Source organism: Lepidochelys olivacea (genome assembly GCF_965140295.1).
Source record: "Lepidochelys olivacea isolate rLepOli2 genome assembly, chromosome: 9".
NCBI lineage: Eukaryota > Metazoa > Chordata > Testudines > Cheloniidae > Lepidochelys > Lepidochelys olivacea.
The window spans coordinates 63834748-64123105 of NC_140419.1; the positions used below are offsets into that span (position 1 = coordinate 63834748).

The 288358-nt window shown below is 47.0% G+C and overlaps 2 protein-coding genes across 6 annotated transcripts; both read left to right on the forward strand.

The window, feature by feature from the left end:
- Positions 1–30589: 30589 nt before the first annotated feature.
- GABRA3 (gamma-aminobutyric acid type A receptor subunit alpha3) lies at positions 30590–162004 on the forward strand. 2 transcript variants are annotated; one of them, XM_084639240.1, is made up of 10 exons: positions 30590–31008; positions 45602–45733; positions 53223–53344; positions 115526–115593; positions 121044–121264; positions 131854–131936; positions 140968–141111; positions 143471–143623; positions 148325–148540; positions 158879–162004. In XM_084639240.1, the coding sequence occupies exons 2-10, from the start codon at positions 45645–45647 to the stop codon at positions 159322–159324; spliced, it is 1542 nt and encodes a 513-aa protein (XP_084495366.1). In that variant the 5' UTR covers positions 30590–31008; positions 45602–45644; the 3' UTR covers positions 159325–162004. The 2 variants fall into 2 exon arrangements, with proteins under 2 accessions (XP_084495366.1, XP_084495365.1); XM_084639239.1 differs by having other exon boundaries at positions 30607–31008; positions 148325–148536; positions 158879–159258.
- Positions 162005–204511: 42507 nt separating this feature from the next.
- Positions 204512–278993, forward strand: LOC311526682 (gamma-aminobutyric acid receptor subunit gamma-4). 4 transcript variants are annotated; one of them, XM_084639943.1, is made up of 10 exons: positions 204512–204995; positions 205070–205321; positions 214812–214960; positions 215479–215546; positions 253216–253436; positions 254892–254974; positions 259651–259788; positions 265100–265252; positions 277074–277276; positions 278396–278993. In XM_084639943.1, exons 2-10 carry the CDS (start codon positions 205194–205196, stop codon positions 278684–278686), a joined length of 1434 nt encoding a protein of 477 aa, XP_084496069.1. In that variant the 5' UTR covers positions 204512–204995; positions 205070–205193; the 3' UTR covers positions 278687–278993. The 4 variants fall into 4 exon arrangements, with proteins under 4 accessions (XP_084496069.1, XP_084496070.1, XP_084496072.1 ...); XM_084639944.1 differs by having other exon boundaries at positions 204512–204806; XM_084639946.1 differs by lacking the exon at positions 265100–265252 and having other exon boundaries at positions 204512–205321.
- The last annotated feature ends 9365 nt before the right edge of the window (positions 278994–288358 follow it).

Sequence of the window (288358 nt, forward strand, 5' to 3'; positions counted from 1 at the left end):
GCCATTGGCCTTCTTGGCAACAATGGCACACTGTTGACTCATATCCAGCTTCTCGTCCACTGTAACCCCTAGGTCCTTTTCTGCAGAACTGCTGCCTAGCCATTCGGTCCCTAGTCTGTAGCGGTGCATGGGATTCTTCCATCCTAAGAGCAGGACTCTGCACTTGTCCTTGTTGAACCTCATCAGATTTCTTTTGGCCCAATCCTCTAATTTGTCTAGGGCCCTCTGTATCCTATCCCTACCCTCCAGTGTATCTACCTCTCCTCCCAGTTTAGTATCATCTGCAAACTTGCTGAGGGTGCAATCCACACCATCCTCCAGATGATTAATGAAGATATTGAACAAAACCAGCCCCAGGACCGACCCTTAGGGCACTCCAGTTGATACCAGCTGCCAACTAGACATGGAGCCATTGATCACTCCTGTTAAGCCCGACAATCTAGTCAGCTTTCTATCCACCTTATAGTCCATTCATCCAGCCCATACTTCTTTAACTTGCTGGCAAGAATACTGTGGGAGACCGTGTCAAAAGCTTTGCTGAAGTCAAGGAACAACATGTCCACTGCTTTCCCCTCATCCACAGAGCCAGTTATCTCGTCATAGAAGGCAATTAGATTAGTCAGGCATGTCTTGCCCTTGGTGCATCCATGCTGACTGTTCCTGATCACTTTCCTTTCCTCTAAGTGCTTCAGAATTGATTCCTTGAGGACCTGCTCCATGATTTTTCCAGGGACTGAAGTGAGGCTGACTGGCCTGTAGTTCCCAGATCCTCCTTCTTCCCTTTTTTAAAGATGGGCACTACATTAGCCTTTTTCCAGTCGTCCGGGACCTCCCCCGATCGCCATGAGTTTTCAAAGATAAAGGCCAATGGCTCTGCAATCACATCCGCCAACTCCTTTAGCGCTCTCGGCTGCAACACATCCGGCCCCATGGACTCGTGCTCATCCAGATTTTCTAAATAGTCCCGAACCACTTCTTTCTCCACAGTGGGCTGGTCACCTCCTCCCCATGCTGTGCTGCCCAGTGCAGTAGTGTGGGAGCTGACCTTGTTCGTGAAGACAGAGGCAAAAAAAGCATTGAGAATATTAGCTGTTTCCACATCCTCTGTCACTAGGTTGCCTCCCTCATTCAGCAAGGCGCCCACACTTTCCTTGACTTTCTTCTTGTTGCTAACATACCTGAAGAAACCCTTCTTGTTATTCTTAACATCTCTTGCTAGCTGCAACTCCAGGTGTGATTTGGCCTTCCTGATTTCACTCCCGCATACCCGAGCAATATTTTTATACTCTTCCCTGGTCATTTGTCCAATCTTCCACTTCTTGTAAGCTTCTTTTGTGTGTTTAAGATCAGCAAGGATTTCATTGTTAAGCCAAACTGGTCGCCTGCCATATTTACTATTCTTTCTACACATCGGGATCGTTTGTCCATGTAACCTCAATAAGGATTCTTTAAAATACAGCCAACTCTCCTGGACTCCTTTCCCCCTCATATTATTCTCCCAGAGGATCCTGCCCATTTGTTCTCTGAGGTTGTCAAAGTCTGCTTTTCTGACGTCCAGGGTCCGTATTCTGCTGCTCCCCTTTCTTCCTTGTATCAGGATCCTGAACTCGACCAGGTTCCCATCCATTTTTGCTTCCCCTACTAATTCTTCCTGGTTTGTGAGCAGCAGGTCAAGAAGAACTCTGCCTCTATTTGGTTCCTCCAGCACTTGCACCAGGAAATTGTCCCCTACACTTTCCAAAAACTTCCTGGATTGTCTGTGCACCACTGTATTGCTCTCCCAGCAGATATCAGGGTGATTGAAGTCTCCCATAAGAACCAGGGCCTGCAATCTAGTAACTTCCGTTAGTTGCCGGAAGAAAGCCTCGTCCACCTCATCCTACTGGTCCGGTGGTCTATAGCAGACTCCCACCATGACATTACCCTTGTTGCTCACACTTCTAAACTTAATCCAGAGACTCTCAGGTTTTTCTGCAGTTTCATACCGGAGCTCTGAGCAGTCATACTGCTCTCTTACATACAGTGCAACTCCCCCACCTTTTCTGCCCTGCCTGTCCTTCCTGAACAGTTTATATCCATCCATGACAGTACTCCAGTCATGTGAGTTATCCCACCAAGTCTCTGTTTTTCCCATCACGTCATAGTTCCTTGACTGTGCAAGGACTTCCAGTTCTCCCTGCTTGTTTCCAAGGCTTAGTGCATTTGTTTATAGGCACTTGAGATAACTTGCTGTTTGTCCTGCTTTCTTAGTATGAGGCAGGAAGCCTACCCTCTTGTGCTCTCCTGCTCGTGCTTCCTCCTGGTATCCCACGTCCCCACTTACCTCAGGGCTTTGGTCTCCTTCCCCCGGTGAACCTAGTTTAAAGCCCTCTTCACTAAGTTAGCCAGTCTGCTTGCGAAGATGTTCTTCCCTCTCTTCGTTAGGTGGAACCCGTCTCTGCCTAGCACTCCTCCTTCTTGGAACACCATCCCATGGTCAAAGAATCCAAAGCCTTCTCCCCAACACCACCTGCGTAGCCATTCGTTGACTTCCACGATTCAACGGTTTCTACCCAGGCCTTTTCCTTCCACGGGGAAGATGGACGAGAACACCACTTGCACCTCAATCTCCTTTATCCTTCTTCCCAGAGCCACGTAGTCTGCAGTGATCCGCTCAAGGTCATTCTTGGCAGTATCATTGGTGCCCACGTGGAGAAGCAGGAAGGGGTAGCGATCCGAGGGCTTGATGAGTCTCGGCAGTCTCTCCGTCACATCGTGAATCCTAGCTCCTGGCAAGCAGCAGACTTCTCGGTTTTCCCGGTCGGGGCAGCAGATAGATGACTCAGTCCCCTTGAGGAAAGCATCCCCGACCACCACCACCCTCCTCCTTCTCTTCGGAGCGGTGGTTGTGGACCCCCCATCCCTAGGACAGTGCATCTCATGCCTTCCAATCGGCGGAGTCTCCTTCTGCTCCCTTCCCTCAGATGTATCATCTAGTCCACACTCCGCATTAGTACCTGTGGAGAGAACATGAAAACGGTTGCTTACCTGTATCTGCGTTGCTGGTGCATGGACACTCCCCTTTCTTCTTCTGGAGGTCACATGCTACCAAATTTCTTCACCGTCCTCCTGTCCCCGCTGCGCAGCCTGCTCTGAATCTTCAGAACTTTGTGTCCATAGAAGCATATCCTGATGTCTGTCCAGGAAATCTTCAGTTTTTCTTATGCAACGCAGGGTCGATACTTGTTTCTCCAGACCTTGAACCTTCTCTTCCAATATGGAGACCAGCTTGCACTTTGTACAGACAAAGTCGCTTCTGTCCTGTGGAAGAAAGACAAACATGGCACATCCAGTGCAGGTCACAACAGCTGAACACTCCCCATCCGTATTACCTTCCTTTTACGAGCTTCCTCAGGAGTTGTAGTAACTACTCAGAGAAGTTGGCAAGATGTAAGCCTCAGTGGGCTCTCCCCAGGCAAACTCACTCTGTTAGCCTCTCTGCTGTTCACTGCTCAGCTGGTTCACAGCTGACTGGCTTTTTATAACAGTCAGGCCCACTCAAGACTCACCTGGAACAAAGCACTTCCAATTCACGCTTTTCAAACAACCAATCAAGCACACGGTCAAACTGTCAAACTGTCCCCACAACAGATACTCAGATACTCACCAACACAGCCTCTCTAATGCAGCCCTTAGCGTACCTCCTCTCAGACAGATCCCAGGCAAACTCCCTCTGTTAGCCTCTCTGCTGTTCGCCGCTCAGCTGGTTCACAGCTGACTGGCTTTTTATAACAGTCAGGCTCTAAGTGTAGATGCCTGAACCTGGGCCCTGTCTGCAACAGTTCAGAGCTGCAAATGCAGAGCAAGTCTTGCTCAATGCCAGGCTGAAATATGCCCCCGATGGATGGAATCTTTGGATAATTTAGCTCCTAAAAGCTGTGAAGTCTCTACCAAGTATGTGTGAACTGCAATTTTTTGAAGGCTTATAATGTGGCTGACTTTGGGCTGATTTTCCATAGGGATGGCAAATGGCTCCCCCCTGGCCAATTTCAAGTCCCTGCGCCAAAGCATAGAGGCACAAGAGCTTTTTTATTTTTATTTTTAAGTCACCAGAATCTTTTAGCATGGACAAAATGACATCATCTCCCTTAGTCTCCTTCTCGAAAGTAGCTGAACTGGTTTGATTGAAATGTACAGAAATTATTAGCCTAAGGAAGACAATTGGCATGGAAAATTTCAGCCCAAACCATTAAAGTTTGGCAAAGTTTTAAGCAACTGAAAGTGGTGTCTGACAACGGTCAATCAGTGCTACCAGACCCACCATGATAAAGCATCCAACTAGTAATCCCCCCACACCCCCTATACTTACTTTTCTGTCTGATTTTACCCTTATAACTTTCCTAATATTTGGAGATTACTCTTCTGTTTCTTGACAAAACTTCAGCTGGGTGTTGAGTCTGACTCCCATTGAATTTTAATTTCCCTGAGCACCCTGGGAAATCCCAGCCTTCATTCCTCCCTGGCATCATTTCTGCTAACTCCGTGCTGGTTATGATATTAATGATGCTAATGAATAAGACTAAGATCTGGACTGCAATGCATGTTAAGGAATAACCTTTCCTTGGTTCCCTTTGGAAATGACATCTTGGGTTGGTTTGGCAATGTACACACAAAGCACATGTCTCAACAAAGGAGGCAGGAAAGGTGTGTGTCGGAAGGAAAGGATGCTGCTGCAGGTGAGTAATGATTGTGCCTTAAGCTGGAACCAAGGGATCTGGAAAGTGCCCAGAGCAGAACATAGATTAAGTGGATGTGAAAGCATGCTAATAGCAACCATGGGACAGGTCAGCAGAACCTTTTGTCTCGGCATGTCGGTACAATTACATTCGGGATTCAATGCTGTAGCCAGCTTTTAAATGAAACTAACACTTCGCCTGTAGATAGCAGCTTCTGTACATCAGTCTCAAAGCACATTGTGAAGTTGGGGAAGTACTGTTATCCCCATGGAACAAATGGATAAATGGAAGCTGCACAGAGTGGCGAAGTGACTTGCTCGAAGTCACACAACTGATACCAGAACGGTGGGTCTGTACACACAGCTCCCTAAAACAAGCTGGACTGGATCATCTCCTACAATAATTGCCTCTTAAAAGCAGCTCGGTTTCCAGATAAGTTCTCTGGCCTCCATGGAGTGTTGACTCAAACTGCCCTGACCATGCCTACTTCCCAGAGAGCGCTTTTATAGATGTCTGGCTCCACCCTCCTCCTCTCAACCAATCAGCTCCTTCCATGTTTACAGGCATCTTTTCCCTTCAGAATGTTATTTGTTTCATGGGATTACATTATGTTAATGAGTTAAGCCTTTCAGAGACACGGCATGGCAACGGAACAAAAACCCTTCAATGTGCTATGGCCCATTTGTCTGCACGAGAGGCTGCAGTACTGCATTCCTGGTGCTGTGTGAGGCTATAAATCAGATGCTTCTTCAGTGGAGTCTCCCAGCAGGAAGCAGGTGCTGCTGGTTTTCCCCTTGCCCTTGATTCCGAAAGGAACACAGAATATTGCGGGCACGTCCCTCTAGGGGATCCTTCCCCGAAGGCAAGGCGTGCTCGACTCCCTACTTCTGTAGTGCAGTGGACAGGGACCATGGACAGGGACCAGCAGTGTAGTGTGCTTCCTGCAATCCTTTCTCCATTGGGCATCTATTAGGGCTAGTCTACACTGGCAATGCTAAAGTGCTGCCATGGCAGCACTTTAACATGGCTTGTGTGGTCGCGGTCTTTTTTCAGAGAGCTCTCCCAGCACTCTGAAAAAACCACCTCCACGAGGGGTGTGGCTCCCAGTGCTGGTGCACTGTCTACACTGGAGCTTTACAGCACTGAAACTTGCTGTGCTCAGGGGAGTGTTTTTTCACACCCCTGAGCCAGAAAGTTGCAATGTAAATTGCTTCAGGGAAGAAGGTTGTTATAACGAGGGACTCTGCTGGGTTAATCTCTCAAGGGCTCTATCTATGCCCCTTCCCCTGGGGCTTTTTTCTTCTGTAATGGATTGCTCTATTTCCTGCTCCTGTGTCTAATCTCACTTGCATCTTTTATAGGATTTCTCTGTCCTCTGTAGTATTGGCAACTCCTTATAGTTTAGGATCCTCTCCAAATTCAATTAACATGCCATTCACTCTCTCTTCCAGATTGGTAATTAAGACGTTAAATAAGACCAGATCTAGCCCTGATCCATGCATTATCCCCCTCCCCCCACTATACACCTCCTGCCAGCCAACACACTGCTGTTTGCAATTTACATCATCATACAATGTTTACATTAACGATTGCTTTGCAGCCTTTCAGTCCATATGACACAGTCCCTACCCAAGTCAACTTGAATGGATTTTTCAAATAAGATTTTTATCAGGCACAGTATCAAACACTTGACTGAACTCCAAAACATTCCATCTGCTGCATTCTCTTCATATGCTAATTTTGCAGCAAAGCGTATTTTGTACAAACCCATGCTGATTCTCACTCATGGTTCTGTCATGCTTTGCAAGCCAAATTCAGAGGTGAGTTTAAAAAAAAGTCTAGAGGGAATTTAAATGCACATAATTTACATCTACTTCCAGCCCTCTACTGTGCAAGTTACACCAGTGTGAACTCCTTCTGCATTTACCTTAAATATATTTATTTACATACATTTGCATCCATTTACAACATGAAATTTACCTTTCCACCTTATGCATCACCTCTGTATTTGCCACTCTACATGCTTTAATGATTTTTCTCTCAATGTCTGTTTCATTACTGGGGAAAGGGGCTAATGGGATATAAACTGCCAGGTTCACTCTTCTTTCCCTGTTTAAAAACTGGCACTGCATTTTTCCTATCCTAGCACTTGCCCCTGATTTTCTAAATCCCAGCCATAGTCCCTAATCCTAATGATTTCAATGAGAATTTCCCATTGACTTTAAAGGGAGCATGAGCAATCCCTATGTGTGATGTCAAATTCCTTTAATATCCCAGGGAAGACCTTACCATACAGACTGGATACTTTGTGTATATTCAGAGTAGTCCTTTGCCATTCTGTATCAAGAGTTTTGTGGCACCTCAGGGTTTTTTTTAGGATTCCCATTTTATTTCTAATGATTGTATTTATATAGTACAAAACTGTTGGTTGCTATACAAACATTCAGTAAAACAGGTGCCTGATTACAACCTAAATAGACAATGTGCCACATAGACACATTTTGCCATATAGACACCAACTATCTTAGAGAACTAAAGCTAGCTCACTGGATGACTTGGGTCCCCCAAATTTGCTGTCCTGAAGTCTAATACCTAGCTGTTTCTGAACCATGTGATCCCATTGCTTCCTCCACTGAATTCCAATAGCTTGTGTCTGCGTATTCCATTCCTTCTCATCATCTTGCTGACAGGGAGGAAGTAAATCCAGGATGGTTTCTCTTGTGATTGAAATCACAACCACAATCAATCATACATGGATTTGTAGAGCAGGCACTTGCTAGATGCTGTAAAGAAGTCACATGCAACTAAGGTCTACAGAGGCATGCAAACTCGTGTCACTGGTGAGTCTTGCCTGGTTTTGAATACAGATCTCCAGATATGAAGGGTTTTAGAACTGATCAAGAAACATTTTTTCCTGGAAAAAAAAAATGTTTGATGAAAACACGTTAATTTTAGTTGGAAGTTTTCATCAAAAACTTGAATTTTTTGGGCTGGAAATTTCCAGTTTGTTGAAAAAACCTACTTTTCAATTGAAAAAAACCTTTCGATGGAGATTTGTAGACCAGCTGTAGAGGGTGTATTTGACCCACTGTACCACCAACTATGCTCTTCCCCACCAATAAAGCCTCCCGGGCATGGTATGAGGGAAATTAGCTGGGGATTGCATGACTAATTCCTAGTGCATGCCACTGAACGCATCCTCCTTTGTGTGAGAAATGTAACGAAGCAGCCTGACTAGCTGGGATTGAGGGAATTAAGCCACTGTTTGTGGAGATAAAGATCAGTGAAGTCTCTCTTAACGCATTTGTTACGCTGGGTTTCCTTTGATTGGCGTATCAGCAGTTACACACCATAAATTACCTTGATGGAATCCCCCATGCATGTGAATTTAAAAGAGGCACAGATTATTTATGTGGTTTATATTTTGGTGTGGATTCATTTTAGTGCTCATGAACGTGGCAGGCTAATAGCACTGGCTGGAGCTCAGCATGACAGCCACTGTGATAGCTTCTGTCTTGATTCACAGCTATTCCAATCCTAGACCTTCACTGAACTATGCCAATGCACCAATACCTTGAACTGCAGCATCCCTTGCTATTCCATTCTATACCCCCACCCAGCAGTTCCAATGCACATATTTTGTGGTCTCCAGCACCCCCTGCTGGTTCAGACCTAGAACTGCCAATACACATATTCTGTGACTTGTACTGCTCGCTGCTATGGGCCTTTCTTGAGCAGAGGCTGCAAATGAGGCTGCCCTGGTTAAGGTTTGGGTTTTTTATGGTGGGAGCAGGGTTATGGTGAGGCAGATAAATGCACACTAGAGAGAGAGAAGAGTGAAACCAATTTAAATTTATGGTTGAAACGAGAAGGTTTCTTCAGGTGAATGGCCGGATGGCGAATGGCAATGGCATTGCTCTGAAGACAAGTGGTTAAAGCGGTGTTCCTACACATGTGGGCCTGCAATGGAGAGAGCTCTTGGCTTCACACTGCAATCCATAGGTGAGTGGCAGACACCACTGATTTGGTCAACTTAATGTGCCCTCTCTACACACATGCTCATCATACATCATTTGAAAGCTTATTATGTCTGCTTTAAGACGAGGTATGATGTGGCACTGTCAAGTGGTACTGTTTCCATAGAAATGGATAAACAGTGACACCATCAACATGTGAAAAGGACTCCTTAGAAATATTTCTATATCTCTAGACTGTTCTCAATGGTAGCAGATGACAGAACGAGGAGTAATGGTCTCAAGTTGCAGTGGGGGAGGTTTAGATTGGATATTAGGAAAAACTTTTTCGCTAAGAGGGTGGTGAAACACTGGAATGCGTTACCTAGGGAGGTGGTAGAATCTCCTTCCTTAGAGGTTTTTAAGGTCAGGCTTGACAAAGCCCTGGCTGGGATGATTTAACTGGGAATTGGTCCTGCTTCGAGCGAGGGGTTGGACTAGATGACCTTCAGGGGTCCCTTCCAACCCTGATATTCTATGATTCTATGATTCTATGATTTTCATTCATTTCTGTTAGTTTAATGACTGTATATTATTTCAAGACATAACATTGGGTTTCTTTGTGACCTCAAAGCATCCCAGCAATGATCTAAAGGGTAAAACAAATCTGACAAGGGATGGCTGCTTTCTTGTCAGTCCAATAATCCCTCTGCTGCCTTCTGAGTCTTTGACAGTTTTCTCTGTTACCCCATCAGTCCAAAATCCATTGAAAGAACCAGGATTCTGATGCGCACAGATCCAAAGGAACTGTGTACTTCTTCAGGGAGATTTCATGTAACAGGAATGTAGATTGGCATCCATCTGGCATATCTGGGCCTGTCTGCGGTAAAGAAGTATGGAAGCATAGCCTGCTGTGTATTTCCAATCATCCTCTTGCTCTGTACAGACCTTTAGAAGTAGGCTCTGCAAATCTGGAGAAAACAATCCTGGAACTTGAATGTAGGAGACTGCACATACCCCCATGTCTGAAATTCCTCCAGCAGTGGCAGGTGGCATATTCTGAGTTACAGTATCATCGAGCTCTTTATTGACATGTTGCAAAGACTCAGTGTCTTCAGACTTAAATACCTTTTGAGTGTCAGCCAACATTTACCAGACAAATGCCAGAACTACAGGCATACCTCTTTCCTGCTTGCCCCACTGAACAAATTAATAAAGTTTCAGAGCACTCAGGGTCTCATATGCTAGAGTCAAGCCAGACACAGCATGGTTGAAATGCTTACCAGCAAGTATCTCATGTTGATCTGCAGAACATGCTACGTACACATCAAACTCAACAAGAAGGTCTAGCAATACTGCATCTCTCACAAATTTCCCAACAGACTGGAGTGTGAAAACCACCCTGGCAAATCACGTTGTACTAAGTTAATTGGGGAGAGTCCATTTCACTTGCTGAACAACAGCATACAGCTGCTGATCTGTCATCTGAACGGCATGCTGGTGTTCTAGACCTGCCAACGTTTCCTTACATTTCAGTAGCACAGACTGCGGCAATGTCAGTTGGTTTGGCATCCACTATAGGAGCATAGGCAACTGCAGTGTAGATGTTCTTCTTTGGGCTTGTCTTCAGTACAGGGGTAAGTCAACCTAAGTTACGCTACTCCAGCTACGTGAATAACATAGCTGGAGTTGATGTAGCTTATGTTGACTTCCTGCAGTATGTTCACTGTGCTGCATTGATGGGAGATGCTCTCCATTTGACTTAACTTACTCTTCTCGGGAAGCTGGAGTACCATGGTCAACCGGAGAGCGCTCTGCCATCGATTTAGTGGGTTTTCACAGATCAATTGCAGCAGTGTCAATCTCCCTGATTGTGAAGACAAGCCCTTTATTTCAAGTTTGTGGTTGTAACCAGTGCAAAATGGGATGACCTGAACGTGAACAATATCAAGAGTCATTTGGTAGAATGTCCCAAGTTAGCAGTCTTAAGACACTGTTCATTTGTAGGTGATGAGTTTATTTTATCAAGAACCTTTTCAGGGTTGGTTCTAGATTTTTCAAATGCTGCACACTGCATAAGAGACTCTGATTGCCCGGAGAGAGTAAGTGACTTTTCTTTTCCACGCTTCAGTGATAGTCCAGCATCACAAGAAATATCTGCAGACTGTTCCTGAAATACCACTCTAGCCACTGAATGGGAGGTATTTGGTCTCTGCATTGATGTCTGTATTATCACCTTCATGGATGAGATTTCCACCAATATGAAGTGGTACAATTCCATTTGGAAAGAACACACCTCCCTGGAGTCTTTGTACTTCAATTTTGGCAGCACTAGTAATAAACTGCATCCGTTCATCCTAACTGATGCAGAATCCGTGAAGATGTGGTTCTGACCCAAGTAGTTGACCTCTGTAAACTACAATTACCTGGCTTTGGATAATTACTGAAGCTTTCATTGGGACTACTTCAGACTGAAGGATTGCAGCAGCATTCTACAAAACCATTTGTTCATTTGAAAGCAGTTCATCAGGCTCACTCTCCAGAAAAACATCCACAAAACATTTGGATGACTTAAGTTCCTGCTTCAGATTGCTAGCAGCTTGGATAGCATCAGTTAATGACATTGCACTGCATAGAACAATGGTAGACTTGCCTTGTCCATGCTGTGCATGGAATGAAATTGCAGAACCATAATGTTTTTTCTAATCTTGCCTGTAATTTGTTACTGGAATAGCTTGCAGTTTCTACATCTGAGGGAAGTAGGGCTTTATATCTTTGTAGCAGCTTGGACAGAAGAACCTTTTTGTATATAAAATCACTATCACCTCAGCTCATAAAATGCAATGTCATAAGGTGACTGTATTTTTGCAGTTGTAATTGAGTACTTTTGCTTTGATTTGTTTTATCAAGTAGAAAGAAAGGCCTCTTGAGTGATAAACTGCATCTTTAGCACCCAAGTGTTCTACAGATATTCTGTGCAACATGTCACCATCTCCTCTTTAAAGTGCAGCCTCCCTTAGATTGGTTGCTCTCTCAACTGTTTCTATTTTAGTTTCTTGTCTGTCTTGTGTGTTTTTTGCTAACAATGCAGCTCAGTCCTAGGGATGTGCTGGCCACCGCTTCCCGTAGCCCCCGTTGGCCTGGAGCAGCGAACTGCGGCCAGTGGGAGCTGCGATCGGCCGAACCTGTGGACGTGGCAGGTAAACAAACCGTCCCAGCTTACCCTGGCGTGCTGCATGCCAAAGGTTGCCGATCTCTGATATATTGTATGGGTGCATGTAGGGTGGGTACATTAAACTCCAAAAATATGGCCCTTTTTGGAGAATTGGTGTACGCCTATTAGCAGTTGAATGAAGCCACCTGGCTTGAATTAGAAAGTACTTGGGGATGTTATTTAGTCAGTTGGATCTCCTGATTGACTGAACATTCTTAATCCACTAATTACAAATACAGAAAGTGCTGTGTGCCACAATGCAGCAACTTCCATAAATTCCTTTGTAACTATGGAGATGGCTAGGAGGGGAAGCATGGAAGAGATCATGCTAATTGTTGCTTCTCTTTCCCTTCCCCCACCAGAAGTTATAGTGGAATGATCCTAGCCTTCTCGGGTATGTCTACACTGCCCAAAAAAATAAACAAACAAACAAACCAAAAACCCCAAAACCAAAAACCCCACTCTAGTAAGTCTCAGAACTAAGGTCTACAGACTCAGGGTTCATGCTACAGCACTCCAAATAGAATAGACGTTTGCGCTCGGACTCTGAGACCCACCCGCGTCACTGGCTTTTAGAAACTAAGCTCCAGCTCAAGTGGGAACATCTATACTGCTACTTTTAGCATGGGTAGTGTGCGCCCAAGTCTGTTGACCCAGGCTCTAAGAATTGTTGCCAAGGGTCTGTATTGCAATATTTATGTACCATTAGTGAGAGGGCTTCAGTTGATAAATTTGGGGGTGTTTGAATTTGGAACTCAGTTCAGACAGCAGTTTTAGATGCAGGACGCAGTTTAGGACCCCTCTCTACTTTTTAATCAAATGGAACAGCAAAATGTGGGTACAGTGCAAGGGCTGGGTGAATGGGTTTGGATGAAACAAATGTAGAGCTGGGCAAAAATCTTTGACCGAAGCTTTGTTTCAGCAAAAATGCAGAGTCAGTACAACTGAAACATTTTATGACTGCATGTTGATGTCGCTGAATTTTGGTCAAAAAAAAACTTTAAAAGTCCCCCTCCTTCCCCCCCAAATTGAAACCGTTAGTTTTGACATTTTGGGATGAATGTTTTAGAGTTTTTCGCCTATTATAAATGACTTTGTTTTGAAATTTCCTTTAATTTTATATTATTTTTTTAAAAAACACAAAAAATGGCTCAGAATCTAAATGAAATGCTGCTTCATTTTGAGTCAAACCAAACGTTTCATTCAATCCAAAATGGATTATTTAAAGAAAAACATTCATAATTTCCTGTGAACCCCAAACTCTGCTAGTCACCCAGCTACAGTTAGGATCCATGTTTATTTTTAATGAAATGGAAGAGCATGAGTGGGGTACTGTACCAGAGGTGGGAGTCTGGGTTCGGATGGGCCAAATGGTCTGAATGTTTGTGCTAGCTACCCCTCTGAAATCTGAGCTGCTTGTTTTCAGCCAGGGCAGGAAAGAGAGATCCTGAGAAATGCTGCTGTTGCCAAACTTCCAGCCCCAAAGACTGGAAGAAGCATCCAAGCTTCTAGGCACTTGCTTGAATAGAACCTACAAACCTTCTGAAGGCCTTACAGACCAAAGCACAGCCATCTGGTGTGCAGAGACCTTCCCCGCGGGCCCTGGTGCCTCATCAGGAGCAGAAGAGGTGTCAGCACTGGCACGCCAAGTACGTACTGATTTGTTTCTTCCTCTAAGCTGCTGTGCTCCGTATCATGTTACGTTTTCATGAGCGTGTGACTTGCCCCTGCCTGACACCATCCTGCGCCGAGTCCTCCAGGAGCCAGGGGCTCTGAATTGCATCTCCTGCTGCTGCAGTTCACCTGAATATCATCAGGAGCTCTTATTACCAAGGTCTCTGCTGGTTCCTTTCAGCTAATTAGAGCTAATGAGATTCACTCTGAGTGTTAGGCAGCGTCCCCCCCCCCCTCTGTTTCCTATTATTCCTGTAAAGTTTACCAAACATGGCAAGATATTAATCTTCCAGGGACCAAAACACGGGCACCATGGTGACATCACACCCTGCTTCACCCTGGCTAGTTAGAGCCCTTGTTAGAATAGCAGGTATCGGCCCTGCGTGAATTGTTGTCTTTAGGAAGCGCAATTCAGTTCCTGTGCCACTAACAGCTCTCATTATGGCCACACAATATGGCTGGGTTGCTTCCTGTGAACAGGTTTGGGGATGGAGCTGCCACCCCAGGCCCATGCCTACTATGCCACGTCCCAGGCAGCGTGCCGAGTGGCCCCACCCCATACCTATTCATGGGGTCCCCTCATAGAGATCACAGGAGATGCTTGGCTATAGCAGGGCCTTTTGTCAGTGTCTCAGATTAGCTGCTCTTAGGCCTGGTGAGGCTCCAGACTCTCAAATTGGTGGCGTCCTGAGGACTGGCTGCTGATTATCGCTTGTTGTCCAACCATGGAGGGAGGAGTCCAGGGCTGAGCTTGTGGTAGTGAAGTACTGAGTCCAGCCTTTTCCTGCAGGGGGAGCCAGTGGGCTGAAGAGAGCACAGCTGGACTGGGGAGGACTGGGAACAATGCCTTCAGTTTACAGGAACAGCAGATGCTCTCCTGTGTCAGTGCTGTCAACTCTTGTGGTTTTATCCTAAGTCTCATATATTTTATGCCTTTCTTTAAGGCCCTGACTATTGCATCAGATGAACACACCAGAATCTCTGCTTTCACTTAAAAACACAAATAAGTTTCTAGTCTTCATAGTTGCAGAGAATAACTTGCAGATGTAAACCCTGAAGGTTCAAAAGTCAGAAGACAAATAAATATGACTCCAAGGGCCAGGCATACAAAGGTATTGATCCCAATGGGAGTTAGGTATCTAACCTGCCCAGCAGCTTTTGAAAATCCCACTAGGCACCTGTCTTCATCTTTAGGTACCTAAATTACTTTGCAAATCTGACTCCAAATGCTTCAGTTCTAAAATGTCATGATTTTTGTGCAAGGAGGCCCTCATGAGCTTTGACCCAATGCTGGAGTCAAAGATACAGCTGTAGGAAGAGCAGAGGTAGTATGTTCTAGTGGGTAGAGCACTGAACTGAGACTTGAGAGACCTAGGTTCTATTCCTGGCTCTGCCACTGGCTTGCTGTGTGACCTTAGGCAAGTCACTTCCCCTCTTGGTGCCTCAGTTTCCCCATCTGTAAATTGAAGATAATGACCTCCTTTTGTAAAGTACTTTGAGATCCACTTGTGGAAGTGTGCTGTATAAGAGCTAGGTATTATTATTACTATCAGAGGAGCGCACATTGAAACATCCTCCCCCCGACCCCCACTTGTAACCAATATATGGCTTCAGGACTAATGCAATGTCCGTCTGTCCCCTGTGCTGTGTTGTATGTTGTTGCTTCACTCACGGCTTGAAGTTTGGAAATTCAAACCATTTCAATTTGTCCTGTTCATGATGATCTTTGATACTTCGTGTAGCATTTTGACTTGAATCCCTGACTACCATCGCTGCGGATTTCTCATGCTGCACCATATAATGTATGATTCCAGCTATCCATTTTGCCATGGGGACATAGTGGGCCACAGTTCCAAAGGTCCATGACATGCTGCATGAGGATGTATTAGCTTTTAATGTTTGTGGAGCTATATATCAACTAAGCCTCAAGAGTGTCTCTTGGGGTTGTACATTTAAGTCAGGATTGCTTCATCCTCCTCTCGAATGCAGGCATCTCTGGGAATGTGGCTGGAAAGGAAAGAGAGCAGTGTGGCTAAGGCACTGGTCCAGCACTTGCCAGATCCAATTTCTGTTCCTGCCCTGCCACAGGCTTGTTGTGTGACATTGGGCAAGACACTTGGGAGTATATCTTCACTTCAGGCTTCCTCCAAGCTCTTACCTGGGTTTTAACCCAACCCCCCGCCATCTGTACACAAACCCTTTATGTTTGAGCTGGTTTGGCCAGTTGGGGGCATAGGCTGGCGTCAGAACACTGCCGTAAGGCAGGCTCAAACCCACCTGCTTTGCAGTAGGGATGCAGCTGAAGCCAAGGTTTTGATAGCCCTCCATTGCCATCCCACAGCTCCCTGGGGCTGTATTTTCTGGCCATTCTGCCTACTCACTCCCCACTTGCATGCTATGCCCCAGAAGCTGTCTCTCTGCCTCAGTACTCCTTCTGTAAAATGGGGTTAACACGTCCTCTCTCACACCCTTTGTTAACTTGGTCTGTTTAGAGTGTGAATGCGTGGGGCGCAAGGGTTGTCTATCTCTGTGTGTCCGTACACTTCCTATGCTATGGAAGCTTGATCTCGGCTGGGGCCTTTCAGTTTGTCTCAAGGATTGCAAGTAACATGTTAGTCGTGACGGTGTACAGCCTCAATATAGGAAGTGAAGTAGAGTGTTGTATTCATTTTAGGATCAGGAAATTTCAGTGGCCAGAATAAATTGTACTGGGATTGCTCCTCCTGGAATTCTTCCCCGTCTGTGTGGTGGTGAATGTGCTGTGTGAAAGGCTGGCCATTGTGAGCTCTGGTTCATTCTCCCCAGCAAACGCAGGTAACGGGGTGTTAATTAAAGGGTTCCTCATAAAGTTTGCTGTTCAGAAGGACAGTCTCTCAGTGTCCCAGTGTCTCTCAGAACACATAGGAAGGGAACAGTCTCTTTGGCCGGTACCAAGGGAAAAGAGAAGGGGCTGTCTCTGTGTCACCCAGCTATGCCCTACACTGACAGGGGCTGGGCTTCTCTGCGCTGCACCTATACTCTATCCTGATCCCGAGGCCCACTGGGGATATCAGTTGGCGGCTCCTTCATGGGGCCGTGAGCACGGGCATGTACTTGGCGCAGTTTAGCCCCGGCCCAGACACCTGCCCCTTCTGCGGTGTGAGGGCGACCCTGGAGCACTTTTCCCTGGAGTGCGCCAGGTTGCAGCCCCTATTGCGGCTTCTCTCAGATATCCTGTTACGTTTCTGGTTGCACTTTTCCCCTCACCTCCTTATCTACGCACTCCCTATCTGTGGCCCCACAAAGTCACGGGACCTTCTGGTCAACTTCCTCCTGGCCCTGGCTAAAATGGCCATCTATAAAACCAGGGAGAAGAGGCTGGCCGTGACTGTGGGACCTATTTCCAATCCTCCTTCCGTTCACGCATCCGGGCAGAGTTCCTCTGAGCAGCGTCCACTGACTCCCTTGACACCTTCGAGGAGCAGTGGGCACTTTCCGGGGTTCTCTGCTAGGTGTCCCCGTCAGGTTCCCTTCGTTTGACCCTTTGACCGCACTCCTGTCCCTGTTATTTCATTAATTGTCTCCCGGAATCATTTGGTTTCCAAGTCCTGTGGATCCTCCCCTTAGGCTGAGGAGTGGTCCTTTAGCAGTGGGTGGGCTCCGCCCGCTCACTTCCTGGATCCCAATAGGACCAGGAGGGAGAGGACTTGCTGTCTGTGGGCTTCAGCAAGAGGACTCTGGCTCTAGATGGGAACACAGAATGGAGCTAATTTTATTCCTCTGTGTTCGGCGGAGAAAGAATGGGGGTGACCCTGTGCCCCCTCGGACGGAGGTGTTGCTGTCTCTCTGCCTGGTTAGGGGCTGTGTTGACTCTGTGCCCTGTGCAAGAGAGAGAAGGTCTCTCTGCCTTACACCTACATCCGGTCTTTGTATCCTGCACCAGGAACAGGCCAAACATTCCTGTGGTCCCCTCCAGCAGCTGATGCATCCTGCCTACACACCTGAGTTTGGGAAGGGCTGTTTTCCTCCCTTTCCTGGGGCTTGTGCCATGCACAATCCTGTCTCAGAGCTCCATTTTGGGCCCTCTATTCCCTGGCAGACAATAGGCCCCTGCAAAAACCACCAAATAATCTCCAGCTGGTGGCTCCAGGTTGCCTGGAAACTAGAACATCACAGCTTGCCTGGGCTCTTTTCTTGGCCAACCAGATGATGTCAAGGTGGGATTTAGACTCTGATGCTCAGGCAATCCCAGCCCAGAGGCCAGGGCTGGGTCATGGTGTGTCTGAAAGGATGAAGTAGAGCCCAGCACTGTGCCGGTGGGGCCCATCCCATGATGTTTCCTGTTATTACTGCCTGAACATAGTGCTGTATAAGGCAAACAAAGAGCTCTGACATGCATGCAGCCTATTGTCTGCCTGGCTCCCACTCCGGCTTTGTGGAGGACCGATCAGATCCAGAGTGGCTAGCGATGGTTCCAGCAGGACTCACTAATCTGGCTGCGCAGAGGCACAGAGAATACAAAGTGACCCTGGCCTGTGTCGTGATGAAGGAGGACACAAAGTCGGGTGGCTGATTTATAGCTGTGGAGAGAGAGGGGTCTCGGAGTTAAGCTGTAGACAAGTTGCCATGGAGACTGGCTAATAAAGCACTCAGCAGCAGCGGGCTTTGACAATGCAGCCCCTGATACGGAAGCAAGGAGTAAAGGTGTGGGGGAAGGGGGGAGCAGTAGCATCAGTGTGTGTGGTAGGGAGACAGAATAAGCAGAGTGAAAGATGGGTCCTGTGTGGCTTTGAGGTGGTGCTGGGCAACTCGGGGGAGTTCTTCTCTTCCAAGTGATCATGGGGGCAGACCCCACTGGAGACAATGGGACCCCTGCCTTAATGGCACTGCCAGGGCAAAGGGAGGTAGCAAAGATGGGAGGAGATCCGCATGAGAGGGGGAAGGAGCCAGGACGATGAGTCTGAAAGGAGCACACTCATGTGGAGGGAGAGCGCTTTACTCCTGGGATCGCGTCTTTTTCGGTTTACACCATCATTGATTCCCCCTTCTTTGAAATAACCACAGTGGTATAGGCCTGATTCTCACACCCAGGCCCCTGTGCACTGTTCTGGACGCGTCCAGGGCCCCTAAAGCAGGCACAAATGATACCCTCTTTGAGGTCCTGCTATGCTGGCAGAGTGGTGTGAGGGGGCCTTAGTGTAACTGAACTAGGCCCTGTCTCTAGATCCCCAAAGCACTCCCATCCCCAGGGGATGGCACCACATTCATTAGTGCCATGGCTCGGGGTAGGGATGTGGGGTAGGTTTCTGTACCTCTCTGCGCCCCTCTCTTTGCACAGTAAGCTGGCAGCTGTGGTAATGGCAGCAGCACCTCGCTCAGAGCTGCAGTGCTGTCCCTCCAGTGCAGCCTCTGTGCCAAAGGATCCAGGCCTTTGCTCTGAGAGCCTTTGGCCCTGCAGTCCTGCCTCCTTGTAACAGGACCGCAATGTGTGGAGCCCCTGGGGAGCCATGTTTCACCGGGCTGGGTGGCCCTTGGCAGGGAGAGATCATACACCTGCTCCCCACCTGCACCCGTCAACCCTCACTCTTCCCTCTCCTTCCCTGAGTACCAGACAGCAGGGCTGTTTCTCTAGCAGTCCGATGATTTAGACACAATTCCATAGAACGCCAGGATCTGCATATTTGGGCAACAGGAACGATCAGTGCTGGACAGAGTCCAGCTGCCCCAGTGTTAGTGGACATGGAGCACAGGGTGTCTTACAATTTCTCATCTAGAGCTAGTCTAGGCAGCACAGTTGCACAAAGACCTGGGCCCTACGACCATCAGATCCCCGGCTAGTAGTGCAAATGGGGCTAGTGCAGGCATGGCTGTACTGGAATAGTGCTACGTCATATACCCTGCACCTTTCCCCCTCTGGCTGCACCATCAGAGGGGACTCTTACTCTCCGACCCAGCAAAGCACTTACAGGTGTGAATAGTCCTGTAGTTCAATGGCACTACCTCACATACTTAATCTTAAGCATGTGTTGAGTGCTCTGCTAGATCGGGGCCTTGGCTACTTTTATTTGTAATGTATTTCTGTGCTGTGTTGCTTAAAGTCAGAGAGATCTTTCTTAGGGTATGTCTACACTACGAAATTAGGTCGAATTTATAGAAGTCGGTTTTTTTGAAATCGGTTTTATATATTCGAGTGTGTGTGTCCCCACAGAAAATGCTCTAAGTGCATTAAGTGCATTAACTCGGCGGAGCGCTTCCACAGTACCGAGGCAAGCGTCGACTTCCGGAGCGTTGCACTGTGGGTAGCTATCCCACAGTTCCCGCAGTCTCCGCTGCCCATTGGAATTCTGGGTTGATATCCCAATGCCTGATGGGGCTAAAACATTGTCGCAGGTGGTTCTGGGTACATATCGTCAGGCCCCCATTCCCTCCCTCCCTCCCCCCGTGAAAGCAAGGGCAGACAATCATTTCGCGCCTTTTTTGTCTGCTGCCAGCCAAAGATGTAAAGGATAGATGGAGTGGGTCAGAACAAGAAATAGACCAGATTTGTTTTGTACTCATTTTCCTCCTCCCCTGTCTAGATCACACTGCAGTCAGTCACAGAGAAGGCGCAGCGAGGTTAATCTAGCCATGTATCAATCAGAGGCCAGGCTAACCTCCTTGTTCCAATAACAACGATAACTTTGGTGCACCATTTCTTATTGGAACCCTCCGTGCAGTCCTGCCTGAAATACTCCTTGATGTACAGGCACACCCTCTGTTGATTTTAGCTCCCTGAAGCCAACCCTGTAAGCCGTGTCGTCAGTCGCCCCTCCCTCCGTCAGAGCAACGGCAGACAATCGTTCCGCGCCTTTTTTCTGTGCGGACGCCATACCAAGGCAAGCATGGAGGCCGCTGAGCTCATTTTGGCAATTAGGAGCACATCAACCACCACACGCATTATCCAGCAGTATATGCAGCACCAGAACATGGCAACGCGATACCGGGCGAGGAGGCGACATCAGCGCGGTCCCGTGAGTGATCAGGACATGGACACAGATTTCTCTGAAAGCATGGGCCATGACAATGCATGCATCATGGTGCTAATGGGGCAGGTTCATGCTGTGGAACGCCGATTCTGGGCTCGGGAAACAAGCACAGACTGGTGGGACCGCATAGTGTTGCAGGTCTGGGACGATTCCCAGTGGCTGCGAAACTTTCGCATGCGTAAGGGCACTTTCATGGAACTTTGTGACTTGCTTTCCCCTGCCCTGAAGCGCATGAATACCAGGATGAGAGCAGCCCTCACAGTTGAGAAGCGAGTGGCGATAGCCCTGTGGAAGCTTGCAACGCCAGACAGCTACCGGTCAGTTGGGAATCAATTTGGAGTGGGCAAATCTACTGTGGGGGCTGCTGTGATGCAAGTAGCTCACGCAATCAAAGATCTGCTGATATCAAGGGTAGTGACCCTGGGAAATGTGCAGGTCATAGTGGATGGCTTTGCTGCAATGGGATTCCCTAACTGTGGTGGGGCTATAGACGGAACCCATATCCCTATCTTGGCACCAGAGCACCAAGCCGGCGAGTACATAAACCGCAAGGGGTACTTTTCGATAGTGCTGCAAGCTCTGGTGGATCACAAGGGACGTTTCACCAACATCAACGTGGGATGGCCGGGAAAGGTGCATGATGCTCGCATCTTCAGGAACTCTGGTCTGTTTCAAAAGCTGCAGGAAGGGACTTTCTTCCCAGACCAGAAAATAACTGTTGGGGATGTTGAAATGCCTATATGTATCCTTGGGGACCCAGCCTACCCCTTAATGCCATGGCTCATGAAGCCGTACACAGGCAGCCTGGACAGTGGTCAGGAGCTGTTCAACTACAGGCTGAGCAAGTGCAGAATGGTGGTAGAATGTGCATTTGGACGTTTAAAGGCGCGCTGGCGCAGTTTACTGACTTGCTTAGACCTCAGCGAAACCAATATTCCCACTGTTATTACTGCTTGCTGTGTGCTCCACAATATCTGTGAGAGTAAGGGGGAGACGTTTATGGCGGGGTGGGAGGCTGAGGCAAATCGCCTAGCTGCTGGTTACGCACAGCCAGACACCAGGGCGGTTAGAAGAGCTCAGGAGGGCGCGGTACGCATCAGAGAAGCTTTGAAAACCAGTTTCATGACTGGCCAGGCTACAGTGTGAAAGTTCTGTTTGTTTCTCCTTGATGAAACCCCCCGCCCCTTGGTTCACTCTACTTCCCTGTAAGCTAACCACCCTCTCCTCCTCCCTTTAATCACCGCTTGCAGAGGCAATAAAGTCATTGCTGCTTCACAGTCATGCATTCGTTATTCATTCATCACACAAATAGGGGGATGACTACCAAGGTATCCCAGGAGGGGTGGTGGAGGAGGGAAGGAAAATGCCACACAGCACTTTAAGCACAGCACTTTAAAAGTTTACAACTTTAAAATTTATTGAATGACAGCCTTCTTTTTTTTGGGCAATCCTCTGTTGTGGAGTGGCTGGTTGGCCGGAGGCCCCCCCACCGCGTTCTTGGGCGTCTGGGTGTGGAGGCTATGGAACTTGGGGAGGAGGGCGGTTGGTTACAGAGGGGCAGCAGTGGCAGTCTGTGCTCCAGCTGCCTTTGCTGCAGCTCAACCATACACTGGAGCATTCTGGTTTGGTCCTGCAGCAGCCTCAGCATTGAATCCTGCCTCCTCTCATCACGCTGCCGCCACATTTGAGCTTCAGCCCTGTCTTCAGCCCGCCACTTACTCTCTTCAGCCCGCCACTTACTCTCTTCAGCCCTCCACCTCTCCTCCCGGTCATTTTGTGCTTTCCTGCACTCTGACATTATTTGCCTCCACGCATTCGTCTGTGCTCTGTCAGTGTGGGAGGACAGCATGAGCTCGGAGAACATTTTATCGCGAGTGCGTTTTTTTTTCTTTCTAAGCTTCACTAGCCTCTGGGAAGGAGAAGATCCTGTGATCATTGAAACACATGCAGGTGGTGGAGAAAAAAAAAGGGACAGCGGTATTTAAAAAGACACATTTTATAAAACAGTCGCTACACTCTTTCAGGGTAAACCTTGCTGTTAACATTACATACATAGCACATGTGCTTTCGTTACAAGGTCGCATTTTGCCTCCTCCCACCGCGTGACTACCCCCTCAACCTTCCCCCCTCCCTGTGGCTAACAGCGGGGAACATTTCTGTTCAGCCACAGGCAAACAGCCCAGCAGGAATGGGCTATACTGAGTGTCCCTGAAGAAAAGCACCCTATTTCAACCAGGTGACCATGAATTATATCTCACTCTCCTGAGGATAACACAGAGAGAGAAAGAACGGATTTTGGTTGAATGCCAGCAAACATACACTGCAATGCTTTGTTCTACAGTGATTCCCGAGTATGTGTTACTGGCCTGGAGTGATAAAGTGTCCTACCATGAAGGACGAAATAAGGCTGCCCTCCCCAGAAACCTTTTGCAAAGGCTTTAGGACTACATCTAGGAGAACCGCAAATGCCAGGGCAAAGTAATCCTTTCACATGCTTGCTTTTAAACCATGTATAGCATTTTAAAAGATACACTCACCAGAGGTCCCTTCTCTGCCTGGTGGGTCCAGGAGGCAGCCTTGGGTGGGTTCGGGGGGTACTGGCTCCAGGTCTAGGGTGAGAAACAGTTCCTGGCTGTCGGGAAAACCGGTTTCTCCGCTTGCTTGCTGTGAGCTATCTACAACCTCCTCCTCCTCATCATCTTCTTCGTCCCCAAAACCTGCTTCCGTATTGCCTCCATCTCCATTGAAGGAGTCAAACAACACGGCTGGGGTAGTGGTGGCTGAACCCCCTAAAATGGCATGCAGTTCATCATAGAAGCGGCATGTTTGGGGCTCTGACCCAGAGCGGCTGTTCGCCTCTCTGGTTTTCTGGTAGGCTTGCCTCAGCTCCTTCAGTTTCACGTGGCACTGCTTCGGGTCCCTGTTATGGCCTCTGTCCTTCATGCCCTGGGAGATTTTCACAAAGGTTTTGGCATTTCGAAAACTGGAACGGAGTTCTGATAGCACGGATTCCTCTCCCCAAACAGCGATCAGATCCCGTACCTCCCGTTCGGTCCATGCTGGAGCTCTTTTGCGATTCTGGGACTCCATCATGGTCACCTGTGCTGATGAGCTCTGCATGGTCACCTGCAGCTTGCCACGCTGGCCAAACAGAAAATGAGATTCAAAAGTTCGCGGTTCTTTTCCTGTCTACCTGGCCAGTGCATCTGAGTTGAGAGTGCTGTCCAGAGCGGTCAGAATGGAGCACTCTGGGATAGCTCCCGGAGGCCAATACCATCGAATTGTGTCCACAGTACCCCAAATTCGAGCTGGGAACGTCGATTTAAGCGCTAATCCACTTGTCAGGGGTGGAGTAAGGAAATCGATTTTAAGAGCCCTTTAAGTCGAAATAAAGGGCTTCACTGTGTGGACGGGTGCAGGTTTAAATCGATTTAACGTTGCTAAATTCGACCTAAAGTCCTAGTGTAGACCAGGGCTTAGTTATCTTGTAATCACTATTAGGAAATAACCCAGAACATAACGCTCTCCCAGCTTCCACTGTCCCAGATTTTAGTTTCTGTTCATACTGAGCTGCCTTAGATGTAAAGGAGAAAGATGGGGGGAAGGGAGGATTTACATGCAAAAAGAAAAGAAACCATCTGATGGAAGGATTAAAGGATAGTTGCTTGCATGTTTCACAAGGTGCTTTCATGCCTCTTAGCTTGATGGAAGTCCCAGGGGTTGCACTGAGCTCTGCGGAGGCTCCATGTTCTCTTGCAAAGGGGGCTGAGGACATGACACCCCCAGCCAGGCAACACAAAGACCAGTAGTGTCCCTCCTTCTAAAAAAGAAAAGGAGTACTTGTGGCACCTTAGAGACTAACCAATTTATTTGAGCATGAGCTTTCGTGAGCTCTTGTGGCACCTTAGAGACTAACCAATTTATTTGAGCATGAGCTTTCGTGAGCTTTATTTGAGCATGAGCTTTCGTGAGCTACAGCTCACGAAAGCTCATGCTCAAATAAATTGGTTAGTCTCTAAGGTGCCACAAGTACTCCTTTTCTTTTTGCGAATACAGACTAACACGGCTGTTACACTGAAACCTCCTTCTAAAGAAGCCCCAGATCCGGACATTCCCAACTAGTTAACGTCTGGGTCTTGATAACATTCCTCCTTCCACAGACAGAGCCTTTCACTGATACCGTTCTCCTCATTGATCTCCGAGCCAGGCTGTGCTACCTCTGGGCAACCCTTGTGTCTTTATTAAATGTGTCACCATAAAACACCCAGATGTCAAGAGCAGTTGGCTCCTTTGTCGGTTGGCTGGTTTTCTCTGCTTGCTTGGATGAAGAATGACCTCTCAAAGCCCCAGGTCCTCTGTCGTTTGTGTCACAACAGTGCTTTCCTCGGTGCTTTCAAAGTGCTGGCTGAAAGATCGTGGCTGAGTGGTAAGGTGGGCAGAGCTAAGTAGCAGGAGTTCTCTGGAGCCTGTCCTGGGAAAGCTCTGAGAGCAAAGGGTGAGAGAGTTGGCATTTAGCCAGAACACAGAGAGAGACGCCTAGAGATTGACCACTTGGGACCTGGCTTTGCTCTGGACCGAAGGTACCCACCCTGCCAAGGGCTCATATAACCCAGTATGCAGTGGAATCAGTGTACCCCCAAGGCCTGGGGGGAATGGCAGGGGGATTCGGCAGGGGTTGGGCATGGATGGGGCCAGCATGTCTATAAAATATGCAGGTCCACTGGCCCAATCCCCAGTGTTGGGGGGCTGCAGGGGTTGTTCCTATCACCCAGCAGCTGCAGTTGTGAGCATATAGTGGCTACACACATGTCCCTATACACTATTGTTCTGTCCCTCCCTACCCCAGTGTAACTCCCCAAATATGGTCCATTGACCTTAGCTGTACATGGGGAACCAGCACTTGGTCCCATTTGCAGTAGACAAAGAACGTTTTGTCTACGAGGAACTTTTAAAGTGCAGCAACCTCAGAACGGAAAGTGTCTGGAGATGGGTTAAGAAAAATGGAACTTTTCCGTGCTGTCGCTAAGCCGAATCTGGGAGTGGCTGTTAGTACCTGGCAACTGTTTAGTAGCCCCCATGGGACAAGCTGGTGGATCTCAGTCCACATCCCGAAGCCAGCATCGCCACTGGCCCTGTTTGCTGGCAATCTCAAGAAATCCTGAGGATCGAATGGGCCATGGAGATGAGCTCCTCTTTCACCTTTAGAGGTGGTGTCAGCAACCCAGGACAAAAGCAAGCTGTGGGGGAGGCCACTGGGGAAGCTTATGTTATTACGTGCGATGGACCTGCCCTGTGATTTGAGAAGACTTTGATCTCAAAGGCTGGAACATAGGCACTTCTCATCAGCACTAAAGCAAGTAAAAAATAGCAATGTTTTAGAATATGCTCCCTTAAAATCGCAAGTCACTTCTGTTTCTGAACAGACTTGTCTCTGACCTCACTTCACCACAGCGTTCATGCTCTCTATGGTTCAGGTGAGTCTGCTTGGAACTGAAAGAGCACACGCAGCTAGGGCCTCCTCCATGCTGAGCCTGCTGTGGTACTGTCTGGGGCCTGGTGTACCTGAGCACTGAGTCTCGCTGGCTGTTCTTATGGCCTGAGTGTTGCCATCTGAACAGGACAGGGCCTTGTCCCCAAACCCCTCAGTGCCATTCTCAAAAGGAGTGTGATGGATTGATGGATGGCAGTTTGTGAGTGAATGACAGGATCTACAGTCTCTCTCCTTTCTCCTGTCTCCTCCTTATCTCCACCCTAACCTTTCTAATAGCCTTGTGTTAAAGGGCAGGGAAGACTTGGAGAAGCAGAGGGGTATTTCTCTGAGGAGGCTTGGGAGCAAACAAAAGCTTACTGGGAACCAGGGTTTCCAGTTTCCATCATTCAGCTGGCCTTTCCCTACATTTCCAAACCTGATGCAGCCACTGGGTGCTGAAAGTTTGCTGCAACCTGTGAGAAGGGGAAGGGGCTTTTGGAGAGTGACTTCTGTTTTCCATTATGCCATGGAGGGGAACTACCTCAGACCAGCTGCAAGAGTAAAGTAAGGGTAATCACGCGATGCTTAGAGGGTAACCTTTTTGGGGAAGGGGCGGTATTTCTGCTGTGGTTTTGTACAGTGCCTGCTGTAGTGAGATTGTGGTTCATGACCGGGGTTTCTAGGTATTTCTGCAATACAAATAATTAATAACCAGTCCAGCACCATGCTATGTTGCCTCCCCACCACCTGTCTCCCCCCACCCCATCTCTTTTGGGGGATTCCCCCAACAAGAAATGGATGGTTCAGAGACAAAGATGTTTCTCAGAAGGATAAACATCCTTACAGCACACCTTGGGGACAGGACCTCCTATTCTCTGTTCTTTCTAATCCCCGAGAGAACAGGAGGACTTTGCTTCATTGTGGGCTTCAGAAAGCTGAACAAATTCAGTCAGTGGTTTCTGCTTCATATGGTGATGCTGTTAACCATCACCCTCTCCTCTGTGCCACGGCTCTGAGAGATGTTTACTTACTTCAGTATCCCAATGAGAGCTGCTCCCAGGAGGCACCTCATACATTCCCCCATTGGGTTGCCAAGGCCCCCTGAGTACTTACCTAAATGCCTGGCCGCCCATCCAAGAGGTTATTTGTATTATGGTAGAGCCATAATATGGTAGAGAACCACTGAGTTTGGGGCACCGTTGCAGTCAGTGCAGTACAAACACATGGCAAAAAGAGAGTCCCTGACCGAAAGAGCTTACAATCTAAATAGAAAGGACAGACAAAAGGCGGTGAGAGGGGAAATGGGCACAGAGAGTGGAAGTGACTAACAAGGTTACCCTGCCGGTCAGACACAGAACCAGGAATAGAATCCAGGTCTCCTGGTCACACTGCCTCTTTCCTGTCTCTCCTAAGGGGTTCAGTTCTACCCCTACCTGGATGATATTCAAGGAATTTCTTCCTGCCTGCACATATCTTCTTCTTTCCTCTGGAGATGGGCCCCAGCCTGAACTGAGGGCAGAGGCTAACTTTCATGGGAGCAGCTCTTTGTTCCATAGTGCGGACTGCCATTGCCCACAAGAGCTGCTTGCGGGCACTTGAAAGACCACCCCTTCCCTAAGGATGCAACCTCCTGGCACAATCACACCTTTCTGAGTCTCATGGCTTCTAGTCTATGAGTGTCCATGAACCAGTGATAAGGCCTCTTCAGTTCAGCCTGTTATTTACAGATGAGGAGTGGACAGTCTGGAGGCATGATTGCTCAGGAAGTGTCCTTTGGGGCATTCCACTTCCATTTGCAGGGACCGGGTATGGATGTCTCAAACAAGGATTGGGAAGCCCATCTCAGTAACTGAGAGCAGTCTAAGGAATCCAGAACAGAGCTTCTAGTGCTATGGCTAGCATTAAAAACTTTCCTTCCTCCTGTCCAAGGGCTTGTCAGTACAGATCTTGGCAAACAAACCATAGCCGTTGATTATCTCAGCCCCGAAGGGAGTGTTTGATTTCCCCCACCCCTCCATGTCATGAGGCCTCTGGGACTCATGTCCACTTCGCCAGGCCTCACCTTGGTTCTCTGTCTGGGAAAAGCAGATCTCTCCTAGATGGTCTGAACACAGCCAACAAGAGTGGCCCCTCGTCACTTCATTAGAAAAGACCGTTGTCGGTCTATGGGCAGTGGAGCTGTGTGCCTTGGAAGACAGCACCAAATTCTCTCTCCAGTACTCAAAAGCAGGCAGGGATCCAGACTCGCTCCTTGTGAACTGGAGTCAGGACCCTTGTGTTGTCTCGCCAATCCCTCTGCTCCCTGATGTCACCAGAACCACTGTGCTTCTTTTCAATATCCTCTGACCCCCTTAGAAGCAGGTCTTAGAAGCAGCAGGTTCTTTATCCAGGCCCAGACACACTCCTTCTAACAACATAGGTCTTCGTACCCTGGCAGCTGTAGCTCTTGAATGCTCAGTTGAGGCACAACCTCAAGTTCCTTTGGAATCTAAGAATTTGGTTTCTAGACATGTACTAAATGGCGATCCTTTACAATATAGACAAGTAGCAGAAACGTAGCCTTAAAGGCCTGATTCTGCTCTCCATGCTGTAACTCAGGAGTAACTTTGTGGAACTCAGTGCAGTTATACTTGTGCAAAGCTGGTGCGAGTGAGAGGAACATGCAGACCTCTCTCTGACCGTGGGTTGGTCCAGCACAGGTAAATCCAGCACCAGCACTCTCACGGGTCTTCCTCAATTCCTTGTTTAAAAACAGTGCTTGCTTTGGCTACTCAAGTTCTATATGGCAAGTTTAGCAGCTTATTACCCTCCACTCCAGAGATCATTCATTGTTTTCAACTGACCATGACAAGATTCCTCAAGGGTCTGGTTCATATCTAGGAGCCCTGTGCTACCTTGAACCTTGAATTCAGTACTGGTAAGATTCAAGCACCTCTCTTGGAGCTCATGGGCCAGTGGTTCCATTGTGACCTGTTCCCCAGGCTGCATTCCTAGCAACTATTATATCAGCCTGGAGGTGAGTGAGATACAAGTGCCTGTAGCCAATCCTTTTCACAATGTTCTGTAAGGATAGGGTGATGCTGAATCTGCACCCTAAATTTCTCCCTGAAGTCCTCTCTGGATGACATCTCAAATAGTCCACTGGTCTCTTTTCCAGAAGCATGTGTCTAACCAGGAGAAGATCAGAGCACATAAATCAGATGTCAAAAGAGCACAGGTCCATTAGTTGGATAGGACAAAACCTTTCTCTGGTCTTCAGATTTTTTGCGGGGTGGTGTTTAGGGAGATATTCAAGTGAACAGTTAACCTCCAAGAGATTGTCTAGGTGGAATAGACTCTCTACTCAATACTGTTTACGAGCAAGTGGGCGTGTCAGTGACAGATCCCAAGGAGGAACATTTTACTAGATGCTAAGGCAGTTTCTGTGGAATGATTGAGAATTGTCTTTGTCTCTGAAAACTGCAATGTAGCTCTCCATTCCCCATTAGCTTCTTGACCATCAGTGTTAAGTCTAAAGATTTTTATGCAAAGGCAGCCCTCTTTCTCCAATTAGGAGCTTTCCAGCCATCATACAGGGGCTTTTCCTCCTAGTCGCTCTCCTAGGAGTGGGGAATCTACAGAGGTGGTTGGGTTTATAATCTCATACCAAATGCTCAGTGAGTTTGTGTGTGTGTGTGTGTGTGTGTGCAACTTGAAGTCCCTGCTGCTGCTTGTGAGGAGGTGCATGTGTCTCAAGAGTGTATATCTTCAGAGGCAATATACTTGGATTCCAGTTACCGATAAGTAACCTTCCTCTTTCTAGTTAGCTAAGAGCTTGTACTATGAATTAAGGACAGAACCATCCCCCAGAGTTCAGCCAGTGCAAGATCGTATTTGGTCTATCCAACGTCTCTTCACGCCGGCTTGTGTCTCTGTATTTGTTTTCACTCTGCCCACTCCCTGCTCCATTTTTAACCCTGATTTTCTCTCTGCATTTGCTTTCTGCCTGGATTCTTTTCTTTCCAATCTCTGACAGGAATAGGAACCCAAGCAGCTTTCAAGTTCAAGGCAAAAACTTCACACCCATGGTGCCTGAGTGGATTCAGCATAGTGAAAGCACCCCTGCCCAGTGAACGTGCTTTAAAGATGGGATGGGGTGGGGAGCTTTGTCCTGGGTGCAAGTGAGTGCCTGGTTTAGCACCATCTGTTACAGGTTGGTTATAGTGTTTGGGAGTTACCAGCTCAACAGGTAGCTGTTTTGACCAGGAAATATCAGCACCAAGTCCTTGGCCATCCCCCTCTGCTGCTTCCCTTCCCTCCTGAGAAGGACTCTGCTCAGGCAGGCCCTTCTGCCCACCTGCAGGCCAGGCCAGTGCCCCACGCTTAGAGGGCACTGGGCCATGCCTTGTGACACTGGCTTTTCACCTGGAGGGTTTCGAGGCAGGGGAGAGAGTGGGTGTCCCTTCCACGCTGTGCTCTTTCCTGTGTGCGACTGATGTGCCTTTGCTGTGTATTTTCTGTTTCATTGCTCTCCGGGAAGAAGGGATCTGCACGGACAGGGCTGTTAAACCCTCCTCCAGAGACTGGGGAGGGGAGGGAATGAGGCAGGTGGGGAGGAGACTTTTTCCTTTCATCTCCAATCTCAGAACGGCTAAAGGAGAATCTCAGGCAGCCGTCCCTACAATAATACCCCTGTCTGCTGTCTCTCTGGGCTTCCTTCCCCCGTAACAGATACAAGAATACCATACTTTAGCCTCAATTGAAGCAACAGAGGTTTAAATGCTTTCAGCTCAACCACTGTATTCAGATACTGCTGGAACAGCAGAGCATTCAAGCTCAGACAGCCGCGAACTGAAAACCCAAGCCTACAGAAAAGGGAGAGCAAAAGACAGAAGGAAAGAAAGAAAGCAGGAAACCCAACGTCAACAATCCCATAACTCGCTCCAGCTCATTCATTTTTCTTCTCCCGGCAGCTCTGGGGAAGGGATCGAGTGGCGTGGTAAGGAATACAAATGCTTCTCTATTTTTTTTTCTTTGTCCCAGTGAATTTATTTGTAGCAGGGGGTTCTAATTCGATGGATTTGGGGTTATTTTTTCCCCTCTTTACGATCTGCAGGCGCAATGGCAAGCTCTGTGTGTCTCTGGCTTTTTTCTTTTTTTTTTTTTTAAATATGGATTAAATGTTGATTGCTGGAGATGGGAACAATTATTATTAATTGCTATTCATTATTTATAACCATTCTCCTTTTTATTAACTTGGAGGCAGGTCGACCTCTTTGTTGCCAATGACTATCTCTCTATCAGTGCACGCACATACATCTCTCTTGCTCTCCATAGCCATCAACACGCCTGAGGGGGACTGAAAGGAAATGACTAATGGCTAGTGTTTGTTTAACCCTTTCTCTTCCACTGCCCAGATCAGAAGGGAAATCAAAAGAAACATAGACTCTTTTACTGCATTCCCCCTTGCTACTGCTGCTTGGAAGCAGGGTGTGTACAACAAAGTTGTAAATAACAATTTTGTCCAGGGACACAAATGAGTATGTCTGTGGATGGGTGATGAGAGTAGAATGGAAAGATACATTGAGAATCTAGGGGGTATTTCTGATGGAAAGTACAAAGGTCAGCCCTTTCTCTTGACCTGTGCAAACCTCATTTGTTCCTTGTTGCTTAGAGGGTTTTTTTTTTAATCCAAGCTGCTGCTTGTTCTGTGGACAACAATAGAAGAGGGTAAACAAACAGATGTTTTATTCTTTTCTTCAATACGCTGCTGATCAGGGTAAAGATGGTTTGTTCGTTGGATGGGTGGCTGGGCACAAACACCTGCGAGGCTAAAGAGCTGTTTGATAGACCCTCATCCTTTTGTGGCGTTTATCTGAAATTCTGAGGAGCACTGTGGGTATGTGCTCAGTTATAGAGGGAGGGAGAGGGGAATGACAGATGATAGGCTAATGAGGTCAGCTTGGGCTGGAGATCAGCAAAGAGGGGTGTAGGTTGAGAGGAGAATTAGCTGTGGACTAGAACGGACCCTTTCTACACTGCCTTCTCCAGTGACTTCCCCTGCATTGATGGTACTTGCATCAGGTCTGCAGTATTAAAGAGCTGGTTATATCATGCTGGCGGTATTGAAGCAAGCTGGAGTCTGCTCAACATGAGTAAGGGCTGCAGTTTAGTTTTGGTTCCAACCTGCTTGCTCTGGAGGGATTCTCTGGCGAAGGAGTTTCTCCCCCCCCCTTTTTTTTTAAAAGAAAGGGCTATTGAGGGAGCTGCATGAAAAGTCAGTGTGCTTAAATGACAGCTCCTTCGACTGCTCTCTGGGAGCAGCCGCTTAGCTTGTTGCTTCAAAAGGAGGATGCCGACTGCTGCAGCCCCAATGGAGATGCTTGGAAAGGTGTATTGATTAAGTGGTGGGGGCACATCATCTGTGCAGGTGCCCAAGCAAAGAGACTGGGGAGAGAGCAAAACACAGCACTGAGTAGTAAGGGCTCAGTGTTTCCTACCTATTGTAAGCACTGTATTGCAAAGATGATTAACCCTCGAAGGCTGAGGCATATCCACTATAGTGCTTCTGGTTGATCTGGAATAATACAGGTGCTACAGGACGTTCTGGGAGACTTATGCTTGATGGAATCCACATAAAATACGTAGAGTTCCTGGGAATTAAATATTATGCAGCCCTATATACTAGATCCCTGAGTGGGACTATTTTTTACATCTCGCTCCTGTCCCACCATGCAATTCCCACTCCTGCATTGTTTCTTGTTTGTTTTTATCCTGATCCTATCTGCAAAAACCTTAGATCCCGCAGGAGAGACCGATTCTCCCATGCTACTAAAAAAACAAAACAAAATTGGTTGGTCAATATATTATATACATAAACAGAATTAGACACAATTTTTATGTGGCAAACTGATGAGAGAGTTAGTGTTTTCTGGCAAATTATCACAGTCCGTTTTTTGCCCACCCAATCCCACCTGCAGAAAAGTACATTTTACCGGCTCCCGCTATTATGGCAACAGGTTCTGCAGGATCTCAGACCCACTGCAGGGCTCTACTATATACATCATCTCATGGCTGGTAGAGGAAAGAGAAGGCTCCTCGGGGCTTGGGTACTGCATTGGTAGGACGTGAGGTCAAGAATGGAATATACAAACTTTCTGGACTGGAATAATCTTGTAGCCAGGTTTCTAGAGTGAGATGGTGCATGGAGGAAAGAGGAGAGAGTGAAACCAATGCAACCACCAGCCAGGCCTGATGGACTCTGAAGCTGGGGGTTTGGCAGAGGTGGGGATATGGGGTTCTGGACCTGGGCACCCTGAGGTGCTGGGCTCTGAGGCGTGGACCTGTTAAAAGGAATAGTGTTGTTAAGCATTGGATTGACAAGCCTACCCACTGAAATCTGTTACCCACAGAGCAGTCACAGTCTGAGCAGCAGCAGCAGTGCGAGCTTCCCCCACACTGCTTCTGTACACCTGGCTGAGAGGAACAACCCCTAGGGGTGAATGAGCAGTGAATCTCATGGCCAGTTAGATCCTTGGCCTCCCAAGGTCTGCCAGCTGTCCGCTCTGTTGTGGTGTCTTCAGACAGAAAAAATGGGCTGAGACCCTCCAGGGAGTAATGATTTCTGGGCACAATTCTCTGAGGCTGGTCTTGATCCGGTGACATAGAGGGCAATTGTTTTAATCCGTCACCCAGCCACCTCATCTTTTTCAAGGAAGAGTGTGAGAGAGACAGAACTAACAGGGTCCTAGAATGTGAGGAGAGCAGTTAGGCAGGAGACAAGCACATGCCCACTCCAGACAATGGGATTAGTCAGGGTGAGGTGCCTCTACAGATGGATGAAGATGCTGGTGCTATGGATGCAGTCCTGGCCTTTCAGTGTAGCTTTTTAACCACCTCTTTGCCCTAAACGAGGAGCCTTCAACCTAAAGGATCTCCAATGGTTTTGAAAATGATGCCACTGTTCCTGCAGACTTTCTAGCTACCTGTCCTTCAGAGCGTGCCCAGTGCCTGATTGCCTATCCAGACTATACCCAGTGTCTGCTTTCCCCCTCCCTCCTGATACACAAAGTCAGTAGAGGCAAGTGAGCACAATGGTGTCCAATTCTCTTAACAAATGGAGATCTGAGAAGTTGCTGGTGCTCGGGCTGTACATTGTACCCTCTGGCACATAAGTCTGATTGCAGATTCCACCACCTCTCCTGGAATTTCCTCTTGCTTTTTCCTGTATGGTAAGAATGCACAGGTACATTCTGAGCACCACTGTGCAGATAGGTCAGCTTCTAGGGAGCTCTGTTTTTCTTTGGTTCTGTGTCTTTTGTGACAAATATGTGTGACTTTTGTGACTTCCCTCCTTCCCACCTTAATTCTTTCTCAATCCCCTTCTTTCTATACATTTCTCTTTTACTCCCTCCTTCTTTCCCCGTCCCTCTCCATTTTGTAGACTTACTTTCATTCTGCTTCTCAGCATCCCCCCTTTCCTTTCCTCTCTTCCTATTTCAGTGTTTGCTCATTTTTTCTCTCTCTCATTCACTCCTTTCAAGTCCTCCTCCTCCTCCTCAGTTTTGCTCCAGCTCAGCTCTGAAGAAAAAAGCCCAGCCCCTTATCTGTGGGTGTATTCCTGCCAAATGTTTACAAAAAATAGCACAATGTACAGACCGAATCCTGGCATTATTACACACCCAGACAGTTAGCATAGTAAATAATCCTGCCTTTCAAATACTCCTCCAGTCCCTACTACTGCCATCACTTTCTCCTGCTCCCATGTCTCTGAGCTAAATGTATATTCATTTTGCACATACGTACATTTCAGAGGTACCCAGTCTGGGTATTCAGTATATATGCGTATAGCAGTGGTGGGCAACTTGCGGCCCGTCAGGGTAATCTGCTGGCGGGCTGCCAGACAATTTGTTTACATTTGCACGGCTGCCCGAAGCTCCCAGTGGCCGCGGTTCACCGTTCCCGGCCAAAGGGAGCTGCAGGAAGCAGCGGCCAGCACCATTGGCCAGGAACGGCGAACCGTGGCTACTGGGAGCTGCGGCCGGCCATGCAAATGTAAACAAACTGTCTGGTGGCCCGCCAGCAGATTATCCTGATGGGCCGCAGGGTGCCCACCACTGGCATATAGTATCTCAGTATGTATGTATCAATGGCTGGCATGGCTGTTTACATTGTATGTGAACATAGAATGTCTGTGTATGCATTACACTGTACCACTATCTGTATCTATCATTGATGGGATCAAACCTGGGACCTCTGGAGCTAAATGCATGAGCCTCTACTGCATGAGCTAAAAGCCACATGGCTCTTAGCGAAGGCTGTAGCAGACTCATTAATCTCTAAGTGGTCTCGGTGCCACTAGAGGGGACAGAGCACCACACCCAGAAGATCTGTGGGTTACATGTATAGATAGTTTTATTAATCTGTTTAGTGCCATGCGTGTATAACATTTTGCAAATAGAGGACATAGTTCTTTGCGTGAAGAATAAGCACCTATTTATTGACTCAATGACGTCAGTGAAGGCAACAGGAATGAGGAAGGTGAAGGGAGGTGCAAGGATCACAACAAAAGATTGTCAAGGTTTCAGTTAGTGATGCATGGCATGCCAAAGGTGCTAGCTACACATACGTTTATGTATAGATAATTGTGGTGAGATGTTTGGCTGCGCGTGTGTGTTCTCCCTGTGTGCTGTCCCAGCTTTGCGCAGACAGTTGGTACAGTATACCTCAAGCGAACCACCCACTGACCACAAGATCCGTTAAGGTATGAAAGCACCCAGCCAGGTTTATTGTTGATGAAGCACGATATTAATATCCCACAGACTCTACCGGACCACTAAGATATGGACCATCTCAGTGAATGGCGGGACTTTCCGTTCCTCACTAGGCTAGACAGAGACACTCCATTTGAGGCTCCATTTAATACATCAATACAAACAAGTTGTATTGTACTGTATCGTACTGCCCCTCCGACGTTGTTAGTTGACACCCTCTGACATAGCTGATTACCACCCACCACCATGTACATCTCTATTCATTACACTGTCATCGTGATCTTATCTTTAGGATGGGTCAGCATGTTCCTGTTATCTTTAGGGAATGCGTTGGTATCGAGGTGTTCTGGTACCACCCTTCTGCAACATGTTTACCTATATATTCTTGTGCCTAGCACTACTTAGGAATGTGTGTTTCTGCAATATCAGCCCTGTTCTTGCCAAATTCTGTGAGCAGGTCCTGCCTCTTACTCACAACTTAACTTTGCTTTAGCCCAGCAAAGTTTTGACTACTACTTTAGCTCAGGCCTCATACTAGGCCTCTGATACAAAGGCTTATGTCTCAGGCTCTCTTCCTACTATATTCCCCCACGTTTTGTCTTTTTATGGGGAGGATGTTTACCCATCATTTCAGAAAAGCATAATGCATGGGCTGAAGATGACCCAGTGGGCTAAACACTGTATTTGGTTACCTTACTTTACCATTTATACATTTATGCCCCATTTGTTCAGTAATTTGCTCGTTTTTTTGTACGATTGATGGACAGGTTTTATTTTTCAATTGTTTTTAAGTTCCTTATGGTGGACCTGGGAATGTTAGGCCCGGGACTTTGAGGAATGTAGTTTTATGATTGAGCCTTGGTGGCACATTTAAATAATTAATATATATGAGTAATATGGATATGGTGCATATATTTGTAGTGTATATGGGTATATATGTATAGTATGTATGTGTACATATGACACCATCTTATACTGAAGCATAACAATTTTTCTTTTAATTTGGGGTTGTAGTTTCGTCCTTGTGGTACGGCAGATGACAATACACTTTTATTAGGGCAATTACAGTTACCACCTGTATTATCATTAGTAGTAGGCTGAGTGTTTTCAAACACGGGGATAGACACTATTACAGTGTGTTCCACAGTGCTATATATATGAGAAGTAAAACAGACATTTGGAGCAGTGACATTACAAATAAGGCCTTTATATATAAATGTTTTGTAATTAGTTAGTACAAAGTACTGTCCATCCATGTTATAGGTTACCCTTACTGCTGGTTGTTACCCTCTGGTAAGCTTTACTGGGAAGGAAACAGGAACAGGTCGCTGTTTTGTTTTATTGGTTGCATTATTTAGTGATACCCCAGTAGCTGACATAGATTCAGTTGTTTTTTATGGATGCTGGTTTTCAGATAACCTACTGAATGGACAGTCACCAATTTATCAAAAATTGTTGTGTCAGGATTTAGTGTTGGTACCCAGACACTGAACAAGATTGTTTTGAATAACATGTGCCTTCCTTATTGATCCCAAACTGTGACTGGTACTACCAGGGAATTTGTTTACCCAATTTGTAGTTACTGTGTAACTTAATTTTTTTACCAGTTTGTTTTTTTTCTTGCCTTCGTGTTGTTTGCTGCCATTCGTTTGTTGATTTTTACCTGTGTGTTGATTAAACAGGTTAGCAAGGTTATGCACATTGTAAATGATGTACAGCAATAATACAACAATACAGCAATAATGCCGTTGCTTTTACATAGTAGCCAAGTTTAATTTAACTGATGGTGGTTTCTATGCGATTGCCAACATAATTGTTCAGATATGGTAGATTGAGGTGTATTTGGCCAGTTTTTTATTTATAAAGCACTCCATTTTCCCTTTTTTTGATGCTTGGGGGTTTCTTCAGTGAATACTGAGATCTTTTGGTGTTCTTGTGGTGTGATATTTTTTGGTGTTTTTGGTTTGTGGGATCCAATTATTACAGAGGACAGCATGCTTACTTCCCAGATCAGTAGTCGGGGGGTCACCAATGTGGTCAGATGTTTGGCTGTGTGTGCTGTCCCAGCTTTGTGCAGACAGCTGGCATAGCGGACCTCGAGAGAACCACCCAATGACCACAAGATCTGTTAAGGTACGAAGGCACCCAGCCAGGTTTATTGTTGACAAAGCACTGTACTAGTATCCCACAGACTCTACCGGACCACTGATACTTGTATGCTTGTAACAATGGCCCAGCTCAGTGAATGGTGGGACTTTCTGTTCCTCCCAAGGCTAGCCAGAGACACTTGCTTTGAGGCTCCATTTTATACATCAATACAAACAAGTTACGTACTGCCCCTCTGATATAGTTAGTTGACACCCTCTGATGAAGCCAGTTACCACCCATCACCTTGTACATCTCTATTCATTACACTGTCATCCTGACCTTATCTTTAGGATGGGTCAGCATGTTCCTGTTATTTTTAGGGAATGAGTTCATATCAAGGTGTTCTGATACCACCCTTCTGAAATATGTTTACGTATATACTCTTGTGCCTAGCACTACTTAGGAATGTGTGTTTCTGCAATATCAGCCCTGTTCTTGCCAAATTCTGTGAGCAGGTCCTGCCTCTTACTCACAACTTAACTTTGCTTTATATCAGCAAAGTTTTGAGTATTACTTTATCTCAGGCCTCTAATACAAGGGCTTATGTCTCAGACTCTTTTCCTACTACAATAATAGCATTGTCAGTCATGTGTATAGTTTGCAGCATCAGATTTCCAATACTGTGTGTGCTGTTGTGGTTGCTAGTCTGAGTTGGCAGTTGCTGTGATTGTGAGTCAGTCTTTCTGCAGTTGCAATGGTTGTGAATCTGTCTGCCTCTAATTGCTGTGCGGTTGGACTAGTGTTAGGTTGTTACACTTGTGGCTGAGTCTGTGTGCCTGCCTGTAGCTGTGGTGGTTATGAACTAGTCTCTACTTGGATCCAGAGTAACAGCCGTGTTAGTCTGTGTTCGCAAAAAGAAAAGGAGTACTTGTGGCACCTTAGAGATTAACCAATTTATTTGAGCATAAGGTTTCGTGAGCTACAGCTCACTTCATCGGATGCATTCCTGGAATCACTTTCAGGGAAATTATGGGGGGCAAACTGGGATTAGTTTTGGTTTATGGGAAACATTGTTGAGCAGCTTTTGGTTTTGCTAAATTAAACCCAGTGGTGGTTTGGACCCTGCTCATAATTGTCAGTCACCAGCACACTGGGGAATGTGGATAAACAAACCCAGTTTGGGGCTCGACTCTCAATCCAATGAGCATCCTTGTTTCCATTTTGCCTTTTCCCTTTATTTTTCCCCTCACGTGCCTCCTCCTTTGTGAATATTTTGTATTGGTATTGTAGTGCAGAAACCACACTTGGGAGCTTCCATGTGTCTCTAACACTTGGTCTGAGTGGCAGATTCTTTGCAAGGCCTGATGATAAATATATAGGCTTTGTGCCTCTTAGGTCTGTGTGGGAGTCCCATCGGTTTTCTCTCTGTGTGTGTTTTGAGTCATTGGGGTTGTTCTGGGTGCATCTCACAGGTGCTTGTGAGTTCAAAGATTCCTCTGCTGGTGAGAGGAAAAGGAAGCTCTTATGTTCTCTTACCACGGTGGGGAAAGTGATCCTTGCATGTAATAATAAAAACAAGCAGATCAGTTTGTCAGGTTCTCTGGAACCTTCCTCTATGAAAGGCTTGAGGTAAACGGACAATTTTTTTAGGCACTTCCTGTGGGGACAGTGTCATGCAGTGTAATTCAGACCGCAAGAATTACTAGCATTACAATGTTGTGGGGATGAACTCCAGCAGCGCTCAGGCTGCTCATTCTTACTAGAGGGCTCTCTGCTGTACAGGAATGGATTTCTTATTCCAGGCTGGATCAAAGTCTACTATAAACCACCTCCTCTTTGCAGACGCGGCATGAAAACAGCCTGAGAGACAGAGCCATTCAGAAAGAGGCTCCTCGGTGCTAGCACCTTGGTGACCCTGTCACTAGTCAGTTAAAAACAGAGGTGCTTTAACCAATCAACTCCCCACAGCCCTTTTAATTAAACAGTCTATTCAGACAATCACTGTTGGATTTATAGAGGGTGCCTCACACAGAGCTAGATTTTGCTTGGTCCTTTTGTTGGTGAAAAGGACAGGTGTAGTCAAAGTCCCTGTGCTCAGCGGGGTCCAGCCAGTGTCCCTTTGCACAGGGGAGCAGCGGGGGTACTCCTGTGCACTCAAACCATCCCAAATGGCCCATGGATCTGGCTTGGAAACAATGGGGAGATTTAAAAGAGCCCCTAAGCCTGCCTTGTGCCAGCAAGGAAGGGAGAAAGAATACTGAGTTGTACATTATTTTTACTCATAGGAGGTGATCAGATGCTTACGGGCGTTGATATAAGACCATGGGTGATCTGGCCCATCATTGCCCTGGGGCTAATGCAGCTCCAATGCCAGCCAGTGTCCACTAGGCACAATCCAGCCCATGACCCCTGCTTTTGTTTACAACAGTTGAAGCAATGCATCTGAGAAAATGTATGCAGAAGTGTCAACTCTCAGGATCTGGCCCTGTTTCTCTCTCCGTTCCCTTCAAGAAAAAGCCTGACTAGATTGAGGACCACAAAATGCTCTAATTGTAGCTCACACTCCACTTTCCCAATAAAAATCAAGCCCAAACGAAAGGAAGGAGAGGTTGAGTGGTGTGCCAGGCTATCTCCTGTAGTCTCAGTGGCACTGTCTGCACTATTGCTGGCAAAGCATCCACCTGAATTGGTAGTGAAGACAGTTCTGCCCTAGTGCAGATGGACCCAAATTATTTTCAGCACCATGGCCATGAGCTGGAAGGGTCCTTAAGTATGTGCCTATCTTTAAGGAAGCGAGCAGTCCCATTGGCTTCAATGGGACTGTTGTGACTGTAAAGTTAACCATATGCCTAGGTATCCTGCTGAATGAGGGCCCTTTACAGGATGCATGCGTAGGAATTGATGGAGCCATAGTCAGTTTCCTGGTGTAGACTGGTGTGTAACTGTGATCAATGTTAATACGATCCTAGTATCCAGTTCAGCTCTTGCTTTCACTGACCACGGTCTTCAACCAGCCTGCATTACCACAGATTTTGTTTGCTACATTCCTGGTTCCTCCACATATCTAGCATCATGCTCCTCTCTGCCCTTTCCCACAACTTTTCCAGTCCTAGGGTGTATAGAATCATAGGACTGGAAGAGACCTCAAGAGGTCATCTAGTCCAGTCCCCTGCACTCATGGCAGGACTAAGTATTATCTAGACCATCCCTGGCAGATGTTTCTCTAACCTGCTCTTAAAAATCTCCAATGATGGAGATTCCACAACCTTCCTAGGCAATTTGTACCAGTGCTTAACCAACCTGACAGTTAGGAAGTTTTTCCTAATGTCCAACCTAAATCTCCCTTGCTGCAATTTAAAGCCATTGCTTCTTGTCCTATCCTCAGATATAAACGAGAACAATTTTTCTCCCTTCTTATTGGAGCAACCTTTTAATGTACTTGAAAACTGTTATCATGTCTGTCCCCCCCCTCCCCCCTCAGTCTTTTCTTCTTCAGACTAAACAAACCCAATTTTTTCAATCTTCCCTCATAGGTTATGTTTTCTAGAACTTTTATCATTTTTGTTGCTCTTATCTGGACTTTCTCCAATTTGTTCACATCTTTCCTGAAATGTGATGCCCAGAACAGGACACAATATTCCAGTTGAGGCCTTATCAGTGTGGAGTAGAATGAAAGAATTACTTTTTCTGTCTTACTTACAACATTCCTGCTAATACATCTCAGAATAATGTTTGCCTTTTTTTGCAACAGTGTGACACTATTGACTCTTATTTAGTTTGTGAGCCACTATAACCCCCCGATCCCTTTCTGCAATTCTCCTTCCTAGGCAGTCATTTCCCATTTTGTATGTGTCCATTGATGCTGTGAGCTGGAGTTGTGATTCCTAGCTCCAGGAGACATACCTACGCTAGCTCTAATCCAGCTAGCTCACTAAAAATAGTGTGTCTGCAGTGGTGCAAGTGGCAGAAGAGGTTAATGGCCCCAGTACATACCCATCTAAGATGCTAGCCATGTGCTCTGGGTGGTTAGCCACTCCTGCTGCTTGCCCCACCAGTTACTCTATTTTTAACACACTAGCTCAGTCAGAATGACATCCCCAGTTCAAAGCATAGACATACCCTTAGTGTGAGGCTTCCTCCTCCTCTGCATCAGGTTCCCTGCATCCCTCTACTCTGCCATCTCACCAGCTCTTTGCAAAGCTGATCTGGAAAGGATGTATTTTGTTCTTTTCTCACTCTTAGGCAAAAATCTCCAGGGTAGGTCCAAACCACTACAGATTGCAAAGCTGTTACTGCAGCATTTGGGATCACTGCTGTAAAATCTTGGATTACTTTTGTGGGTATATCTCTTAGTTCCTGTACTGAGCCTTCAAGGAATTCTGCCCTGCTACATCACTTCTGATCTATAACACCCCTGGCTTTTTGAGTTCTGGGCCCCTAAACTGCTCTGCTGATGCACCTCAGTCATCATCTGCATTGCCTTTGCTATTACAGAGCGGTGTCTCCACACAGTTCAGCTAATGTATGTCATTCCTGATGAGATGTGGTCCTAGCTGCTCCAGTCATGGGTCTTCATAAAGATCTCAGTGCATCTCAGGGCTTGTCTATACCATAGGGCAACGTGCTCTATGGGGGTGGGATTTCTAAAGCACACAGGCCTAACAAAGAAAATAACAGAACGCCACTAGCCGTCACCTTCAGCCCCCAACTAAAACCCCTCCAACGCATTATCAAGGATCTACAACCTATCCTGAAGGATGACCCAACACTCTCACAAATCTTGGGAGACAGGCCAGTCCTTGCCTACAGACAGCCCCGCAACCTGAAGCAAATACTCACCAACAACCACATACCACACAACAGAACCACTAACCCAGGAACTTATCCTTGCAACAAAGCCCGTTGCCAATTGTGCCCACATATCTATTCAGGGGAAACATCACAGGGCCTAATAACATCAGCTACACTATCAGAGGCTCGTATACCTGCACATCCACCAATGTGATATATTCCATCATGTGCCAGCGATGCCCCTCTGCCATGTACATTGGTCAAACTGGACAGTCTCTACGTAAAAGAATAAATGGACACAAATCAGATGTCAAGAATTATAACATTCATAAACCAGTCAGAGAACACTTCAATCTCTCTGGTCACGCAATCACAGACATGAAAGTTGCGATATTACAACAGAAAAACTTCAAATCCAGACTTGAGTGAGAGACTGCTGAACTGGAATTCATTTGCAAATTGGATACAATTAACTTAGGCTTGAATAGAGACTGGGAGTGGCTAAGTCATTATGCAAGATAACCTATTTCCCCTTGTTTTTTCCTACCTCCCCCCCTCCCTCCTCAGACATTCTTGTTAAACCCTGGATTTGTGCTGGAAATGGCCCACCTTGATTATCATACACATTGTAAGGAGAGCGATCACTTTAGATAAGCTATTACCAACAGGAGAGTGGGTTTGTGGGGGGAGAGAAAACCTTTTGTAGTGATAATCACCCATTTTTTCATGGTTTGTGTGTATAAAAACATCTTCTGTATTTTTCACAGTATGCATCCGATGAAGTGAGCTGTAGCTCACGAAAGCTTATGCTCAAATAAATTGGTTAGTTTCTAAGGTGCCACAAGTACTCCTTTTCTTAAAGCACATTAACATGCTGCACGTTGATTGGTCCATGTAGACCCTGTTGGTGTGCATTAATGTATTACTGTTTTAACCAGTACTATGTTCAAGCACACTAGGTAACCTTCAGTTAGCACCAACAGGGTCTACTTGAAAAATTCGTTACCAGATCCAGTCCTACTCTCCACAGGACTGGTATTTGACTCTTGTACCTCATGCTCATGCTCAATTCCACATTAATATGGATAACTATCATCTCAGTTTGGAGCTAGCTAAGGCAATACTGCATAACCTGAAACCAGGAATGTCTCTGTGCATGGGGCCTGGCCTCATGTCCTGGTTGATTTGACAGAAACCAGCGTGTTGTCCCGGTTGCTGTAAACCCCAGCAGACTGGCATTAAACTGAGCCTTCACAACCTGAAAGCTGAACCATTTCTTGGTCTTCCAGATCCAGGTTTTCTCTCCGCCCCCCCCACCCACTCTTTGTGCTGGAAATGGCCCTCCTTGATTATCATACACATTGTAAAGAGAGTGATCACTTTAGATAAGCTATTACCAGCAGGAGAGTGGGGTGGAGAGAGAAAAAACCTTTTGTAGTGATAAACACCCATTTTTTCATGGTCTGTGTGTATAAAAACATCTGCTGTATTTTCCACAGTATGCATCCGAGGAAGTGAGCTGAAGCTCACGAAAGCTTATGCTCAAATAAATTGGTTAGTCTCTAAGGTGTCACAAGTACTCCTTTTCAATGTGCAGTGGCAGTCAAAAAAGCAAACATAATGTTAGGAATCATTAGGAAAGGGGTGAATAAAAAGATAGAAAATATATTGCCTCTATATAAATCCATGGTACTCCCACATCTTGAATACTGCATGCAGATGTGGTCACCCCATCTCAAAAAAGATATATTGGAATTGGAAAAGGTACAGAAAAGGGCAACAAAAATTATTAGGGGTATGGAACGGCTTCCATATGAGGAGAGATTAATTAAATTGGGACTTTTCAGCTTGGAAAAGAGATGACTAACAGAGAATACGACAGATGTCTATAAAATCATGACTGCTGTGGAGAAAGTAAATAAGGAAGTGTTGTTATTTTCTCGTTCGCATAACACAAGAACTATGGGTCACCAAATGAAATTAATGGACAGCAGGTTTAAAACAAACAAAAGGAAGTATTTCTTCTCACAACTCTCAGCCAACCTATGGAACTCCTTGCCAGAGGATGTTGTGAAGGCCAAAACTATAACAGGGTTCAAAAAAGAACTAGATAAGTTCATGGAGGGTAGGTCCATCAATGGCTATTTGCCAAGATGGGCAGGGGTGCAAAAACATGCTCTGAAGTGTATTCTGGTGAGTTTAACATTTATCCCTGAGTATTTGCAAACACTGGCTGTCCTGATAGTCACAGCTCCCTGTGAGCTAGGTCAGCATTGTTCTCTGTATTCCACAGATGAAGAAACTGATGCACTGAGAGGTTAAGGGCCAAATTTTCAAGCTTGGGTTTAAGTTAGTCACCTAAATCGATATTGAAGCATTAACATCAAAGTGGCTTGATTGTCAGAGGTGCTGACCTCAATGGGCACTGCAGGGACTTAGCACTTCTCGACTTGGGTGACAAATTTTAGGCACCCAAGTGTGGAAATGCCCATCTGTGACTTGCCCCAGGCCACAAAGGGAGCTGAGATTTTTGTCCCCTGCTCTGGTGCTTTTGTCGGCTATTAGAACCCACTGCCTTTCATGCTATTCAGCTGAACTTTCTTGTGGCCAAAGCTCTCACTGGTAGCTCTGCATAGGAGCTGGATTAGTTATAGGCAGCTGGGAGGCAGGAGCTGTCAGTAATGCTAATGCTGTCAGTGGTAGCTGTGGTGACACTGTCCATCATAGCTGTGAACTGATTTGGGGTCTTCTCAAAACTCAAGGGACTTGTAACTGCATTTATACTGTATCCCCAAGCCCAGCCCTGACTGGCTGTGAAGGGACTCTGGATAAACCTGTGTGCTTCTGGGGAAATCAGTGACAAGCTTTCATGCTAGTGAGTAAAATCTCTTTTCTTTCTTTTTGTCCCCTGCTCCACTCTCCCGCCCCCTACCCTGTCAGGTCTCAGAGACTCTCCTAATCTCCATTGCTGCGTCCTGAGGACATGGCGCTGAGCATCCCAGGAACTGTTCCTCTCTGTACCATTCGTCTTGGAATTCTACTCATGGCGTATGCTTTCCCTGCTGAAGCTGGGTAAGATGACAAGAACCTGGGGGTTTTAATAACACTGGTGACTGAGGACTCCGCGCGCTCTGCTTGGGATATTCGAGTGTAAGGTCCCCAACCCCCACTTTTCATCATGTGGAGTATTCCAGTAGAACCTAGAAAAAGGCCACCCCGGCTTTTCTTTAAACCATTCCAGTATAAACCCAGAAGAGTGTCCACTTTCCTCCCCGCACCCCTGCCAAAACCTTGCTATAGGGTTCACGTGTCCCCCTCTCTAGCACCTGCTCAGTTTGGTCTTCTGCAATATTTTCCAGGATGTTGATTGCACTATCCTCCATCTCATATGCAGTATTTTGCTGCTGCACAAGTATCTGTTTTCCTTGGCCGCATGCAATATTCTAGCATAACATAAAACAAGCCCCCTCACCCCCTTGGAATGTTCACTCCCTGGTAGCTGAGAGTGACTGGGATTACATTAGCATTGTTCAAGCCGCTATAGCTAAGGTAATGTCAGCACTTTTATGACAAAAAACAATTTTCTAACTTGGCCTATGAGCAATTCGCTCTGGGCTAAAACTTGGCAGATTGCTTCCAGGCCTTTTTTAAAATAAATAAATAAATATTTCGTTCACAAAATTTGAAAAATGAAATTGATTCAGCTGTTTGACTGTTACAAGTGTAAATGACAATGAAAAAAAATGCATTGATCTTGGATGGAGTTCTTGGCCTTGGTTAGTGGTTCCTGGACTTGCCCAGTAGCCCAAGATCTGGGATGCTACTGCCTGACCTTACTTGCTTTCTTGCATTTATAGAACTGTTCTGAACAGAGAAAATGAGAGTCCATTTGTCCATAATTGGCCACCTGTAATCACATCATTATATAGTCCAATGGCAGCATAACACTCCGCTGTGCCTCCCAAATGACCCCTTGTGGTTGACTGTCAGGAGGGATGATCTCCTTTTAAACAGAGAACAGTCTATGTGGGCAGTGGTGAGGAATGAGGAGATCCCCAAGTAAAAATCCCTTTGGAGATAGATAGATATATATATGTACAAATACACACACTGCATCCATCCTTGGCAGCAATATTTGGTTTAATTAGGGTGACCAGATGTTCCATTTTTAAAGCCCTCCTGCAGGTGTCCCAACTTTTCCTTAAAAACAGGCAACTTGTCCCGTATATTCTGTCTCTCCCCCTCCAACTCCCATGAATACTGGCGGATTCTGCTGCTGGCTGGATTCCTGCTCACAAGCTACCCACCCACCACCAGTGAGTGGGGGGTCCAGTGGCTGACGATGAGGGTGGGTGTGCAAGGCTAGTGGCGGGGCAAAGTTGCAGCGTGCAGGGCAGGCCGCTCCCCCTGCTGGTCTGTCAGTGCAGCTCCTGCTGCGTGCTGGCTCTCAGCCAGCAGGGCCCTGCCCCCCATCCTGTTTCTGGCTGGCAGTGGCTGCGAGCTGTGGTGGCTGGTGAGTGCAGGCAGGCGCCAGGCAGCGGCCAGTTTTGTATCCCCTCTGCTGCTCACCCATCAGCCCTTTATGTGCTCCCCCTCTCACTGTCCTGTCCTTGCTTTTCCCTTTCGCCCACTGTCCCCCCGCAGCCCTGCTGCTCCTCCATATCCACCCCGGTGGGGGGCATCCTGCTCCCAGTGCTGTGCGAAGAACCAGCCCCTGGTCAGAGCACTGACCTCAGCAAGAGCCTGGCTGGCAGGTTCCTTCCTTCCCCCACTGCCTTGGGTTGGGCTGGCGCCCCAGGAAAGCCCAAGACCCTCCGGCCCAGTTCGCTGCCCAGGAGGAGCCGAGCCCTGCATGGGCCGAAGCCCCGTGCAACACCGGCATGGGGAAGCCTCTCTGCCCTTTAGCTAAGCTCTGGAGTGGCAGTGGGGTGGGGAGCGATTTCTAATCTCTTCATGCCCCGAACCTGCAGGCTCCACAGCAGCCCCTGGGCAGGGGCTTAGCACCCTTTTCACCCACCATCCCCTTGCCCTGAATCCTGCCCCTAGGGAGTGTAGCACGGGGCTGCTCAGTCCCCAGGCATCCTCTCCTGTTAAGCCATCTCTCTGGCAAGGTTCGCTGATGCCCCTGCAGTCGGGTTCCCTGGGCCCTGGTGCACAATGCATCCTTAGAGCTTAACCCCCTCCTGCCTGCACTGTAGCTGGGGGACAGGAGGCTGCTGGGTTATGTTGGTGGTTAACAGCAGCCTGGAGGTGTTAACTGCCTTTCAACACTGTGTAAGGATGGACCTGCTTCTCCTGGTACCTGGCACAGTGTCTTCCTGAGGCAACAGGAAGCGGCAGCCAGCACATTCCTCGGCCTGCGCTGCTTCCCGCAGCCCCCATTGGCCTGGAGCGGCGAACCGCGGCCAGTGGGAGCCGCGATCGGCCGAACCTGCGGACGCGGCAGGTAAACAAACTGGTCTGGCCTGGCAGGGGCTTTCCCTGAACAAGCGGCGGACCGGCTTTGAGAACCACTGCCCTAAAGCCTTAAAGATAAGAAGGTAAATAAAAAGAATCCAACTACGCAGTATTTCTTTTTAACAGGGGCTCAGTCAACTTGATGTTAATTTGAATGTTTGTACTGCATAGTTCTGATTGATTGCCACTGAACTCGCTTTAATACGAGTAATTTTACCAGGTGTTTTACCGTATTCAGCATAGGGAAATATGGTCACCCTAGATTTAATTTTTTTATGTGTACAGAATCGTGCAAACACATTCATTTGCACTTATCCCACATACACACTCGTGCCCACCTGACACATGCCTTCTCTTCTGCACACTCAGTCTCCTCACACGTTCTCATTTGTACACATGCACTGATACATATTTGTTTTGCACATACTCAAGCACACATGCTTATACATCTATGCCCCGTTCTTACAAGTGCCTACCTACCTGTGCACACACTTGTGTAAACAGAGAGAGAGAGGTGCTCGCATGCCTACATGTGCATACATGCCCTTGTGCACACACATGCACACTCTCACTGCAGTTAAACCAGGGAGCTAAAATGGCTCCTTCTCCCTTACTGCACATGAAAACCTCCCTCTAAAAACTGCTCGACTCTTCCTGAGAGGCAATAAACCCCCTTGTCTCTAAGCTGCGGAGAAAGGCTTCGTTTTGTTCTTTGACACAGTAAATGGGCTTCGGAGCAGTAGCCAGAACACTTGCTGAGTTGCTGTTCCTCCAGCTGCACTACCTCCGTGCTTTCATCACAGCTGTCACTGGTGCAGAGGGAGCAGTAAACTGCCCATGTGAACTTTCATTCCATTTCCATTCCCTGCCCAAGATAAACCCTTCCCTTTGTGCTGGGTTTTCATTGTAAAGTAAACACGGACAGGCCCCTGGTGACAAGGGTGGCAGCAAGAGCCACTGCAATTTAGATTAAGGTGGTGGAAGTGAACCACTTATTCTTCTGTTGTCTCTAACCTGGGAATCTGGGCATTCATTTGTCATGAAGTCCTTCTACGTTGTGCTGAAAGTAGTTACTTAGATAGTAGATAGTTTTGGAGCCACACTGGAAGCCGGCCTGTGCTGTGCGTGCGAGGGGCCCTGCTTGCTAACCTTGCTATCTATAGGCAGCCTTTTTGCATTCTGGTCCTCTCTCTCCCCTTGTCTTGGGCCTTGTTACAGATCCCAATTCCCCTCCAACCCACAAAGACATGATATTATCCCATGCTCTTTTGTTCCACATCATAGATCCAAATTTTCCTCCATCTCACTCTGACCTGGCATTCTCCTGCGGTCTGTCACCTCTTCTTACGTACCTGCTTGTCCCTCTGATCTACCTGCCATTACGCCACACTCTTATACTTCTTGCCCTCCCCTCGTTTCAGACCTCTTCAGCCCAACAAGACCAATCCAAAGAAATCTACACTTGGCCTCCAGGGCTGTAAAGCCAAACGTCCAGTGAACTATCTTCATCTCCATCCCAAACACCTGAGCCATGCTAACTAGCAGAGGAAAATTCAGCCCCTTAAGGCCAGTGTGGGTGGAACAGGAAATGGGGTCCAGAACTGGGGTGTGTGTGTGTGTGTGTGTGTTTGAGCAGGTAGTTAGAGCCCAGGGAATAGCACCTGGAGGTTCCTTTTTCAAGATGATGGGAAGCCTGTGATTTGCCTCCGCTAGGACCACAATAAAGGGGGAAACGTGGAGTCCCACTAAGCTGTCAGTCAGCATGAAGCAGCTTGTATTCCACACCACTCACTGCTAGGCCATGAGCTATAAACACCCTGCCAGCATTCCTGCCTGACCTTGCAGCCCTTCTGGCTGTAGGCTTGGTAGCACTGTCTGAACTGGCCTGCATCCCTTCAGAGCTCTTCATTGCCCCTTCGTTGCATATTCTCAGCTCCTAACTCCACCTCTGTCCCTCACATGCACGTCATCATCTCACATTCTGTTGGCCATGTGTTGGTCTTGTTCATCTGCTGTCAGTTCTCCTTTCATTCATTATTTCTGCACCCTCCAGTCCGACTTGGTCAGGGCAGGAGAAGGATCAATTTGTCCCATTGTTTTTCCTTAGTCAAAGGGCAGCCTTTGCTTTATATTAAGGATAGATGAGCCCCTCTCCAAAGCTATGCTGGACCAAGCAGATGCCCCAAATATGGTTCCACATAGAGATGCTCCTGATGCTTTCCTTTGAAATTTTTATCTCCCCAGCCATGCTGCTTTTTCACAGTCTTCTAAGCGAGATGTGAACCCCACAGTCTTCCAGTCTGAGTTAAAATTTCAAACCTCAAAGAAAGCAAAACAGGTTCAAAATTCGACAAGATGAATTTGCCGATCACTCGTGAACCTCTGCCAGGCACTGCTCTTAAAACGCTATCCTGTCACGCTTTATATTAAGTCTGCATTTTAAATAGCTTATAAAGCAATAATAAATTCTTAATAGCTGTTGTTAGCATGATACAGATATACATTTCATGAGTTCTAGATGGTTATGAGCACATCAGCAGAAGGTGGGACAGATAGTTAAAACCATTGTTAAGCAACCTGTGGGATATTATTCCAATTGCACTATTACAGTCCCACTTATTAAAAGTGGCTCTTTATTAGACCTACTTGAAAATCAGATTTCTGTCCCATGGATATTTTAAAATTTGTTTTTGTACCAAATCTGTACAAAAAGTCCATATATATTTATTTTTTTACAGAATGGAAAGTGCCAAAAAAACTTATATGAAATGTTTCATTTTGACACTTCTGATTAAAAACAAAACCTTTTGACTTTCCAGAACAAAAACATTTCATTTTGGCTTGGATGGACATTACTCTATAACTCTTTCAGCTGCCACAATGCCTTATACGAGTTGTAGTTCAAGTGCCTCCGGTCCCATTCTCCTCTATGGGCTGGACTAAATCTCTGATATACCATGGTCATGTGACTGCCATGATGCATCATGTCAGCTCAACAAGACTGGAGACTGTGGTGCATCATGGGAGATGTAGTCTAGCCAGGGAGTCTGTCTCAAAGAGGAGAACTGGGGCACTCAAATACTCCATGAGGTAGGCAGCAGCACAAGCAAACACAGACTGATGTCAAACAGACCTGAAATGAAACATTTCAGTTAGGGTCAACAAACTGAAGTGTGTCAATTCAGGTCAACCTGACCCTCCACAAAATATTGCATTTTGATTTTTCCCGATACAAAGTCAAGAAATGTTGGCCAAATCAAAATTTTTCACGGGACAATTTAGATTTTGCAGAAACTGAATTTTCTGTCAACCCCACTTGCACAAAAATAAACAAAATAACTGCATTTAGATGGAAAATTCCTGACCAGCTCTATTATTTGTCATTTATTGGCCCTTTATAAACTATTTATAAGTGTATCTGTAATATAAAGTGTGACCCTCTAACCAAACCCCATGCTATACAATTGGTCTTGAAAATGCTAGCCACCATTCCTCCCCTCACTATTCTTCCATTTTGCCCAGGCTCTGCATTTCCTGTGTCAGACTAGAAGTACTAAAATACATTGAGAAGATACTGTTCTTGTATTTCCAGCAAATGACGGGTCTCTCATGAGAGCCTGTTTTCATGAGCTTTCAGACCCCTCCTTGTCGTGTCCTAAGCCAAAATCTCTGGCTAGTTTGGCTGAGGTTCATATAGGCCTATGGACCTCTGGGGGTGCTCCTCTGAACCTTGTGAGGCTGTTCTGTCACTAACTAGCTGTGGTGGTAGGAGATTGGCTAGGCTAGTAATCATTATACCACGCTGGTTGGTGGTGGCTTCATCCAGCAGGCTTAGCGACACTGTTAGAGAGATGAATGCACGACCCGTCTGACAAGCTAGAATGGAGTCCGGCACAGGCATGCCGGAAGCTCCTAGCCACTGCAGCACCGCTAGCACTTTCCTAAAAGAAACACGTTGGGGAAGGAGGAAGCTAAATCGAAGCCTGCAGTTTGGGAATGTGCGTTCCCTCTTGTTGTCTGCACCACAAAGGGAAGCTGCCCATCCTACAAATCAGCCCTAATGCAGCAGCACCCAAGAAACAACACTTAAGTGGATGAAGAAAAATAGAAACATTCAGAGTAAAAGAGAAAAAAAATCAGAAAGAGAGGGAAGGAAAGGGAGAAAACAAATTAAATGTGCAGAGTCATGGGTAGGAATACTACCAAAGCTGCTCCACCAGCCCCCTAATATGGATCCAGGAGTGCTGCTCTGCAAATGCACCTGTATAATTTACAACCCCCCACAACCAGCATTGGTGTCTTTCCCATTTGGCATATTCATTCATCTTAATCAAGCTGCTGCTCCCAAGTCATTTATTTCTCTGTTTAGCAGTAATGCATCGATTTGTCAGTGCTGGACTGCAACCTCCACCAGAGGAGACTCCTGCACCACTTCTAGCAATTCATCCGCTAAACCACCCATTCATCTCTGTACCTTCCTGTGTTTCTTTATCTATCATGCTGCATGCCCAGGCTTCTTAATCTTTCCTTCTGTCTCCTTGCAACTTCTTGTAGCTGAACTTTGCAATGTCCCCTCCTGAAGTGGAGAGCCTGTAAACTCCTCTATCCATGAGTTCTTCTGCATCTTTTGCTAAACGTCTCCTACTGGGAGAAACTGGGTTTGGAGTAACAGTGGTATCTCCTGAGCTCCTGCTAAACCTTTCTCCATTCGGATGTTGAGTGGGAGATGCTGGAACAGGGGAAGATGATTCTCCCAACCAGGACTCCTAAACCATTCCCCACCTGACTGGTTGATTCTAGCACTTTAGTTGCCAGCACCCCCATACAGCAACTTTAAATGGGTAAAATCACAGTGAGATCTCTGCAGTCAGCCTCTGCAGTGACTACAAGGAAAAGAGGCTGGGACTGGAGTAGGTGTGATGTCTCTTGCAATCAACCTCCTACACACGTTATACTATGGACAAACATAAAACATACTGCAGCGCAAGGCTGCAGAGGCAGGCCATGTCTGAATGAACATCTTTGTTTAAAACAAGAGCTCAGGGCATATCAAGACCGAATTTCTAGTCCGATTTCTCTTTTTATCTCTCTCTTCTTTCCCCAGGCTTTCTCAGAAGCACGGTCCAGATATTGTTGATGACAGCAAGGACAATATCACCATCTTCACACGCATTTTGGACCGGCTGTTGGATGGGTATGACAATCGGCTGAGACCTGGACTCGGAGGTCAGTCTGCATTGTGAGGATTTTATTTTCCTTCACTACATAGCTTCATAAATGAGCTATAAAGTTTACTCCCAGAGTAATATCAACCATAATTCATGGAGTAAGGGGGGAATTCAGTCCTATCGTTGTTCTTTCCCTGGTTCTATGTCCTGAGCTTCTATGATAGCTGCATCAATAGACCTGTAGATCGACCAATGTGGGCTTCTCTTCCTACACTAATGGACCCCAACCTCCTCCTAGAGAAGACCTCCTTCTCCTGTGGAGAGAATGGAATTTGGTTTTCAAGTTCATTCAGTCCTGGGCTCCTACCTCAAGGCTCTGCCAAATTAAACCCTAGAAACAAACCCAAGCCAAACCTGTCCCAGGCATTATTGTGATCTGCTTTCATAGAGCAGAACCCCAGTGAGCCCCAGGGACCTGCACGTCAGGCTGATGTCCTTCTTTCCAATTGAATTCAGAGGGTTTTGTCAGAGAAATGCTTTCAGTATCAAAATAATTTCTTCTGTATCTATGTCCCATTTAGAAATTACTTAATTGGAGATTCTTCTTGCACTGGGTCTTACTCAGCTAGGCCTCTCTCACTGGGACTCAAGGATGATCTGAACATCACCATCATCAGGAATGATTGTTATTGTTGTTTTTCAAGCACCCAAAACTCTGTTTAATGCCTTATAAGACAGGGTTCCTTCCCCCAAGAGCTGACAGTATGACTATGGCATGACCATGATGAGGAAGGACCACAGATGGGATGGTGGGTAGGTGAACAAGAGTTACACTAGTAAGATGATGGGGTTATTCAGTGAGGCATGGACACATGATAGGTGTTTTGGTGGGAGCAGGGGGATTTCATTACCTTTCCTCCCCTTTGCTTCATGTAGGCTTTGCATCCAAATTTTTTCAGAGGAACTGATGCAAGGGAGGTGGCTCCTCTCAAGTGTGGGTTGCCATTGCCAGAATATTGCTGGTCACTGTTTGTGAAACTAGAGCAATGGATTTAGGTTGAATTACACTGTGTCTGTAGGGAACAGCTGAGAGTTCCCCCACCCCACAGCCACTGCCCCCATCCCATTCAGTACAGTGTGGAGAAGCTGGCGCTAGAGAGCTGTGACTGAGCCGGTCTTGCACTACGTTTTCCAGCTGCTTCTGCTGGAGTTGGAATGGCAGCGATCTCCCCCACAGCTAGTGCTTCGGCAGCTTCTTACAGTGACTTCTGAGAGAGTCTAGGACTGAAGTAATTGTGGGCTCCCCTGCAAGCCGCAGTACTGTATTTTACTACTCCCAACAGCACCTCCTGCTGGGGAGGTGGAGACTGAAGTCCCTTAGTTCCCCATACTCTATTGCTCCTATGGAAACTTCTGCTGGGAAAGCCTGGGATTAGAGCAGCTATGATCTTCCCCGGTGGGAGGCTCTTGCTCCATTCCCTGCTGGGAGAGGCTTTCTAATCTGTAACACCCAGCATTCAATCTCCCCCCTTCTTTGCTTCTGTCTGCCCTGCTCTTCATTTAAGACTTTTCTAACAGAGTCCTAAATTGTCACTCCCTCGTCCCCTCTCCCCCCACCACTGCTATTGCATGCCTACACCTCTCCAAAGACAACTCAGGCAGAGATGAGCAAAAATCCAGGTGCATGCCAGCAAGCTCTTCTGCCTTAAAAAACTTGCCTTGCTGCATGGCTCTTTTGCCCAGGAGGGAAAGGGTTAAAATATCTGCATAGACCATCCATCAGTTTTATCGCTTTTACTGCTCATCTCTCTTCCGCAGAATTAACCGCAATCCCACTGATAGCTTTGCTTCCTCAAACCTCTCTGATGGGTGGATCGATTCCAATGAACTGCGTCTGAAAGGGGACTTAGGGGACATCTGTGGCTTGTTCTGAGCTCAATAGCAAACCAATCCCCAGGGCAAACTATTAACAAGAGGACTCCCATGAGCCCCTTCTGGAGAAGTTAAAACCTTCCTAGGAACGTCTCTGGAATATTGCTTAGGTCCTTCCGCAAAACAGTTAACATAATGAATTGCCTTTGCCTGTGCCAGGACTGGCACGCCCTACACAAAGCTACCCTCACCTCTGCTTTTCCCTCACGCAGGATTCGTTAATAGCTGCACCAGAGGGAAAGGGCTGGCAAGGTTCTTAGCTAGGGCTGAGTTTCCCAGTGTGTGTGTCTTGATAACCTGCCCTCTCACCTCTGAGCTAGGCTGTGGGTTCAGGCTCATTGCTTACACTGCAGTGTGGGTCTCTGGGGGCTGCTGCCAGTGGCTGTTTGGAGGAGGTGATACACAGGAGTCCTGTCTGCCAGCCTCTTGTGGCTGGAGAGGTGGACACTAATGATCCCACTGTGTGGAGGGTAGAGGGTAACCTGGGTGTCTTGGGGTAGCATTCGGTACAAATCGGGTCTAATGACCAAGATTGTGTGGGGGTTCTGCTTCTCTTTAAGTCAGTCACTGCACTGCTGGTAGCTAGCACGCTGCTTTGGAAAGCACATTGGCTTACCTCAGGGATATCAGTCTGCCGTCTGTGTGGACCACGCCATTTACAAAGCACACACCAACCCTCCTGACATACTTAGGGATCCCCTCCCTCATCTGGTTGCCTTTCTCCCTCCCTCATACCTCATTCTGGAGGAGGTTTTCATTATCTCTGCACAGTTTGGACTGAGATGTGTGGTTTATCGTCACACACAACACAGTGCTGAGCCTATTGTGTCCCTAGTTACCATATGCAGCAAGGCTGCACAGGTCAAGGATAACTAGGAGAGGGCATGGCCTAATGGTTAGCAAGTGACTGGGAGTCAGGATATGTGGGTTCAGTTTCTAGCCCTGCCACTGAATCCGTATGATCTTGGGCAAATCACAATCTCTCTGCCTCAGTTTCCCCATTTTACAAACAGAGGTAATGCTGCCTGTCCCACAGAGGCTTTGAGATCCCCCAAAGGAAGGTACTAAAAAGCACAAAGTATTAATTGTATGTTTCTAGTGATAATGAAATAATGACGGATGGGCCAGGGACAAAGTCTCCAGATTTCTGCCATTGAAAAGCCACGTTCTAAGTAATACAGACTCCTTAATAAAGGGTGAAATCTTGTTACCGTACTCCAGGCACAAAGATATAGCTGGGCGCAGACCTAGCAGGATTGTTCATTCACCTTCTGCTGCTGTAGACCTGAGTTCAACTTCTGGCTTGAGCCACATGTGAATGAGTTTATTGGTATCTCACTCTAAACTGGGGTTTGCCACAAAAGCTTAGTACAAGTGGCAATCACTCCAGGGGGCTGGAACTAGGGGTGCTCAAGGTGCTGCCGCACCCGCTGGCTTGAAGTGGTTTCCATCATATACAAGGTTTACAGTTTAGTTCAATGGCTCTCAGCACCCCACTATACAAATTGTTCCAATATCACTGCAATCACTATTTCAGGCCATGTCTGGAATAGCCAGGGGTCCTCTGGCTTGTGACTGAGGGGCATTTGCAAAGCTGTGGGCTAGCCCAGGACTGAAATAAACATGGTTGCATTGGCAAAGCTGCATAGGGAAGATCACAGAGGGCCTGCCTGAGCTTTCCCTGGTTCATGTCCGTGCTGTGAGTGCTGAGTGGACCCATGGATCTTTAGAAATAATAAATAAAGCTCTGACGTGAACCCATTACTCCCTGGAAAGCCAATACCCTAAGAGAGGCTATCTGCTGCAAAACCTCTGGGATGTTAGGGCAATTAACTCTCCAGCTGCTACTCCAGCTGCTGAAGAAGCAGGACTTGGGGAACTTTTAACCCTTCTGTGGCATTTCGACTTGATGTCTTTGCCATTGCATAAATTTCCATGAAAAGAACATGAATTACAATACAAGCAAATTCACTAGGATGGACGCAAGCTTGGGGTCACTCCATCAGTGCCATTTGTGCTCCCAGAAGAGACAGGAGAGGGTAAGCATAGTACAGCTTGAATGGCCAACTTGGGTGGGAAGCAGAGCTCCAAATGGACTTAGCTGCTGACCCTACTGGTGACTTGATACAGCTCAATTTCAGAACAGCAAGGACATTCCTAGGGACTCAATCCTGGGAAGCAGTGATTCTGAAAAAGATCTGGGGATCGCAGTTCATAATCAGCTGAACATGAGCTCTGTGTGTCGCTGTGGCCAAAAGAGCAAATGCAACCCTGCGATGCATCAACGGGAATCTTGAATAGGAGTAGAGAGATTTGACCTCTATATTTGGCATGGTGCAACCACAGTTGCAATAATGTGTACAGTTCTGGTGCCCACAATCAAGAAGGAAGTTGAGAAATTGGAGAGGGGTCAGAAAAGAGTCATGAAATGATTAAAGGATTAGAAAATCTGCCTTATAGTGATAGACTTAGAGAGCTCAATCTGTTAAATTTAACACAAAGAAGGTTAAGGGGTGAGTTAATCACAGTACAAATATCTACAAGGGGAACAAATTTTTAATAATGCTCAGAGAAAGGTCTAACACGATCCACTAGCTAGAAGTTGAAGCTAGACAAATTCAGACTGGAAATAAGGTGTACATTTTTGACAGTGAGTAATTAACCTTGTAACAACTCACCAAGGGTCATGGTGATTTTTCCATCACTGATAATTTTTAAATCAAGCTTGGATGTTTTTTTAAAAGATCTGCTCTGGGAATTATTTTGGGGCAGTTCTCTGGCTTGCATTATACAGGCAGTCCCACTAGATGACCACAGTGACCCCTTCTGACCTTGGAATCTATGGAGAGGGGGAGGAGGAAGGAATCTGTGGGTGGGAAGGAAGGGTTGAGTGATTCTAAATGGCTTTTCTGATCCGGAGGCACTCATATTGTAATCCTTTTGGGGCCTGTGTCTTTTTTTGGGTCTCATACAGCACTGAGCACAGTGTAGATGCTGAACAAGTAATAATGGAAAGATCAATTTAAAAGTAAGAACAATGTAGAGAAGAAAGTGAAAAGGGGAGGATAAAAGAAGGGCTGGAGAGTGTGAGACAAGAAAAATGAGAGAGAGTGGGAGGCGGGCAGAGATGGCACAATCTGCTTTTAACATCCTGTGAAATATTTACAACCTCGCGGCAAACGTTTAGAGATCCATCTGAAAACACTTAGCCAGGACAGCAAGCGCTGAGCACAGCATATGAGGGTGCAAGCCACATGCTCTCTGCTGAATGCTGCTCTGAGAGCCGCGGCTGCCCATCTTCCACGTTCTGTGGAGCCTTTCCCATGTCCTGCCAGGTGCTGAGCAATGTTTGTCAGGCTTTAGGAAGAGATTATGTAAGCAGCAGAATGTTGATGTGGCAACTTTTCCCTTCATGCTACCATTTTTATATTTATTTTCTTATCCCTTCTGTTTTTACCATCTGCACTGGCCCACTCCAACAGCTCCCATGCCAGAGCAGTTTCTCTTGCCAGGATCTCAGAGAAACATTGCTCTAGCAAAATGGAACTGAGGCTGATCAGAAGGGCCTAGCATTCCTAAGCCAGGCCGTGAGAATGGCAGCATGGCGGGAGACGATTAAGCAGTGTTGCCATGGGAGACAGACTCTGCCAGGATGCCAGACCTTGGCTGAGAGCAGCCTAGTGTTCTCTCACAGGGGAGACCAGAGTTTGAACTGTGGTTTTAGTGTGACATGCAAAGACATGGGGGAACGCTCGGGTGCTGGCTTAGAGAGGAGTAATGTTGTAATGTGGCAAAGTGCTTCCCAAGCTCCTGTTCCTGTGCAGAGAGAGAGAGAGTGAAAGGGCCTAGCAGTCCCTGCTGGCTGATTTGGAAGCAGCATTGGATAAGCTCTGAGCACCTTCATGTCTGCCTTCCTGCTGAAGGCAGGTCCAAACAGCCCTGGCGAGTCAGGATTAGCAAATCGGACACACTGGCCTTCACAAAAGCTTTGGAGGTCACCTCAGCTCTCCTGGCTGCCCAAGCTCTGGGAGCACTGAGTTTTCTCACCCAGCGGGCTCCGCACTGAGGAGAAAACAGAGGTTGGGGGACTTCACCCTGCTGTGATTATTATTTTTGGTGACCCTTAAAGAAATGGAGACATGAAAACCCTACAGTGTGTGCTGGGTGAGCGGTTCCTACAACGACTTCCCTCGGCACAGAGAGCAGAACTTGGACTTTATACCATGTAGCACCATGGCTGCGCCTTTCCCTGCTCCCCCAGGGAACAGCCCCCCATCCCCTTGGCAAATCTTCTTATTCCTCAAGGCAATCGCCATTGAGGAGAATATGGTGGGACTGCAATAGATCCTTTTGCTGCTTATATCAGCAATGAGAGGTGTGTAATGACTGATGTAAAGTTTAGCCTCTACCACCGCCCCCTCCCAGCATCCCCTGCCTTGCCCCCTCTGCACCAATCCCATCCCCTGTCAGTGCAGAGAGGGAGCTGGCTGATGCTGTGGGGCAAATCCGGCACAGGCCTGAGCTCTGCTCCAAGCTCAAACTGCTTTTCAAAGGTATAGGTGCATGAACAGATTACTTTATGGGACCAGAATTATTTAAAATAAAGACAAAACTTCAGCAGATAAAATGTCTCCCCTGGGGATACAGAGTGCAGCTTGGTTATTAAGTCAAAGGAGAAACGGAGTGTACCCCAAGGGAATGGAGACATCTGCCATAATGGCCAACCATGCAGGAAAAAACCTGATGCTGACAGCGTTTTTATGGTCCGTGTTACCCTCCGCTCATGGACTGCAGCTGTGGGAACTTTCTAAGTCACTGTCCCTCCCTACAACAACACGGAGGTGTGGGATATTCCTAGGCTTTTTCTTCCTCACAATCTTGAGGCCTCTTCCAACCTCCACAACAGAGAAATGCCTCTTCTCTTCCATCAAGTCATGGAGCTTCACGAACATCAACAACTGAGAGCTTTGGGATCTACAGAGACCTTTCCTTCCCCTTCCTGGAGCTCTGGGATTTTTGGGGGTCTCTTCTTGGCCCTCTCCCTGAGGTAGCTTTTGTGTCCCACAGAACACACAGCTTGAGGCCTGCTCCCAATTCATGTGGGGACTCCAGTTTGCAGGACAATCCTCCAGGAGAACAGTAGCTATGAGATCTGCTATTGTCCAGTAAGACCTAAAGATAGGCCCAAACCATAAACCTCAGATCCAGATTTCAAACTTCCAAAGATTCAGACAGTCTGGGTTTATGGGGCCAGAACCTCGGTGTAAATCAATGTAGCCACATCAAAGTCAATAGAAGGATGTTGATTTACACCAGCTGAGGATGATCCGACTAGCATGTCTTCTGGCCCAATTTCCAGGCCTTTTCCTTTGTGCCACGTTAGTGCAGGTGAGGCGGGAGAAAAAAGAGAATCCATTACCCCCACTGTCCCCAATCATGGGTTAGGGTGAGAGTAATGAGAGGGATAAGGGGCGGGGGGGGGAAGTTGAAGGGATTTGTGTGTCAGGGCCAAAAGCAGAGAGTGGGGACAACTGTGAGAGACTACAGAAATGAGACCCTACTGAAAATAACCTCATTGAGGTACCTCACTGAATAGTAAAATCAGCCCCACCTCCACCCCTTTGTAACCAAAAGCTGTGGCATCTTCCCAGGTCTCTCCTTCCCCAGCCCTCCCCACAAAACAAAAAGCTATGGGATCTCTTAAGGCCCTTTCCTCCACCACATCCAGAAGCTGTCCTGCCTTCCAAGGGCCCCCATCCATCCCAAATCCACCATGCTACAGTGCACGCACAACGCGCTAACAACTCAGTGGGTGTTCTGAGGTGGTATTACAGTGCAACAGGAGGGTATCCAGGGAGACTCGGAGCAGAAGCTGCAGCGTATGGCTGGTGCACAGTCCAAAGGGCTTCCGGGTGCGACCTGGTTATTATTTCATTTAAATTGCCTTTCGGGAATCATAGTAGGAAAAAGTTGTACCCCAAGAGAGAAAACTATGCAGTTTACAGTTGTTTAAAAAATGGGTTAAAACTCTAAATTAGCAGTTTTCCTGATTTATATTATAAAGCACTTTGTATCATGTTCAGCAGATAGGTTGGTGTTGATTATTTTTCTCCCTTGTGGTCATGTCATTGCTCACAAGACAATTTAAATTATTATCTTTTTGGAGCCTCCCACCATGTTCCTAAGGACAGTCAGTCAAGCCCTCCTCCCCAACACCTGGTTAATGGAACTCTCATTGACCAACCATCCCGTCTGTCTATCCGGCTTTGTACAGCATTTGTCACCATAGGATCTAAGCACTGTGCAAGGACTGAGCCACAGGGAGCCATGTGCCTCGAGCCTCGGATTGCTTTAATCCAATTGTGTGCATCAGGCTCACATTATGGGCCCTGATTATACCTATGTAGGATGGATAACCGACTGCCCCTGTGGCTCAGTCCTCATGAGTGACCCCCCCCCCGCCCCCAACCATGCTATTAACCCATCCAAGTTGGAGTTGCAGTGGAACGGGGACCTCTTCTTCCACAGAGGCTGAGGTAGTGGCATGGAATCCCTTCTCCACCTCAGGAGCGGCACCAGGGGTCTCCTAACCTTCCCTTAGAGAGGCATGAGGTAGCTATTACTTACCCCACCAGCTAGGGTATATCTGTTTGGGTTGGTGACTGGGCCCACTGACCTCTTCTTAGATTCATAGATTCATAGATATTTAGGTCAGAAGGGACCATTATGATCATCTAGTCTGACCTCCTGCACAACGCAGGCCACAGAATTTCACCCACCACTCCTACAAAAAAAAACCCCTCACACCTACCTCTGTGCTATTGAAGTCCTCAAATCGTAGTTTAAAGACTTCAAGGAGCAGAGAATCCTCCAGCAAGTGACCCGTGCCCCATGCTACAGAGGAAGGCGAAAAACCTCCAGGGTCTCTTCCAATCTGCCCTGGAGGAAAATTCCTTCCCGGCCCCAAATATGGCGATCAGCTAAACCCTGAGCATATGGGCAAGATTCATCAGCCAGATACTACAGAAAATTTTTTCCTGGGTAACTCGGATCTCACCCCATCTAATAGCCCATCACAGGCCATTGGGCCTATTTACCATGAATATTTAATTACCAAAACCATGTTATCCCATCATACCATCTCCTCCATTAACTTATCAAGTTTAATCTTAAAGCCAGATAGATCTTTTGCCCCCACTGCTTCCCTTGGAAGGCTATTCCAAAATTTCACTCCTCTGATGGTTAAAAACCTTTGTCTAATTTCTAGTCTAAATTTCCTAGTGGCCAGTTTATATCCATTGTTCTTGTGTCCACATTGGTACTGAGCTTAAATAATTCCTCTCCCTCTCCGGTATTTATCCCTCTGATATATTTATAGAGAGCAATCATATCTCCCCTCAACCTTCTTTTAGTTAGGCTAAACAAGCCAAGCTCCCTGAGTCTCCTTTCATAAGACAAGTTTTCCATTCCTTGGATCATCCTAGTAGCCCTTCTCTGTACCTGTTCCAGTTTGAATTCATCCTTCTTAAACATGGGAGACCAGAACTGCACACAGTATTACAGGTGAGGTTTCACCAGTGCCTTGTATAACGGTACTAAAACCTCCTTATCCCTACTAGAAATACCTCTCCTGATGCATCCCAAGACCGCATTAGCTTTTTTCACTGCCACACACACAAGTCTTCTGCTGGGCTGGTGTTGATAGGGCGCCCCAGAGCATGGGGCAGTTCTCCCCCTCAGAGCTATTGTCTCAAGCTCTCTGCAGACTTAGGCAGACATCAGTGCATTGGTTATGCTGGGGGCAGTTCACCCATGCACAGACCAGAGCTGTTGTTTCAAACTGTCTACAGACTCAGGCAGATTTCACTGCATTGGTTACAGTTGGCTCATCTTTTTTTTAAATGGAAGCTCAGATTCTGTAATCATGTGACTCCAGAATCTGGGCCCTGATGCAAGGGCATATAGTGTCTATGCTTTAATCTGGCCATGCCAAGGTCTGCTCTTGGTCCTGCTGTTAGTTTAACCTCGGTTTGTTACTTTTGAGTTTACCACCTTATTCCCCACCATTCTGGTTCCTTGGGAAATGCTGAGAGGAAGAGGTATCACAGGTCTTAACATAATCATCTTTGGGAGGGAGTTCCAAAATCATGGGCTTGGAGTTGAGCCTTGTGATACCTTGAGAAAATAGCTCTGGGTGATTTTAGAATTTCGTGGAAGGTCTCTGAAGGAGAGAGAGGGACTTTGAGATAACACAGGATCAGCTTCTGTTACTCTGTCTGCTTCAGACTTATATTCATGAGGGCTATCTCTGCACAGTCCTTCCACTTTCCACATTCAACATTTTTACAACATTTTTCCTGCCCTGCCTGATGAATAACACTAACTTCCTGTAAGAAGCGCATTCTCTTCCTGAAGAACAGGAGGGATTTTATATCCCCAGCTTTAAAGGTAACTTTAAATAATCTGGGTAGATATTTTGTCCCTAATTATTTTTTGTGCTACGTATTAAAGAGGAGACAAATAAAAAAGCCCAGGTATATTGCAGTGCATTTTACATGATAGCAGCTCCTATGTTTCTCCCACACCTAAGAGCTTTAGAATATGCAGTGGATGTGAGATAAGCTACTGAATGTGCTATTGCTAAAGTAAATGCTATCAGTGGATCTCAAAGCAGCAGAAGAGTGATTTATAGCTTGGTCATTAGGAATATGATTCAGTATCCACAGAAGTCAAGAAAAAGACTCCCATTGATTTCATTAGGATTTGGGCTGGGTATTTAGATTTCATCCATCTATCTGGTGTTGAACATGCTTTCATGGTCTATAAATCCTCATTCTATTATTTTTCCCAGAAGCAGCTACATGGTCTGTTTTTCTATTGATCTATAATCACTTAATATTTATCCTAGTTTAAGTCCAGTTAATATTCCCTTTGTTCTTTAATTAGAAAAGTTTATTAGAGTTAAAGTTTTGTTTCATTGATTGGATGTGTCCCCCCCAGTGCACTGTTTCTTTTTAAAAATATGCAGCTGTAGTTTGTCAGGATGTCTCAAAAACAATCAAGATACCCTTCTGCTGATAACACTTAGCACTGAAGTCATCCCATCTGTATTGCATTGACTCAAATGTTGATGCATGGAGAACTTGAGTCTTGGTGCACGCTCCACCCATGGTTGCTTTAATTCCTTCGAAACACAATGTTGCATTGTGACCTTCAACGTCAAAATGTTGGTGCATGTTAATGCATCAATTTATCCTGGTCTCCTTCAGACAAGGACATGTTAGTCATTATGGCCCAGATCCTCAAAGGTATTTAGGCACCTACGCTGGGCCTGTGTGAGCATAGACAAGAAGGGGTTGGGACAGGTGAAGGCTAGTGTGGTTGATTTTTGTTTTTATGGAAGTTTTCCATTTAAAAAATGCAATTTTGTTGAAATTGAAATGTTCAGTGGGAACATATAAATGTCTATGAAACTTTCAGATGGGAAAATCAATGTTTCATTTTTACTTTTATAGTAAAATATTTCATGTAATAATATAATTGATATATTTTAAATAAAATACAAAAGTCCAAAATGGTTTCATCTTGATGATCTCAACTAAAGAATCATTGCAATTTTCATTTCACAGGTGTTTTCAAAAATTCAGCTTTTCATTCCAATTCAGAACTTTTTTTTTAAATGTCAAAACTTTCGATGGAAAGGAAATTCTGGATCCTGAGCAACTCTACTATACATTCAAAGTCTCATTTCATGTCTCTGTTCGGATTTCAGATGCCTCATAAACCTCTGAGGGGCCACTTGGGAAAGGCAGGATCTCCATTCCCCTCTTGGAGGAATAATCCGAGACTTTCCACCTTAGACCACTACATAAGCATGGGTGTATATGACTGAGTCCCTGCAGCAGCATTTGCCACCCTCCTTTCTTCTCCCTTTGCTCCAGTCAGGCTTTTCAGAAGAAGTTTGAGCAAAAACAGTGGCATAAGTACCTTCTGCATTTTATCAATCCAGCTTCTGGACATTGCTTCTGCAGTTTCAGATCCTCCGGAACCTGTATAGGATTTCTGCCTAGATTTTAATAGTCCAGAGTATGAGGAATTTGGTACATCTGAAACCTCCAGCTAGGAAACCCTGTGTTTTTTTTGATGAACACTGCTCTGAGCTTTAAGGTTAAATTGAGTGCAAGTACTTTACTAAAAAGCTTGTTTTCCTAGCAGCAGACCTAGAGAGTTCCCTGATTTTTAGATATACATCTTCAACCTATACCATCTGGCATCTCTGGGCTGTAGCGACAGATCCAGCCTATCCTTCAGTTTATAAGAACAAGGGAATTTGAAGTCCTCCCTTGAAGTCCCTTCCTAAGGTGGTGCCAGAGTTCAGCCTTCTGCTGTGTAATTGTTTGCTCAGTATCTTGCCTTCAGGCTGTTCCTGCAGCAGAAGTTGGATCTAAAGAGGGCCTTTAAGTTCCATCTGGAGTGGAAAAGCACCTTCAAAAGCTCTCCCAGCCTTTCATTCCATTGCACATGGACATACTAAGGCATCCTGTGTCCATAATCATTGGCACTTGGTTGTCCTATCACATATCTCCTTGATCTAGGATTGAAACTTGAGGGGCAAGTCAAGGTTCATTCCGCTCTATAGCAGCACCGGAGTCTTGTGCCTAGGCTACCCAGATGAGACTAGAAAAGCAGTGGCACAGAGTCCTGAGGCTTAGAAACATTGCTTTCTCACTGTAGTGTCATGGAGGCATTCAGTGTGTGTCTGTGTTATAACATTATCCCCTTCTTCCCCTATCTGTGCTGGGCATGGGGATTTCTCTCCCCTTCCACCTTGTGTTTTGTGCTACAAGTTCCCATGTGTAAGGACAGCCTGTTAGCACAGACCATATTATTTCTATAGCTTTACCCCTCCATCTTTTACTCCTCCATTGATGCCTGGGATTGGTTACTCCACGGAGGAATTTGACCCTCTATTTTAAGAAAATGCATATCGTGTCTTTGACTCCAGTAGAAAATATTTCCATCTCCTTGAGACCCCTTTATGAAATTATAATTTAATGATGGAGAATTGTCTTACCAGCACTCTCTTATATTTACCTTTCAGACCAATAGGGACCCTGCTTTACATTTCAGGAATAATCTATATGAATCTATGAACACAGGCTGCATTTGTGGATGAAGGATGTACCAAATCTATTGAATCTATTCGCTTGTCTGGCCCCCGTCATCATAAACAGTATCTGAACATTGCCCTCAAGTATTTAAAAATAGATGCAGCAATAACAATTTCTACCTTCCCGGCCTGTAGGAGCACTAGCTGGATTAATAGTTTATAGAGTTTGTGGGTGAGCGTGCATGTTGTGTGTGTATGAAGAATTTACTGAGGGAAGAGGAAATCCAAGAGAAGAGGGTTTTTTAAGATTTATTTTAAATGTGGTGAGGCCTTTCATTTCATCTTTCTTGTGGCTGTGAGTTCTATACTCTAGATCTATTTCCTGGCAAAGTTTGGTGTCATGCAACCACAGTCTATAAGTGTCTACATGAGGAGAAGATTTCTGATAGTATATTGCTCATTTGTCTTTGCAGACAAAGACATAACAAGATCCAAGAGCTAGAAGACCAATCCAGGCTAGAAATAAAGCACACATCTGTAACAGTGACAGTACTTAACTAGTGGAACAACTTACAAGGACCATGACAGAGTTTCCATCCTATGGGGTCTTTAAATCAGGGGTGGGTGTCTTTCTAAAAAAATATGCTCTAATACAGTCACAAAGATATGGGCTTGATGCTGGAATCCCTGGGTGAGGTTCTTTGGCCTGTGCTATACAGGAGATCAGACTAGAGGATCATAGTGGTCCCTTCTGGCCTTTGAATCTATGACCAGTAGTAGAAAAAGCTGGCTTACCCATGAGTAGCTTTCTCTGAAGGTAGCATTACCAACGGAGATACACAGACCTTGCCACTACCTCTTTTGCAGCTGTTCACGATTGTGCTTTTGTTTAGAGCCCATGTCATATGGAAAGTGACAGTTTTGCATGATGAGGTCTGGTCTGTCTACAACTCCCAAGGCATGTGAGAAAGGCTATGCCTAAGGCCAAAAGTCCCATCTTAAATAAGTTCTAAATTTGCTTGAGCAACAAGAGTAGATCAAAGTTGCAGAGAGAACACACATATGCCAAAGGTATTAGAAATCCATTGTGAAATCAGGCTAATAACTTTCAGTGTGAAACAGGGCTTGGGCTATATCCCCTGCAATTTCCAAGGGAGCATACACACCTTGGATAAACCTTACAATTCTCACTCCTACAACAGAGCTGCTCATGGCACTGTACAATAGAAAATGGAACAAATGCCGAGTGTCCCTGCCCCAAACAGCTTTCACTCTGAAAGCAGTTTGTTCCCTAAATACATCACATTCAAATAGGAAACTAAGCCTGGGTTATGTACCCCTGGGATTTCCACAGGGACTACCTGCCACGGCAATTACCTAACCAGCCACCAGAGCTGCAGGAATGGGCAAACATGCACATGTAACCTAGAGAGAAGTCCATCCCAGATTCCTAATCCAATGCCCATTTAAATCATGCAAGCTTTCCTGGGACTTCATTGGGTGATGGGTTCAGGAAACATATTCTTAAAGTATAACAGAGACATGGGAAGTGAGGTAATGTCTTTTACTGGACCAACTGCTGTACAAGCTTTCAGGCTACAAAGAGCTCTTTTTCAGCTCTGGGGAAGGAAGCAGTGTGCCTGAGCTAAATACAAAGTGTGAAAAAGAAGGGGCAATACGTGGGAGGCGGTCACTTCAAATGAAGTGGCAACTGGCGGGTCAGATTGTAATGCACGAAGCAGGGCCGTCTTTAGGATTTATGGGGCCCTATGCAGTATTATTAAACTGGTGCCCCTATGCTCCACTGAAGGCGGTCGCCAGGCGGCACCGCTGACCCTAGTGTGTTGAGGAGGCAACCCCCCCCCTGCAGACCCCCAGAATCCCCCCGGTTACATATGAAGCTTGGTGTGTGTCAGCAGCAGATGCTGTGGCAGTAGCTTAAGACAGGCTCCGCGCTGTTACATGGGGGGCTGCATCTTGCCAGAGCCCCCGGCCCTCCTGCAGCCCCTCGCCACTCCTGGCTCACCACGAGCATTTTGACAGGAAGTACCAAGCAGTAATAAAAACAACAATACAAATAAGTGTGTGTGTGTGAGAGAGAGAGAGAGAGAGCGCCCCAGTGCGTGTGAGAGAGCCAGAGCGAGAGCCGGTGTGTGGGTGTGACTGTGTGTTGGGGGACTGTGTGACAGAGTGTGTGTGAGACAGTCTGTGCTGGGGCACTGTGCCTCGTGAGAGCCAGTCTGCGTGTGACAGAGACTCCGCTGTCTGGGTGTGTGCGCGCTAGGGAGACACAGGGAGACACTGTCACTTTAAGTTCCCCTTCCCCGCTCAGCCCGGCTCTCCCCCCCGCCCCTGACTCATGTGGAAGTTTCGCTCCCCCTGGCCCGGCCCGGCCCCCCCAGAGGCCAAGCAGCGCAGGCTTCAGGCAGCGACTCCGCTCCAGGAGGCCGGGCCACTCCGGCCCCCCTGGGGGTGGGGCGGCAGAGCCGGAGGAGCGAGGGGGCGGGGTTGGGGGCGGGGAGAAGCCCGCCGGCCCAGCCCGGGGGCGGGGCCAGAGGAGAGAGGGTTCCAGCCGCGGCCAGCGAGGGGAGCGGCGCCGCGGGCAGCCGCGGGTGCCCAAGGGCGGCCCTGGCACGACGGGGTTGAAGCGGGCAATTCGGGCAGCGTGGTGCGTCCCAAATAGTTCTATTCTCAGTCTCCGTCCGGGGTGGCTCGCTCCGCTCACTGCTGGGCGGCGCCGCCTCCTGGCGGTTTTGGGGATTAGCCTGGTCAGGCCGATGCCTCTTCCCGTGGTTACACCCCATCAGTTTCTCCTCTCCAGCCTCACTCTCAGGAGAGTGGGGTGGGAGGAGGTATTTTTTCATGCTTTGTGTGTATATAATAAGATCTTCTACACTTTCCACAGTATGCATCCGATGAAGTGAGCTGTAGCTCAGGAAAGCTCATGCTCAAATAAATTGGTTAGTCTCTAAGGTGCCACAAATACTCCTTTTCTTTTTACTCTCAGGAAGGGCGGCTGTCCTCTTTGTGACAGCCTTCTGGCTAGGTCACTGTTGTGATTTCACCTTCTGGGGGGGGGGGGAGCGCATCAAGGTTCCTGCTCTCCAGCAGTCCCAGGCACTCTTCTGCTTCACAGTGCCACTCCCACAATGGTTGGCTCAGGGACCCTTTACACACCAGGCAAGGTCCATCTCCTGCACCTTACTGCCTTTCCCTGAGCTGCTTCCCCACTCCCCCAGGTTTGTGCCAATCTCTTTACTCCCTCTTTCCAGGGAATACCTTAGGCAACTTCAACTCTGTAACCCCCTCCCCCCAGAGTGATTGTAGCCTTTCCCAGCAGCCCCTGTGGGTTCCATTTTTCTGTCTTTTATGGAAGCCCTGCCTGTCTCTCACAGGTGAGCTTATCTCTAATTAGCTGTCTCCAGCCTAAAGCGCCCCCATTTCCTGCCAAATTAGCTGATTTGGCCCACCTGGCTTAAATCAGCTCTTGCAGGGCCAGTGTGGGGTTTCTTTGGGTATGTCTATGGCTGACTTGAGCTTGTAGGGCTCGGGCTACGGGGCTGTAGAATTGTAATGTAAAAGTCTGGGCTCAGGGACCACTGTCCTCTTTATAAGAGCCCTTAACACAATTGAAGATTGTAATTGTCTTCTTTAGGCTTTATAACGTATCCTTAAGATATGAATGAAGCTTCTTCACCAATTGTTGTATTAGGGAATATTGAGTTTGAAATCAAATTTAGTTAGTTCATTGGTGTTCTGGAAAGCTTCTGGACGTAGATCAGATCGAATAATGAAACATTTGCAGTGGCCTTGGGTATTGGTGCACCTCAGTGTCTCTTGTTCTCTGCCAGTGCCACACAATGGGTTAGTCTCCTGGGGGTTGTAATACTGGGGTCCAGCTCTGATTGTTGGGCTTTGAGTAGAGGTGGTTGGATGGTGCTGGTGGCCTGTGATAAACAGGCAGTCAGATGAACTGATCTGGTGATCCCCTCTGGCCTTAAGCCCTGACATTGTGTCTTGCAAATATTTTATCAGTTGAGAGACAGAATTGTGACTAATTACTCTGGCAAATATAATCAGCCACTTATAGAGCTGGTCAGGTCCTACAGATAATTTATGTGGTGATTGACAAGGGGTAAATTCCTTGGATACATTAATTGTGACTATAATTGAGACCATTTTGTGATTCAGACCCATGTTAAGGCCTGGAACATTGTCTCGTTAGCGTAAGGGATATTTACATTTAATTACATAAAAAACTGGGCATCTTGGATTTCCTTAGGTTCTGAAAGGATCCCACGGCTTTAGGCCTACTAGGCTCTAAAGTTATATTACACTGGGACTCTTGACCTAGTAACCTAATTATGGGGAAAATCCTGGCCCCATTGATGTCAATGGGCGTTTTGGACCCCATTGTGCTAGGTGCTGTACAAACACAGAACAAAAAGACTGTTCCTTTCCCAGAGTGCTTGCAATCAAGGTATAAGACAAGAGAAAATGAATGGATATGACTGGGGAGTACAAGGAAACATTGAGGCAAAATCGGTGAGCATGACAGGCTTTGGTCTCAGCATGCCAGCAGCCTAACTGCTGCCAAGTTTTTTGTAGGCATCATGGCAAAGAGCTTTAAGGAGAACAATGAAGTGGCTTGACAGATGTTTATAGGGAGCACCTCCCAAGTGTGAGGGGCAGCCCAGAATAAAGCACAAAGGTGCTTGTTTGAAAATGTGGCAAGTGGGCAATGGAGGCTGGCCTCATGGGCTGATTGGAGACAGAATCCAACCTTTTGATAATGCATGAGAGATGATAGGCAGGGTGAGGATTGACCATAAAGGGTCTTGAAAGCGAAGACTGGTTGCTTGTTTTATACCTAGAGGAGGGATGGTCAGTGAAGGGATGCAAAGAGAGGGGTGACATGGTCAAAGCCACAGGCTAGGAAAATGACCTTTGCAGCAGCATTCTGAATTGGCTGCATTTGTCAAGGGCAGAGAAAAGAATGTTGCCATAATAAAGATGATGATGAGAGTTGTAGCTGTGTGGATGGGTAGGAAAGGCCATATGTTAGAATCTGCAAGATTTAAATATAGCCTAAGTGTGAGGGCCTAGAAAGAGGTCCAAGTCAAAGATGACACCCAGATTACAGCCTTGACTGACAAGCAGAACGGTGATATTATCCACGGTGACTGAGAAAGGAGCAAGTGGAGGGGTGGGGGGAATGGGACATGCCAGGGTGGACAAGAGAGGAGAGATGGTTTGTAATTTATGTGGCAAGGAAAGGACATCCTGTTCACTTTATTCTTTGGCAGAAAATAATTTAAACCAGAATAGTGAGCATGTAAACTTGGAAAATGAGTGTAGTTCTATAAACCTGCTGGAAATTCCTATTGATAACAAAAAGAACAGGAGTACTTGTGGCACCTTAGAGACTAACAAATTTATTAGAGCATAAGCTTTCGTGAGCTTCATCGGATGCATAGAATGGAACATATAGTAATATATATATATATATATATATATACACACACACACACACATACAGATAAGTTGGGAGTTACCATACAAACTGTGAGAGGCTAATTAGTTAAGATGACTATCACCAACCTATCCTGAAAAATGATTCCTCACTCTCACAGATCTTGGGAGATAGGCCAGTCCTCGCTTACAGACAGCCCCCCAACCTGAAGCAAATACTCACCAGCAACCACACACCGCACAACAAAAACACTAATCCTGGAACCTATCCTTGCAACAAAGCCCTATGCCAAATCTGTCCACATATTTATTCAAGTGACACCATCATAAGACCTAATCACATTAGCGACGCCATCAGGTGCTCGTTCACCTGCACATCTACCAATGTGATATATGCCATCATGTGCCAGCAATGCCCCTCTGCCATGTACGTTGGCCAAACCAGACAGTCTCTATGCAAAAGAATAAATGGACACAAATCTGACATCAGGAATCATAACATTCAAAGACTGGTAGGAGAACACTTCAACCTCTGTGGCCACTTCAACACTCAGTAAAAGATTTAAGGGTAGCAATTTTGCAACAGAAAAGCTTAAAAACCAGACTCCAAGGAGAAACTGCTGAGCTTGAATTAATATGCAAACTAGATACCATTAACCTGGGTTTGAATAGAGACTGGGAGTGGCTGGGTCATTACACCTATTGAATCTATTTCCTTAAGTAGCCTCACACCTTCTTGTCAACTGTCTAAATGGGCCATCTTGATTATCACTGCAAAAGTTTTTTTTCCTGCTGATAATAGTTCATCTTAACTAATTAGCCTGTCACAGTCTGTATGGTAACTTCCAACTTATCTGTATATATATATATATATATATATATATATATATATATATATGTGTGTATTACTGTATGTTCCATTCTATGCATCTGATGAAGTGGGCTGTAGCCCACGAAAGCGTATGCTCTAATAAATTTGTTAGTCACAAGCACTCCTGTTCTTTTTGCGAATACAGATTCACACGGCTGCTACTCCGAAACCTATTGAGAACAAAGTTCAGATTGAATCAGTGGGCAAGATGGTACATAACTTGAGTGAAACAAATTGGGTCTGAAAATTTCAGAGAAAGTATTCCAGCTATGCAAAAGTCATTCCAGATATTTTCAGACTGGATCGCCTGAAATTCTAATAAGAGAAACTTCAGCAGGAGAGGATTTGAGAAAGGAGGATTTTGAGAAAGGACACTGAGAAAGGAGCACCACTCTAGAAAGGAGAAAGATGCCAGTGTCCTCTACAGGAACTACTGAAAGGCAAGAAGGAAGCCACCTTATTTACTCATCTGAGCTTTAGGAAGTTGATAAGGTCCACTAAGAATTACTGAGCACGTGGGCAATAAAAACTGGACTGCTGAACAGAGTAGTCAGGATCTGGAGGCTGGAGAGAAGGATGTATTGATAGGATTGATGGGATTTCTCTCTTGAACATTTTGGAACAAATTTTTAGAAGTGGATCTAGTTACTGTGTACACAGTACTGTGTGTGCATTTTGTTCATTCACAGTTCTACCCACGCCCGCACATTTGTTCACTTACCAGCACTTAGTATGCAAATCAGGGATTCACACATACATTCCCATTTGCTCGTCCAAAGGCAGGTTTCTGCACGCTATCAGAGATCGCTTTTGCAAATTAAGGCCGCTGTGGTGGTCAGTAATCAGTTCACTATGTGCTCTGTCTGGAAAGCTCAGTCCTTAAGATAAAGGCACAGTCTCCAATATCACAGCCATGATCCTGCAAAAATGTGCACACATATGCTTCATTTCATGCATGTGGTAGTCCCATTGACTACAAAGAGATTGAGTAGATTACACATATGCATAAAGTTATGTGCATAAGTGTTTGCAGGATCAGGGCCTTAATTTTTTTTTGGCAGGTGAGGCTGAGAATACTGGAACACCTGCTGTTTCTGAGAGAAGATCATCTCTCCCTTCATGTGGAACAGTTAAAGAAAAAAGTGTAAAAATCTGATTCTCCGTTCCATCCCCCTCCCTCCCTCGCCCTGCACTTACTTTGAATCACTGTGAGAGAGGCTTCCTGATCAGTTCCCATTATGTCATGTAATGTTAATAACATTAAGTCTACTTTGGCAAGGGAAGCTACTTATAATTAACTTGCAGATCAGGAAAGCGGATGTGATTGTCATACAAGAAGGCTTTTAACTACACGAGACATTGCTTTGACATGAACAGACTGCAGATGAGGCCTTCTCATTTCAGGCTATAGAGGAGAGATGAAGGAATTGGCATTTTGTTTAATGGGCATTATTTTTATTATTTATATTCCAATAATGGCTCGAGGCCCCAATCAGGATCAGGCACAATACAGTCGGCTGGCCCTTATCTACTGGGCACAATAGGAAAGTATAACGTGACATGCCTCAAAGTATAAGGTCTGCATGCCTCAAAACACCTAGAATCTACTTTGACAAGGTTCAATCGGTACATTTAATGAACAATAGGAGGGAAAACGAGGATAACAGTTACACACTGATCTGCCTAATCTTGTGCAACCTACCTGAACGTTCAAACCATATTATAATATTTTAACCTCCTTCCATCTTTCTCCTTGAAAACTCTAGTTATTATGTTGGTATTTTGATATAGATGCAAAAACCCCACATCGTCTCCTGACTGATTTATTCCCAGGAAGAGGTTTAATTTTGTATGTATAATTTAAAGGGGCTAATTATAGATGTATTAATATTTATGGCCCTTCTGTTGAAGCCAATAGAAAAGACCCCGTTCAAGGCAATTAAGCTTTATGTTTTTACATCCAGGATTTTGGAGATGACATTAGTTGTGTGACCTGCATCCAAGAGAGAGTAAACTAAAAGAATGACACCATCTAGTATGGTATCATATGTCTAGCACTGCTTGCAGACAGGCAGGTTTACTGGCTATCTATGGGGAGAATGATCATTGAGATCCAGGATTCCTGTTTTAATAGAAGGAGGAAATGAAGAGTCAGGCTGGGTGTGCGCATGTGTGTGAGACAGACTAAAAACCCAGATGAAAGTTTGCAGATTACTAGTAATTAATATGATCGAACCAAACAGCTGTTTGTGTGTGATTTCAGTGGGCTCTAAACGCTGAGCAGTGCCCATGCGTTATACAGGAGCATTGTCCCTGTGGGAGTGGACCTAGAGGTATTGTTCTTGGCCTGCGAAAACTTGCCAGAGTGGCTCCTGGCACCACTGAGAGCATTATCTTCACACAGGCTTTGTGCACAAGGGATGTGATTGTGACTAGCTCGGTGCACCCAGGCAAAAGGGGTGGAAAAGACTATTTGCAGCCTCTCCCCACCCCCTCCCTTTGTGTGCCTCTGCAGGGCTAGTCACAACCTTCATGTCATTAAAACACTGAAAAGCAAACAGGGGGGAGCAAATCCTGCCCAGAGATCTGAGCGCTGTAGGGAGAAAGTGCATGGGAATGAGGCTGAGGCTTTAATGATGAAAACAAGTCAGTTTGTGTTAATGACAAAGACAAAATGATGAGGCACTTGATTTTGAAAGCAGCCTCTTTCAAGGGATGGGTATTGATGAGGATAAAATGACAGGAGTTTTAGCTGGGTTTAAATTGCCCTGCATTGCTGCTTTAGAAGCTGCAGCTCCTCACCGCTCCAGTTAACAATGAAGAAGTTAGGTTTCAGAGTAGCAGCCGTGTTAGTCTGTATTCACAAAAAGAAAGGAGTACTTGTGGCACCTTAGAGAGGAACAAATTTATTTGAGCATAAGCTTTCGTAAGCTACAGCTCACTTCACCCCCACGAACACGATACAGTTCTGTGGTGACATAGAATCCTATTTTCGACGTCTCCGACTCAAGGAATATTTCCAACACACCTCTGAACAACATACTAATCCACAGAGACCTTTCTACCGACACTACAAAAAGAAGGATTCTGGGAGGACTCTTCCTGAAGGTCGAAACAACAGACTGGACTTCTACATAGAGTGCTTCCGCTGACGTGTATGGGCTGAAATTGTGGAAAAGCAGCATCACTTGCCCCATAACCTTAGCCGTGCAGAACACAATGCCATCCCACAGCCTCAGAAACAACTCTGACATCATAATCAAAAAGGCTGACAAAGGAGGTGCTGTCATCATCATGAATAGGTCGGAATATGAACGAGAGGCTGCTCGGCAGCTCTCCAACTTTCTACAAGCCATTACCCTCTGATCCCAGTGAGGGTTACCAAAAGAAACTACAGCATTTGCTCAAGAAACTTCCTGAAAAAGCACAAGAACAAATCCGCACAGACACACCCCTGGAACCCCGACCTGGGGTATTCTATCTGCTACCCAAGATCCATAAACCTGGAAATTCTGGACGCCCCATCATCTCAGGCATTGGTACCCTGACAGCAGGATTGTCTGGCTATGTAGACTCCCTCCTCAGGACCTACGCTACCAGCACTCCCAGCTATCTTCGAGACACCACTGACTTCCTGAGGAAACTACAATCCATCGGTGATCTTCCTGACAACACCATCCTGGCCACTATGGATGTAGAAGCCCTCTACACCAACATTCCACACAAAGATGGACTACAAGCCATCAGGAACAATCTCCCTGATAATGTCACGGCAAACCTGGTGGCTGAACTTTGTGACTTTGTCCTCACCCATAACTATTTCACATTTGGGGACAATGTATACCTTCAAATCAGCGGCACTGCTATGGGTACCCGCATGGCCCCACAGTATGCCAACGTTTTTATGGCTGACTTAGAACAACGCTTCCTCAGCTCTCGTCCCCTAATGCCCCTACTCTACTTGTGCTACATTGATGATATCTTCATCATCTGAACCCATGGAAAAGAAGCCCTTGAGGAATTCCACCATGATTTCAACAATTTCCATCCCACCATCAACCTCAGCCTGGACCAGTCCACACAAGAGATCCACTTCCTGGACACTGTGGTGCTAATAAGCAATGGTCACATAAACACCACCCTATACCAGAAACCTACTGACTGCTATTCCTACCTACATGCCTCTAGCTTTCATCCAGACCACACCACACAATCCATTGTCTACAGCCAAGCTCTACGATGTAACCGCATTTGCTCCAACCCCTCAGACAGAGGCAAACACCTACAACATCTCTATCAAGCATTCTTACAACTACAATACTCACCTGCTGAAGTGAAGAAACAGATTGACAGAGCCAGAAGAATATCCAGAAGTCACCTACTACAGGACAAGCCGAACAAAGAAAATAACAGAACACCACTAGCCATCACCTTCAGCCCCCAACTGAAACCTTTCCAATGCATCATCAAGGATCTACAACCTATCCTGAAGGACGACCCATCACTCTCACAGATCTTGGGAGACAGCCCCCCAACCTGAAGCAAATACTCACCAGCAACCACACACCAGAACCACTAACCCAGGAACCTATCCTTGCAACAAAGCCCATTGCCAACTGTGTCCACATATCTATTCAGGGGACACCATCATAGGGCCTAATCACATCAGCCACACTATCAGAGGCTCGTTCACCTGCACATCTACCAATGTGATATATACCTTCATGTGCCAGCAATGCCGCTCTGCCATGTACATTGGTCAAACTGGACAGTCTCTACGTAAAAGAATAAATGGACATAAATCAGACATCAAGAATTATAACATTCAAAAACCAGTCGGAGAACACTTCAATCTCTCTGGTAACTCGATTAGAGACCTAAAAATGACAATTCTTCAACAAAAAAACTTCAAAAACAGACTCCAACGAGAGACTGCTGAATTGGAATTAATTTGCAAACTGGATACAATTAACTTAGGCTTGAATAAAGATTGGGAGTGGATGGGTCATTACATAAAGTAAAACTATTTCCCCATGTTTATTCCCCCCCCCCCCCACTGTTCCTCAGACGTCTTGTCAACTGCTGGAAATGGCCCACCTTGATTATCACTACAAAAGGTTTTCTCTTCCCCCCCCGCCCCCTGCTCTCCTGCTGGTATTAGCTCATCTTAAGTGATCACTCTCCTTACAGTGTGTATGGTAACACCCATTGTTTCATGTTCTCTGTGTATATAAATCTCCCCACTGTATTTTCCACTGAATGCATCCAATGAAGTGAGCTGTAGCTCACGAAAGCTTATGCTCAAATAAATTTGTTAGTCTTTAAGGTGCCACAAGTACTCCTTTTCGTTTTAATGAAGAAGTTAGAGGCTGTAGTAGCGCTCAGTGATAGGGGATATCTGGATGTGGGCTTTCTGCTGAATTTCATCCATGTGTCAGATTTAATGTCTGTCCATCTGGTTGCTAGTTGCTGCCTTCAGAAGGAGAATGCAAATAAGGATCCTTTATATTTGTTCTATGGGACAAGGTGTGGGCACATTAGCTGGTTGCTGGCAAGCGAGGGGTAATTCTCAATTGCCATTCTAGATGCTCAAGGCTGAGGTCTACAAGAAGGAGACAGAAGAGGAAGAACATCTATGGGAAGGTCGGGCTTCATGCCCAGTGATCATTGGACCAGTTTGTACCCAAATGTGCAAGCTTTATTTGATTTCTTTGTTGGTGTATTAAACTATGTTCTTTTCTTGTTGAAAACCTGAATCTAACCCTCTGGAATAAATGCTGAGGAAGGAAACTAGCAAAGATTGGAGGATTTTTATTTGTTTTTTGCCATTTGAACCATGCCACAGTCTTACACTGAGGTCACTATGATATTAAAAATGGTGGCCAGATCCTCAGCTGCTACAAATCAACATTGCCCTATTGAAGTAAATGGAGCTACATCAATTTACACGAGCTGAGGAGCTGGCCCTGGAAACCTAGAGCATTTCCCAAGACAGACACCATCCTTGCCAAGGTGCTGTTGGCTGGATGGCAAAAGATTGCTTCGGGGCACTTTTCAGGGCCAACACAGCACAAAGCTTGTGAGTCTCATCCAGTATGCATTCAAGAGGTTCTTTGTGCAAGGGCCAGCTGAGCTGTATGTTAAGGCATGAACAAATAGCACCAGTTTAACTGAAATAATTAAAAAAAAAACATTTTAGCTAAACCAGCAAACTCTTATCATAGAATCATAGAATATCAGGGTTGGAAGGGACCTCAGGAGGTCATCTAGTCCAACCTCCTGCTCAAAGCAGGACCAATCCCCAACTAAATCATCCCAGCCAGGGCTTTGTCAAGCCTGACCTTAAAAATATCTAAGGAAGGAGATTCCACCACCTCCCGAGGTAACGCATTCCAGTGTTTCATCACCCTCCTAGTGAAAAAGTTTTTCCTAATATCCAACCTAAACCTCCCCCACTGCAACTTGAGACCATTACTCCTTGTTCTGTCATCAGCTACCACTGAGAACAGTCTAGATCCATCCTCTCTGGAACCGCCTTTCAGGTAGTTGAAAGCAGCTATCAAATCCCCCCTCATTCTTCTCTTCCACAGACTAAACAATCCCAATTCCCTCAGCCTCTCCTCATAGGCCATGTGTTCCAGTCCCCTAATCATTTTTGTTGCCCTCCGCTGGACTCTTTCCAATTTTTCCACATCCTTCTTGTAGTGTGGGGCCCAAAACTGGATACAGTACTCCGGATGAGGCCTCACCAATGTCGAATAGAGGGGAACGATCACGTCCCTCGATCTGCTGGAAGTGCCCCTACATATACATCCCAAAATGCCATTGGCTTTCTTAGCAACAGGGGCACACTGTTGACTCATATCCAGCTTCTCGTTCACTATAAACCTAGATCCTTTTCTGCCAAACTGCTGCCGAGCCATTCGGTCCCTTGTCTGTAGCAGTGCATGGGATTCTTCCGTCCTAAGTACAGGACTATGCACTTGTCCTTGTTGAACCTCATCAGATTTCTTTTGGCCCAATCCTCTAATTTGTCTAGGACCCTCTGTATCCTATCCCTACCCTCCAGCGTATCTACCTCTCCTCCCAGTTTAGTGTCATCTGCAAACTTGCTGAGGTTGCAATCCAAACCATCCTCCAGATCATTTATGACGATATTGAACAAAACCGGCCCGAGGACCGACCCTTGGGTCACTCCACTTGATACCAGCTGCCAACTAGACATGGAGCCATTGATCACTACCCGTTGAGCCCGACAATCTAGCCAACTTTCTATCCACCTTATAGTCCATTCATCCCGCACATACTTCTTTAACTTGCTGGCAAGAATACTGTGGGAGACTGTGTTAAAACCTTTGTTAAAGTCAAGGAACAACACGTCCACCGCTTTCCCCTCATCCACAGAGCCGGTTAACTCGTCATAGAAGGCAATTAGATTAATCAGGCATGACTTGCCCTTGGTGAATCCATGCTGACTGTTCCTGATCACTTTCCTCTCCTCTAAGTGCTTCAGAATTGATTCCTTGAGGACCTGCTCCATGATTTTTCCAGGGACTGAGGTGAGGCTGACTGGCCTGTAGTTCCCAGGATCCTCCTTCTTCCCTTTTTAAAAGATGGGCACTACATAGGCCTTTTTCCAGTTGTCCGGGACTTCCCCCGATCGCCATGAGTTTTCAAAGATAATGGCCAATGGCTCTGCAATCACATCCGCCAACTCCTTTAGCACTCTCGGATGCAGCGCATCCAGCTCCATGGACTTGTGCTCGTCCAGCTTTTCTAAATAGTCCTGAACCACTTCTTTCTCCACAGAGGGCTGGTCACCTCCTCCCCATGCTGTGCTGCCCAGTGCGGTAGTCTGGGAGCTGACCTTGTTCGCGAAGACAGAGGGAAAAAAAGCATTGAGTACATTAGCTTTTTCCACATCCTCTGTCACTAGGTTGCCTCCCTGATTCAGTAAGGGGCCCACACTTTCCTTGATTTTCTTCTTGTTGCTAACATACCTGAAGAAACCCTTCTTGTTACTCTTAACATCTCTCGCTAGCTGCAACTCCAGGTGTGATTTGGCCTTCCTGATTTCACTCCTGCATGCCTGAGCAATATTTTTATATTCTTCCTTAGTCATTTGTCCAATCTTCCACTACTTGTAAGCTTGTTTTTTCTGTTTAAGGTCAGCAAGGATTTCACTGTTAAGCCAAGCTGGTCGCCTGCCATATTTACTATTCTTTCTACACATCGGGATGGTTTGTCCCTGTAACCTCAATAAGGATTCTTTAAAATACAGCCAGCTCTCCTGGACTCCTTTTCCCCTCATGTTATTCTCCCAGGGGATCCTGCCCATCAGTTCCCTGAGGGAGTCAAAGTCTGCTTTTTTAAAGTCCAGGGTCCGTATTTTGCTGCTCTCCTTTCTTCCCTGTGTCAGGATCCTGAACTCGACCATCTCATGGTCACTGCCTCCCAGGTTCCCATCCACTTTCGCTTCCCCTACTAATTCTTCCCGGTTTGTGAGCAGCAGGTCAAGAAGAGCTCTGCCCCTAGTTGGTTCCTCCAGCTTTGCACCAGGAAATTGTCCCCTGCACTTTCCAAAAACTTCCTGGATTGCCTGTGCACCGCTGTATTGCTCTCCCAGCAGATATCAGGGTGATTGAAGTCTCCCATGAGAACCAGGGCCTGCGATCTAGTAACTTCTGTGTGTTGCCGGAAGAAAGCCTTGTTCACCTCATCCTCCTGGTCCAGTGGTCTATAGCAGACTCCCACCATGACATTACCCTTGTTGCTCACACTTCTAAACTTAATCCAGAGACACTCAGATTTTTCTGCAGTTTCATACTTGAGCTCTGAGCAGTCATACTGCTCTCTTACATACAGTGCAACTCCCCCACCTTTTCTGCCCTGCCTGTCCTTCCTGAACAGTTTATATCCATCCATGACAGTGCTCCAGTCATGTGAGTTATCCCACCAAGTCTCTGTTATTCCAATCACATCATAATTCCTTGACTGTGCCAGGACTTCCAGTTCTCCCTGCTTGTTTCCCAGGCTTCTTGCATTTGTGTATAGGCATTTATGTATAGGCAGTATGTGGACACTTAGATTTCAATTTAAGACGGGTGTATTTTCAGTTTAAAAGGGGCTCATTTCAGTTTAGCTTAAACTGATTCCTAACTGACTTAAGGTAAACCAAAATAAGTCCCTTTTGAATTGAAATAAGACTTCACACAGCCTTCTATACCAGTTTAGTTAAACTGGTTTAAACTCACACCTTCTGTTTAAGCTGTACCGCTAATGTGGGTAGACAAAGACCAAGTCTCGATCCCTCCAAAGCTGATGCCATAAATATTTATCTCATGTTATGGAAGCACGTGGCCCTCCACATACTTCACTAAATGGCTGAGACTTTTCAGTAAAAATGCCTATGGATGATGTCTGATTAATGGCTGATTGGGTGGTACCATTGACATGAAGTCTGGCATCAGTGGTGCCATGCAACTTGAGCCCATGTGTCTTGCTGGATCCCAGGTTAAGGAAACGTTCTCTGTGGGATGGGGAGGACATGCAACTGTCACTGAATCGATGAGGTATGCTCAGTTTGTATGTTGAATGGTCCATGGTCACTTTTTAAGATAAATATTTTAGTAGCTTTCAGAGGCCTCTGTCCTATTCAGCTCCCGGTTGTTAGACACTGTGCAGACATAGAACCAGACATGGTCCCTCCTTCCAAAGAAGTTTGGTGATATGATTCTAGTAGTTCTGTTTCTTTGAGTGGGGTTTTCACTGCTGCAGGGACCTCTTTGTGAGACGTATGGCAATTTCCTGCAATATCCTTGGGAGACCTTGTTGAATTAAATTTGTTTCTTTGAGGTCCACTGTATAAAATTAATGGTTTATGTATTATTGTGCACCGGGGTTGTATGTAACCTCTCGAGGTGGGAGATGTGATAGAGGTGAGATCTGGGGGTTCAAAGGCCTGTATTGAACAAGGGGCCAGAAAAGAATAGGCTCTTGGAACAAAGACTGTGAAGTGATTTACCTGGAGAATATCTAGGCAGAGTTGAGTGCAAATTCCTCATCTTCCATAGTGCAAAACCCAGCCTTTTGAAACTCTGCCCTGAGGACAGGGCCATTGTCTGCTGATCACCTGTTACAGAATCATAGAGTTCAAGACGAGAAGGGATCACCAGCTCATCTAGCCTACTGTCTCTCCTCATAAATGTGCTTGCTTAGAAAGAGCTGAGAGATAATTTGTAAACTATGGGCCATTACTCTATTCATAGTCTTGGGAGAGCAAGCAAAGCACAGATGCTGGCCAGTTTATGCAGTCCGGCTTGCTGGGGATATCACAGCATAGACAGGGAACTGTGCAACCTGGAAGAGCCCTAGTAAGGAGGGAGAGAGACACAGGTAAGTACCCAAGAGGGGTGATGGGTGAGGAAATGGAACCCTAGGGTTGTTGCCCTCAAGGGACCGCAGAAGGGGAGTCCAGGTGCAGTTGCACTGAACTGTGACACCATTTATGGGGCCAAAAGAATGTAAGACCTTGGGCCTGATTGTCTCCCCCTGTTCTGGTCCCTTTGCATTGCCCTCATGGTTCCTGGCCCTTCCTGCCCAGGCTAGAATTCCCCTAGTCAGTGCTCAGCATATAAGACCCAGCTATGCTGGCTTTTTACTTGAACTGTTCCCCTGCTCCCGCTGCAGCAGGGGAATGTCAAGGTGGGGTGGAGGTATAGCAGAGCACAGCTGTGCTTTCTGACTCTCTGGTGGCATATGATCTCAAAGGGGCTGTAGACAGCTGGCCTAAGCTAGAGCCGCCTAAGGGTCTGAGGTCGGGGATGTAGTTGATGTAGATAGTGAGTGAGGGCTGTAACTGACTCGCTAACATCCCCCTATGCCAAGTGGATCTCAGGGCAGTCCTTCTTGCAATATTTCAGATTCTGGATGACGGAAACATGGTCAGACCCATAAATAGAAAAGGAGTACTTGTGGCACCTTAGAGACTAACAAATTTATTTGAGCGTAAGCTTTCGTGAGCATCCGATGAAGTGAGCTGTAGCTCACGAAAGCTTACGCTCAAATAAATTTGATAGTCTCTAAGGTGCCACAAGTACTCCTTTTCTTTTTGCGAATACAGACTAACACGGCTGCTACTCTGAGACCTATAAATGACTCTATAAGATAAAGCAAAAGGAAATCGCCTGATAAGCGAACAGAGATCCCAAGGTGTTTTGGTTCCTATGAAATCTGGTCACGCAGCTCCAGCAGGCATTCTCTTCAGCAGCTGGAGGGTCTGTGTGTAAAGGAGTGGCGGTGCACAGCCTCCCTAAGAAAAGTGGGGTACTTAGGACCCTGGTGGGCCCATCAGATGTTGTTACAGGCTCAGGTCTAGAACCACATTTTGCCCTTGTGAAAAGGCACAGATTTGATGGTGTCTGTGCCAATCAGAAACAAACCAGGTGTGGATATCATGCCAACTTGGACAATCACTTCTCACACTACAATTACTTTAAGGTGGGGAGGAGGAGGAGAAGGAACAGAAGGGGAAAGAAAAAAGAGCAGGTGCTGGCTAATATGCATGTGGCAGAAAAAATAAGAGTGCTGGCTGGATAGAGAAACTGAGAAAAGGCAGCTTGGCAGCCAACATATTTCTGGAGACAGCTTTCTCCTTAGCAGGCTGTGACTGAGCAGAGAAACATGGCAATGAAGCAGTATCTGAGATATTTTCTCTAAAAGTTCTGACAAGAGATGATCTTATTCTGAAGGGATGTGGTGAAAAATGACATCCCAAATGGAACCAGAGAGTTGCCATGACAACTGGAATGCAACATCTCTAAAACAAGGAAACACTATCCCTAGTGAAGGAAATTAAAAATTACATTTGCAGGCATCTGCTCTCTGACTATGGCTGATTGCAGAGTTATCGTAACTCATGTTTCTTGCTGGCAGATGTAGTGGATACCACTGAAAATTGAGCATTTACCGCCTCACATAACTGCAGTAAACAAAGAACCGTCCTATACTCAGAATAGGAGATAATGTGGTCCTGAAATTGCTGTAGAGTGAAAGATGCTGAGCTTGATCTGAGCCGCTTGTAAATGGGTTTGGTCTTGTGTGTATGTTTTCATAATTCATAATAGTTTTGAAATTTGGACTACCTGGTTCTGCTTTAACAGGTTCAGATGAACTGGCTGTGTTTGTTATCCAAGGACTTGTCTAGGTGGGTATGGAAATCCATATTGGTGGGTAGGTGATGTGAGGGCTTATGAGTAATAATTAATGATAAATAATAATTAAATGTCTCTCATTTAGCACCTTTCATCAGTAGATCACAAAGTGCTTTACAGAGAAGGTCAGTATCACTATCCCATTTTACAGATAGAGAAACTGAGGGATGGGGAGGGAAATGACTTGTTTGAGGTTACCCATCAGGCCAGAGGCCAAGCCAGGAATAGAATCCAGGTCTCTTGAGTCCCAGTCTAATGCTCTATCCACCAGGTAATACTGCCTCTATGAATATTTTCACCTTGCCCTTCTGGAGACCTGCTGATGAATAGTCCAAGTGAAAACAAGACAGAAAACAAAAAGTAGGAGTAAAGGTTCAGTTTTCAAATGGCAAAAGGTTAACAGTGGAATACCACAGATATCCAGTGATCAATGATCTAGAAAACAGGGTGAGCTGTGAGGTGGCAACATTTGTAGGTGATACACAATGATTCAAATTAGTCAATGCCAGAGAAGGCTGTGAGGAACTTCAGAGGGACCCAACCAAGGTAAATGAATGGGAAATCTGATGTCAGAGGAAACTCACTGCCGACAAATGCATGTTGGAAAGACTAATTTGTGCTACTCATAAACGTTGCTGAGTTCTAAATTAACGGTGACCGCTCATGGGAAACAACCAGCTCAACACTATGTACTGTTCAATAAGAACCTCTGCTCAGCGTGCAGCAGCAGCAGTCCAAAAGGCCAGCAAAATGTTAGGATGCATAAGGAGTAGGATGGAAAATTAATACTGAAAGCATTACAATGCCCCCTGCATAAACCACATATGGACAATGAGAACATACACAGTATCATTAGCTCGGATAAAACCCATGTTAGAAGGAACGTAAAAACCCTTTTAGAAGGGATATAAATCCTCATGTTTCAGGCTATTAGCCAACCACTAATGAAGAGGGGTTAGGAAGAAACTGGGCGGCAAGTTATCACATAGCTGTCTACTGCAGGGTTTCTTGTACCTTCCTCTGAAGTAGCTGGCACTGGCCTCTGTCAGAGATGGAATAGTGGATTAGATGGCCAAATGGTCAGATTTGTATGGCAATTCCTATATGCACATTGCAGAACTCCTGATTAGTTTGGCAAAATTCAGCACAAATGGCAGCAAGTTACCAAGAGAGACCCAGTGATGTGATGTAGCAGGGCTATTGTGAGATAGGACTAAAGTGTAGATGGGGAAACTGAGGCACGAGTAGTGCTAGGGTTGGGACTCAGGAGTTGCAGGCTCATAGTGCTATGCCCAGCCCACACTGCCCTCTCTGTTGTTATTACTGGCTTCCTCTCCCGCTCTGGTAACATCAAATAAACAAGATGGCATGCTTCGGTGTTTGATATTCACGTGCATTTCCCCATTTGCTTTTTTTGGCTTTACGATCTTTTTCAGTCATTTTCTCTGTATTAATGACTCTCAAATAGTAAATAATTTGTGCTGGGCTCTCATCCTCCAGACAGGGTCAAAAGTTCCTTCCTGGGAGACTGCCTTGGCAGCTCTTCCCAGGGCTAACTTAGTGTAAAATATTACAGTTAAGTTTGTCTTATGATTGTTAAAACAGTGTTAAAGCTAGGTGGAAATTGGCTGCTGTCTCTGACACTGAGATACTAGAGTACTACAACCCAGCCCAAGCTCAGGAATGCCGCTTGAAATTTAATTACTTTTCGACAGTGCAACGTTTCTGCATGGTGATATTTGCTTCTCACCATGTGAACTTTGCCGCAAAGGAAAACTGCACCCATTTTTCTCAACATCCTAGACTGTAGTTAGTCTAGTATTATTGACAACCACCAAACAGTTGCCTGTGGCATAGGGATAGTTATTTATAGCTCCAAGTGCATGTTCCTGATGGTCAGCGGGGAGTTTGGTGAACTGACTTGCGTGTGCGCTGAAATATGACAGCTGCCAGGTTGCGCTGGTTCTCTCAGAGCTGAGTAGCAGAGCCAGTCTTTAAGCTATAACTATTTAGTAAAGGTGCCATACAGATTGAGTTCCTAGCTGATAAATAACTATGTTTCCTCTTTAAGTGGGGAGTTACTGGTGATGGGCTGAATCCCACAGTCCTTACTGAGGGCGGTAGCTGATCCTTTGACTACCAGTGCAATAGTTTGGGTGGAAGAACGAACCACATGTTATTGAAAGGGTGATACGGGTGAGCTGACTGCTCCCTAGGTGTATTGCTGTTGTGCATAAGGGGTTCTTCTTAGACGCAGTATAATCGTTCTCTCTCAGATGAACTACCAGAGCACACTGTGTGAAGAGGAGACACTATGAAGTCAGCAGTCCAGTGTCTGATTCGTGCTGACATAGTAGCTCCTGTCTAGGTACATGATGAGCAGCCAGGGTATTCAGGCATGCGTAAGTAGTTCCATGAGGGTGTGCCACCAGATAAACATCAATATCAATGTCTACTCCAAATGCGTCACCAGGATCACAGGTTGCCGGGAGGTCACAGAACCAGACCCAGTCTGTATGAGTTACCTCCTAACCTGCCCATAATAAAGTATTAAGTGTGATCTGATATTTCACCTTCAGACTATGAGTAAAAGGAAAGCTGTCTCTTGCAGCCAGCCGAATGCTTGCAGAATCCTTGGGACAGGTTCTCAGTTGCTGTAGATCAGTGTAGCTCCCTTGTCACCAGTAGAGCTGCTTCTGTTTACACTGGCTAAGAATCTAGCCCTCTGAATTCTCGGATGGTTTAAAGCTTTTCATTGCAATTGGCATGTTTTAGCAATAACACCATTTGAGACAATAGCCACCTGCCCTCAATGGAAGGGGTGTCATAAGCCAGTTCCCATCCTGCCTTTACTCCAGATTAACCATCAGAAGCAGAACTTTAATATTTAGTATGATGAATGGAGGGAATGGAGGTGGTTCATAACTCTGAAATGTTCATAACTCACAAGTTTACACTGAACATTGACTTAATGCAGCTTTGAAACTTTACCATGCAGAAGAGAAATGCTGCTCTTAACCCTTAATTTAAATGAAACAAGCACAGAAGCAGTTTCCTTACCTTGTCAAATCTTTTTTAAAAATTTTCCCTTTATTTCTTTAGTAGTTTACATTTAACACAGTTCTGTGCTGTATTTGCTTTTTTGTTTTGGTTTTTTGGTCTCTGCTGCTGCCTGATTGCATACTTCCGGTTCCAAATGAGGTGTGTGGTTGACCGGTCAGTTTGTAACTCTGGTGTTTGTAACTTTGAGGTTTCACGGTATGTTATTTTATACTCAAGCACTTTCTGGTTGTCTTTATAATAAATATCTTAGGTCTATATAGCACATTCCATCCCATTACTGAAGGATCTCAAATCCCTGTAAAAGCTTAAAAAATATACACACACCCACACACATACCCTGTCCCCCTAATCCCTACAATATCTCAGGGTCTCCTAAGCATTCTAAATAGAAACTACAGTAGCTTTTTTCTTTCTTCCTTTCCAGCCTGTAGCAGAAATAACTTGACTAGTTTGTAGGGTTTGTTTCATGTTTGCAGGTGTGTATTTGTCTGTGGGTCTGACTGACTGAGGGTGCGTGTGATATGTCTGTTGTGAACTATGCATATCTTGTTATATTTATTTATTAGCCTGTCTCCCCACTCCACACCAGCTCATTTGCTTGTCTTAGCCACCAGTTACATCTTGTCTTTTAGACTGAATGCTCTTTTGGAACAAGGATTGTCATTCATTATTTTTTTTTGTACAACACCTAGTGCAATGGGGCCAACTTGATTGTGGGATTTAGATGCTACTGCATTATAAATGTTTAATAATAAAAGTGTGTGTGTGTGTGTGTGTGTGTGTGTGTGTGTGTAAGTAACAAGGAGGGAAACTAAGTCAAATAACTGAGATTAATGTTTAGTTAGACTCATAGACTTTAAGGCAGTGATTCTCAAACTTTGGTACTGATGACCCCTTTCACACAGCAAACCTCTGAGTGCGACCCCCCCTTATAAATTAAAAACACTTTTTTATATATTTAACACCATTATAAATGCTGGAGGCGAAGCAGGATTTGGGGTGAAGGCTGGCAGCTCGCAACCCCCCATGTAATAACCTTGCTACCCCCTGAGGGGTCCCAACCCCCAGTTTGAGAACCCCTGCTTTAAGGTCAGAAGAGGCCACCATGATCATCCAGCCTGACTTCCTGGACATTGCAGGCCACAGAACCTTGCTCATCCACTCCTGCAATAGACTCCGAACCTCTGGCTGAGTTACTGAAGTCCTCAAACCATGATTTAAAGACTTCAAGTTTCAGAGAATCCACCATTTACACTAGTTTAAACCTGCAAGTGACCCATGCCCCGTGCTACAGAGGAAGGCAAAAAACCCCAGGGTCTCTGCCGATCCTACCTGGGGGAAAATTCCTTCCCAACCCAAAATAGGGCAGTTAGTTAGATCCTGAGCATGTAGGCAAGACCCACCAGGCAGACACCTAGGAAAGAATTCTCTGTAGTAACTCAGAGCCCTCCCCTTCTAGTGTCCCAGCACTGGCTGTTGGAGATGTTTGCTGCTAGCAGTTGCAGGACAGCTACATGCCATTGTAGGCAGTCCCATCATACTATCTCCTCCATAAACTTATCAAGCTCAGTCTTGAAGCCAGTTAGGGATTTTTGCCCCACTGCTCCCCTTGAAAGGCTGTTCCACAATTGCACTCCTCTGATGGTTAGAACCTTCGTCTAATTTCAAGCGTAATCTTGTAGATGGCCAATTTATATCCATTTCTTCTTGTGTCCACATTGGCACTTAAATAACTCCTCTCCCTCCCTGGTATTTATCCCTCTGATGTATTTATAGAGAGAAATCATATCTCCCCTCCGCCTTCACTTGGCTAGGCTAAAGAAGACAAGCTCTTTGAGACTCCTCTCAAAAGGTTGGTTTTCCATTCCTTGGATCATTTCAGTAGCTCTTCTCTGCACCTTTTCCAGTTTGAATTCATCTTTCTTAACCATGGGAGACCAGAACTGCTCACAGCATTCCAAATGAGGTCTCACCAATGCTTTGTAAAATGGCAATAACACTTCCCTGTCTCTGCTGGAAATACCTTGCCTGATGCATTCTAGGACTGAATTAGCCATTTTCCCGGCCGCATCACATTGGCAGCTCATAATCATCCTGTGATCAACCAATACACCACGTCTTTCTCCTCCTCTGTCTTTTCCAACTGATAAATCCCCAGTTTATACCAAAAATTCTTCTTGTTAGTCCCTAAGTACATGACCCTGCATCCCATTTCTATTACTCCGGTTTTCAAGGTCACCCAGATTATCTTGTCTGATATTCGGATCCTCCTCCATATTGGCAACATCTCCCAGCTTTGCGTCATCTGTTCTGGTGAGGACTGTAGTCAATATTGTCTCTGCCAGGAATGAGTTGTATAGGCTAGATCCAGCTCTTCCTCCCATTCCATTCTCATCCAGATAAAATGGGAACACACCACACCACCATGGGTTTGATGCATGAAATCCTGGCCTCATTTAAATCAATGAGAGCAACATTTCACCCTATATATTTATAATCCCTGGCTCAAGTGGAACCCAAGAGCAGTGTAATTGTGCACCGCTTTAATACACAGTGGTTTTGGACAAGAAGTCAAGGCTATCCTATGCAATTGAAACTGCTAGGAAGGGAGTAGCATGGTTAGCGAGGTTGAATGTAATTATGAATAGTGCTATGGAACCACTAATGGCCACGGTTTTACTTCTCATCCAAAGTACGGCACGTCCAGGAGCATAATACCTGTTAGCACCAAACTGGTACACTGGTGCAATATTAATTCAGAACCTAAATCAAACGTACTGCATTGTCTATTCTACTTCCTACAGTCGATGAGCCCCAGTCAAAACATTACATCCAATATGCCCCAAATCTGGGGGAAATTCAAATCAGCATCTGATCCTTGAGACTTGGGCCTATCTGCACATCATGCAGCACCTGGGGGTTTCTTTAGTTGCTTCTCATCCAAGCACTGACCCTACATAGCATGTAATATCTGGTGAGATCCCAGTCCTGGTGATTATACATATTGGGAATCTATACTTCCTTGCAACGCCCAGCCAAACACATACTCTGACCCTTGGCTTGCAAGCTGACATGGTCACTTTTCATCAGTGAGATCAGTTCTAGCAAAAGGCACTGGAATACCAGCTGTAATTAAATGTATGTAAATTTCATGGTCTGTGTACAGTGAGAAAAGGGCTTCCCATTCTATAACCTTTGCTACACTGAATGAAATGAACACAGCAGCAGACTGTCCCTTGGAGGGATTTGACAGATATTGCTTTACTTTATCTGGGCTGAAAAATTAAAGACATATAATTGTAGAACATGCTGAACTCTCTCATTCTGTGTAACCAACATCATTGTCGAGCGTCTCTCGAGATGCTCCCTCTAAGTCTTTTTAACTCCTGCTTCTTTTACGCTGAGGCTTCCAGGTTGGAGTAAAGAACAAGGCAGGAAATGGTGCCACATGTATATCTGGGTTTACAGTCCTGATGGCTCTCTTCCAGTATGGCTGGAGGACACCTGATTCTAGACAGTGACATACCATTGCACCAGGGAGAAGGAAGTGATTAATTATCTCAGCCAGTCCATCATGCAACTTGCTGGAACTGGCAGTACAGTACAGTTATAATGCTGGCAGCGTGAAGGAATTTTCTCTGCAATTGATAGATGATAAACTGGCCTCTAGCAAGAGACATTGGGCCTCTCGGTGTTTGGATGGAATGATCTGATTTTTGGGGAGACCGACAGCCACCCTTTTATATGTGGGTTTCTGGTCACAAGTCTTTGGAAGTAACTGGAACCATAACTAGGATGGAGTCAGATCCCTGATCCGGAACGAGGAGAATGAAATCTGCAGCCTTAGAAAACAGACAAGGATACTATTTCAGGAAGCTATTGACTAGCCAAAACAATACTGCATTAGACAAATGGTTAAAGACAAATCTTTCAATGCAATTAGAGGGCAATCTGATGCAAGGTTCTCCTTGATAATACCCTAAGGCTTTCACTAGCCCCAACCTTGCTAAAGCATGATATTTATTTCATTCATTATATTGTTTCCTTTATCACTGTGTGTTTTAATATACTCTAGAGTACTTAAGAGGACAGATTGCCCAAACCCAGTGCAATAAGTGCATTTGTAACCCCTCACACTTACAGTCCCCAACACACTATCTATCAAAGGTACTTTTATGGCCCCTCTTGCTGCAGTATCTGAGCACTTCACAATTTTTAATGCATTGTTAATGTGAGGCTAGACAGTGCTATTGTCCCCAGTTTACAAATGAGGAAGTGAAGCACAGAGAGGCTAAGTGATTTGCCCAAGAGTCCACAAGAAGTTTTTTGTGTGCAAGGAACTGAACCTGGGTGTCTCCAAACCCCAGTCTAGCACCCTAACTATTGAATCATCCTTCTGCTCTTCATAGCATTGTAGGACTGGAAGGGACCTCGAGAGGTCAACTAGTCCAGTCCCCAGCTCTCAAGTCAGGCCTAAGTATTATCTGGACAGGTGATTGTCTAACCTGCTCTTAAAGACCTCCAATGGTGGGAATTCCACAACCTCTCTCTTAAATTGCATTCTCCTCTTGTGATTAATCCACTTAGAGGTTAACAGTCTACTATTGCCACCAGCTAATAGGGTTACTCTTTTAGCCCAGGTGACAGTGTTCAGTGCTGAAGGTCATGGGATCAAACCCTGCTGATAGCTCATGGCTGGAGGTTACAACTGAAAGCTTGGGCTAAGTGTACTCATACTACCTGCAGAAGCAAAAGCTGATGTCTGAAGGCTATCCTTTTGAGCAGTCTAGATGCACACACTCCTACGTGCAAATACAGGAACACACACACACAGGCTTTGCTAATAAAGCCAATGTACACAACACTACAGTTGTCCTTGCCCCTTCCTGAAAATCAGTGGGAGTTGGGCACCTAACTTCCTTAAATGGATTTGTATTTTTTGTATACAATGTCATGAACCACTCATGGATCCTGATAGGAGATGGGGTAGTGGGGGATAATACACCTTGACAGGGACAAATGTCATTTCCCTCCAGTGTGCTGCAGCAGCATCAAGTGCAGGAGATTATGCTTGGGCTCAGAGGAAGCATTATACCCCATCATACCAGTGGCCCATCTAGTTATATATACCATCTCTGGCAGGGGCCAGCACCAGCTGTTTCAAAGGAACATGCAAGAAACCTTGTAGTGTAATAACCTGCTCATAGAAAAAATTTCTTCCTAACTGCAGTGAGTTAGTGGTTGGCTTATACCATGAAACAAGGAGGCTTCTATCCTTTAATTTTGATCCTATCTAATGTTACTGTGGATTGTTCTCATTGTCCACATAAACATCCATCTGTTTCTTGGCCTCATGTTATCTTGTGGCATGGAGTTTCACAGGTTAACTATATATTGTGTTTGTTTCCTTTGTATTAATTTTAAATGTATTCCTTTCAATTGTATGGAATGTCCCTTTATTCTTAAATATTATGAGAAAAAGTAAATACAAGTGCCCCAATCTACCATCTCCTTACTGTTCATTATTTCAAAGACCTCTGCCATCATCTCTAAATGAAGAAGCTCCAGTCCTTTCACTCTCACCTTGTGTTGAAGTTTTTCTGTGCCCCCAATCATTTTGGTGTCTCTTTCTGGACCTCTTCTATTTCTGAAACATTTTTGTGGGGATGGGCGACCAGAACTGAACACGGTATTCAAGATGAGGGTGCTCTCATGATTTATTTCATGGCAGAATTATTCACGTATTATTTATACATTCATATTTATTGTGCATCCATTTACAATGGGCTATAATATAAAATATGTTGAGCGTTATATCAGATTTCCCTTTTTTGTAAAGTGGCATATTGTATATTTGAAAACCATGACAGGAGCTGGCTCCTACAGCTTGAAGCGAAAAGAGCCCGTAGGAAGCAAGCAGCTCCCAACCAAGATACATATATTTACAATAACTGCCAAAGATCATGCAAATCTCACATTGGACTATTCAGTCACATGAGACATTGCAAACCATCTGCATCATAGGCTGCAATTCCCACCATCTCTTGTAGGATGCCAATAACAATACCCACATTTTATAATGTTCAAACTATATTTAAGATATTATCTCTCGTGTGCTCACACACTATAGTATGCTTTTGGCAAATAAATATAAGCCAAAATTTTCAAACTTGTGTGCCTGACCTTTGAGACTAACCTCCATAGTCTAGGGTCTTAAATAAGTAACTTGACATTCAAAGAGAAGACTTTCTGTGTGAGATTGGGCCAGTTGCTTTGGGCCAAATTCTAAATATACCATATCCTGTAAGTGGCTCACTGCGGTTAGTGAGGCCACTTGTGGAGTAAGTCAGAATCTGCTGATGTTGAGCCACTGAAATGCCCACTGACTTCTGAAAACCAGGCCACTTATTTAACCCATTGACTGTAGAAACACAAGTATGAATGTTTTGGCTGTGCCTGCTCTGTGCCTCAGTTTCCCCTCTGTGAAATGGGGATAGTGAATTTGCCCTCTCTTGCTAAGTGCTTTGAGATCTTGAGATGAAACGGGCTATTTAAGAGTTAGTTATTAATTTTATTTAGTTTATTGATTTTAATTAGTTTAGTTTAGTGGCAGAGGTCTGTGTTTCTGGAGGGAAAGGTGGTGAGTACTGCTCCTGAAGCTGCATACATGTGGTCACTGGCTAACCAGCAATGGTGGGGTCTTTGTGTACGTATGTGGCCAAAAGACCTTTACGAGTGCTTGTCTGAAATGATTTCTGTTGACATTGTGTCTTCAGGGGGAGAAAATGTCCTGTGACGTGGAATCACTTCTAGAATAATGTGCCTTTTCCTCTGCTGCCCTGCATGGGTTTTCAGAAACTCTTTAATTGTACGGTGTTTGTTGAAGGGGTAGGGCCAGCTGGTGAATGCTGAAGTTTCAATGGACCTAAGCTAGTGTATCCGAGCTGAGGATCTGGCCCCCATCTCCGAAATGATCATAGAATCATAGAATATCAGGGTTGGAAGGAACCTCAGGGGATCATCTAGTCCAGCCCCCCTGCTCAAAGCAGGACCAATCCCCAACTAAATCATCCCAGCCAGGGCTTTATCAAGCCTGACCTTAAAAACCTCAAAGGAAGGAGATTCCACCACCTCCCTAGGTAACCCATTTCAGTGCTTCACCACCCTCCTAGTGAGAAAGATTTTCCTAATATCCAACCTAAACCTCCCCAACTGCAACTTGAGACCATTACTCCTTGTTCTGTCATCTGGTACCACTGAGAACAATCTAGATCCATCCTCTTTGGAACCGCCTTTCAGGTAGTTGAAAGCAGCTATCAAATTCCCCCTCATTCTTCTCTTCTGCAGACTAAACAATCCCAGTTTCCTCATCCTCTCCTTATAAGTCGTGTGTTCCAGTCCCCTAATCATTTTTGTTGCCCTCCGCTGGATGCTTTCCAATTTTTTCACATCCTTCTAGTAGTGTGGGGCCCAAAACTGGAAACAGTACTCCGGATGAGGCCTCACCAATGTCGAATAGAGGGAAACGATCACGTCCCTCGATCTGCTGGCAATGCCCCTACTTATACATCCCAAAATGCCATTGGCCTTCTTGACAACAACGGCATACTGTTGACTCGTATCCAGCTTCTCAGCCACTGTAACCCCTAGGTCCTTTTCTGCAGAACTACTGCCTAGCCGTTCAATCCCTAGTCTGTAGCAGTGCATGGAATTCTTCTGTCCTAAGTGCAGGACTCTGCATTTGCCTTTGTTGAACCTCATCAGATTTCTTTTGACCCAATCCTCTAATTTGTCTAGGGCCCTCTGTATCCTATCCCTGCCCTCCAGTGTATCTACCACTCCTCCCAGTTTAGTGTCATCTGCAAACTTGCTGAGGGTGCAATCCACACCATCCTCCAGATGATTAATGAAGATATTGAACAAAACCAGCCCCAGGACCGACCCTTGGGTCACTCCACTTGATACCGGCTGCCAACTAGACATGGAGCCATTGATCACTACCTGTTGAGCCCGACGATCTAGCCAGCTTTCTATCCACCTTATAGTCCATTCATCCCGCCCATACTTCTTTAACTTGCTGGCAAGAATACTGTGGGAGACCGTATCAAAAGCTTTGCTAAAGTCGAGGAATAACACGTCCACCGCTTTCCCCTCCTCCACAGAGCCAGTTATCTCGTCATAGAAGGTGATTAGATTAGTCAGGCATGACTTGCCCTTGGTGAATCCATGCTGACTGTTTCTGATCACTTTCCTCTCCTCTAAGTGCTTCAGAATTGATTCCTTGAGGACCTGATCCATGATTTTTCCAGGGATTGAGGTGAGGCTGTCTGGCCTGTAGTTCCAGGGATCCTCCTTCTTCCCTTTTTAAAAGATGGGCACTACATTAGCCTTTTTCCAGTCGTCTGGGACCTCCCCTGATCGCCGGGAGTTTTCAAAGATAATGGCTAATGGCTCTGCAATCACATCCGCCAACTCCTTTAGCACTCTCGGATGCAGCGCATCTGGTCCCATGGACTTGTGCTCGTCCAGATTTTCTAAATGGTCCCAAACTACTTCTTTCTCCACAGTGGGCTGGTCACCTCCTCCCCATGCTGTGCTGCCCAGTGCAGTAGTCTGGGAGCTGACCTTGTTCGCGAAGACAGAGGGAAAAAAAGCATTGAGTACATTAGCTTTTTCCACGTCCTCTGTCATTAGGTTGCCTCCCTGATTCAGTAAGGGGCCCACACTTTCCTTGATTTTCTTCTTGTTGCTAACATACCTGAAGAAACCCTTCTTGTTACTCTTAACATCTCTTGCAAGCTGCAACTCCAGGTGTGATTTGGCCTTCCTGATTTCACTCCTGCATGCCTGAGCAATATTTTTATACTCCTCCTTAGTCATTTGTCCAATCTTCCACTACTGGTAAGCTTGTTTTTTCTGTTTAAGGTCAGCAAGGATTTCACTGTTAAGCCAAGCTGGTCGCCTGCCATATTTACTGTTCTTTCTACACATCGGGATGGTTTGTCCCTGTAACTTCAATAAGGATTCTTTAAAATACAGCCAACTCTCCTGGACTCCTTTTCCCCTCGTGTTATTCTCCCAGGGGATCCTGTCCATCAGTTCCCTGAGGGAGTCAAAGTCTGCTTTTCTGAAGTCCAGGGTCCGTATTCTGCTGCTCTCCTTTCTTCCCTGTGTCAGGATCCTGAACTCGACCATCTCATGGTCACTGCCTCCCAGGTTCCCATCCACTTTCACTTCCCATACTAATTCTTCCCGGTTTGTGAGCAGCAGGTCAAGAAGAGCTCTGCCCCTAGTTGGTTCTTCCAGCATTTGCACCAGGAAATTGTCCCCTACACTTTCCAAAAACTTCCTGGATTTTCTGTGCACTGCTGTATTGCTCTCCCAGCAGATATCAGGATGATTGAAGTCTCCCATGAAAACCAGGGCCTGCGATCCAGTAACTTCCGTTAGTTGCTGGAAGAAAGCCTTGTTCACCTCATCCTCTTGGTCCAGTGGTCTATAGCAGACTCCCATCACGACATTACCCTTGTTGCTCACACTTCTAAACTTAATCCAGAGACGCTCAGGTTTTTCTGCAGTTTCATACTTGAGCTCTGAGCAGTCATACTGCTCTCTCACACACAATGCAACTCCCCTACCTTTTCTACCCTGCCTGTCATAGAATCATAGAATCATAGAATATCAGGGTTGGAAGGGACCCCAGAAGGTCATCTAGTCCAACCCCCTGCTCAAAGCAGGACCAATTCCCAGTTAAATCATCCCAGCCAGGGCTTTGTCAAGCCTGACCTTAAAAACCTGTAAGGAAGGAGATTCTACCACCTCCCTAGGTAACGCATTCCAGTGTTTCACCACCCTCTTAGTGAAAAAGTTTTTCCTAATATCCAATCTAAACCTCCCCCACTGCAACTTGAGACCATTACTCCTCGTTCTGTCATCTGCTACCATTGAGAACAGTCTAGAGCCATCCTCTTTGGAACCCCCTTTCAGGTAGTTGAAAGCAGCTATCAAATCCCCCCTCATTCTTCTCTTCTGCAGGCTAAACAATCCCAGCTCCCTCAGCCTCTCCTCATAACTCATGTGTTCCAGTCCCCTAATCATTTTTGTTGCCCTTCGCTGGACTCTCTCCAATTTATCCACATCCTTCTTGAAGTGTGGGGCCCAAAACTGGACACAGTACTCCAGATGAGGCCTCACCAATGTCGAATAGAGGGGAACGATCACGTCCCTCGATCTGCTCGCTATGCCCCTACTTATACATCCCAAAATGCCATTGGCCTTCTTGGAAACAAGGGCACACTGCTGACTCATATCCAGCTTCTCGTCCACTGTCACCCCTAGGTCCTTTTCTGCAGAACTGCTGCCTAGCCATTCGGTCCCTAGTCTGTAGCTGTGCATTGGGTTCTTCCGTCCTAAGTGCAGGACCCTGCACTTATCCTTATTGAACCTCATCAGATTCCTTTTGGCCCAATCTTCCAATTGGTCTAGGTCCTTCTGTATCCTATCCCTCCCCTCCAGCGTATCTACCACTCCTCCCAGTTTAGTATCATCCGCAAATTTGCTGAGAGTGCAATCCACACCATCCTCCAGATCATTTATGAAGATATTGAATAAAACCGGCCCCAGGACCGACCCCTGGGGCACTCCACTTGATACCGGCTGCCAACTAGACATGGAGCCATTGATCACTACCCGTTGAGCCCGACAATTTAGCCAGCTTTCTACCCACCTTATGGTGCATTCATCCAGCCCATACTTCCTTAACTTGCTGACAAGAATACTATGGGAGACCGTGTCAAAAGCTTTGCTAAAGTCAAGAAACAATACATCCACTGCTTTCCCTTCATCCACAGAACCAGTAATCTCATCATAAAAGGCGATTAGATTAGTCAGGCATGACCTTCCCTTGGTGAATCAATGCTGGCTGTTCCTGATCACTTTCCTCTCATGCAAGTGCTTCAGGATTGATTCTTTGAGGACCTGCTCCATGATTTTTCCAGGGACTGAGGTGAGGCTGACTGGCCTGTAGTTCCCAGGATCTTCCTTCTTCCCTTTTTTAAAGATTGGCACTACATTAGCCTTTTTCCAGTCATCCGGGACTTCCCCGGTTCGCCACGAGTTTTCAAAGATAATGGCCAGTGGCTCTGCAATCACAGCCGCCAATTCCTTCAGCACTCTCGGATGCAACTCGTCCAGCCCCATGGACTTGTGCACGTCCAGCTTTTCTAAATAGTCCCTAACCGCCTCTATCTCCACAGAGGGCTGGCCATCTCTTCCGCATTTTGTGATGCCCAGCGCAGCAGTCTGGGAGCTGACCTTGTTAGTGAAAACAGAGGCAAAAAAAGCATTGAGTACATTAGCTTTTTCCACATCCTCTGTCACTAGGTTGCCTCCCTCATTCAGTAAGGGGCCCACACATTCCTTGGCTTTCTTCTTGTTGCCAACATACCTGAAGAAACCCTTCTTGTTACTCTTGACATCTCTGGCTAGCTGCAGCTCCAGGTGCGATTTGGCCCTCCTGATAACATTCCTACATGCCCGAGCAATATTTTTATACTCTTCCCTGGTCATATGTCCAACCTTCCACTTCTTGTAAGCTTCTTTTTTATGTTTAAGATCCGCTAGGATTTCACCATTAAGCCAAGTTGGTCGCCTGCCATATTTACTATTCTTTCGACTCATCGGGATGGTTTGTCCCTGTAACCTCAACAGGGATTCCTTGAAATACAGCCAGCTCTCCTGGACTCCTTTCCCCTTCAAGTTAGTCCCCCAGGGGATCCTGGCCATCCGTTCCCTGAGGGAGTCGAAGTCTGCTTTCCTGAAGTCCAGGGTCCGTATCCTGCTGCTTACCTTTGTTCCCTGCGTCAGGATCCTGAACTCAACCAACTCATGGTCACTGCCTCCCAGATTCCCATCCACTTTTGCTTCCCCCACTAATTCTACCCGGTTTGTGAGCAGCAGGTCAAGAAAAGCACCCCCCCTAGTTGGCTCCTCTAGCACTTGCGCCAGGAAATTGTCCCCTACGCTTTCCAAAAACTTCCTGGATTGTCTATGCACCGCTGTATTGCTCTCCCAGCAGATATCAGGAAAATTAAAGTCACCCATGAGAATCAGGGCATGCGATCTAGTAGCTTCCGTGAGCTGCCGGAAGAAAGCCTCATCCACCTCATCCCCCTGGTCCGGTGGTCTATAGCAGACTCCCACCACTACATCACTCTTCCTGAACAGTTTATATCCATCCATGACAGTACTCCAGTCATGTGAGTTATCCCACCAAGTCTCTGTTTTTCCAATCACATCATAATTCCTTGACTGTGCCAGGACTTCCAGTTCTCCCAGCTTGTTTCCCAGGCTTCTTGCATTTGTGTATAGGCACTTAAGATAACTCACTGATCGTCCTGCTTTCTTAGTATGAGGCGGGAGCCCTCCCCTCTTGTGCTCTCCTGCTCGTGCTTCCTCCCTGTATCCCACGTCCCCACTCACCTCAGGGCTTTGGTCTCCTTCCCCCGGGGAACCTAGTTTAAAGCCCTCCTCACTAGGTTAGCCAGCCTGCTTGTGAAGATGCTTTTCCCTGTCTTTGTTAGGCAGAGCCTTTCTCTGCCTAGCATTCCTCCTTCTTGGAACACCATCCCATGGTCAAAGAATCCAAAGCCTTCTCTCTGACACCACCTGTGTAGCCATTCGTTGACTTCCACGATTCAACGGTCTCGACCCAGGCCTTTTCCTTCCACAGGGAGGATGGACGAGAACACCACTTGCGCCTCAAACTCCTTTATCCTTCTTTGCAGAGCCACGTAGTCTGCAGTGATCTGCTCAAAGTCATTCTTGGCAGTATCATTGGTGCCCACGTGGAGAAGCGGGAAGGGGTAGCAATCTGAGGGCTTGATGAGTCTCAGCAGTGTCTCCGTCACATCGTGAATCCTAGCTCCTGGCAAGCAGCAGACTTTCTGGCTTTCCCAGTCGGGGCAGCAGATAGATGACTCAGTCCCCCTGAGGAGGGAGTCCTGGACCACCACCAGCAGCCTCCTTCTCTTGGGAGCGATGGTCATGGAACTCCTTTCCCTAAAACAGTGCATCTCATGCCTTCCAATCGGCGGAGTCTCCTTCTGCTCCCTTCCCTCAGATGTATCATCTAGTCCACTCTCTGCATTAGTACCTGTGGAGAGAACATGAAAACGGTTGCTTACCTGTATCTGCATTGCTGGTACATGGACATTCCCTTTTCTTCTTCTGGAGGTCACATGCTGCCAAATTTCTTCACCATCCTTCTGTCCCCGCTGTGCAGCCTGCTCTGAATCTTCAGAACATTGTGTCCATAGAAGCATATCCTGACATCTGTCCAGGAAATCTTCAGTTTCTCTTATGCAACGCAGGGTCGATACTTGTTTCTCCAGACCTTGAACCTTCTCTTCTAATATGGAGACCAGCTTGCACTTTGTACAGACAAGGTCGCTTCTGTCCTGTGGAAGAAAGACAAACATGGCACATTCTGGGCAGGTAACAACAGCTGAACACTCACCATCCATATTACCTTCCTTCTAAGAGCTTCCTCAAGTGCTGTAGTAACTATTCAGAGAAACCTGCAAGATGAAAGCCTCAGTGGGCTCTCCCCACGCAAACTCCCAGGCAAACTCCCTCTGTTAGCCTCTCTGCTGGTTCTCAGCCGACTGCCTTTTTATAACAGTCAAGCCCACAAAAGGCTCAACTGGAACAAAGCAGTCCTAATTCACACTTTTCAAACAGTCAAGCACACGGTCAAACTGACAAACTGTCCCTGCAACGGACACTCAGATGCTCACCAACACAGCCCGGCTCATGCAGCACTTAGCGTACCTCCTCTTGGACGGATCCCAGGCAAACTCCCTCTGTTAGCCTGATTCCCAATCCCCTTTCCTTTCAGGTCCTTATTGTTAATGGAGTGTCTTTCGCTGCTCCCAGTGGCTCATTCTTAACAAAAGTCCTTCCTCCCAGGGCATGAATGAAATGGAGAGAGGAAAAGCTCTCTTCTTCCCCTCCATCCCCAGGACTGTGCTCTCTCTCGCTAGTCACTATGAAAACACATTGGGGCTCTCACAGGTGGACATGCAATGAAGGAAAACAAGAAACATCCCCAAGTCAAAACCAGTAGAGAGGAGAAAAGTGGCTTTCATAGAATCATAGAATATCAGGGTTGGAAGGGACCTCAGGAGGTCATCTAGTCCAACCCCCTGCTCAAAAGCAGGACCCATCCTCAATTAAATCATCCCAGCCAGGGCTTTGTCAAGCCTGACCTTAAAAACTTCTAAGGAAGGAGATTCCACCACCTCCCTAGGCAACGCATTCCAGTGTTCCACCACCCTCCTAGTGAAAAAGTTTTTCCTAATATCCAACCTAAACCTCCCCCACTGCAACTTGAGAGCTGTTAAGATTGAGGGCTTTGCTGAGAGCTGTTAAGATGTGCCTGAGCTCCTGACTCTTGTCTCTCTCACTCTCTCAGATGCAGTTTTGATGCCGGAGGAGGCACCAGCAGCTTTCCTCTCTTCACCCCCGCCTGCCCCCAGCCCCAGTGCCTTGGACTGTGCTGGCAGGGCAATGCTGGGGAGGCTATTCTGGTTTCTCTTTTTCCCACCAGCAAAAGCACATGGGCTTGGATGTCTGGAGTTGATGGGCCAGTGTGGCAAGGCCAGTCTTGGGGAGCCTTGTTCTGCCAGATGATTTCTTCTGTGTTGCTGCTCCCAAGCAAGAGCCACAGACTCTGCAATGTCCCGCACCACAGAGCAGTAGTCAGGGAGACAGTAAGGGTTTGTTGTTCCTAGCAGAGACCTGGGAGGTGAGGCATTCCTGTTTCTGTCATTCTGGCTTGGTGTATTCTTTAGTGACACTAGATTATTGGGTCACCTTTGTGTTATTCTTTCATCGCCTCCTTTGCTCCTGTTTCCTCTTCCTCTATTAATACTGTAGTGCCAGGCCTCAGGGCTGCCCTGTGGGATTGCATTAGTGAACCAGGGAGTCCACAGGGTCTGGCTGTGTCCAGTAGCCTCAATAGAGAATTCCCTTTGTATTCATTCCAGACCAGTCCTGTCTCTTCTCTACTGTGACACAGACCAATCCTCCTCCATTCACAGGGTTCTCTCACCCATCCTTTTCTTTCCTCCCTCATTGCTAGTAAAAGCTGCACCCTTCTAACTTGGGAGGGGCGCATTCTTGCCGGCGGTCCTGATTCCAGAACCACAGGAAACCCCAGGGATTCCACTCCTAGGTTGCCTTCTGAAACCCAGGTCAGGCTGGCAGGAACAGAAAGTCATGGCCATCTGCTGGCTTATGTGGGGGCCACTGTTGGTCTCCATCCATTCCTTATGGGCAAGTGTTTGCACCAGCAAATTGGCCCCAAATGGCCTGCACTATTGAGACGCCAATGGGCACCCTCTGGCCTGGAGTGGTTCCTTTCTGTTCATTGCTGAGGCTCAGGGTGTCGGGGAGAGTTTACATGTAGTTGTTCAATGGGTGATCTGTGCACTTTGGTCACCTGGGCTGTTAATGAAGCTCTAACTCCAATGAAAGAAAAGAACAGGATGGGTCTCCGCTAACTCCAGGGACTCCGAGGGAGCTGTGCCAGCAATAAATCTGGCCCAGTATATCTTGGACAGCAATGTGGTTCATTTGGCTGGAGACAACAGAGTTTGCAGGGATTGTGTTGTCCTATTTTTGGATTTAGGGTGTGCGGCGTTATTCCCAGCCTACACCCGGCATTTGGCTTGTTCTCTACATGACAGAGATGAGGCTGATTGCCCACACAGAACGCTCTCAACCCACACCAGTAGTGGTGCCAGGGGAGGAGGACCAGGGCAATGTGTAGCGGGAGAGAATTACTTGTTGACAAAAGGGGTTTGGTTGGTTGAGTAACTAGGGATGTGATAGCAGCACAGAGAGCTTGCTCACACTGAGCTCAGGGGCAGATTATGGCGTGTATGTGCTCAAGACAGGAAGGAATAAGCAGGAGCGGAAGTGCAGAAGAACCAGGGAACCCTGGAGTAATTCCAGCTAGGGGAGTGCTGGCTTAGCCCCTCATTAGTATGATGAGAATTACTCCTGGGGGAATTCTGTGCCACTGCGCATCTTCAGAGTTTATGACCCCCGCAGATTTCTTTGCTTCCCTAAGGAAAAATGACTTTCTGATGAGGAAACAAAAGGAAGCCACAAGAGCAGTGACCCTCCCCAGCAGTATGTTTCGGGTGCCCAGGGCTGCCGGCACAGAGGTAAATCACTGTGGGGCAGGGGGCAGGACTGGGGAAGACCCGGCTGATGGCTCTGCTGGGCTGGGGAGGATGGGACTTCCTCTTCCCCTGCATGGCATCTCACTCCCAGGTTTCTTCCCTGGCTGTAGAAAGCTCTGCAAACTCTCCCCTGCGCGCTTCCTGCACCCATCGCTCCTCAGCTGCAGGGGGAGGGATCACTGCACATGGAGCTGCTCCCCCATCCACCCAACCCCCGTGCATCCAGATCCCCTCATACCCAGACCCCCCCACTCAGCCTCACCTCCTCCCCCGCACCCAGAAGCCCCCGACGAACCCCACTCCCTCTGCACCAACCCAGTGAGCCACCCGCACCCAGATCCCCAGCATACCAAGCCCCAACCAGCTGCACCTGGATCTCCACACCACTGAGCCCCACTCCCCTAGCATCTGGACCCCACCACTGAGCCCCCCACATCCAGACCCCCCTGCCCAGCTCTATCCCCCCCACACCCAGACACCCCTTCTGCTGAGCCCCAACTACCTGCACCTGGACCCCCCCTGCAGAGTCCTGTTGCACCGAGAGCCACTCAACAAGCCCCTGTGCATCCAGATCACGCCCCCGACCAGGATCTCCCACAGAGACACCCACACCCAGATTGCCCCACACAGAATGCTCTCAACTCACACCTGGATCCCCTCTCCACCACTAAGTCCCTACACACTTGGATCTTGCCTTGCTGAGCCTGCCTGCCCACACCTGGCGAACCTTGCACAGAGGGCCAGGGCCCTGGGGTGTTTCTGGGGCAGGCCCTGTCCTTGCTCTGTGTCAGGGTTGCTTGCAGCCTCACCGCTGACTACGTGTCCTGAAGGGGGAGCTGCACAGTGATCTCCCACCTCTGTGCAGCCATTGGCCTGTGCTCCCCAATGCCATGCTGGAGCTTCCACATTTATATGACAAATAAAATTTGCAGAATTTTGCAGAATTTTAAAATATTGTGTGCAGAATTTTTATTTTTTTGGCACAGAATTTTTTAATGTTTTGGAGCAGAATGCCCTCAGGAGTAGAGAATCAAGCTCCGGTTCCCTGCTCCACACCATACAAGGACCTGCTCAGGACCAAAGGGGGCTGGAGAGTGGAGACCCCTGCTTGCAGTGGGTAGGCTCAGTCACTATTGTGTGGTATTAAAGATGTAGTGGGATTTCAAGTCTGCTTGGTGAAGTCCATTGCTCTGCTGAAACTGACGGGACCCCCTGCTACCCAGAGAAAAGGTCTGCCAGAGACTAAAACTGGTGCTGCACTGGATCTTAGCCAGATGGTCCCTGTGATAAAGGGGGGTTGGAGAGCAAATGCGGGAGGTGGGGTGAGTCCGAAGGCCCGGTGTTCAATGGGATTTAATCTCTGGAATGAGAAGGGAGGAACCTGAGGGTGGAGCTTCTTGATGAGGGGACTACAGTGCTCCTCCCACTTCAGGAGAGCGCTGCCGTGTTTCTGGTACTCTTTGTTGCACAGTCCCAGCTCTGTTAAGCCTCAGACACATTAATCGAAGGCAGTTCTCCTGGGGCAGCAGTAAAGGTCGCAGAAGGAAAAGACATTTCTATTCCTCTTTTATTTCTAGGGCTAAAATTGGAAAGAAATTAAATCTCCAAAATGAGAAGCTGAGAAAATGAAGAATGAGAGAGCCATAAAGCCTCTGTGCGCAGCTGCAGAAATTACCTTCTAGTACTTAGGTGTTTCATCCATCTGAAGATAGCAAGGACTTGGGAGGTGACAAGAATTTAAAGTTTTCAGCCGAGACTCTGCTCAGTGTGTTTCTTCTCCATAGGGATGTTGTGTTTAAATAAATTGCAAAAAGAAGAGCAAAGTAGACACAACTCTCAGGGAGAAAGAAGCCTCTGCTATATCACAGCACAGCATCTGAGAATCTGCTGCTGTGAGACACTACAGTGTCCCCTTGCTATATCATCACGGCAAGGCACCCAGGAACTCCTAGCACTAACCTCCCACTACATCCCCTCTGCTAGATCACAGCACAGCCTCTGAGAACCTACCGCACTGAGACTCAACTGCATTCCCTCTGCTAGATCATAATACAGCCCCCAGGAACCCCCAGCACTGGGACTGAACTGCATTCCCTCTGCTATATCATAATACAGCCCCCAGGAACCCCCAGCACTGGGACTGAACTGCATTCCCTCTGCTATATCATAATACAGCCCCCAGGAACCCCCAGCACTGGGACAGAACCGCATTCCCTCTGCTATATCACAGCACAGCATCTGAGAGCTCCAGCACTAAGACACGAGCGCATCAGAGTGAATAATGGATTATTTTGGTTCTGCAGCAGAACAGAAAAATCCGGGGGGTGGGAGTGGGGGGGAGAATCCACTTTGAACTGAAACCATTTTTTAAAAAAAACTTATCGTCAAATCAAAAAACTAAAAAAAATGCATTGAATGAACCCAAATATCTTTTGTGTCAACATGAAACAATTTTTGTGTGTGTTCTTGTTTAAATTCAGCAGCTTTCAGGTGTTTTTCACCTTATTTAATTTTTTTAATTGGCCAAATTGGAAAACAAAGTGTCATGTTGAAACTCATTTTTTCCCAGGTTTTTATGACTCACTATTTGTCAGATTTGACCTGAATTCACAAATAATTCCAGAGCCCTGAAAATGCTTTTTACTGAGACATTTCTGTCAGAGACAAAATATGTTGCTGAGCTCTAGACATGACTGTAGCCAGGACCCACCGGTACTGCATCTCTCTCATCTAACAGTTCACAGCACATAGCTACTTCCAGGACTGTGATAAAACTGCATCCATCTCAGTTGGCACTTGTATACACCGATCTCTGTTGACCCTGCCCACCTCATAAACATCAGTGCAGCTAACCTCACAAAACCCCTTGGAGATAGGGTGGTATTGTTGTCTCATTTTAAAACTGAGGCATAGGGAGCCTAAGTGACTTGTGTATCCAAAATTATGCACAAAGGCTGGAGTCAATAATTGAATTCAGTCCCTGGCTGGTGCTTTAAACTACAAGCCCATCCTTTCTCTGATATTGCTGGCTTGCAGCAAGCACCTACAACCCAGAAGCTCCTGGCATTTAGGTATGACACTTTTACCTCTGCCATAATACAGCAAAGAATCCAGGAACCTCTAGCATTAAGACATGACTGCCTAACCTCCAATATAGCTCAGCCTTCCAAAAGGAGCAGTGGGGGCAAAAAAACCAAAACTGAGCTTGATAAGTGTATGGAGGGGATGGTATGATTGGACACCCTAGAGTGGCATGTGGCCCATTGGTGACTGCTAGAAGCAAAAATCCACAACAGCTGGAGATGGGACATTAGCTAGGGAGGGCTCTGAGTTACTACAGAGAATTCTTTCCCAAGTGTCTGCCTGGCGGGTCTTGCCCACATGCTCAGAGTGTAAGTGATTGCCATATTTGGGATGAGGAAGGAATTTTCTCCCAGGTCAGATTGGCAGAAACCTTGAGGATTTTTCGCCTTCCTCTGCAACATGGAGCATGGGTCCCTTGCAGGTTTAAACTAGAGTGAATGGTAAATTCTCTGTAACTTGAAGTCTTTAAATCATGATTTGAGGACTTCAGTAATTCAGCCAGAGGTTCAAGGTCTGTTTCAGGTGTAGGTGAGGTTCTGTGGCCTGTGAGGTGCAGGAGGTCAGGCTAGATGATCATGATGGTCCCTTCTGGCCTTAAAGTCTATGAGCACGGCACCTGGGACTCCCTCAGCACTTTGCAGTTGTGCATCACCACTGCAGTATAACCGCACAGCATCTGAAACACCCCAGCACAGAAGCAAGACTGTGTAACCTCCACTATATTGGCACAATACTCGGAAAGCTCCTGCACTAAGCCTGGACTGCCTCACTCCCCATTTTATTACAGTACACCATTGGGAACACCCCACACTGGGACATGACTGCATCATCTCTGCTAGAATGCAGCCCAGCCTCTGGGATCCCCCAGCACTGCATTACTCCTGCTACGGCACATCACAGTGCAGCATCCACAAACTGACACACAAACATACCAGCAGATTATATTAGGGCTGAGATTCTTAAATAAATAACAGTTGGTGATTACAGCTGAATTTTTAATAACAGCCTTCTTACTTCCCTCCCTCCCCTAATCACTTGTAGAGGCAGTCCCACAGTAGACAGCCAGAGAAGGGAGAGGAATTGAGACAGGGTAATTTGTATTCCAACTCAGCTGCAGCTAGTGCTTCTGAGAAGCAAATAAAAATAGCACTCAGTCATTTTGTAAATAATATCCACCCCCTCGCTTGCCCAGGGAGTCGTGAGCACTTAAATGGGAGATTTCAGGAATGAGTGGGTGGTGAGGGGGTGGCAGGCTGGCTCTGTCTGCAGCACAAAGGATGGGAGCCAGCAAGGAAAAGATGCAGGGACTGGATCATTCAAAGTCTAAGTGATGCACAGCAGCAACAGCCAGGGGTGGGGAGAAAATGGGCCTTTGGCCCCTTATATGAGGCATGTCCCACAAATGCTGTGGCATGGAAGCCCTGCAGTGCCCTGGATAATGCTACTGTAAATGTTCTGCTTGTTGGAATCAGTGGGAGCCGAATCCAGTCATTGGTGCCGAGTGAATACAGCCATTTATTGTCTTTGCAAGCAGGGTAGATCTGGCTTGAGAATTTCTTGGGAAGAGGGAGGGTAGCTTCTGAAGAGGAGCAGGTATTGGGAATACCAGGGTAATGCTTGGGGAAGGGATGTTCTGGCCTCTGTTTTACATTTTCATTGATGATCTGCCCCAGCTCTGGGGGATTTCTGCAACCTGAACCAAGCAGCATTGCCAGGCGAGGAGGGGCGAGTTAATGAATACTTTTCTGCCCTAGGGTGTGTGTGTTGTGGGGGGGGACCTCTACTCAGCCTGCAGTGCATTGCTTCTGCCTGCAAGATTTCTCCAGATGGCATTAGAAACACAAGTACACCCAGACCAGGGAGAACACTCTTTGGCAAAGAAGGATGGTGCAGTGATTAGGGAACTAGCCAGAATCTTGGAAGACCTTGCGTTCAATTCTTTGTTCTGCCACAGACCCTGAGCTATGCTGAGTGCTCATGACATTCAGTGCAGGAGTCCTGGGCAGTGTGAATCCAAGATCTGTGCTCACTACCATGGGAAGTGGAAAGTATGGGGGAAGAGAAGCTTATGCTCAGTGACAGCTCCTCGGGGGTAGGGGTGGACATTACCTAATCTATGCCATGATCTTTCCTGACGGCTGCAAATGGCCACTGAGGGCACCTTCATATGTCCATTTCGGACATCACGACTGGCCCCTCTGTGCACCGCCAGCCGCTGGTTAACTAACACTGCAGTAGCTGTGTAGGATGAGTCTGGCTCCCTCCCACTCACCACGAACAAATGAGAACACCCCCCGCTGGAATCCCAAGCCCTGAAAGATCTGTTTAGCTTGTCTACAGAATTCCCTGCCTTTCCACCAGGGTGCAAAGGGTGATAAATATCAGTGGATTGTTCAAGAGCCCAGCTTCAGTGGTATATTCCCTGTATTAAACAGTTTATAATACAGCAGTACCTAACTTGGTTATGGCCTTGGTCCCATTGTGCTGGGTGCTGTACAAACATGTCAATGACAGTCCTTGCCTCAAAGGGCTTAAAACAGATTGGTATTCAGTGTCAATAAGCTATCATGCAAATGGGTGTATTGATTAATATTATTATTTCTTATTTGTATGACAGTAGCATGTAGAGGCGCCAATCTGGGAACAGGTACTTCATTGTGCCGGGTGCTGTCTGAACATAGCAGAAGTTTTCTGCTCCAGAAGGCTCATGACAAGACAGAGGGAAAGCAACTGCTCAAGGTCATGCAGCAGAGGCAAGAGTAGAAGGCAGCTCACCAGACTCCAGGCTAGTGCCCTAGTTGCTTGAGAACCCTGCCTCCCCTGGCAGGTTAATGACTCTGTCCTAGATACACAGACCTGGAATCAGCATAGGCCCAGCATGCAAAGTGTGTTTTTCTCAGATGCTTATTGTAATTGCCTCATCCTCCCCTTTCTGCCATCCCTCCTCATTTGTTTATTACACGCCACCTGTTACATCTAGTCATGAGCTTCTTTAGGAAAGGGACTGTGTCTTTATTTTGTGTCTGTACAGCGCCTAGCACTACAAAGCCCAGATCCCTGATTGGAGTCTCTAGGTGCTACTGCAGTATCAATACTAGAGATAATGAATAAATTGCACTGGCGGCTGGGAAGGTAGCCCACTGGTGGATTAGAGAATGTTAACATTTAACAAATACAATAGCCACTTGCAAACACAATAGGGAAATCAGGGATGTGACATCACAACATGCACCGTGTTCATTTTATTATTATTTATTATTTGTAGCCCTGTAGCGCTGAAGTCAAGGCCCAGGAGCCCTTGTGATAAGTATAGTACTGACATAAGATGGACCCTGCCCCAAGAGGCTTACAAACTACACATAAGACAAGAGACAACAGCAAGCGGTATTTAGTTTTGATTATTTCTGGCAGTGCATCACAGTGCACCGTACGTCATACACTGGAGAAAGGTGGGCTAAGGACTTGGCTCTCATGAGTTGTATTCCCTGGTCAACTACCAGCTTCCTAAGTGACCTTGTACAAGTCTGTTTTTCTGTTTCCCTGTCTGTAAAATGGGGATCATAACACTAACCTGCCTCCAAGAGGACTGCAAGGCTTCATTCATGAATGAGTGCAACCAGCTTTGAGAGGCTTGGCGGGAAGATGTTAGAGAAGGACCAAGTGTTATTTAATGTTCTGCAGCAGATTTGGTAAAAGTGCTGAAGTGTCCGTGATCCAGCACTCAGCTATTAAATATTTGCTGGGATGTGTGGCAAGATGGCCAGATTTCCATGGACGAATGATCAGGTTTGCAGATTAGGAAGGGGAGAATTAGCGAGGCTGCTCTGCGTTGTATTTTGGACTGTAGTAGAAAAGGCTGCTCTTTGCTTTCTGCCCAGGTAAAAACAGGTGCAATGTGGTCCTGATATTTGCTTTTCCAACCTAATATCTGTAAGATTCTGCTAGGGAGAGAATGTATCATTACCACAGAGCCAGTGAACTCATACAGTGCTAAAAGCAATGCATTGCAGAAGTCCTTGGGTTGCATAATATTGCTAGGATCATGAATGACCTTAATCCCAAAGACTGTAGTTTGCTGTGATCTGCTTGTGCTTTTGTTAGTTCCAACTTTCACAGCTCAACTGGAATTTGTAGGTGGGCGGCAGCTATTTTTTGGTGGAAATCCCTCTAATTCAAAGGCGAGTCCGATTCTGCCTCTCCTATATGGCCAGGGATGTCCCTCAGGCACAGCTTAACTGGAGCGGTTCTGCTGCACATGGGTTCATGGGGGCAGTGTTTGTGGAAGCCAGCGTGCCTGTAAACCCAGCTGCATTGGGTCTCTCTGGGGGCTGCCACACAGAGGAGGCTTAGAGGGTGAACGGCCCAGGGGAGGAGCAACAGTGAGGCTGGCAATTCTATGACTCTGGAATCCACTGACTGAAGTCCCCTTATCCCCTATAGAGCACTGTTTGTGGGACTGCAAGGGTCATCAAGTCCAACCCCTTGCTGAGATGCAAGATGTGTTGGTGTGGTGTGACTCCATTGAATTCAGTGGTGTTTACATCAAGCAGAGTGGAACTTGTGCCCAAATCTGTTGGAGTAGAGGGGTGTGTCTGGCTTTTCTAGAAAGGGGTGGAGGAGTCAGGGCTCTCAGGGCCATGTCATGAGGGTGAATGGCCAAGATACAGAGTGGTTACTTAGTCTAGATGTAGAGGATCTACAGGATAAATTGGTTTCTCTTGCTCAGGGGGCACAGTGGATGAAGCAAGGTGCTGCCCCTGAGCTCTATGTGGGTGGTAAGATGTGACCTATTGTGATCTTTGGACCAAGGTGGAAGCATGGATAGTGGAAGGTGCAGTCACGTGCTCTGTGTTGAAGGTAATGCAACGCTGGCCTGTAACAGACAAAAAGACTAGAAGAGGATTTGGCCAGGATGTGCAGGGTGCATTCCTGAGAGAGAGGTTGAATGGCTATGGTGTCCCTCTGACCTGATGATCCTAGTTGCTACCACATCCCCTTGGGGCTACAGGCAACTAGGTCTAATTTAGAGGTAGCCTTGGTAACTGATCTGGTCCCCGTTCAGTCCCAGGAACAGGGGGACACAAAGGTGGTGATATTTACAGCCATCTTTGTCCCCTCCCCTCCTCAACTGCACCAAACAAGTCTTGGCTACAGCTTGAGGCCATGGCCCAATGCTTTTCCTGAGGCCATTTGACCTGCGGTTTCCAGAACATCCCTGTGACTATAACTGTTTTAATTAAATTGTCTCTTTGATGGATGGTGACGGCTGGACATCCTGATGGCTGACACTGGCTTTCTCGATTATTATTCACTGTGCAGTCTTTGGCATAATTTAGTAACTGACTGTCCAATACATTGTAACACTGTGATTGCAGCTATCTATATATTATATTAAGAAGTATCATTTATGCAAGGAGACGGGAAGGAATAAGTACATACTAGACCAGGGAAAGCCCATTGCCCTTGGGAGCTGATATTACCAAATGGTTCCATCCACTTGGATCCAACAGCCTCTGTCCCAGTACATCATGTGCATGGCTTTGTTTTGCACTGCACCGTGAGGTCCTGTCGTGCGACAGTCCTTACTTGTGCTCTCTCTATCAGAGAGTGTGAATGAGTCAGCAGCAGGGTAGGGAGGTGAGCTGTTCTGTCTGTCCTTCTCTTAGTAACCTGACAAGTTTGTTACTGGATGTGCACTTTCATCCTAGGTTTGCATAGGGTGACCAGATAGCGACTGTGAAAAAACGGGACAGCGGGTGGGGGGTAATAGGTGCCTATATAAGAAAAAGTCCCCCCAAAATGGGACTGTCCCTATAAAAACAGGACATCTGGTCACCCTAGGTATGCAGGTCTCACCGGATAAGCACATGCCAATGTCCAGATGAGGAAAATCCTGGGCCATATCCTGCAGGAGCAAAGGGACCGTAGAGTCTAGGGACTGGACAGTTTACAATAGGCTGCATTCACTGGGACCCTGGATCAGGTCAGATCCATCCAGGTTTGTTTTGTTTGTTCGTTTTTTCCCTCACAACTTCCTAGGCCCAGACACTCTTCTTCAGCTATTTCTGTTACAGAGGCCTCATTGCTAAGCTTGGTATGGAGACAGTGGGAGTTTCAGCTATGCTGAAACTAACTTTACTAAGAAGGGTCTGCAAAAATTACACCTATTTTTTAATTAAACCCATGTGTGCTGTCATCTTCCTTGGGATTGTGCTTAACGTGAGCTTAGAAATAAAGCCACCAGGATCACTCAAAAGCATGTCCCAAAGTCCTCTCTACCTCCCACAAGCCTGCTAACATCTGCTCATCAATTCCTGTTCCAGTTCTCCAACACTTGAATCCTGCAGGTCGCTTTGTGAAATACAGATCCTCTCGCTGACCCACCATCCCTTGCAACATCTCAACCCCTTTCTGTCTAAGCCTCAAAATATTCCATTCTGCAGACCACAAGGAAGGACCATGGCTGGACCTGGATCTCAACATGGTGATTAGTGCTGTAAATTATGGATGTCAGGAATGCTGAAAGGGAAGAGGGAGAAAAAGTAATGCATGTTCTCACCTCATTAGAACTTTTTTCTCTGCTATGTGTCTCATTTTGGGTCCTGCTTGGAAGAAGACGGAGAGATACCCTGAGTCTCTAAGAATTACAAAAGTAACTTGCTTTGCTTAGAAAAATGCCTAATTGAATGCTGTGTACTTCAGAAAGTATACTGCACGTATATTTCTCTTTAACCTTTCACAGCATCAAGACAAGATCAAGGGTTACATATATAGCACAACAATATCAGCCACAGGCTGCCTCGGAAGCTCTCCAATCGTAATAACAAAAGACATGTATACTATATTTTAGCCATTAAGGAGAAGACCCTGCCAGAATGCATTATCTTACTTTAGTTGCAAAACTTTGAACTGTAGAATGAAGCCTCATGATGTGGCAAAATAAATTGAAATGTGACAAAATATCCGTCTGAGAACAGAGGAATTTCCATAGCTGAATTGATCAATGGGCCATCTTCTAGTCCAGGATCACATCTGTAACAGTGGCCAATGCTAGGTACTTAGATGAAGCCAGGAATCTCTCTTACTGACTTCAAATGGACAATTCCATCAGGAGGTACCATTCTGGACATCTAGTCTCATTCAAAGGAGGTGAGAGCACATAGTCTAGTCCTAAACTGATTAACATCTGTTAATGGAAGTTTTCCATTCTAAAGGTCAGATTTGGCCGCATTTCTGTGAGATACCTAGTGAGTAGAGCACTGAACTGGGACCCAAGAGGCCTGGCTGTGATACTGACATGCTGGGTGACCTTGGGCAAGTCACGTCTTTATTCTGTGCCTCGGTTTCCCCATCTATAAAACAGGAATAATGATACTGACCACCTTTGTAAAGTGCTTGAAGATCTACTGATGGAAAGTGCTATATAAGAGCTAGCTACTATTATTATTATTCACATTGAGCAGTACTTAACTCTGACCTGGCTTCAAGCACTTTAGCACATGCTTAACTTTAAACACATTCTTTACTCCCATTGAAGACAATGGGACTTAAGCAAGTGCTTCAAGATAAGCACGTCCTAAAGCGCTTTCCTGAGTTGGGACCTCCCAATGATTTGGGGCTGTTCCTGGAATAAGACATTACTTGGCATCAATACAGGTAGTAAAGTCTGGCAGCTAGGAGATTATAGCAGACAGGTCAATACTAGCTTTTCGAGAGCTATCATTTTTCATGAAAGAGACAAGTAAGAAAACAGCAAATGCAATGAGAGTAAAAGGCAATCCAAATATTGATTCTTGCACATTCAGAGAAACCCAAAACTTTAACAAAACCAGGGTTTCTTAAAACTGGGGAGAAATTCAATGGCCTACTGATCAGGCTGGCAAATACAAAGGGATTTTGGATTAGAGTTTCACAACGTCAGGGTTTACCTCTATACTTAAGATGGATAGAACCATAGAAAATTGTGCATTGTGTGACTGTGTACATTATGTAAATATGCACTGTCTGAATGTACTAGGATATATCCATCCTTGGTGTAACTCTGTGGAAGTCAATGGAGCTGTCCCAGAGATGAATTTGCCCCATAATGGATTATAAAATTGGCCATTGTTCACAACATGATGGTGATGACAATTCAGCACTACAGCAGGGAGGCATCTGGTATGAAAAAACAATGAAATGCTAAAATCTTTTCTGTGCAAATGAAAATACTTCTCTAATTACTTTTCTCTCTTGTTTTTCCCAGACAGTGTAACTGAAGTCAAGACAGACATTTATGTGACAAGTTTCGGCCCTGTCTCAGACACAGACATGGTAGGTGCTGTATAGAGGTCTGACTCTGGGACTCTGGGTGTGTGCATTGTTCTTTTTGTACTGGGTTAATTGGACAAAAGTATGAACTATGGAAACAATGTGGCAAGAAATCTATCCAGGTTGCCTGTGAAATTTCTGCTCAAGCATAAAATCTGGGTAGTGTGCATTATTATTTGTCATTTGCAATAGTGGCAGCCAGCAGATATGGAGCTGGAGATATCTTCAAGAGGGCAACAGTCACAGTAATTCAAGAAGCATAAATTCGTACAGCATAAACCACAGAACTAGATGAGGTCTCATTCCTCTGTAACAAATACCAAGAAATCCCATTCTGTTGCTTTTGGTGGGAGCTTAGTGCAGAAAGCAGTTGCAATAGAAGTTCAAAAAAAGACTCTATTTTGGTTTCACATCTTCTTCTCAATTCCATTTTGGTTTTTGGAAATCCACCAAACATAATCATTGGCATTACTCTAAATCCAGGTACAATAATCTGTGAAGGAATTTCTGTCAGTATCCTTTGGACTAGAACTGGATGAAGGTTTTCAATCAAAGCTCTTTTTTGGTGACAAATGCAGATTTGTTAACACCAAAACGTTTTGCAGATTCATGTCAGTTTTGCTGAATTGTTCATGTTGAGAAAAAAGCACCAACAAAAAACATTCTACAAATGTCGAAAGATTTCAACATTTTCAAAATGAATCATTTCAATGTATCAATTCAGAACAACTTTTTGTTCAAAATTTCCAAAATTTAGAAGTATTTTAAAAAATGCTCAAACTGAAACAGAACATTTTGGTTTGGGTCAAACAAAACATTTCATTCGCCCTGAAATGATTTTTTTTCAACTTCTTGGTTCAACAAAAACGCTTGAAAATTTTTCATTTTGTGTAGACCCAAAATTATTTTTTTATTATTATTATTGTTTTTCAGAACTGCTAGCAAAACAAAAAAATCAGTTATTCACACAGCTCTATTTTACAAGCTAAGGGTACTTCTATACAGGGCTAAAAGAAACTCAGCACCGCTGCAGCTGGCCCAGGTCAGTTGTCTTAGGCTAGTGGGGCTCGGGTTGTAGGGCTAAAAATTATGATGTAGACTTTTGGGCTTGGCTGGAGGCTTTGCCAGCTGGTCCTGGCTTGGACAGCTGTGGCCATGCAGCAGGTTTTTTATCCCTGTGTAGACATGGGCCAAAAGGTGAAATACTGGCCCTGTTGAACTTGATGGGTATTTTTCATTGACATCGTGGGGGAGAGAGGGGCAGGATTTCTCCCTATGTTTCATTGCTCAGCGCAGCCATTTGGGACATCCAGGTGCATGGAAGGGAGAGGGGAGGAGAGACATGTTTACTCACCAGAAGGACGTCCATGGAAACCGAAAGCATTTTCTAATGTGGTCCAATTGTATCTCCAATTCCTGGGACACGTTGTGCCGCTTCCCATCAAAAAGAGGCTTAGACCCCTGCTCGTTCTTTTGATTTAGAGGAGCACGGATCTTGTCTTTTAATCCTTTTTTTCCTGCCTGATGAAGCTAGGGTGTTTTGTGTGTTTTTTCAGTGAGTGCAAACAAAGGGAAGCAAATTGGGGGGTACCACCAAAAGAGCAAGAGCTTCCTACAGCATGATTCTGCCTCTCTTACTCATCTTGAGTAGCATCTTTCTTCATAACCAGCCCCGCTTTCTTCATTGTGACTACTCATGGAGTAAATTACGCGGTAAGAGTGTCAGATTCTGACCCTATGTAAGTGGGGCAGACCATCCCCCTTCCTTCACCAAACTGCCCTAAGTGCCTGAGGCAAATATACAGGGTAAGAGAGAGAGAGAGAAAAAACAAGTGAACTGACTGGCATATTCTGACATGTTTAATGAAAATTATTAATGAAAAGGCCTGAGGACTGAATCTAGGTTTGCATTCCCTCAACAGTTTGTCTTCTAATTAAAACAGAACTGTAGAGCATAATTAACAGTGAGCTTTCTCAAAAGCATTTCTTGCAGCTTGTATTGCACAAAAAGAGGATTTGGTAGTTTGTGTTTATTTTTAAATTACATGCTGGCATCATTAGTGGGGACCGACACCCTGGTGTGTGCCTCATCTCTGAGTGTCATTTCATCTTGGATTTCCCCACGCTATTAGATGCTTTTTTGGCTTGAAGGTTCTCCCTAGCAGGGGGACAAGAATTGAATCCAAGCAGGCTTGGGCAGGATCAGTGCCCTAAAACAACCTTCCTCCAAACCTCTAGACCCTAGAGGATTTCATTCTCCATGTTCATTCAGCCACAGACATCTCTCCTGCTGCTCTACCAACGGGCCCTCACTCAGACTATTAGCACTGGTGATCAGAGGAATTAGATGAGAATTAAATCTCTGAATTTCGTTCTGATGCCTCCCCCCATCAGAGGAGTCTGTCTTGCTTTGGAAGGACCACTCCCTGCAGGGTTAAAAGTTAAGTTAATGTCACTCTAGCTGAGAGTATTAATCTCATCTGAGTTCTCTCTATCCATCTTGTTCTCTTTCACACCACAGCAAAGACTAATAATATATTCAGCAATCCCAGCCCTTAGGGAGTATCTGATAATTACTTTCAAGGTGGAGCATATTTGATTAAGGGAGCATGTATAATGAACTGTGAAGAAGAAATATGAGGTATTGAAAAGAGGAAACTATTCTCCACTGTGTGATTTGACAAAATGAATTTAAAATTATGAAGACAGTTAAAGAATAATAAATTTTCTCTCCTCTTGCATACTTTAGTTCCATAGATTTTGCCCGTGCATAGCAGATGTGCTACTGCGTGCAGTTCTGGTGCTGAGCACTCTTTGAAATGGGTGCTCAAGAGAGAACTCCACAGGGAAAGGAGGATGAACTTGCACCTTTCTCAGGATTGTTTTCCTATCTTAGATAGAAAAGTGAGGAAGTCACTCCTTCCACACTGGCATCTGTCTGATGATCCAGCCCCTGCGCGTACCGCAGCCATCATTAGCTGCGATTGAAAGGCTGCCTTGTGCATCCAGATTCAGACAGATTATAATGATGATGAGGGGCCTGGGTGGTGAGGCAAATAATGTTTGCTGTTGAGAGCGGAGAGCAGCTGATTACTAACTACAGAGGAGTGTTGTCTGCTTCTGTCTGACATGGGGTGGGAGGGACTCCAGACTCACGAGCTATTCAACATGAAAAGCATTGGCTGATAAGGTCCACGCTAATGTCAGATATTAGGTGTTCCAGCTGTCCCTCAGCCTGTTAACTAGAACACAGATGAGAATCGGAAAAGTTTCTGTGCCCTGTAGAATGGACTCTGGAGAGGGGCCCTGAAGAGGAGAAGAACCTGAGCCAGGTTTCTGGCATGGATTTTAGTCACAACCCTGGATGGAGAAGAATGTGACCTATAATTTTTGGCTCACCTGGAATGGTGTGTAGGTGCAGGCACTGGGAGGAGGCAAATCTGAACTGGGGGGTCTGCTCTCACATGGGAAGGGCACTGGGGGGCAGAGGAAAGAGACCCTGACCATGGTTTCTCTTCTTCTGAGGATTAGACTCTTAGTACAGAAGGAGAAAAAGAGGAGCTGAGGTTGTGTTCTCTGTGGTATAGTTTGGGAATTGTTCATCAGAGTGAAGGTCCTGAACTAGATTTCTCTTCTCCCTCTGAGAAGGACTCTTTCTCTCCTGACACGGAAAGGAGCAGAGGGCTTTGTTTCACTGTACTTGTTGCTAAGCCTCTTGTCCCCACGCTGCCAAAGAATCATTCAGGGGGCCTTGGAGAGAGATTGCTGCACTCTCTGTTAAAGATGGTTGCTTACAGGCTCCCAAAGGGACCATGGTTAAAACTACAAACTGCAGGTTAAAATATACGGGGGATTTCAGAGAGGAGAAATCATGGGAACAAATGCCCCTGGCCTAGCACACTCTTGTGTTCCTATTTGTTTAGCTAGGATTGCATGCCTCATACAGCAGGGCAGAATCTGATGCTAGGCATTTATTTATACCTTGTGGTCAGCAGCATCTGGATGAAGATGTCATGTGTCAGAATTCTGTTTGATTCAGCATAAGAAAAAAATGAAGGCACAGACCCACAGCTGTAGTAGAGCCGCATCATTCCATTGATTGTAATGGAATAATATCCGTTTTAGAGCTGGACAAATAACAGATTTTTCACTTTGTTGGCAATTTCAAAAAGTCAGGAAAAAAAATCATTTCAGGTTGGACCAAAAATTACAGGTGAAGTGAAAAGCTGAAAAATAATTGTTTTTGTGTGAATGAAATGTTTTGCTTCCACCATTTTAAAATGTTTTTGAACTTTAGTTTAAAAATTAAAGGATGAAAAGTCATTTTAAACTGAAAAAAATTGGAAAGTTGCGTTTTGAAAATGTCAAAATGAAACATTTTGGGTTTTTTTCAGAACATTTTTCCATAAATGAAACATTTGGCAAAACCAACATGAATTCATGAAACATTTTGGTGTCACCAAATCTGAATTTTTCAGCAAAAAAAGTGTGTGACAAATTTCACTCAGCTGTAGTCAATTTACTTCAGCTGAAGACCTGAGCCAAGCCTCTAAAGGGCCAAATTCAGTCTTAGTATAACCCCACGGGTTTCAAAAAGAGTTACACCCAGATTAATTTGACCCCATGTGTCCTGTCCTAATTCTAATTTTATCTAGGTTTAAACATATCTCCTGCATTTCTGGGTTCCTCGTTCTTGGTAAAGTTCATTTCTGTTCTCCCAGTGAATAAAATCGATTTCTATATTATTAATCCGGTGCTAATTGCATGCCTGCAGGATCCCCGAGTCCTGACCTTTCATATGTGGGAACCATTACAGACATCACTGAAATGCAGCCATCTCTGGCTTGAAAAGTGGTAGCTGTTTGATGGTGCTTGGCAGCACTGCACAACAATTTAGGACTGAAAGTGGCTTAGAGTATAGTCCTGATGTTTTAAACATGATTGCATAAAGTTAGGCATCTGAATCCATATTTAAGCACAAATCATTAGGATCTACCTGTGGTGTCTGTTGCATCCTCTGCTTCCTGTTATCTTGAAACTGCTGTGCAATGTCGCTGATACAGAATGGCTGAGGAGTGCCACTCTAGGAGTGGCTGCATTTCATTGTTTGGTGTATGATCCCAATGGCATATGTACAGTGTATACGGCACTTTGAGATGAAAGATGTAGATGAATACTACAGGGTATTCATGTAAAGTCATTATACCAGAGGTAGCAATTCCAGCTTGCCTTCGTGTCTTATCAACCCTGGAGAATGCTGCCCTGCTAAATACCTCTTGTTCCCACTCCAGTGATTGAAATGCCACTCCGGTCCACAGTCATGAGTGCAGTGCTCCCAAAGCCCCATTGCACTCAACGAAGGGAACCGTTTTCATTCTCTGGAATTTATGGGATGGCATGCAATGAAGAACTAGATAAAATCAGGTTTGATGTGCTCTCCTCTCTCCCCCTAGGAATACACCATTGATGTCTTTTTCCGGCAGTCCTGGAGAGACGAGCGGCTTAAGTTTGATGGCCCCATGAAGGTCCTCCCCCTTAACAACCTGCTGGCCAGTAAGATCTGGACTCCTGACACCTTCTTTCACAATGGCAAGAAATCAGTGGCCCACAACATGACCACACCCAACAAGCTGCTGCGCCTGGTGGACAATGGCACCCTTCTGTACACCATGAGGTAGGTGTGCCTCTCCAGGGCATGGACAGAACCTGAGCCCATGGTTCTGCGAAAGCCTTAGGCCCTGCGGGGAGGCCCTAGGCTGAGGTGATCCTATGGCATACTATGTCCAAGGCTGTGCAAGCTTCCCACTTTTTAAGGTCCAAAATGAGTTTAATCTCTTGACAGTTGAGCTGCAGATTAATCTGCATAGTGTCAACAAGCCATCACTCCTACAACTGACAAACAATGCTTAACATTTCGTTAGCACGCTTCAAACATTCATTAATCCTCACTGTGGTCCTGGGACGTAGGTCTCTCAGGATCAATATGCTCCTGTTTCCAATGAGGAAACTGAGGCACAGAGGCTAAATGACAGGGTGTCCCTGAGTAAAGAGAAGGTGAAAATACTGGGCTTGATGCTCCACTGCCTCACACCACTGTGGACTCATTTAAACCTGTGAAAAGTGGGTATAAAATGCTGCTGCATCAGGATGGAAGAGGCATTTACACTATACTGCACTCATTTAAACCAGGAGTGATTCCATTGTAGTCAGAGGAGTTACACTGGTTTTAAATGAACGCAAGTGAAAGAAGTATCAATCTCATAGACTTGAAGGTCAGAAGGGATCATATCTGTCTGTCTTAGGTATTTATCTGGCCTCCATTACCATAAGTATCTGAGTGCCTCACTATTTTGAATGCATTTGTTTTCTCTACATGCCTGGGAGTCAGGGCAGTATGATCAGACCCCAAAGATAAATCACCACAAAGACAATACCTAAGAGAATGAGTAATAGGACCCCCACAAAATCATATCTGGGTTTTTCTGCATTACTTAAAGGTTAGCTCGCACCCAGCTTGAGGCGGCACGAGACAACATGGAACACAGAGATGAAGGGAATCTGAACATGCTGATAAGGAGTTATAGATGTGTAGAGCATCTACATGGAAGTGGAATGAGACGCAATAAGAATGAAGCCCAAGGGTCATCAGTGTTACACCAGAGCCCATAGAGTGAAAAATAGTTGGCCTCAAATAGTCTATGGCAAGGCTATAAGAGAAGAGAGCGACAAGCCACCACAATGAATGATCCAACAGATCTGGCCCGAAGCAAGGACCCCACATCCTGAGAGATACTGAATCCTTACACCCCCTGCAGTGGTTCACCATCTCTCAGGATTTACTCCCAAGAGACTGCATGGCACTGGATACCAAAAGCAGCCCATAGCCAAAATCAGGGCTTTTCATTATGTAAAATATCAAATGGCACCAGTAGCTCTGCTGCAATCCAAACTTTCCACACCCAGCTGAGTTAGTCACCACAAAGTCATTCCAACTCTTTATGAACGCAGCGTTACGTGAACATCTGGCTTGGAACTTTGGCTGCAGTGGGTCATGCTGAAGTTGGAGGCCTTGTAAGAGATGGCGCTGGACAGTGTAGTCGAAAAATTTAGAAAGAACAGGGTAACAAAGACAGCAGGTTGGAAATTTTCCAACTGACAATGCCATTTCATCGAAATCGAAATGTCAGTTTTGATGAAATTTCGTTTGTAAAAACGAATCAGAACAAAGCACTCTGATAAGGGTGAAAGAGCAACCTCTGCACTTCTTAGGGGCAGTGTCCCTCCTGGAACAAAATGATTTGATTTTTCATTTCAAAATGACGTATTGTTTCCAATTTGTATAATATAACATGATTAATCACAGTTAAAATTGGATTGAAATGTTTTGATTATGTCAAAACGAGGCATTGCAATCAACCCCCAGCAAACAAAGAAATGGAATTTTGTTTCCAAGGGCATTTTGAGAATATTTTGGGTTCCATTTCATAATTCACAAAAAGGCCGATATCGCAGAATTTCCTGTGAAATAGCAAATCTGTTTCCCGCACAGCTCTAGTAACAAAGAAATGGCCAGTGCTCTGTGTAGGAAAGTGCCCATTTCAAGCCTACCACCTCGGGGTTTGCCCCCTTTCCAGAAATGCAGCATGGCTTTTTGTCCCATATGTATCTAACATAGCTTCTTCCCCATGGCCCCAAAGGAAATACCTTCTGTGGGCCAGACTGGATTTGTAGGGGTGCTCAGAAGCAGGGCCACTCAGAAGCAGGGCCAGTGTAAGGAGCCTCCCCTCACCTCATGCATCCTGCCTCTTAGGGGTGCAGAGACTGCTCTTTCCATGACCCACAGGAGTGTGCAGCTTTGTCTCTAAAAGGAGCAGTGAGGGGGCAGATCCAGGCCCTGATCCCCTCCCCACCCCTTAGAATTGGCCCTGCCCAGGCACACTAGAGGGGATGGGGCTGCACAGTCCTGATAGCATGGTGGTGCATGCACACATGCCCAGACCTATGCAGTGATTGTACCTCTCTGAGCTCCCTTAGGAAGGTGTCGCTCTGCACTCCCTCTACTCAGTGTGTTCAGTCTAGCTCTGTATGGCACTATGCAACTGGACACACGAGATACTGCCTTCTTCCTAAGCTTTCAGCGGGTCCCTCCTAGTCCAGCCCCCTAGAGGCATCAAATGCTAAAATAAGCAATTAGAGACATTTCCACTGCTATTTGTACTGTTAGGCAACCAAACTTCTCTTCTCCAAGAGTTTGCATTCATCTGTAGCTGCTCTGCAGGAACAGCAATTCTGACACATGCATCCAGCATCCTGTGGCAGTATTCATAGCTCCTGGAGCGAGGCCTCTTCATCACGGAACTGTGCAAACCAACTGCAGCTCAGTGTCCAGAGATATCATAGCATCACAAAGCAACCTCCTCATGCAGCATCTCAAAGTAGACATCAGAACACGGTGTCAGGGCCTCGCACCTGGATTGTTTTATGGGCTTCACAAGTGTCTCCTCTCTCTGTTCCCCTCCTCCTGGCTGCTGAGTTATAGTGATCAGTGTTACTGTTCCCTACTTTCCCACCTGCTTGGAGGATCAGCAGTAGAACGGGGGCTTTAGTCCTGTTACGCAGTGCTCCCTCTGCAGTCTTGTTTGAAGCCAGCCGCAGGTTGTAGAAGCAAGTCTCAGGTGCATGTAATTCACAAAAGCGACATTCAGCATCCCACAGTCCAGATGTAGCTCTGGACCCCAGACTGACTAACAAGTGTATGTGGATCTGCACAGGGTGTGAAAATAGCTCAACCAGAAGCAATGGGCTTGATACAGGAACGTCCGGGTGAAATCTGTGGGCTGTTTTATTCCAGTCAGCCTAGATGATCATAATGATTCCTCCTCCTGGCCTTAAAATATATGAAAATGTCACATGCCTAATTCTGTGCACAGAGCATGCAACGCTTTGAGAACCTAGCCCTTAAAGAGCCCTTCTGCTCTGCAAAGCGACTCAAAAAAGGCATTGCAGGGTTTACACACATATTGTTTCTATGACAGGTTTCAGAGTAACAGCCGTGTTAGTCTGTATTCGCAAAAAGAAAAGGAGTACTTGTTAGTCTCTAAGATGCCACAAGTACTCCTTTTCATATTGTTTCTATGATTTCCAAATTATATGTGCTCAGGTAAACAGGGGAAAAGATGTTTTCTTTCATTGCTAGCCCTGCAAACTCAACTGGGTACCTGAAAGGCAAGATGGGCTTTTTTGTTTTCAGGCACCATCTTCAAGCAATAAAGGTTCTGTGGACCAAATTATCTCCTGAGTGAAATATGTGCCGTTCCCTTGTCTGCAAAGGGGCTGCATTTGTACATTGACTCAGAACTAGTAAACTGTTGTGACTACCATTGGCGGTGGAACAGTGAGGAAGTTACAGAGAAAGCTCAGCGTAGACACAGCCTGAGTTCTGCTCTTGCTAAAGGTGTCACAGATTCCATAGTTGTTATTAACAGAGAGGGACCAAAAGCTGGAACATTAAGCCTGAGATCTGAGTCCCAAGAGCCAAATTTGTCTCTACAATTTAGCTTCCATGTTGGATCCAAAAGCAGAAGAGGCTCATTTCCCTTTCAGTTTCTGTGCAGCCGAACTGTTGCAAGGACCAGTCTTAGATGGCAGAAATCTCATAAGACCAGCTGATCTCCATCTTGGGTTGAAATTCTGCCATTTGGGGCTGAAATTTCCTGAAAACAAATCATGAGATTTTCAGTGCTGTCAAATCCAAAGTCTGAATCCTAGAAGTGACTCAGCCTTGAACCCAAACCCCAGACTGGAGCCTAAACCCAACCCAGAGCTGAACCCCACCTGTTCAGTCTACCTGTGATTATTGAGGAATAGCCTGGGGCAGCAAAGTGAGTTTTAGAAAAGGACAAAGCCAAAATGATATAACTGGCATAAACAAAGTCTCTGGTGCTGCGCAGGGTACTATACTGCTTTTGTGCCATATATAGACCAAAGGATTATCACATTTAAGTCCAAGAAATTGGAATGAGCCACTAGCACTACATACGTAACAGCATGAGCAATAATGACACATCAAAGGTTTTGATAATCTCATGGTAACCATGAGAACCGAAGCTGAAGTGGTTTGTAGTACCATCAGCCCTGGAGAGGTGTATTTAGCCTGATACACACTTCTTGCCATTGGATTTAGCTGTTTAAAGGAGCTCAACTGATTGTATGAAGGAAAACGTAATTTCTTCCTGTGTGTCTAATTTTTGTCAGGTTGTTTCTGGTGGGGGTGGAACAGGAGAGAAGAAAACTTAGAGCTTGCAGGGTGATTTCAAGACCACTATAAACAAAAATTGTGTTGCAGGTGGGTGGGACGGAGAAGATTACTGATTAGAGGGTAGAAATGGTAGGATTATGAGATCAACTAGACCTGGGAGAAATGTTTTGGACCAGTAATTTATTTGCTGAAAACTGCAGGTTTGAATTGATTGAAACTGTTGTGAGTTTGGGTCGGATTCAGTGAATAGTTTCAGCCAAGAAAAAAAAAGACGATTTTTTTTCTTTACGTCAAAACATTTCAGTGCAACCTTTCCGAAACAGAACGTTTCAACTCTTTGTTGTGAAATGTGGTTTTGTTGTGAAGTCTAGTTCATTTTATTTAAAACAAAACAAAACAAAGGATTTTTTTAAAAAAATGAAATGAAATATCCTGTTTTGAGTGAAATTAAACATATTATTTGAGCCTAAACAAAAAAAAATTCCATTTTTCATTGTGGTAAAAAAAATTGAAAACTGTTCATTTCAGGTTGACCCAAAATGAATGTTTTCCCATGGTTTTCATTTCTGCCACTGAAATGAAAAATCAGTTATTTGCCCAGGGCCAGGTCAGAGGTACCTCAGCCAATCATCACGTGCTGTTTAGGATTCGTAGTGATAGTTCACAGCTAAACTATCTGAGCTCTGAGATGGCACTGCACCTCTGAGATAGGACTGTCTTCTCTGCTAGCTGTAGCGTTGCAGTAAATATGTATAGCTCTGCAACAAGTCTTTTTGAACAAGTGCTGCAGAGGCTCTGGTAATTGCCTGAGAAATGAGACATATTCCTCTTAGTCTGACATTTTGACATTTCATTAGGCAAAGCATATGGTCCTGCAGAGTCCTTGGGCCAGAAACAGGGCTCAGCAGGAGAGGCCATCTGGGGGGAGAGGGGAAAGGGAGGGATGTCTCCTCTCCTGAGCTGTGATTGATTTCAAAGTCCACCTAAATATTTTAGCTAATTGGTGCACAGAAGGACGAGAGAGCGAGCACGCTGTGGTATGAGAGAGCGAGAGATCACATGTGTGAGAGTGTGTACACATGTGTCTAAGAGAGAGGAAGTGTGTGTGAGAGAGATCACTTGTGAAAGCCATGGATTGTGAGTACGTGGAGGAGCACAGTGTGTGTGTGTTTAAGGGAGTGCATATGAAAGTGCATGTGTGTGAGAGAAAGTATGTGGAAACACGTACAGTTGCATGTGAGAACGTGTGTGTGAGAACGTGTGAGAGTGCATGTGTGTGTGAGAGAGAGCATATGCCTGCCCCCGTGTGCCCCTGCGTGTGTGAGAGAGAGGTCTAAGGCCTATTCCCCTTTTCCCTCCAGTGAGAAAATGCTACCGTTGGTCACGTTATCTGAGGCACTAACTTTTTGGGTGGTTGAAATAGCTGAAAAGTTTCAGGTGAGATTTTGCCTGAATATTTTAGCCATTTCATTTCCTGTGGTTTTTCGAGACCTCAACATTTAGTTTTCTGTATAATTTCAGGGCCCCCATATTCCCCCAGTTTATGGGATGGGGAAAAGCTATTGTTTTGAGGGGAGAGGGGTGGGCTCCGTTTGGTTTGGTATCAGCTAGTAAAATTCTCTTTGAGCTTGAAATTCCACCCTTTCCATACATTTGCAATTTCACATGAAGTGGCAAGGGCAGCCGTCTCCGGCCATTCTGGCTTGTGCAGGGCTACAGCAATTCCCAGAGGCGTGCAAACATCTGTGATACACACAGACAGATGCAGACAAGGTCAAGCAGATCGGACGTGTCCAGAGACCTACAATCCTGATTCCACCTACAGATGTGGAACACTTTGTGCTGGATCCTTCATACCCAAGTCAAAAAGACTGATTGCTCTGATCTATGGGCAGCCAGATTGAGGAGTACGAGGCTGAGGGCCAGGTGGATACTGTCATTGCTAATGATAAGGTGCAGCGGTGGGAGAGACTGCCTTGGTGCTGCTCTAAAGTACACTAGGACCATCGTGGCAGGGACCCCAAAGTCTGGGGTCTGTAACCAGCATCTTTGTACCCTCCGTGACTCAGCCACTCCCAGGGGACACTGATAGCAGCAGAGCATCTAGCGCAGTATAGTTAATTAAAAAGACAGATTTGGCTTATTAGAAAAGCCCATGAGAGTGTGTCCTTTGGGCAGGATGGCTGATGAATCAACTCGCTGGGGTGCTTTTGAAATGATAAGGTCATCAGTGAAGCAAGAAGGATCTGACCGAAGAAGAAGGGTAAAAGAAAGGGTAAAACAGGCAATGGGTGGTAAAATGGGCGATTTCCACATGGATAAAAAGAGTGAGGAAGTTGAAGTTCATGCACCAAGGTCCCAACTGTAGTTTTATGCCAATAACATTGAAGGATGTTACAAGAAAAAATCCAGTCGAGCCGGAGAAGAGACATTTACAGCCCAGAAAGATGTATGACTCCCTCAAGGATGGAGTGATAAGACCTATGTAGACTTGACAGAAGAGCTAACAAAATGAATGCTAAGTTCCCCAAACAAATTTGTAGCTGAGAGAGAGACGCTTCACTTAAGAAAGCAAAGAGAAGTAGCAAGTGTACCTGATTTTCTGAGTGTTCATCCCAATCATTTTGGGAGCCTGTCTGCCTTTTGTGTTTGGGATCAGAAATCTAGAATGAAGGCATAGGAATTGAAGCTGGAATGAGCAGAGCATGCAGTGTTGGTATGTGAACCCAACGAAGGAAATGGACGGCTAATGTCAGACCTGATGCGAAGCCCATGGCAGTATTTCCATTGATATCAGTGAGTTTGGGATCAAGCACTGAAAGGTTCCTCTGCCTGCATGCCCTGTTGTCCAGTCCGCACATGTGGAGGAGTGAAGAGGACATCAGCAAATGGGAGGCAGCGTGTGCGGTTTTGTTGCTTTGGGATGTTACTTCAAACCACTCAATGTTTCTGTACCAGGCCAAAAAGCAGGAGCCTGGCCAGCAGATCACACTCGCTCAGGAGTATGAAGCACCTCACCAGCTGTGGTCTGGATTGGGAGACCCTCGCTCCCAAAGGGGAGCCGTTACATGACTAGTCCCATTGACTTCCATTTAACTTATCCCGACTGGGAATACAGGGTTCAGGCTGGTGCACAGTAAATATGCAGGACCTGTCCCTAATGAGAGAACTGGTGTTTTATAGCCCTGCTCACATCTGTGTGTCGGGCACAAAAACAAGTCTCCCACGCTCCATATAAAATGAATATCAACAATGTAAATAGGATCTTGGAAACAGGCAGAAGTGCCCCAGTATCTGTAGCTGCTAAAGAAACATACAAGTGAAAACATGTTCTGTTACGCAAAGAGAAAGGGGCGTAGTACTGGAACACGGGGGTGGAGATGAGAGAGACTTTGGGAAGCTAGCAGGCCAATGTCGGGTACAAGTGGTCCTGTTTGCCTTTCCCATTAACTGTCACAGAAGAAAATTACTCTTCGCTATACTTCAGTCATTTGCGTAACAAGTTAAAGGCCCATATTTTCTCCCGCACTGAGATCTACCCTGCCCAGGAGAGTGGGTTCTCTGCACCAGTCCTGGCCCAGCTGGCAGCAGTCCTACAGGGATTGTATGCCCAATGTACCCTGGCCTCTAGCCATAGCCCTTCCCTGCCACTCTGTGTTCTTGCCCCTTCCTCTACATCATGGGGGATGGGAGGTGGAGCAGGAACTGGGAATGGCAGCTCTGCATGGCCTGTTAGGTCCTGTGGATATAATTAAAAGGAAAATATAAATCTGCATTTCATTCAGACATGGGATTGTGAAAGGCATAAAAGCAAAAGGCATGTTGTTAAAAGTGCCAGGCTTACATTTCTCTTGCCTCTTGGGCCTTGCAAGAACCTATAGAAAGGCAATCAGAAGAATTGCAGAAGTAGGGACCTGTAGAGTTTAGAGAATGCGTTGTTCTTATAGTGTGTGTTTCTAGATGATGGGAGTGTGAGGACTTGTGGGAACTATAAAGTCACCAGACCCCTCTAACTGGAAGTGATATCCAGTTCCAACACTACAAGATTTATTTGCCAACCCAGCAGGACAAACATGACAACACGTTGCATCAGAGCAATTTTATAGCAAAATGTGTTCAGTGAACAGCCAGCTGACAATAAGCATTTCTGCAAGAGCTATCCGCTTTTATATTCCGTTGAACAGAACGCAAGAGTGCTATCTGTAGCAGCTCCATCTACTGACTCACAATAATGTTGCACAAACACACACTCCATGCAACCTCAGTGTAGGGTGGCCAGATGGCAAGTGTGAAAAATCAGGATGGGGGGTGATTGGTGCCTATATAAGACAAAGCCTGAATTTTGGGATTGTCCCTATAAAATTGGGACATCTGGTCACCCTAGCTCAGTGATTTCAGTGGGGATGCCGAGGGAATGTCATACCAGAACTTGATCAATTGTGTCCACCTTAGTAGATCCAGATACCTGGATCTAGTGGTTCTCAAGTGCATTGTTTCTGGTTTGCTTTACAGCAATGACCTCCTTGAGAAAAGTGTATTTTTGTCCTCCAAAAAATTTCAACATCTTTTTTTTTTTAATTTTCATCGGAAATTTTCTTTGAATTTTTTGGGGTTTTGTCAAAAACTCCCAAACTAATTTTTTTGCCTTTTGGTATCTGAAAGACAAAAACGTTTCAGGGTTCTTTGTTTTTTTTTTGTTTGTTTTTGTTTTTGTTTTGTTTTACAAAAACCTGAACCTTTTCAATGAACAAATACATTTTGTTTTGGTGAAAAATTCCAGTTTGTGGAAAGCCATTCTTCATCAAAAAATATTGCAATGGAAAATTTTCAGCTAGTCTTTGTGATCTAGGTTCTTGTTAAGACAACTTCAGCCTTGGTCTAGCTCTATTACCTGTAGTGTCCATCAGCCACTCCTTCTAGCGAAGCAATAGGAACCTTTCTTGACCATCTGAATTCTCAACAGAGTTATTTGGTGTCTGTTTTGGCTCCCTTCTGTGTATATTAAACAGCTGCAGACTTTCACTGACAGTTTCAATAGTTCATCAATGAGCATAAGCTTCTAGACTGAATGAAAACACTTTCTTGAATCCTTTTATTATCAGTCCCCTCTATGTGTGCCCCGAGGACGTCAGTGTCACTGGTGCTGTTATAATGGTTGCTGTGCCGCACCCTTGAATCAGCTGCTTGTTAATGTCGAGGTGATGTTGTGATAGGACCACATTATGTCCTGCTGCTCCATGGATTCACGAGGATGTGTGTGTGTTGGGGGGTGCGCTCGAGGAGTCCCTGACACACAATCCACTCCTCTGCACAGCAGCAAGACACAATTACAGTCCCTGCCCTTCCCAGGGTCTGTATCTCTGCACCCTCTAAGGGGGCCATAAGGGAGTAAGAAGAAGTGGAACGGCGGCCTAAAGATACCCCTACTTCATCAGCCAGTCCGTCTGGCCAGCATGCTTAGGGGCGTATGTTGAACCCTGCTGTAGTAGAAGGCAGATTGCCCTGGGTTCCAGGGAGTTCAGGAAGATAATGAAGAGCTGTGCCCCGTTCTTCCCAGGTTTTTAACTCTCTGAAGTGCTTTGATACTTTGTCTAACCCTAGTAACCATATAGCATGTGGAGACTATGAATGTATAATCCATCAGCTTTGCAATAAGATCCATGATGCAACCCCTAGCATTGCTAGAACTAGGTGTTAATGATCTCTCTGCACATAATGCACAGGCAAACAAATGTACAGGATTTTGATAGATCCTTTTTAGATGGCAATTAGTGGATAAAGGTGAACTCGGTCGGTCGGACTAAGTTTGCAAAATGGGGAAGGTATCAAGAATTGAATGCAACCTGTTCTCTCCATACCCGAGGCCCTGCTGCCAAGAGATCTGCTAGGAGTCAGCATTTTGAAACTATGTAGACTTTGGTGGATATGGGACAAGATGCTGCAGCAGCAGCTCCATGCTGGATCCTTAGCAGATGTGCGAATGACGGCCTATGTTTGTCTTGTAGGTTAACCATTCACGCTGAGTGCCCCATGCACCTGGAGGATTTCCCAATGGATGTGCATGCCTGCCCGCTGAAATTTGGGAGCTGTAAGTGCCTAGTTCAACCTTCTTAAATGGGGGGAGGGCACACAGTCTAGTTTTGTGTGCCCATATGCTGGTAGCTTATTTATTTAACGGAACTCTTCTGTCAGGTATTTTAGATAGCATTATTATTAATCATACAGTGTCCACACATTTGCTAGGTGCTCCATATAATAAAATCAAACTGTGCGTACAGTTCCCACTGTGGTCCATAGGAGCTGTGTGTGTGCAACTGCCGGTAATTTGCACTCCAGGGATGGGTAAGTGACCCTGGGTCTCGCTGTAAGGTTACCAAGCTAGTACGGGGACAAACAGCTTCACTCACCTCTCTCTGGCTTGGGTAGAGTGTTCCCCCCACAGCTCTCTGTCCCACAGAGCTGGAGCTGGTGGCATTGCTCTGATGAAACCTTTGTCCATAGGATTTATTGAACTATTGAACTCCCAAACTGTCAGACTCGCAGCTCTTGGGCAGGGTCCCCAGCTCCAGAGTACCCACCAGCTAGGCTGTCCTGGAGCTGGGGCTCTGTTCCCTCTTGCGGAGAATTTTGAAATTGGTGGTTTTCATTCCCAATCAGAACAAAACCAAATTCTGAAATATCTAAATCCTCCATGAAACAGAATCACCTTCCTCGGCTCAGCTCTACACAGAGCCACCACTCCTTGGCTAGTGAGCAGAGAGCTGCCCGTCTGGTTCAATCTACTTTAACCCTTTAGGGTTACCTATTCCCAGCTAAACAAAACAGTTTGAGCCCCCTCCCCAACAGCTTGTGCTCTAAGACAATCAAATAAAGCACCCAGCTTACTAAAGCCTGCCTCCCCCCTCAGTAAATGTCCAATCAATGAACCCATGGCAGCCTGTAATAAAGCTCAAGGGCAAAGTCTATCTGGATATATCTAATCAACTACCAGAAGGGAATGTGGTTATCAGCATGATTGGAAGCTTCTGCTCTCTCTGTCTCATAACACAAGAAACCAGGGGACAGCCACTGAAATGGAAAGGCCAAATATAAATCTGATAGGAAAGAAACACTTTTTCACACAATGTGTATTTAGACTGTGGAACTCACTGCCACAGGAAGCTGCTGAGGCCAAGGACTGGGCAAGATGCAAAGAAGAATTGGACATATATATATGGATATCAGGAATATCCAGAGTTTTAACAGGTCAAGATGACAAAGAGGGTATTGGAAGGGACATAAAACCTCATACTTCAGGATTTAGACCAATCTCTAATTATTGGGGATTATGATGAGATGGGGGATAGGCAGATTACCCACCTCTGCCCAACTGAAGGGTTTCTTGAACCTTCATCTGAAGCATCTGGCTCTGGCCACTGTCAGAGGAGTTATACTGGACGAGATGGATGGTGGGTGTGATCAGCTATGGTAACTCCTGTGTAATAATGGTGCTATCAAATACAGCTTTAGGTGACAGCACAACGCGCTCGCAGGAGAGCCTTTGATTAATGAGGTCCTGCAGCCTGGGTCTAATCAGATAGGAAAAGTGTGTGCAGCTGACTCAACACGTCACGTCCAGGAAACACTGCCATGGAGGCACGTGATGGGATGGGTGTCCTGTGGCTGCCTTCGGATCAGGAAGGAGTTGCCACTTTAGTTTGTATCATTGTCCCCTTGACTGTCCACCTATCTTCTTCAGCCCACCAGGGTGTACTTGGCAAAGTTGTTGGCCTGCATTTGACGTGCCTTGAACCTGGGGCAGGTAATTGTACCCTAAGTTTGTCCTTATGCTGACAGTAAGTCCAGTCCTATCTGTGCCCACTCTCTCCACTTCACACTCTGACTGCTAGCAGTTGGTTCCATCCGAGGCTGCCTGCTGAGGCAGTGGGTGCAGGGCTGCATTTGTTGTTGGGAACAAGGTAGGCAAGCACTGGCTGGCCATGCCCTTTCCCTCACATGCTTGTTTCACCTCATGTGCTGAATCCCCTGCTTCTCCTTGACATCAGTGAGCTCACATTCTCGCGGGAAGCCAAGTTTCCTGGGGGCAGAGGAGGGAGGAACGTCCTGGTAATGTGAGGGAGCTGTCAGTCTAGAGGGAGAGGGACAATTAGTCTGATTCTCTAGTGGAGTACACAGCCATTTGCTGGCTGGTGTTCTCTCTGGTCCCTCCACTACCACTGGATTTGATCAGGCTTTCATTTCAGTTCATTGACCTCACTTCTTCTTTCGTGTGGCATTTGTAAAGCAGCAGGCTGGGATTGTAACTGAATCTTGAGATTTGAAAGCCATTCTAATGCGTCTGGGGTAGCAAGGTGGATCCCCTGTGTACCACCAGTGTAAGCATGAATCGGATAGTTGTTTATCATGTGTCACATGATTGTACCGCACCACAGTCACAGTTTGGTGATTCTTTGACTTTCCATTTGTGGAGGAGATATCCACACCTTCCGTGCACTGCTCCAATATCATTGACAACAGGGAAGGCAGAATCCCAGGACTTCTTTCTTTGGCTCTTCATTAAGGTATTTTGGGGGCTGCACCACAAGTGGCCCATGATTCAAGCCAGCAAGTGCTGGCATCCTTTCTGTTGGCCTGTAGTGTTGATGCGTGGGTCCAGAAAGATTTCCTGGATTTGAGTCTGGAGAGTGGCAGGGAATTGAGGTCTTTGTGTATTGGCAGATCTGGAGCAGCCAGGATCTTGTGGTACTCCCAGACCACAGCAGCGTTTCACCCCACTAGATGCTTGAAAATGTATGTTTCCCCTTCTGTTATTTCCCCTCTCTTGGTCTGATCTGCCAAGATGAGGTTGCGCAGCATGGTCTCAGGATCCACTCAGCCCCTTGCAGGGTCAGGCACTATGGTTCTAATACAGAAGTAGTCAACCTGACCTTCTCTCTCCTGGGTGGAAACATCAGCATTGTTAGTAATGCCAGGGCTGGGAACAGTCGTTTGTTCTTAGCCAGCTGCTTGTAAAGTTATTTGGGAAAAAGTTCATTCTTATAGTTGCATACACAAAGTCTTTGTTTTGGAGACAGGCAATGGTGTTATTTACCTATTTACTTAAGCAGTTATAATGCAATGTCAGTGGCTGCTGATAGGAGGCGCCATAACGCTCTTTGGTAAGACATTTGGGGTTGGACACTCCAGGAGAAAAGAGACTCAGGAAGAGCAGCTTGCTCTGGGGCAAGGGTATCTAACCCTGCATCTGCTCCTACACTAGCAAAGCCTGGAATCCACTCTCCATCTCAGATCCCATAGCATTCCTGGAGGGAGAGGGCGGAGGAAGGAGACTCTTGCACACGTTTTTGTCAGGCCCCCGCAGTGGCAGAGTGCCATTTTTTTTTTTTTATTATTTCAGCATCTGAACGATGGGAGTGTTGAAACAAGAAGCTGAGTGTTTGTAAAACTGGCCATGATTATGATCAATATCCATATGGCACCCATCAGCACAGTGTCTGAGCACATGGCTCATATGTTCAATAGAACGGCATCAAAATCCCATCAATACCCACATGAGGAGTGCAGCCTCAGCAAATCCCCCCACAGACCAGGAAGCTGGTCACCCCAGAGTTGTAAGGAGTTTAGGCTTGGTCAGATCTGAGGCTTAAAGGGCTTCTGCAGTGTCCCTTTAACTCACCAGACATATTCTTTAAAGACTCAGCAGCACTCAGTTCAGGTTTCTGAGGATCCTGGCAAGCTGGATCGATCATTGCTGACCTCCTGTCCCCATGCCACTTCTTAGCGGTGGCAGCCTTCCCAATGGCTGCAGGGCAGCGCACTCCCTTGAAAGCAGGGAGCCAAGCTTTGCACAGCAGCTTTCACTTTCCACCAACCAACCAACCAACCCCTGTGTTCACATTGTTCCAGGGACTAGAAGTGAAATGAGTTTGAAGGTCTCTCCGTGCTCCCTAGGAGATGTATGTGCACATTGTCATGCCACCCTGCAGTGACTCGAGAGCATGAGTGCCAAGCTCAGGGCAGACTGTTAGGAACCAGGGCACAAACCTCAAACTGGTTGTGAGTTCTACAGCTCTCAGCTGCCACGGGCGGTGGGGGGGACCCTGAAGCTGTCAGCTGCAGTGGTGGCAGGTGCCAGAGTCCCCCCATCCCTCCCACAGCAGGGCTCGAACTCTTATCCCCCCATCAGCCCCATTTTGTCACAGTTATTTTTAGTAAATGTCAGGGATGGGTCATGGGCTTCCGTGAATTTTTGTTTATTACCTGTGACCTGTCCCTGACTTTTACTAAAAATAACCGTGACAAAATCTTAACCTGCCTCAGAGCCAATCCTATAATAAACTGTATAAAGATTTGTTGTATGCAGTGTTGTTGTAGAAACAAGGTGGGTGAGGTGATATCTTTTATTGGACCAACTTCTGTTGGGGAGAGCGACAAGCTTTCAAGTTTACTCAAAGCTCTTCTTCAAGTCTGAGAAACTTACTTACAGGACACTCTACTACAGGAGCAAACTATGGCCCACGGACTGCTTCTGGCCCGTCATATATTTTTATCCAGTGTTTGAGCTCCCACCAGGGAGCGGGGTTGGGAACTTGCCCTGCTCCACCCACCCGGCGCTCCCCAGCCCCCGACTCACAATTCTTTTGATGAGCACCAACATCCAGCGTGCAGAGCCACCCTGCGCAGGTGCGACTTCACTGCACTGTTTCCAGGATTGGAAGCCCCCCCCTACATGGCAGCCTCCCGCACACGGCAGCGTGCCCAATCCCCTCCCAGTCTCCTACAGCCCCACCCTTGAGAGCCTCAAAACCAGCCAGGGGCCGCACACATCCCAGCTACCATGCCTCCGCCCATGGCAAGTGCCTGGTGCAGCTGTCTTAGCGTCACTGCTGGCAGGGCCCCTAGGCGTCCCCGGGAACACCCCTGTAGCGCTCCCCCCACCACCATGCAACACTCCATGAGTCCCCCCTCCCTCCACCTCGGTAACATCCCTTATAGAGCCCCGCCCACCACTACACCCCATAGAGTCTCCCTCCCCCACCAGGCATTCATGGCCTGCCATACTATTTCCATACCCAGGTACAGCCCTCAGGCCAAAAAGTTTGCCTACCCCTGCTCTACTACACTCTGAGTACGTTTCCCAGACCTAAAGAAGAGCTCTGTGTAAGCTCGAAAGCTTATCACTCTCCCCAACAGAAGTTTGTCCAATGAAAGGTATTACCTCACCCACCTTGTCTCTCAATATATGAAGATTTATTAAATAGGAAAAGGAAACAAGAGAGTTATTTACAAGGTTAAAGCAGGTAAATATATAAACACAAATGAGTTGGAATCTTAAATTTCAAAATGTAATAGACGCTTCTATAATAAGCAAGCTCTTTGTGACCTTTAGGGCTAACCCAGGCTAAACGTTAGGGATCTCTAGCTTATGCCTAGTAAACCTTGTCCCCAAGAGTTCAAGTTGCAGTGGGGGAGGTTTAGGTTGGATATTAGGAAAAACTTTTTCACTAGGAGGGTGGTGAAACACTGGAATGCGTTGCCTAGGGAGGTGGTGGAATCTCCTTCCTTAGAAGTTTTTAAGGTCAGGCTTGACAAAGCCCTGGCGGGGATGATTTAATTGGGGATGGGTCCTGCTTTTGAGCAGGGGGTTGGACAAGATGACCTCCTGAGGTCCCTTCCAACCCTGATATTCTATGATTCTATGATTCTATGATAGCAGAGAGATCCTGTTCCTTCTTGTTAGAGGTTTTTATCCCTCTCCTCATTTGTGCTCTTAGTGACAAATGCAGTTGACAGCAGGAATCCACTTGCATGACTCATCTTTAAGGGGGGGGTGGGGAGGGCAAAACAAACATCTTTGGTCCTCTTTAATGTTCCACAATAGTCTGTCTGGACCATAGACCTTCCCTGTTGAGCAGGACTTAACACCTTCTGTTGGAGACCAGCACTTCACACTGGTTAATGTCTCTCTCCTGCCTGATGATTTACACAGTCAGAGGGGCTTACAACACAACCACTCAAATATTGCCTTACAATATGGGGATACATATGTTATAGATGAGATTAATGCATGCAGCAACTTACAAGCATTCAATAAAATCTAAACACGAAACACATTCTTATAACTCTAACACCTATTTTAACAACATTAGCACACAGGTGAGCCAAGCTGATTTCAGCCATGTATTTGTCAGTGATCCATTGAGACCTGGCATGAGCTGGCACCTGGTCTGCCAGCATCACACACACCAGAAAACTACCATGCAGTCTGGCTCAAAGTAGGACATCTATGCAGGGACACCCAAGACTAGGGCAGCAGAGGATGCCGCAGGAGTTGTGCCACTTACGATCCTGATTTGGACTGGGCTGCCCCACATTGTGCAAACAAGACATTAAACAGACCAGAAATATCTTCAGGGCTTTAAACGGACCCAAAATATCAGTGCCACTGCTACATGACGCAAGGAATGCCTTCGTCCTAGAGGACAACTGTTATAGAGTTGACAACCTCATTTGCATGCAGGATAACACGGGAGGCGTGGGGGTGGGTGTCTAGCATTGAAATAACAGAAGGGCTTTCTAGTCTAACGTTAAGGTGCATTGACTGTGGGGACCCAGGACTGGAATAAAAGGGGGTGTTACAGACCAGGATGCCAGTGCACTGGCAGAGGTGGGAGAAGGGCAGGCTTAGAAAAGTAGAGCACTGCCAGTCAGGTTGAAGATGCATTAGCCGAGCTGCACTGGAAGTGCTTACACAGCACCGTTGTGCACCGAGAAACGTCGCCCATTCATCAAAATCACCTTTTATTCCTTAATGCTTAACAGGTTTGCAAAAAGCGAAAATGCAATCATGACCTTTTCGTTTTTAATTAGACAAATCAGTGAAGTTTCAACCCACAATGTCCCACAAAGCTTCACAGGCTGGAATTTGACCCATCGTCAGTCCTGCAGAAAAATATCCTGGTCTCCCTTTGGGTCTTGTAGGGGAAACCTAGGGAAAGGGGAAGAGTTAAAAATCTCTTGTCGGTGTCCTTTCCCAGCATCTGTTTAGCAGGCTTCTGCAGTAGATGTGATCACTGCAGGGAGCTGCAGTCAGGGGTAGATTAAAGCAGGAATCTTGCCATCTGGCCCTTATGGTACAGCTAATGGCCTCTGGGAAGGTCCTCGATTCTGAACACCCATGTCAGGGAACTTGCATCACAGACTGTGCCATGGAGCTGTCTGGAGGTATGTGCCTCATTGTTTGCAACCTCCAACCCCCACCCCTACTCTACTTCCAGGAGAACTCAGGCCCTTTAGCTGTTGGGGTTTTTGAGGGGACAGGGATTTGAGATAGACTTGAGCTGCAAGTTCTTACTCTAGTGGGGGGAGAGGAGCAGGTGGCAGTGAAGCACATAGGACTCCACTTCTCTTTAACCTCCAGTGAAATAGCTAGCAGCTCTCCTGCTGAGCCAGAGGTACTTGCCGGCTTACTGGAGGGGGAAAGGAGGTGGGAGGTTAAAAGAGAGCGGAGTTACCAGCATATTGCACGTCTCATGATATTTGGTGTTATTCTTCAAGTGCCAGTTCCTGGAGTCCTGTGATTTTGCAAAAACTTCAGCTATAATTTTTTTACAATAGGACCATTTCTAGTCTACCTAATTGCAGTGAAAATCTTGAAAATGTGACTCTCTAAATACTCCCGCCCCAGAGGGCAAATGCAAAGAATCCAAAATGTATTGTTTTGTGTGTAATCTCATGATTTTTAAGACAATTTGTGGTTCTTTGGAGCCTGACTCATGATTTTTGAATGCTGCGGGCTTGGTAATAGTGAGAAAGCAAGATGTGAGTATGTATAAGTGTGAGTGGGGGTGTTTGTGCATACAAGTATAAGGGGGGAGTGCAGGTGGGTGGGGATGGTGTGAACGTGAGTATGTTTGTGAATGGGGTGGGAGGGTTGAAGGTGTGTGTGAGCACATGGGGAGGCTGGCGGAGGGAAAGGGTGCATGGAGACAGTAACCAGGCAGGTAGCTGGAGCACCGCTTTGTTCTGAGCACAGTGCCGCCTCTCTCAGTAATTTAGCCGTCTCCCGCTAGCTGCCTCTTCTGCAACTTGCAGGCAGCCACTTCCAGTTTCCAGCCACTGCAGCTGACTCCTAGGGAGGATGACTGGCAAGCTGGTGGGGGAGCCTGTGATCATGCAGATGAAGAGAACAGGGGGGCAGAATGGGGGAAGGAAAACTTTCTCCAGAGCCAATTTTTCACATAAACTGGAGGGGCTTAATGGCAGCTGTCAAGAGCTGCAGGCTGGTGAGTGTGAGGCGATCTCTGCCTTTTTCTTCTCACCCTGGTAAGAAACGGCCTAACATTCAGCAGAAAGTGTACACACCCCTCCAGTGGCTGGAGCCCGGCACCCTTCAGATCCCCAGCTTATTAGACTAATTATCCCTGGCCAACATGCTAGTGACTGGGTTAGAGAGGGCCCCGATGGAGCAGTGGCATGGAGGCTGAGCACTGCAGAGGACAGAGTAGAGCTCAGTTGATTGCTCAGCTGCCTGCCTGGGGAGGGAAGGTGGAGGACTGAGGAGAGGGAGGAAGCTCAGAAGCTCTTTGAGGAAAAAGTCCATGCTATTTGTATGGCATGGGCCCAATTTAATGAAGGGGGCAGATTTTCAAAAGCATGGAGGGAGTTAGGAGCAAAGGAGCTTCTGTGTGCAAAATAGCTGTGATTAGCACCCTTTGGTTTGGGAAACCCTTGCTTTGCCAGATCCAGATTCTGTTTCTGATGCAGCCCAACCGATATCTGAGGTAGATGCTAGAGCAAAGAGAAGCAGCTAGTGCTCTATGTTCCAATGTGTTCAGAAATGACAAGTCACTGCCAGGTAGGCCAGAACGTTAAAGGGGAGTGTGCTGCCGCTTAAGGTGTCCTTTGACCCCTCCCTAAACTCTAAACATCCGGCAGGCAGCCCTGACTTTGGTTATATGATTAACTGTTTCTAAAGTCATCTTGGTGGTTAGACATAACTGGCCATATTAGTCGTTGTGGCTTCTCTGAAGATGCACCGGGACTGAATGTGGCCCCAAATCTTTGGTATATTTTAGGCTGGTCAGAAGCATGACCTCCTCCTTCTTCCTCCTCTGCAGATGCCTATACGAAGACGGAGGTGATCTACACCTGGACGCTGGGGAAGGATAAATCAGTGGAAGTGGCCAAAGGTGGATCTCGCCTGAATCAGTATGACCTCCTGGGCCATGTGGTCGGAACAGAGATGGTCCGATCCAGTACAGGTACTGAAGTGAGGTGGGGCTGGAAGTGGACATAAAAGCTGTGTGCACTGGCAGGTGGGGTATTTCCATGTGATTTGAATGTATATTGTTGTCATGGTTGGGTCCAATATGTCTGCAAAGTAAATGGGAGCCATGGAGGTATCTCAATCAAAGGCCAGAACTTCTAGTGATACCCAGTGACACTTGCAGGCAGTGGATCATATCCAAGGATAGCATGACCAGCATCACAGTAGCCTTAGATCCAAGCTGGGGTGATGGGAGATGGAGCCATTCTAGCAGTCCACGCTATGCATGGGCATCACAACACTCCTTAACACCACGCTGTGTTGTTTTGGACGGAGTAGAGGGAGGTTTTGAAGGGTAAGGAGCATGGCACCCCCTAAGAACAAGCTGTTCTGATGGGAGAGGGAACTTTCCTAGGTTATTATGGATGGAATCTCCAGCTGCACAGGGTCATCTGATGTGATATTCAGCTGTTCAAGTGGACACAGCATGTCCGTGCTATGAAGGAGAGCTCCATAACACAATGCTGGTGCTCAGGTACCATGGTGCCAAGTGCCATAAAAATGACTAGCTAGGAAAACTGGAGAACAGAATATATCCAGGTTTTTCAGGACCCTACCCCAGCATTGCAGAGCTTAACTCCCTATGCTGGGGTGTTTATAGATGGAGCATATCCATGCTATGAGGTACCACAGCATCTGCAGCAGCAGAGCCACCTTCTCATATTCTGTTGGGCGATGGAGCAAGAGAGGAAGTGTCAGGGAGGTTTTCGTAGGCACAAATGGCAGTTAGGCACCCAACTGGCAGACAGGTGTCTTTCTGCCCACTCCCATTGCAAACCAATGGGATTCAGACAGCTAACAGCCACGTGTGCCTTTGGAACTCTCCTGCTTGCCCAGCTGCTTCTCATCACCTGGGGGTGCAGCTGAATTGGCTGAAATTTCAGTCTCCCAGAAGAATGTCACGGGTGAAGAGAGGCCACCATGCCAATGTTGCTCACTCTGATTTTCACTGAATTTTCTTGGGCAAATATTACGTCAGTTGTAGAAGAGTGTCCCAGACAAATGTTTTCTGTTTAATGACCAATATTAATCATCTCTCTCTCTCCCCATCTGCCGCTCCTCCCTTTCCCCTGTGAATTCAGGTCCAGAGAGCTGCAGTTACCCCATGTGTGTCTCTTCTAACTTTCTCCTTCTGTGTGTGTGCGCCAGTAGTTCTAGGATATTTCCTCTCTGTTGCACTTGATGTTAATTGTATCCGTCTTTAACAGCTCAAATCGCCTCCCTTGAGGACATGTGGGGAGTCCAGAGAACTAAATGTCATAATATTCGATCTAGCTCTGCCTTCAAGTTGTAGTAAAAATAATAACAAAGTAATAGGCTGAAATGATATGAAATCTGCAAAAGACACCAATGCATAATGGCTTAACAGAGCTAGAGTCGAAAAAAAAAGGACACCGTATTCCAGCAGTGATGAAGCCAAACTGAAGGCTTCCACCATTACCCTGAGCACTGGGGCAAAGGGAGGGGAAGGAAAATAGAGATGGCAAATAGACATAATTCACTGGCTCACACCCCAGGCCTTGAACAACCAGCATCCTGTCCCGACCTTCCAGATGAATGATACAGGGAGGAGTTGGGTATTGACAGATCATAACATCTTTTGTCAAAACATAGAGAGTACCAGGCTCCTACTGTGACAAGGTAAAGATGATGCAGTCTGTAAAGGGTTATGGGGGCCTTCCTGTCACATGGCTGCATGGGAAGGGGGGGGGAGTATAAAAGGGAGTAGAAGCTGGTTCAGAAGAGAAGCAGGTGGGAGGGAGGGAGGAAGGAAGGGAGGGGTGCGTCTTCTCCCCTCCCTGCTGAGTGAAGCAGGGAAAGCCACTGGAGATTGTTGCTCAATGGTTTTCAGTTGGTTTGCTTTCATTTTGTTAAGTCCTGAGGAAAGGGGCTCTAATGCTTGGAGCTTCATATCACTTCTCTGGCTGGTGACAGTTCTCACCAACGTCCACCTACCCACATGCAAAGCAATCTCTGTTTGTACAAAGCAATCTCTATGTTTGTATACAAGAGTGACATAGACCCCAATTTTGTATTGCAACAAACATATACCAGTTTCATGCCATTATGGTATGATCTACTTTATCATGAGGTATCATAATACGTCAGATGGTAACTTAGACACATGCTGCAATATCAGGTGATATAGCCCTACAGGACCGGGACGTTCACACAAATCACGCCCTCGGGGGATAAAAATGCTACTGTGAGATCTGGACTCAGGTTTTATTGGTTCAGGCCTGGCAAGTAACAATTGTTCTGCTGCTTTCTGCTCTAACCTGCTGTCCCTCCAGGGGAATATGTCGTCATGACCACGCACTTTCACCTCAAGCGGAAGATTGGGTACTTTGTGATCCAGACGTACCTGCCCTGCATTATGACAGTCATCCTATCACAGGTTTCCTTCTGGCTTAACAGGGAGTCTGTTCCCGCCCGGACTGTATTCGGTGAGTTTCTGACATGCAGTATGCTGGTGGGTGAGGGATTTCAGTGGAAGAGCAACCATGGCTGCTTAGGTAACCAGAGCACTGAAGGGAATGGCACCACACCTGTTTGTCTGTCTGCCAGTGTCTTCTAATCTGTCTGGTGCTCCTCCCTGTGCTACCTGGAGGTCTCATTTGTGAACCTTATATTTCTTTTGTGGACACAACATATCTCCAAAGTATCCCTAGCCCTCTGCTTGGGGGTCAGTTTCGTGGGCAGGGCTGCTGAACCGTGCCGGGGATCGGTGAAATCTGTTCTCTCTCACCTATTGATAGGTACGTTGGATTCACATGAACTGTTGCGCTCTGCTGAAGCATGCCAGCCCCAGGAGCGTAGGCAGGCATATGCGGTATCTGTTGCCACCTTTCATTTTAACTTCTAAAGAGTAATGTTCGTGATGGCAGGTTTTATCCTTCCTCAGACCTCTTATTAATGCCTATCTGGTGGGCAAGTTGCAAGGTTGAAGTAGCCAGAATCCGAATCTCCGAAGCGCTGCCGGCCTGGATTCTAATCAGCCTAATCGCTTATGTCTATGCACCATATGGGACACAAGGGGGAAAGAGGCACGTTGAGAACACGAAAGGCAAGGAGGGAGGCAACTCAGAACAGGATGAGGATGGCTGAGAGGCAAGAAGGAAGTCAGGATGAGTAAGGAGCAGGTGTCAGAGCCTTTCTTCTGTAGCAAGCCAGTCATTACCTGAAATCCGTGAGCCTAGGAGATAGCACTTGGGTTAAAATCTGCCCTCCGTGGGCAAGGTCATTGAGAAGGTTCACAATCCTAGCAGAATCTACCTTCAGCCTTGTGTTCCCTCTAGTCAGGATTGAGGCCGAGGTGCAACGTGGTGACACCATTGCTGCTGGTTTTCTCTGGGCAGTGGGCCAAGTTCAGGTGCCCTGGATAACACTGTTAGCTCTCTGACTGATCATGGATGTTGTTGACCTGTTCGCAGAACCCAGCAGAAATTAATGTAATTTGCTTGTCCAGTGGCCCCTCATGTAAACGGAACATTCTGTTGTCTCTGCTATTTAGTAGATTTTACTGTACTTGGTGGGGATTGTTTTTTACTGGAAATATGACTGATTGTGAGCTCCATGCCTTCCCCTGTGTTTCCCACAGCACCCTACATTAGTGTTCTTCAGAATAGCCCATCGTGCAGCCATTGGAATCAGTGAGAAAACCCCAAGAGATGCCAAATCAGTGCTGAGTCATAGAGCGGGGCAGCAAACTGTTTTCTCCTCCCATGAAGATTTTCAAGATGTCAAAAAGTTTTCCTGTCCCAATGGGGATGAAAACTCAGAATACTGACAATTTTCATGAATCAAAAATGTTCTAAAAAATCAATATGGATCAGTCAGAATGTTTTGTTTCGATAATTTCAAGATGTTTTGTTTCAGTTCTGACCTTTTCCCTCTTTTAAAAATGAAAAAAAATTCAACACAAAAAACTGAAATTTTCCATTTGGTCAATATTGACACTTTTTCCCCCCAAATTTTCAAGTCAGTGCATTCATCGAAACTGACCCTGTTTCACGGAAACAGTTTGGGTTTCAAAGAATCAGTATTCTTCAGCAAAAACCTGTTTGTTGACAAATTCCTGATCAGCTCTCCTGAATAATAACAAGAATCTAGATATTGATAAGCCAGTTACACAGAACTGGCTGCGTCTGCTTTGTTCGAGGTTCTATTGACATGGTGGCTGTGGGATGTAACAGGTGTATATGGGAAAGAGGGCAATGGGTCTGCATACACAGCTTGTACTTGCTGATTACACTCCTGGTCCGACCTGTGCATGTGCTGATCCCTGGGCTGAGTCAATAGGACTGTGCCTTAAACTGACTGTAATTATTTTCATTTCTTTACACAATATCTTTTCACTTTGCTATCAGAGGCGGAAGGTCGGGCCAGAGTTACAAATATATTAACAAACTATTTTAAAATGAATTCCTCCTTCAGTTACTTGCCAAGGCCTGAGACCAGGGTCTCCTCATTCCCTCTACAACAGTTGCTGGTATCAGAGAGGGCTCCATTTAAGCATGGCAGGTGTAGGTGGCAGTCTGCTAGAGCTAGAGGGGGCTCAGTCCCCCAAAATCTATCTACCTCGCCATCTCCCTGGCTGCCCCCATGCACATGCCCATCTCTGCAATCACAGTGCCGATGCATGCCATGTGATGCTGCAGGGGGCGCCTTGAGCCTTCCCCTAGTGGCGAGAGCCAACTGGCTGGAGCTGGAGCCTGGCCCAGGCCAGCACCAAAGGTCAGAAGGGAGCCGCTGCTGCCCAGGCTCGTTCTCCAATCCTGGGGCCCAGACCGTGGGACAGGATGGAGCCGGAGTGAATGCAGGGTAGGAGGGCTCACTCTCCATCCCCTGGGTCCAGCCCCATGGGACAGGAGTGGAGACATCTCTGCTGGGGTGAGTTCGAGGCAGGCCTGCTCTCCAGCATCCCACTTCCCACTCCCAGATCTCCCCGGTGCACTGGGCTGAGATAGAGCTGGGTCGAGCCCCCCGTCTCCCCAATGATATTTTAATCTTCCACCTCTGATGGCAGGTGATAGTGACCTTAGAGTGTGCAAGATGTAGGGAAGACAGAAACTATTGTCGCAATCAGTGATAGCAGAAACCCTTTCAACCAAGGTTTTGACCTTGTTCATTTGCCTCCCACCAGGTTTCTAATAGATGAAGATTTCAATAACATTCTTGATAAAAACATCAAATAGTGAATGTCTGGCAATTAAAAGAAAAAAAAAGAAAAGTGGGTCCATTTATAAGAGTCCAAAGTAAAGAAGACTTTGAAATTTAGAAATTTCCTGCCCAGATGGGTGATATCAGAAAAGTGAAGTAGCGAAAACTGCTTAATTTCCTGGCAATGCACATGTATGGGAAGCTGGAGGCTCTGAGAATGGATAATGGGATACGGAGCCTTTCACTTTCAGGTTGCTGGTTCAGATCTCCATGTGTACTGGCCTGTGTGAAATGAATTGGTTGATCTCAGTCCAGTTGCCCAGGGACAGGTGTCCCATTACTGCCAGAACTGGCACCCATATTTGCAGTCTAAGCAGGGAGGCCAAAACTGAACAGACCATGGAGACTCATTCCTTCAGAGGTTCCTCTTTGCAGATCATGCTTGAGGCAGATTGGCAGGGAGCTGTGAGGGAGCCTTGTATTAGAGCTGGATGGGAAATGGTTTTTCCTGTCCCATAAAAAGTTTCAAGATCTAAAAATAAAAATAAAAAAAACCATCCTGAATCAGGACAAAGTCAACATCTAGAAAATTTTTGCAAACTGAAAATGCAAAACCCTTCCGTTTCACGTTTCAATAATTTTGAAACATTTCATTTCAATTTTGCCATTTTTTAAAAACTATAAATGGCTTACATTTCAAAATGAAATCTTGTTTTGAACCAGAAAACCAGAGCTTTTCATTTCAAAAACATAAAAATGAAATCTTTTGACAATTTCAAAACAAATTTTTGAGTAAAAAAATTTGTTGGAACACAGCCTTTCTGAGGAACAGTGTCAGTTTCAATGAATCGGTGTTTTCTGATGGGGAAAAAAAAAGTTTTATTGACAAATTCCCAACCATGTTTAACTTGCATGCTGCAGAAAGGAGCCCACTCTCCAGGCCTGTCACTAAACTCCACCGTACCTTACCAGATAAATACAAACTTATTTGTAATGTTGAAGTGGTATGGTATGCTAGAGATACTTCTGAGATATTCTGTGTCTACAAAAGAAATACAGGGTGCTGTATTAAACTTGAAAAAGACACAAGTTGTTACATGAATTGAAAAGCTTTGACTATGTTAACAATTTTTCATGAAGAACATCATTAGTTTAAAAGGCCATTTTGCCATGAATAATTGCAAAAATTCTTGATAGCATGGTCCAGTGGTGAATGCTCCATCCTGTAAGTCCAGATACCTTGACTCTATTCCCAGCTCTGCGAAAGACTTTTTGTGTGATCTTGGGCAAGCCACTTCTTCTCTCCATGCCTCGTTTCCCTATCTGTAAAATGGGGTTAATTGTGTTCACCCACCTTTGTAAGGTTCTTTGAGGTCAACAGATGGAAAAGATTGTATAAGTCTTAAGTGTTAGTTATTTTCCTATGGGAGGAAGTAAGGAGGGGAGCACAGAGAGATATGTAGTAAATATTCCACAAAACACAATTTTAAATGTCCTAATAGCATCTCCTTCACAAATGTCCAGTTAGATCTGCCTGGCTGGCTGCACCTTACCACTACCACTGTTTGCTATTTTATATGGTAGCAACCAGAAGCACCAGTGTACTAGACTCTGTACAAACACATGGTGAGATCAGCCCTGCCTCGTAAAGTTTGCCATCCTAAGTAGACAAGAGGTGTAAGGGAAACTGAGGCACAGAGAGGTGACATGACATGCCCAAGGTCACCCAGAAGGCCAGTAGCAGAGCCAGGAATGGAACTCAGGCCTCCTGAATCCCGCATCTGGCCAAACTCATTGCTGAGGTAAGTGGGCCTAAATCAATGGGGCTGGCCCTACCTGCGCCTTTGGTGCATTTGGTCCATGGGCGTGCTGGCATCTCTACCTGGAAGGACAAAGAGAGAGTGGGAAGAGATAGCTCATTGACAGGCACACAAACATGGTTGCATGCTTTGACAGCACTGTCCTCTCCTGCTTTGTTCCCGCAGGTGTCACCACCGTTCTCACCATGACCACACTGAGCATCAGCGCCAGAAACTCCTTACCGAAAGTGGCGTACGCGACGGCCATGGATTGGTTCATAGCCGTCTGTTACGCCTTCGTGTTTTCTGCGCTGATCGAGTTTGCCACTGTCAACTACTTCACCAAGCGGAGCTGGGCCTGGGATGGCAAGAAGGTGCTGGAGGCCCAGGAGATGAAGGTGAGTCCTGTAGGCAAGGCCAGGGAGCACGGGAGGGCAAAGAAACGCCCCACGAGAGAGCTGCATTGGGACCAGGAGTGGGTAACATGCAGCCCAGCACATTCCAGTAGGCTGGATGCTATTCACTGGGGTCATCAATTCAGGTCTTGACTGGAGCGGTTCTTGGGGGTGGAAGGAGAAAGGGCTGGTGTAATGTATTGTCTTTATCATTCGCTGGGAAAAAACTCCTACAACACTCATGTCTCCATCTGTCCCTCCCTCTGTGCGCGTGTGCGTGAGTGTATGTGTGTCTGTCTCTCTCTGGTTGCATCTGTGCAGGTCTCTGTGTGGTTCAATTTCTCTCTTCCTTTGCTCACTACCTGCTGCATTTTGCGCCATGTTGCTGCCCTGATGCGCCAGCATAAAGCCCCAAAGCCAGGTGCTTGGTGTGATGCTAGTCCCATTAAAGAAGAGAAGCTGCCAGCCTCACGGACCTTGCTCCCTCACCACCTGTCACGGTGGATGCCCCATGCTTTCCACGTGGTGCAGAGCAAGCATATCAAAGGGAGGGTGATTTTAACAGGGGTTACCCTCAGCCATTAGCAGATGGCTACGCTGGGAGGTAGAGAGCAATCTGAAGCAGCAACTGGCAGAAAATAAGTGGGTATCACCCAGGTTTTCTCTTCTGGCTTCGGATCAGCATCTCTGACAGCTTCCTTTGTACAGCCATCGCTGGCCTTCATTGGCACCCTCCTCCCTCCACGCTGATCTAATTGGGGCTGCTCAGAGGAGTCACTTGTTGTGGCACGCTGCTCCCTTGTTTATATTTATTGAATCAATTTCAAAATCAGCTTGTCCTTGTTCTTGGTTCTGGAGCACTTTTTTTTTTTTTTGCATGATAATGTGCTGCTCAGAACTGTTGAGGGACCGTGTGCAAATATCTTGCATCACTGAAAGAAGATCTGGGGAGAGGGAATTCAGTAGTTCAGTCCTTTGATTTTGACTGAGCCGCAGCATTGCAAACAAGGTCAAAGAGGGGGGCAACGTGCGATTGGGGGGCAGATTAAAAAACTAGAGCCAATATCAGCCCTGCCATAGCAAGCCCAGCCCTCGTTACCTCTAAACTTGATTCCCTGCCTCTTCTGCGTCCTTGGATCTTCTTTTCACCAGTGTGATGCTACAGATTGGTCTACACTTAGAATCATAGAATATCAGGGTTGGAAGGGACCTCAGGAGGTCATCTAGTCCAACCTCCTGCTCAAAAGCAGGACCCATCCCCAATTAAATCATCATGGAGCACTTCAAAAGAGATGGCCTAGCAGAGTGGTTCTGTAAGGCCAGTTGAGACCTGATGGAAGCAGGTGCAATGCCATTGATATCAACCTCACATGATAGGGCTGAATTTGGCCCATAGAGGTTAAAGACCCAGTGAAGTCAATGGAATGACTCCAGTCGACATCAGGGGCTGTCAGATCAGGAATGGGCAGAACAGAGTGGATAAAATAAGGGTGGATGTGGCCCTTCACCCATCACTTAAACCAAACCCAGCTCAAATGTTAAAAGTTAAAAACAAAAAACCTTCAGTTCACTTTTTTAAAAAATGCCTTTATTCCTGAGTTGCTGTCTTTGAATCAGAGGTGCTAAAATAGCACGAAGATACCATGAGAAATGTTGTCCTTGCAGTAACGTAATGCGGATATGTGAAGTACCCAAAATCTTACAAGGGGAGCCTTTTCTGTGAGATTTGCAGCCTAAGACTCAAGAGAGTCAGATAAACATCTAAGTTTGTGGGTGCTTATCTACCTAGTGTTTATCCATCCTTATGAGCTTCACCCACTTCTGGTCATGTTACAGATCAGGAAAGCTGACCAGATTCCTTCCATTTTGGATGTATTTTCTATTCTCTTTCTCACCACGTCTAACACCAACTATTAAAGGAGCACTCCAGGAAGAGTGGGCTCATGGGACTTGGGAATTAGCTACATCCCCATGTTTGTTCTGCTTTTCTATGCTGCTGATATGTTTCTAGTCCGAGTGTTGTGATGATTCCGCGATGGCTCAGTTTCAGCTTTCCATGAACTGATCTTGAAACAAATGACAAGTTAGGTGGGTTGAATCTGGAAAAAAACACCCACAAAAAACAAAAACACCCCACTGGCTTAAGACTGGATGTTGGCAATGTTAGAAATATTTGTACCAGCAGTAAAGCTAACAGTGATATGCCCAAATTGAGCTCTGGTCTTTGGAAAGCTGTCCCTGAAGCCAGAGGGCTTGTTATTCACCCTTGTGACTATTACTACCGCACTTAATTTGTAGCCTTAAAAGCCCAGTTGTATAGCTCAGTGGTGCACCCACAGTGCTGTATGGTGCAGAAGCCTGGGCAGTAAAGAGGCAGCAGGTTCAATGCCTATAGGTGTTTACCAGGAGATGCCTTTGCACAATAAAAGAGACAGGCTGTGAAATGAAAGCTTTAGGGTGGAAGTCAGAGTCCTTGGTGTAGCTGACAAAATCCAGGAAGCCTGACTTTGCTAGTTTGGTCTCATACAGAAGATGAATGAAGAGGACCTGGTGCAGGCAGCATGGCAGGAGGGGGGTAGGCAAGAGACCTCAAGGAAAGCTGAGGAAGTAGTGGGTGGATTGTGTCAAAGAAGATGGTAAGCAAGTGAACCCTGGAGCTGCCTCAGCCCAGTGAAGACAATGAATGCTTGCCCAGTGCCCCAGCCCATGATGAGGGGGAAGAAGAAGAAGAAGAAGAAGAAGAAGAAGAAAAAGAAGATTTAATTGTTAGCACTGGTGAAAGGGACCAGATTAACAGCCCTTGAGGCTAAAATCCTCTCTTTATCTATGGCACGGACAGCAGCAACTTCTCCCACACAACCCATCAATTAGGGTGACTGGGTGTCTTGACTTTGTGGAGTTATCCTGCTTTTTCAGACTTCGGTAGAATCTGCTAACTTGCTGACCTCCCCCACCTAGACATCTGCCCTATCACTACAGCCACCAGAGGCCTAGAGGACCAGGCACATTGTGGTACATTCTGCTGGTGTGTTATTTCCCCTTTCTCTCACCCTTCATCTGTCCAGTAATTTACATCCCAGCTACAGTGTATCTGTGTTGGGCCCTAGCTGGGAAATGCCGAAATACCACAAGAAATGCTGTATTATTTGCAATTCTCATCCAAGCAAAATCAGGAAGCACCACAGATCTCATGAGAAAGTTACCCAGCCCACATTCTGATATGGTTCGACTAATGCTTCTTGGAACCGAAGCTCCTATAAGCCTTTTGTGTCTCACCGTCGCTTGTTGCTTTCTATGAGGAAGGGGTGTTTGCTGCGCCCTGTTGGATCAAAGAATTTCTTGCAGTAGTTCTATTTCACAAGGTTAGAGCTGCTGCCGCAGACCTGGGGCTATAGATCAAATTGGAGAATGGTCTCTGGTGCCCACTGGAATGATTTTCTTTGAGGGCAGGGGATCAGTTTTGAAGAGCAATCTCCAGTGGTGTGCTGGATCGCAGCAATAAATCAGAGAGGAGAAAAGGCCGAGGTGCCCATGAAAGATGAATGGTTTCAGGACAATCCACCTCACCACAGGAATCCCCAGAATGGTCCCACTAAGGAGATCCCCCCGAATGGAACCTGGAGGGACTGCCTCTATGGCGAGAGAGGCTCATCGCTGGAAAGGAGATGGCTTGCCTCTAAGGGGAGTCTTGCTACTGGACTCTGATGATGCACCCTCTGAAGGGAGGTGCCACATCTGAGGGGATTCCACACCACTCATGGGTAGATTGGCTGCCTTAGAGAGGATTCTGACCACACTGTAATCCCAAGGGACCAACTGCAGTGGGATTGTCACCACTGGAATCTATGCAGGCCACCTTTATGGTGATCTTTGCAACTGGCATCCAGAGAGATCACTTCTAACGGGTCTTTGTCACTGGACTCTGGAAAGGCCGCCAAACTTGTAAGAATGAAAATTGCCAATGATTGTCCCACCCAGAAACAATGTCCCTCCTCTGGGCCTGCCTACCTGCTACTTCCCTGTAGTGACATCATTGTCTGTACAAGCATCACCGCTTAGTTCTGTCTCCTTGCCTGCTCTGCACTCACCTGAACATCTGGGAGCAAAACAGCTCCCAGTTGGAGTAGCTGCAACCGGACACCTGGAAACACAGCAGTGTAAAGTCCCCATGTCAGGCGGTGAGAGGATATCACTCCTTTCTCGTCTGGTCCTCAGGCCATGGTTCTAATCACTTGTGAGCTTGAGCTCAGGCAGCTTCTTCTCCGGGTGAATGTCACCAAAGAACATTCCCCAAAAATAAGCAAAACTCTTTCACTCGTCTCTGATCTTGGTTCCCTCCCTTGTCTTTGTGAGACCAACGGTATGGACAGTGTGTGAGTGAGTGAGTGAACAACATGGGATTTGTGTGCCTCATCTGCTCACCAGTGAACATCACATAAAGCAAATCTGCAAACTCAGATATTGAAACCAGTTTATATGGGAATGGCTTCTTCTTTCCCCTTTGTTACTGTACATGGTGCATTTGTTTTGTTCTCACCCTCACCAGAGGAGATGGACTGGTACCAAATCCCCAGTCGGATCACTGCCAAACCTTGGGAAAGTTATGCTCCAGATCCAAACTTAATGGCTCGGGCCCACCTCTACTAGATGCTTTCCCTCATCCCCCATGACAGCAAACAAGAGCTTGCTGAGTTCTCTCACCCTTACCTACTTGCTGTCCACAGGCCCAAGTCTCCATTATCTTGTACCTTGGGAGTCATTGTTGCCCATTGGCTTCTTTTAGCCCTAAAATTGGCTTCACTTCAAAGGCCCATTGATATAGCCCACTTGCCGTTCCTTGGCCATGCCTCCTCCCTCTCCCTTCTCCATCTGGATGGTTAGCTGCATCCTTCTCTCAGCCCTGCTGCTTTTGGGCCTTGATCCCGCAAAGGTTTTGCGCTCCATCCAGCACAAACAAAAGGAGAGGCTACACATGGGCACGAGTGAGGTTAAGTCTTCTGCCTTGAGCAAAAGCAAGCTGGAGGCCCCTGGCTTATCTGCTCCCCTGCAGGTATGCAGGGTGAAGAAAGAGTGGGATGGATGATGATGAAGAATAAGCATGTCAGAGGCCACATTGGGCATAAATATGATCCTCATCGTACTAATGAAGTGCTTAGCTACACGCTGCCCTCTTTGGCCTCATTATTGCTAATAGGCAGGAGTCCCTTGGTGGCCATGCATCATTCTCATTAATGCAAGGTTGCATTTCTCTGTTCTCCCTGTTCTGTTCAGCGCTTGCTACCTGGTCCCCTGTCTGTGCTACATGAGGTACCCACATTGTTTGGGATCCAGTCTCCAATGTGTGCGAGCCCTATCATTTCAAACACACCAGCCACTGTTCCAGAAATCACTTTCCCTTCTGCTCCACTCCTCATGCCAACTCTGTAGCCCCTCCTCCAACCCTCTTCCCACTGCATAGCTGAAGCAGTAGAGTCCACTGTGCCCTTCCAAACCTAAGACTGAAAATTTCCTGAACTGAAAATGTTTCAGGGCGCAATCAAACCGCATTCTACGACACACAAATACCCTATCTATAACTAATGGCAGAGGACAGATCCTTTGCATTTCTTTAACACAGCCCAAGTTCGTGCTTCACAAATGGCACGTGCTTTACAAATGGCAATGAACTAATCCTCCCAACCCCCTATGAGGTAGGTAGGTATCACTATCCGACTGGGAAACTGGAACACAGAGAAGGTAAGTGAGAGTCAATGGCGGAGTGGGGGATGGAACCCACCTCTCCTGGGTTGTGGCTTTAGTCTCTCAAAGGAGAAGGCTCAGCTATATATAGACAGAATCAGATTCAGCAAAAATCTCATTGCCAACCAGTGTGTGTGTGTGTACGGCGGGGGGAGGAGGGAAGCTTGTCTCAGGAACATGATGTGATAAGAGGTCTATAATGCATAAGAAATGTATGTCTTGTCACGCTAGCTTTCCCTGCATTTCCTCCATTAGGAATGCAGTGTGTAAAGTCAGCTTTGTGATGAATGATGGAGGGTGACCACACATTCTCTCCCAATGGTGAGACCTGTACTGGTTTTAAAGGAGCTGGGTTGTTTTTCTGCTCTTTTTGATTTTCCAATTTTCCTTTCTGTTTCGCTAGCAAAGGGAATCCCACACAAATAAACACGCCGGGAGGTCAGAGGACTGGTTTGTATCTGATTGTAATAAACATGTTTTTCCTTGTTGAAATCTTTGGTGAGTCATCAACTATATAAAACACAACCCAGGGAACCTAAAGACAGTCCATGTGTGCCAATCGCTCAAGTGTCTGATTTCTTGAGCTTCTGAGCCTCTGTTACCAGGGTACCCTCGGAAACTCTTTAGAATGCGTGCGCTGCCTTACCGCTCTAGGCGTCATCACACACCACACTCCCAAGCAGTTGAAAGTCAAAGGCTATTAGGCTTTAAGCATTCCTGCACTTCCTGCCTTCCTTCAGGCTGAAGGGCCTGACCCAAAGCCCATTGAAACCAATGGGAAGGCACTCACTTCAGTGAGTGAGTTCACGAGATACAATGTCTTTGTTATAACAAGTACCAGTAGTAAAAGCTGCCAAGAAGTTTTTCACATGCTTACACCAGGCTGGCAAGGTCACCTCTTGGAAGGAAACACTGTCCAGGCTGAGAAATGTCATGTCAGTTGCAGTCTCTCATTCATCTCCAGTTAGTAACGTAGCTGATTAACAATAAAATAAACCGCAGTGCACCTTCAGTAGAATTCTGCAAGCAGTAATTGATCATTCTTTCAATCCATTATTACGTATTAATAATCTTACCACACCCTGAAGCGAGGGTAAGAAATAATCATAATATATGTAGTGTTTAAATGGTAAAACATTTTCAAACCTTTATGTATCTCTTGATGGCTAGAAACATGCTCACACAACTCACCTTCTTTGAGGATATACAATTAATTGTGGCTCCTCTGATCCAATTAATTTGATCATTAATCAGTTGCTCAGTTAACCACTGAAGACAATAGCAATCCTTACCACCTTCTCAATAAAATACTACAATCGTGGCCTGATCATTAGTCTAATCAGTCTTTGCACTTTGCCACTTGCAGTTTTATTTGTGCAATTGCAGGAGTTATTACTGGACCTGCCATCACTTAATGTGTTGATTGGATATGGGTTTCAAGAATGATCAGCTGCTGCCTGTAGCATCCCACTGAACATGCATTGTGGACTGTCAAATTTTCCTGATGTAACTGACATGGGGTGAAATTCACCTGTGATGTGCTTCAGCAGCACTGTGAGGCTGCAGAAAGAGTAGACAGGTGGGGGAGTCTCTATGCCCAAGGTACTGCAAGAGGGTGCCTGCAACTAAGTTTGCATGCAGAGGAATTTGCATGCAGAGGATGGGATATGGACCATGCCCTACCACCCTGTCTAGGTGTTGCACAAGAGCAGCTGCCGCCACTGCAGTCTACAGGTTGAAGAGCGGCTAGAGAGGGACTGTGTTGCTGTTGTGGGATGGCCTGTCCCAGCCTCTGCTAAGTGACCTTCACAAAACCCAGCCACTGGAGCTTTATTTCACCCTACATAATTACTGGCACATTTTAGCATGGAAGATTGCAAGAACACTGCTGAATCTTCCCTCAGCAGGAGAGGGAGACGCATGGTCAATGGCCATAGCCAGGTACGTATGGGAGTGAAGGGGCTTGATTGGCTGGACCGTGCAGCCTTTGGAGCACAAGCAATTGGGGAAAAAAACCTTTGCAGATATAACCACTGAGTCAGGTTCGCCCTGATGCTTGGGGTCTTAATATTTGTTGTTGACATGTATTCTGAAGGTGGCAGTATGTTCCTGGACATATTCATGCATCCTGAAGGTTTCACACTCTTTAGCAAAGGTTAATATTTGTCTTGAACATTCATAGCAGAAAGTGCAGTGGGTCTGTTGAGGCTCCTTCAGTTTAAAAACTTGCAGTCATCCAGTCTATGAGCAGGAACAATGCCATGTGACTTAGCTTACAAATCATGGACAATGGATGGTGAGCAGTCAAAGGAAGTAGAAGAAACATCCAGGCGATAAGCCGGATTGGCTCAGTGAACAATTTGTGAACTGAAAAAGGAACTAAGTTTGTACTAGTGCTATTCACAATGAACAGGTGGGCCAGCTCTGCTGACAGGCACTTCAAAGGCCAGGTGCTTGGAAAAGGTGGGTGATGCAATGTGATGTTCAAAGCTCTGATGGCATCACATTATTCAGTCAGCACTCTGGTGATTATGTCTACATTTGACAGGAATGTACAGTGAGAGGGCCAGCTGTGTCCCTGGTGGAATTCTAGTGAAGTCAGTGGAGGACACGGGTGATGAATTGGGCTCCCATCGCCTGATAGCTCCCCTTGTTACCTAAAGATAGTGATTGATACGAATTCACCAGGCTGGAGGCTGGAGCTGAATAGAATCCTACAGGCGTCCCACTGGGCACAAAGGCTGGCTTCGCACTGGGCAGGCTGTTTACTCAGCACTGGTGCAGCATAGGGATTGCAATGACGTTTCTGCTTGTATAGACTTTCATGCCAGGTGTGACCGAGTCACAGGCAACTAGAGTGGTTTGATCTGGGATTACACAGTGGCTTAGTGCCTCTCTTGTGACTCTTGCCTCCCAGGCTGTTGTCCTAGGAGCTCCAGCTGGTCTGTTCCAGCCATAGCCAGAGAATGTTCAGCAGTGCTGGCTACATGGTACAGCAGGCACATCTGTGAAATGCTTTCCCCCTCGTAAAGCAGTTGCTGCTAGCAACTGTTGTCCACATTGCGGCTGCAAACACTCATTGCACTTATGTGTCATTGTCAGCATAAATTCCTAGGATGCCACATCTTGCAGCTCCAGCACCTGGATCTGCTCTGTGGCAACTGCAATGAGCGTAGAGTGGGACAATCTGTCGGAGTCTCCTGGGCTTTTCATTACATGAATGAGGTCAGCTTGTGTAATACATACCAGATTTCCTTCGCTGGGTCTGGTCTTATCCTCAGGACAGCCTTGATCCAATCTCCTCTTCTATCCCCTTTCCTAGCCCAAATCCCCCCCACACACATGCTCCATTTCCACCATTGGTAAACTTGAGCCTGCCATCCATCTGCCATCAACGTTGTGCATTTTGCATCTCTGCTTCATGCAGCGTGACCAACCCACAGCCAGTTTAGCTTCTTCACATACTGCAGAAAGTTCCCTTCCCATCAGCTCACTCTGCTAGCAGTTTGGTTGTATATAAGCCCAATGACTGGTAAGAGGGGATATGTGTGGGGAAGGTGCATATATCTCCCAGGAAATGTTTCGCCTAATAGCAGCACTCCCTAGATGGGAGGGTTAGATGGAAACGTCTCTCAGTGCTGCGCCTGCCATGCTCACCATCCCAAAATCCATGGGCCAGCCTGATTGTCAGGGTCTGTCCTTCATCCTGCCAACCTAGCTCATGAGGTACTTTAAAAGGTCCCTTGGACGTATTTGGATCCTCATGACATCATATTATGCAGTGCAGCAGTGCAAAGGGTGGCTGACTTACCCTTGAGGCACAGAGGCAGCGCATGGTGTCATCATGCAGGGTTACAAGTATCCTGACATCAAGACACAAAGGTCGCGATGATATAACCCGTTATCTCAAGGTAATTCACTTTGTCCCACTGGACAAATACAAACATGTGGCAACCCCTAATCCATATCAGTGATGCTCCTCACCACAACAAGAGCCAGGAAGCAGTGCTAGATAGTTCGTTTGAGCTCTTTCCCAGGACTCTGAGCTCATTGGGTCTGATTCTCCTCCCACATACACCATGGTTACTGTGTGACTCCTTACATGTGCCAGAGCAAGATTCAGCCCAGATGAGGTGGAGACAAAAGTGCCTCCCTGTATCATCAGCTGCTGGTTTTACCTACATGGAAGAGGGAGGGATTGGAGCAGGGCCAGCCTGCTGGCTATGTGTCCGTTGTGCCCCTGGAGCAATGCTAAGGGGCTACCAATGGGCTGAGCACCTGACCTTTGGTGGTTATTTGTATCGCGGTAGCATGTAGGAGTCCCATGACCCCGCAGTGCTAGGCACTGTGTGCTGTACTTCCAGGGAATGACTCCCGTTTCCAACTGGTGTAAGCAAGAGGAGAATCCAGCATGCTATCTTCCCCATCTCCAGCAGTCCAAGCAGAGCAGGGATGACAAGGCTTCTGAACACTAGTCTTCTCCCCGCACCATCTTTTCCTTTGGGTCGCAGTACGGCTGCCACCCACACAGCCACCAGCTGAGCGGGGGAACATTCTCCTTGCACTTTTACGTGGTCTGATACAGATTTTTTCCCCCCTCCCCTAGAAAAAAGAGCCGGTGGTGCTGGCCAAGAAAGCCAACAACACCTACAACATCGTGGGCACAACGTACGCCCTCAACATCGCCAAGGACCCCAGCCTGCCCACCATCTCCAAGAGCGCCACCGCCACCGTGTCCCCCAAGGGCCCCCGCGTGGAGGAGAAGCCCCCAGAAAGCAAGAAGACCTACAACAGCGTCAGCAGGGTGGACAAGATGTCGCGCATTGTCTTCCCTGTCCTCTTCGCCATTTTCAACCTGGTCTACTGGGCCACGTATGTAAACCGGGAGTCAGCCATCAAGGGCATGATCCCCAAACAATAACCCAGCCACACAAACCTTCCATCTATAAATGCCATCCAGGCAGGAACTCTCGGGGGCTTTCATCTTCTTCTTTGTTTGATTTTTTTATTATTATTAATAAGCTTAATTTGACTTATTTTGATTATTATTAGAACATTTTTAATGTAAACAAAACTGTGATATTTATTTAACCCTTTTTTGGTTTATTTTAGTTTATTTTTGCTGTTGATGATAAAAAAGGATCCGAAAAAAAGTGTGCCTCTAACATCGTGGGTCTGATGTTCCCCCGGCCCATGTCTCTCCCTCTCCACTCCCTGTGAAATGAAAGCTGCTTGCATGCTGTTTTCATTCCATGCTAAGCTGGTATGTTTTTCAACCTCACTCCCACCCTGCGATAGACTGCTCTGGTTTTGTGGATCCCTATTGCTTAGAGACTCCTGGCAACATAGAGACTTCAAGGATGCAATGACCTCTGTGGACATCCTGCCAGTTAGGCTGACTTACTGTGTTATTCTTTGCTTTAGCTTTATTCTTAGAGCAGCGACTGGTTTGTGAGCTGTTCAGGGAGCTGCATAGCCTCCACTGCAAGGCAGCCTCTGTGTTACCATAGTCAGCTGCCATTAGGGGACAGCCATGTAGCGTTCATGTTTGAACACAAAGGGTGAGGCCGTAGCTGTGGTATAACTGGCTGTAGTGTCATGTAGACATCTTCAGGGCTGCCAATTCTCCATCTTCACCCAATCATCTGCCTTCCATCCTCCTTCCCTCTCTCCGGGCAGAACCGAGCAGCCCTGTCAGAGTATCCTCTTCCACTGCAGTTCTACCACCCTCTCCTACTGGAGTGAAAACAAGCAGGACGTTGGTTATTTGTGCCTTCAGAGGGCACCTCATATGGTGCTTTCCATTAGACAGAGAGATACGTAAGTGTCCTCAGGGTGAATCAGTGATTGATCTCCTTGAGGAGCACCAGAAGCAGAAGAGAGGTTTCCAAAGCCTTGGAAAGTTATAAGCTGGAAGGGAATGTGTGGGCTGTTGGGTGGCTTTATTTTTTTCCTGTTGTTCCAATCCCCTTGCCTCCATCTCCTCCTCCTCTTGATTAACTTTTTGCCTCCCCACTCCCATTCCTCCAAAATCACCCTTTCTCTTGCCACCAGCTACAAGCTTTTACAGACCTCACCGTTAGCAGCAGCCTGGCACCGAGACGTGCAGTCCCACTGGAGCCCATCCCAGGAAGCATCTTTGCTTCTATAGGGTGGAGACCTAGTGCAGTGGCAATGTTGGCCCTTGGCTATGAAAGAATAAGACTGTCTCCTGACAAGGGGGAGAGGAGATCCTGCCTTGGGGGCAGGGGTGACAAGGAGTTGTGACCCGTGTAAATCAGGAGTGACTCTATTGAAGCCAATGGAGTTTGGCCAGCGAGATCAGAACCAGACCTGAATCCCCAGGCTGCTCCCTTTGAGAGAGGCTTTTGCCCCCTCCCACCAGCCGGGGGCATCCATACCTTCCCCAACAGCTGTGCCGATATGCTGGGATCCCAGCTGTCCTTTCCTCCTCCCATCCCCTTCCCCACTAGTCTGGACATACTGACACACTGCCCAGCCATCGAGAATTACATGCTGCATCTGGTACACCCTCCTGCCCCCAGCCAGTGCTGATTCTTCAGTGTCACCTTCATCTGCCCCCGTGCAGTCATGTGGCCTCTGCGAGGAAGCTTGGTGGGCAAAGGCTTAAATGATTATTAAGAACAGTACATGCCCTCCTGCAATATTCATGGGGACTGCAGGACCAGAGCAGGGAAGCACAGGGAATTTAGGGCTAGACTGTGCAACCGTTGCTCATGTGGACGAGCTCTTATTACACAGACATGCTCCCACAGCTTCTTATCCCTCCACTGTCTCAATGGCAGCATTGCTACAACAGGGGGAAGGGAAGGACACATGCTACTGAGCTGGCTATCCTCTCACAGCCACTGCAACAGGAGCCTAGGAATGGCCAGACTAGATCAAATCCATGCTCCATCTGGTGCACTATCCTATCTCTGACTTTTCCCAGCCCTGGAGAAAGATGCAAGAACCCCACAATAGGCAGATGTGGGATAATCTGACATCCACAGGCTTGCACTCCCCTCTGCTCAAGGGCGAGTGAGGAGCATACAGACCCCGAATACATCTGACATTTCCTCAGTGCCTGTCATGCCAGAGAGCTGACTCAGCTCCCAGCAAGGGCTTGCCTCACCTGCCGCTGCAGGAAGTGACGCTGGGGTGGGGTACGGCAGCTGTGTCAGTTTACATCAGTGACAGACAACGAAAAGGTGATGACATCTAGGGTACATCAGGGAGGCTTCAGAGGACCTTCAAGTGTTAGAATTTGCCAGGATTTAGGAGCTAACCCCACAGCTTTTGCCACCTCCTCTACTCTGACACCACTGGGTTCTAACACCATTGCTGTCACAAACATCCTTTCTCTAAATTACCATATCCCACTAAAGCCAGCCGTGTGGCAAACGGGCTACTCTAACCCCCCAGGTGCTAACACTGTTAAGTATTCCAAGCACTGCTATTTTAACACCCCTGGAGCTAACATTATCCCTGTCACAAACTCCACCACTAACACCACAGGGGCTAACTGCTAACGGGCTCTTTCATGGCCACCAGGGGGCAGCCCTTTGCCAAGGGTCGGTTGGGTGTTTTGGAAAGTATTTCCAGGTCATTTTCTTAACTAGCCAAGACAAAGGGAATGTCATAAAACAGACGTGTTGCTATCATAGTCAAGCCTAAGTGAGTGAAATAGAAACCCTATGAAAGCAAACGCAATAAAATGGTAACTAAAGAATATCAGGTGTTGACGAAAGGTCTTCTATTGAATGCAAACTTAAACATGGGCCCTGCAATGTCACAATTACCTCGGTAGTGATAAGCAACATGTTCCAGCTGGATATGCGCATTCATCCCCTTCAGCTGTTCTGCCATGGGAAGCACAGATCCCTTTGTCCAACGTCTCACTAGGCACGTTCTTGCTGCTGACAGTCCTGCTTCCTGGAAATGTTCTTTGATGTCTGTTTATTATAACTCTCGCTAAATTATTTACAAAGCAAACATCTAGGTTAAACCAACTGAAAACTGCTAGCAGCTCTCATTAGCCACTACACGGCATCTGAAAAATGCCACGGCCAGCAGTAGAGTGAGCCCTCACCTCCCCTACCCCTAACTGGGACACTGATTCCGAACGGACACACAGGGAAGTGTGCTACCTACTGAGTTATCAGGGCCACAGCCTGGCTGTTCCCTGGAACTCTTCTATCCACAAGGCCTTGGTTGGTGTCTCTCTGAGTGAGTGTCAGGGCATGTTTTCTTAAGGTGACTTTTGGAAACTCTCATTCAACATGGATGTTTTTATCTGTCTCACCCTCAGCCTTCAGAGTGCTTTTCATGCCCATATCTAGCACGAAGCCTTTCAACCCCTTGTTTTCTGAATCCCGGATGGTTATTCCTACAGAGATGGCTAGTGATGGTGAGGTGATAATGGGTCACCCCACCATGTTACTCTTAGATTTTAGATGTCTGCCTGATAAATTGCTCACTTTCCAAGTGTGTGTTAACACTGAGCAAAAGCCAAGTGTGTTCCCACCAAAACCTGGCACTGATGCATGCTGCAGAATGCCAGCTGGAGGCAGAGAGACTGGCATCCTTTGGTTAAAAAAACAACAAAACAAACAGGATTTGTAGTTTTTCTTCCAAGGGAGGAAGCATTTTGGAAAGATAGTTATAAATAAATAAATAAATAAATAAATAAATAGTTATAAATAAATGGTTTAACACTCCCTGCCAGCTGACATCAGGAAACAGAGAATGTTCTTTTCTTTTGGAGGCTGAGATTAGGACATGTCCTTCCAGTTAACACTAGATTGTTCATCAACTTACCTTTCTAAAGGAACCCCAGATAAGGCCTGTGCTTAACACTAGCTTGTAGATTATTAGCAGTCATGTTTATTATGGTAGTGCTTAAGGAACAACCAAGATTGGGTCACCATTGTGCTAGGCACTGAGCAAGCACAGAGGAGTAGAGACTTGCTTTGAAGAGCTTACGCTCTAAACCAACAAGGCAGATACAGGAACTACTAGAGCTGGGCAGAGAAGGGAAATGTTATCTCATGGAGGAATTTGATATTGGGTCATTTGGTTTTGTTCTGTTTAGGAATGAAACCCCAACATTTCCAAATTCTCCATGAAAGAAATTTTAAAACCCACCATCTTGTTTCAGGTACATCTCAATGTTTTGTGTTGACTTTGGCCTCTTTTAGTTTATATTGTATTATAACATATATAAGCCACAGTTTTAAAAAATCAAAAGGAAAGGAAAAATCTAAATATTTTATTTGGAAAATGTCAAAACAGACCATTTTGACATTGGTAGAACGTTTCCCCCCTCATTTTCTGCTAAATGAAATTTTGGCAAAGTTGACAATTTCATGAAGTGCTTCACTTTCAACAGAACTGCACTCTCTGATGGAAAATGGTTCTGTCAAAGCGTTTCTGACCATCTCGAAATATAACATGCAAGTAGAGTGATCAATGTGATGGTGGCAAACACTATGCCAGTGCTATGATTTTTTGGGGGGTGGGAGTTTAGTTAGGGAGGGATTAGCCAACAGAAAGACAAGGGAAGGGAGAAGCGGGAGGGGGACAGAGCTAGTGAGAAGAGGGCAGGGAAGAAGGTCTGAGGTGGAGTGAGTCTGCAGTGAAAAGATAGTGTGATGGGGTGGGAGGGGACTGAAGCAAACAAGGGCAGTCCAGTCAAACTGTATGAATTATCATGAGTGTCCAGCAGTCCCTGCTTTGGCTGCTTCTGCAGCTGTTGTGCAGGCATCAGTCTCTGGCTGGCTCCCCCCTGCAGTTTCCCAGACCACACAGCTGAGGATAGGGGAAACAATAGTAATGGATCCTTGATAATGCTCCTCTTCTAAAGGAATGAATAGGCAATCAGGGAATGATGTCACAGTGCAGAGGGTCAGTGGTATATTCCTATGGGCAGACACGGCCATGTATGTCTTGTGCAGACCAGGAGGGGTTTCTTGGTCCAAGCCAGTTAGACTGGTGAGAGATCCAGTACCTTTATGAACCTCATTTGAGATCTCCAGTGTCCCAAGTGGAACTAGTGGCACCTTAGCGACTAACCAATTTATTTGAGCATATAAGCTTTCGTGAGCGACAGCTCACTTGCATGCATCCGATGAAGCGAGCTGTAGCTCACGAAAGCTCACGCTCAAATAAATGGGTTAGTCGCTAAGGTGCCACACGTCCTCCTTTTCTTTTTGTGAATACAGACTAACACGGCTCCTACTCTGAAACCAAGTGGAGCTGACTCCTTAATCTAACTCGCATGGCATTATCCCACAGAGGGAGCAAGGCCTATAGAGAGAGGGGTCCTGTTAAAGGGACATTACTGAGCAAATGGCTTTACTGGGGATAGACCTGCCAAAAGGATAAACCTATTCAAGGGGCAGAGCTGTGAAAAGCATGAAGCTGCTCTAGAAATTGTCTTTTTACAGAGAGAGACGTGCTTATGGGATAAGATTGTTAAAAGGACAGAGTGGTTTAATATATCATGCTGTTAAATGCAGGGACACTTTAAAAGGATAAACCTGCTTAAGAGACAACAGTGTTAAGGGGACAGGTGTGCTCAAGAGGTAATGCTGTTAAAGAGAAAGAGCTGTTAAAGGAAAATGTTTCTTAAAGGCATATGCCTACCGAAGGGCTAGCACAGTTAGCACTATTTAAGGAAGCGGCATCTTAAAGTATTCCATTACTTTGTGTGTTGGCATGAGCTGTTGAATCGGTTTATGCTGTTCTGAATTTGGGTACTTGACAAGTCAAGAATTTCTCATGCTGTCCCAGAGCAGATCAATGGATGGTGCAGCCAAAAGCCAGAAGTACCTGGATGTGGTCCTCCCCACTTTGGTCCCATCTCTCATGTGACTCTGAGGTGTCACCTGCCCCTAGATTAAATGCCCTCCCATCTCTCTCTCTCTCTCTCTCTCAATCTACAGTTTTCAGGGTCTTTTGTGGTTTCCAGCAAGGGGGGAGGGCTGAGCATTCATGAAAACTTAAACACTTTATTAATGCCGAAGTAAAAACAATCCTCTCCTTGTGTCAAGCTAAACTGCTCCTGAAGGCGGTTTGGAAAGAGGCCATGGCTCTGTATGATACTGGTGGCTTCAAGGCAGAAATATTTAGTATTTGACCTTGTTATTGTTCAGTCAGCCAAGTGCTTGGGGGTAGGGGGGGAGGAGTTGTGGCTCACAAGCTCGGTGTATTTAAAAGTAAAAACACTTCCTCTCTAGAGCAGGGGAAATGTCCATTTTTATTAAATTCTTTCTTTCTCTGCTACATCTGCATAAAAACAGGGCTAAGAGAGATCCGAGTCCCTTTCAGATCCTCCCCAAATTGCCCGAGGACAGCAGAAAGCGTGGGGATGAGAGAGAACAAATCCAATCTGTATTCGGGGCGCGGTAATGGATTGTTGGCTGGTACCAAGGACACTGCCAGAAGGGCCTCCAAGCACCTGTCAGGAAAATGTACTGACGCAGGGCACAACTTTTACTGACTCTGCCCATTCATTACTGACAGGGACAGTAGGACGTTGTCAGGAAGGCAGCGTGACTTTCAAATGCCCAGCTCACTGAATGCAGTTATTCTCTCAAAAATGTAGTTAGCCAAATGGTATGCAGAGCTGGACTATCCAGTAATGCCAGCTAGCAGTTCAGAACATGCTTGGGTGGCCACACAAAGCCATAAACCCTTCTCCTGTTGGCATCTATGCCCAGGGGAGAACAGAAATCTTGTTTAATTGCTTCTCTTCATGGGGGCTGTAACCAGAGTCCGTTCCAGCTAACTACAGCAATCCTGTTCCAATTCTTGTCTTCTGCAGCAGGCGATTGTCCCCAGGCCCTGTTCCAGCGAGACACAGAGATTCACTTGTGTTTCTTTTCTTCCTGCTGTCAGGGTCTGTTGCAGCTGGGCACAGGAAGTCATTTATGTTCTCCTTCCCGTGGCTTTGCACAGCGTCAATGCCAGGTGGGCACAAAAAACACACAAGCAAAAACAAAGTTATCTCCATGAACTAATCAAGCTTTCTTCTGGAGGCTAGGAAGGAACAAAGAGAAAGAGAGAGATTGTGATTGCTAAATACTTGGGAGTTTTTCAGACCCTGCAGTGGCAGGGGACATACAAACACCTAATACAGCCAGATAGATAGGAGCAATATGTGAAGCGGTAGTTAGAGCAGGCCTCGGAAATATTGCATGTGACCAGAAATAGACACATATATATGCCTTGCTCTATAGCCACATGCACACAGAGAGCAGGGTAACATGATAGCACAGTATGGTGTCAGTGGCGTAAAGGTTTTTTCGGACTGACCAGCATGACTCAAGAGTGAGCAAGACAGGCAAAGCAGCCCATACCACCAGGTGTTCTCTCTAGAGACCATGAGTGTGCATGTATAATGCTGACAGACCCCAGTCGTAGACGGGCAGGATCGAACCTGGGACCTCCGGAGCTTAGTGCATGAGCCTCTACCGCATGAGCTAAAAGCCAGCTGGCTGATAGCTAAAGCTGTAGAACAGACTAATTTTCTCTCTCTCTTCAAGTGGTCTCGGTGCCACTAGATGGGACAGACCACCACACCCAGCATGTGACCTCTTTACTGTAGGAGTCAACCCCAGTCTGCAGGCCCAGCTGCTTTCAGTTCTATTATGGTTTTTTAATCTGCCCTGCTCCATGTTTACCTTATTTTCTGTCCCTTTCTGCCTCTCAAGCTTCCTATTCTCCATCTTCTTGGCTTCTTCTTTTCCTCATTTCCTACTTGTTCCTTCTCTTGCTCTCCATCTCCATTCAGTCCTTCTGCTCCTATCTTCCCACTCATTCATTCATTCTCTTCCTCACCCACAGCCAGTCATCTCCACCCAGCCAGCCACACACCCAGTAGGCCAGTCACCCAGCCTCACATTCAGTCACCCAGGCTTCTCTGTATCTCTGGAGACAAACTGGGCTTGCAGTCTGACTGCTGAGGGAAGCATGGGAGGGGGCCTGGAGGCCTGAGGAGAAGATGCTTCTGGAGCGGGGCAGGACAGAGCACCCCAAGCTGCTGCAGCAGACAGGGCAAGGAGCAAATCAAGCTTCCGGCACCATCAAAGAGCTGGGGTGGGAGCAGTTCCTGGCTGTGGCCAAAATGGGGTGCTGCTATGCAAAAGTTCAGTACAGCCACCACCCTGTAGCCGGAGGTGAAAGCACACTGGTCCTTTCACCAGACAGCTGCTGGCCAAGTGGGCTGATGCCTATTTGTCTGGTTCTCCAAACTGAACCTGCATACTAATTATAACTGGGGCCATTGCAGGTTAGGCACTTGGGGTCTTGTGGAGCAAGACTATCATACAGTATAAGCCAAAGAGAGGTTGTGTTGATACCCACCTGAACGTATAAGATGGACAACACGTAGCTGTTCCGGTGTGCATTAACAACAGTGGATCCTCTTGCAGTGGTGGCCTGGTTTAACTCCCTTACCTTCTTTTCTCTGGCTTCTCTGTCGGGCACCAAGAATGATTACACCCCACGCTTCAGTTGCATCATCAGCTGCCATGGTTTCTCACATTCCATCACAGGACAGCAGGATGTTTTATACTACAACTAGTTATTGCCGGGGGTCACTGTATGATATATCTAGAAAGCCAAGAATACCACCAATCACAAACAAATCAGGTTCAGGTCTGTCTTCAGACACATGTGCAACGTCCCTTGAAGTCAATAGTAATGGTGCATGTCCTGATATAGGAAGTCTAAAGCCTTAATGAATAAGGGCTGGATCCTGCACTGGTGCTGATATTTCGTCACCAGAAATACCATGAAAGCCAATATTGGTGAAGTGGGAATTTCACACAAACCTAAGGGAAGAGATGTTTTCCGTCAAACAACTTTTTAAGTACCACTTAGCACTTGTTACCTACCAATGCGGAGAAACGTTTGTACCTGGCTCTAAGGGTCCCTTCTACTGAGTACAGTGAGCTAGCACAGCACTCGATCCGATATGTATTGACATCACCAGAAAGACTCCTACTGACTTCAAAGGGTATTGGCTACAGCCTTTACTCAATGCTGTTTAAAGGGACCGTCAACTTGACAACCCCATTTCTGTCTGACTATTGACTTACTTTGTACATTTGGCCCTTTGGCCCAAATCCTCCAAGGTATTTAGACACCGAACTCCCTTTGATTTCAATAGGAGTTAGGTGCCTAAATACTGTAGGATCTGCAACTTTCTGCATTCCCTTCTATAGTCAGCCAGTTTTCCCCATTGCTTTTCATGCAGCAACCAGGAAGGGGGAGGACATTACAAATAATAACAATTTGATTATAACAACCCAAAACTTGGGAGTAGGATCGCGGAACAGGGATAATTTTCATCACATTTCTTTTAATGGACTAGATTTCAAGTTGAAGGTGTCCCTTTAATTAAACAGATGAGGTAGTATTTTGAAATCACACTATTGTCCTGTCATGTGACAACAAATCATTTAGACTCTCGCTGCCCATTGGCCTTTTGAGCTCCAAAGGCCAATATCTGACTTCAAGATGGCAGCACCAGCCATTTCGTTAGCTGCAGTGTTGGTGTCTGATCACAGATGTTGGTAACGTTTCATGAGCAAAATGCAAGGCAGTCCATCGCAATGAAAAACACTCTGCAACAAAACACCAGAGACAGCCTTGTTCTGCTGCCTCAGGTTGAATCTGCTCCCATGTTGCCTCTTCTGTTTTGTTTCCCATCTTGTAAGACTGTCTTTACTCCACTATGGGAAAGAACTTAGCGAGCAGCAGTTTAATGCATGACAATCCTCTTATTACTCCTAAGAGCGCAGCTGTAAATAATTAACGACTTGAGAAATAGAGATTTTTTTTTTAAATTGTTGACTTTATTTTCTTTCTTGACTGGCTATTAGCGACCTTCTTAAAGGATTTCTTATGGAAACTGTGATCTCTCTGTCTCTCGGTCTCTGAGGTGTGTGTTTCGAATGCTTTCTGGTGCAATGTTTAATGCTGTTTGTATTTCTGAAGTGTAATTTTCAACCTTTGCTGGAAACCTAATTCGCCTGGTTTTAATTGGTGGGGCTCAGAGTCCTGCGATTTTTTGCAGCATTTAGCTTTTTTGATAAGTTAAAGCAAGGAAAAATGTTAAGCAAATAAATAAAACACAACAAACTTCTGAGGAGAGATTTGAAACAGAAACTGGATGACGGAGACCAATGATCTGAGTGGATGAGGAAGATTCTTCCAACCCAAGTATTAATCTCCTGCTATGCTACGCCAGACGGGACTGTACAGTCTCTTCACTGAATTAGATCATCCCGCCATCTGCTGTACATACTCTCTCAAACTCCAACTGAAATAAATAAATAAAAAATTCATATTTTAACAAATTCTGAGCACTTATTTTCTTCAAGCAGAATGTGCTGAATTCCAAAGGGGAGTTGATGTGTTGGGGAATGGTGAGCAGGGAGGTGGTTCTTGGAGCCTGGATGATGCATCTGCTGCATGCAAGAAGTAGTCCCATTGACAGAGCGTATTAAATATATTACCCATTTAAAAAGAAACATTCCATTGAAAATAAAATATCTTGAAACCACTGCAGGATTTTTTTAACAGGCACTGTAGTGTTATGATGTAAAAGTCACAGGTATGACTACAGTAAATGCCTTCGTTCAACTACAATCTACATACTCGATACAGAAATCTCCAGGTGAAATTCAATGGGCCACGCTATGCAAAGGTCAGACTAGATATTCATAATGGTCCTTTCTGCCTCAAAAATGTATAAAATCCAACCTATTTCTTGCTAGGCAGTGCCAGAATAGAAGAAAGAAGGGGCAGAATTGTATTGCACCAAACTCAGCACTGCATAGAAGGTTGACTACACTGGAGAATATTAACTGGCACGATAGCTGGGAACATGCTATTGACTGCTTTACAAGCTAAATGTGATGATATCTTTAGTCTGCATAAAACACATTTTTTTAAAAGTGTGGCAACCTATAAACCTTTAATAACAAAGCATTATTTCTACCCGACAAAATTCCTTAGGGCATGAATAAAATTATTATGGTTAAAATATTTAAAAGTCTTTAGCTAGCTAGATTAGGTTAGATGAAATCACCCACCCCAGAGAGTCTGGCCCCCACGACGGGTACTTTTCCCTCAGCATGCAGCTACTGATAAATGGCACAGGGGTTTTCACTAAGAAAATACTGTTTTCAGTAATAAAATACAGTATGGAAATGACAATAATGCTGGCAATTGTTGTCAAACAAGTTTTGTTTTAGGGTGGGGGAGGAGCCAATATTTTTTAGGAAAAAAATTAGTGTGCAAAATCATTTTAACCAGCTCTACTGTAGAGGCTCTGTAGAGAGAGCAGTGAAACACTATTCTCCCTCCCTGGATTTCCCTGCATGCCATCTGGATGCTGCACCGGGGGCTTGCTGGCGGGACAATATCTCCAAACATATTGCAACCTTGAACAAAAAGTGATGCATTGGAATTTGCAGTATTCAGCTCAATCCACCCTCTTGCTCCAAGATTCAGATGACAGGAGAATAAGGGATGGTCAGGCTCACAGCTGCTGTGGCAGATGGATGGTGACTGTGGGCTTTGGATTTGGGGGCTCGTATGTTTATTCCTGAAGAAAGAAAGAAAGAAAGAAAGAAAGAAAGAAAGAAAGAAAGAAAGAAAGAAAGAAAGAAAGAAAGAAAGATTAGAACTTGAAGTCCTTACTCATTTGTTACTCAGCTTTTACTTAGTCAAAACTCCACAGGGTTGGGCTTAGTATGGAAAGATCTTTCTGATTCTGAAGGCAACAATACACTGGTGAAAAGAGGTTCACTATAGTGCTGCTTATTTATCTGAATTTGGGGAAGAGGGAATAGAGAGGGACAGATGATATTGTCCAAAGTGAAGTACTAATGGAAGTACATAGAGCCAGGAGAATTCAGGAGGAGAAGGCATAGCAGAAGAGAGTGTTTATTGCACTGGTAGAGCAGGTAATTAGATACAGGCTTATTACAAACAACAGATAACATTATTACTTATTTGTATTATAGGAATGCCAAGAGACCCCAGTCAAGGTGGAGGCCTGTAATAGGATACATTGATCCTTTAAGGCCAGAGGGGCAAATTAGGAATTCTGGAGCAGATGAGGACCTACTGAATTGCAGGGACAGATGCTGGAGGTTTTTTTCAGGGTAATAGTTAGTGCCTGAGGATAAATCCCAGACTACTGTTTCTTTAAGGGTTCAGGCGGAGGAGTCATGTAGTGAAGAGTGGGACATGGCTCCCATCTCTCCCAGCCAATCAGGACAAGCTCTGGGAAAGAGGGCAGTCTATAAATTTGCCTCTTCCCTTATAGGAGGGAGCAATTAGCAGAAGGACTGCTTGCTTCCTGACTTCCCCTTGCCAAGGGGAGAAAGGACTGAGATGGTTTGACTTGACCATCAAGTGATGGAGGAAGGCTGGAAGACTGTGCCCCGGGCGGGCCAGGGGGAAGAACTTTTGTTATGAAGGTTTTGTTTGGTGTTCTGTTTGTTTCACAAGACTTTGCTGCCAGTCTGGGTGGAACCAGGTGAAGGCAATTTAAAGGGACCTGCTGGGAGAAGCCAGCTGAAGGGCTACAGCCTATGACAAGACCCCATTATATAGTGGGCTGACTTAGCCCCAAAGAGTTTACAGTCCAACTAGACAAGCCAGACAAAAGGTAGGAGAAAGGAACACAGAGGGAGATGTGGGAAGAACCTTAAATTGGGGTGGTGGGTATGTTGCAATTTAAATCTTACTTATGTTGGTCTGATTTATTGATTGGAATGGCAGAGGGAGTAGCAGAAAAGGAACTGGGTGTAATGAATGTTATGAGAAGATCCTGAAGTATTGGCGATTTGAGACTAAGTTGTGTTGGCAGAAAAGCTAGCTTGGCACATTTTGAAAGGTGCTGAGCAACTCTCAGGAGGTATAGAGCATTGCCTGCACTATGCTTGATTCCAATCAGTATCAGGCCCTTTGCTTTCATAAGTACCAAAAAATGCACTCCGCTCATCACAAATAGTAGCCACAAGAATGCACTGGGCTCTGGGATGTTGTTTGCTGGAATGTAAAAGAAGATTGCATCTGGACTGATCAGTGCTCCCATCGGGACCAGCATTTCAAATCACAGACTCTATGAATTGTCAATTGTGTTTGAAAATAAGACCCTGATTATAATCAGCATTACTGAGCCTGCTGTGACTGATAGCCATTTTGCAAAAGTGACCCAGTATGTGTCACTGACTGCAGATAAGTCAACCTCTCTGTTTCCATCTCTGCGTTGAGAGAGAGAGAGAGAGACTGCTTTTAAAGGAACGTGGCAGCTGGATTTTTTTGTTTGTTTGTTTTAATTTGCTTAGTGTGTCTCATGAAGCCCACTTAAATTAATTGTTATGGGACTTATTTTTTATTAATTCTTCATAATTTCATGGATGGCAGGTTGTGGTCTTTATTGAAACCCAGTGGGGAATTTCATGCTTTTCAACAAGAAACAAATATGGTTCATTTAAACTGGGGTGTCAGAAAAAACTTATGACCCCCCCCATTTTCACACTTAGCTAAAATTAAGGTGGTAAATATCCCCCCCCCCCCCAGTAAATCCTGAGAAGAATAGGAAGCGGGGCAGATTCTCCTCCTACAAAGCTTAGTTTCTCTACACTGCCCCAGCTCTCAGTGCTTTACATCTCCATGTAGAGAAACGTGTTCTCCTCTCCATTCTCCACGGCAGGATGTTGGGGGTGGGGGGAAAAGAGACAAGTGGTTCAACATAGGGGCTCCGGGAATTTAGCAATGTGAGACAGTAGGCTGGCTTCCCAGCTATGATTAGTCCTATTGATATCACTTAGACAGTGTGATATGGCCTGACCGTAGGCAGAAATGGTTTCCTAAGAAATAATCCTGTGCGGAGAACCTACCTTCTAAGTGTAGAATAGCCAGAAGGACCTACACCCAGGCCCCAGGATAGGGAGTGGATCACAGGTATGCCAAAGATGTGGTTGGATTGCACTGCACTATGGCTATTCTCTGCTTTCCAGGGCTCATAGGAAACTTACACTGGAGCCTGGTTAGATCACTACATGGCCCTACGATACGGGGAATGCAATACCTGGTGTTTCATGGGAAAATGAAGAATTCCTTCTTCTGAGCAGGTCTGCCAACTTTCTAATAACACGAAACCGAACATCCCTGCCTGGCCCCTTCTCTGAGGCCCCACCCCTGCTCACTTCATCACTCACTCTCCTCCACCCTCACTCACTTTCACTGGGCTGGGGGAGGGAGTTGGGGTGTGGGGGATATGGGCTCTGGGCTCAGGGTACAGGCTCCAGGTGGGGCCAGAAATGAGGGGTCAGGGTGCAGGAGAGGGCTCTGGGATGGGGCAGGAGGTTGGGGTGTAGGAGCAGGGTGAGTGCTCCAGTTGGGGGTGTGGGCCCTGGGGTGGAGCTGGAGATGAGGGGTTTGGGGTACTCCAGGGGGCTCCAGGCTGGGGCAGGGGGTGGTGAGGGCTCCGGCTCGGGGTGTGGGCTCTGGGGTGGCACCAGGGATGAGGAGTTAGGGGTGCAGGACGGGGCTCCAGGCTGGGGCAGGGGGTTGGAGCGTTGGAAGGGGTGTGTGAGCTGCAGGCTCCTGGAGGGAGTTTGGGTGTGGGAGGAGACTCCAGGCTGGGGCAGGGAGTTGGGGTGCGAGAGAGAGTTTGGGATGCGGGATCCTGGTGGCACTTACCACAGCTCTGAGGAAGCAGCCACCAGGTCCCTGCAGCCCCTAGGCCAGAGAGGATCCACACGCTTCCCTCCACCCACAGGTGCCACCCCCACAGCTCCCATTGGTCTCAGTTCCCAGCCAATGGGAGCTGCAGAGCTGGCACTCAGGGTGGGGGCAATGTGCAGAGCCACCCTGGCTGCCCATGTGCCAAGGGGCCCCAGGGCATGCTGGTCACTTCTAGGAGATGCATGGAGCTAGGGCAGGCAGGGAGCCTGCCTTCGCTGTGGGTCCTCGCTGCGCAACCAACTGGACTTTTAACAGCCCAGTTGGTGGTGCCGACTGGAGCCGCCAGGGTCCCTTTTCCATCGGGCGTTCTGGTCAAAAACCAGATGCCTGGCGACCCTACTTCTGAGGAATAAGTGGATCCATGAACAAACCCCTTTTATCATGACTAGAATTCTCCCAACCAGATGAAGCTGTTTATTTATTAATGCTTTAGGGATAGGTAGCAAAGAAGCACTATATAGATCATTATACGTGTCATTGTACATCTCTCTAATCACATGTAGCATTATGAATTCACTGCCAGAGGTAGTCACTGCTAAAGGCAGATACTGGCCTTGATGGGCCAATCATCTGAACTGGTATCACAAACCCTCTGTTCCTACCACAGGTCTGATCTGAAAGCTGGTACTGCATTAAGCATATTGCAATTGGCAACAGCCTGGTATCCTTTTGGTTAAGGGGAAGACCATCCTTTTGGTATAGGCTCCTCGTTTTGCAAAAGGTTCCCCAGGGCTCTCCTCTCCACAACAGCTTCCCACTATTCTTGTGCAAACCTTAGATAGTTTGGATCAGATCCAAGAGTTTGAAACAAAATTTCACTAGGGATCTCAAGTTCTAAGGCTTTTAGGCTCAGCTGTTGCTGCCAAGGCTTCCAGGCTTTCAGCTCTATGGCAAGGATCCTGGAAGTTCTGGGGTCCTGGATGCTGGGGAAGTCTGCATGGCTGGGCCGTCCTGGAACTGTGGTCCCTGGAAGACCCTAGAGCCCCGATAATGAGGCAGTCTGCCAGGCAGATTGCCAAGGAGCTGGGTGGGTGAACTGGCAGACAAGTTTCAAAATCTGCCCATCTTCCATCAGATCTAATTTGGCAAATTGCTGCAAAACATTTTCAATGTATTTTCCAGTGTCCAACCAGCTCTGCCATTCATTGAAGATACACCAGAGTTCACTATATGAGGATCTGGCCCATCCTGTATGTTTGATCTGTCTGTGCAGGGACTATGTCATGATGTGGGATGCAATACAGAACATTTGCCCCTAATGCTTTTTGATCCAACGCAGAATCCACAAAGAGCAGAGTGAGATTCTGAGACATGCCAAAAAAAGTGCTACCAGATCTTGTTGGGAGTCATGTTTACAAACTTTGGATCCATTAACGTGAGAACAATTGCATGCTTAATTTGCACTCGGATTGTGCACACAAATAGGGTAAGTGGACTACTTTTTGCCTACAATTGTCTTAATTAGGCAAGCCCTAATTTTATCAAAGTCAGACCCATTCTCTTTTTATACACATGAAGAAGTTTACAGTTTGTTTTTTTATTTAATGGCCTTTTATATATTTTTATAGGTTAGCAATCATTGTTTCATGACATTTTACTTTGCTAATTTTAGAGCATAATTGTTGGCCTGCATCACTGGGCTTTTTGTAGTTCTGTTGTCTATGGAGATGGTTTGCGCAATTGGGTTGAAATACAGCTGATAGTGACATCATTTGAAAACAAATAATTAATTCGATCAGTTGGAGAGTGGGCTTTGTTGTCATGGTAACCTTCTTGGTATTGAGGCTCACAGAAAGAGGGCAGGTAAGTGTTTTGAAATTGCCTTCACTTGACATATTTCAGCAAAGAAGTCTAAGGACAATTTCAGCAAATGAAATTTCAAATGTCCCACTGAAATACCTCATACACTAAATTGCTTTCTTGCCTGAAGGAGCTGGAATGAAATTTGGATGGAGAGAGTGCTTTTCATAGTCAAGGTATCCTAAAACACTTACAAGGCAAACTGAATTAAACACATACACACTGCCTTTTAGATTAGAATTGGGTTTCCCAACTGGGGATATTGGTCATTCCACCAGCATAATCCCCTGTCACACCAAAGAGAATTTCTGTCAGCTTGCTAGAAAATTGACCAAAAAGCCTTCTCGCCCCCCCACCTCCAAAGGTATCAGTTAATGAACCATAAAATAGCAAGGAGAAAAGGCATTTTTAAAAAGACCAGTCAACATTCAGCAAGTTAACTGAAGAGCCTAAGAACTGTATTTGCATGTGAATGTGCATCTTTCTGATCGGCTGCAGCATATCAAGGATAGTAGGACCTGCTGGTATCACAGTCACCATCTGTGATTCCATCCAAATGCTGCCCCCAAAACACACCAGACCGTGCACAAATTCAGATCTAGAGCCACATTTTTGCACCTTGGGCCCATCCTTATTGCTGTGGACTTTTAAAGTTAGGCACCTAAATCCAAATTTGTGTCATCTGGTCCAGAATGAGAAATATACAGCCCTTCTGGATTGCAGTCTGACTTGGAATCATAAGGACAGGTCCATGCCTTATGGATTCACAAGTGAGCATTCCCCACCCTAAAATGAAAAATTGCTGGGGTGCAGAATTGAGATTCCCAGTTTGGATGCAAAAACCAGATGAAACGCTACAGTTTCAACTACATTTCAGTTTGAATCCAGACCCCAAAATCAAATTCAGACTCAGCCCCAAGAGAAAGTTCCCACAAACTCCTGCAGAATGAAATGCAGATTTCTACACAATCCCAAGAACCGGATGCTGCAGAGACTTTAGTCAATGGGATTAATTAAGTCAATGGGAGGCAGAGTTGCTTTGTGGATAGAGAACTGGACTGGAATGCAGAGCTGGGTGACCTTGGGCAAGTGATTTCAGTTTTCTGTGTCTCGGTTTGGCCATCTGTAAAATGAGGATGATGACACTGAACTCCTTTGTAAAGTGCTTTGAGATCTAAGAACATAAGAACGGCCCTGCTCGGTCAGACCAAAGGTCCATCTAGCCCAGTATCCTGTTGTCCGACAGTGGACAATGCCAGGTGCCTCAGAAGGAATGAGCAGAACAGGTAATCATCAAGTGATCCATCCCCTGTCGCTCATTCCCAGCTTCTGGCAAACAGAGGCTAGGGACACCATCCCTGCCCATTCTGGTTAGTAGCCATGGATGGACCTATCCTCCATGAACTTAGCTAGTTCTTTTTTTAACCCTGTTATAGTCTTGGCCTCCACAACATCCTCTGGCAAAGAGTTCCACAGGTTGATCTATGGATATAAAGTGCTATATAAGAGCTAGGTATGATTATTATTCACTGTGCATAAAGTTAAGCATACATTTAAGTCTTTGTAGGAGCAAGATCCTAGCACTCAACCTTTTGGGATGATGCCTTCCCAAAATATCCTGGCTTTTCCTTTAGCCTTAGTTGGGAGACTAGTTTCTGGAAGCACTTACCATAGTAAACGATTTCAGAGTGGTAGCCATGTTTTTTCTGATACAGACTAACAACAAGGAGTCCTTGTGGCGCCTTAGAGATCAGCACTTTTATTTGGGCATAGCCCACGAAAGCTTATGCCCAAATAAATTTGTTAGTCTCGAAGATGCCACACGGACTCCTCACAGTCACAGTCAAAGAGGTGCCTATCACTTTCTCATATAAAGGAAACTTTATTTTCTTAAAGGCACTTACAAAAGGAAGCCTATTTCAGCTCAGCTGCAACTGGCATTGGGGTGGGGTGGGGAATAACAAAGGGAAACCCAGCTGAGCCAGTAAAAATAAACTGACCAGGTGGTGATTTGTTGAACCCTATAATCAGACAGCACTGGGAAACTGGGGCAACCAGCAGAGAGCAATTAGTGTGGCACCTGAGGAAACATAGCCTTGGGACAGGGAAGAGAAAGACATGGGGAATGAATAGCAATGCAGCCTGCTCACCTTGTGTTTGAAGCAGGACAGAGAGAGATGGAATTCCAGTTGTACACTATTCTATCAGTTCTATTTAGCATCTAAATAGAAGCTTAGAAAAGAGACAACTAAGGTGGGATATGATAGAGCTCTATAAAATCATGACTTGTGTGGAAAGAGTGATTAAGGAAGTGTTATTTTTCCCTTCACATAACACAAGAACCAGGGGTCACCCAATGAAATTAACAGTCTGCAGGTTTAAAATAAACATAAGGAAGCATTTCTTCACACAACCCACAGTCAACCTGTGGAACTCCTTGCCAGGGGATGTCGTGAAGGCCAAAAGTATAACTGGGTTCAATCCAGAATTAGAGAAGTTCATGGAGGATAGGGCCATCAATGGCTATCAGCCAAGATGGTCAGGGATGCAACCCCTGCTCTGGATGTCCCTAAACTCCCAGCTGCCAAAAGCTGAGACTGGACAACAGGGGATGGATTACTCAATAAATTGCCCTGTTCTGTTTGTTCCCTCTGGGTCACCTGGCATTGGGAACTGTGGGAAGACAGGATATTGGGGTAGATGGACCATTGGTCTGACCCAGTATGGTCATTCTTATGCTCTGAAGCTTTCGGCCAAAATTTATCCCAACTGGGTGCCTAAAGTTTAATTCTTATGTCCATAGTTAGGTGTCTTGTGTTTTAAAAGCACACAAAAATGATTAGGGGACTGGAACACATGAGTTATGAGGAGAGGCTGAGGGAGCTGGGATTGTTTAGCCTGCAGAAGAGAAGAATGAGGGGGGATTTGATAGCTGCTTTCAACTACCTGAAAGGGGGTTCCAAAGAGGATGGCTCTAGACTGTTCTCAATGGTAGCAGATGACAGAACGAGGAGTAATGGTCTCAAGTTGCAGTGGGGAAGGTTTAGATTGGATATTAGGAAAAACTTTTTCACTAAGAGGGTGGTGAAACACTGGAATGCGTTACCTAGGGAGGTGGTAGAATCTCCTTCCTTAGAGGTTTTTAAGGTCAGGCTTGACAAAGCCCTGGCTGGGATGATTTAACTGGGAATTGGTCCTGCTTTGAGCAGGGGGTTGGACTAGATGACCTTCTGGGGTCCCTTCCAACCCTGATATTCTATGATTCTATGATTCTATATCAACTGTTTGATCTTCAAAACTGCTGAGCGTACAGCCACCCCCCAAAGTCAATGGGAGTTGCTGGGTACTCAGCGCCTTTGATAATCGGGCCCCTTGGTAAGATGCCTTCGGGTGGCACTTGCCAAACTGCTTGGCCTTGGCCTAACTGCCATGGCAGTTGGCATGGCTTTCATGGAAGGCAGTGGCAGCAGCCATTTAAGTGGGAGCAGAGTTAGGTCAACACTGGGCATTTTGGAAAATCCCACTTGACACGTGGGTTTAGGAGTCTAGTTTTAGGCACCAAGGTTTGAAAAGCATTAGCCTCTGCTTTTACCCAGGGGGATATCTTCAGAAACACCCATGGGATTTAGGAGTGCAAATTGCAGTGACTTTCAGTGGGAGTGGTGCACCGAAATCCCTGGAAAGGAGGGAGGAGAGCCTTTCTCGCAAATCAGGGGTTCTGCTGCAGCTCTTTGTGCTAACACCGCCAGGTTGCTGCTCTATTTCCCTTTTATTTTACAACTTTCTCAGGTAAATTTTCAAGATTATGTAAATAAGAGTCCCGTGGTGAGGACTGGAGGCAGGAAAAGACAGGTGGTGTGCAAGATTCCTCTGTGTAGCTCTGAAAATGAACCTCAGTCCTGACCCACAGCCTCGCTGCTATTCCGGTACTGGCTGCTAATGAACCTGCCTCCAGCTCAGAAAATGAACCCCCATCCATATCAGCAACACCTCAGCTATCCTGATCCTAGCTCCCCCTGCACTGTTTTGGAGGGAGGGGGGAGAACCGAACCGAACCTCACCTCCATCTTGACTTGAAGCTCTTACTGTGCAACTCCTGGTATTCTTCTGACCAGAGACTGCCAAACAAAGTGGTAGTTTTACTGATGAGGTAAGTGTTTCCCCAGAGCACTGAGCTTGTTTTTACTAGTGATCAAGACAGACCTTCAGGGACAAGACATGAGCGTAGAGGCTCTTGCTGTACCTCAAGCACACTGTTAAAGCTACACGTTGCTCTGTGGATACAGAGCACATGTTTACACACAGCAGAATGACAAAGAACTCCCCAGCAATCTGTCTAATGCAAGGTGCGGATTGTGAAATCGAGGACTTTAAATGTCAGTATATGTTGACACCCCCCACTGGTAACTTATCTCCATGGCACCTGGCTCATATTGTCTATTTTGGGTTTTCCTTGTAAATGCAATAGCTGGTCAAAAGGTTAAAAAGCAAAAACTCAAACTCATGCATATTTTACACATAAAAGCACACAAATCTCAGTGTAACACAGCATTCTGGGGTGTAAATATGGGAAGGAACCAGGGAAGGCTGTGCAATTCTTGTCGTTATTTTAGGTGGCTCGATGTACTTGCAACCTTGCCAGAGCCAAGCAGGAGGACTCTGCTGGATGGTCTAGAGCAGGGGTTGTCGCAACAAGTGCTGGTGGCCGCACTGAACCTTTTTCCAAAAATTATTTCTTTTTGGTAAAGATAATAAAGTAAGATGCACATATATCCATCCGAATCATTGCAATTTATTTATGGAAGGTTTGGGGTGGGTTTTTTTTTTGTGGACTCAATAATAAAAATCGTATACAGTTGTCTCTATTCTTTACTGGACCTAACAGAATAGAAACACAACTAAGGTGCTTTGCAAGTTCTTGTCCTCTTTATTATTGTTTCTTTTACTTTTTTGGTAAAAATGGGTGTCTGTATAATGATTCTGAAGTACATTTAAAAATGATTTGACATAATAGAAGTCCAAATAATAATGAAAAACATACCTGGGTGGCTTGGGTCTGCGGAAGGGAGGGGAAGGGACACACAGCTGCAGCCAGCCCAGGCCTCCTGCCGGCAGGTGTTGGGCGTGGGTCTCGGGGCTTTGGCAATTTAAAGGACCCGGGGCTCCGGCCACCACTACCGCAGTGGAGCTGGGGCCCTTTAAATTGCCACCTGAGCCCTGCTACCACAACCCCAAGGCTCCGGCAGTGGGGCTCGGGAGGTGATTTAAAGGGCCCAGGGCTCTGGCCGCTGCAGGGAGCCCTGGGCCCTTTAAATCGCCAGCCTGGGGAAGCTGGTCCAGTCCAACATGGCGTACTGGCTTACTTTCACCTCTGTTGACCTCCGCACTCCCCCAGCAGGCCCCCCTGCCTGCTGCTCACCTTGTTGCTCTCCTCACCCCTTCCGCACCGCCTCATCTTGCTCCTTAAACGTTGTTTGTCCCACCTGTGTCTCCAGAGAGGCAGCGCATGCAGGAGCAACAGGGACAAAAGGGAGGGACTGATGCTACCCCCTCTCCCCTGCACTGCCCAGGAAACTACTGTGACTGCATTTATGAAATGGTGGGCTAGAGTCACCCAGAAACTGGATATGGGGGCCACTAGGCATGCACATCAGCTGCTTGCTGCTACTCCAGTGATTTCCACTGTGGGCAGGCAGTCTGGCAGGATGCACCCAGAGTTACCCTCTAAGGGAGGAACCAATGGGAATTCAAGGGAAGGAGTTTATAAAAAGAGGAGTCGGGGACAGAATGGAGAAGGAGGATTCAGGGCTGAGTAGTGAAGCAGCATGGGAACCAGGAGGATTTGCTGTAAAGTTTGTGTTCTAGGGACCTTGCCAGCATATTACATTTAGACTGCAGGCTCGCTCACCTCACCGGAGGAAAAGATTGCTAGAATTGCCGCAAGCTGCAGGCTGCCATTGCAGAGACTCAACGGGAGTTGGAATGAGGCTGTGGGACTATCACTTGTTTCCCAGACTTTGAGGAGTTGGTGTGCCCTACAGATGGATTGGACCCCATTCCACAGTGACTCAGAAGGGTAAATCTCCCAGAGAAGAGCCCAAGGGAAGTGTATTTGTGTGTGCATAATTATATTCCTCATTTGAACTATGAGGATAACAAATAGTAAAAACCCCGGAAAGTGATGTCTTCCAAAGAGTCAATTGAAGATATTCACAGTTGTTTCAATGGTTATAAGTAAACTGCTATATTCCTATAGATGTTTTCCTTGTAGGGATTTGTGTCACTCTCCTATTAGAGATTTAATTGTGTATAATATATACACCGTGTCTTGTGATGGAATCTAGGAGCTCAATCTATTTAGCTTAATACAGAGAAGATGAAGGGGTGACTTGATCACAATCTAGAGATGTACCTACATGGAGAATGAATATATGATAATGGGCTCTTCAGTCTAGCAGACATAGATATAACAAGATCCAATAGCTTGAAGTTGAAGCTAGACAAAATCAGACTGGAAGTAAGGAGTAAAGTTTTAAAACTGATGATAATGAACCAATGGAATGATTTACCAAGGGTGATAATGGATTTTCTAGCACTGGCAATTTTTAAATCAAGATTGGCTCTTTTTCTGAAAGAGCTTCTCATTCAAACACATTGCTATGGCATGTACTAGACGGGTGATCAGATTTCACAATCACATTGTTCCCTTCTGGCTTTGTAATCTATATATCAAAGTCACAAGAAGACTAAACCACAGTAAACTGAGGTACAGAAAAAGGAAAAAGAAAAGGAGTACTTGTGGCACCTTAGAGACTAACCAATTTATTTGAGCATAAGCTTTCGTGAGCTACAGCTCACTTCATCAGATGCATTCAGTGGAAAGTGTAGAAGATCTTTTTATACACACAAAGCATGAAAAAATACCTCCCCTCACCCCACTCTCCTGCTGGTAATAGCTTATCTAAAGTGATCACTCTCCTTACAATGTGAATGATAATCAAGTTGGGCCATTTCCAGCACAAATCCAGGTTTTCTCATCACCCCCCCACACACACAAACCCACTCTCCAGCAAATCCAGGTTTTCTCACCACCACCCCCCCACACACACACAAACCCACTCTCCCAGAAATACCCAGATAGAATATTGGCCTCACTTGCAAAGATACAAACGTGCAGTTTGTTGATCTAATTGTTCCAGGTGTCTGGCACTGTGTGATATTTTCAATTATTCCCCTGACCTGTCGCTGGTTGTTTTGAATGTTGATACACAAACTACTCTGCAATCACTCCTGAAAACTATAGAACCCTAAGAAAAAATTACCATGTGCTTCAAATGTAATGGAAATTTTACACCCCCCCATACACCCCAGAATTTCTGCTATGTGGGTAGCTGCCCTTTATCCAGTCAAGGGCCAAATCAGCTGTTGCAAATCAGTGTCGCTCTATTGACTTCAGTGATTTCCACCAGCAGAGGATCTGGCCCACTATGTATATAATTGAGATGTTTCATGTTCCACTCACCCTTCACTGCCAGTAACTGGCAGAAATATCGGATTTGGGCTGGCTACCACCTCCGCTAATGCCAGTCGGCATGGTTCCATGAAATTCATGGAGCTGTGCCAGTTTAACTCACAGAGGATCTGCCTGTTTGTTTATATTTGTAAACAGACACAGCCAGCTACTTATCTGTTGGAAAGTGGCATAGCTCTTTTCAGGCCAATACGATGATTCGCACAAGCTAGGAATCTGGCCCATAGTACGTACACAGGAAGGGCAAGAATCTGACCTCCGCTATGCTGGAGTAAATCTAGAGTAAATCCATTAACTCTGGTTTTGGATGGGTGTAACAGAGAGCTGAATCTGTCCTGAAAAACTGTCAGTAGGGGTGGGATTAAACCAGAACTTCAGATCAATCCCTGCAACAGCAGCCTGAATTTCCAGGGAGTGGAGCTCATGTTTGAATCCCCGACACTAAAACCACACCAGAAGGGACCTGTTTTCTACTTCTGGTTCCGAAATGGATCACCTCAGTGTGACCCAGCCACTCTGCAAATTGCAAGACAATGGGATACCAGCTTGCTGCCAGGCTGGGGTGGCATTTAAAGGGGCAGCAGGGCACAAGGGACTTCATAATGCTTCGGGATACCTGTCCTTTCCCCAGGCATGCTTCCAAGAGCCCCACACCCCCTAATCCATGATTTACTGCTTCTCCAGCACCAACAGCACCAGAAAGAAGCATAGGTGCTGGAAACTAGCAGTGCAGGGGGTGCTTGAAGCAGTTTCCATCATATACAGGGTTTACAGTTTGATTCAATGGCTCTCAGCACCTCCACTCTAAAAATTGTTCCAGCAGCCCTGGAAAGAAGATCATGTTGTCTCTCTCATAGCATCTCTTCTCTTCTCTTCTCTTCTCTTCTCTTCTCTTCTCTTCTCTTCTCTTCTCTTCTCTGTGCTTGTCTGTTAGACTGTAAGATACTCAGGGCAAGGACTGTTTGTGTCTTGTACAGCGCAAGAGCATGTCTTCAGTGCTTAGCAAATAATGTATAATAATCACCACCACTTTGGACTAAAATCTAATGAACAGTTTGGTGCTATCAAATCTGAACTCAGAACCTAATCCTGATTTCTCAAAGCTCATTCAGAACTGAGCACCATCTTCCTAGAAACTATCTAACACTATATACACAGGATGATATGGAGCAGGACAAAGGTTTTATTGAGAACTGTGTTACTCAGGAGTAGTAAAGAGATATGGTTGTTATTAGTAGTGGATAGGTATTTATGGGCAGAGTAGAGTAAAATGGTGAAAAGAAAGATGTTTAAACACATGAATATCAGGGCCACACATTTGAAACGGGTGACTAGATAACAGTAGAGCTGGCTGGAAAATGGGAAAACAATTTCACTGAGAAAAAACTTTGATTTTTTTTCCACTTTTGAATATTTTGTTTATCAAAACCCGAGCTTTCAGTAAGAAAATGAAGTTTTCAGTCAATGACAAATTTCTGCAATGAATTAAAAAACGATTTCAGCAAAAATTTTGGTTAAATATGGAAAATGTTGATAATATTGACAATTTTTACAAAGTTTCATTTTTGAAAAGAGGTCTTTTTTTGACAAACTTTCTGTGAAAAATCCACACTATCTCTAAGACAGATAGATGTTGTTCTTTTGGAAGGTGGTAATGGATGTCATCATGTGAGTCTTTGATCTGTAGACAATCACACGCCTCATTGAAGCTGATGTGCATTCCAATAGCCCTTAAGATAGCCAGAGACTGTAGAAGCTACTGCCCAAGGCAGTTGACCCAACAGTGAAGCAGGGCTAAGCTACGTGGCCTGAGGCATTTCTCTGGGACTGGTTGAAAATGCAGGTGCTAGGGGATTGCTTGGCAAGCTGTGTGTGAGAGAGGTAAACCGCAAAAGATGCAGGGCTGAGTGTGGGACTCAGAGATTGCAGAACGACATCACTACTTGGTGCGCAGGACTATGGAAAGGCAGGCTAAGAAACTGTAAGTAAGGAAGCTCCCTGCTGTGTGTTCAGCAAAACAGGACTTTGTGCACATTCTTTGTAAATAAACAGGATTCCATAAAAGAACATATCTCACTCATGTCATCATTTCTTCTCCTGACAAGGTCCCCAACATTGGCTAACCGCTTTGGTGAAAGACAACAATATCATGGTCAGAGGGAGGGGATGAATGGAAAGATAGTAGAACCAAGCCATTGAAGTCAATGGAAGATACTTCTATTTTGTGGGGGGAGAACAGGACCCCTACACTCTGCAAGAAGCACAAGGATGGGGGGGAGTTAGGTGAGGGAGTGGATGAAAAATCTAACTACTTGCCAAATGAAAAGAGAAAATTGGTAGAGAAAGAAATGTTGATTTCCAGGTTCAGCAATATTAACTTTAATGGAGAGTAACTATGAAAAGCACTTAGCATCCCTTTATGGAGCTAAAGGGAATAATTTCAAGTAATCCCCTTACCCCCACCCATAAAATTCTGTTGCTGGAAGAGGCAACATGCTGAACTGAAATCAAATGAGCAGATTTTGCACTACTCAGCCAGGAGCAGGGGTCGGTGAGAGAGCCATTATTGGAACAAAATTGATGAGAGAGGGGCCAGCGCTGGCCGTGCAGACCGGGTCTTAATGAAATGACTTGCACTCGTACATGGGAGACCTGGCACTGCTGAGGCACAAATCGATCACCTCAGTGTGACACAGCCGCGCTGCAAATTGCAAGACAATGGGATGCCGGCTTGCTGCCAAGCTGGGGTAGCATTTAAAGGGGCAGCAGGGCACAAGGGGCTTCAGAATGCTTCAGTTAACTAAAGGCATCAGTGTGGGAGTAAACATTATTACCTACGAACAGGCATTCCACCATGATAGCAAGGCAGGAGCCTGCAAGAGCTAATTCTTACCTAGGGAGAGCATGGGAAGCTTAGCATGTTAAGTGTTCTAACAATCCTTCGTTTCTCCCACCTGTTGCCTGTCTTGTCTATGTAGATTATAAAGTCTTTGGGGGCAGGGACTGTTTTATGTGTTTGTCCTGCATGAGGCATAATGGTGCTGTGATCTTAATCGTGGCTCTGGACACTATTGTATTACTAATAATTAATTCTTCATCATCATCAATAGAAAGATGTTCCCAGTGCAGGCACTGAAAGGCACAGGGAAATTAGTAGCTGGCTTCTCGTTCTAGCAGTGCAAATCCAGCCTAGGTCAGGAGTGGATGGCTGGTCAGAGTGGGTCCCAATCAAGTTCTAGATGACAGACAAGATGTGAATATTGCACAATAACCACTGCAGATAGTACTGGTGGGCACCTTTTCTGGCAGTCGCAACAGAGAGACCAAAGAGTGGATGAGATCCTCAAAATGAACTGTTTTACTCTCTCCCTGCAGCAGGGTGAATGCTGCACAGACATATTCACCAGCATGGGTGCAAATAAACACCGCTATTTATTCTGATGGTCATATGGAACCCTGTTTCTTTTGTTCATGTGATTTTGTTGTTGTTGTTCACAAGAACATTCACTGAAAGTGAAGATCTCATTAACAGTTGTACAAATATGTATCTGTGCAAAGCTTGACACCAAAAGTGTGCACTTGGCCATCTTCAAATCGCTCTGATTTTTCCTCTTACTTTTAATAAAAGCTTTAGTTATCCAATCAGGGAGCAGAAACAAGACCCTGTGGCTTAGGTGACCAACCAAATAGTACCACAAATAGTAAATAGTACCACAATAGTAAATATAGGGACTAGAGGTCCCTAGATAATTTATTTGATGGATGTTGATATATTTAAAAAAAATAGAAAAATAAAGATAGGATTTCAGCTCGAAATCTATTGAGGTACCATTTTTTACAAGTACTCAAAGTCACTTTCAAAAAGCTCAGACCTTAAAGTGCCTTTGTTTTGACAGGGTTTTTCTTTTTGTTTGGTTATTATGCTTAATGCCTTCCTAAAAGCTTAAATACATTTTCCGTATCAGGTCTTTCTTTTTCTCTCTGCTAGATAAGAATTTCTGCCCTTCCTCTTGCTTGCACGAAATTTGTCAGTTTAAATTTGGCCCAAAATTTAAGCCCGTGAAAAGTTTCTTTGATTTTTTTTTCCCTCCAAGAGTCCACAAATTTAAAAATACTTATCAATTCAAACAGTTTCAGCATTGTGCCAGTGGATGAAAACCTGCCAAGGAAACTGAGTGGGAGTGGACTATCAACAAAGGGGAAACGAATTCATCTAATATCATTGTCGTAGCTGAGACAAATGTAAAAAGTGCATAAAATTAGTGAAAACTCCATTAGATTTTGACATTTCTTTCTGTTCTAATCAGCCATATTTTTATTTCTAATGTAGGTAAGGAAGCTTGGATAAAAATTTCAAAATAAGGGTCCGCTCCTAAATTGCTTAACTGCTTTTGAAAACTTGACCCTTTGGTTTTGTTTTGTTTCTATATAGTATATTTATCCTGACCGTGTCCCTTTACGAATGCCAACTTGAGTTCCCATCTAGCTCCCACTGAAGACTATGGCAAAACTCCCCTGGGTGCAGAATTCAGCTCCAACGGGCCAATGGATTGCTTTGCTACTTCGTAGTCTGGGATGATCTGGAGGTCCTCGAAGTCACTGGCCACAAAGAATAGATGTGAGTGCTACAGTGGCTGCAAAGGAGGAGGATGGCAAGAAGCCCTGGTGCTGTCGTCATCATGAATAGGTCGGAATATGAACAAGAGGCTGCTAGGCAGCTCTCCAACACCACTTTCTACAAGCCATTACCCTCTGATCCCACTGAGAGTTACCAAAAGAAACTACACCATTTGCTCAAGAAACTCCCTGAAAAAGCACAAGAACAAATCCGCACAGACACACCTTCTGGAACCCCGACCTGGGGTATTCTATCTGCTACCAAGATCCATAAACCTGGAAATCCTGGACGCCCCATCATCTCAGGCATTGGCACCCTGACAGCAGGATTGTCTGGCTATATAGACTCCCTCCTCAGGACCTACGCTACCAGCACTCCCAGCTATCTTTGAGACACCACTGACTTCCTGAGGAAACTACAATCCATCGGTGATCTTCCTGACAACACCATCCTGGCCACTATGGATGTAGAAGCCCTCTACACCAACATTCCACACAAAGATGGACTACAAGCCATCAGGAACAGTATCCCTGATAATGTCACGGCAAACCTGGTGGCTGAACTTTGTGACTTTGTCCTCACCCATAACTATTTCACATTTGGGGACAATGTATACCTTCAGATCAGCGGCACTGCTATGGGTACCTGCATGGCCCCACAGTATGCCAACATTTTTATGGCTGACTTAGAACAACGCTTCCTCAGCTCTCGTCCCCTAATGCCCCTACTCTACTTGTGCTACATTGATGACATCTTCATCATCTGAACCCATGGAAAAGAAGCCCTTGAGGAATTCCACCATGATTTCAACAATTTCCATCCCACCATCAACCTCAGCCTGGATCAGTCCACACAAGAGATCCACTTCCTGGACACTGTGGTGCTAATAAGCGATGGTCACATAAACACCACCCTATACCAGAAACCTACTGACTGCTATGCCTACCTACATGCCTCCAGCTTTCATCCAGACCACACCACACAATCCATTGTCTTCAGCCAAGCTCTACGATACAACCATATTTGCTCCAACCCCTCAGACAGAGACAAACACCTACAAGATCTCTATCAAGCATTCTTACAACTACAATATCCACCTGCTGAAGTGAAGAAACAGATTGACAAAGCCAGAAGAGTACCCAGAAGTCACCTACTACAGGACAGGCCCAACAAAGAAAATAACAGAACACCACTAGTCATCACCTTCAGCCCCCAACTAAAACCTCTCCAACGCATCATCAAGGATCTACAACCTATCCTGAAGGACGACCCATCACTCTCACAGATCTTGGGAGACAGGCCAGTCCATGCTTACAGATAGTCCCCCAACCTGAAGCAAATACTCACTAGCAACCACATACCACACAGAACCACTAACCTGGGAACCTATCCTTGCAACAAAACCCGTTGCCAACTGTGTCCACATATCTATTCAGGGGACACCATCATAGGTCACATCACATCAGCCACACTATCAGAGGCTCGTTCGCCTGCACATCTACCAATGTGATATATACCATCATGAGCCAGCAATGCCGCTCTGCCATGTACATCGGTCAAACTGGACAGTCTCTACATAAAAGAATAAATGGACACAAATCAGACGTCAAGAATTATAACATTCAAAAACCAGTCGGAGAACACTTCAATCTCTTTGGTCACTCGATTACAGACCTAAAAGTTGCAATTCTTCAACAAAAAAACTTCAAAAACAGACTCCAACGAGAGACTGCTGAATTGGAATTAATTTGCAAACTGGATACAATTAACTTAGGCTTGAATAAAGACTGGGAGTGGATGTGTCATTACACAAAGTAAAATTATTTCCCCATGTTTATTTCTCCCCCCTGCCCCACTGTTCCTCAGATGTTCTTGTCCCACCTTGATTATCACGACAAAAGTTTCCGCCTGCCCCCCGCTTTCCTGTTGATAATAGCTCACCTTAAGTGATCATTCTCGTTACAGTGTGCATGGTAACACCCATTGTTTCATGTTCTCTATGTATATAAATCTCCCCGCTGTATTTTCCACTGCATGCATCCGATGAAGTGAGCTGTAGCTCACGAAAGCTTATGCTTAAATAAATTTGTTAGTCTCTAAGGTGCCACAAGTCCTCCTTTTCTTTTTCTGGAACTACAGTATCCCTAGTTACAGTTCGACTTATACAGCAGGCAAATACCTCACCCATGAGGCTAGCCGGCCCACGTAGCTAGCTCAGTGCTCCTGGGCAAAGACTGTAACTGCTATGCAGCTGGGCACCAGTAAGGAGGCTCAGCTTCCAGTGAATGTCACGTGGGACAGGCTAAAGGAGCCCCATACCCAGGACAAAACGCTATGGAACTGTGTGCTTCTGCATGATGTTTCCGGGCCTCAGCGGTGATTCCTTGGGGCAGGGCTGATGGAGGGGTGTTTTTGTAGGGGCATCCTAAGGAAGTAGGCAGCCAGCAGGGAGAAGAGGCAGTAGAATAAATGACATGATTAGGGGACAGCTGGCATCACACAGGGCAGGGTCCTTCTTCTAGAGGAAGGTTACATGGGGCCTGATCTAGAGAGGTGTAGTCTGTCTCCCATTGTAATCGGGAAGAGCGAGAAGCCCTTAGCTGACAGGACACTGGACTGGAAGGGACCTTCTGAGTCATCTAGTCCAATCCCCTGCTGTTCCAGGCAGCCCTGTCATATAATCCCATTCATAACTTTTCATAATCAGTACTAGGTCCCAGAATCTCTCTGTGAACCGGTCACTGCAGGGCAATGTCACCTGGCCTCGCTCACAAACACAAAGCTCGTAAACACTACACGGCCACAGGGCAGCGCACAAAGTAGCTCCTCCCTACCCCCAGTAGCTATGCACTGCCAAGCGGCCACCTGTGAAAGAGGACCCTGGTGGAGTACATTACAAACCAGTGACACTGTTGTGACAGGGCTTTAGGCCAGATTATATTAAGGGCGTGCCTACACTGCAATCAGACGGGTGACCTAGATCTAGCTAGCTCCAGTAACAATCGCATTGAAGCCGTGGTAGCATGGACTACCTGTGGAGTATGTAGACAGGTTCCTGGGTGGGTCTGTAGCACCCTGTGCTGCTCCAGCTTTGCTGTTTGTTGTTGGAGCTAGCTGGATCAAAGCAAGCCCAGGTATGTCTCCAGATGCTGCTTGCAGTGTAGATATACCCGATGTTTCCAGTTCTGGGCATTGCTTGTTTTGTGGGATTATAGGGACCTGGGTTGCTGGCATTCCCCCTACTGGATGGAGGGTCCCTTTGCCATGCCCCTAAGCCCCGTGGGTATCTGCAGTACGTTAGCACTGGCTATTGATTAGAGTTTTATTTCGTGGTGGCAGAGGGAAGCAGTTTAAATAAAAAAGAAATCCGTTTATATTTAGAATCTGGAGGATGTTTCTGCATCAGATTATGACAGATTTAAGTAGGTCAGACTGGAGACCTAAGATACTCGAGTCCCCTTCAAAGGCATCCATCCATCACCTATTATTCCAGTCACTTTCCTCACACTCTGCCTTCCATTTGCAGCCACATCCTTCTGTCTTCTTTGTATGAAGTTGTCTCTCACCATACTTCCTCATACTTGTTCCGTTCATTTTGTTTGTCCCAGTTCCTCCTTCCCCAATGCTTGGAATTCCTTTTGGGGTGGGGGCAAACTAAGGAAGCTTTTGCTTTATCTATCACATGTTGCTGACTGTCTCATTGTTCCGTGTGCTTTCTGGGAAGGTGATGTTGGCTCTCTGTTGTCTGTGTACCGCACCTTTAAAGATGGAGGGAAACAGCAGTCAGTTTGTGTTTCAGTTCAGATGCGGAATGTCGCAGAGCGAATCACACACACTATGATCTCTCATGGATATATTACATTTGTTCTTTCTTTGCTAGTTTTCCTGAATCTTAAATGAAGACTCTTTAGATTAAAAAAATGTGTTTGGCTTTTTGCTTATGGGAAGTACAGCAGCACGGTTCTCTCATTCTGTTCTCTGAAAGTCCAAGTCACTACCTGTCCCCAAGATCTCTTCCCCAACCCTCTCCTGCCCCTCATCAGCCCAAATCCTCTGCTGTGCCCTCTGTGGCTTTCTCCTCTCCATGTCCATTCTGGGTATGGTTGTGCATGGTATCATTTGAACCAGATTAAACTGTGATAATAGACACTAATACTAAATGTTTTGGATTTACATGGGAGCTACCATCCAGGGTCTCAAAGCACTTTGCAAACAAACACACTGTGAGGCAGGTAAGATCTGTAAGGATCCCACATGCCAATGAAATGCATTTGTGATGTTTTTAATTACCAGGGAAGACTTAAATCACCCATTATTAGGCATGTAGAAACCTTAGAAAGTTTAGGGGTTGGCTTGGAAAAGAACCCAAGGGCTTGATCCCACACGCTGCGGGTTGCTCTGGCCTCAATCCACCAAAGCACTTAAGCATGTTTTAAGTAGTTCCATTTATTTCAATGGGATTACTCATGTGCTTGCAATTATGCATGTGCTTAAGTGCTTTGCTGCATAAAGGGGAATTACTTAGCACCAGGATGTACTGAGCCCTCAGTGCCCATCTGAACAATGCAAACCTTTGGTGGGCCTCAAAAAGAGTTTTCTCGTGAGATTTCTAGCACTTGCTGCTCCTGACTGTACCTGGAGAAAGGTTTTTCTTGAGGGATTGTGGCACTTCTGCTCCAGTCTTAACTCCAGCTGGAACAGTGGAAACCTTTGCAAAGTTTCTCTGAGCTTTTTTGAACCTCTGAGCTGGTTCTGTTCTGGTTCAGTTTCAGTTCTGAGTGAAAATTGGAGTCCAGGTCTCTATGCTCCCTGCCATCTCATCCAACACCACTAGTGAACCATACTTGTTTATTTTCTTATCTGTTGATGGATTGAGGTTCCCCCCCACCCCGATTATTATGGTTTTCACCCTCTCAGTGGGATTTGTCTGATGCAAGGCCTCTGCCCTCTGTAGGGCTGCTTACAAAGGAACGAAGATCCCTGTTCTGGCGGTGCTATCTTGCTAGTTGCATGTGATGATTCAGGACATTTGCATCTCTTTGTCCCTAATGAAAAGGCACCTCACCGTTGCCTCCTAGGGAAAGGCAGAGTTCTCTTGATCTGCACTTTTTTTGTTTTCGGCTCTATCTGCATAGGTGTTTGAGAGCATGGGATGGCGAGCCTTGCGGACTGTGGAGAGTTGCATGGGATTTAATTATGGCTTGCTTAGTTGCTTGGTTTGGAGTTTTTAAGTGACTTTCACTGCTGTTGGATGGCATCGGCCTGACAGCCCTGGAGAGTGAAGTCCTCTGTCCCCAGAACTGTTACAAGGTCAGCAATGGCAGGACAAGAGTTCCCACAATTCTCTGCTGCTGAATTGTTCCCACAATTCTCTGCCTCAACCCTACCTCTGGAGGCCCCACCTCTAGGGGTTCCAGAGGGATTCAGACTTCCTGACTAGAACTGGGCAGGAGATGTTCCTGAACCACAATAGCCTTCCCATTCTGCACTGGGACAAACATTTTTCATGAAAAACAAGAGCGAGTCACCAGCATGGCCAATAGCCCAGTGTCCAGGCTGTGTACCTGGGATGTCAGGTCTCCGCTCTGCCTGATTCAGAGAAGGCTTTGAATCTTAGTGGAGTGCCCCACCCCCCCAGGCTATTGTGGGATGGGGCTTCCTGGTTTTGATCAGAAATTCCATCCTGGATTTGAGGAAGCTCTCGGTGGTAACCATACAGCAGTCCCTTGGAAAGTGTTGTGGTCATCAACAGTTCCCAAGCAGCTTCATTCCTGCCTTCTCTCCTGGGACAGCCGGTAAGAAGGCCAAAGAGCATCAATGGACATGCAGACCCTAGACCACTAGGAACTGGGCTCAGACTGTCCACTCATTTCTCAGAGGCTACTATCAGCCATCAGAGGACAACCACTGGGGTTTGCTGTTAGCCTGGGCCAGGTTTGAACCAGAAGCCTCTGTATTCTGCTACTGATCTCTCCTGAGCCCTCTGGGGTTGGGGTGTTCCCTTGGGCTAGCGGGGTGCCTGGGCATGAGCATGCGGGTATTGTATAAGTGCCATGTGACATCTTAGGAGATGTGGTGTGGTGGAGAAACTGGTCTGTGCCTGGCGTGGGGGTGGGTGGACCCTGGTGGCAGAATGGAAGGTGCCGAGAGTGGCTGTGGAGTGCAAGCGAGGAGCCTGCAGTGCGTACCCAGGCCAGGTTGCTTGATTGACAGCCCACAGGTTAATCTCGAGGCAGGTCAGCCCAGAAACCCGGAGAGGAGGGAAGCACAAACCTGCTGATGTCAGCTGCCTCCCCCACTTTGCACTCGCCCGCGGGGGCAGACAGCCTCTGTCAGAATCGATGCATCCAGCGGGCGGATGGGGGTACCCAGCAGCCTCGGCTTCCTCCAAGTGGCAGCTGTCACCACAGAACGGCATGACCAATCAGAGCAAATGTGTAATACTGGCAGGCAGGTCCGCTCAGCTGCGCTCCAAAACCTACTCAGAGCCCGTTAACCGTATGGGTGTCGCTGTCCTAGTGCTGCCATCCGCAAAAGGGAACTAGGTGCCAGGGGAGAGCTGGGACCCAACTTTACCTTGAAGTTTCTGCATGTCTCTGCTAATCTGACTCTAAATCCAAAGCAGGGTCCAGCATAAACCTGAGCCAGATGCTTGCATCCACCCATCCATCTGTCTGTTTATACCGACAGCTCTGCATTGGTGCTTTCACTGGGCCAGGGGGCTCCATTGCAGGGCATGGGGGGGGGGGGGAGACGGAATCGGGGGAGGGGAAGGCCGAGGGGAAAGGTAGCTAAGAGGGCAGCCACCTCCTTCCTTTGTACACAAATGCAGCTCCAGCACCGTGCTCTGGCCAGCCAGGGGCAGGCATCATTGAACAGCCATTCTACATGACATAGTCTATCAGGGCTGAGTACCCAGCAATGTGATACTTGTATACTCCTGAGAAGGAACAAGTCCCCTTCCACAGCCTTTCTCCACCAAGGACATGAGAGTGCAGCAGCCAGGGTCCAGCTGAGTGGTCCATGCTGCCAGGACTGGGGAGGGGCAGTTGGGGCATGGAGCCATGAGGGCAGGTGATCTGACATTCTCCGGGGCTGCAAACTCCACGGATCTTCGGCCCGTGTGCTCTCTCTGCGCCAGCGCCCTAGCTTGGCTAGCAGCTCTTCAGCACTCCCTTCTGGGGATGACACAGCAGCTGGGAGGAGGACGAGACCCCCCTCTGATCTGCAATGTGTCCTTTCCTGTTCAAGGTAGGTGAACGCTCCTGTTCTCCCTCACACACGCACACAGCCTTTTTCTGTTTCAGGCTTCTGATCTCTCATTTGTTCTCTATCTCTCTCCCGGCCCCTTGTGTCTCTCTGTGTCACTCTTGCCCTGCAGGGCCTGCTCTCCTGCCTGGGGATACTCCTGCTGAAGTCATGGGGGATTTACTCCTATATTGTGGGCGGGATGAGGCCCTTATTGGGCGTAGGACAAGCACGTGGGTGTGGGAACTGCATAGAATCCGGCGGCATTCAAGGATGGGGCAGGGTCTCTGAGCTGGGGGGATTCACCACCACCAAAGAGAGGACAACATGCCATGTTGTATCCCCTGCACCACGGTCCCCTAGATTCTCCTCTGTCTCCTCCCCCAAAGGAATGGAGGGAGCCCCTTACCCATGGCTTGTCAGATAGTGTGCTGGGGTCCGAAGCCCCCACACCAAAACCAGGGTCTAATCCCACCCTGCTGGAAGCTTACACCACAATGCCCTGGGAATTCCTTTCTTTCTCAAAGGGGCTCCGCCCCCACACCCCATGTACCTACACCCCCTCATTCAGTCCAAACATCCTTCTCGCCAGTAAGAGCTGGGCACAAGTCACCTGGGCAGTGACACCAGAGTGTAATATGAGGGGCTCCTTCTCCTTTCCAGGAACCAAGCACTGTGTCCACAGGTCTCCCAGCCTCTGCTGGACCAGGAACAAGGGACCACTCTTGGGATCTGCACTGGGCTCACCCATGTGGCAGCTTTCCTGAGAAAAACGTGCTAATCTCTGGGATTTTCAGAAGAGCCCAACAGAGTTAGGTGCCCCGGGTGCCTAACTTCCTTAGGTGCCTTTGAAAATCTGTCCCTCTTCTTCCCACTCCCTGCCAGTGATTGAAAGAGGCAAATAATGGGAGGATCTAACCACCACGCTCCTTGTTACTCATTCAGTTCTGCCAGGCTCAGGCAGGCTGGTTTGTGGAGCCTTTGAAGATTATTCCCCTTCAGTTTCCTGAAGAGACTTCAGCCTCCTCTTGAATCGTTTTCATTTCACCTCCTTTAAACATATCAGCCTGATTTTCCCTCAGACTTAATAGCGACGAACAAGATTAAGATTGGAGCTTAGTGAGCATTAGGGGAAGATCTCACTTTGCTGGTGAGGGCAATTACCAGATCCCAGCAACCTGATCTCTGTCTCATTAGGGGAGGGTGCCGGAGGGAGGGGCACTTTGGCACCTCTTATTTTCTGAGTGTGAAAGCCAGAGGGCACGGAGTGTGGAAGAAATGCAGCTCACACCATCAGCTCCTTCAAACGCAGGCTGGCAGCTTTGAGCAACTGCTGGTGGAGGTGGGTGGGGGGAAAGAAAAGTGAGAGTGAAGGGCCAGCTGTGTAGGAAGGAGGCCGCTGTGTACACTCCTGCCACCCATGAAATGGGCTGGTTGGGAGCAATGATCTCAACCTGTCGAGCTCCGGAGATCCACCTGGGGACAAACAGAGGGACATCAGAGCATGGCAGCTTACAGTGGCATGCAGCTAGACTAGCTTGGCCTGGGAGCTCATGCTCTAAGCTGTAGCAGGAAACAGGTTTGGCATTTCCTCCCCTAAATCTATGGTGCGGCGTGGTATTGGGAGACTACCTGGGATCTTTAAAGCATCCTGCCAAATCCCAGGCTGGGCTATGGGTAAAGCAGAGCTCTCATCACACCGGCCAAGGAGGGCTATGTGGGAGCCCTGCTCCCTTGGGTCTGTGAGTGGAGGAGGGCACTGTGATTCCCTCCCCCTTATTTAAACCCTGAGCGTGGCTCATTTCATTCACTCCCCTTGCAGGTTCAGCTGAGTGGGATGCTCTGTACTCCCTGCCCAAAAGCATTGTGCTGAGCACCCTAACGGCCGGGTTGCAGTGGGTGGGGATAGAATGCATGTCTCCACCTAAGGCTGGGCAAAGCTGGGTCACTTGCTTTTGCAAAACCCCACCGCAAAGCAGGAGCGGTGTGGGGGGGGCTTCAGAGCCCGTTCTCACAGGCCCCCACTTTGGCAGTGGGAGTTCAGATTCATGGCACAGTTCTGGCATACCCTAAGAGAGTCTGTCCCAAGGTAAGCCCTGGGGGGTGGGGACTGTCTTTTTGTTCTGTGTTTGTCCAGCACCTAGCACAATGGGTCCTGCTCCATGACTGCTCCTAGAGCCACCACAAGTCCTACCAATCATGTTGAAGTATTAAGGCCCTCCCCCCAACTTCTGTCACTTCTTTGAAGAGAAGAAAAATCCCCTTCTCTGAACCAAAGCAAGCCTGGGTCTCTTCAGAGGGAGCAAACTAAAATGAAGAGGTGCTGAAAAGACACAGCAAATATTCAAATAAATAATAACCCAGGGGAAAAGGCTTCATGGAATACTGGGAAGAATTTGGCCCAAAAGGTTAAATGAAAATCAGAGCCAATCCCTCACCACGTGCAGAGGGGCATCTCTTGGTTTTGAACAGTGGCACGATGTGGGGTGGCTCACTTTGGGGGGCTGTGCAGCACGGCTCCACTGAGAGAGGCTCGAGCTAGGAAAAACCAGATCCCTGGTCACAGCTGTATTTTCAACCCCTGCTTTTGTGTCATAGTAGTACACTGGCAACCCAAACAAAAGGCTTTCTGGAAGCTAGGAAAGCAGGGAGTTTCTATCGTCACTGGAATGATACTGATTGACACCACCTGAAGGTCTAAGCCCAACTAATTAACCCACACCACACCACACCCCTGTGAAGCAGATGGGTACGTCATATTATCCCCATTTTACAGATGGGAAGTTGAGATGGAAAGGCAAAGCGATTTGGCCTCACCGTGCTATAGCCAGGATCAGAATTTGGGACTATTGGATTTCCCAGGTTCCTCCAGACCTCTGTAGTTGGAACAGGAAGCGTGTCCCGCCTGCACTAAGGTGAGCAGAACTACCTTATGGTTTCTCCTTACACAGAGCTCCTTGAGTTAAACCTTTGGTTGCTACATTAAAACCCCATAGCTCTTGAGGCTTGCGAATATGCTGCGGCCAAAGACCCAGTCCAGGACAGAGAGCAGTGCTCAGTACCCAGATATGAACGCCAGAGCAGGTAGCTGGTAATCACACTGTGAAAGCAAGAGCTAACCTAGGGTGACCAGCTGTCCCAATATTAGGGGCTTTGTCTTATATAGGCAACTAGTACACCCCCCCCCCCCGTCCTGATTTTTCACGCTTGCTTTCTGGTCACCCTAAGCTGAAGTCAGACACACAGGAGCAGTAAGGTTGCTTACTACTGAATAAACATTACAGAGCACGTACATAAAGAAGTCATTGAAATCCTCAAGTCTCAGGACAGAAATGCCTCTGGGGATTAATAATGAGAGAGAAGCAATGCCTCACTAGCTCGCGATGTCAAATCCTGCCCAGGTCAGTAGCAATAGAGTGCCTGGAGCCCAGAGCCTGTTACATCTCACAAGCTAAACAGGCTCTGGCTGGGTTAGCGCTTAGATAGGAGACACGCAAGGAAGTTGTGCTGGTGAATCGGGTCTCTGCTCTCTGAGTCAGTGCCGAACTACTGCACCAACATGGGGACAGGGAGCTTATTCTGCTGCAGGCAGGGACAATGGAAACTCCCTAAAAGTGGGGGGGCCAACAGCCCCAGAACTGTGGCCCCACACCACCTCTTCCCCAAGGCCCCACTCCCATGCTGCCTCTTCCCCCGCCCCATGACCCCACCCCCGTTCACTCCTCTCTCTCCTCTTTACCCCCCCATCCCCGTCGCTCATCCTTACAGCCAGTAAAAAGTGGGATGCCGTAGCCCTCCCACTTTTAAAAGTGTTGGGGCTATGGCCTCCTGGTTGCAGGTGCCTGTTCCAGTGCTCCTGGTTGCAGGTGCCTTCATCTGAAAGATCTAGATCCTGAACTTTCATAGTCATTAAAGAACCCTCATAAGAGGTGCCGTGGTGACCCCAAATCCTAGCCGAATGCCAGGTTTTTCAACTGAGACAAGGCAGGTGAGGTAATATCTTTTATTGGACCAACTTCTGTTGGTGAGAGAGACAAGCTTTTGACCTCATTTCCCCCTGAAGGTTCAGTTTGACTTTGGCTGTATGCAGCTACAAAGTGGAAGTGTTTCACCCCAGAGAGAGCTGCATTTCAGTGACAGCTGAAGGGCTCGCTCTCTCCACTGCAGCTTGTATATCCAAAGCGGTGCTTTGGAATTCTTCAGGGGCTAAAGCTACTACATGAATGTTCTGTAGCATTATTAATATAGTTTCAGCATCTAATGGCTGTTCAACGGCCTGTATGCTATAATAAGAGAGAGACCGAGAAACGAGCTAGTATTCTTCGACCAGCTAGTACGCAAATGTCCACAGCATAAAATCACTAGCACAACTGGCCGCAGCTGGCAGCAGTCTTGTTAGCAGCCTCAGCAGAAGAGCCAGACTGAATGGGCCATGGAAACGGCACTTCCTTCTCAGCCTAAGAAAGGACCCCTCTGGAGCAAGGCGGAGGCACGCTGGCAGGGCCCTCAGAAGGATGCTTACTCTGCCTTTGGCTGCGCTGGGTGGGTTAATGAGGTGAGTAGAGAGGGGATGGAGGAGAACAAATCAAAAGGCTGGGACAAAGGAGCAAAGAGGAAGGAGAGGTGCTCCCATGATGAGTTAAATGCCCTGCCGTGTACAGGCCCTCGCTTCATGTCCGTCCAGATTTTGGTGGGTTGTTCTATCCTTAATACAGATCACAGGTTTCCCTTTAGTTAGAAAAACACATTGCGTGTGTGGGTGTGGATGCATGTGTTTTTCTATAGTGTGTATATTTACAATATTTTCCAGATAAGCTATTATATCTGCCATCACGGGTCCCTTCCTTTAACACATTGACTCCATCAGAGGTTTAACCCCTTAAAATCTGAGCAGGGGAGGAGTCAGAAAAGCAAATCTGCAAACAACGGTGCCTTGCTGTCCTGTCCCTCTCCATTCTCCTGCAAGTGACTTTTCCCTGTCACATTTGTTCAGCTTACAAATCAAAACAAAATCTTTGTACCTGTCAGCACAGCAAGCTCAACCTGGCACCTGAATATCAAGCTGTGTCCTCTTTGCTTCCTTCATCATTGCCACAATAGTGATTGTGAAGCCGGAGCCCAGCTGGAGGGGTTATTGATGATGCGTAAGCCAGGATGCAGCATCTGCCACTATGCAGGGGCTTTCTAGTGAGCGTGAGAGGTACAAACTCCCTGCAATGGTGAACAAATGTCCTGATGGGGTGAACAGAAGAGGCCACTTTGCACTGTAGAGAAGAGGTTGGTGCTTGAGGAGAGTACCTTGCTCAGTGTCTCCCAGAGGGCTTTACAAGGAGTCACTGGGAGCCTGATTCACCTCTGGTTTACACCATCTTTACCCCAGTCAGTTGAATGGGCTTGGCCCCAATTTGCACTGGTGTGAGAGGAGGCTTGGGGGCTGAAAGTGCAGCGGTTACCCTAGGAACCACTGCAGCTTTGCAGCATACGGACCTAGGCCGTTAGAACCTGGTTTGCTCCAACAGGGAGCGCAGGCCAGGATGCCAGAACTGTCCCCAGTTCTTTGACAAATGTGCCAGAGGCCACTTAGCTTCCTAGGCTGCCAACCAAAGCCAGAGACCCCAAGCGCCCCTAGTCGTGCTGCTAGATTGATAACACAGAGCAGCACCAGAGAGAGGTGGGCAGGCCCGGTGCCAGCCTTCCCCAAGCAGCACTGCAAATTCACCTCAATCCAGAACATCGGCACCCTCTGCCATTCCACTTCTGGGACACAACCCTGCTCTGCCGCTGCCCCGCCGTCCTGACCTACAGACATCCCCAGTCATTCTAGTCCCAGAATCCCCACTCTGCTCTGTGATGCATCCGAGTCCCACCCTGCTCTTCAGGGCCTGGCAGCCTCCATACAGCTCTCCCAGTGCACTTCAACCCTGACTTGCAACATCCACTGATATTCCACCTGTGGGCTTCCACACCTCACAAATCTGCCAATGCCAGGGGCCTGCTCTCTCCTGGAGAGTAGGCACCTAAGGTCTAGGCCCTCTCTCACACCAGGTTTCCCCCCTTGAATTAGCAGAGTTACTTCTGATTAATATTAGCATAAGCTCAGACTCCATTCAGACCCTTTGCAGGCAAGAGAACAATCAGCTGAGTTTTACTGACGAGCTAGAGAAGGAAGCCACTGCATGAGTGACCAGGGCGCCAGCTCTCCACCACCCCTTAGTGCGAGCGATAGGCAGATAAGAGTCGAAGGTGTATTAACCTCAGCCTTCACCTTCTGCACTAGCCTGCTATTATAAATGTGGAAGAGGGGGCATCATTCACCATCACCTCAGCCAAGTGTAAGTACCAGCACCATGCATTTAAAATGGTTGTGCACATGGATGGGAGGCTGTAAGCCTATCACTGGATAACCTTGTTCTGTCTGGAGGGCCCTAGTACCCATGCCCAATGACATTGCCTGTTACTGGCCTGGATGAGAACTGAGCAGCATGGAAGGTGAAGCAAGAGGTACCTTCTGGTTTAATGTAAAGAATACGAGACACAAGAGGCTGGCTAGGAAACTTCTCCCAGGAGACCTGGTGGAGCAATACACTAATAATGCTTTGTCCTTCCCTAGTCCCTTCCAGCCAGGGATGTCAAAACACTTTGCAGACATTCATGAATGCGGCTGTGAACAGCCCTGTGAAGGGGAAATGTGGAGCAGAGACTTGCCCATGCCGTCAGACCCTGGGCTGGGCTGGGAGTCAGGCTATGGGGTTCCTGGGGCCTAGCCAGGAATAGTAGCCAAGGGCCAGATCCTGCACTCTTACTCCAGCAAAATTCCCCTGGCAGGCAATGGGGGTCTGTATCTGAGCAAGCTCTGTGAGATTAAAGCCCAGATCTCTTATAGTCAGCTGGACCCCAGGGTTCAGTGCTTCTTACATACACTGAAAACAAGCCTTCCTGTTCGCCTGCTTGCTGGGATTATTCCCGGGCTGTTTTGGCCAAGCAGGAGGCTCAGTACCACTCGTAATGGAGGCCAGACTGAATGAAGGAGCCAATGTTCCCAGCATGTTTCAGCCCCAAGACCTTCTCTGGAGTGTGAAGAGCCCTTTTTACCCCCCACTCCCTGAAGCTTTGATCTGCATTATTTTCTCTTTCTGACATTACCTTCCTGGAGGCCCCACTTGCTCATCGCAGGCTGCTGTGAATATGACAACCACGTACACAGCCACTTAATATAAGGGCATTCCATCTTGGAGCTTCTGTGAGACAGGCTGCGCTTCTGTGGTTTATGATGGGTAGCCAGATATCACGCTTCACAGCATAAGGTGATCGTGGAAAGAGTCAGCGATAGTTGCCTTGCTACTGACCAGCCTTGCAAAATTGGCCAGGTGTGTTACTATTATTTATTGTTTGTGTTATGGTAGCACACTGAAGTCCCATCTGAGATTAAGGCCCCATTGGGCCAGGGGCTGCACTGAGAGGTAAGACTCTCCTCCTTGCAAGCTAAACAAAGGAAGCGTTATCGGCACTTAACAGAGGGGGGAGTGATTCATTGAGAAATGAAGTGATGTGGCGAGGGTCACCCAGTGAATCGGTGGCAGAGCCAGGAATTAAGCCCAGAACTCCTGAGGCCTACACCAGTGTCCTAGCCACACGACCAACTTCCCTTTCCCCATACAAGCTGTGTTATGGCCTTTTCACCTTTGGCTCAGCAGAACGAACCACTCCCAGAGACAGGATGTGATGACTGCTCTTGAATAATCCTCTCAGTGTCTCTCAGTGAAAGATCTCAAAGCGCTTTGAAAGGTGAACAGGTATTATCCCCTTTTAAGAGATGGGGCCACCGAGCACAGAGTGAAATGGCTTGCCCAAGGTCTCACGGTGAATCAGTGGCAAAGCTGGGATCAGCCCACAGGTCTCCTGATGCCTGCACGAAGCAGCACTATCTCCCTGTATGGCAACAGAACAGCATTGGCAATAGTGTACAAGTCAGTTATTATTTATTATTTTTATTATTATTATTATCCTAGCGCCTAGGACCCCCTGCCATGGACAGGACCCCACTGTGCTAGGCACTGGACAAACAGAGAACAAAAGATGATCCCTGCCCCAGAGAGTTTACAATCTAAGGGTACATCTCTGCTAGCTCTGATTGAGCTCATGTGTTAAAAATAGAAGCGCAGCCATGGTGGCATGAGCAGTGGGAGAGGTTAACCACCCCGAGTACATACCTTGGGTCTTGGACGGGATCGTACTCAGAGCAGCTAGCCCCGGCTGCTTGCACAGCAGCGGCTACATCTGTAGTTTTAACACACTGGGAAACAGCTCGAAGTGGAGACAGACCTTAATTATAAGAAAAGAGACCACAGACACATGCAGAAAAACAGCCGGGGGAGAGAGGTGTATAGGGAAACAATGAGACAGCATTGGTCAGCATGCAAGGCAGTGGTCTCAGCACACCAGCCGTCTAATCGTGGTCAAGTTTTTGTTAGCATCCTGGCAAAGGAGTGTTTTAAGGAGGGATGTGATATGATGCCCAGTTGCCTGGTCTGCTCTGGGATGCACAGGGCAAAAAGCTGCGTTTCAGAATGTCCTTTAGAGCGAAGGATCCCAATTCTGCAAGAGAAGCCCACTGCGCTCAGTGTGAATCCCATGAATGAGCACTTGTGAGTTGAGGCCCTGGCTATTTTGTGATGGGCCGACACTAGACCTGGACATAACCCAGGAGCAAGGCTGTGCATAGAGAGCTTCGCCTCATGGGCGGGGGGGTGGGGAGGGCAGCGAGTGATTATGCTTTCTAGTGCATTAGCACCCACAATGCACTGGGTGCGCAGCGTTGCTGGCATTTGCTTCTGGCACATTTTTGCTAGCAACAGCCTCGCTCCCCAGCTTTTAACAAAACGTTGCACGTGGGTTTACACTACACTGTGACTAACGAGCGACGACCTTGTCATGTCTCGTTAGGTGACAGAGGAGAGCGAGAGCTTTACACAAGTTAATGAATTCCGGTTTTCTCCTTCCCAAAAGCTTCCGTTTGGGAACTCGGTGACGCACAAATAGGCATTTCCCTTTGATTTCTGGATACAGCCTTTGTCAGCCTGGCAACTGAACTTTTTTTGCTTTTGCTTTTCCCGTTAAGAAAGGCTCAAGAAGCAGCTGTTAACCCTTGCCCTGCCAGGAAGGAGGAGGCCCTCCTCCACCCCTTGCACTAAATCGGGGGGAGCTAGGACCCTGAGTGAGTCCTCTGAGCATCTCTCTTCCTCTTCCCTGCCAGTCTCCCTCTCACTCGCTCTGCTCCTCTCCTGCCAAGGAGCAGGATAAGAAATGCCCAACTTTGACCCTTCTTTCCAAAAGGATCGGAAAGGAAGGATTAAAAGCCGGAGGGAGGGTGGGCGAGTTTGGGAGGGCTGGGGAGAGAAGCACAGAAGGAAGAAATAGAGAGAGAAGGGCAGAGAAAAGGAGGGGGACAGAGAGAAGAGGATTTCAGTATTCTAGGCTGCAATAGCAACCGGTGGGGCTTGTGCTGTACGCACACACACAGCTCTCACTGCACCTGTCTGCTGGGCACAGGCACAGCTGGTGAGCTGGGAGAAGAGGGGAAACCCTTCTATAAAGAGATTGGGCATTGGGAATTCAACAATAAAGCCACAGAGACAGTGCCCACACAGGCAGGAATGGAAGAAAAGCCCCTAAACTTGCTGGAGGGCAAGGAGACACAAAGGCACCAGGCTTGGTTTTCCTCCTCCTTCTGAACTTGGATTTTCCTGGGTGGGTTTCCCCTGCCACCGCCACCTTTAGTTTTTTGTTTGGTTGCTACAAGTGTTTTCTTTCCTGGTCCCCAGAGACTCCAGCTGCAGCACACCTGGACTGAGCTGGCCATCCCTTGGGGCAGACTGGCGAAGGAGAGAGGGGAGCCCCTGGGCCCCCCTGTAAACTGGATAGGAAGGAATCTGTCAAACTGTAGCCATGCCAGCCCGAGCTGCCTCTCTTTATGTGGACACTGCGCTTCCCTGGGATCGCCTGGCTCGTGCGTTTAAGATGTCTGGGAAAGTTTTCCTGATGTACCTGACAATCTATCCCGCCCTACAGATAAGGTGAGAACTCTGCTTTCTGCTAATGTACCTACCCCAACCCCAAAGAGATTCTGGGATTGACAGCATCCCCCTCACCCTGTCCCTAGCATCCACTCGCCTGCCTGCTCCTAATGAGCCCGGCTGTATTTTGTAGGCTGTGTTGCTTGTCTGGTCCAAGCTGGACCCTTCTGCCTTCATTTCGCATGCCAGGTGGGGTTGGAGTCATGGAAAGGAAAGAAGCCTTATGGGACCTTTGGGGCTGAGCCACCAGTTCTGCTCCCTGCAGGGAAGGGACTAAAAGCATGTTAAGCATAGTACAAAGAGGAAGATAGGTGCTTGGAGTGATGAGCAATTAACTAGGGATGCTCCCTTCCCCTATACATCTGGCACGGGAGTCAGGAACCCTGCGTTCTCTTTGTGCCCTGTCACCTGCTGGGTGACCTTGGATAAGTCCCTTCTTTTCTCAGCACCTCACCACTCTCCCCAGTAGAATGGGGCATGACAGCTCGCAGAGACGCTGCCTGTCTTTATTAACAGCTGTTCTCCACTTTGGGAGGCTCAGGTGAAAGGCGCCAAGTATTGTTTTTGCGTGAGGAATAGTGTGTCTCCCTTGCTCGGTTCAAGAGTCTGATGAGAGGGCCTGGAAGTGCAGTGGGGAGAGAGGAGATGGTCCCGGAGGTGGCTCTGTCAGACAATGGTTAGCACGAATCTCCACATGGTGGGCTTTCTCATCTGTTTTCTGGCATTGGCTTCCAGCCGGGGTGGAAATTGCTTCTCTGGCCAGACGTGGCATTTCAGGCTCCCCCGTTCCCCGCAACCCCACGTGCTGTGCCCGCTCTGCCCATCTGCCATTACCATTCACTCAGCACCATGCCATGTGTGCCTCCGTGAACTTGCCACTGCTCTGAATGCCAGGCAAGCAGAGAACTCCCACCCTCCCATCAGCATCCCCTCAATCCCCTGCAGCTAGTACGCTGCCGAAAGGGATGATTTCTGAAGAAAAGACCATTGCCTTGGTCCCATATTCAATGCAGAGGATTGGGAGTCAGGAGATCTGGGCTAGGGCAACAAAATGGCAGATGAAATTCAATGCTGATGAATGCAAAGTAATGCACATTGGAAAACATAATCCCAACTACACTTACAAAATGATAGGGTCTCAATTAGCAGTTATCACTTAAGAAAGAGATCTTGGAGTCAGGGTGGATAGTTCTCTGAAAACATCTGCTCAGTGCAGTACCAGTTGAAAAAGCTAACAGAATATTAGGAATCGTGAGGAAAGGGATAGAAAATAAGACAGAAAATATCATGATGCTTTTATATAAATCCGTGGAATGCCCACACTTTGAATACTACATACAGTTCTAGTCACCCCATCTCCAGAACCATATATTAGAATTGGAAAAGTTACAGAGAAGGGCAAGAAAAATTCTTAGGGGTCTGGAACAGCTTCCGTACAAAGAGAGATTTAAAAGACTGGGACTGTTCAGCTTAGAAAACTGACAACAGAGGGGGATCTGATCGAGGTCTATAAAACCATGACTGGTGCAGAGAAGGGAATAAGAAACTGTTGTTTACCCCTTCACACAATACAAGTACCAGGGGTCACCCAATGAAATGTAATGGGCAGCAGATTTAAAACACACAAAGGGAAGTACTTCTTCACCCAACGCACAGTCAACCTGTGGAACTCATTGCCAGGGGATGTTGTGAAGGCCAGAAGTATAACTGGGTTCAAAAATGAATTAGGTAAGTTCATGGAGGATAGGCCTATCAATGGCTATTAGTCAAGGTGGTCAGGGACACATCCCCATAATCTGGGTGTCCCTAAACCTCTGACTGCCAGAAGGTGGGCGACAGGGGATGGATCACTCTGTAAATTGCTCTGATCTGTTCCTTCCCTCTGAAGCATCTGGCACTGGCCTCTGTTCTGTCAGAAGACAGGGTGCTGAGCTACATAGACCATGGGTCTGACCCAGTGTGACCATTCTTATGCTCCGTTCCCAGGTCAACTGACTCACTACGTGACCTTGGACAAGTCACTTCTCTTTGTGCATCAGTTTCCACACCTGTGAAATGGGGATAATAATGATACTTTCACCCCACGCTACAGCGCCTTGAGAGCCTTAGGCAAAAGATACTGCAGTGCACAAGCACAGAGCAGACACACATTTCCTAACGGTGTCAGTATTGTTACATTTTCCTTTTTGTCTTAATTTCCTCTTTCTCTCTCTTCTGGTTTGTTTTGGAACCCAGCTGATGCTTCTAGCTACTGGCCAGGCTCCTCAGTTGGTGTAAATCCCTTTGACTTCAAAGGACTCTTTCCATGCAGAGAAAGAAAAATGTTAGCCTTAGGTTCTTTTTGCACCTTTGTAACTCAAATCTCCTGCAGATGTGTCTCATCTCTGGCTGTGAGTGCCAGCCGTTCCCACTGACTGCAATGGGAAGGAGGGGACGCTCAGTGTCTTGTAGGACCCAGCCACTAATGCACATGGGTCAAGGAGGCCGTGCATTTCTGCCTGCCCCTTTTCAGCAGATCAGGGTCTACTCCCAGGAGAGCACGGTTTGCCAGTGTGGCTGGAGGGAGCGCATGTATCCAGCATGCAAGATGGCCAGCCATGATCAGAAAGGACCCAGGGCATCCCAGGATGAGCACCCCATTGTTGCAGAACTGAGCCAGGAAGGAGGGTGGGAGCGTTCATCTCTGACAAACTCTACAGGTTGGCAGGTCCCTGTTGTTTCCTGGGCCCTTGATGCCCATTTCAATGGGACGCTCCAGTGGTATTGTGTGGGGCAATTAGGACTCTGTCCCACAGCCAACAGCTTGTAAAGCTTTTCTGTAGACAGCGCTGAAAGCCCCAAGCAAGGGTGTTCACGTTTTTACTATTCCTAACCCTGCTGGTGAGCTTAACGGCCGGATCGGGAAAAGAACATGTTGTCAGCAGATCATTACCCCCTCGGGCTCAGGGGAAGAGGGATTTTACTGGCTGACGCTAATTGGCAGAATAAGCCAACGTAAAGCTGATCAAATCCCATTACAAATACAGTCTGGGGTGGGGAGCATGAATCTTGATACCAGTATGCTGGTGTGCCAATCCTCCGGACCGCCAAGGCTGGGAACATGAACCCCAGTGCATTTGCACTAGTGTGTGGATCTTCATGAACCCCAGTGCAATTGTACTAATGTGCAGATCCTAGTGAACTCTGAGGCTGGGAGCATGAAAGCTCTAAGCTAAGCATGGAGCTTGTGGGGTGGGAGAGGATGGCTGCTGGGGGGGAGTGCGGGAGGGGAATGAGTGTCACCAGATTCCCAGCCCATATTCCGCTGGATTTTCACAGCTACGGTTTGTGATGTGTGACTCTGTCACACTTAGCGCCCGTGGCTCAATCCAAGTGGGGTTCAGCCTGGATGTGACCAGTTGCTGGAGCTCAAACTGATTCATGCCATCTCTCCGCCCAGCATGAGCTGCAATGACAAGTCTCCTGGCACCAGCTGGATCCTGTGTTCAGCTAACTCTGCACGCCCCAGACCACCCACCCAGCAAAGGGGTGGAGGTGTCTTACGTGTCATCATTTCCAAGGGCAGATCCCCAGCAGTGTGAATGGGCACAGCTCCTGCCACTGAAGGCAATGCAGCTACGCCACATGGCACCAGCTGAGGACCTGTTTAGTTTAGTGCGGCAGAGAATTGACCTCTGGGACAATGGGGCCCTGCAGCTGGGCCTTAGGCACTGAAGGCAATAAATGTGCAGTGGGCTGAGTCACAGATTCTGCTTTGGGATGCTGCAGGTTGGAGCCCATCCCAAGCCAGATCAGAACCTGAACTTACCCAAAGTGCTAAGCTGTGTGAATCCAGGGGTCTGTGTTGGGCCCATCTTTAGGAGAGATCCATGTCGGTAGCAGTTAAGGAGCTTCTGCTTCTCCTGAAGGGCTGGTTAGGTTGTGTGGTATCTGAGATGCCCACCCATGATGCCACCTCAGAGAATGTGCCCCTGGGTGAGGTCCCCTTCTCTGAGGGATTCCCCACTGCCTGCACGTCAGAGCCCACACAGATACATTCAAGACCCTGCTCTGCCTGCCCCTTTAATTTGGGGGCGAGGCATGTAGTTGTGGCAGGGGTTTCTAGATCCCCACCAAAGGGCAACCCACACCTGGGTAACATCATGCAGAGGGTTCTTTATCAGGTCCTGATTTGAGGTGTCCCCTCTGGGTTGGGCTCACCCTGGCCAGACTGCTTATTTCCTCCTCTCTGCCCATATCTGAATGTACAGAGACTTTTATCCTACCTAGCACAGATACTCAGTGGCACTGTTACATGTGGCAGGAAGGAGAGCTCGGTGCATGATATTTTCATTACATGGGAAGCCCCCCACAAACAGATCCCTCAAGAAGTAAATATGCAACAGTATGGGATAATAATCACCCATGGACACCTAGGGTATGTCCACATTGCAGAGTAAGCCCAGGGTATGAACTCAGTCTCAAGCCTCACCCCCTTTAGTCTACACCCAAATCACACTAACCTGGGACTCTGACCTAGGATCCTACAGGGGTGGCGGATCCAAGCCTAAGTCAAGCCGGGAACCATGGTGCAAGCCCTATTGCTAGACACAGCCCCACTGGACTTGTGCTCTGGGAGCCTGCCAAAAGTATCCCACAATCCCATGGGTTGACTTCCTTTCTCCTCTGGACAGTTCAGTTTTCCCACACTGCACCATGAACAAAGGACCAGAGTGGCTACATTTGGGGAGGGGGCGAGGAAGTCTGGGGTATGGGTGATTGGATTCAAGCCCACATGATGCAGTGTAGACCCAGGGTTCAACAATTCCTAATCTAGGGTTACAAATAAGTGTAGACTCTCAAGCCCCAGGATAACAAACCTAGGGCCTGCTACTTGACTTCTACTAACCTTGGGCTTACACTTAGAGAGAGCTGAGTGAATCACAGCCTTTTCTGTTTATTTCATTGGATTTTGGAGCAAACAAAACACTGCATGCAACCTGAAAAAGAATATTTTGTTTTTGTGTTTTCATTTTGTTTCATTTGTGGGTGGTTTATTTTAACCCATTCATTTGCTTGCTTGCTCATTTAAATGACTCTAACTAAATTTCTAAATGAAAAGTAGAAATGAAACATTTTGACTTTTGGGTGGGAAAAATCTTTGGTTTTTTGGCCGAAACTATTTGCTGAATTTGACCCAAATTCACAACCCAAAACTGCATTTTGCGGCGAATAAAAAGTTTGCCTAAAAAAAGTTTGCCCAAAAAAAGTTTGCCCAGCTGTGCACCTGTAGTTTAGGTTTGAAAGTAAAAACTACTGGCCATAAAAGCATGTGAAAGGGACTGGCCAGCTCAGGGGGTTGAGTCTTACACCTTCCCGTTGACAGCTTAAATCCAGTGACAGTTGTTCGGTACGATGTATCTACAGCACCAGGCTGCTTCCCGGAGGACAGCTGTCCACATCGCAAAAATATCCTCATTTGTATCTGATGCTAAATTCTAATTGCAGCAGCACTGATTGGCCAATGAGTACAGAATTATCCCAGGGTTGGGGCACACTGGCTGTCAGGGTGCAGAGAAGCTTGCTCTATCACTTCCCATGATAAAAACAATACAGAGCGCATATCTGGTGCTATGAATTCATAGATCTCAAGACACTTCATAAAGATGTGGAAGTAACATCGTCCATCCTTTGCGAGTGGGGAAACTGAGGCACGGGGGAGTGGTTAAATGACTGTGGCAGTGATAGGAACAGAATGGAGATCTCCTGACTCCCAGTCACCTCTTTGCTGGACTGCACCACATGGCATAACTGCTAGGGCTAGAATTTTTGGAGAGGCGCAGCTCCTCTAATTGAGGCCAGATTTGAAGAAGAGAACAGTTCGTTGGGAGCTAAGCCCTTGAAAATCTGGCCCTGAGCTCTTTGGGTTAGCTGGCCCCACAGACTGAAATAGAGGCTCTGATTGTTCGGCAGCTATCAGTCCCCTTTGTGCCTGTTGTCTTCCACACAGCAAGTGGCTGCTTGAGAAAAGCAACACTCGAGATCACAGACACAAAGTAAAAACACTGTGTTCTTGTGCAATAATGTCACACGTTGCCCAAGAAGGGGATGTCTGACTTCATCCGTAAACAAGAGTGCATCTGATCGCTATCACACATGCCGCATGGGCCCGGTCGCAGGGCAGGGAGCGATTGTGTCACTCACAGCGTTTGCCATACCGGGGGGTTTCCTCGCCAGGTGTCTGACAGCCCCGCTGCCCGCCCAGCTCCTCACTGAGCTCTGACTGCTTCACTCTGCTCACCCGCTTCTCAGCTGCGTTGCTATGCTGAGAGGTGAGTGGTTTGACATTTCGATGAGCTGATGTGAGGAGCAGGGATCCAGCTTCCCCCTGCATCTGCAGGAGACATATGGGGGCTGGATTGTACCTGTCAGAAGTTGCCAGTCAGAATTGCTTGGGCACAAGGAGACACATCCTCCAATCTTGGGAACAGCCACGGCATGTGCTTGACTGCTAACTATTTGCTATGTGACATTTCCATTGGCAGCTGTGCGTGTGGCTTGGTGCACAGACGTGGCCTTCTATCTCCCTGTTTGCTCTGTCTTTGCAGTAGCTGCTGGGCATCAGTTAGTACATCTTCCCAGCCTGACATGGTAGGATTTGGGATGGCGGAGCTTGGAAACAGGGAGCTGGGAAAGGGTGTCATTAGAGCCACACCCTTTCCTAACCCAAACATGCACACAAATGCCCTCCTTCCAGATATTTTTGTCACAACCTGGCAATGGTGCGTAGCAACAGAAAAGGACCATTTCACCTGGAACTGAACTATATCCTTCCCATGGATCTAATAACAAGATGCTTTACCTCTTAACAGGGGATAAGGCCAGGTCTGTACTAGAAAAGGGTTGCTGGAATAGCTATGCTGGAAAACCTTAGTGCAGATGCAGTTTATACTAACAAAAATGTGCTTTCTCTGGTGTAGCTTATAGCAAACCAGGGAGCAAAATAAGTACTGGCAAAAGCTCTTTTACACTGGTATAAATGGGCCTGCTCTAGGGCTTTTGCCAATATGGAAATGCCACACACAAAATCGTCCAAATCACACAAGAAACCCCACTCTCCTATTGATGTTACTGTGCCAGCCTGAGAGTAGAGTAGCCCATCCTGACATAGCATATAGGGGCTCTGGTGGCAGCATCTGGTATAGAGTTTGGTGGGTCTGCTACTGCCTTGCCATTGTGGGACTTGGGTCTTTAGATCAGGTGTAGCAGTGTGTCATCTTTCAAGTCAGAGGTCCTGGGGTCAATCCCTGCATGTGACCTGTTCAGGGATCCCTTACAAGAGGGTCTAAAGAACATTAAGTTGAGGTCTAGATGTAACCCAGGGTTACTCTGTTTTTTGCTGGTCTAATTCCTCTATTACAGGGCTTGTTGTGAACCACCACCACACAAAGGATAGGTGGCAGTAGCTGGAGAGGCATAATGCCAAGGTTGCCTACTCTCTATTGAGTTATTCTACCCTGAGCTGGGCCAGGCTAGTGGAAAGAAGTGTGTAATTTACTCTAGCCTGTGCCTGTGGGGCTGCCTCTAGCCCAAGACCTTTAGTCCCAACTAAATAGGTAGGTGGCTCATTGCCAGCAGGTGATCCCTTCTTTCCCACTGCAACAATCTCCACTCTTTGCTTCTTCCTATCAGGCATGTTAAAAAGGCAAACAGCAGCATAATATACAACCTAGTCCAATCACTGCCTCCGCTTGGATAGGGAAGTGAATCCCAGCAAACTTGCAGACAACTCCTTTCGCATAATCAAAAGGGATAATAAGCAGTTAGACAGGAAGCAATGACACAATGTGTAAATATCTAAAACACAGAGGCAGGCAGACAGCTAAATGGGTCTGATCCTCTGATAACAGAAACACCTCCACCTCTGAGTACACGGGAAAGGCAGAAAGTTTCAGACAGGTCATGGAACAAGTTTTATATGGGTTTTAACACTAGGAACCCCTGATTAATTAACTGCAAATTTGGAAAGGAATAGTGTTTCCATTCAAGCTTTCGGCCAGCCTTTGCCTCCTTGCGTATGCACTCCCAGGGCCTGCTTCCATGTCAGCAATGCAGGACCATCGCTGGGATATATCAGCACAATGGCAGCTCCTGTGGAGAAGCCCTCTCCAGCACTGGAGAGAATGACAACTGACATGTACAGCTAGGAGACATTCTTAAAAGTCATAGCAAATGTAGATGTGGAATTGCTCTGTAGTAATCGATCGGTACTGCGAGGTACTGATGGAATGAATAGTGTGGCCAGTTATTTGTTTATTGTTGTAGTTCTTCAGTAGGGAGTTGAGGATTTGGGGGTTATTGGAACTTCCTGGATGACTGTATTGATCTGACTTAGTAGGGATCTGTGGGAAAAGCAAACAGCAAAGCAACCCAGGAGCTCTAGATAAAGGCAGCCTAGCACTCACTTGAAAAGAGAGTGGGGCAAACTGTTAGCTTCAAGGAAGAGGCAAGCTTGTCTTGCCAGGCCTGGAAGTGAACACTTTTCAAGGGGACTCTCTCTGAAGCAGGGAGAAATGGTTGGTGAGTTAAGGGACCAGACTATGACAGCCAGTCTTGGAGATTATGGGGGGATCTCTGGGAATCTGAGACCTGCCAGGATCCCCGTGTGAAAGATGATTAGACACCTGGTACGCTAGACATGCATACAGGCTGCTTTATTCCCTTAAGACCTGTTGTCTCTTAAATGCTTTTGTTCTGAGTAAATAAGGCTTGGCTTTGAGAAGGCTGTCTGGTCAGTGTAATAACCACTGTCAGGGCTCTTGTGGGGAACAGAGCCTGTATCAGTCCTGCTAAGGTAATCTCAGCTAGTACTAGGGGATGCCATCCAGGGCCTGCCCTGACAGCGGGTGAATCGTGTGGTTCCATTTGGGGCCAGGGGCTTAAAGCCTGAGCTCTGGTTATGGAGGGATTTGATGAGACAGGAGGGGTCTGAGGTGCAGTTCTCCTTGTGGCTAGGACACCATGTTCTCACTGAGGGCAGGACTGTGCTTTGCTAGGCACAGGCCGGTTGTAGGGATACAAATGTGCAACATGGCTCCAGAGGGAGCTCCAGGAGAGTGCAGGGAGCTTCCCCTCCATGGATAGCCAGCTCCCCTGAGTGGTTCAAAGGAAGGAATGGAGCCCTCCTGACCCTAGTAGCAAGGAAAGCTCCAGTCTCTCTCTCCTTGAGCACCTTATAAATGCCTCAAGCTGACCTTGGAGTGGGGAAAAGAAAAAGGGCAATGGTAGGAAATCCAGCTCCCCTTCCCACTCCAGTTTGATCTACCCATTGCCCCGGGACATAGTGACAATGCTGGGCAAGTGTCTGAGGTAGACCTGGAGAACCTTAGACACAGAGAAACTCCCAAGGGCGGTGTATTCCTCTGAGGCGTAGTACTACTCTATCCCTGTGATGGTGGGTAGCCTTGGTGCCATGGGGGCAGCTCGCTCATTCTTTGCCTATTTACTCCAGGACAGAAAGCATGGAGGAGTATGACTACGATTACCTCAGCATCAATAAAACCTGGGTCCTGACCCCCAAGGCGCAGGAGACGGATGCCACACAAATCCTCAACTCACTGCTGAAGAACTACGACAACAAACTGAGGCCCGACATCGGCAGTAAGTGCCCCCCTCCGAGCCTTAGCCTTTGCTGGGTCTCCAGGCCCATTGGTGTGTGGGGCGGGAGTACATTTTTAATGGTCGCTTCCAGGAAATTCTTGGTTTGTTCCAGACCTTTTGAGTTTCTTCGCAGCAGTGCCTGTCAGCACCAGCTAGGGGGGAATCCAGTGCTGTGATCTTCCTCCCAGTGGTGCCCTGTCAGCACCAGCTGGGGGGAATCCAGTGCTGTGAGCTTCTTCCCAGCAGTGTCCACTAGTACCTGCAAAGGGGACTCCAGCCATGTGAGTTCTTCCCTGCAGTCCCCATTCCGTAACAGAAATAGCCTCAAGCTATTGTTCTAGAACCCCCTGATCTATGCGCCCACATTCCAGGTCTAGAGCTGATAGTTCTCTTGGTGTCTCCCAGCCCTCAATTCAGGGGCTTTCAGCTTGTGCCTGCCTGTTCCCCCCTTACTCCCATGTTCCTCCCTGTACACCCCTGCCCCTGGCTCACCCACATCCTTTTCACTCTCTTTCCAGTCAAGCCCACATTCATCGATGTGGATATCTATGTGAACAGCATCGGGCCGGTCTCTGTCATCCAGATGGTGAGTGTTAAAGGCTACTAGGGCGAAGGGAGATTGTAGGGAGTGAGAATTTGGGCTCTTGACTGAGCCTCCCACCCCTGGAAATGCCTCCAAGTCATTCCCATCCCTGTGTCATCTGTCATGGCTAAGGTGGCACGTCTACAGAGGGATCCAGATTTCCTTCTCCTTCCCTGGGGGAGAGATGCCAGGAGCCCTGGGAGAGCACAGCTAATTGCTGCTGGAGACAGGCAAGGCTGGGGCTTTGAAATCTTTGCCTGTCGGGTTCTGGTTTTGCAGGCCAAAGAGAAGGCTAGTTTGGATCCAGGTGTGATGGGGTGTTCACCCTCCCCTCACACATACACACACCAGCCCTGAAGGGGTTAAGGTGGCTCAGATGAGGATCAATTAACCTTATAAACTGTACCTGGAGGAGAAGCAGGGCTGCTAAGGTCTAAGGGATGATGAAGCCCAGCTGGGCAGGAGCAGGCTGGGCTTGTATAATGCCAGAACGTTGAGAGCAGAGTGGGGTTGCAGGGAAAGTGCTGGCAGTCTCTCTCTGGGCACAGAGTGGTGGGTAGAAGGAGATCCAGCAGGGACCACAAGCCCTGGAATCCTGACCCTGATGGAAGGGGTTTACCCAGAGGAGTTGTGGGGAAGAAAGCCTATGCAAGGAAGAAGCCCAAAGAATGAGCAGTGAGGGTTGAGATTGTACAGACTTTGGCTGCCACTGATAGAGTCCCTGGGCTGGAACCTGGAGTAGCAGGTGGGCCCAAATTCCCGTACCAGCCACTGGGGAAGTGGGACAGACTGGGAATTGGCATGGAGGACTGCCTGAGATGGTACATGGGCAGATTGTCTGGTGGGATTGTCTGGCAACCCTGGAAGGAGAAAATGATACAGTGACCTGGCCGGAGGGCTGAGTCAAGAAGAGAGAGCACCCCAAGTCCTGGAGAGTGAGAGGGACCATGGGGCGAGTGAGTGATGGAAGGGGGGGGGTCTAGACTGAACAAGAGCTGACCCCCAGACCCAGTGGTGAGTGAACCCCATTACTCCAGGACCCCCTTCTCCAAATGCCCCAGGTGCCTGCGCTTTGGATAAATGATCCTGCACCACCAAGTGACAGAGGATGTTCTGACAGTGATGGATGCCGTTGTCTTGCTGGTCTTTGATGCATGAACAGGCATCTTTGGGTGACCGCTTCCCCCAGCCTGGCGGGAAGGAAGGAGATTGCTCTCATTCTCAGGCAACCTTCATACTAGTGAACTGCACTGATGCTCCTGGGTTGACAGTGTGTCACGATGAGATGTTAGGCTGTGTGAGAGAGCAGTGTAATTCACTGAGAGATAGGAATATACCCACTGGAGATAGTTGCTATGGTAATGGAATCATAGTGTGAAACATGGGTGCATGAGCTTGTAGGTTGCCATGTATGAGTTCTGGATGGAACCAGCCATAATTAATGTTCATATTTTAATTGCAGTAGTATGTACAGGCCCCACACAAGAACCAGGACCCCATTGCGCTAGGCCCTGTAAAAACACACAACAGAAAGAGCGTCTCTGCCCCAACGGGTTAACTCTAGGTGATTGGAAAATGCCAATTTATTTTTTTGGAGAAATTTTTAAAAAGTTCCTTTTCCCCAAAAAACTTTTCATGAAATCCATTCATGTGTTCAGTAAAGAAACAAACTGAAAGGTTTTGAAGATAGTTATCAGTAAAATTTTGGCTGGGGAAGGGAGGGAGTTTCCTGGAAACCAAAAATAGATTTTATTTTATTTTATTTTATTTTTTTTGGCCAAAAAACAAATTGAAGCTGAAAGTTTGTAGTGGAAATGTTTCAGTTTCCTTTTTTTTTTCCATTGGAAAACTGGACAATTTCAGCCAAAACAAAGATGTTCTGCAAATGGGTTCATTTTGGTTGAGCCACCATTTTGTGGCTGTGAGGTGAAGGTTGTGGGGTTTTTTTGTTTTTTTTAAGTTTTGATGAAAACTTTTGAACTGTCTCTAAATCTAAGCCATAAGGTGTAGCAGTGTTTGCCCCTGGGAAGTATATACTGCAGATGGCAGCATGCAAGCTAGCCAGATGGGGACCTGGCTGTGCACTGCTTGAATAATGAAGATATTATCAGGAGGCTTAGGGAATGACTCCCTCGTCTTATATTCAGAGGGCCTCTTCCATTGCTTCCCCTTGCCCAGTGCTTTTCAGGGAGGTGGCTCAAGGCTGGTGAAAGTTACACACCTAAGTGATGAGAACACCCCTCTCCCCAAGAAGGAGAAGGGGCGGGGTGCAGCAGGGTGGCTGCCATGTTGAATTTCTTAGCTGCATTCCAGGTAACCCCGTGGGTAAGGCAGACAACCAAGCCAGCACTGTCCAGTGCTGCTAGCTGCACTATACGTGCTGGAACGTAAGCATCAGCTGAGAGGGACTTAGAGGGATGCAAGAGATATGAGGTGGGATGAGCCCATATGATTGCTCCATACTGCTGCCACTATCTCAGGCGTGAGACAGAGTCCGCTGCTCACCGCATGCAGCCATCAGGTCTTAATGTGCTGTTCAGAGCCAGTGAGAGGACATGGTAAGGTCTGAGAAAATCAGCAAATAAAAATCCCTGATCTTAAAAATTATCAGGACCGGTCACTCTGATTCTCTGTATTCTGCCCATTCCTGCTCCATGTCCATTCCTCCTGTCTGTTCCCTGTCTGGTTCTGTGTATCCCACCTGTTACAGGAGAGCTCTCTGCTTGTATATACATGTAATAGTTAATAGATAAGTGCCAGTAGATGACACTCAAGAACAGGTAGAGTTTGTAGGACTAATAACATCCTTTGTGCACTGCAGATGCCTTTGTCAGCGCAGCACTTTACATCAGTTCTTAACATGCTGTGAGCAGTGGGATTTGTGAGCTCTTAATGCTGCCCATGTTTCCATGAGTTCCATTATATTTCCCTCAACAAAGCAGACTACATGCTGTCTGTCTAAATGGCTTTCATTTTACCAAGGAGAAAACAACAATAAGACAGACCCAAAGTAAAGTCTCCATAGGAGAGCATAGTGTGTGCATCTCCTATGTAGGCAGCAGCGACTCGTGGAACAAAATGAGTCCTCAGAAATGTAAAGGTGCGGGACACCTAAAACAAAAGGCCTCAGAGTGAAGCTACAGACAGCTGGACAGCTGCTACAGCTCCATTACCATGTGTCACCTCTGCCTCCTCCATCTCACTGTGTCCCAGCAACTCTCCCTCTGTTTCATCTGCTAACTCTTTTAAGGCAGAAAGTTCCTTGGAGCTCCTGGGCAGCCCCTTCATGCCAGAACATGGTTTGTTGTGAAGGTGTTCTCTAGCTGATGTGGCTTCCTTCCACCCTCAGTGCCTTGTTTGGAGTGAGGGAGAGGCAGATGCAGAGGCCTAGAGCTTGTGTCTTTATTCACAAAAGCTGCACATTAATTTGCTCTCTGCACACCACTTTCTGCCGCAATCACAATGTTCCAGATCCTGGATTTTGTGTATTGTGTGCAGTTCTGGTCTCCCATGTGGAAGAAAGATGAATGCAAACTGGAACAGGTGCAGAGAAGGGCTACTAGGATGATCAAAGGAATGGAGAATCCACCTTATGAGAGGAGTCACAAGCAGCTTGGCTTGTTTAGCCTAGCCAAGCGAAGGCTGAGGGGAGATATGATTGCTCTCAATAAATAAAGCAGAGGGATAAATACCAGGGAGGAAAGAGGAGTTATTTATATCAACTGCCAATGCTGGCACATGAACAAATGGATATAAACTGGCCAGCAACAAGTTTAGGCTTGAAATTAGATGATGTCTAACCCTCAGAGGAGTGAAGATTTGGAACAAGCTTCCAAGGGGAGCAGTGGGGGCAAAAAAAACTAACTGGCTTCAAGACTGAGCTTGATAAATGTATGAATGGTATGGTATGAGGAGACTGTCTACAATGGTGTGTGGCCCATCGGTGACTGCTAGTACAAATATCCCCAATGCCCACAGATGGCACACTAGAAGGGGAGGGCTCTGAGTTATTACAGAGAATTCTTTCCCAGGTATCTGCCTGGTGGGTCTTGCACATGTGCTCAGGATCTAACTGATCACCATATCTGGGGTTGGGAAGGAATTTTCCCTCAGGTCCGATCAGCAGAGACCCTGGGGGTTTTTGCCTTCCTCTGCAGCCTGGGGCACAGGTCACTTGCAGGTTTAAACTAGTGTAAATCATGGATTCTCTGTAATTTAGTCTTTAAATTGTGATTTGAGGACTTCAGTAACTCAGCTAGAGATTAGGGGTCTATGATAGGAGTGGGTGGGTGAGGTTCTGTGGCCTGCAATGTGCAGGGGGTCAGACTAGATGATCAGGATGGTCTCTTCTAGCCTTACAGTCTATGAGTAACGCTCAGGGAATATCCTTCCAGATTCCTGGACAGGCTTTGGTAAGAATCAAAGGAGATTGTTCCCATCCCATATCTTACACTCAGCCCAGCAAATGCTGAGGGAACTTGGGGAGTTCATGCCGTGTAGACATGGGGCCAGATACTCAGGTAGTGTAAAGGAGCATGCCTCCATTGAGGTCATTGTTGATTTATACCATTTGAGGACCTGGCCTGTGATCCACAGAGCTGATCACTATATGCACCAATAGCATTGACATGTGAGAGTGATCCATTTCTGTCTGACCTCCACTTACAAAAATCCCCTTCTCCTGCAAAGCTCTACCCTTTCCCCAAGCAAAGAAACATAAGTCAGAAGATGGGAGATGCAACCAGGAGTTTAGAGCATGAGCTCGGGGGCAGGGGGGAGGTGTTTTTAAGTATTAGTGCAAGTTTTTAATCCTTTTCTAAATTGGGATCCAGGAATGTGCAGAGTCTCTGGTGCAGGCACTGTGCACTCACTGTGCATAAGGAGCATTAAGGCATGGCTGGCTCTGGGAAATGACCCACATCTGCAGGGCTCCAGCAGAGAAGTTGCTTTTGTGGGCCGATTCACACAGCTGCAGCCTCTGACAAGCAGAACTTTCTGTGCACTAAATAATCACTGCAGCTAGGACTTCCATTCCGATGAACCATTCAGGGCGAAGCAGCGGGGCCTGGGAAGCGTGATGCCGCCGGCTCCACAAGACAGCTGTGTGTCAGAGTCACAGCTGGCCCCGTTGGATTTTTTTATAGTACATGCACATGCTGCTAACATGGCTTCTGGTCAGAGGGAAGGAGGAGGAGCTGGGAATCCAACTTAGATCTGCCAAGAGTTTCAAAAGTGAGCCTAATATTGTTGGCTGAGAATGCTCCCACTTCCTGACATCTCAGGCTGGAACCCCCACAACTGTGGCCCCCAAGAACTCGAATCACTTTTGAAAAGCTCCGAGACTGCAGGGTAGGTTTGCAAAGGCACATGTGGCAGGTAGGTGCCTAACTCTCACTGACCTCCAATAGGAGTCAGGTGCCAAAGTGCCACTTGTGTCATTGCAACTCTACCCGTGTGTCAGAGGAGCAGTAGCTCCTTCTTAGGAGTGATGAAAGGAAATGAGACCGAACTTGTCCTGGCCTAAGGAGACTGCTTTGACTCTGTGTGGTTCTTAGCTCTCCAGACTCCAGCAAATGCAGACTGCTTTTCACTAGGACTTTCTGTTGGTACTGTCTTCAGTGGCATTGACAGAAATACACCACCCAAGCCTCTGAACATATGATCCAAATTCTTCTGCCGTCTGGTTTTAATAGAAACCGTTCACATCTGATCTTTTACCTTTTCTGTGCTGCTGCTTTTTAACCAAGGAACCTCTTCACTTCTCCCCCAAACTCTGAGCTCTTCCTGGTTGCCTGATCGCTCTCTGATGTTTTCCCATATGCAAAGAACAAACCATGTACTTTCAGTCAAGATGACCTGCATTTCAAAGTAAGGAAATCAACAACTAGACAAAGAACAAGAGTATGCCTGCGAGAGCATAGTGTGTGAGACTCACTTTGTGACCTTCTGCATTTGAGCTGGAAAACAGCTCTGCTAGCAGCAGACACTCCTCTAAATGTAAAGGTGCAGTACACAGGGACCAAAATGCTAACATCTTTCAGTTACATCACTATTTATAGCACCTTGGCTAGTGTGCCAGTACCCCTTCTAAGTGGCTGGGCCACCTGGAATATAAGAGCCTACTACTGCTACTGGCTGATGGAGCTATTCCTTTAGCTCAAGTAGTAGTGGTCTTTGCTTTTGGTGCTCTAGCTTACAGGTTCAGTCTCTCACCGTACTGTAATAGTTAACTACCTAGCCCAATGGGATCCTGATCCATGAGTAGGGTGCTATGGAAATGCAAATTAATTATAATATCCCCTTCATCCATCAATGTGGCACTATTTTATCAGTGGTGGGAGCTGTCATCTTATTCATCTCTGGTTCAACCTTCAAATGATAAATTACATCAGGGCAGTAAACTTATTTTGTTCCTTAAAAATGAAAAGGGGATTGAAAGGCCCTGCTTTAGGTGTGAATTTAGGATCCTTCTCATCAATCATCCAGTGTGAACAGTGTTATTAATCAGGAGCTAGCTGAAGGCAGACAGGCTGAAAAAATGCAAACAAGCTTTACAGTATCCTGTACAGACTGAAACGACCATCTATCTCATCTCTGTGTGTTGATTATTGGCTCATACTTAGAGTTATTTATTAACAATGGACAAACCTCTCAATCCCTGTACAAAAGAAAGAAGGATCTCTCTGAAATTTCACACTCTACACATCAACCCAGGGGAGAGCTTTTCTGCTGAGCTGGTAAAAATCAGAAAAGGTATGGTAAAGATTTGGGGGCTGATTTTTTCCCCTCCTGCCTTTCAGCGGGTAGAGTCACTTTCCCCTGTGTAAAGCAGATGTAAAACACTCTCAAGTCAGCATGGGACAGCCTGGTGTACCTCACGGCGTGCTGGAGTGAGAGTCAGGATGCCTGGGATCTAACTCTGCCACTGACCTGCTGGGTGACCGTGGCAAATCACTTCCCCATCTTCTGTATGCAGATTGTAAGCTCCCCGCGGCCAGCAACATCTCTGACAGTGTCTGTGCAGGACTAGCACAATGGGGTCTTGACCTCGACTGGGGCTTCTAGCCACTGCTGAAGCATCAATAAGCACTGGTAGCATGTTGCATCACTTTGAACAGGCATGGCCCCAGGGGGAAGGCAGTGGAGAATCTTGTCTATGGGTGTGTTCTGAAAACGGCCCTTGCCCTTTTCTTGCCTCATCTTGTTTCCAAAACCTAAACATCCCATTCTGGAGTCTGACTGAGCTGGGTTTGGCTCAGGAGCTGAGTGGGGAAGGTTTCTGTGGGAGCTAAGGGGCACAGACAGGGTTGGGTGGGCAGTGTAAATCAGGTGGGGGTGACGATGAATGAGGAAGTAGTGTATGGCAGTTGGGAACCAGTAGATCCCTTCCCTGTTCATTTCCAGATGGTCATCTTGTGGCTTGGATGTTAACTGGACTCCACTGAAAACACTTTCATCCTTAACTCTTCTTTAGCAAAGGGCTTTGTTAGGTGTCTTTAGGAGTCATTATTACAGCACATTTCTTTGCAAGGGGCGGCTTCAGGGCCTGGGACACAGTGGGGTTGCAGATTTGATTGGTTTAATTCTGGGTCTTCCCACGATCCACCAGGTGTGTGAGATTAAACTCCCTTCCTAGGACAGGCACAGATTACATAGGGAAGGAATGAGGGGTCTCGCACCCGCTCAGGAGCATGGGGGAAGAGTCTGTAATGTACGTGCCCAGCAGAAATGAGCTATTGTTTTAAGCTGTGTTGTTTGGTATGTCCCTTCTCTGGGGCATGCTGTTGATTTGATCTGACCTACACTCAAAGCCCCTGGGTGCACTGACTAACCAGTGTGATGAAATACAGCCTTACAGCAGGGCAAGATACCCCATGGGGTCATTTTCACCCCATAGGGTCATTTCAAACATTTCATTTGTTTGAACATCACCAGGGAGTCATCAGTGCAGGTGAGATCACAGGCAGGCTGAAGATAGAGTGGAAATGGCTGATAGTGAGCTCCCTGAGGGAATGGCCAGGATGGGCATGGCAGTCTGAATAAGAATATGCGCTAAATCCCAATCAGATTGACTCTCATTGACTTCTATGGACCCAGTGTGTGGGCCCTAGGGAGGAAAGGGCAGAGGGAAAGGGATAAGGGGCACATCAGCAAAGACAATGAAGCCCCCAGTGATGATGAGGATGGAGGAGAGGCCAATCAAGGAGAGGCAGTCAGAGAACTTGGAGATGAAGGAGGGGTCTGACCTGGGAGCTGGAGGTAAGCTGGTAAGGAGAAGTTCGAGGAGAGAGGCTTGAAGGAAGAGAAGGGCCTTGTCACAATGTGACTGGTCCCTTTAAGAGGAAGGAGGCAAGTGCAGCTGTGCCTGGTCAGCTGTCTCCCAGCTGGCCCTAGAAGACGGGAGGGTGCCAGGGAAAGGTGCCTGGAAACAGGTGAAAGGCAGAAGGAGCCCCGGGGGTTGCCAAGGAAAGGAGCTGTCGGAAGATTGAAGGTGAGCTGTCACGGTGAGTTGCTGGGGGGTGAGTTTGGGGGAAAGCTGTTGGGCGGACTGGTTAGAGCTGGGGAGCCCTGCTGAGTGGCAGGGAGACTTGTGCAGAGGCCCCTAGGAATGCAAAGAAGAACCAGTGTGGTCAGCGTAAGCTGGGCCCAGAAGCAAGGTGTTGACTTGGAAGAGAGGTCCCCAGGAGCAGGGGTGAGACTCAGATGAGGAGGCCTGGGCAGTGAAACACTGGGGGGAGCCTCTTGCAGGAGACCTGATGTGGGGCTATAGGAGAAGGTTCCTGGGAGAGAAGCAGGCCTGGGAGCTCTCAGGCAGATGGCCAGGGGAGTGGGGCTAAAGGAACTGGGATCACATGCTTAATGACTTTTGAGTGGGTGACCTGGGAATGGGTTTGAAGAGCTGCTGCCTTGTCACCTTGTTCTCCTTTGGGGGTATGGGAGAACTTTTTACCATGAGGGATCTGTGGACTGTGGCTTTTTATATGAATAAAAGAGTTGAATTTGCTGTTGACAATAGGTCTTTGGAGGAGGAAACTGAGGCAGGTCATGCCTGTGCTGCCAAGCTCAGCTCCTGGAGGGCACCCATGTCAGGGTCACCCTGTAACATTTGGCCCCAGAAGTGGGAGTCCAAGACCCCTCCCATCCAGGAGGGAGGACTGGCAGAGGATGAGGCCACCCTCACCACCAGGGGTATGTTTAGAGGCCACCCGAGGACAGGCCTGGACGAGAGAGTGGAGAGGCTGATGCTACTGTTAGGAGTTCAGGTAACATTGACAAAGCTGAGTCTCCGAGCTAACCACACAGCTAGGCTAGGGTTTCTAAAGGGCCCAAAGGAAGCTGTACACCCAGCTCCCATCATCTCTCAGTGGGATTTGGGCACCTGACTCACCTCAGAAATCCCAGCCTCCAACTGCATCTGATGGGGCAAGTGTAAAAACGTCCTGATTCATTATTCAAGGGCACAGCTCTGACACAGACACTTACAGAGGCTGTGCGCTGAGATGCTTGGACGGGGGCCAGGAACATGGCTGGCCAAATGAGCTGTCACAAACAATGCTGCTATTTTCAAAGCCGGCTAGGGGATTTGGATGCCCAGTTAGAGTCCCATTAATCTTGATGGCATTTGGGTGCCCAATTCCCCTTGGCAGCAGCTTTGCAAATCTCAGTATTATCTCTTTGGTCTCATTGTGAATCATTTGCAAAACTATAGTTGTTCTCTTTGATGGTGTTTGTGAGAACAGGCATTTGGGGATGGCAGGGGGAGGAGGCTGTGGCCATGCGGGGAGGGGTGATGCTTTCTGTTGGAGACCTGAGGGACCAGGAAGTTCTGCTTTTTAATTAATTTTTGCTGATGGTGGCTGTTTGCTGGAGGGATTTACAGCTCTTTTGTTGTGTGATGGGTTTATCACTATAGATTACAGTGTTAACTGGTGTCAAAGGCACTTAGAGTCTTCCTTCCGGGGTGTTTAAAGCTAAAGAAATAACTCGGTAAAAATAAGAGTTCACTAAATAATGTGAGTGAACAAATTTCAACCCCTGGGGAGTCTGCAAACTGTCTATGAGAGTTGGCATGGATGGGAGGGGAGCAGTACGTTTCCTACTGGCTTAGGAGGGGAGCACGAGATAGAGAACTTCCTGGGCCATGGAATGCTGTGTCCTCACAGAAGGCTCTGGCTCAGACCTCTCCCCTCTCTGGATCCTTGAGATACAACACTTCATTCCCCTGCAAAGCAAAGCACAAAACTCAACCACACAAGCACAGAGACAATCACACAATTATTGAATAAACACGGCAATAATAAACTTAAGCACGGCACCTCCCTGAGTGCGCAAAAGTGATGGTGCTCCTTGTTGTAAGCCCCAGGACATGAGTCAACACCGCAGTGACTCATTGGAGGCTGGTGGCTCTTCACCATGGTATTTGCAAGGACAATGGAAAAAGGGAATGGAACAAGCCAAAAACCCAAACAGGTGGCATTAGACCATACGCCCTGGAGAGCTGTTCTGGGCGTGGTGGGATAGGCGCAGTGCTCCACACCAGAGCTGATTGAAACGCTGGAAACATTGCCATTCTGAGTAGGTAGCTTCTTGTACCCACTTTGCATTGGCACAAATGATCACACAAGATGCACAAGGGAGAAGCAGGCCTGTGAAATTCATCTAGGGCCAAATCCGGCTCACTTAAGTGCCTGCGACTTCAATGGAAGTTGGACTGCTTCCTCATACATTATTCATAGCAGATTATTCGTGCAGCTCTCTGCATAAATGGTTGGATAGACCCCCACAGCAGTTAAATCTCCGAATGTGTGCTTTTTATAATCCTTCCATATTTCTTTAGCAAATAGTAGTGCCTCTATTACATCTATAATGCTGCACCTACTTGCAGTAGTTACTATGCAGCATGCAAACTAAATTGACTATGAAGAACATATTTTCCAAGATTTGAACTGCTGCAGAATAGATCTGCATCTATGGCGCACTTGTTAAAACACCGAGAGGGGGGGAAAAGGCCCATGTTTGTTCATGATCAGCTGATGCGTAATTAACTTACAAACGTTGTCTTGTAAAATATAAATTAAATCCTCATTGGACACACTTTATCATGTAAAGTATAAGCGCAGCTTGAGTGAAGAAAACTCCCCACCAACTGCTTTCATATATATCTCAAGTAGTCAGGGAAGGAGAGTTTCAGAGTTAAAACTGACAAAAGGGACTGCTACGAAGGAAGGTCTGGTTCCACAAAGCTGACTTGAGAGGGATCCCTTGTTACGACCTCCAGGTGAAAAGAGAGATGGAAACAAACTCTTGGGTTATTTAGTCTGTCATTTCTGTATCGGAGCAATAGCTTGCTTTGAAGACAGTGAGTGTAGTGGTTAGAGCAGGGGTGGGCAAACTTTTTAGCCCGAGGGCCAGATCTGGGAATAGAAATGGTACGGCGGGCCATGAATGCTCATGAAATTGGGGTTGGGGCGCAGGAGGGGGTGAGGGCGCTGGCTGGGGGTGCTGGGGCTGAGGTGGGGCTCGAGATGAGAGGTTTCGGGTACAGAAGGGTGCTCCAGGCTGGGATCAAGGGGTTTGGAGGGCAGGAGGGTAATCAGGGCTGGGGCAGGGGGTTGGGGCGTGGGGAGAAGCTCAGGGGTACAGGGTCCCAGCGGCGCTTACCTCAAGCAGCTCCTGGAAGCAGCGGCATGTCCCTTCTCCGGTTCCTACGCGGAAGCGCAGCCAGGCAGCTCTGCATGCTGCCCCGTCTGCAGGCACAGCCCCTGAAGCTCCCATTGGAGCGCTGGAGGGGGCCATTGGAGCATGTAGGAGCCAGAGCGGGGCCATGCCGCAGCTTCTGGGAGCCGCGTGGTGCAGTCCTCGACCCTGCTCCCCGGCTGGAGCGCCGGAGCGGGGCAAACCCCGGACCACAGCAGGAGCTCGCGGGCCAGCTTAAAATGGCCCGTGGACGTAGTTTACCCACCCCTGGGTTAGAGCATGAAATGGGACTCAGACTTCCTCCTGGGTTCTAGCCAGGGCGTTGCCACTAAATCAATGTGTGCAAATCACAGGTCAGTTGCTTTATGACTCTTTTTCCTCTCCTGTTTAAAAAAAACTGCCAGGCTAAAAGGAATATTTACATCGTGACTGTACTAGCTTGACTGCCCTGGAGTAAGTAGGGAGGAAACTAGACTTCAGTCCTGAAATGGGTGTAATACACCTTTTGGGGGGGTGGGTTTTAAGGTGCTCAGATACTGTGGTGCTCAGCACAATATAATTCTATAGATAGTGATGTTTTTTCCCCAATAATATTAAAATCCTACGTTTACATTATGCTTCTCTTCCTGAAAGATCTCAGAGTGCTTCACAAACAAACAATCTAGACAGGAATCACTTAGCTCAGCACTCATCTGTTCAAATATTCCACCTCTGGGGTGGAAAATGATGTCTGTGTAACAGCACACAGCAACATTACAGAACTGCATAAGTCCGAAAGGTCCAGATTCTCATCCCAGACACACCAACATAACGCCATTGATTTCAGAGCCATTGCTCTGGATTCATGCCAGTGTAACTGGGTCAGTATCTGACTGAAAATGAAGAAGAATACGGTCTGCATTTGAAGTAGATGTACTGAGTACTATCCTATCCAGTCTGAAAATGTGTACTGCTTATTTGGAGCTCCATTCACTTCAGAGAGCTTTGGATTAAGCCCTTGGCTTCTAACCATGGCTCATCATTCTGTCCTTATTAGACGTTATTAGAGCTGTTTGAATCTTCAAAAATGTTTGCAGCTATTCGTTCAGGTTTTCAAACAGCCCTTTGCTTCAACCCCTTATTAATGGATATTCAGGAATGTTCACGTGAACCCGTTCTTGTTCACACAAATGTTTGGGGAATGGCTGTTCTTCATACCAGTCCTGGTATCTCCGTACACAGAGAAGAGTGCCCAGGATACAGTTGATCTCGAAAAAACAAAACAACAAAACCACCACAATGCTTGATCAATCCGGGACCAGGAACAATATCATGTGCCTGAGATGACCAATCACATACCATGACAAACAAATGTCCAGTTGAACAGTTACTGACCATGGCACATAAAACACATTCACAGAAATCAGGATCAGCCCCCCAAGAGGAAAAGGGCTGATTTATTCACAATGGATAATGCAGCCCACTCCATTTATTAGCGGAACATACACTAATCCCCCTCCAGCTATCTCCTTTCAGTGACATCCATGTCGGTAACTTATTTATAAGCAGTTTATTGTGTAGAAAACATACAGAGTCAGTTAGCAATGGAAGAAAAGTTGGGTTTTTGTCACTTTAAGAAGAGAGCTCAATAAAAAATGAAAATCTGATCTGTTGCCTCCTGGGGAAAGTGTTTGCTTTGGGATGTATTTCTAGAGAACAAAGCCCCGAGGTTAATGAACATCTGTGCTCCCCAATCAAATGCTGAAACAGGAAAGTTGGTTGTACTCAATCAAGAGTCTTAAATCCACCACTGGAATTTCAATGCAGGGGGGCAGGTGACTTTACTTGTGTAACAAGTAACTTAGACAAGGGCCTCAGGACTTTGAGCAACATAGAAGACAACATTCATAATTAAGTGACCATCTCTGGTAAATTCCAGATGTTCCTCCTGGCAAGAACATCTCTACTCTGAATTCATTTCATGGCGGCACTGGGAGAAAGCACATATCCTTTAGCTGATCTTGCTGTTGATTTTTTTCTGTCTGGCCAAGCTATTTTTAACACTTGCCCTGAAATCAATAGGGACCCTCCATGAAGGACATTGACTGAAGGTTTTTCCTGTCATTTCACACTCACTCCTGGCCTGGTCTGCAAGTGACTGCATAATTCTCGATTCTCCATCCTTCACTCAACCAGCAAGGATACCCACCCATATTCTTAACACCTTCTCTGCTGCTGCCAATTAAGCAAAATCACACAGTCATGCATCTTCAACTTTCCATTTCTTTCATTAGAACATTGACTAATGACACAGTCTTAAAAGTTCACCCATTGGTTAATGCTCTGCCTGCAACCACATAGCAGCTACACCTGTCTCTCTCGTTCCAGAGGCCTAGGATGGCATGTGATTGTCTATCTGTAATTAAGTCATAACACTGTTTTGCTGTGGCAGCAGGGCCTTCTAAACACGCCTATGCCAACAGGTTGGTCAGTCCTCCTTCCTCCCGGCACTATGTAAGGGAGGATATTGCTCCACAGTCTGCTGGTGCTACTGTTTCTGAATGTCCTCCAGGAGCACTATCCTCTGCTGAGACCCTGAGGGAGAGCTGCCCAAATTTACCCCTAGCGCACGGACACAGACATGTTTGGGAGCATGGTAAGTGTGGACTCACACATGTAGGTGACACAAAGCTGTATTGTGAACAAAGTCACAGCATGGACACAACCATGTTCATTGTAAATGGAACAGATAAGGAAGTCTCAACCTGGTTACCAAAATACCATGGTATGTAGAGTGTATATGGGCCATTAATGGCTGCTTCAAGTAATCCAGGTCTGATTCCTGATTCTGCTCCATTCATCCCCAAGAAACCGTGACTTGATTCGTCCAAATACCGGGAAAAGAACCACAGTGGCAATTTTGAAAGAAATGGCCTTTGAGAAGCACCAATAGTTGCCACATGAAGAATGGAGATATTTTCAGAGTGGGGTTAATTTATCTGAGTTGATAGCTTCTGATCTTTTCTGGGGAGAGTTATGTGTATTAAGAGCTCAGCTCTTTGGAGCTAAGATCAAGCATAGTATCGGTTCTTATCAGTTTAATCTCTTTTGATGAACACTTACAACACCTGCTCTGAAGATGGATTCTTCTGCTGCCGTTTCTGAAAAAAATCGATGCTGCTCTGAAGATCTGCTGCTGCGACTTTGGAAGAAGATCCTCTCTCTGCTCCTGAGACATCCCCAGCTGCACCGTGTACTCCATGGAAGGTCTCTCGAACAATGACTACAAAGAAGATCCTAGGTGCCTCCAGGACATTACAGATCAGCAGCACAAAGGGGAAGAACGGTGCCTCCTCGAAGGACCCTCTCCGAGATGCTGCTCCAGAAAGATCCTGCATCCAGAGGCTGGCCTGTCGGGACATCACAACCAGAAGGAACATCCCCCCCCCCCCGCTCCCCAACAGCATCAGCCACCAAGGGATAGTCCTCCCGCTTTCCAGCAGCTGCCAACGGAGAGCCCCACCCCCCCCCGCTCTCCAGCTACAAATTGCCTGAGGCGACCTCTTCCCACCCCGCAGCTGCCCAGGTTCCTGACGCTGGTGGTACTCTCACTGCTCTACACACCATCAAGGGAGGAATCTCCACAGCATCTCTCCAGAGACCACCCAGAGGGCCACCAGCACCTCTCCGGATGCCTGCCCAGCCTCAGAAACCACCCAGAGGGATCTTGCTGGATGCCCGCCCAGCTGGATCTCTCGACCCCACCCGCCCACACCAGGAAGAACCAACCAGTGATACCACCGATGCTGCTGGAACCCCCCCTGCTGCAAGGTAATGAGGACATCATGTACCTACAGTACCCCCTCGCTGCAGACATGTTCATCCGGCAGCCGGTATCAAGTGGAGTGCCCCAAGGGTCGGTCCTGGGGCCGGTTTTTTCAATATCTTCATAAATGATCTGGAGGATGGTGTGGATTGCACTCTCAGCAAATTTTGCGGATGATACTAAACTGGGAGGAGTGGTAGATACGCTGGAGGGGAGGGATAGGATACAGAAGGACCTGGACAAATTGGAGGATTGGGCCAAAAGAAATCTGATGAGGTTCAATAAGGATAAGTGCAGGGTCCTGCACTTAGGATGGAAGAATCCAATGCACCGCTACAGACTAGGGACCAAATGGCTAGGCAGCAGTTCTGCGGAAAAGGACCTAGGGGTGACAGTGGACGAGAAGCTAGATATGAGTCAGCAGTGTGCCCTTGTTGCCAAGAAGGCCAATGGCATTTTGGGATGTATAAGTAGGGGCATAGCGAGCAGATCGAGGGACGTGATCATTCCCCTCTATTCGACATTGGTGAGGCCTCATCTGGAGTACTGTGTCCAGTTTTGGGCCCCACACTACAAGAAGGATGTGGATAAATTGGAGAGAGTCCAGCGAAGGGCAACAAAAATGATTAGGGGTCTAGAACACATGACTTATGAGGAGAGGCTGAGGGAGCTGGGATTGTTTAGCCTGCAGAAGAGAAGAATATGGGGGGATTTGATAGCTGCTTTCAACTACCTGAAAGGGGGTTCCAAAGAAGATGGCTCTAGACTGTTCTCAGTGGTAGAAGATGACAGAACAAGGAGTAATGGTCTCAAGTTGCAGTGGGGAAGGTTTAGATTGGATATTAGGAAAAACTTTTTCACTAAGAGGGTGGTGAAACACTGGAATGCGTTACCTAGGGAGGTGGTAGAATCTCCTTCCTTAGAGGTTTTTAAGGTCAGGCTTGACAAAGCCCTGGCTGGGATGATTTAACTGGGAATTGGTCCTGCTTCGAGCAGGGGGTTGGACTAGATGACCTTCTGGGGTCCCTTCCAACCCTGATATTCTATGATTCTATGATCTGCCCCATCTGCTCTCCACCCCGAAGCTTCCACCTCCTTGGTGGCGTCACCAGGCACCTGAAGAGATGCCACAACAAGCGGGTCGCCTTCAGTTGTGCCCTCTGCAGCCTGCCCTTCGAGACGCAGAAGCAATGCAAGATGCACCAAGTTGCCCGCAGGAAATGCCTCAAGGGAACAACACAGTCTCCTGCCCCGGCTCCCAGCCCTCCTGCTGCGCGCCGGCCTGCTGCTCCTGAGCCTCAACAAAGAAAACTGACCTTGCAAGCTGCCGTCAAGAAGCCTGCCCCCATCGCCAGGCCAGCGGAACGGGATGCTGCAATCGAGAAGGTACCTGCTTCCTCGGGGAACATCACCCAGGTCCTCGCCAGCAGGAGGCCCGTCTCACCCTTGCTTGTCGCCAAACAGATCTCTATGCTGAGATGACTCAGTGCTACCTCACCACCTGTCCAGTACGTCTCCGTCCCCAGAAGGATCAGCGCCCCAACGCGCATAGCTGCTCAAGATCCTGTAGCCGGAAGAGCCAGCGCCACCCCTCAGACCTCCCTGTGAACTCCAACCACCGGAGGAGCCAGAGCTACGCCTCAGACCACCCTATGAGCTCCAGAAGCCAGAGGAGCCAGTGCCAAGCCCCAGACTACCCTACCAGCTCCAACCGTCGGAGGAGCCAGCGCAACGCCCCAGATCGCCCTACAAACTCCAGATGTCACTGGAGGAACCAGCCCCAGCCACACCAAAGCACCAGGCCTTCATCGCCAGATGGACCATTCTGCGGGACACTGCCTACGGGAGATCTCACGCTCCAGCAGCAACCGCCCAGGCAGCAGCCACTCATAGAAGGATCGGCAGTGTCCCAGCAACCCCCGAGCTGGACCGTGTCTCTCCGACCACTAGCAATGCCAGCATCCTGCCAGAGATCCCAACCGAAGGGAATCCTGACTCACAAGATAGACGGCAGGCTGACCAAGCAGCAGGCTCAAAGCCTGCACCAGACGAGGTCGAGGGCCCTGAGGGCTAGTGGCCGATGGTGAGGGCTGCCACTCCATGGCAGACCGCCTGGACCGAGGAGCTACAAGCAGCAGCTACCTTTGATGATTTCGACCTCCTCGTTGTCTGTGGAAATTGCTCCCAGGAGGAGTTCGAACCAGGAGACTGCCCCTTCTGCCCACAGAACGCCTGCTCTGAACCACACCACCACCACCAGGGGAGCCAGAAGTAGAGACGCCAGCCGCCACAATGATCCAGCAGCGGCTTCAAGGATCCAAAAGCTGTACCGGGCGAACCGCTCCAAGGTCATGAAGGAGATCCTAGACGGGCCCTCACCCTACTGCATGATCCCATCTGAGCATCTCTATAGCTACTTCAAGGTTGTATTCGACCTCACAGCCTGGAATAACACGCAGCACCCAGAGTGCCTCCGCTCCCTGCCCCGTGTCAACGAAGCAGGTGTCCTGGAGACTGACTATACGCCCAAGGAAGCGATGGCCAGACTCTCAAAAACAAAAAACACAGCGCGTGGGAAAGACAGCATCCCCTACATCCTCCTGAAAAAGCGAGATCCCAGCCGCTTGGTCCTTGCCACGCTCTTCAACCAATGCAAGCGATTCTGCCGGACTCCCAGCTCCTGGAAGCAGGCCATGATGACATGATGATGCTGGTGTACAAGAAGGGGTGGGGGATGACCCCAGCAACTGGAGGCCCATCTCCCTCTGCTCCATGATGTACAAGCTCTATGCCAGCTGCCTGGCGTCGAGGGTCACAGAGTGGTCGGTGAGCGGGGGAGCCATCAGCTCCATCCAGAAAGGCTTCATGTCCTGTGAGGGCTGCTACAAACACAACTTCATCCTCCAAACCACAATTGAAATGGCCAGAAGGGGGCGGAGGCAGTGTGCGGTAGCGTGGCTTGACCTGGCTAACGCCTTTGGGTCCATGCCCCACCATCACATCTTTGCTACGCTCCAGGAGTTTGGGATGCCAGAGAACTTCCTTCTTGTGATCTGAGAGGTGTACGAGGGAGGCAGCACCACCATTCACTCGGTTGAAGGGGAGACCACCAAGATCCCGATCCAGAGCGGAGATAAGCAGGGCTGTCCCCTCAGCCCCATCACCTTTAACCTCGCCATGGAGCCATTGCGGCGAGTGATCTCCAATGGCACAGATGGCTTCAACCTCCACGGTGAGAAGGCGAGTGTCCTGGCTTATGCGGACGACCTGGTCCTGACTGTGGATGACCCGGAGAGCCTCCAAGGTATGCTAGATGCCACCAGTCGAGCTGCTGACTGGATGGGGCTCCGCTTCAATGCAAAGAAGTGCGCAACTCTCCACATCGACAGCAGCAAAAGGGACTCGGTGCAGACGACGGGGTTCCAGATCCAGGGCAAACCCGTCATCCCCCTGGCAGAGGGGCAGGCGTACCAGCACCTCGGCATGCCAACGGGTTTCCGTGTTCAGCAGACATCCAAGGACACCATCCAGGAGATCTTGCAGGATGCCACCAAGATCAACGCCTCTCTGCTAGTACAGTGGCAGAAGATAAATGCCCTGAACACCTTCCTGATCCCCCGCATCTCATTCGTCCGAAGGGGATCCGCTGTGGTGAAGGTACCCCTCAACAAGGCAAACAAGATCGTCCGGCAGCTGGTGAAGAAGTGGCTGTTCCTTCCCCAGAGAGCCAGCAACGAGCTGGTCTACATCGCCCACAGGCATGGTGGTGCCAATGTCCCCCTCATGGGCGACCTGTGTGACATTGCGGTGATCACCCACACCTTCCGCCTGCTGACACGTCCCGACGCCATGGTAAGGAACATCGTGGCAAACGCCCTCCATGACGCGACAAAGAAGCGGATCGGCAGAGCCCCCTCCAACCAAGACATCGCCACCTTCCTGAGCGGTTCCCTGGATGGTGAATTCGGACGGGACGGGCGCGACATCGCTTCACTGTGGTCCCGCACTCGCAACGCCACGCATCACCTGTGGAAGCGCATTGGCTGCCGCTGGGAGTGGTGCGAGGAGTGCCAGGAGCTGGGAGTCCTTGTGCCACAGATCAGGTCTGATGACAACACCATCGTCACCTCAAGCGCCAGCGGCATGCTGGAGAGGACCCTGAAGGCAGCCATCCACTGACTGTACATGGAAACCCTGAAGCGTAAACCGGATCAGGGTAAAGCCTTCGAACTGACCAGCAAGTGGGACACCAACAACCACTTCCTCGCCGGGGGCAGCTTCATCCGTTTTGCTGACTGGCGGTTCATCCACCGTGCCTGGCTCAACTGCGTCCCGCTCAACGGGGCCGTCTGCCACGGGAACCGAGATAAGCATTGCAGGAAGTGCGGCTACTCCAACGAGACCCTGCCCCACGTCCTGTGCAGCTGCAAGCCCCGCTCCAGAGCCTGGCAGCTGCACCACAATGCCATCCAGAACCGCCTGGTGAAAGCCATCGCACCGCGCCTGGGGGAGGTCACTGTGAACTGCGCCATCCCCGGTACCGACAGCCAGTTGCAACCTGACGTGGTAGTCACCGATGACGCCCAGAAAAAGATCATCTGCGTCGACATCACGGTCTCCTTTGAGAACAGGACTCCGGGCTTCTGTGAAGCCTGAGCTCGTAAGCTGGAAAAATACGCCCCCCTGGCAGACACCCTGAGAGCGAAGGGCTACGAGATGCAGATGGATGCCCTGATCGTCGGAGCCCTGGGCGCTTGGGACCCCTGCAACGAGCGTGTGCTGAGGACCTGTGGGATCGGTCGACACTACGCACAGCTCATGCGGCGCCTCATGGTCGCGGCCACTATCCGATGGTCCAGGGACATCTACATCGAACACATCACCAGCCACCGACAGTACCAGGAGGTGTGAGCCGGAACGACATCGTGCATCATCTATGAGAAAGGGACTGAGAGACTTTTTCCATTGAACCTTATGAACTGGAACCATAAACTCACTGAACAATCCATCCTCATCATCGTATCCACTCATTATACTCCACACCTGAACATAGCCATTACATGAACAACATACCCCCATATCTCAGTGTCTGTACTTTGACCCGTTAACCTTTTACCCCCAATTGCGGATATTACGGATTATGTATTCCTTACACCACCCGTTCCTAAACTGAACTTCGCACCCTTTGATAATCCGTACCTTATTCCCTGATAACCAGAAATTTCTATGCTTAAACTCTGTACCGTTTTCTTTTTATTTTAACATCATCTTAATAAAATTATTAAATCTCCTAATGCTGGTCAGAACCCAGAATTTCCATTCCCTGGAAAATTACAGTTTGAATTTCTTTTCATGCTGAATCAGAAAAAAAACTTGACATATGAAAATTCCCCAAAATTTCAATTTGAGACAATCAAAACATTGTGTTTCCATAATGTGGAGTAGTTTGGTTTCAATGTCATAATTTCATTTAGACTTTACGTTATATTTAGTATTTTATATAAATGTCAAAATGAAATTAATCAAAATGAGAGTCAAATCAAAACATTTTTGTCTTATGGAAATGAAATGGGAAAGCTGAAATGATTCTTTTCAACTTTTTCCCAGAGGAAGTGTTGTCTAAATCACTTTCCCACAAAACATTTTGATTTCAACAAAACTTATTTTTTTGGCAGACTGTTCCATTTAATATTTTTGGACCAGCTCTAATATCTCCATTAAAGTTTATTGGTTAAAAGTGCATGATCTATCAGCCAAAATGTGTACGTTTATAACTATTAATTGAAGAACATTACCTGGAATTCAATGGCTATGGGTAGTCACTGGCAGGCCTGGCTTGGGGTCCCACTGGTGGGGTAGTGTGCAGGATGTTCAGGTTGCATATGCATGGAGAGTGAATTCCCCTGAGTGTAAAAGAATGACAGCCCCCTTCCTGAAAGGAATGAATGGAAGCAGAGAAACATCTGTGAGAGAATCCTCTTCTTGCCTCACTTAGCACGCATGAGCAGTTCAATAACTGGACAGAGCAATGTAGATCTGAAATGGAATTTGCATCCTGTCAAAACTGTGTCAGTCCCACCTGCTGAACGATGCATTAATCAGACTCTAGAATGCCTTCTGTGTGAGCCTACAAGGGTCTGGCTTTTAATCACCAAAGGCATAAATTACACATGAACAGCAGTGGCTTGGTGACACAGCCAGTCTGAGAGCCAGCAAGGAATCTCTCTACCTCTTTTTATCTGCCACTCTTAACTCTCCCCTGCATGCACACCTTCCCCGCATCTCCCAGCCATTGTTAATTGCTTTTTCTCCCCTCCTGATTTGTACACATTTGGATTAGTGCTCACAGGAGAGGTTTATTGCATTTGCTAGTTCCAGACCTGGCTACGGCACAGGCTGTGCAAACTTCCCTTGCACTTTCTGCCAAAGCACCTCCGTTCCGATCTGCAGCAGCCCCAGCTATCTGGGCCACCACGCAGACGAGGAAACCCATGCTCCGTCTGCAGAACATCTTGTGACTCCCTCCCAGCAGCTCAGCTGATGCTCTAACGCCACCCCGGCAAAACGCTTTGCAACCTCTGCACAAGTGTCATCCAAATCCCAACCAGGCCTGACCAGAATAATCTGAATCCAGCTCTACAGATGGTCGGCCACTCTAACTTCTAGATAAACATTGTCTACACTCTCCCTTGCTTGGCACCATGCTGGATGCGGAAGCTACAGAGTGAAACAAACTGCTGATGCATTTAATCTGCAGGGAAGATTGTGCCATGGGGTGTGCAGGCATTTCATAGTTGGTTGGGCCCTGTATCCTCAATACAGACTGCCTGAAGCAAAATGGTTGGACAGGAGATTTCTGCTGGCAGATGCACCGTTGGTGTTGCAATGTGGGCAGAGAGATGGCACCGATGGGAGGCTGGCATGTTCAACATGCACCACAGCGTGGCCAACCTGGGTTTTGTTCATGACTCTGGAGATTGCTGGCATCAAGGCGGCAGATGGCTTCTCTCAAGTAAGCATTGCTCCTACGTGCCACAGAAATGCTGTGTGATAAGAAAGGCTTTGCTAAGTAAGTAGGGGGCTGTGGAGTGAGTGAATGTCTCCTTGATTGTTCTTTGACCTGTGTCAAGGTTGATTCCCCACTCCGGCACTTCGAGTGCAGAAGGTGGGGGCCCACAAGGATTCTAAAAATTAATACTGGCTACTGCAGGCTTGTATTAAACTCCCAAGGTTACAGCTTCTCTCTGACCTTGGGTTGGTAGATGCTGCCGCCACCCAATTGCAAACCCCTTGAAACCCATGAAGGCGCACTTGGGTATTCCTCTCTGTGGGGTACCCTCAAGCCTTTTTACCCTCCATCCGGAGAAGATCTGAGAAAGAAAACAAAGGAAATCAGCTGTTGCCCCCAGCTAATTAAACAACATGCACAAACCTCTTAGGGACACAGAAATCTAATCTTGTTCTTAAAAAAAGAATACATTTGGAACTTAGGCTTTTTGCTAGATCTAAAAAGAAACAATTACAAAAATGAAGCATCGAGATAGCTCTCTTGAGGTTCAGCTTAAAGGTTACAAGCAAAACAAAAGCACCTGGGGTTAGCACAGAGGAGTCCACAAGCCTTACAAAATAAAAGAAATAAAACTAATCACATCTTTCTAGACATTTCTGATCTACTTACATAGCTGGGTTTCAGATCAGGAGGTTCGAGGTATGAACTGATGCTTTTCCCTACCTGATTTAAAGCTGCTTACAGCATTGCTGCTCTGTGTCTCCTCTCTCCAGAGAACAACAACAAAAGACAGTTTTCTTTTTTCCCCATTTTAAAAAGTTCTAGCCCTCCCATTGGCTCTTTTGGTCAGGTGCCCACTCCTTTCCTTTTACCTGTGGGCTTGTTAACCCTTTACAGGTAAAGCAAGTAGAGAACAGCACCAAGAGGGATTTTGTAGCTAACGGGCTGGCTGGGTGTCCACAAAAGGGAGCTCCCCCCGCCCCGCATTTATCACAACCTGCAATTGGCTGGATGTGCTTTAATTGTTTGCCTGACCAGTTCCCTCAAATAAGGGAATTGCTGCCAGAGCAAGGATGGGGATTTACCTGCAAAGGCGCCTGCTGGATTTGTGAATGAACTTGATGCTTGTGAATGTGGGGCTATGTTTGTGCTGCCTGATAACAGCAGAGAATGGGCCAGAGCTGTGCGCTTCAGTCCAACACTTCCACGCTCTTGCACTGCTACCCTCCACCAGCTCTGGCAATGCATCTGGACTCCCCCTGGTATTCCAGACCTGGGCCCCCCTCAGATCTCCCAGTGCTCCTCCATCCTGACCTGAAACAACCGCAGCTATTTCATGATCCAGTCCTGCAAAGTGCGTGCCTATCTGTCACTGCGGCCTGAATTCAGCCCCTCCCTTCTACCTGCTTTCAAGGTGGTATAGAGACAAAAATGTGTGTGTTGGAGGAGGAAACTAGAACTAGGAGCCTAAACCTGAGTGATTTAGCTGTAGAAATGCAATAAGTGGCCCAGGTAGCACCAAATACCAGCATGAAATCAGGTGGCCCCAAGCTACCTAGGCAGCCCTGATATGTCCCCAGAAAATCCAGAAACCTGATCCACTAGGTACATGGGGAAACTAGCAGGTCAGGTATTACACACTCAAAGTAATCCCCTAGCAGTGTTGTCTGGGCTTGCACCTATTGTTGTGGCCTCGGTAGCCATCCCAACTGCCAAACATAATGGGGAGGACCTGCAAGGACAGTCAGGAGTAGACAGGCTTCTCTGTTTTTCTCCGCTACAGAGAGCCAGGACTCTGTGCTGCAAGTTCTTCAGCACTCCTTGTCCTCTGCCTAGGGGTTCTTGGGCTTATCACCATTGGCTCCCTGGAGAGGAGAGGATTTGGAGGAATGTTGTCACTGGTTTCCTTGGACTGGCAGCCAAGGGTGGACTGGTGAGCCTGCCAAGAGCCTCCAGCCCTGCTCCGTGTGGTGGATCTGTGGTTTTGCACTCAGTGCACCTTGTGCAAAGCCGCAGATCCTTCACACAAAGTAGAGACTCACACTGTTGGCAGGGCTACAATCAGCCTAGCTTATTAATGCACCACCGGCCGCCAATCTGAGCAGCCCCATGATAACACAGGAACTTTATTGGCAATAATCAGCTGACAGCCCTGCGGCTGCTCCTGGGGCTTATTTCTCACAGTCCAGAGTTCTAGCACCATTGCTCTGTGTGACGGGGGCACGTAGAGACCCTGCCAGAGATTGGCCAGGGAAAGAGCTAAAGGTAGGACAACATAGTTAACTGCCCTGAGTACACTGATTTGCAGCACGGCAGTGCTTGACCCACTGTTGCCCACATGTCTCAGCTCCTGACTGCCATGGAGATGGTCTGCGGGGAGCAGGGGGGCTGAGTCTGGCAGGGACAGTCTTGGAGAGGAAGGAGCTTGAGGCAGAGGCCTGGAGCCGAGAGGAGAACTGGGGAAGCCTCCTCTTCCTCTTTGGAACTTGGCTCTGTTTGGATTCTGGCTGTTGGCTCAGGCCCATTTCTTACTGTGTGGGCAAACCAGGGAATTAAAATTTCAGTGGAATTTGAGCCCCTAAAGCAATGAGGCTTCTTTGAAACTCCCAGCCTACACTCTTGGCACAGCTCCATGTATACTATGCAGCCCTTACAACAAAGCAGTTAGGAAAGGAAGACTTGGGCAAACAGCTGAGATTCTGGGGAATAAATGGTCCGGGGAGAGAGGGATGTCACTTCCTAGGTAGATCTCTTCCATTGCTTTTGTCTATGAAAGGAGCATAAATGTGACTTGTACTTCCGTTTTGTCACCACATTACAGGTTGCTTTGAGCTCAGCAAAGAAACTGACTGGTCAGGGCTAAGCCTGAGCCTGTCCCTAGAGGGAGGCTGCAGTGAAAGGGTAGGGATCCCCACAGTTCCTTTTCTGTACTCTGGTATCTTTCTCCCAGTTGCCTGTTTCGGGTTTATCCTGCTCCCTGAAGTCCCATTAAGAGGACAGATCTGAATTAACAGAGGCAGAAAAAGAGGGAAAGCGAGGGATTGGGGATGAGAAGAGAGAAGCGAGAAGCGGAGGGAGAAAAGAAGAGATGAGCAAGCGGAGCTGGTGGGGGAGGAAGTGAGAGAATGAAACCGCTTTCATGTGGAGCGCCACCGGAGCAGATTGCTCCCCACTCCTCTCTGGGCTAGGAGATAGCTGTGTCAGGAGTGTGTATTTCTGCAGCATGCTCCCTTTTGTGAGATGAACTTTCTCTGCATTGATTTTTCCCAGAGAGCCAGAAAGGGGTGGGATAAACCACAAACACTGAAGTTCCTCTGGGCCTGGGAATCTCAGCACTATGGACAGCGGCTTGTAAACATGATCATGAGCAGCAGAGCATCCCTGAAGCTCAATGGGCCTGAATCTTGTGGGCGACGGAGCGGGGAGGGATGTTTGTATGGGCATAGGTCCCAGTGCCTTCTGCACTGCTCCTTCCGGTCTCTAGTGTGGCTTTTTAGACGTGGATTGAACCAAAACTCATGGACCTGGTTTCCTGCCAATCTTTGCTTTTGCACGCCCCTTCCAACCTGTGGGGTCTCCCTGTCCCTCTGTGCTTGGCTTGAGTCTCATGCCTCCAGTCTTCCCCCTGCTGTGAGAACATTGTATTTCAATAGCCCCACTTTGTGGCCCATCAACGCCACCCTTTGCTTGACTACTGTTCCTGTTGAATTGTTACTGCCCTCTCTTCTCTTCCCTGGGGGCTCAGCATGCCATCTCCCCAACCTGGGAACATGCTCCTGGATCTACCTTGGGGCCCTCTGTTTCCATTTCACTCTTTCACTGCGGCCACCACCATGGTGGAGTCACTCTATCCCCCTCCCCATCCCCTCAGAAGAAGGGGCCTGCTATAGCAGCAGTCACATCTGAGCGCCACCTCGAGGCGAGACCTGGCATCGCTGCAGCCAAGCAGGACTGGGAGTGTAATGTTTTGACCCAGTGACTCCAGCATCTGATTAGAATCTCGATGAGACAGTCAGGCTGGAGTTTTCAGGAGGGCTCGGCGCCCATAGCTTGGATCTGTTTCCTCTTTGTACAGTGGCTCGAACCAGCACCTCCACTCTCAACACCCCCAAAACTTTGGTGATGTTCAGCTCCAGGTCTTGACTTTGCATCACAGGCCCATCACTCCTGGTTATTATTTATTGATCAAAGGGAAGGGAAGCACTAAAGCTGAGTTGTTTGTTGGGGGAGGAAAGATACCCAGAGGGTTTGTACTGCAGCGATCATCTCTGTAGTTGGCTCCTCAGCACAGCACAGAGACGCTCCCCACAGACTCAAACTCCAGAATTTTTAAAAGGCCAAGCTGTAGTGAAAAACCCGATGGGTAAACACAGGCAAATTGCCCTAGAAGTCACAACACTGGATTGTTTTTTCATCAACTGAATAGTGATGGCCTTTGATTTCAGTGTCATTTTGAGCTGCATTCTTTTCTCAACAGTCTTATGCCTCCACCTGAGGGATTGGACATAGGGCCCTTCCCCTGTGAATTCAGGATAATTATGATAGGGAACACCTAACCTTCCTGCCCCCACACTGGAGAGAGAACAAGCCGTAGGAGCTGGAGTGCTCAGACATGCTGCTTTTAATAATAGAGCCAAGAACACTGATGCTTGGAGAGGTTTTCAGACCAGAACCAGAAGCCAGGTGGATGCTTAGAAATAGGATGGACAAAGGGAAATGAAGGACATGGAGAAACTGAGGTGGAGGCATGATAGGTTCAGAGAAGCACGGCAAGAAACTGGCCAGGTGCATGGAAACCCACATGCCCTTATGTCCGCTGTAGTGGACAAGTGGTCTAACCCAGTCTCCTGTTTCCAACAGTGCATAGAGCTGAATGCTTCTGAAATAGTCCTATGACCTCCAGTGTTACAGTAAGTACTAGATAGGGGATGTTTCTGCCTGAACTCACCTGCTGAGCAGCATATACTCTGAAACTTGCTAATTGGTAGCCCTTGAATTTTTTTATCCTGGTGAGTGTCACTGCAGATGCTAGTCTTATTTATAGAAGCTGCAGCTTCTTGCTTGAGTCTCATCGGGCTGTCCTGTAGGAGCAGTCCTGACAGGTTGATTGCACGCTGTGTGGAAAGGTATTTCCTTTCATCCCTTCTGATTTCATTGAGTGCCCCCTTTTTGGTGTTAATAATAAAATAAAATAAACAAGAGCACCTGCCTGGTCTGCTCTATGCTACTTGTGATTCTCTCCTCATTATTGCCCATGATATTCCCCTCTCACTGCTCCCCCTCCCCCAGACCTTGTGAGCTATCATTCTAACCCTGACATCCAAAGTAGCCCGCCCAGGAGCTCACACAATGCAACACTTTTGGTATCTTTGGTTTGGCTTTGCTAATGGTTTGAGTGCTTTCTGGAGGTCAGCCTCGCTGGAGGATGTCCTTGTTTGCTTACACATGGCTTTACAGCCTGCACTGGGGGAAGAAAACAGCTAATGAGACTGAAAGGAGGCTGTTTCTCTCCTGCAGTGCCTTGCATAAGATTTCACTGAGATCGTCTGACTCTACCACGTTAATTATGCCGTCTCATCTGCTTTTAACATCCCGTGTCCACGCCTGTGCCTTTTTAATAATAATCTCGTCAGTGAGCATGCAGACAGGCTGTGCTTTTACTAGCCAGAGTCTGGCTGATGTCATGTCTCAACTCAAGAAGTTTCCTGATTCCCTTTGGGAGATGGCTGCTAATCGGAAGCTAAAATATACACTTCTGGGTCATGTGCTCTGGAGCCAAGGGTGAGTGAATTGGCACACCAGGCTTCACTGCTGTGCAGAGACAACAACCTGCCAAGGTAATAACATCCTGCCTTAGCGTTCCAAGAGGAAATGACATCACTAGAGGCCAGGAAATTGCATCATGAGGAATGGCTCAGTGTAAAGATATATGGGGAAGCCTCAGAGCAGTGGAAATGTCTGATTACTCTGACTGGACAATGACCGCGATGAGCAGATCTTGGCGTTTGCCAAAAGGGAAACATCACAAAGCCAAGGGGAGAGGATGAGAAGGCAGCAGGAGATCAAAGCACTGTAGTCATTAGCCAGTTAATCCCCCAAACATCCACGTGAGACTCTGTCTCTGATTGGGGAAATGGGAGGTTAAATGATTTGCTCTAGGTCAGTGGTTTTCAAACTTATTTCATCACGCTCCTGTCAGGCAGTAACTGCAGACTATTGAACACTCTCCATTCTCCCAGGGAATGACTGCAGACTACTTCCCCTGCAGCCCCTTTCTGCTGCCAATTTCCTGGCTTTATACCAGCCCCACCTATTCCTTCATAGCTGGGCTCTAAACTTCAATCGGCCTTTCAGTCCCAGGCTCTCCCTCAGGGGCAGACTATCAAGTTAACTGACCTCACTTCACCTGGTCTGCCTTGAGTGGGGGTGGACACCGCATCACAGGGCCCCCTTGTACCAGGTGCTGTACAAACACATAGTGAGAGATCACCCCCTCCCCAAAGAGCTTACAGTCTTAATACACACAATGGATGAAGAAGGGGAGGGGAAATAGTGGCAGAGAGCAGTAAAGTGGCTTGCCCAAGGTCACAGAGTAGGTCAGTGGCTGAGCTAGGATTAGAACCCAGCTCACCTCGCTCCCAGTCCACTGCCGCAGTGTGAAGTGGGAAATGCGTGTTGTCTGGACTTCACAGCCTTTCCATTCAACTTCGTCTGATTATTCATAGCAGCATTAACATTTTCAGTATGTTTCATTTGCAGAAAATACTGGCATTCTCCAATGGCCGCAATAATAATTCCAAATCTCCAAGGATGTTAACCAAAGACTATTCAATAAAGTAGATCAAGGGTCTGCTTTATATTGACTCTGAGCTCAAGTCCCATTAAGGGTGCACTTTTATTTAAACGATTTACTTTTCCCCAACAATACAATTTATAGGTTGAATTAATTCTTACCACCATTCTAGAGCAAGCAAAGGGGCAATAAAAAGAAAGCCAATCCTAAGTATTTAACTGGTAAACAAGAAATTAGAAAAAGAATAGTCCAGTCATACTCCAAAGCCCCCTGAGGTCAGTGGAAAGATTCCCACTGATGTCCAGGGATTCTGGTTGAGGTCCGTGAAGACGTGGGGACACATCCTCAGCCATTGTAAATTGTCATAGCCCCACTGAAGTCAACAGAGCTATGACAGTTGACACCGGTGGAGGATGTGCCCCATAGAGTGTGATTTTTCCACAACTCCCAGCGTTGATGTCAATGAGTGTGTCTACACAGGGATAAAAGGCCTGCAGCATGGACACAGCTGGCCCGGGTTCCTAGGGCTCAAGCTAAGGGACTAATAATTGCTGTGTAGCCATTCTTACAGGGTCCCAGAGCTCAGGCTCCAGCCTAAGCCCAGACATCTCCACAGCAATTTTCCAGCCTCTGAGCCCAAGTCTGCTGACCCAGGCCAGCAGTGGGGTTTTTTTACTCCCTGTGTAGACGTACCTAATTTGTCTTCAACAGGATCAGAATCAGGCCAATGCTGAGTGGTTTGGAAAAAAAACCCCATAAAGGGGTCAGATGCACAGCTGGTGTAAATCAGCAGAGCTCCACTGAATTAAAAGCCAGCCACAGCAGAAAAGGGATGATCGCTGAAGACTCGTCACAATAGGAGAACAAGGGTTAGATTGGTTTCCTGACCCAGTGCCAGTTCAGAGCCCCGTGGGCAATGCTAGCTCTTGTTTAACTGGACCATGTGCACAGCTAACTACCCCTTTTCTACAGGCAGTTTGAGTTGCTCCCTAAGGATACGTGCTGTTTTTTATGTGTGAGTGAATTTATGGGCTGCTGAAAGTCAGAGATGAATCCCACTGGCTTGACCCAGACATAGTGCAGACTGGAGCTGCATAAACTTCCCCCATGGACAGCTGTGCCAATGCAGATCTGTACTGACCGGCAGCACATCTGGCTACTCCAGTCCTGGAATCTCTGCCAGTTCACCTCCATCTTGGCCTGCTACTTCCCCCTTTTATTCCAGCTCTGCACAGGAAAACCCTAGCATGGCTAATGTGGTTGTGAAGAAGAAACAAGTGGAGCAACGGCTTATGCATTTAATAGGCCTCAAGTGTGCTGCTGATTTTAAAGTGTTTGCTAAAGTGTCATGCCAGCTCCCATGGTTGGAGGTATGGCATGCATCAGGTTTGAAGATTTCAAACAATGTCATTCATTTTATTTTAGTCCAAAAAGCATCTTTAGTGCTTATTGCTACTTAATAAGTAGGTTATGATTGTCTCATACTCCCCTATCAGGATCAGGGCCCCCTTGTACTGGGTCTGGACAGCATCCTTCCCTGGAAAGCTTACAGTGTAGAGAATTGTACAATGCAACTTTATGTTCTAATAAAAGTACTTGTACAATGCAACTTTATGTTCTAATAAAAGTACTTAACTACATAGTGCTTTAAAGCACTCTTGGAAGATTAACTAACTAATCCTCAGCACAGCCCTGGGGAGTGGGGAAGCATTTCTGCGGAAAGAACTTGACACAAAGGGAGGATTCCTGACTTTCCAAGGGCTACACAGCAATGCAGGACTGAATTCAGAGAGGCATCCAAGGCCCTAGCTACATGGTAAAGTTGCAGCAGTTTAACTTAAATTGGTTTTAAACCCATTTAGTTAAAACAGTGTAAATCCCTGTGTAGATGCTCTTATTCCAGTTTATTTTGACTCATCTTAAATATGTTCCCAATCAATTTAAAATAATCTGAAATAACCCATTTCAATTCAAATTAAGAATGTCTACACAGGTTTGCACTGGTTTAACTAAATGGGTTAAAACACTGATTTAACATCTCTGCTTTGGAAGTGAATTAAGCTAAATCAAATTAAGGTCACTTTAATTCTGAAGGAGAGTGTCTACACAATGGTTTAATATAGTTTAACTAATCCACTTTCAATTTCAATAGTTAATTTGGATGAATTTTCTTGAGTGTCCCCATGTAGATAAGCCCGAAATTAAGATGGTGCAACTTTCCCATGTCGACAAGGCCTAAGTGAGTTGAGGAGAATCAAAACTGCTGTAATCCATCATTTCTTCTGGCCAGGTCATCACACCTACTTGGCTGCTCTTAGACTCCTATAGGCTCATACCTGCTAATTGATGTGTAATTCATGCCCCACCTATGTATTGCCCTGAACCCAGCCCAGAGTCTAACGCAGTCTGAACCTGTGTAACGGACATATCCAGGGCCAGCAGAGAGGCATAGCATGAAAAGCGACTACGGGAAAGTCCACACTAGAGTGCTACATCAGCGCAGCTGCACCGATGCAGCTGTGCCGGTGTAGCATGTCTGGTGAAGATACGCGATGCTGACAGGAGAGCGCTCTCCTGTCAGCATAATTACAGAAGCAGAAGCTATGTTGGCAGGAGAGCATCTCCTGGCAACACAGCACAGGTGTGGACAGCGCTTAGGTCGCTGTAACTTGCATCACGCATGGGGGATGGTCTTTTTTACACCGCTGAGTGACGTAAGTTACATCGACTTAAGCAGTAGTGTAGATCTTCCCTAAGAGAAGGTGTCAGTAGATTACATTACAGTAGAATAACTTCTACCCTACTTTACTTACAGCTTCTTCTAGCTCCTTAACGTAGAGTCCTGCACGCACCTGGGCAGTGCGTATAAGTAGGTCTAAGGTAAGAGCACTTAACAGTGTGAGTTTAAGCTAGTAGAAGGAGGGTGGGGGTGGTCTGAACTTGGCCTGCAGTCTGTAAATTACAACATTTTAGACTCCTCTGCATTCGCAAGGTCAGATTCCAAGTGATCTGCAAGAAAAGATGTAAGGTAGAGACTGTAGGGTATGAATCTTAGCAGAGTAATTTACAAAAGAACCAGGAGAAGGTGTAACTTACACCAGTTTAGAATTCTTTAGAGTCTCCTCTGAATTTGGCCCCCATTGTCACAGCTGGGATTAAAATTCCTGGCTCCCAGTCCCACACTCAACCCCCCTGCTGCCTGCCTTGCATATACCTTCAGAAATACATTCCCTAATGCTCTGCAGACATTAGCAGTGGGAGAGCTGATGGTGGCAGCGGATGAGAGGGAAAAGAGGTTGGCAGTCAGTGAGGAGCAAAGATGGAGGGAGGTTTCTGCAGAGGAGAAGGCTCTCTCTCCTACAGCGGGGGTGGGGAGTTGTGAACAGGGACAGGAAATAGGCAAAGTAATGGAAGATGTATTATTTTCACCTTCAGATAACTAGCTGAATGAATTGCTTTTGGAATTATCTATCTACATATACACATTCACTTCTGGGCTGAGACTGTGCATATGAAATTTTGGCTGGCAGGGTAATTTGGGGGAAAAGAAGTCATTTTAGAAGGAAAATGCCACCTCCACTAGAAGTAAAACACTGCCAGCCTGAGTCTCTAATGTACGGCAAGGCTGCTTGAGGACAACCTTTTCTCTCCCCCTCTGCGTTTCCTGCTTGTTATGTGTTTCAGAGAGATGCTCCGTAGCGTTGGGTAATGTGTATAGTTTTGCTTGAGCAGTGAATACAGACCACACCATATGGATCTCAGATGACATGATAATAATTCCGAATGCAGCTTAGCAGCCTGAAATAAAATTGGTCACTGAGCTCAATTACCATTTCATGCATATGCAATGAGGAGACATGTTCTGTGCAGCACAAAGGAAACTGTAGATTGAATGCCGTCCGCCCACATGTTAATTGCATCACTTAACACTGTGTAGGCAGCCCTGATCCCCTCCATTCTCTACTTCTGCTCTTCCCAAATATCCTGCCTCAGCTACACGAGTAAAACCGGCATGGGCAGCCTTCTCGGAGCAGGCCTCCGCTAGTGTCAACACAAGAAAAGAATAATGAATGGCAGATGAAATGGAGCAGAGTGGCATAAAATCAGCTCCCGGTGATGGGATTGATTGAGTGTAGATGGCAGAGCGATGGGGAAGCGCTGAATGGCCAAATCAGATCTGAGTCCACAGGACTCCCAAATAAAGAATGTCACATCGCCCCATCTGGGCTTTGGATAACTACACGTTGTTACAGCTGGAGTTTTGGCGGCCTTCAGGCAGCCAGTCTTTGCAGTGACTGGTGATTCTCGTTAATAGTCTCTGGCTGTTCCTTTTGCACCTGGTGTCATACTGAAGCATGTGTATGTATGTTGCACCAAATATTGCCCAAATGGCTGGAGTGATACTTAGCTCTTAGAAGATGTTCCACTTCTTTAGCATCTTTCATCAAGTGATCCAAAAACATATTTCACACCATCAGTTAATCCTCACAATGGCCTCTGCAATATTGTCAAAGGAATGTTTTGCAATAATCATTTTCCAGGTGGGGAAACTGAGGCACAGAGAAGTCTTGCTCAAAGACACAGAGTGACCCAGTGGCAGACAAGGAATCTGGAAATCCTGGCTCCTGGATCATGGCAGGAGAGACCCCTTAAGTTAATTGTATACGACCAGAATTCAGAGCGCAGATCTGTGCTGTGTCAGGCAGCACCTGAATTTAAGATGGCTACAATACCACATTGTACTGCAAGAGGGGTACAACTAGGGCTTGAAATCTAGGCGATCTAGATGATTTCATGAGCTTTCCATCATGTAAGATGGCAAAAATCCCACAGGCAGATTCTGCAAAAAATATATTTGCAAGCAATTTTTCCAGTAAAATCCACACCTTTGCTTTGCTAGTATTTGAGAAGCTTTCCAGGAACAGTTGTGCATGGGGAAAGGGAAATTTTTATGAATAATTGCGTGACTAGATCGTTATATGAGTATTCACATCATTCACGAGCACCTTGAAAGTTTCTTGGGGGACTGGGAGTCAGTCGCTGCGGAAGCACAAGATCATGTGACTTAGATGACCAAACACGCAGCGCAAATAGGACGTTATGAATAGCAATAGTCACAGAGTGCAGTGGGTCAGGTGTCACCTGCAGGCTAAAATGTGTTTGCATAAATCATGCTTTGGCTAATTTTAAATAACAAACACATTCATAAATATCAACATCTACCCGTAGAGCATTCACCAAGGGACAAAGGGGACAAACTCAGCCAGTAATTTCTTCCCTGCAAATTGTTCACCCAGCTTTGCTCACAATATCAGCTGCAATTAGATGCAAAGCTGCAGTTCCCAGGAAGGCGCTACACTCACAGTCTGAATTCTTCCCATGCCATCAGAGTGCATTTAGGGCATAAATGAGGCTGTCGTCCCTGTCTGTCACGATGTTTGCTGGAATGGCAAATGGAATGGTTATGTTTCCATAACTGTTTTACAAAGATCCATTGTTGGCTGTAGTTCAACCCCCAACTTGGAGGGTCAGTGGACTGCTTTTCATCTGGCTCCTACCCTTTGATGTGTCTGTCTCAGGTGACCCTCCCAAGTTAAAACTCCACCCGCACTGGCATAGCATTGCACCGTGCCCAGGTACAGCCCCAGGGAAGGGCTCACAAAAGAAGGCCAGATTTTCAGAAAAGCTCAACATCTTTCACACTGCGCTCTTTTAAAAATCTGCCAGTGTCACAAGGGGATCTGCGGGGCACTGGCCACTTCTAAAAATCTGGCTCTGATTTTGGGTACTTAGAAAATCTGGCCCTGACCGCTTCAGAAAACCTTGCCACCCATGCAGCTTGAGCCCAGACGTGAATGCTGAACCCTAACCTAAACCTGATCCAGATCAGCAGCCTCCTCCGCCCATCTCTCATTGAGACCAGGTTCCCAGGAGCCAGCACACACGATGAATCTACCATCCCTCGGCATTGCTGTTCTGCCATGATCTCATTCTCACACGCGGGGCACATTCAACACCAAGGACATTCATCGCTGGTCAGTTGACAGCAGAAGGACAACATTTCAAAGCGGGGAAGATGAAGCAGGGTGTCTAGTGCTCTGCTTCCCTCCCCACGTGGGGAGGACACATTTTTCAAGGCCATGTTTCTATTTTAATAGCCAATTTTCAGAAGTTGGTTCTAAACCAGTGGCAAGGGCAGCAGGGGGAGGACACAATGCAGTCATGAAAACTTGCACTGAGATAAATCAAGAGAGGGAGGGAGAGAGGTGGCAGAGTCAGACGTTGTTCATCGCCGTTCAGGAAGGAGGAGAGCTGGACACTGCCTGAGTGCAACAAGGATTTTACTGGAGTGGAGGAGATCAGGAAGGAACGGGATAGTAGTGGCTAGAGGCTATTGCAATCTCATGGCTAGTGTGAAATGAGTTTGGTGGGCTCAGCCCAGTTCCTAGTGGACATAAGTCCCCATCTCAGACAGGCATATTCCCGGCTGTCACTAGGCTTGACTGGGCCCTGGGCTCCAGAGGTCTACAGGCATACTGATGGGTGAAGTATGTCCCACCCTTGTTCCAGGAAGAGCCAGCATTTAGTCTCCAGAGCTAGCAAACCCTTTCACGTGCATTGAGTTTGCTTCAGTGGAATGGGAATGTAGACTAGACCCAAAGCACCTCAAAGGTGTGAACGGTCAGCTTGGCTCCTGCCAGCTGGGCCTGAGGGGCATTCTCTTTTGGCTCATCTGCTAGAATAGCTGCCTGTGAGCCATGAGGTTTCTGGTTCCTATCCCACTGGAGGGAGCATGCGGCTAGGATAACACACACCAGTGAACTGAAGCACTATGCTGGTCAAGATGAAGTAACTCCTGCATTTCACTACTGTGAGGCAACAATCCAGGTCATGCACTGACCCCGAATAAACTGCCTTTCTAGCAGGTTTCCAGTTTCCAAGCACTCAAGAGGTCCCTCCATGGGAAGCTGCTCAGTCACCCTGGCTGATAAAATTCAGGAGCACAGATAGTCTTGTCACTAAGGCACTGGCCTGGCACTCAGAGCAGAGCTGGGCGCAGAACAGAAATTCCCTTTCTAAACGTTTCATCCAGAGAACGTCAACCGGGGATGTGTCACCAATGTCGGAACTTTTTCCCCTTTTCTTCTCAAAATCAGAATTTGGCAGAATCAACCTGATTGTGTGATGCCTTTTGATTTTGACAGAACTGCATTTTCTGATGGAAAACTGTTCCATCAAAGCTTTTTCCACAGACTATTCATGTGACCCTCGGCCAGTCAGTTAATCGCTCCGTGCTTCAGTGTCCCAGCTGTAAAATGGGGATAATAATGTATCCCTGCTCCCACTCGTTGTCTGTCTTGTCCATTTAGAATGTAAACACTTCATGGTAGGGGCTGTCTCTTACTAAGCGTATATTTTAGAGGGCTTTCCCTTTACCCTCTCTCCGGTTCTTGTCACACAGACAGAAAGCAGACGACCAGAAGTCCGAAGTGCAGGCAATGCGATGTTTATTGGGGTTAGTTCCAAGCAAGCATATCCATAGCTCTACAAGCCAGCAGAGTCCGTTTCCCAGTGTTCTGTTCCAAGCTCTGACGCTGCATAGCGTTCACCCCGATGTCCCCCTTCCCAGCTCTGACGCCGCAGAGCCTTGACTGTGTCCCCATTCCCTATTTCCCCCCTTCTCCTCCTTAGCAGGCCCAAATATACCTGCAATGCACGCCTACAGTCCCACCCCCTTTGTACCCCATGGGAGGGGTAAGGAGTGAGGTTATGCTACAGTCAGAGTCAGGCATTTCTTTGGTCTTTTAGGGTTTTATACCTTCTCCCCAGTCCTCCCTTGTCCCTCCCAACTGGTTGCTTGACCTTGCCTTGAGATAGGGGTTGAGGCAATCGTACCGAGTAACACTTTAACCGCTTTTATCTGTTCCATTTGTACTAACAAATCCATCTGACTAGGCAGAAGCAACTTACACGGTCTTTGTCCTTTGTTTACACATATTATAAATATAAGAGTATCAAAAAGTCAAACCCAAAATTCTATCTCAGGCTGACAAACAAACCAATATACTAATAGTATGCACAATGCCTATACTACTGTACCCACATACTCTGCCTCCCTGGCACCTCAACTGGTGCTGGTAGGTGCTAGGTATAATAAATAACAGTAGCATGGGCAACCTGCCCATCTTCCCCTGCTCAGTCCACCCAGATGCCTTTTTCACCTTCTGTTTCCCAGGAGTTCTGGTGTGAATCTGACTCAGCGGCCCCAAGACCCTGCACTCTGGGCTTTGGCAGCAGAGCACTGTGTGTCTGTTCCAGGCTAGATAATTCCTCATAATAGGACATGCTGTCTTGTCTCTTTTGGCAGGAATATACCATTGATATCTTCTTTGCTCAGACCTGGTATGACCGGCGCCTTCGCTTTAACAGTACCCTCAAAGCCCTCACTCTGAACACTAACATGGTGAGCCGCATCTGGATCCCAGATACCTTTTTCAGGAACTCCAAGCGGGCCGACTCGCACTGGATAACCACGCCCAACCAGCTGCTCAGGATCTGGAATGATGGCAAGGTGCTCTACACACTCCGGTACGTCTCGGGCATCAGCCACAAACGCAAAGTAACTAAATAACCCCTGCAGCTTTGTGCTGCTGTGCTGGAGCACAGAGGTGATGATGCAGTCAAGTCACAGTGCAAGAGGTTCCCAGGTGCTGTGCTACCATACAGAAAAGATGATGCAATGGTATCTCAGAGCTGGGGGTCACTGGGGGCTGTGCTGTGAGCTAGCAGAGGGGATGCAGTGGTGTCTCAGTGCTGGGGGTCACTGGGGGCTGTGCTGTGATCTAGCAGAGGGGATGCAGTGGTGTCTCAGTGCTGGGGGTCACTGGGGGCTGTGCTGTGATCTAGCAGAGGGGATGAAGTGGTGTCTCAGTGCTGGGGGTTCCTGGGGGCTGTGCTGTGAGCTAGCAGAGGGGATGCAGTGGTATCTCAGTGCTGGGTGTCACTGAATGCAGTGCTGTGATACAGCAGAGGGGATGCAGTGGTGTCTCAGTGCTGGGGGTCACTGGGGGCTGTGCTGTGATCTAGCAGAGGGGATGCAGTGGTGTCTCAGTGCTGGGGGTTCCTGGGGGCTGTGCTGTGAGCTAGCAGAGGGGATGCAGTGGTATCTCAGTGCTGGGTGTCACTGGGTGCAGTGCTGTGATACAGCAGAGGGGATGCAGTGGTGTCTCAGTGCTGGGGGTCACTGGGGGCTGTGCTGTGATCTAGCAGAGGGGATGCAGTGGTATCTCAGTGCTGGGGGTCACTGGGGGCTGTGCTGTGATCCAGCAGAGGGGTTGCAGTGGTATCTCAGTGCTGGGTGTCACTGGGTGCAGTGCTGTGATACAGCAGAGGGGTTGCAGTGGTATCTCAGTGCTGGGTGTCACTGGGTGCAGTGCTGTGATACAGCAGAGGGGATGCAGTGGTATCTCAGTGCTGGGGGTCACTGGGGGCTGTGCTGTGATCTAGCAGAGGGGATGCAGTGGTATCTCAGTGCTGGGTGTCACTGGGGGCTGTGCTGTGATCTAGCAGAGGGGATGCAGTGGTATCTCAGAGCTGGGGGTTCCTGGTGCTAGTGCAGGTTACACAGATAGACAGAGAGATCAAAGAATGTTACCATCCCAAATCAGGATGAAAAGTCAAAATCATGGACATTTTTGTGAACCAAAAATCCGTTGAAATGTTTTATTTCAATTTTGACCCTGGTTTTTTTTACCTTAATTAGCTTAAATTTCTGCATGAGCAGTCATTTTGAACTGGAATTTTTTGTTTCAAAAATGTCAAAATGAACCATTTCAACAATTTCTTAAAAAAAAAAATCCAAAACCTTTTTGAGTAAAAAAGTGTGGTGAACCGGACCCTTTCTTATGGGACCCTTTCTGTTTTCACAACTCAGCATTTTTTGACAACTGCTCTGTCAGAAAATCCCCACGTGGGTTTATTACACAGCTGTGTCTGAGGTCAGACTAAGCTGCATTGAGGCTGAGTCTTTTGTCTCACTTCCAGGCTGACCATAGAGGCGGAATGTCTACTCCAGCTGCAGAATTTCCCAATGGACACGCACTCCTGCCCACTGGTTTTCTCCAGTTGTGAGTATCAGTGCCTTAAATACGGTTTAAGGAAGAAATTCAACAGGGCCAAACCCTTGTACCAGGGAGAACAGACTCTGTTAGGTGGGTGTTAATTCAGAACCCATGTTCCTGTACCACTGGGCTTCTCCCAAACAGCACCAGCAACATACCTCAACCATGTCCTGGGGCCTCCTCCTGTTTCTGGGACAAGATTCCTTGCTGCATTAAATTTCTGCTCAGTGCAATAGAGGGGGACTGGGGAAATGGGGATATTGGTTATGCTCCCTGATTATCTGTCCAGCCTTGGGGCAGGTTAGAATAGCCTGGAGGTCATTTTAACTTACACCAGTTGGCAGTGGTCCCCATGGGATCATCTACCAGTTGAAGGTAGCTGGAGCACAGTGCACGCCAGCCAGGAGCTGTGGGGAGGATGGTGTAGGGGCCATCTATGATGACCCAATGGGGATTACCCCAAGCCAAGGGCAATAAAATATATCCCATGCCCTTTGGTCACCAGAGTGGTACAAAGGCACATAGCAGGGCAGAGATTCTGGAGCTCATGCTCCAGGAGTCTCAGAACCCGGGTCTACAGACATGGGGTTGCTGGGCTCATGCGACAGCATTAAAAATAGCCACGTAGCTATTCTGGCTCGGGCTGGAGCTCGGGCTGTGACTCCCTGGGCTTCAGCTGGAGCAAGAATGTCTGCATGGCTATTTGCAGCACTGTAGAGCAAGCCAAGTCTGTTGTCCCAAGCTCTGAGGCTAGCCGCCACGGGGTGTTTTTTTTCCTGTGTAGATGTACCCTATGGGGATGTCTACATTTACTCTAACCCTGGTTCTGTGGGACCCTGGTTAGTGGACCCAGTGTTTCCAAACCTGTGCCTTAGCATCCTCACTGCATTATAAAACTGGGTTTATAATCGCTGGACCAGGCCTCACAGCCATGCCAATGGCTCCGTACTGCACTATGCCGAGCTTCTGACTCATGTCTGTGGCTTGAGCTGCGTCCACACTTGGCTTGGACCCAGGTCACAGCGGGACTTGGGCTCTGACCCATCCCCCTATCAGGGCCCAAGGACTGGGTCCTGTGTGCTTGCTGGCCTGACCCTGCGTCAGACTGATTTGTGTGTGGACAGAAGCAGGGCTTGCGCTCAAACCTGAGTCAGAGCCCAGGCTCAGCATGTAATGTAGACATACCCCGTGCTTGGAGCGGGCAGCGCTGATGGTGCCTGCTATCTACTGGGCTCCACCAGTAACTTAGCTTGGAGCCTGTCATCCCATTTCATGTCTTCGCAAGAGCATCAGGAGATGGCAAAGCAGATGTGAGCTTCATAACCTCCAGCAGCTCCCTCCCCACCTCCCTGCCCCATCACCCTGCCTCTGACGAGATTCAGACCGCACGGCTGTGAGCTGCTTATGAGGAAAACAAAATGCGGAGGAGATACGGTCCCCTCATCCCCTCCCACCTCTTGCCCCTCCCTCATTCTTTGCTAATTAACAGTACACTCCATGCATGCTCGACAATTAATTAGAAACACAGTTTAGTTATGCTGTCAGGCTCTCCCTGTCTCCCCTCCCGCAAGGAACTATCATAGAGGTGTCAAGATCCCTGCTTCAAAACAAGTTTGACATTTCATTTTACAAATGAAGCCAGGAAGCAGCCACTGCTGCAAGGTGCAGCTGCTGGGGAACCGGAGAGATGCTCAGGCTGGGAGGTGGGTGGAGAGGCAAGGAGAAGCACCAGAGTAGAGTTTGGCCTGGGTGCAGCCATTGCTGTAGCTGCACCGGTACTAGCCCTAGTGTAGCCAGGCAAAGCCGCTACGTGCACTGGGGCAAGCAACATCGGTGCTAATAGCAGCTTCGGCTGCCGACGCTGGGATTGCAGCAGTACCGGTCACTGGTCACTGATGGCTGAAATTGGGGCTTGCCCAGTGTAGACACGGCCTTAGGGCGTTTTGTTCACTAGCAAAATATCTCCATGTGGCGCCGGTGAAGTTCTACCGTCACCCGTTTCCCAGCGGACACCCCAGGAGCGGCTCTGCATGGGCAGCTAAGCTCCCCTTTAAAAGCAACCTGATTTGAGGAGGTGGGGTTTGAGCTTCCCCAGTCCCACCTGGGAAATCCCATGCAATAGCACAGCATTACTTCTGGGGCACGTCCCAAGCTCCTTGAGGGTGGGGGGAGGGGGCTGCAAGTGGCACCGATGAGGAATGAAGGGAATGGAATGAGGTCACCCCGCTGCTCCCACTGTCAGTATTTTGAGTCACCTATAACAAAGGGTCTGGCTGTAGGGCCGGGTGATCCCCTTTGGGTACAGGATGGAACCCAGGAGGCAGCCCTCCGGATAGATTGTTATCAGATGTAAGCAGAGGAACCCATCTCACGCTTTGGGGTCACATCGGCCTTTGGTTCCCGTTCAGCTCGGACTGAACCAACAGCCTATAGGTCTTACAGTAAATACAACGCTTCTCCTGCACCGCTGCTCTGGCCTCTGAGGGGTATCATCTGTCAGGGGCTCTCCAGGGACTGTTTGCTGAAACGCAATGGAAGAGAGAGTGCATACGAGTCCCAGGGACATGTGTAGGGCGAGCACTGAACTCCAGTGTGGCATGGAGCCAAGAGACAGAAGAGCTTTGACAGCAGTCCCTTAAGCCAGCCGCTGGTCGTTAATTACAGCCCAGCCTCTCTCTCTGATCCAGCTAACTGACTGCTGAGGTGCTGCTCATTAGGGGAGTCTGTCTGATGCTGTTGCCTACCATCTGTGATGCTGAAGCCATGCCTGGCCCAAAGCAGCCGCAGCCCCCCTCAGATCACACAGAAATGGCTGATCTGGGGGCAGCAAGCAGTGAACCTGAAGACTGAGCCCATGCCCTAGGCTGCCCAGGAAAGAAGGGCAAAGGGGAACCCCATGCCCTTCAGCCCAGTATGCAGCTTCTCAGCACATCTCCCAAGGGTTTGAGTGGCAGTTACTTTCTTAACTGAATTTAAGTATGAATGAAAGTGATTGATAATTCCTCTGGCCTAGAGCCCTGAGCGAGTGTCTCCCAGGCAGGGCTGCCATTGCGCCCCATTGCTGACATGTCCTATCCCCTTCCTTCCCATCTTAGACCAGCTTAGCTCTGCTCCACCTCTGTGCCCCCTGTTAGTCCCTGCCTGTTCCTTCACACCAGTTCTTCAAACACCTCACTCCAGACCCAACACACCCGCTGTTCCACCCAGTCCTTCCTGTGCATCTCGACCCTGATCTGCAGCACCCCATTATTCCAATCCAGGGGCCACCACCCCCCCCGCTGACCTATAGCATCTAATCCACTTCTAGTACTTATCTGTTTTCAGCCACAGAGCTCAGCATGCTTTATGGAAGAGGTCAGTAATATTATCCCCATTCTACAGATGGGGAAACGGAGGCACAGAGAGAGGAACTGACTCACCTACGGTTAACCAGTAAAGCGGTGGCAGCGCTAGGAATTGAATGCAGGTCTCCTGAGTTGTAGTCCAGTGCCCTATCCCCTAGGCCACACTGCCTCCCCGCACTAAATTTTTCATTCCGATCCTGCAGCCCCCCTCCGCTATGCCATAGCCATGATCTCCCATGCAGCAGCACCAGTGCACCACAATCCTGACCAGCAAACCCACTGTTCTCCCAATTGGGGGCTTCCACACCAGGTAACTGCACTAGAGTCAGGGCTTGGATCCCACCCCTTAGTGCTGGATTTGACCCCTTACTCCTTTTGGCCTATTGGGACACAGACCAAGGAGAGCCAATTTACAACACAGAGAGGGAACCCCCTGCTCTAGTGAGCTACCTGCTCTACGGTCTCCTCTCACAGAGAATGGTAGTCGCTTACCACGTCAGCCTGCAGGGATCAGGCATGGGGGGAGGGGGGAGGGCGGGTGAGGGACAAAGCTGTCAGAATAGCTCAGTAGAAGTTTGCAATGTACAAATGGGAGTTGATGGGGGGCTGAAATAACCACAGCAGAGAAGAGTGAGCCAACGCAAAAGCGTTAAACTAGAAACAACAGTCGTAGTCATGGGAAGGGCTAAAACCAGGTGGTCTGTAGCGTGGCCAGGGTGGATGAAGGATTGTTGGCTCAGACACCTGGATCGAGGGATGGGGAGGCGGCAGTGTTAAAGGACTGGAACTACAGAAGACAGGGATCTTTGGACATGTTAATGGGCTCTTAGATCCTCAGTAGCAGTAGAGCAACCTAGCTCTCTTGACTTCTGAGGAGCCACACTGATGTACACTGGCTCAGGACCCAAGCCCATGCTTCTCTGTCATCTGTGTACTACTGCTTGCCTGTCTTGCTTCTTTAGGCTGTAAGTTCTTTGGGGACCATAGTTTGGTTTTGGAAGGTGCCTATGAGTTAGGTGCCCAACTCCCTTTGGAAGCTAGGCCCTGCCTTATGCCTGAGGTCAGACTCATTACTCATAATGGCCTTTGAATCAATGAGAATCCTAGCCCACCTCTTCTTGTGTGTTTGCAAAGTGTCTAGAACAACAGGGTCCCAATCATGAGCAGGGCCTTTAGGTACGACCACACTAGAAATACGAAATAGCAACAATAATATATCACAGCGGTCCAAATTGTCTCCAGAACAAATGGCATCAAAGAGACATGCAAGGTTCTTATTTCTGCACAAGGTGTCATGGCAATTCACCCATTGTCCTTGTGTCCTTGTCCCGTCCCCAGATGGCTACCCGCGAGAGGAGATTATCTACCGCTGGAGGCGTTACTCCATTGAAGTCTCAGACCAGCGCACCTGGAGACTTTATCAGTTTGACTTCACAGGCCTGAGGAACACATCAGAAGTTCTCAGGACAGGGGCTGGTAAGGCATCCTGGCCTGATAGAAACACTGCTGTGTTACAAGGGGGCTCTCCCCAGTTTCAGAGAGCATGTGCACACAGTAGGGGTGCTGCAGATCAGGGTCGAGATGCACAGGAAGGACTGGGTGGAACAGCGGGTGTGTTGGGTCTGGAGTGAGGTGTTTGAAGAACTGGTGTGAAGGAACAGGCAGGGACTAACAGGGGGCACAGAGGTGGGGCAGAGCTAAGCTGGTCTAAGATGGGAAGGAAGGGGATAGGACATGTCAGCAATGGGGCGCAATGGCAGCCCTGCCTGGGAGACACTCGCTCAGGGCTCTAGGCCAGAGGAATTATCAATCACTTTCATTCATACTTAAATTCAGTTAAGAAAGTAACTGCCACTCAAACCCTTGGGAGATGTGCTTAGGGCAGAGGGGATTGGTGGGAAGCACCAGGAAGCCATAAAGCCAAAGATAGAGTCATTAAAAGAAGGGTCCAGCTACAGGCAACCTGAAGGGTGATGTGCTCGCTGTAGCCCATGGAGAAGGGCAGCAAACACAGCATGTAGCTAGGCACAGTATGGGGTAGGACAGAGGCACAGGATATCCCCCCACAGCCTGAGGATGGGACAGAGCAGAGAAAGGACCTAGCTAGTGCCAGCAAGGGTCAGGAAGGAAGGGGAATGGGGATAAAGAGTGTTGTTGGGGACATCATGAGGGCCAGGCAGAATGGGAGTCAATGGCTGAGACGTGGAGGAGTAAATGAGACGTAAGGGCCTTGTCTCAGGACAGCGCCCATGTCTGCGCCATTGCAGAATGTAAATGTCCTGGCTGAAGCCATAGCTGTAGTATGCTGCTAGCCCATCTTCAGGAGTCTCCAGGACAGGCCAGCTGATGGAACGTTATGCAGACATTGCTGTTAGTTGTGGCTGCAGCTGGGGGACATACTCAGTCTGAACTCAGGGTCCATTGAACGGCCACCCTGCCACGTGCTAACTGTCCTGGATGTGTTGTAATGGAGCTAAGCAAACCCTCGGAGGTGAAGACAACAGTGGTGTCTAACGGCAGGAGTAAGTGGAGGGATGTCAGGACTCCTTGGTTTTACTCCTTGCCCTGCTATGAATTTGCTGTGTGACTTTGGGCAAGTCATCGAAGCCTTCCGGCCCACTGCATACCTCTCTGTAAACTGAGGGTGAGAATAGGTGTGAGGGTGACTGAACTAACATTTGCATTGTGCTATGAGAGCCTCTCTTGAAAGATGCTGCTGAAGTGCAAAGATCTGTAAATTAATGTCTCAGGAAGGACAACAGGACAGGGGAGAATGACAGGAGGGGAGTGAAAACTTATAACCCACACGGGCAAGCTCAGTCGCAACACATCCCTTTGGCTAGCAGAGCTGGGCCTGATGCATGACAGCCCATGTTCCCATGTGCAGCCTCTCACTGCAGAAACCTGCACGAATGTAAACCAGCCTTGCAATGCCAATATCACCAGGGAATGGAGAATCTTCAGTCCCCAGCCCTTCCCCGTCAGCAGTGGTTTTACTGATATCATCAGGGAACCCTGCCCCAATCCCAATCATCAGCTTCACTGAGCTCACCAGGGAACCTGAAATCCTCTGTCACCTCCAGTCTCTAGCTCTACCAAGCTGGGCTGCCCCCATTCGGCTTCAGGAGTGTGATCTCGTTTATCATCAACGCTTGTCTCCATTGCCCTAGGAGCACCACCGCTGGCTCCTCTCCGGGACTGGAGAAGGCTTGTACCTGGAGGGATGAGGCCAGTGGCTGAGATGCCGGCCTGGCCAGAGAACACAACTACACATAGAAAAGGTTGAGCGGAGAGGGGTGCATCCGTGACAGGCAAATAGTAGCTGTGCGAAGAAAATGCTGCCACCCTGGGACTTGCGGAATAGGCAGCAGAGTGGGAGCAGGGCGAACTTGTAAATTAGGGGGGCTTTCTGTGAAGGAGGTGTGAATTCCACAGCTGTGCAGCAGGTCACGGCAGAGGCCTCGCATTCAGGAGAGCCCAGCTGAGCACCACCACTGAGGAGCTCCTGCCCCCCCGGAGAAGAGGGGGGATGTGATGTGATAGGGAGGGGCTCAGCTGACTCCCCCAGTATGCGCTGTGTTGGCAGCACACAGTTGCTGTAGGATCGCTGACATGATGTGACGGGGAGGGGAGGCCTGGGAGAGGGACAGCATGGAGATCAAATCCCCCCCGCCCTTGTGCCAGAAGGGGGCCGGGCCTTGCTGATGAAAGGAATACAGCCCTCCAAAGGGGAGCAGTGGGCGTGGGGTTGAGCCACACAAGACAGCAAGCCCTCAGCCTTGGACCCTAAGAACTGAGGCTCAGCCATATAGAGGAAACCCAGGTCTGTATAAGCATGGGGAGCGAACACACTTGTTTACTCTAGGAGGGAGCAGTGGAAATGGAGCATTTCAAACTCCAGGATGGTAACGGCACCCATGAGAGCCAGGATTAAACAGTGCATTGAGAGAAAATTGCCTTCTCCCCAGAGGAACAAAGGGTTTCTCCAGGATCAACCCTTTGGGGAAGCAGGAGCAAAGAATCCGTCGCAGGGAAATATGGACAGGGCACTGCCAAATCTCTCATCCTTACAGATGTGAAACCTGCCTCCTGGGTGAGCTGACTCTGCACCGTGGTAAGGGAAACGGACCCATCAAAACAAACCGCTTTTCCCGTCTCCTTTCCTGGCAAAAGCAGCTGGCCAGGGAACCATGCACATATGTTAAACCATCAAAAAGTGCAGATTTATGCCAACACCTCTTGGTTTAAAAAGTTCAGATGCCAAGTTAGCAGCTTGGCAGCGAGGGCAAAGGGATTAAAGCAGGAGGAGAGAGGCTGAGAGGTAGAGACAGACAGACAAAGGCCGCAGCAGCCCGTTCAATGAGAACAGAGTCCGGGGCCCCCAGGCAGGTGTTGCATGCACAGGTCAGTCGGACCAGCTCCATTCCAGCAATGGGCCATGTGTGTCCCACAGTGGCACTGATAGACATATGTGGGGTGGATCTGAGAATCACAGCGAACAGGCTGCTGGCTACAGAAATAGCAAGGATACTGGCCAGCTGGTAAATCACATCGGACAGAGGAAACCAAGCCCTAAATTACATGGGTTGCACTCTCTTGCCAGAAGATGTTGTGAAGGCCGAAGGTATAACTGGGTTCAGAAAACAACTAGACAAGTCCATGGAGGATAAGGCCATCAGTGGCTATTAGCCAGGATGGGCAGGGATGCAACCCCATACTCGGGGCAATGCTCTCATTGCCTGAAGCTGGGAGGGGACGATGGGGTGAATCTCTCTCTGTGCACGCCCCCTGAAGCTCTGGTACTGGACGCTGTTGGAAACAGGCTACTGGGCTAGATGGGCCATTGGCTGACCGAGCATGGCGGCTCTTATTTTCTTAGCCACCTTCCTCCTCAGCTCAAAAGTCTTGAATCCTAGCTTATTCCACTCACCCCAGGACCCCTCTTCGCCCTATGCTGGGAGGGGCTGTCTCTGTCCCTTGCATCCCCAGAGCCCCTCTCTGCCCTACACTGGGAGGGACTCACTCTGCCCCTCTTACTCCTTCTGTCCCTTACTGGAAGGGGCTGGCTTTGCCCCCCGTGTCCCCACAGCCTCCTCTGTCCATCATTGGGAGGGGCTGGCTCTTCTCCTCACCCTCCAAAACCCCCTCTGCCCCACACAGAGAGAGGCTGGCTCTGCTCCCTCATCCCCAGAGCCATTATCTGCTCTATACAGGGAGGGGCTGGCTCTGCTCCTCTCACACTGCAGCCCCCTCTGCCCCACATGAGGAGTGGCTGGCTTTGCCCCTCTCATCCCCCACAACCCCCTCTGCCCCACACTAGAAGGGGCATCTTCTCATTCCCCAGAGACCCCCTCTACTCCCCCACAGGGAAGGGGGGGGCTCTGATTTGCTGCACCAAGCCATCACAGTGCTTTCTGCTCAGCGTACTTGCAGGTGACCCCCCGCCCCCAGAATGGCTCTGCACATCCACCTTGAATGCATTGTTAACAGGCTAAAGCCGTGCCCCATTATAATCCATTGCAGTCAAAGGCAGCTTTGCCTGGTTAAAGAGTGCGTAAAGGGGCAAGGAAGATGTGGCTCCATAGCACTGTGAATGTGCATGAGTCTTTCGGAATAAAACACCTTCCTGCCCAGAACTGTTTCTGGTTTAAGGGACAGGAGACCAGCCATCCCAGGCCAAGACATGGGGCCAAAGTTCAGGAAAGGGAAGACATGAACCTGGCTGCTGGGCAGACTCCCTGGGAGAAGCAGATTTTCCGGAGAGATTTGAAGGACAAGAAACTCTTCAGCAGCAGAGCTAGGAATCAGTGATCAGTGTGCTGGTGGGTGGACCAGTATGTAATGATGTCTGCGAAGTAGTTGCTGCTTTCTGTGTGTGACAAAAGGGGCTAGTATCTGTCAGTAAGCAATATTGACTAAGGAGTAAAATGACGGGCTGACAGTTATAAGCCGTACTTCTAATGGCAAAGAGATGTTGAATGGATCCCACCTCTCCCATTGTCAATGCAGCCCTGGCTAGGTGTAGCTTCTCCTTGCTTCCTAGACTTCACTATGGTGAGTTGCCTAGGGCTGTGTTTGGATGCACACACACACACACACACACAGGGGTGTAGTGTCAAAGCAAAGGAGGAGAGGCAAGTAGATGGCGGTGCTGGGATCCTCTCAGCCTCTTTTGATAAGGTAGAAATTTTGCATGTAGATGTTCATAGCTGGCCATGGTGGTGAGAGAGTGAGTTGTGCCTTAAAATGACACCAATCAGCCGCAGACTTTGAGGGCCTGGCTCTTTCGCAAAGCAGTCAATGGCAAATTCAGGCCCTCTATTTGTTCATGTTTAAATGGTCAACTATGGAGGCAAGCCACAAACTTGCCATGTGAATTCAAAGGTCTCGTGGGCCTCCAAGCTCAATGTCATGTAGCAAGAAAAAGGCAATGATGTTCTTCATGAAGGGGAGTTTGTTCCCCAAAAGGGTAGTGAGGAAGCATGGCCTGGTGATTAAGGCTCTAGCCTGTGAGCCAGGGAAAACTGGGTTCTACTCCCTGGTCTGCTGCAGACTTTATGCATGTCCTTGGGCAAGTCACTTTGTGTCTCCAGTTGCCCAATGAGGGTAGTGTTTTTCTACCTTACCAGGGTGTTGTGTAGCTCAATACATTAAAGCTTGTGAGGAGCTCAGACAGTAGGGTCCTGGGGGCTGTGTAAGTATGATAGATAACAGGAATAAAAGGGTGATTAACCATCTCCACCTCCTACTATGCTGATTTGTCTGCCTCTTTATGGCCTTTTTCTAGGGGACTATATGGTCATGACGGTTTCCTTTGATCTGAGCAGGCGGATGGGCTATTTTGCCATTCAGACCTATATCCCCTGTATCCTGACTGTAGTTTTGTCCTGGGTTTCCTTCTGGATCAAGAGAGACTCCACACCGGCCAGGACTTCTCTGGGTAAGGCAGACTGTACTGTACCTCCGGCGCCTGTTGTCTCAGCAGAGGTGTGTGCAGCTAGCCGGCAAGGGCCATTTTCCAAAATGTCTAAGTGACTCAGCAGGGCTAGTGAAAATTCATGGGACTTAGACTGTTGGGGCATGTGGGTGCAGATCCTCAATGGTATTTAGGCACCTAACTTCCCCAGATTTCAACGGGTGCTTAAGTACCTTTGAGGCTCTGGGACTTAGGTACTTTTGAAAATGTTACCCAGCATCCTAGATGCTAGGTCACCTCGTCTGTAATGTTCCATCCTTGCCTGAGAGCAAGTGAGAGCTGAGACTGCAGTTCTGGCTAGCGGAGAATCTGCAGTGCATCATGGGTCTCTGCACGTTAGCCTGAGAGAAACCCTGGCACTTGTTCTCCTCCAAGCCAGTGACAATGACAGACCGACAGACACACATAGACACAGAGAAGTGTTAGATCACGTTAGCAGGCTGTGCCTGTCGCACCACTCCGCCAGCCATGGCTCGCCTGCCACATGGGTGAGTTATGTATCTAACAGCGACTTCCTGAGAGAAGAGTGCTATCGGGGGGAAGATCTCTTTGGTGCACTTGGTAGAGCTACTACTTTTTATCCAGTGGGGTGCCAGTCTGACAGCGGGCTCCGGTAAGGGTTTGAGGCTCAGATGCATGCAGGTGTGTGCACACACGAGTGCAAAGCAAGCGGAGAGGTGAGGACCCTGCTCATTGTCTAGGTTTGCTAACCATCTCTGGCAGAGATCGGGTACAAAGCATATTTTGACTGTTTGGTTAGGATCAAGAGTAATCTCCATTTATTGTCCCGTGATGCCTCCACTATATAGGGATGGTGTCCCTAGCCTCTGTTTGCCAGAAGCTGGAATGTGTGACAGGGACTGGATCACTTGATGATTACCTGTTCTGTTCATTCCCTCTGGGGCATCTGGCTTTGGCCACTGTTGGCAGACAGGATACTGGGCTAGATGGACCTTTGGTCTGACCCAGTATGGTCATTCTCATGTTTGTATATATGGGGAGGCAGGGGGTCCCACTAGCAGGAGATACCGTTTAGAGATCTAACAGGTCTTCACCACCTCTAGTTCTTCTGATCCCATTTCCAGGCTCTTAACTCTATTTGTGTTCTGCAGTATGAGGTGCATCTTGTATTCTTTTCCCCTCCCCACTCTCACTTTCTTTCACCTGGCTTGTTGATAACAGCATCAGGCCTGTGAGATCTCCTCTGACACTGGAGAGACCATCATCATTGCACAGGGCTAGTTGGATGCTCTCACAATCTCTGTAATGCCACCCCCACCCCATAAAAAAAAGCAGGGAGTGGAGTGGAGAATTTAATCTTGGTTTCAATAGAGGTAGAGATCAATTGCATTCTAAGCATCTGAAGGAATAAATGTCAATAAACAGGGCATTCTGCAGGGCTGGAAAAAGCACTGTTGCAGAAAAATATGTTCCAAAGGCAGATTTCCACAACTGGATTTACCCAGGAGGGGGCTCTCCCTATGGGATGCTGAGCCTCAGGATGTCAAGAGTAATGTATTCTCTCTATAGCCCTGTTGTATTTCATAAAAATAATCCCAAATCTATTTAAAGACAGAGTCAGCCTACATTAGAGACCCTTATGTTACTTTCAGTAGTATTTGAAAAATCTGCTAAGTCATATCCCAGATGCTAATACAAACACAATAGGAAAATATATTAGGTTGAAATCTACCCCCACTTATATCCTGTGCAACCTCAGCAGGTTGGAAGGGATAGAAGGAAGGATAACTTTGGCTTAGCAATGGAGAAGCAGGAGTATGGAGAGTGCCCACTCCAGAACCCTCTGTACCATGCAGCACTCTGGCTGAGTTCACATTATTGACCACGGGAGCTATTTTCAGAGACTGCAACCTCCACATTTGCTTCCTGTGAATGGGCTACAGGATCCCACGTATGAGATATTTGAGCATTTGATCCAACCCCCATTAAAGTCAAAGGAAAGACCTCCATTCACTCACTCGGCTTTGGATTGGGCTCTAACTGCACAGGCCAAATTCATTGTGGGTGTCACTTCATTGATGTTAATGGAGTTACAGGAGTTTGGCCCTTGGTGGACCATAGCTTAACTCGCTCCTACTAGAAATGCACCATTGTTTTCTCCAGGAATTTTACACTCATCACAGGTTTATCCAAGAATCTCACACTTGGTCCTCCACAGTTCAGAGCCTGTAGTCTACCAGCCCAGACCCATTTTGGGCACTAAGGTGTAACCCATCAGCTAGAAAAATTTCATTGCTACATGTTAGGCACATATCATGGATGTAGATGCTGGAAGTGGTGCAGCTTTTCTGTGTCACAAAATGTTTAAATGTTATCAGGCATCTAATCCAAAGAAATCAAACTCACAAAAAGGGCCATAACTCGTAGAAACAGTCTAATTTCAGCCAAAATTGGCAGAAACTTTCTAATACAATTCATAATGTAATTACATACTCAAAGTAATACTGTTTTGGGAAATATTTAGCCCACGTGATATATTTTATGCATTTTTCTGTACTACTTTGCCTTCAGTTAAAGCAAAACTCTGGAATCACATGATAGTCTGAGCTTGTTTGTACCATGTAATACATCAAAACGTTTGTCATCCTCTGTAGAATGGACTGAGTTGAGAAAAGTTTTTCTGTCTGCTCTTTTTATGAAGTTATGCAAATAATAAGGCCCCCTACCCCCTAATTACATAACATATATTTTTGATGTTATCTGCTTGGCTGGAGACGTAAGTCTAAAGCAAACTTAGTACAACTGTAATTATCTTCTTACCATCACTGAATACAATGACAATCTATGTAAACTACTTATATAACAGTAATGATTCTTGGTAGAAGGGCTGGAGACTGTCTTGTACGAATATATCATGTGAATAACGAAGTATAATCATGCACTCTTATGTAACTTCTCCATATAACTATAAACTACTGAATGTCTCATCGACACCCCTTTAAGCTATATTAACTCATAAAATAGCCACAGTAATTTGGAGATAGTTGAAACATTTCTATTCTCCCCTCAGAACCTTTCTGATGTGTTTGATACTCTGTTGCTACACTCGTCACTTTCACAGCTGCATGCATCACATAACACCATGTCTTCCCTGTGGTATTTGCATCTCCTTGTTGCACAGATACTCTCACAGCCACAATACACAAAGGTGAGGATGGCTTCCGGAGCAGGTGGCAGCACCGCCATTTTAGGAACAAGATGTCCCATGCTATCACCCATCTGTTGTTGACAGGGGACCTTTGAAGATACAGAACTGTTGCATGATTCCATATGTAGGGCTGACCGTTTGCGCATTTCAGATGCTGCCTGAAGGAGGCCATTGTTGGAGGCAGTTTCTCCCTTGTTTTGTTCTTCTTAGCAAACAACATGTCGCACATATTATCCAGAGATGTACTGTGGTAAAAAACAATCGAGGTGCCAGTGAGACACAGGCTGCTGACTCTGGGAAAGCTGCAGCTGGGTTGGACTGCAGTTACCTACCTTCAGCTCTTGCTCGTGATACTGAGCAAGGACTACTTAATTCAGCGACTGCTGCGTTCTTCATTAACTGTCTGGATAGGTCAGGGCTGCCCATGCCGTGAATTCAAAGGCATGGCCCTACTTTGTAAAGCCATCAGCAGGCGGAGACCATAGCTACCTTCTACATTGTTGTATCATCTTTCCCGTGTGACCATGTCTGAGTGTTTCTTCTCTTTGCTCTCAAAAGTGCTCACACTGCCAGTAATGGGAGCAGGCTTATAAATGGCAGCATGCAGTTAGGTTACTGACACACCACCGCTGACATTTCAGGCTTGTTCTTGGGATGGGAAAGGAAGATTTTTGCACAAAGCTGAAGGGGAAATGAACAGTATTCACATAGAACACATCATCTCACTAGCCTTCCCCTGAGCTGAACAACACACAGCCCCAAAACCCAATCATCCAAACTCTATTACATTTTTACTTTGGTTTTACAAAGTGATGCTGCTGTGAGCAAAACCTGGAATGCCAACAGGCACAAGAGACACCCAAAGGCTGTAGCGGTAGCATTTCTGTTCAAAAGTACATTTTCAAAGTGCTCTAAAGTTCATAGACCAGTCAGATTGGTGTGGAAATTTGCAAGCTAGGAGAAGGCGTTGGGTACCATTTGGGGTCACGGTCATGGGGCTCCTGAGATTCAGCTCCCTTCCTTTTCTGGCAAATGAGCTCTGTTTAATTTTAAAATGTTCTAAAATGCAAATGCAGAGCCAAACTGGCTTGAGAGCTGGCATGCCTGATGAAGACCCCGAATAAAATCTGGGATACAAGTCTGGGGATCTTGGATGACTAGAGCCTCCCCTTACCTCTGACCTGTTTTTACAATGGGGCAAACTACCCTGGGCATGCCAGCAGAGTTTTTGGTAGCAGTACAGACCTTGCTGAAGCAGCAGGCCTGCAGTGCTGAGCTGGGGAGTGAACTGAGGAGCGTGCTCAGTACATGCCACAGGCCCACACCAAAGTCAGAGGAATCTAAGAATGTTCAGTCCACACAATAGGCACACAAAGCCAGATCCACAAAGGGACTTGGGCACCTAAGTCCATTTTAGGCACCTCCGTGAGCCACAAAATCCCCCCTCAGCTGCCACCCAACCCCATAGGTTCCTAACTCACTTGGCACCTAAGTTTTTGCTCTAAAAGTTCCCTTGGTGCCTCTGAGCACATGTATCACTATCTCAGTCTCGGCACCAGAGGCATAATCTCACGCCGAAGCACCAGAACAACTCTCCAGTCGGGGCAAATAGGCGTTGCCCTGCCTCACTTCCTTGTGGGTCTTGATCTGGTTGGTAGGCATGCTGCAAGCTGCCTAGCTCCACACATGGCAGCTGGGGAAGCAGACAACCTCCCCGAACCCAAAGCTCTAGGTAACTTTACTCTCCGTGAGGTGGTATCAGGACAGACCAAGGGAGATGCAGTGCTTCTGCCTGCTATATGGCTGACACAAACAAATCAAAACCACGTGCTTTCACTTAAAGCCAGCACTCTCCCTAGGATGCCTTTACTTGAAGTCACTGCTTTGTTTAGTCTTAAGCACATACAAACACAATAGGTTACAAAGCACCCCGAACTGATGATTACCTGCTAGGAGTTTGGAGTGGTATTCAGGTGGCTGGAGATCTCAATGTGTCCACGAAGCGATCCACTTGGCCCAGACCCACAATTCCCCTCTTACACTCAAAAAGTTACAGAGACATATCAATAAAAAAGGGGGTTATATTGCTGACCAAACAAAATCAGTCACTGGGCCAAAAGCAGGTGTTACAAAAACATATCACTAAAAAAAATAATTGTTAATCAAGCAATTTCCAAGCAGTTAATCTGGCAGCCATATTTCCCAATAATAACAGTCCTGAAATATAGCCAGACTTCCTGTTTTTCACAGATGCATACCCCAGCATATCAGAGAGGTGTAGAGTCAAGCCACTTCATGTGATAGCTGTCGTTCACCCCACTCCCGGCTTGCCTTAGTTATGCTAAGTTCCTGCAAAGGCCTAATAAATGGCTAAATGCAATAAGCAGAATCATTGATAGTCCATCCCAATAACTGGCAATGTCTGGACACCTGGCTGGATGCTAAAATGTCCCGGTACACCTCCAGACCAAACATAAGTGACAAACCCAGTTAAGGCTACTGAAGAATCACTGGTGGGAGCAGAAGGCTGCAGAACTGCAGGAAGCAGCCAACAAGCATGATTCTACGTAAGTCTCCATGTGGTGTATGGCCCACTCTCCAGTGGCACAGCCCCATCCTTATAGCAGATGGTAACCAGCTGCTCACAAAGACAAGATTCTCTCTCGCTGGGCGGAGTACTTTGATAGTGTCCTGAGCCATCACTCATTGAAGTCATTGACTTACTCCCACAGCATCCTGTCCTGGAGGAGTTGTCTATGGATCCTTCTTTAGATGAAGTTACTAAGGCCATCAAGCAGCTGACCACCGGCAAATCTCCAACTCGGTATTCCACCTGAAGCATACAAATGTGGAGGTGCCCACCTGATCAGGAAACTCACCACCCCTTCCAAAATTGTATGGGAGCAAGGCACTGTGCCCCAGGAATATCAGGATGCTTTCATAATCCATTTATAGAAAAGGAAGAGAAGCATCTCTAGCTGTGACAACGATCGTGGAATCTTATTGCTGTCTATAGCAGGGAAGATCTTGCACCGGTTGTCCTCAACAGATTCGTCTCCCACCTAGTGAACTCAGTGTATCCAGAGTCACAGTGTGGCTTTTGTGCTAGCTGTGGAACCATGGACATGATTTTTGCATCCCAACAAGTACACAAGAAGGCTGGTGAACAGAACAAGGACTAGTACATGGTGTTTGTTGACCTAACCGAAGCCTTCGACATAGTGAATTGCAAGGGCTTATGTAAACTCCTTCATAAATTTGGTTGCCCAGAGAAGATGATTGATGTCATCCACTCATTTCATGATGGCGTGATGGGGAGTGTGATGACTCGTCAGAAGCCTTCCCTATCAATGGCACCAAACAAGGATGCGTAATGGCTCCAGTCCTCTTTGCCATTGTCTTCTCAGCCAAGCTCTTGTTTGCATTACAGGACTTCAATAGAGGCGCACATATCCAGTTTAGCTGAGATGGGGGCGTCTAGTCAATCAACAGTGACTTAGGGCTCACACCAAGGTAATTGAACAGCTATTGAGAGAACTCCTATTTGCTGACGATTGTGCCCTTATTGCATATGCACTCAAGGACATTCAGCTTATTGTGGACCTCTTTGCCTATGGCTCAAAATGCTTCGGTTTCACAATCAGCCTGAAAAAGATGAAGGGCATGTACCAGCCAGTACCAGACCACCAGCATCATGAGCACCATGATCCCAACAACACAATTGACAACACATCCTTCAGCTTGGTCACAAAATTCTGCTACCTGGGTAGCACACTTTCCAGCAAGGTCACGCTTGGCATCTGGCAGACTCATCCACAGGCTCTGGAGGGAGCGTGGAGTCTGCCTCAGAACCAAGATAAAAATTCACCACACTGTTGTACTCACCTTACACCTGTATGGCTGTGAGACATGGATGGTCTACAGTGCCACATCAAACAGCTGGAGAGTTTCCACCTTCGCTTCCTAAGCTCCAGCTGCTATATCAAGTGGCAGGACAGGATCCCCAACACTGAAGTCCTTGAGAGGTCCTAGATCCCTGGAATCAAGAACATGCTCATCAGGGTTCAACTTTGCTGGGTGGGACACGTGATCTGCATGGAGGTTTTCCTTACACTGAATAGCTGACTGAGCTCGGGAACATGCTCTAAGGGTCAACCCATCCTCAAATAGAAAGACACCTTGAAGGCCAACCTCAAAGCATGCAAGGCAGATATTAGAACCTGGGAACTCTTGCACTGGACAGACCCAGATGGAGAGGTCTGTGCCATGAGGAGTGGCATGTGAGGTCTCTGTAGGAGAAGATAGCACATCATAAGGCCAACAGCTCAAACCCTCCCCCCAACAATGACTGCGTTTGCAAGAAATGCAACCGCATTTGCAAATTCATGATTGAACTCACTTCCCATGTGAGAAGCCCTAAAAACAAATAAACCAAGAACTCAAATCAACACTAGCTGAACCCTCATCCATCGAAGCAATGGGAGATTCCAGGAGGACCTAATGATTTTAAATTATGACTTTTTATGAGATCAGAGAGGTCTACCTCACCGCTTCATAGTCTACTAGTCACAAACTGCTTTTCTTGTGTGCCATTCTCTCTTGCCATACGCAAACTTTCTGCAGTTTCAGATGGGGTCACAGGAAATGTTGCAATGTTCACAAGTAACTGTCTGGTGTATGGGCTTGTTCCAGGTTCAATGCTAAAAGGATTTGTCATTCTTTCAGTCACAACTTTTAATAACATCTTGGACAGCAATTTCATCAGCAGTCGTGCTTTTTGATAGCTTCTTTGTGGAGATCTGTTGCTGAAGGCTGAATTCCACACATTTGTCATAGCTGTTACAGCTGCCTTAAAATGTGCAGTCAGCTAATATTTGGTCAGAGCCTTACCTTTTGTGCAAAGAGGCTGATTATTCCCACAGTGCTTCTTGAGAGGTTGCCTGATGGCCAAGTCATGCCATACACCCCTGAAGGATCTGGCAGTCCAGTATACTGCTCCCTATGAAATAGAGCATGATATATTTCTGGCTTCTGCTACATTTACATAATCCCATCTACCATGACCACACTAGAAGTCAACTGGAATCATTTCTGCAAATGTCTCAAGCTCCATGGACTTGTTATCATTTCTCTTGCTACAATGTAATCCATCAGTAGTTGGGAGAAATCTGTTACATAGTTTTCCCAGAACAGAAATGTATCTGAACAGATTTTTCCTTGGGTAACACAAGTGTCCATGAGCTGGTGGACTGATTGGGCGCTGCTTTTGAAGACTGCCAGGGCATTCTGTGTTTCCACTCTCTTTTCTCTGTGTTCCATCTCCCCATCTTCACATGCTTCAGTGCATGTTTGAGCTTTCTCCAAGATGCATCTCTTCTCGTCATCTGGGAGAACATCATTGCTCATGGAATCGCCAAGTGCCATCCATTTCAAGCGATTCATTGCCTCATTCATAAGTTTGTGGATTCTAACACCACAGTTATATCCTTTCCCTCGTAGAGCATGGCTGATGATGGAAGCACCATAGATTTTGGCTTCCACAAGGATGTCTTCAAACCCACTTTCCTGCATCACACTGCCCATATATCACCCATGAAATTCATTGCATGATGTATGACTCCCATCTCAAAGTGAAGAGTGTCAAATTTGTTTTGATTCCTCCATTTAATCAACTGTGCTTTGCAGTAGATTGCATCATCGTACATTACATAGGTCCAGTGTTGGCCCAGAGAGTGGAACATGACCTGAAAATATTTCATATTGCAATACGCTCTATTAACATCAGTTGCCAGTGCAGTAATCATTGGAAATTAACCAATACTCATAAAACATAAAGTAGCAGACAGAAAAACTTTTTCTCAGATCACTCCATTCTACAGATAATAACAAATATTTTAATGTATTACATGGTACAAATGAGCTCTGACTATCATGTGACTACAGACTTTTGCTTTGACCGAAGGCAAAAAAATGTGGGAAAATGCATAAAATATATCGTCGGGGTTAAATATTTCCCAAACTTTCCAAAACAGTACTATTTTGAGTACATAGTCACATTAGGAATTATATTTAGAAGGTTGCTGACAATTTTGGTTAAAATTATACTGTGTTACTTCGAGTTATGGCCCTTTTTGTGATTTTATGATTTTTTCAGATTGGATGCCCAATAGTGTTTAAACATTACATGGTATAGAAAAACTGCACTACTTCCAGCATCTATATCCACCCTGCTGATAACTAACAGATATGTGCCTACCATGTGATAGCAATTCAATTTTTCCAGCTGATGTGTCATCTTAACTCATTAAAAAGACCCCTTTAGAAATCTGATCGGTAGACTACTGGTTACCTATTGTTCCCCCCTCATTAGCACAGCTCCCCCTTGGGTTCTGGTCTTGGGAGCTTTGCAGCCATGTCTACGTCATGGAATTAAACAGAGCCAAATTCTCCACTCAGTTACAGACGGACTTTGGTGGAGTTGTGCTGGTGACTTGGTATCACATGCACAGACCAGTTCTACCTTCATTGAGTATTGCCACTGACCTCAACAGGAGCAGGGCTGGGCTCAGACACGACACAGACCATACAGGGGACACTCGGAGGCATTTTCTGTGGCCAATGCTTTAGAATTGTTGAAAACATTACGAAGTCCCTGGCATTGGGAAGTACATTGGACTATACCATACAAATCAGGTGGCAGTGAGACAGCCTCACGAGGGTTCATTTGTGTGACCCACCCGCTAGTGTAGGATATCCACTTGGGGCTGGACGTTGTGATTCCCCTCTCGAGGAGACATACTCACACTAGCTTGATGACACCTAGCACCCTAAAATAGTATGGAGTCGCGGTAGCAAAGACAGTGGCTCGGGCTAGCCACTTGAGTATGTACACACAGGGTCTGGATAGGTTTGTACCAGGGTAGTTAGCCCTTCCCGCCACTCCCTGTGCTACCGCAGTTACTCTGCTATTTTTAGCATGCTAGCTTGATGAGAGCTAGTGCAGGTATGTCTCCTCTAGCTAGGAACCACCCCCCCCACACACACACACCCCCGCCAGCTCCAAGTGTAGATGTACCCTTCAAGTCACAGATATGCAGTGTAGGAAGCCAAGGCTATGATTCCATAGGGAGGCTCTGCTAACATCCCAGACAATGAAAAGCCAAGACACCAGAACCCCAAAGATGGATTCTCCTTGGGTTACTTTGTCACCTGTGTGTTACCAGTTTTCACGCACAATCTAAAAGCAGACTCTTTGACTTGTGTTTCTTTGAAACATTTGCTGTTTACAGTCCACCTTCTTATACAAACCCTGCCACACTGCCTGTGGTGATATTATTTGTAATGATTTAGATGGTCCTGTAGGTGAGTATGGCACTTTACAGACAAAAAATTAGACAAGGTCTTTGCCCAGAGAAATTTATAATCTAATTTGCACAGATAACCTAATGAGTAAAGGCCTGGCGAGCATGTGGGGGACTGAAGAGGGTTGGGGGGGGGGATGTCACAGTGAGGGGAGAGAGTAGGACAAGAATTACCATATGGCTTTTGTATGCTGTCCCCTGTTCCCTGGGACTTTCCAGAACACTCCCAGACAGGACAGTGTGTGTAAATGCATGCCTATAGCTCACACAGCTGGAAACTGCTACCGCTCTTCCTAGCACAGACCAAGAGCATGTAGGAAAGGAGCACAACCTGCCATAGAACTCTTTCCCCCACAGTTAGAGCACTCGCCAAATGGTGGGTTCTAGATTTAGAATAGAACTGGATATTTTTGCACCTTGAGCTCCATTTGTCTCTGGTAAAACGAGTTCTGGGCAGCCGCACAATTTGCAAAGATGTTATTCTTTGTACGGCATTACAGGCAAATCAACAAGACAGAACCCTGGGCTTGGGAGCTTTTGCACATAACTCTGCAAGGGATAGAGGTAGGGCGTTGTGGAAAGGATAACAAGAGCTGCTTTTGTCGCTTGTGTGTCTTGTTCATGCTTGTGTGTGCGCTTTGAAAAGGAGCCACTGGTGTGGGGTGGTCTTGGGTGAGCCACTTAGAGTGTGAGCCTGAGAGTTGTGGAGCACTGCAGCTCCTATTTGAGGCTCAGCACTTTGGAAAATATGGCCCTAGGTGTCTCAAGCCAGAGGCACCCCAAATCAGTCAACCCTCTTAGAAATCTTGGCCCTAGCTTTTAATGACAGAAATTTGGAATGTTGTTAAGTCCCTGGATCAGGTTGGCCCCATCTCTTACACCTTCCTTCTACGTATAAACTGAGCATGTTTGTCATGGAAATCCCAATAGGCACAGAACCCTACAGAGCGTTTTTGCAGCATCCCTTTTCAGAACAGAATTACACTTCAGGTGAACACACTCCCCTGCCCAGCTCTTCCACTATCCCCACAACAGAACTGTTATACAGTAATAGAACAGCTCGCTCACCTCCTTGCCAGCCAGTCAGGACGTCCTGGCTCCCTTTGGAGAGTCAGGGAAAGAGGAGAGCTGGAGCCACTGGGCAATCCTGTGCTGATGGCATAGGGAGGAAGGGGATGACCGGTAATGTTATACATAAGCAACTGGCTCCTCTCCTTCGCTTTGCTACTTCTGACAGTGCTCTGTGCCCTTGTAGGCATCACCACAGTGCTCACCATGACCACGTTGAGTACCATCTCCCGCAAGCACCTCCCGAGGGTCTCCTACATCACTGCCATGGATCTCTTTGTCTCGGTGTGCTTCATCTTCGTCTTTGCCGCTCTCATGGAATACGCCACACTCAACTACCTGGTGGGAAACAAGAAACCACCGGAGAACAACAGCAAGAAACCCAGACTGGTAGGCAGGGGCAAGGTAGAGGGAGGGGATGGGGAGCTAGCTCTGCTATATCCCAAAGCCACCGCAGCGTGGTAGTGCTTAGGAATGTTACCATCCCGTCTGCACGGGGAACCGCTGTGCTCTTTGGCTCCTGGCCAGTAACATATTGTATTCACAAGGCAGAATGGTGCAAAGCCTGTTCTCATGCTATGTTGTTATGGGGTGCCACTCCAGAGAGTGCCGAAGGGAGAGACACACAGCAATAGACTGGGAGGGAGTGGGGCTCCGGAGACCAGGCAAGGCAGAGGGACAGGCAGTAACACCCCAAAGGGGTGTGATGTTGCAAGAAGCCAACCTTAGAGACTGTAGGCATCAGAGGGGCTGGCGGACCCCTGGAGGGGGGGATGCTTGAAGAGGCAGAACTCTAGGAACAAGGGGTGTCTGGGGGCATGGTAGTGCCCTTCAGAGTACATAAGGAGAATTGTTGAGTATGGACATATTACATCTAGCCATTGTACTCATGCCTTTCAGTGGGCTTTGCTTAAGTTCACAGTGGGTGCCATCAACACACCAACCAGTCCTGCATATCTGACCTTAAACAGGTCTTTACCCGCAAGTTCCTAGGTAGCATGAGGCTGAAAACCTGAATTCTGGATCTCTCCTGCAAGCCCCCGCCTTGCTCTGATGGAGAGGAGCTATGCTGCTGAGTTGAAGACATACTTCCTCTCCAAGAGTGAGCTGTTATAATCACTGCACTGCCCACGCTTTCCTCCCATGATGAATGTGAAAACACAATGGCAATCAGAGAACATGTCTGGGCAGCATCCTGCACTCCTAGACCGCATCTGGGCTCAGTGGGAATGTGACAGGCTGAGAAAACCATCTGTTGTGTGGAGCATGAAATGTCAGAGACAGCACTAAGGGATTAGCACTCTCAGGTCTTCTCTGCTCAGACCTGTGCCCAGGATATGCCAGGGAACTGAATTATAGTCAGACAGGAAGATGGAAAAGTAGAGCTCTCTAGTATCCCTGTGCACTGAGTACATCCAGGAGATGAAAGGAGACTGACTGGGTCTGTTGTCTGGGCGAATGAGGGTTCATCTTTACTTTAACTCTAACCCATTCTCCTCCTTGTTCTAGCCACCTGCCAGTGCCCACATGATGCCCTCCTTCACCACCATCAACATCAACAACCTCATGCACTGGCCTCCTGAGGTCGAGGAGGAGGAGGAGGAGTCAGGCGCCCCTTGCCTAGAAGGGAAGGAATGTGAGAGGTTTTTTTGCTGCATCGAGGACTGTCAGACAGGGATGTGGCGGGAGGGCCGCATTCGCATTCACATCTCCCGCCTGGACTCCTACTCCCGGGTTTTCTTCCCCACAGCCTTCCTGCTCTTCAACATCGTGTACTGGATTGCCTATCTCTATCTCTAGCTGTTCCCCAACCTGTGCTGAAATAAACCAGAGGCCAACAAGATTTGCAAAAAAGGAAAAAGGGAAAGAGTGTGGCTTCTCATTTTAGTCATTCATTGTTTTGACATTTGCCCAAACTTAACCCCTTCCTGCCCTTCTGAGTAGAACCAGTTGGGGAAAAAATTCATGGCCAAACTCTTTGATAAAAAACAGGTTGCCAACACATGGGAAATTTTCTTGTGAAAATTTCTGGTTTTCTGCAAAAATACAAATCTGAATGCTTTCTCCATTTCCAATGAAACCCCCATAATTCCACAGAAAGTGCTTACAAAGGGGATTTTTTTTTTCATTTTGGCAGGAAATCAAATAAATTTCTCGACCAACTCTACTTCTGAGTCAGCTTCTGTTGATATAGTCCCTGGTGTAGGGCCATGGAAAAGTCCACAAAGACTGGAGGTGGAGGAGGAGAAACTGGCTACATCCTCCCCTCCATCAGGAACCAGTGTTGTCCAAAATGTGGATGGTACTTGCCAGAAAGGGTGCATGGCCATAGACCGGGGATGGACCAGTGCATTCCCCAGCAGCCTCTATCAGCAGGGCTGCTATGGGATTCTCATTGTAGCCCACAGCTGTCCCCTGCTGTAGCAGATGGCACCAAGACACAGCAGCAGGGACTTTCCCTGACACTGGTCAGTCTATGGAGCTATGCATTTGTAAAGTTTTAAATAAGTCTGTGAGGATCCATCTACTGTACAACTACAACCCTATAAAGGACCCAGTTACATCATGGTTGTATTCTGTAGTGTAGATGTATATTGCTTTCAGTTACAACACTGAATACAGTGTTGTAACTGAAATCAATATATTTGAAAAGGTAGAAAAACATCCAAAATATTTATATTAAATTTAAATTGGTATTCTGTTATTGTTTAGCAGTGAGATTAAAACTGTGATTAATTGCAACTGCTTATCTAATATAATTAATTTGTTTTGTGTTAATCACTTGCGTTAATTGTGATTAGGTGAGAGCCCTACCCCTAACACTGTTTTATTTGTAGTGTAGACAGGGTCTGATTTTTTTTTAGTTCTGCTTCAGGGGAACAAAGTGTGATCCCAGTTCTACTGCCCTCCATCAGTGGGTACTATCTGACTCCACAAATCATCCTATTGGAACCAGCGGGGCTTCTCATGGACTGAGGTATTACTCAACCTGAGTAAGGGTGGCAGAATCAGGCCCTGCTGAATTTAAAATAACAAATATGCAAGGTCCTTTTGGGGGCCCTTGCAGCTCAAACAGATCTATTTTTAAATCTTTAGGATTCAGAAAGAAAATTTAAACTGGAAGATTTAGGAGAAAGCCATGGCTCCACCTACTCTCTGACACTCCCCACCCCTTTTCTGATGAGTGGCTCCCAGAAAGGGGTGGAGCAACTCAATAACATCTGCAAGTGCTAGGTCTGCTATGTTGAGTAGCCCTTAGCCAGGTCAGGCATGGGGAGGTAGGTGTTTCCTTGCTGACATACTATCACAGAACTTGTGTGGCCATATAACTTGGGGAGGGAAGCAATTTTTCCTTGATGAGGGTTGGGGAAATATGCCATTCAGTGCTAAGCAGGAAGAGTCTGCATCTGTAGCAGAAAAACATGGAGCCGGATCCTTCACTGGAGTCAATTGTTACTGCCCCATTTATACCAGCTGAGCACCCGTCCCACAATGCTGTTTCCTGAAAGTGATTTCCCATTCATATTTACTTACTGTGTAAATTAAAAAGAAATCTTTTACAAAGAGCATGTTTTAGAAATAACTGTCACTTTAAAGGCTTGTCCCAAGAAGAGAGACAACACCTGCAGGGAGTGTAGCTGGGAATGGCTGATTTAGTGGACAGCTAACAGGGCCACGAGGGATATGTATTCTTAGAGAGCAAATTTGATCTGGTTTAAAGATGGATTTTGACACTGTTGAATGTGATCTGAATAATGATGTGTCATGTTTAATTAATTCATAAATATACCCTTACCTTGCTTCCAGGGGGACTCAAAGAGAGCCTAATTAAGGCTACAATAGTACAACACTTGGCTAAGTATAACCTAATAGGGTCAAACCTGCTCAGCTTCTGGAAGGGAAAATTATGCCTGTCTAACCTGTTAGAGTTCTTTGAAATGCTGAATAAATCAGGAGATAAAGGTTTCCCAGCAGACATAATTTACTCTGATTTTTCCAATGGCTTTTGAGAAGATGGAGCAGAATTATTGGGGATGGTACAAGGGGGGTTCTAATTAGAAGAAATTAATGTAGGAAAAGGAAGTCTAAGAAAAGGATAAAAATAGCTTCCTGACAATGAAGTCTATTGCGCTGTGTCTCCTGAGCGAATGGGGGTGAAGTCTCACTTGACATAGTAAAATCAGCAGTGTAGTTGAGGATAAACTTGGGTAACCCACATTTGCCTGATCTCATCTGGGGAATATGGAGTTTAAGTTAGGTTAGTTCACCCACTTCTTTTTTTACCACTACACCACTGAATAAAACGCGATTGGACGTGGCAACATAATATACTGTATGAATCAACCAGTAGAAACTATGGGCAGGTTTAAACATGATGGAAGACAAAGGTAATGTACAACAGCAAAGACAGTGAAAACTTCTCAGATACAGCTCTGCCTTCGGAACATATGCACTCTTCTAAGGAAACCGAGTTAGGAGGTTGTCAGGAAAAACATGATTAGCCAGTAAGCAGCAGCACTTAGCAAGATAGATGGTTGGGTATATTATAAAAGAGAATAGAATTCCCCCACCCATGACCACCATCACCACACACACACACACACACCTCTCCCCCTCTGCTAATATAACAATGGGCAAAGTCAGTGCTGAGTGAGTAGGTACAGGTGTCATGGGAATTTTATCCATTTACACTTGGGTTCATGATGGTATATACTGATCTGGGGCTGAGGATGTTAGGGAGATTCCCAAACCTGAGCCATCTTTTTTAGGTGACAAATCTGAGGAATTGTCACAGATTGAAGTGTCACTAGAGGAGGTTTTGGAATTATTTGAGAAACTTCACAGTAATAAGTCACCGGGACCAGATGGCATTCACCCAAGAGTTCTGAAAGAACTCAAATGTGAAATTGCGGAACTATTAACTATGGTTTATAACCTGACCTTTAACACAGCTACTGTACCCAGTGACTGGAAGATAGCTAATGTAACGCCAATATTTAAGAAGGGCTCTAGAGGTGATCCTGGCAATTACAGACCTGTAAGTCTAACGTCAGTGCCGGGCAAATTAGTTGAAACAATAGTAAAGAATAAAATTGTCAGACACATAGAAGAACATAAATTGTTGCCCAAAAGTCAGCATGGTTTCTGTAAAGGGAGATCATGTCTTACTAATCTATTAGAGTTCTTTGAAGGGGGTCAACAAACATGTGTACAAGGGGGATCCAGTGGACATAGTGTACTTAGATTTCCAGAAAGCCTTTGACAAGGTCCCTCACCAAAGGCTCTTACATAAATTAAGTTGTCATGGGACAAGAGGGAAGATCCTTTCATGGATTGAGAACGGGTTAAAAGACAGGGAACAAAGAGTAGGAATAAATGGTAAATTTCCAGAAGGGAGAGGGGTAACTACAGTAGTGTTGTTCCCCAATTGGTCCTAGGACCAATCCTCTTCAACTTATTCATAAATGATCTGGAGAAAGGGGTAAACAGTGAGGTGGCAAAGTTTCCAGATGATACTAAACTGCTCAAGATAGTTAAGACCAAAGCAGACTGTGAAGAACTTCAAAAAGATCTCACAAAACTAAGTGATTGGGCAACAAAATGGCAAATGAAATTTAATGTGGATAAATATAAAGTAATGCACATTGGAAAAAATAACCCCAATTACACATACAATATGATGGGGGCTAATTTAGCTACAACTAATCAGGAGAAAGATCTTGGAGTCATCGTGGATAGTCCTCTGAAGACATCTACACAGTGTGCAGCAGCAGTCAAAAAAGCAAACGGGATGTTAGGAATCATTAAAAAAGGGATAGAGAATAAGACGGAGAATATCTTATTGCCCTTATATAAATCCATGGTACACCTACATCTTGAATACTGCGTACAGATGTGGTCCCCTCATCTCAAAAAAGATATACTGGCATTAGAAAAGGTTCAGAAAAGGGCAACTAAAATGATTAGGGGTTTGGAACGAGTCCCATATGAGGAGAGATTAAAGGGGCTAGGACTTTTCAGCTTGGAAAAGACGAGACTATGGGGGGGATATGATAGAGGTATATAAAATCATGAGTGGTGTGGAGAAAGTGAATAAGGAAAAGTTATTTACTTGTTCCCATAATATAAGAACTAGGGGCCACCAAATGAAATTAATGGGCTGCAGGTTTAAAACAAATAATAGGAAGTTCTTCTTCACTCAGCGCACAGTCAACCTGTGGAACTCCTTGCCTGAGGAGGTTGTGAAGGCTAGGACTATAAAAGGGTTTAAAAGAGAACTGGATAAATTCATGGAGGTTAAGTCCATTAATGGCTATTAGCCAGGATGGGTAAGGAATGGTGCCCCTAGCCTCTGTTTGTCAGAGGGTGGAGATGGATGGCCGGAGAGAGATCATTTGATCGTTACCTGTTAGGTTCACTCCCTCTGGGGCACCTGGCATTGGCCACTGTCAATAGACAAGATGCTGGGCTGGATGGACCTTTGGTCTGACCCAGTATGGCCTTTCTGATGTTCTTATGATCCTACAATGTGCCCAGAACCCTAAATTCCCATTCAGATACAATGAGAGTGGGAGTTACGCTGCATCTCAAAAAAGCTGCTCACTCAGAACTCGGTAGGATCCAGCCCTTGGAGAACTACATTCAATGTGGGGCCAACTCAACCTGAGGATTATTATATTACACAGGAGGAGAGAGGTCTAGGGAAGGGAAAGGATGGTTAGCACTTGGGCTGGGTAGGATTTGGATTTTATGAGATACTGCAAAAAAAAGAGTAATCTGGCCTGGAAAGATGGAGCGTTAAGAGGGGGAAATGGAATTACAAGGACTGGAGCACAAGAAATCAAAATCAAGCAGATTTCTAAGGGTAGGAGAAGGAGTTTCCTCTAGCTTTCATACAATATGTTCCGCCCAATTATTACAATAAATAAACAAATGTATTCATTAATTAGCATTTTACATTTCTCCAGCACTTTTTATCCATAAATTTAAAAATACTTTGCAAGGATGAGTAAGGATCATTCTACCATTTTAAGATCAGGAAAACTGAGGCACAGGGGTATTTTTTAAAAAAAACCTGACTTCCCTTGAGCCACAAAGCAAGTCTGCGGCACAGCTAGGGGTAGAACGAGGACTCCCTAGAATTCCCGGTCTTTCCCCGAGTAAAGTAAAAATGGCAGCCTTACTTATGAATTCCTTGGTTTATATCACAACCAACAAGCTACGGTGGTCTGAAAATGGGATGGCTGCTGGCTTTTCCTGTCCTTGTATGTTGTCCATACAAGGTGAACTGAGATGCTGACCAAACACACACCAGACTAATGACTGTACTGAAGCCATGACACCAGCATTTGTGTTCTATACATTTTGTTTGAAAAAGTTTCATTTGTCACGTCACTGCCTCCCATTCCTGTCAACTCCCCCCACAAGTATGCTCTATAATGGGACAGTTTGAGACTGTAAGCTCTTCAGGGAAGGGACTGATCATATATGTGTTTGTACAGCCCCTAGCACACTGAGGCTGTGATCTCAGTTGGGGCACTTGGGTGTTAACTGTAAATGTAAATAATAAACAGTATTAATAGCAGTCTGCATCCATGAAAGCTGTTCCCAGTCCTGCTACTGTGGATGAAAGGGAATGTTCAGCCAATAGGGGGATCTGAATACAGCACAAATGAAACCCCTTCCTCTGCAGTGTGGGGCACTGGTCACTTGCTGAAGGATTCTCTGCACCTTGAAGTCTTTAAACCTCAATTTGAGGACTTCAGTAGCTCAGACATAGGTTAAGGGTTTATTACAGGAGTGAGTGGGTGAGATTTTGTGGCCTGCATTGTGCAGGAGGTCAGACTAGACTATCATAATGGTCCCTTCTGACCTTAAAGTCTATGATTCTATGAGTGCTATCTTGTCCTATTTTTACCACATGGATAAGCCAAATTTTATCACTAGAGTAGGACAAAGTTTTGCATATGAATTTTTTCCATTGGAAAAGGTGGTGTCTTCAGAATTGAAATTTTCCCATGGGAACATTTAAGTTTTGACTAAATTGTTTGATTTTCCAAGCAAAGCGAAAAATGTTTCAAATCAACATCTTTTGTTTCAAAATGTTGCTTTGAAATAAAAGAAAAAATACAGTTTCAACATGTTGCATTTGTTTCATTTTGAACCCAAAATAATGAAAATCTTCCATGTGGACATTTCCAAGTCACAACTTCTCAGAATCTTTTCATTTCGTGAACATTTGATGTTTTGTTCCGATCTAGAATGCAAAGGAACTTTGACGTGTCAATTTTCCCCACAAGGAAAATTCCATTTCTCAAACAGCTGTATGAAAAGTGTCATATCAGGGGCTGAGCTTGGTAACTTCTAGAACTGGAGCCTATAGAAACATTCCCAAAAAATACTGTTCACTACATTTAGATTGACCGCTGCTGAGCATACAGCACAGAACACTAATTGTTCTTATAATTCATCACTTCATAAGAGAGGAATTCTCCAATCTCCCACATGGTCTCCCAACTGCTCACCATCTGTCCCAGCCTCTCAGTCCCGCACCTTGTATGACACCCTTCCCCCTCCACTATCAGCCCCTCATTCTTATACACACTTTTCTTTCTGTATCAACTTTCCACCTCCGTAAACAACGCCCCAGTCTCCTATCTTCACTACAGCATCGCTAGAAATGGCCACGTTGTCCAGTTAGTCTGCATCATTGTCATGCAGGAGAATCATTTGTGTTCCTTACCTAGGGGATCTTCAATTCACAGACAAAAAAAGGCAAGGTTAAAATAAAGTTTAAAAAAAACACCCAAACTTTAAGTAGACCCCAAACCTAAGGGATAAAACACTGATGTAAGGCTAGTGGGTATGTTTTACCCCACAGCCTTGGGAGTGTCAGCTGACCAGCCATAGAGTGGCACCATTACCCAGCTTTGTGTTGACCGTTCTCAGTCCATCACAATGTGTAAAATGACCTGCTGGATTTCCAATAAAATGTGGACATGCAGCTTTTGCTGTGTGATCCTTGGCCTCAAGAACGTAGCGGCCTGTGTTTCAAAACAGAGCAGACTCCTATGAACGTGGAAAGAAAACCTCTCCCTCCATGTCTCTTTCATCATATTCACTCATGGGTTTTCTCACAGGCCTTGCTCAGCCTGGATGAAGCCTAGAGAAAAGCTGGCAAAGTTCCCAGTGAGAAGACTGGCAGGTAGTGACCCAAGGGGCACCAAAGTCAGTTGCTCACACTGGCCTGCAGGGGAGAAAGGAGTAGAGAAAGGGGAAATATGCTGCTGTAATTAGTGACGCTGCTTGAGGTTTGCCATTCCAGGTGTTGTTTATTCAATATCGCAAAGGCATGTCAAGTGGATGACCAAGGAAAGAGAAAGTGGGGGTTGCTCTGATCACGTGTTGCAATCAACTAGGCCTTGACCGGTCTTTCATTTTTTTCCCTCTTTAGTCATTTTTTTCCCCTGGGTTTCTCCCTCCCCCTTGTTCAGGCCGCTGGGGGTTTTCTGAAATGTCACCACGGTTTTCAGTTTCCTCTGGGACAACCATAGGAAAAGCCTGCTTCCAAATGGTCAAGATCTGGAACAGCACGGCACTGGGGCTCTCATGGTCACCATGGAAACCAGTAGGCCTTCAAAGTAGCAGGGTTTGAGCTATAAAGGCTTTGGGATTTTAAAGGGATTTTTTTTTTTTGGCCTTTCAAGAGCTGTGGGCGGAGTTATTATTTTTCATCTGAAGTGCAGTTCCACTGAAGCAAGTGACTCTGTAATAATAATGACATTGTGGAATTCCACACTGACACCCAATGATTCCCAATCAAATTTGCTCAGTGAAAATACAACTTTCCTAGGGTACAGATGTGGGGACCTGCATGAAAACCTCCTAAGCTTACTTTCACCAGCTTAGGTTAAAACTTCCCCAAGGTAAAAATTAATTTTATCCTTTGTCCCTGGATCTCCACTGCCACCACCAAACTCTAACTGGGTTTACTGGAAAACGTAGTTTGGACACGTCTTTCCCCCCAAAATCCTCCCAACCCTTGCACCCCACTTCCTGGGGAAGGTTTGGTAAAAATCCTCACTAATTTTCATAGGTGACCACAGACCCAAACCCTTGGATCTGAGAACAATGAAAAAGCATTCAGTTTTCTTACCAGAAGACTTTTAATAAAAGTAAAGAAATCACCTCTGTAAAATCAGGATGGTAGATACCTTACAGGGTAATTAGATTCAAAACATAGAGAATCCCTCTAGGCAAAACCTTAAGTTACAAATAAGACACACAGACAGGAATAGTCATTCTATTCAGCACAATTCTTTTCTCAGCCATTTAAAGAAATCATAATCTAACACATACCTAGCTAGATTACTTACTAAAGTTCTAAGACTCCATTCCTGGTCTATCCCCAGCAAAAGCAGCATACAGACAGACACAGACCCTTTGTTTCTCTCCCTCCTCCCAGCTTTTGAAAATATCTTGTCTCCTCATTGGTCATTTTGGTCAGGTGCCAGCGAGGTTACCTTTAGCTTCTTAACCCTTTACAGGTGAGAGGATTTTTCCTCTGGCCAGGAGGGATTTTAAAGGGGTTTATCCTTCCCTTTATATTTATGACACCCTCCATGCAAAATCAGGCCTGGACCTTAGAGTCAAGCTGGGTTCTTTCTGCATCACCAGCAAGGAAATTTCCAGAATTTATTTAACAGGTCTGTTGATGATGCAGAAGCCGAAAGAGACTCTGGCTCATTCTGCCTTCACTGTGCTGGCTCTGCCAGGCTAACAGGATGGAACATACTCCTAATCAATAAATGCCAGCACACATAACTCTGGAAACATACAGGGGGCAGGCCTGCTGAGTAAGAAGGGGATGTTTTTACAGTCACTTTTCAGAGTAGAACCACACTTCAAGGATATTTGTTACCCAAGCATCAGAGGAACTACTGCAGGTGACCTTGAAGCGACTGGGCTGGGATCCTGAAGTGATATAAAATCCGATACTCATGGTCTTTGTTCCAGGAGGTTTGCTCCTCAGTTTTGCATTTGTTTGGTGAGCACCTTTCACCATGGAGAATGCCACTGCGTTTCACAAATCATAGCAAAACACCGAGATCCTCACTACCATGTTATTTCTGCTCTATTCAGGTTTTTATACCATACCTATGTCACCTGTGGCCCTCTTGAAGGCAACTTACTCAGGTCTGAGGCATCCAGCTATCCCTTTTCTCAGGGTGGGATCCCGCAATCCACTCCCTGCAGTCCGGGAACTTCGGCTGCAGATTCCTGCAATCCACTGTGATTATCTCAGGTGGCCTGACATCAGTTCAGCACCTCCAGCCCTGTTCTCTCAGGAGCAACAAGAGAGCTAACCAGTGACCAGTCAGCCTGCACAAAGCAAAGTACTGTATATTCAGAACAAAAGGATTATAGAGAACACATATCATAAAACAATGAAAAGCCTATACACCCGGCTGG

Bases quoted from the DNA above. Each gene is read 5' to 3' on its own strand.
- LOC311526682 (XM_084639943.1), top strand. From the start codon at position 205,194: ATGCCAGCCCGAGCTGCCTCTCTTTATGTGGACACTGCGCTTCCCTGG. The intron at 259,789-265,099 runs GTAAGGCATCCT...GCCTTTTTCTAG, and splicing joins AGTTCTCAGGACAGGGGCTG to GGGACTATATGGTCATGACG. The intron at 265,253-277,073 runs GTAAGGCAGACT...GTGCCCTTGTAG, and splicing joins ACCGGCCAGGACTTCTCTGG to GCATCACCACAGTGCTCACC.
- GABRA3 (XM_084639240.1), top strand. From the start codon at position 45,645: ATGGCGCTGAGCATCCCAGGAACTGTTCCTCTCTGTACCATTCGTCTT. The intron at 53,345-115,525 runs GTCAGTCTGCAT...TGTTTTTCCCAG, and splicing joins GCTGAGACCTGGACTCGGAG to ACAGTGTAACTGAAGTCAAG. The intron at 115,594-121,043 runs GTAGGTGCTGTA...CTCTCCCCCTAG, and splicing joins CTGTCTCAGACACAGACATG to GAATACACCATTGATGTCTT.